Source organism: Enhydra lutris, unplaced genomic scaffold (genome assembly GCF_002288905.1).
Source record: "Enhydra lutris kenyoni isolate GAN:26980312 unplaced genomic scaffold, ASM228890v2 scaffoldscaffold1, whole genome shotgun sequence".
Lineage (NCBI taxonomy): Eukaryota > Metazoa > Chordata > Mammalia > Carnivora > Mustelidae > Enhydra > Enhydra lutris.
In genome coordinates, this window is record NW_019154085.1 from 17,178,822 (window position 1) to 17,467,179 (window position 288,358).

Here is a 288,358-nt window from a genome sequence, read left to right on the forward strand (position 1 = left end):
TTATATTTTTCTCAAGTAGTAAGTACTGGTGACTTAATGCCATCTGGCATTCTGTGACTAAGCATAGCTCTGACCTCGTAAAGTGTAAGCATGAAGATAATAAGAAACAGCGGAAATCATTTTGGTGACTGCGCTGTCCTTAAAAGACAGAATATTCTTGTTCTTCAGGAATATGTCCTGAAATATTTAGGGGTAAAAAGGCACACATCTCCAATTTACTCTTAAATGGTTCCAGAAATAATAGTGTGGATATATAATAATATGTATATGTGCCTGTTTATAAATATGGAGAGAAAGAGGGTGCGTGGAAGTGAAGGGAGCAGACCGGAAGAAAAGAGAATGAATGAAAAAGTAAATGGGGCACATGTGAAGATGTCATAAATCTGGAGAAAGGTTACAGGGCGTCTCTTTTACTGTTGTTGCAGCAGCAAGAACAACACCAAGGAACGGAGGAAGTTCCTATAATTTTCTAATGCCAACTCAAAAGTAACAAATGTCCTCATTCTAAAGTCTGAGGCTGGGTTTGCCCCAGAAGCAGACCCTGGGACAGATACTTGAGAGCAAGTGATTTTATTTGGGAAGCAATCCCAGGAAGTATTGGAAGGAAAGTGAGGAAGAACAGGGAAGAAAGCCAGTCTATACCACATTTGCGTGCAGGTTACCACCACAGGTAATGGGGATCAGTTCTGCTAGGGCCCTTTGGAAGTAGTAGGGAACACATTCACACCTTGTGCCACCCCAGAGCAAGGATGTTGCAGAATTTATCTTGCGAGTCCTATTTGTCCCTGGCTAAGGACTGCTCCTGAAGGAGCCAGCTCCCCAACACTTCTGCCTATCTAGAGCCCTGGTACCAGGAAGCCTCAAGCCAAGAGGCACAGACATGCGGAGTGAGTCCTGTAGTGGACCGGAAGTGGGGAGAGTGGGGTGGGACAGTGCGGTGCTGCTACGGCGAGGGAGCCAGAAGTCCCAGGGTCAAAGTGGATCAGTCCTGACGTCCTTACACAGGAGCAAAAGAGATGGTTATTAAGTAACTCCAGACAGTCTTGATGCATTCATTTTATTTTTGAAGGAGGTGTTGTACAAATTGGTCATGTCTTCTATGGAACACGATGAATAATGATAGCATTGACAGGGATGCCCCAGAGAGGAACCTCAGAAGAATGTATTTCCGGTTTCTCTGTTTCACTCAAACATACATTTTATCAAAATGATGGAAAGTCTTTGATGAGTTCATTTTCTGTTGAGTCAATGTTCAGAACCTCACTGAAATATGGCAGCACCTCTGAGAATGCCAGAACAGGAAAGCCTCAGGAAAACAGGAGGTGGGTACTTAGGAGCCTAACTCAAGGATGTCCATTAATGTACGATGCCAGTTTGAGGGTCTGCAGCGACTTGACTTCCCGTCATGGCTGGAAACACGTAGCTGGTCAGGTTTGCACGGATTTCAACAGGCCACCTTTGCTCCAGTTAAGAATAGCAAGAACTTGGCCAGATGAAAGGACTAGTCATAGAGCTCTAGTCACACCGCACCTGGGGTCCCACCTTAGCATGAGGCTTTCTGTGGATATCAGTGTTGTATCCAGGAGGCCCATACAACTGGACCGATCACATCCCGTCAATTAAGGTGCTTAAGTTCATCTTCCTGAGAACAAAATGTATAGGTTATAAATCAAGATATCCTATAAATAGGATAAATTCCTAACATGTAATTATTAGATCAAAGAGTGAATATTTTTAAAGTTCTTGGTATATATTGCCAGACTCACCTCCAAAAAGGTTATCCCAACTTACACCTCACCAGCACTGAATATAAAATACTTGAACTTGTGTCAGTGTGATCGATTAAGAACTACCAGTTGTGATCACAAACTGTTTTAATTTGTAAGTCCTTTACATGTGATGAAGTTGAGCGTTTCTCACATGTTTATTAGGAATTGGTACTTTTTTCAGTCTATGGGAGTTCATCTGTTTTCGTATCATTTCTGTCCAGGTGTTTAATGCTTCTTGATTTACTAGAGCTCTTCCTATATTAAGGATATTAACACTTTGTCATATGTTAATATTATTTTAATTTAACTTTAACTTGTGGTAAATAGGAGTTTACAATTTACATAAGCTAAGTCTTCAAACTTTGGCTTATTATTTACTCTTTGCTTTTACATATAAAAAGTTATCTCCCACAGGAGACCAGATAAATATTTGCCTATTTTTCTTCTATCTATGATTTAATTTATTTCTTAATTAATTAATTAATTAAAACAATTAATTATTTAATATAATATAATTTATATATTATTATATATAATTATAATTATATGTAATATAATGTAATTTAAATAATTAATTATTTAATTAATTAATGCAGGAATACTTTGAACCCTTAGCAGTGATGGGCTTTTAAAACATAGTTTCAAGCAGTATCAACTGTGATATGGTTGCAATCATTAAAAATGCATGGTGGTCAAATACGCACATTCACTGGCTTTGTACAGATAATGTGGAAGATATCTGTGCAGTTTATTGACACGCATCAACCAGCCATTTTTTTTCCTTGCTCTCCCTGCTGTTGAGTATCCTGTCGGAATATATCAGGTCTTCAGCATCCTGGAAGTAGTCAGGATCACCCAGATGGGCTTCTTTCTTAAGGTGGTACTTCCTTTTGCAAAATATGTGCTCTTTCCTTTGCTCCTCTGCCAGCCAAGGTGACCCTCTGTGGCATGAACATAGTGTGACTGACGGTTGGGCTGACACGCACACCCTGCATCCCTTAGAACACACATGCCTGTGTTCCTCAGATCTGCTTGATAAGAACTCCAGGTGTGCTCCCCAGAGACACTATTTATATCATTGGAAGTTGCTGTTTGAATTTCTGTGAGAATGATGCAGATCTACTGGCAAGAGACTTGGCTTGAGATAGCACGTGTATCACTTTGGCAAAACCCAAAGGAACCGTGAAAAGGGTCTTGATCTGGCGTATTTAAATTGTCCACTGGTTGGTTTCAAGGGACCCTCAAACTCCCTGAAATGATGTGCCAATTTTTTAGTGAATAATATTCGATGCATATTTCTGAGGGAAGGGGTGAGTGAGAAAAGTTTTACGACTCCATAAGTTTAAAACTTACGGAATGCAAGGGATTTGCTGTAAACTCTTCTTTAAAGGGTCATTCTTAAAAATCCTACCCCCATGGTTTCTATGTGGCCAACATTTTTCTTTCAATAAAATAATAATGTCTTCATAGGGAATATTTCATTTGTAAAATTCATGAGAAAAAGTACTCAAACCATAGCTTACTGCGATGAAGAGTGTCTTCAATATTGGAGTGAATGTAATAGTTCTAGCAAGAAAACTTATTTTGGTCTCCTTTTAGCCCCCCACAGCATAATGTACATATATATTTCTATTTTAAACCCTGCCTTTTGTGTGCTTTTAGAAAGAACAAAACCTTCCCAGCATATAAATCCCAGAAAACAGGATGGATGGCTTCAAACTCTTTACTGCGAGCCCCTATTTCCCTCTTTCCCATCACACCCACCCCATCACACCCACCAGCAACATGAAGCACAAGCCCAGCTTACATTTCAGAGGTTACATTTGTGTGTTCACCAGCACTACCTAAGAAAGGATTTACACATCCTATCTTCCCAGCATTTGAAAGGCAACATTCTGTTTCATCCCCTGAGAGTAGAGAGGAGAGGAAACACTATGAGAAGGAACAACAGCAACCTTCTTTGGAACACAAAGTACTACGTCGATCCCACTATAAAGGATAGCAGCATGAAACCACAGGAAACCCAAAAAAAGTAAAATAGTAACACGAAACCATAGCCACCCCACCATGTAAAATTTAGATAAAGTATCCGGTCAATGTATCTAGGATGTTGTAATATAGTTGTTCATGTGCCACTGGCAACAGTTTATACTGGAAAAGAATAGAGACATAGGTTGCTGGAGATGACAAATATCTTTATTCATTCTTATATTTAAAAGCCGAATGTCCTCAAATAAAATACTGATCAATGGCTAGAAATTTAAGGGTTGCTATATCTCTGTCTTGTAATATGGATTTGTGGCCTCATCTAGCCTTTTCTTGACCGTTTTTGCCTAATGGCGGGATATTAGTAAGAGAAAGATGGTTACATAAAACATCCTCTGCGTGTGAATGTTTTTTACATATGAGTAATTTCAGGCAGCTAAAGATGGAATGAGCTAACCTGAAAGTAACAAACCATTCACTGTCTCAGCCAAATTAAGCTTCACACTGAAAGGCATTCCTTAAGAAATCAGGAAGGCTGGGGGTCAAACCATCAGGCCAGGGAGTGTAGCTGTTGAATCACCTTTTGCAGTCTCCAAGGGAGTAACGGAAGAAAACCCAGCAAAGAAAATTTCTCAAAAAAAAAAAAAAAAAAAAAAATCAACAGAGAGAGTAAAGCAAAAATAACCAGATGTCCCAGAAGACTCTACTGGTATTATGAAGAAGGCTAGAGCGGGGCGAACGGGGTTTGGATTTTATCAACCTTACTAATAAAAGTCACTTGGCTCTCCATCGAGAAGAGCAGTTGGTACAATATGGAAAGGTTTTAAAGACCATTAATTTCTTGAAATGAAACAGCTGGCCTTATTGGCTATTAAATAATGAGCCAGATTCTCCCCAGTGCCTAAGTCACTTTCTAGTAGTAAATTAGTCATTTAGGGAGGCACATTAACTCTTTAAGAAGATTAGGGTTCGATTTAGTGCACTTCATGTGTAGGAGGAAAGTTGTAGGGAATCTGGCTGAAGTTGAGCAAAGAAAAAATGGAGACAAGATGGCATGTGATAGAAGGAAGCACACCTGTGACTTGCGTTTGAGTGACAGCTGAGATGAGCATGGGAAATTTGAGGAGTTGAGTTGCTGAGGAACATTTAATCTAGTGTTCTGAGGTTGGATGAGATAGTGACAGTAGAGGGATTTGACAGTCCAGTCATTCATGCGTTCATTCATTCACTCATTCAGTCAACTTCTAGTTGGGCGATACTGTGTAGCAGGCACGGAAGAGATATTCTTCAATGAAACACAGTCCTTGTCTCCAGGGCTTTACAGTCTAGTCTTTGGTGGCTTAGGTAGGGAGTGGAGGGCAAACAAAGGGATATTGCTGTAGAGTATATCAAATGCTAACATTGTACTTATGTACATTGAATTTGAGGGGAGGAAGTGGCAAGACACGTAGTTAGAAGTGCCTTGTACAACATGCCAAGATGGTTGACTCTACCCAGAAACCCTCTGGCCTTTGAAGGCTTTTACACGAGGGAATGGTTTGATTAGATTTACATTTTAGAAAAAGCTCTCTGATGATTTCATGGAAAATAAATTGGAAGGGCATAATGGGAATAAGGAAAGACAATGTGAAGCTGTTGCTATAACCCCTGTGAAGAATGCTGAGGGCCTGAAACCAGACTAAACAGTGGGGAATGCCAGCAAGAGAAGAAGGTGTATGCTTTTAAGGAAGTGACTTGACATGACTTGATGGCTGAGTAGATATGGTCATTGAGGAAAGGGCTGGTGGCAAAGGTGACTCTCGAGTCCAGGGCTTGGGCAGCTGGGTGGAGGGAGGTGCCGTTCTCCTCAGCAGTAAGGAAGGATGGGATGCAAGTTTGGGCGAAAATGCAGTGACGGTCCTGGCCCCTAGGAGAATGATGAGCTGGCAAAGAAGCAGAAGAAGTTATCCATGGGAGTAACCTAATGAGATTTGAAAAGTACGTGCTAAAAGGAAACTGTGATGTATAACTCTGCATAATTCCTCAAGTTTAAACTGAAGACCTGAGGGTATTTTGGTGGGTTTTTCTGCCACAGGAAGGGATTTCAAAGATATAGATGACTCCAAACTGTGGCTATATCATTGCTCACTGTTCAAAGTGTTCGAGTGCAACAGGAAATATTCATCTTTGGAAAAGCCACCTTTTTTTAAGCTTTGCACATCAATAGTTAATAAAACATCGATATGAATATCGGGAAATTTATACTCAATGTAGAAAGTAGAAAATTGCACAGGTTGCAGACTAGGCAAATTAACAGTTCTTTCTCTGTCAGCACTTAAAATCTGTTCCATGGTTTCTCTCTATGGTATGGGGTGAAAGGTGCCAACAAATTGGTTTAGATGATGTAAGTATCTGAAAATATGGAAGAAATTATATATTGGGGGAAAAGAGAGAAATTCTTACATGTTAAAAGGTGTTGACAACTTCACCACAGAAGAGCAAAAAAAAAAAAAAGTCCTTAAAGATAAAATATTGTTTCTGAATTTCAGAAACTACACTTACAATGTTATACTCTGTACAGCAAAAGTCATTCTTAGAAAGAAAGTTGACATCAAAGTTTACTAAACCAATAACCCTTGTGGCAACTTCACGATGAGAACCTCATTCTCTTGGAATGTGAGAAGCATAAAATGAAAAGGGTGCAGAGTTCATAGATCGCCTAACGAGAACTTAACAAAAGCAGATGACAAACAGGACTAAACATGGCACTCAATATTTTTTTGTAAATCAAGGTGTCACTCTGGTGCCAATTGTATCTCGGTTCCAGGAGGAGGAGCCCTGGTAGAGGGGCCCCAAACTACCCCATCAGCGTTCTGTGTGAGCATGGATTTTCATTGTTCTTCACACACTCCAGCTAGAGCAGACAATTGCCGCTCTAGAAGAATTCCCCCCATAAGATCAATGGTACTCCTTTGTGTCATCTGTTCTACTCAGAGACCCACTAGTCATTCCTGGTGGTAAAGCCACCCCCTCCGTGCTCTAGCATGTACTGAAATCCATAAAACCCACTGACCGAATGCTCTAATTTGGGGCAATGTCATGTCCTTTCAGCATGTGTCCTGAACTTTAACAGGAGACAAAGCCTTTCCCTTGACAGTTACATGAATGAGTTTAAAAATGGGGTTCTTGGGCTGAAATGTATAGAGTAATACCTTTTTTTTTCTGTGTTGATGAGGAAAGGGAGCTAGAAAGTAGAGAACCATCAACACCTAAAGGAGCTATAAGGGGACAGAAGCCGCTGAGGAGTAAGAGGGAGAGAGAGAGAGAGAGAGAGAGGCTGTACCAAAGGTAGTGTTTACAGACTTAAAAATAGAGTCTGTGGCTTCATCTATTTCACAAAGAAAGTTCATGCCCTCCATCAGTGGCCCATCTCAAAGCAACATTATGAGAAGGGGAAAATCTACCGGCCACTGCCTTAAATGTTGGTTGGCTCTAGCAAGAACAAAGCATGTTCCACATTAGGATACATTTTTTAGTATCTTGTTTGCTATTTCAAAACCAAATAAACAAACCAAAAAATGTCAGTTGGGTCCAAGAAAAGCAAATGTTTGAGAAAAATACTTTTCAGACTTGCAGGCTTGTGATGTGCCAGGGAAATGGGAAAAGATTGTAAATAGGTACTAGTCCAGAGGATTTGATACACAGCTGGTGATGGGTGAGTTTTTACAGGAGAAAACAAATGCATGTTGACTTTAATTTAATTTCCATCTAAGCCAAATTGCATGTGTATGTGTACACACACACACACACACACACACGAGGAATATATATATCTCTATATATGAAGGAAATATATATATTATATATGTGTATACATATATTTTGTAATATATATTATGACATATATAACATATGTATTATCTTTTATATATATATATATATATATATGAGGGAAATACATATGGGAGAACAAAAATAACAGTAAAGTAGATAACATATATTTAAATATTTCACAAGGATAGCTTGAAGATAAATAACATTTGCCAAGTTTTTTTCTTCCCCTTAGATCAGAAACACTATGGAAATAAATATATCTTTTTTGATGGGATCTTTAATATATCTTAAGTGTCTCCAAGAGTCTCAGTACCTGCCCCAATAGCCGTAGTTTCCTACAGACTCTCTTCTTCTCACTTTCCTCTTCTTACCTCGACAGGTGTTAGAGCAAATAAACTTCCGTGTGTTGATTGACTATAGGTAAATGCAAACAATAATGTTAGGTGAAGTTTCACCTATACATGTCATTAAAGCAAGAGTTTTAAATCCTTTGTCAACTTTATATCACCGTGTGCATTCAAAGAACAAAATCCCCCCAGAAAGGAAGACTGTCCCCTGGCACATGTCTGTGGCATGGATGTGGGACAGACACATCCATGACCCTTACAATCACTTTGGCACCTGTATAGAAAGCTGTAGTCCAAGTATCTGCAAAATAGCTAAAGCAGATGAAAATGTGCCTTTTATATGCCTTATAAAGCATATAGCCTTACAAGGGAGGATCAAATACTATAAACCAGGATCAAAAGAAAGGACGATAAGAGTAGAATAAGAAAAAACAGTATTGACATGGTGGTGTCAAATGGAGTGGCCCAAAGTCCACGTTTCAAGCTGATAATGTCAACCTCCAGATTTTACTGTTATATGACAATTGTGTGATTTAACTTTGTAGTAAGTTCAAATCTATGCCATTCTGACGGATTCTTGCATCGAAGTAGCCCATCAAATTATCTTTTTTTTTTTTTTAAGATTTTATTCACTTTGTCAGAGAGAGAGCGCACAAGCAGGGGGAGCAGCAGCAGAGGGAGAAGCAGGCTCCCCGCTGAGCAAGGAGCCTGATGAGAGACTCTTGATCCCAGGACCCTCGAATCCGGACTTGGGTGGAAGGCAGTCGTTTAACCAAATGAGCCACCCAGGTGTCCCAAATTATCTTTTTTTTTGGGGGGGGGATGCATTTTTAGCTCATCTCCCCAACTAGAAAGTACAAGCTTTTGGAAGGTAAGGACTGTGTCCTAAACTTTTTTTAATATCCTCTGCAGTATCTGCTAGATGGTAAATATGTGGCAAATATTTGTTTTTTACAACTGATTATAATGAGCTATGCTCTAATAAAGTTCATCTGCTGTAAGAGTACAAATAAACAACTAAATAAATCAGTAAAGTGTAAAGGTAAATATTTTCCCCCAAAATCAGATTTTTGAATCTGTGAAAAATATATATCTATTTCTCTTCTTAGCATTCCAGTTGTGTATTTTTGCGGGTCCTGAATTCTTTGTTCAAAACAGTGAGAGCTGTTATTCTTATACCCAGTTGTTCAGAGCCTACATTTTGGGGATGAAAATGCAGTTTAGGGGGAAAGGGGAGACTGAGAAAAATGTTAAAGTTGAGGAATTAGAAAAATCTGAGTGACGGCACATAAGGGAGAAAAAGGGCTCTGTGGCCTAGTCATTTTCTCCTGGCCTCCCTTGTCCTCCTCCCCAGAGATGAAGGCTCCCTGGAGACCCAGAGATACCTTTGTGTGGTTGGTTTGTGAATTCCAACAGACCAACTGAAGGGGCAGAGTCCCCAGAAGGCGTTTTTGTGCTAAAGGGAAGGGAGCTGTGGTTACGGAGCGGCCGCCCCAGAGGCCACCAAGCCTGGGGGACTTTCTGTGAGTGGATGACAGTTTTCATTTCACTCCCCAGCAGAGGTGGTATCCAGCCAGCGCTACTTCAAACCAATTTTGCAAATCACATTTTGTGGCTGACACTTCATCTCAGATGCCAGACTTCCCTGGTTGAGGGCGGGGCTTTTGCTGAGGTGGGACAGCTCCGGAATGATTCTTTGTCCTTTAATTGAAAGGACAGCAGATTTTTCCACAGATTAATTTTATTTATTTACTTGACAGATCACAAGTAGGGAGAGAGGCAGGCAGGGGGTGGGGAAGCAGACTCCCCACTGAGCAGAGAGCCTGATTTGGGGCTCAATCCCAGGACCCTGAGACACAGATTAATTTTAAATGACCCAAGTTTATATCCTTTAATCAAGATGGTAAAAACAGCACAAATAATTTTCCACACTATTTTTTTTCTTTTTTTGAGACTAATAATAGCTGCTTGGCTCTTGACATTTACTTCTTTGCACAGCAGAAGTTTTACTCCAGGCCCGTGAGCTGGAGCTGTTTACCGCCACAGTCTTGATTGTTCACTTTGCTTTTGTCTCCTATTAAAATAAATGAGGAGTAAAGCTTAAATCATGGATTCCACCAAGATCCCTTCTGTGAACGTAAAGGGGATGCTTTCATAAAGAGATTTGTCCCCTGGATTATATCTCACGCTGAAATAAGGGCCTTCTTCCTGGAAGAAATATTTCTTAAAAATGAGTACTTGCAAGAAGTGTTCGTCTGTGAACTTTTACCAATTAGAAATGGCTCCATACTTAAGACTCTTTAATAATGTCTGTTAAGCAGCATTTTAGCTCATTTTTATAACACATTCAGGTTTGGTGATTTATATTAAACATTAAACGTAATAAATTTAGATCTTTTTTCAAGTATGAGACGCAGCATCTCTGAATCACCCATTTTATCGGCATGCCCCTCGAAAGGTCCAATCTCTCGCTATCATTCATGGTCATAATAAAACAGGCTTCTCCTGTCTCTTTCTTGACATCTGTAATAATGGAGATGACATGTGTGTGGAGACCCTGTAACAGAAGGGTGTGTTGATACAGCTTCATGGCCGGGACTAAAGGTCTATGACCAGAGGGTGAGCTAAAAACATGCATCATAGACTTCCGTCACAGTTTGGTGCCAAAACCTAGGCGTATGCCTATGTTTTAATGATGCAAGGAATAAATTTCAGTACCTAAAAAAAAAAAAAAAAAAAAAAAAAAACAGGGGACGTTAAATGTTTCACTCTACACGACTAGAGTTTGTAAAAAGAATTCATCACAAAGAATGGAACTTGCCAGAGGAGAGATAGAAAACCTTCCTACTGTTTCATTCTTCACTTGTTGAATCATGGGAAGACATAAGATGGTAAAATCCCTTGGAAAAAGCTATTCTCTTGGATGCAACAATCAGTTTAGTTTCCTTCTTTAGAATTACCATGACATGCTTAAATTTTTCTACTTCATACTGGAAGTTGCTTATAATATAAGTTTTTATTGCAATTTGAGTCTAAAATACCTACATCTAAAATACCTACCTCCTTTTGGAAATATGTATCCAATTGAGAAAATGCTCACACTTCAAGCATTTGAATAGGATTGAGAATTGAATAATACTTTCAGTTAAAGACATTGAATGGTCTAAAAATTGGAATTTTATATTCCTAAGATGAAAAGGTGGTAGAAGAAGCCATAACCAGTTTTCAGGCATCACTCACCTGGAGGCAGCTTATATGGATTGGGTTCAGAGCTGGTCCTCGCAGCCTGGCTGGGTCCTGATCCCCAGAGGTGGATCCTGGGCCTGCCGTCTTCATTTCTGGTTGCCATTGGGAAATAACTAGATGAGAAGACAGGGGTGAGCTGGTACAACTCCATCCCTCATGCAGTCGGCCCTCGATCTGAAATGGACTGGGTTTCTACAGTCTGTGTTTATACCAACTGTCCTGGAGCTCGGAATGCATTTCTCCTAGAAAGGATGCTCTGTGCAGAAAGCAGACTGCCAAGCTAGCAGCCACACAAACCTGTTTAGCCCATTACATAATTGAAATGCTGTCCACATGAAAACCACTTTTAAATTATTGTTGCTGTGGGACATTGACACACCTTCCCCAGAGCTGGCATTCTCTACCGATAAGGGACTCAGGAGAACCCTCTTGGCTTCCAGAGCCACACACTAGAGTCTGAACACAAAAGCGAGATGTAATGAAAGGAAACAGGATGAAGAATCATGACTTTGAAGAACGCTATTACAATGCTGGTAACTAAAGCAGAAAAATATGAAATTGAATAAGAAGTCATGTTTCATCTATTTTAATAATTGTATTTGAGAAAAAGCAGGTTCCATCAGCAAAGGATGAGAAAGTAGCCGGAAGCTGTTGTTGAGGTTCTGAAGGGGGCATCTGGCCACTCTCCAGCTTGATGGCTTTGCTTCCTTGGGGATTTTTTTTTTCCTAAAACATTCTGTAGACCAGCCTAGATTATTTTCTTTCCCTCAAGTATTCTTGACAATGGAATGAAGAGCAAATGGCATCTTCTTGAAGTGTCTGGGAGGAGTGAGGAGGAGGAGGAGGAGGTAGGGATCTATCAAAGGAAGGGATGTTGCCTCCGATGGAATTAAATGGGGTGTTTATTCGTGGCACCCAGAGGAAAACTGGGCAGACTCAAGTCTCTTGCTGACCGATGCAGGGGCTTTAAAAAAGCAGGGTGAGGGGTTGATGAGGAAGAAATACTCAAACCAGCAGTTCCTATGACAAGTGGTATAGAAGGAGCAGAACTCAGGCAGCTGGGTTGGTAAGTGGCCATCCTCAGGTAATCAGGAACAGAAGAAAGAATGGGTCACGCAGGGCGGGGGTGGCAACATGGTGTGTAAATATATAACCTCATTGTAAAAATACACGTAATTGTTACACAAGTACATGAAATTTGTTGTTCTAGATTCAGGGAGTGTTTACACCCAAAAGAGAAGCCACTCCACATGCTCTCCATGGATTTGTCCCGTGAATTGAAACTTACAGCATTACGAGTGGCTCTGAGCCTCCATTTAACCAATTTTCAGGCAATGCCAGTGTTGTGAGCTTGACATCTACTAGGAATGAGGCGCTGGAGAATCAGATACTCCCATGTGATCCCCGCCTTCAGAGAACTTACCTGAGTGCATGGCAGTGATGACTGGAGGGTATAGGAGATTAGGAGACACTGGAAACAATATGCAAAGGAGAGGTTAGTCACCTCTTCCCCCCAACACGCTGTGTGTGGGGGGTGGGGTGGGTGTGTATTTGTGTGTGTGTGTGTGTACATGCCTACATACACTCCTGTGTGTGTGGTATCTACGCACACTGTTCTGGAAGGCTTGAGAATAAATATCATGATAAAAATCACGATGTTGGCGCTGGTGGGGAGGTTGATGACAGCAGCTCCTACTGACGGCTTCATACATGCTAGGCGCCCTTCTCAGTATTTTACCTGTATTGACTCATTTAATCCTCACAACTCTATCAAGTACATACTACAATTGCCCCATTTTATAGTTAAAGAAAGGTAATCTCTTGAGTTCTTGCCAAATTTTAATTCAGCGGGAATCCCAGATGCAACCAAGATGAATCAGACTTTCTGTTCCAATGCTCTTAAAGCCATGCTTCTCTCGATAAATGGAACAACCATTCCCATATATAACAAGGGATGATGCAGAGGTCTGCCACAATTTCAGGTCCTTTTGCATTTCCTATCCTAGGTGCCCTATTTCCACTTCCCTTCCAGTTCTGGCTACCCCTCTTCTAACTCTGTCTACACAGCTTATGCCTGTCACTTCTGAACCTAGCCCCACCGTGTTTTTCATAAATGGTAACACAAAGAAGTGAGGAGAGATTTTCAACATTCTTCTTTATTTTACTGGTAATTCTCATTATGAAGGGCCATGTTAACCAATGGCAACCCTCAGACACTAAATGGCATTTCTAGATGTTCTTTCTTTGAAGTCTGATTTTATAAATATTCAGGAAAGTGCTTAAAGGATAAAAATCCCAAAAACTTAAAAACAATTGAAAGCAATTCTGGGTAGACCTGTGCTTTCCAAAATCTAGCCACTACCAAGTGTGATTCTCAAGCACTTAAAATGTGACAAGCCTAAATCGTGATATGTTTTAAGTCGTAAAATCCCAACCAGGTTCCAAAGATTTAGGACAACCCCCATCCCAAAAGTGAAAAATATCTCATTAATTATTTTTATATTGATTACATGTTGAAATTATAATATTTTAGATACATTGGGTTAAATAAAGTGAATTATTAAAATTGGTTTCATCTCTCCCATTATACTTTTTAATGTGGCCACTAGAAAAAATTTATTTATATAGGTAACTTGCATTATCTTCTATTGGGCAGCACTGCTGTAGACCCTAAAACAAAGAAATGCCATGCACAGGGTGTGGTGGTGGCTTCTGCTGAACCACCCCAGGTTGAAGTCCGAAGGGCACACGTTCAACCTGAGCCTTCTTTTTTGGAAAACACTCTTTTTTTCTTTTTCCCCTTAAATTGTGCATAATACCAAGCATACCTGGATTTCTGGATAATTGCACCACAAGTGGCTACATGCAGACACAATTAGGTGCTTGCCACTTGTTTGAAGGCACAGGTGTCTAATTGCGCCCACAAATGGCCATTTGGCAGGCACCACTCATTGTGCACACAGCTGATTATAGACAGAAAATGGCAACAACCAAAAAAGAGGCCTGGATAACGGAGGCATGAAAATAGACCCCGCGTAACCCCACAGCCTTAGTGTGACCACGCCTTGCAGCCTTTTTTGTGCACTGCCTAGGTGTTTATGGCGAGGGGCATATTTGGAACACACAAGCTGGGAGACGAAAATGCGTCCGCCCCATCTCACAAAGTAAATGCTGTCTTGAGCTTTTAAGTAAATTGGGGCTAACAAAACCCACATTGTCAACCTGAGTAGCCTTAAAGTGGATTCTGCCCTGCTGGGACCGGCTGTTTATAATGGCTAAAAATGATGGAGTGTGTGAGAAGCCCCAGGGACCCTTTGGTAAATAGTAGTGTTTAAAGGGTTAATCCAACCTAATGAATCACTTAGTGAGGATGAGCAGGCCAGAGTGGTGGCCTCAGGAAGACTCAGGGCAGGCATTTATTGAAATGCGGAGCAGTCAGAGGAACCTGGAGCTGTTCTGCAGGTCAGCGTCTCAGGGCAGGGAGTAATGGATATCCCCAGCTCTCGGAACAGCTGAAACAACAAAGCTGGACATGGAAACGCGTTCACTTACACAGATTTCAATGTCCAGAGGAAACATGGGGAGGCACTTGGGCTCTGCCTCTTGGACTTTAAGGCAAATGCAGGGAGCAAGGAGTCCGCTGTCTTTCTCTGCTTGTATTTCACAAAGGGCTTTGTAGTAGATTGGAGTAGCTTTGTGGTCTCTTGCAGAAAGGCTAGCCTTCTCAGCACTGTTGATCGTAAGGATCACCCTTCAGGCCACAGCAGAGCCTGTGCTCAAGGAAATCCACACCTGTTCTTCATCAGAGTGGCCTGTGTGTGCCCTAACACAGAGGGACGGCCTCAGTTTCTAGGACGACCAAGGTTCCTTAAACAAGGGGCAGTTTGACTTAGTTTTTTGGGGGATAGAAGACAAGATTTTCCTCTAATGAGTGATGGCTTTAGTCCTGTGTATTTATTTGCAATATAAGTAAGTTTGTGATTTACCCACCTTGACAAATTCTCTGTCTTGGGTCTTCACATCCCTGTGTGTCTGCTCTTTATTTATGATGATGGCTGCCTATTCTTGAATGGCAATGCTATTGTAATAAATCGCCATAAAAAGCCAATTCTCAGTTCAAGTTACTGCAGGCTGAATAGGAGGAAGACAGTATCAAAACACACATTAGTTGTCGTCTTTCGGAACCTCTGTGACCGTCTTGGCTCAGAACTTCTTCCATTTTGATTGGATTGCAGCTCAACCTAATGTCAACTTACCATAATTCTTTTATGTGGAAGGCTATTATTCTATTATAGTATCCAAGGAGGTATGGTGAAAGATGACTGAAGAATTTTCTTCATTTCAGACACTTCATCCCATATGATTTGTCTTCCTTTCTTTGGTTTAAAGGCACAATGGAAATGTTCTCCTTCCTATCATTAACACTCCTTCTATGTAGACTTGAGATTTACACAAAAATATATAATTTCTTTAGGAGTTTTCTGTAAGGATAAAAATGGTTTCAATTTCACCATTTTATTTATTTTAAGTCAAAATTTTCCTCTACTTAACTCTTTCCACCTTATTTGCTGCCTAGTTATTGGAGACAACGTAGCACCAGAGGTGACTGGCATGGTATGATACACTTGCTGTTGTGCAAAAGGATTTGCAAGTTTCTAGTCAAATATCTCTATACTTTCTTATTTTTAAAAGGAGGGGGAGAGGGAGAGGAGGAGGAGGAGAAGGAAGAGAAGAGTCAGAAGAGGAGGAAAAGGAACAAGAAGTTTTCACAAGTTGCAAACTTTGATACCAAATACAAGGGGGAGACTTCTAGTTTCTGGTTCTGCATGTAAAGAGCTTGGAAGTCATAACTTCATCCTAACAAGTAAAAAGCTAAAAAGACTAAAAGATCAACAGTTCTGGGGCACCTGGGTGGCTCAGTGGGTTAAAACATCTGCCTTCGGCTCGGGTCATGATCTCAGGGTCCTGGGATTGAGCCCTGCATGGGGCTCTCTGCTCAGCGGGGAGCCTGCTTCCCCCTCTCTCTCTGCCTGCCTCTCTGCCTACTTGTGATCTCTGTCTGTCAAATAAATAAATAAAAATCTTTAAAAAAAAATCAACAGTTCTTCTTGGATCTGCAAGAGAGGTGAGGACACAGGGCAAACCACTGCCCCAAAGATTGGAGAGACAGACAGGCAAATACAAAAAGTCTTGGCTTATAGGAACAGAGACTCAAGAGAAACCACTGCAAGGCCCAGTGCTGGGGTAGGAAAAACCTGACCTGTAATTAATGAATTGCTGGAGGCTCAGTGGGGACAACTCTGAGAGTTATATACTCCAGGTGGACCCACTCATAGGAAGGCCCACAGCACTGTGAGATTTGCGTCCAGGAGCTCAACCAAGTCCCCACAGCAAATAAGGAAGGGGGATGCCCTTGTGTCTCCAGCAGTGAGAGAAGGAAAGGGCCCATCTTGAAATACACCGGAGTACTCTGTTCTTGTTAACAAACCATACCCTCAGAGGAAACTAGTTAACAAAGCCTACCCTGCTAAGGGTATTGTCAGAGCCTAACTGACCTGAGGAAAGGGAAACAGGAACCAAACAGGTTCTAGCTTTCCATATTGGAGAAGGGAAATACTCAACTTCAGGCCACTCTGGCCCTGTTTCACCTAAGTAGGGAGAAACGAACTGAGAAACACTTGGGAAGTTCACAAGCCAGAAGCATAGGCTCGCTAAAAAACTGAGACCTTATCACTGGACGATAGAATGCTCCCTCCCCCACACCTCACCACCACATTCCTTGTACTCCAGATATCATGTCTAGTTAGCAAGAAGAAACTACAAGGCATACTAAAAGGCAAAAACCAGAAAACAAAACAAAACAAAAATCATAATTTGGAGAGATAGAACAAGCAGAACCAGACCAGGCAGGGATGTTAGAATTATCCGACTGGGAATTTAAAACAATTAATGATTTATATGCTAAATGCTCTAGTGAATAAAGAAGATAGCATAGAAGAACAGATGGGAAATATAAGCAGAGAGAGGGAAATCCTAAGAACCAAATATATACTCACAGTTATAAGGATGTACCCTTCATCTATTTTAATTTCTGGTAACAGCCTGTATTATAAAGTTCTTGAACCTTTCTTCCATGAAGCCAACAGAAGTGAGCTTCCACATCAGCACACCCACTTTCATCCTTCGATCTCAGGAAGAAAATCTCACATTGGTGTCTCAGGAGCCACATTCTTTTTTTTTTTTTTTTAAGATTTTATTTATTTATTTGACAGAGATCACAAGCAGGCAGAGAGGCAGGCAGAGAGGGAGAGAGAAAGGAGGAAGCAGGCTCCCTGCTAAGCAGAGAGCCCGATGTGGAGCTCGATCCCAGGACACTGGGATCATGACCTGAGCTGAAGGCAGAGGCTTTAATCCACCCAGGTGCCCCAGGAGCCACATTTTTAACCGCAGTTACCCAGAAGACCTACATGACTATCAGGTGCCATGTGGAGTCCAGCCTAAGATGCTAATAGAGAAATCATGGGTCTAAAAGAGCCAGTGGTGATATCTGAATGAGTCATTGCATCTTGGAAAATCACAGATGTCACTGGTCAAGAAATAAATGTCTATTCTTACTAATTAATTTCTTTATAAACCATAATTATATTTGTGGTACAGATTTGTGTTTACGTCGTAGTGTTTTCATGAAGAAGCTACAAAAAGAAAAGGATTCACAATCAGCACAAGAATATAACCAGATTTAAATTTGGTGGCTGACTGTCATGCTATATATACTGAATAAACCACTGTTCCAGTGTTCTGAATAATAATACCACAGCCATCAGAAACAGTGTATTTTCTTCTCCAAATTTCTGACATGTAAAAAAGGCAGCAATCATTGGAAGCTTCTGGTACCTCACCGTATTGGCATTGACTTTAACTTCTCTCTGTGGCTTTCCCTTTTCCTAACATAGGTAGAGCTGCTGAGAGAGAGCTCTGTGTTTAAGGCAAAAGTTCAGGTACTGGGTTATCCTTGGGTTTTTTGCTTTTTGTTGACTTGGGTTTTTAGAATCTATTTGTGCTATGACCTGTAGTCATGACAAATGGTGGGAAAATAAATGCGGGAATGGTGGGCAAAAGAAATAGAATTCTTAGTCTTCATCACATGAAAAATAGTTAAGACACTTCTTTTCTTTTCCTTTTCTCTGCTCTTCTCTCTTTTCCCGGTTTCCCATTTCTAGCCATGCTTGGCAAAGAGCAACAGAGCCCCGCCCCCCAAGAAGTGAGATGAAAATGGGAGTGGATTTAAGATATAGAAAGCAAAGGCCACAGGCTTCTTATGGGCAGGGTCCTGCCTTGGCACCACTATCATCAACCCTGCATAGTACCTGGCACATAGTCATTCAGCTAAATTTAAAGGTGGAGCGGGGGAGGCAAAACATAAGAAAGAATTTACAACTTAGGGGGGAAAATTCCAGACATTTCACTGTGAAGATGTCAGAAAGGACAGTTCTCCTTTGTCAACCATACTGAAGTTAAGTGGAAATTTTCCCTTGGTATTAAATTTTGTAGGTTTTCTAATTGAGGCATGAGAATTCTTTCATTAAAAGCAAATTCTTTTTCAGTAATTTGTATTTTTGTCATTAAGAGAAAGTTTTCTACAGACAGTGGTACATAAAGCCGTAGAGTAATTGCGATTGAGACGCCATGGCCCGTTTTTCCATGTTTCAGGTCTGAATGGTTTATTTATCCCAGAGAATTCTTTTCAAAACTCAAATTTCTCATTTTCATTACCTGCCTGGACCTTGACTTTATTTTAATACATTCAGCAATTTTTATCAGACATGAGTTATTGGAGTTTTTCCAGACAAGCCATGAATTTTTCAAGTGTGGGGTTTTCTTTCTGTCTTCTGTGGAGTTGTGGAATGTTCAGTTTAAGAGTTGGTAAGGAAAAAGGAGCAGTTGAACATAGTAAAAGAGCCACCCATATCCTTGATTCTGAGGGTGGTTCATTGTGTCCATTTATAAAGCCTCGTGGAACTGAACACTTGAAATGGTCACATTTCTTGTATGTAAATTGTATCTCAGTAAATTTGAGGGGGAAAAGAAGTGAAAAGAGAGGCCCATTTTTTTCTGGGCTTTACTCCCAGGTCATGGCAGAGCTCAAGCTCTGGGGAGATCTTCCACTGCCGTGGCCCTTGCTGGTCCCTGGCAAACTCCCAACTCTCAGAGACACCTGGCATGCTTGACTTCACCGTACTTTCTAAGGCACAGGAGAGGATTCAAGCTAGTCTGGCTTGAGTTTCCACATTCCCAGGCAGTGCAGTAGTCTGTTTGCCACTTAAATGAACGCTATGAACCTTATTACCCTATTCATAAAATCAGTATGACATAGGATGAGATGAAAATCTCACCGGGCTCTCCAGACCTCTTTTCCCAAAGCAACTGAAGATCTAGCCCTCTCTCCCATGGTGTATGTGAGCAGAGAACATGGACAGAGATGAGGAACTAACAAAAGCTGCATATTTCTTTGGCTGGAAGGAAGGAGAGAAGCAGGGAGAAAGGGATCGAGACAATGGGGAAGTCATTTTGGTTTCTCCCTTTTTATTTACCCTGTGGGTCTGAGCAGGCAGGAACTTTCCTGGCATGTGTTAGATTTATACAACTAATTGCTAATTATTTGCACACTCATTGTTGTTGCCTACTGGATAATTGGTAGAGGACGAGAGTTTGGGATTATTCACTTTCTCAGAAATAGACTAACTTAATTGCATATGGAGTTATGACCGTTTATCATAGACACAGGCATCAAAGTCTACAGGAAATTTGCTCAGGACCAAAAATCCATCAGGCAACCTCCCATGCTGCATGGTTCTTCTCTTTACCCACCTAACACCTTCTTTATTGGAGTTTAAAGAGGGAATTATTCTAGACCTTTTGCTTTTCACCTTCTCCACCCCGAAGATGTTGGGAACTGTGCCAAGCTGAGGCAACATGAGCTACAAGGAAGCTTTTCCCTCCCCAGGTGGTTTCTAAAGTGAATGGCCATCTGCCCTTTCAAAGTATGTTATCCTGTAGAATGTGTGTTTATACCATCAGGTGCCCTCCTCCACACACAAATAGGTTAAGCATTATTGGCCATTGGTCTCCCTCTAGATTAAGTATTCAGATACTCCTCTCTGTACAAGATGGAAAAAAAATCTACTAGCAAATATAACCAAAAAGTCCAAGAGTAGACTTATCTTCAGCTACAGCTACCTGGAAACTCAGACTGCCATCAGGAGCTGGTATCCTTCTCCCCATCTCTTGACTCTGCTTTCTTCTGCATTAGCTCCATTCCCAGGCAAACTCACCCACCGTGGGGTCCAGACAGCTGCCCAAAGCACCAAGCTTATCTTCCTGTCTTCTCAGCCACTCCCTTAAGAAAGGGAATCTCATATTTCAACATATCCAAAGGAAGTCCTAGAATTGTCCCAGGTGGCTGAGATCAGATTATGTACTTAATGATAGGTGATCACTGCAGCCAGAGGGTGGAATGTTCTACTGGCCAGGCCTCAGTTACATACTACCTCTGGAGTCACTCCACCTGAACCACACGGACTGGGAGCAGGCATGGAATGATCCTCAAAAGAAGAGATTACTATCACCAGGATAAGATGGAATTGATTCAAAGTAGGAAAAACCAGCAACTTCCTTCTGTCCCAAATGTGATGACAAAGGAAGAAGGAAAGGTAGCATCAAGGATGAAAGAGAAAAGTAGAAGCTCTTGTTACACACTCGTAAAAGGAAGAATGAGTGCTAAACCCCTAAAAAATTATCCATCAGACCAATGCACCAAACCATTCTCTACTTCTGTATCTGCTTGTCATCTAACCCACAGGCTTCAGGAATGCTTCCTCAAGTAAATACAATCCAGTATTTCATCCATCTAAATAATCTGATATTAAAGAAAAGGACAGGAGAGATGGAGGATATTATGTCTCTTTCAAGACCATGCTTGATGGTCTTTTGGCTGCGGCCCAGCTTCCTTTGGCTTTGGGTGCATGTGTCTATAATTCACTTTGTGGCTTGCCTATGTGCTTATGTTGGTCCTTCTCAAAGACGTGAACAGCCCCCAATCCAAGTCCTCCAGTGACTTTCCAAAGGTGGCATTAATGTGGACACACTGAGGTAATGATTAGACATAGGGGTAAAACCAAGACTACACAGAAAAGAGCAACTGTTTAGAGAGTATATGTTTCTGTGTATTTTGTATCTTCTTTTAATGAACATAGTCCATAAGTTTTGGGAAAGTGGTGATAACTTGCCTCATTTCCATCTGGAGAAAGCAGATTTTTAGAGAGAAAAAGCTCTAGACATATTTGAGTATTTGGAAGACTGAGAAAAGCATGTAAGACGTGGAATCAGGAACAAGAGATAAAAACTTGGAGAAGAGAGAAGAATAACAGCGATAATAATAGCCAACTTTTACCAATCGCTTACCACGCCCAGGTACAGTGCCCAGTGCTTTCCAGTGCATTTTCTAACTTAGCTCCCTTGACTAGCCAGCGAGGCAGGTCACCCTTACTATTCCAACTTCATACATGAAGAAACTGGGACTATATTACAGAGGATAAGCAACCGTCCTAACATCGCATGTCCTCTACAGGAAAGGCCAGAGCTATAAGCACGTAAGTGCCCTGCTAATGCATCTCTGGATGCCCATAGCGGGATCTGTGTCGATGGTCAAGGCTCCCCAGCTCAAAGTTAGCTGAGACCTGAACACAGACATCCCTGGAGATAGAGGAGATCAGGAGAGACCCCAGCAGAAGAAGATAAAGCAGGAGGGCTGGTGATGGCAGCCAGAAGACACCTAGAAGTCTATCCAGTTTGGACAAAAATTCAAGATCCCAACAATCAAAAAGGAGCACACCTGAAAGATGGTAAAAGACCGAAGACAAAGGCTCTACTGGCATTAGGAAGGTGGCAGCAAATGAAGACACCCAGCCTGGACATTAAGATTCAGGGCTAGGACCTCATTCCCTGAAGGATTTTAATGGGCAGGGCACAACCTCAGGCCTGGAGTAGGTGAAGGCGGTAATAATAATACTTACAATATCTCACAAGGGAACAGGGCTTTTGTCCGTCACACCATGCTTTCCACACGCCTCTAATGATTGATCTTCCGAGAACCACCCTGAGGGCTTGGCATTATAATCCCCACTTTTGAGTGAAGAAAATAAATATTGACATTTCACACTCAAAGCCAGTGGTGGAACCAGAACTCGAACCCAGGAGTTTTGACTCCAAGAGCAGTGCTCTTGTAGACCATAAAGAGGCTGAGCCCACCAGCACAACGGAAACCCATTTGCGAAAGCTGGTGTCCAGACGAGTGTTTGGTCACTAGACAACCAGCAAGATGCCAGCTGCAGGGAAAGATACAAGGCTGAAATTCAAGGGGCATGATTTTTTTTTTCTCAGTTTAAAGAAAAGAGGACCCTTTTTCCACCCCAGGGATCATCAGAGAATCTCGTGTACTAAATATCACAGTGAGGGCTTATCATGTTCCAGGCACTGGGAAGTCAACAATGAACCCAATAATAGTACTTACCATCACGAAGCTCACAGTCTACTGGGGGACAAATAAGAAAACAGGTCATCAGTTATGTGGCTAGCAATTCATAGAGGCAGAACTTTCCCTAAGCAAGCATAAAGTCTGCACTATAGTCAAGATTTTCCGTGACCTTATGTAATCTTACCATATACATTTAAATCAACCATGACTTGATTTTCTAGCATTACTGACGCTGCTCAAGAAGTCTACAAGGGGGACATCTGATTCAGACATAAGGGGTCAGGAAGAAATGATGGCTGGAACAGGTCAGATTTGACTCTTAAAAACAAGAGCACTTTCTTGGCCTCTGAGTGTTTTCTGCCCAGCACCTGCAGTTTTCCAGCTACCTCCAATCATCAAAGAGGATCATCCTCTCTCCCCGTCCCCATCTCTCTGTCGCTCATGCCCAGCTCTTCTTCCAGACTCCTCTAATGCAATGGCTCATCAGAAGCCTGTGCTACAGCTGGCATCCCAAGGCACTTCCTCAGCATGGAGCATATGTACCCTGAGCTGTCTTTCATCTGTTTCTTTGTCCCCTCAGCTGGTTGGTTAAGATCCCAGACAAGAGACACTGGGACACCACAGTGTCTGGGACAGACACTGTGTGTGTGGGTGCTGGACGTTTCTGTGGGTGCTGGACGTTTGGGGGGTTCGAACATAGAGCACGGTCACCAATCAACTTGGAAGACGGCCCTCTGGGCTAGGTTAACCTTACGAGTTTTGTCTGTCCAGATTTAGAATTACAGAGGAACGATAAGAGGATTATATTTTAAGTAAGCATTTGGCTTCTAAAAGCAATTCTGAGTGCCTATCCCTGACAAATGAAATTTTCCCCTGAAGCTATTTCTTTCTATGAGAAATAGTACCCGGAGAGGAACAACTGGATTTAAATTTAGTTATTTTCCACCATCTTGGTTTTCCAGGGTTTTATTTTTTTAATGATGGTGATGAAGGTAATTAAGAATTTACTCTATTTGTTGTTGTTGTTGTGATGATGATGATACTTTACTTTAAACATCTACCGAGTGTGCTGCACACTTGCTTACAAATGACTACAAAATTGCTAAAATCCAGCAGGTATTTTTCTGTTCCTGGTTTTACCAAATTGTAGTTCACTAAACCTCACTTAACTGAATCAACTAAGTAGCAAGTCCCCCAGTGAGATGTGAGAACGGGCTAAGTAGGTTGTAAATAAAACAATTAAAGGGCTAGTTTACACCTCATCAACTCGCTTAACCACCTGATAACAGTTAACTACAGACTTTCCTCATAAAATGCACAGAGCAAGGATATAAGTTAGAGTCCAGGCTTTTTCAGGAGGGGGACACACCTCCCCTTTCTTTACCTGAGGTCTGGTATTCCTCTGCCAGGGGTTTGCCCAGTCTCGCCTTGCGGGCCAGGAGGATATCTGCATAAAGCCTCCTGTGGGGAGCGCAAATTCTGATCCAGAAATCCCATTAAAACAAGCTTCCCTTCATACCTGTAACCTTTGAGGCACCAGTGTCACCTAAGATCTTAGATTCTTTTCAGCCCAAGTTTTGTCCAGTTTGCTTTCACTCATATCATTGCACTCTCTCCTGTGAGAAGAAAAGCACATATTGCTTTACAGATGGAAAAACCAAGGCACAGATAAGTGAAGAGGTCCAGCCAGGGTCACAAGCGGAGGTCAGGCTGAAATGCAGCGCTGTGACCTCGGGTCAGTTTGGACTGGAGCCTGTGTGGTTTCCTGGAAGGGTCCTGAAATTGTAACCCGGGTGCGTCACCGGGAAGGCACCTATCCGTTTTACAGAGTTGAAGATAAGGTCTAAGAAAGTAAAATGACTTGTCTGAAGCCCCCTGGGATCTGACCCAGTCTTTGCAGGTCCCACCCCGGGCGGGTTTTCCACGCTGCGGCTCTCCCTTGCACAGAGCTCTTGATGGAGAACTTCCTTTTCACGATTTACAGGTGGGCCATGTATGGTAATAGACATGTCCGTGTACTTCCCACAACAGTTGTGTTCTTTAAAGTGGGGAATTTGGATAACATACACCTGTCCGGTGGAGGCTGTGACCCGGATGGGTGATGCAGAAAAGGGGGAGGGGGAGGGGCTGCAGCGGGAACAGCTAGAGGGGCAGGTGGGAGCCTTCAAGGAGAAAAAAGGCTGCAGGAGGAGAGCCTGAGGGGGCTAAGCCCGACCTCCGGGCTGGCTCCAGCTGAGTATCATCTTAAAGGAAGGCAAGGCCTGAGTTTAAAGAAAAACAGGGAAGCTGAATTTTTATGTGAAAGCCCTCAATGTTCCAATGTCAGCAGCTAGCTGAATTTTTTTAAAAATGTGAGCCCCCCTCCATATATATATGTACATATACATATATATATGCTGTATAAGAACATTGAACATACATAATGTATGAATATATGTGGTGTGTGTGTATATATTATTATTTATATGTTTATATATTTATATATTTATATGTTTATATATTCATATATATATTCATTATAATGACTTATAATTCACAATGTCTGTTGGAGTGTTTCCTACACCGATGCATATTAATGTGGAGTGGGACACAGAGGGTCCGTTTGCACTCTGTCATAAATTTTAGATTTGCTTACGAATTTATTTACTTGCTCATTCTAGGTCTTTAGACATTTACTTTAAGCTCCCTATAGAAGATGTAGTTTTCTTTCTTGTAAAAATGACTGAGTGTGACTTCAAGCTCAACAAGTATTGAGGATCTCAGTGTAATTGGTCTGTTTGTTCTTACTCAGTTTCTGCAAGGGGAGGAAAGGCAGCCCAGCTCTCCCCATTTTATGTCCGAGGTCACTGAGGTTCAGGAGAAGTCCAGGCACCTGGATCGTATTTCTGTGAGGGGCCTTTCCCAGTCCAAGCCCAATCCCTCTCTCGGAGTCCCCCGCTCTCCCCACCACCCTGAGGTGCATCCTGAGAGCACCTCCCACCCCCACAGCAAAAGAGATCTAGTTCCGAAAAGGCCGGCAAGCCTGAAGGCTTGAGGTCCATGACAGCAAAGGTAGATCCTGGAATCCTGTCTTTTCCGAAGCTTGGAAACAAGCTGGCTCAGGGCAAATGGTAAATACCATTTTATTTGGTAATGGCTCTTTAGTCTTAAATCACTTCGGAATTTACTTTTAATTAATTTCTTTAAATTAGACGATTCAAACATGTAAATATTTGCTTTTCTATGATAAGCTTTTATTTAAATTATTAAAGCTTCAGCTTCGTGACCGATTTTAAGCAACGAGGTTGCCGCCATGCTGGTAATAGGAGGCATGTGCCAAAACAGGGGGGAGTGACTTCATCTGGTACGTGCCCCGGCACCGAATACGGCCGAGATTGAGGCAGCCCTCAGAGAAATGGAAGCCGGGGTGAATTTACGGTTTTCTTCGGATTGCTCAAGGACTAAATCAATAAATCAGGGAGTTAGAGAACAAATGTAGGTTGAAATAACATCTGAAGGAGCTCACTCACAATAAAAGCTTGTCTTGCTCTGTCTTTTTTAAAAGCACTCATCAGTGGCTCTGGACCCACATATTAGTTCGCTAAAAGGAGTGGAGGCGGGGGCGTGGGGGCACTTGTGGAAGGGCTCAGGACAGTAACTGTACAAGAACACTGGAGACACAAAAAGAAGAAGAGGAGGAGGAGGAGGATGAAGACAGAGTCATGATGAGAGCTGAGTAATTTCATAGCCCCAATCAGTGTGAGCTGTGATGAGCCTTGATTTGCTAGCTGCCCAATTTTACCAGCATCAAAGGCAAGCGTGGAATCCGCCGAAGCTAGGCTGACAGTTGGGCTCTAGGACTGCAGAAAGAGAAATAACAGAGAATGCTCGGATTTCAATAAAAGGAGATTTGAAAGGAAAAGGCTTGTAATGACGTTAATAACCAGTCTTTCTCAGCCATGTTATGATCAGTCCGAGGATGGAGAGACCAAGGCCGGCCAGGCGAGCTCAGCTCTAGCCATCGACACCTGAGTCTCTTAATAACTTTCATTATTTGTTGCAAATCATTTCGACCATACAGTTCAGCGACCTTTGTGCTGTAAATGCATTTCATCTACAAAAATGAAAGCTGAATAGAAGGTGATATTCTAGAAAACCTGTCATGCTGGTGTCATCTCCAAAACTCTTGGCCACATAAGCTGGGCTTCAGACAGGTTGAATGAAGGGGGGCCCGGGGCCGAGCCGCCTGCTTACCCACCAGGCCCAGCCTGGGCTCTGGCACCTGCTTAGCACAGAGCAGGAGAGGGAGGCCCAGAATTACCCTCTGCGGTTTGGTGAAAATTGTCGTGAGGCTCTTCAGTACCCACATCACAATTGCTACTGAGAGGCCAAAAGCGCTTCCATTTATCACCCAGTGGAAATTGGAGAATGGGCCCATAGCCTTGGTGCTGGGTGTCAGGGAAATGGTGAGGCTATGAATTTCCAAAATATACCCAAGTATGATTGTGGCTCAATCCATCACCAAAATCCAGACTCTCCCGAGTGGAGCTCTGGATCCAGGCTATACCTGCTTCGGTGTGCCCTCTCCCATGGAGAGTGGGACCAAGAAGCTCGGGTTGCTGTTGAGAGCAGGATGAGGAAAGCCCTTTTCACAGGAAGCCTGTACAGAGAGGAAATCAAGACAGGGTGTAGAAGGCCTGAGCTCCCGTCCTTCCTGCCTAAAAGCAAACCCAGCTCTCCTCATCTTTATATTGGTGCCTGGTCCATCCATAAGTACTAATCCTAACATGCTCATTTCTTAGGGCAGAAAGTGAACCCAGAGTTCTATGAAATATGTTATATAAACCTCACTTAGTCTTATAAATCTGAGAGAAAAGGTGACTTGATATTAAGGGAGGGGGAAGCTTACAGCAGAACTTGTATTCAGGTATAAGCAAAAAAATTCTTCCCCACTGTCAGAATTCAAATCTGAGAGTGTACCATCCAAAAAATGTAAATGATCCCACAGTCCCCAAAACAAAACTGATCTCGCCTGTCTTTGCAAGCTGTGCCGTGTTTTCGTTTGAGAGTCAGTACGATGTGCTCAAAATTGCTTCATAGTTGATGGCAACCGGTTTGATGGTCACAAAATCCAACTGCCTGTTGGACTCACATGCACCTGGCTCAACGAAGGGGAATGGCTCTCTGGCGAAGCTGGCACGTCTCCGCCTGCCGATCTGCTCGTCCTAACGTACTATTACTCGTCCACCTGAGAGGGGATCGGAGCTTAGAGTAAGGCTGAGCAGTGAGAATGGACAGCCAAGAATACTTAGGAGAACATTCTCCAGAACCCAGTGTCTGGCTGGAGAGGGCAGGACAGGGAGGAGCCTCCATTTCTGGCATAGTTGACTGTGTAGATTGTCATTCTCCGAAGGGACCACTGGAGGGGCCGCAGATGTGGGGGAGGTCATTCTTTACTTTTGTACCTGTAAGGTTTGAGGTGTCTAGGAAGCCTCCAAGGGGAGTCATGCCACCCATCCCACGGGTAATTCACATCACTCCCCTGCTCCAAACCCTACCGAATGCAAATCACACTCCTCATGCCCCTCAGCACCACCTCTGGCATTATGGTCCTCCATGACCAGGCTCCAGACTCCTCTCCACACTCAACCACTTCTTACTCACCCACTGTTCTCCAGCCAGTGTCAGCAGAAGGTCTGTGATTACTCTCACCCGCCTCCCTTGGGCACACTCTGGGCAGCGAGACGCAAGAGAGGTGAGAGGCTGCGCAGACAAGCTTAGTGTTTAAGCATGCAGTCTCTGGACCAGTCTGCCTGGCCTTGAATCTGGGCCCTGCTACTTCCTGTGTGACCTTGGTCAGGTTGCTTCACCTCTCTGTTCTTTAGCTGCCTCACCTGCATGCCACGGATAATAATAGTACGCACCTTGTAGAGCTGTTGAAAGGAACAAACACGGAGAAAATGCTTGGGATGGAACCAGACCTGCTGGAGGCCTTCAGGAAAAGGCTCCAGTGGCTTCAGCTCTCTCTGATTCTAAATCAAGCTTCGGAAACTTATTCCTGAGCTCCTCAAGGACGGTAGGAGCACTGTCCTCAGCACTTCTGTTTCCGCTTCTGAATTGCAGGGGAAGAGAATCGCGGTGGCAGGGTTCCCTGGGGTCTCAATGAAATGATACAGAAAGAAGCCCTTACACACACACACACACACACACACGCAAACACACGCAAACACACACACAGAGAGAACATGGACTCTTCACTGTGGTCCTTGCCCTTAGTGAAGAGGGATTCTGATGACCTAAGACTGCTGGAGGTTTATACCCCAAATCTCCCTCTTGCCCAGGCTTTAGAAGTCAATGGCAGAGGAACCGGGGCAGGTGAAGGTGTGGCAGTGATACGAATATCTGATCAGCTGCGGATAAGATACATGAATATCTTATCCAAAAATCGCATGTACGACTCTGAAAATAGATACAATCTAAATTGATCGAGAAAAAGCCACCCTCGTGAACAGTGTGTTTTTTCCCACCAGAATGTCCTTTCTCCAGGCAGTGACTGTGGACAGGAAACTGGATATTGCTTCTCCTAAAAGGCGGGCGAAACTATCTTTAGAATTCCGGACACTACACTCTTGAACCTGTTGGCCCTCCAAGTCTGACCTTGAAATCGCACCGTTGTCTCTTGCATGACAATCAGATGAAATCCTCAGCGTTTGGATAATGAAACTCGGAGGCTACTGTTACAATAGAAAGAGAGAGATGATTTGAGTGGCCTAACAAGTGAGGACAATCTGTTCCTTTGGTTGCCATTCTCTTTAGATAAAACCTCTCCCGTGGCTAAAAAGACCATGGGGTGATTATATGCAGCCATTGCTCAGATGGATTTCATGACTTCTTTGTGGCCACTCACAACAGTCTGGCTTTCCACGGGCTTCCTTCTCCACCTCTGCTTTTGTGCAGCTCTTTCTGATGGTCCTAGGCACCCACTAGCAAGTCACACCCTCTCATAAAGGAAATTATTTGGGCAGGACCGTTTTTAGGGAATACCTCCCGTCATCTGATGGGGTAGGATGAAACACTCTTAGGGACCCTTTTCCAGATAACATCTGCCACAGGGTTGCATCAGATCCCATCTTCATGGGATGGGATGGCACAAACAGTTGGGATATAACTAAACTCTTGTGTTTATAGTCACTGTTGAAAAAGACACAAAAAAGGCATTAAATGTGGGTGATCGATGTTACTGTCTTAAGCCGTTTTAGACATGTCTTCTGAGCCCTGAGTCATTATCGTTCCACCTTCATTTTCTTCGCAAACATTTCCTTGGTGTTAACCAGGGCCAAAAGCCTCTCCCGATCCTTCTCTTCCCACTCCGATTCTCAACAAAGAGTAGGAGCCTGCTCTTCATAACGCAATGGGAAACGTGAGTGATGAAAAGGAGATTTTTTTTTTCTCCTTTCCAAAATCCTTTCTATAATGCCGGCCATCAAATGATCGTTATATTTTATATTTTATGATTCTATGAAATGTGCCGAAATCAGAGCTACGTAATACACATGGCAGAAGGCTCTGCTAATCCTGGGTGACCACCTTCATGCCAGAATGAAGGGTGAAGGCCTGGTAAGTAGAAACCTGACACGGAAGGAATTCCAAACACAGACTAAAAGCTTCTCTGGCTACATCACACGGGCAACTCCAGCGCCCACGATACTGTTCCTTTGTGCTGATCTCCTTTTAGCTTTGCCATATTTGCAGAAGAACTGTGCTGCAAAGCGTCAGCATCAGCTCAGCTGCTGAGTAACGCATGCGTGGCATGCCTGACAGGACGATGGCTTCGCCAGGTGTCGACTTTCTGCCAAGGGGTACGAGTCCCTCTCGGAGCGCCCTGAGTTTCCCATCATGTTACTTCCTCCCATCTGAACCCCAGATTTGGGCACCACCGGTTCTTACCAAAAAAGGAAATCCACAAAGGCTGCCTGGGAAAAGTTAAGAAATTGTCTTTGGGCTCGCGGCTAATAGCACGCAGGGTATTTTACAGAAATTAAGGGGAACAAGATTCTGCCTTTCAGAAGCTTCTCCCTGAGCGAGGAATCCCATGCTTGTGCCAAAGGTGGACATACTCGCCTCTTCTTGTAAATTCTTTATGACTTTCACACATTTTACTGCGTACCTTATTTTTATGCCTGCTAAATGTATCCCTTCTCGAAGCAGACTCTCTTCTAGTCCCTAAATGTGTCTCAAGCTCAATTGTTTCTCCCTGTTGTTCTTCAACCTCACCGGCCATTCCTTCCCCTAAAGGGAGCTCGTTGGATGAGAGACAGTGATGGTTCTTAAGCTCGGCGTGGAAACACGTAGGTGAATTATGATCAGCTCTGTATTGCAAGGATTTGTTACTGATACTTGAACTGAAGGTTGCAAATAATTTATTTTGATAAATTACAACAGACTTGAGTTTTCTGCCTCAATAATGTTGCTCCCACTCCCTTGAATCGCCTTGTTCTTTCTTGAGTGGGAGGGAAGGGCGTTGTATTCCCACAGGTGGTAGGGAAGTTTGCATAATCCTAGCTTCTGCCTCTCTGAGGCTCAAGCGGCTTATATGAGAGCCATCCATCATGTGTGTTCCGGTAAAGAAAAAGTTGGGAAGTGCTGTGACAGAAGGGAACCGGACATCACCTCTACCTCTTATTCATGGTCATCAATCCTCAAGTCCCGGTGCTTGAAACCGTGGTGATTGCCCCTGGCTGTCACCTTTGATATTCTCTCCCTAAGGCCTTCATTTGAGATCCTGTGAATTGTATTTTTAATTGGATACATTACGGTGTTCCTAGATCATTGTGTTTATGACAGAAAGAAAGAAAATTTCTTTGCCGGATGATAATAAACACAGTCCTTAACTGATTCTTGAATGAATATACTTAACCTGTACTACTTAGTCACATTGACCTCACTGGTAAGTCAAGGCAATTAAATGTGAGCCCAAGATTTACTAAGCACATACCGGTGTTTCAAGTACTATAGAAGACAACAGAGGATACTTCTGTTCTGAGCAAATGAGACAAATACAATAACCTATGCCCTGATAAGGTTTATAGTTGTTCCTTGTTAGACCCAATCCAACCCCTTTTTTCAGCCCACCATCTTGTTTTCCTTCCCCCTTTCCTTCTTTAAAAATTAGAGACCATGTAATATACACGTAATGTAGAACATGGTGACTGTAGCTAACACGGCCGTATGATATATAGGAAAGCTGTTAAGAGTGTAAATCTTAAGGGCTCTTATCACAAGGAGAATTTTTCCCCTTTATTCTTCTTTCTTTTCTTTTCATCATGTCTATATGAGAAGATGGATGTTAGCTAGAACTATTGTAATCATTTCATAATAGCTGTAAATCAAACCATCATGCTGTACAACTTAAACTTATAAAGTGATGTATGTCAATTATTTCTCAATTAAACAGGGAAGAAGAAATAGAGACCAGTCTTACCTTGACCTTTGCCAGTCTCTGGCTCTCAGTGAGAGTCTGCTACCTCCTTTTATTTTTTTAGCCACCGACCTATTTCCACTCCTTCCACACTTCTGACCATCTTTTATTGTGCATGTTTATGGGTTTTCTCTTCACTTTAAACCCTCATTAACAAATTCAACACACATTTATGGAGCACCTAGGGTGTGCAAAGCCATGTGCTGAGCTTTGAGGGCAATCACTGCAGATATAAGACTCAGTTCTTTCAAGATGTTTGTGCTCTAGCTAGTACATAACTGGTCTTTTGCCCACATGAAGTGAGAATGACCTACTGGGATGAATGCAGAAAAAACAGATTTTCTTTGTAATCCAGGAGGGAAGGAAGAGAGAGCAGGGGCCAATAGGAGTATTCAGGATTGTTCATGGCCCATCTTCTATTCCAGTAAGTATAACCACCTCATTCCCAGCTAAAAAGTTTTGCCAGTGACTCAGTCTTTCCAATACTGAGCCCTTTCCCCATACAGGATTGCCTTAGCAAATGTAGGCACGTGCCTTGCATCCTTCCATAGCGTGAAGACTTGGAACCTGGGGGCTGGCTCCTGACCCGCTTAGTGTCTGGTTTTCAGACCCTTTTCTGTTTAATGAAAACCAGTGACATACTAGGCTGGCAAAAAGAGAAAAATCTCATGTAAAGAAAGTGATTGTTATTGTTTCTTCACATATCAACACCATACAGCCTTGTCATGTTTCGGCTTAAAGGTTAGCATTCGTTATTGCCGGTGTCCTCATCTATGTGATTGGAAACTGCGTAACCGAGGTAGTTCCTATGAGTTTTCCAAGCAAAAGCTGAAGCCTTTGGCCTCCAAAAACGATCCTAATCAAGAATAAAATAGGAAGGGGTGCCTGGGTGGCTCAGTGGATTGGGTGAAAACTCTGCCTTCCACTCAGGTCATGATCCCAGGGTCCTGCGATCGAGTCCCACATTGGGCTCTCTGCTTGGCGGGGAGCCTGCTTCCCCTTCTCCCTCTGCCTGCCTCTCTGCCTACTTATGATCTCTCTCTCTCTCTCTCTCTCTCTGTCAAGTAAATAGATAAATAAAATCTTTAAAAAAAATAAAATAAAATAGGAAAAAAGTAAACAATGAAAAATGTGAAAAAAATAAGCAAAATTTTAGAAGTATAGATATTTTCATGATCGCTTCCTCAAAGAGGTATATTATAAAGAAAACAAAAACAGACTAGTTCCTTCTTCCTTAGGTAAATACGGTTCCTGAGTAAGATTTTTCAATGGAAAAGTGTTCTTTTTTTTAGGAAAATTAGTAACACATTCAAATAAAACTCATGAGGTCACCTGCAGAATGAGGGGTCTGGAAGTACTGATATATTTGCCGTTCGGGTCCTTGTTTTCATCATAGTCTCTGGAGGAAGCTGCCCCGGGATTTCTCAAAGTTGACCGGTAACCGGAAACATGCAACATCGGTCACTTCTATAAGCATTTCTTGGGCCCCAGAATGGACTGGTTTTTGTGCTTTCCTACAAACACTAAATTTCACCCAAATATACAAAAGGGAAACTCAAGATCCGCAAAGCTAAATATTCAGCTCCTTATTCTTCTTTCTTTTTCCTATCAAGTTAATGAGAAGGGCTTTTTTTTTTTTTCTCCTGTTTAAAAATCATTCTTGTGTGTGTGTGTGCCAGGGGTCTCTGTGTGTGCACATAACACGCACACAATATTCACCTGCCCTTAGAAGTCACTCTGGCAAAACCCAAAAATGCTGGGTTTTGAGGAGAAAGTTATTCTAAACAATAGCAGCGCCCCCCGCCATCAAAGAAGGAAAATTCTTCCATCACTCTTTGAACCTTAACAGTGTTTTCGTAGGCCAGCTCATTGTTTTTCTTCTCTATGAAAAATTAAAAACAATAACTGTTTTGATGAGTTCTCCGGGAAAAGACAGTTTCCATGATTTCATTTCTTGACAAAGAACAGCTACCTCACTTGGTTTCTGCCACATGTAAGCAAACTCCCAGCTGTAAAACCTCCCATCAGAGGAAAGGATATGGGTCCACAAAACCCTCAGAGTTCTTCCCAATCGCCCATGGGAAGAAGCCCGCCTGTCCCTTGCTGGGAGAGGTGAAGGAGTCGCAGGGGTGAGGTGTGGGAGAAGAGATAACTGGCTGCCCCACCCCACCCCACCCCACCCCTGTGTGGTCACAGCGACATTCAGGGTGGATTCTGCCCTGTCACCACTTGGTCTGGGTTGTCTCTTCAAAAAATAAAAAAATAAAAAATAAAAAAAAACACAAGGTGTGCCTGTCTTTTATAATGTTCTGTTTTAAAGGAGAGAAATCTCCGCGGAGAGCCCAAGACCCTAAAAGTCCAAGGCCTGGAATTCCTCCTTTTTCTCTTTCCATTTTAAACAGGAAACATTCCCGCTAAGAGGGTCCGGAGGGAGCGTTGGTTGTATGTTCATTTTAAGGCAGATAATGTTTGTGTGTTGCAAATGTCTGTGATTTATCCCAAGGGCTTAAAATTAGTGCAGAAAAACCACATGTTTCACTTCATGCAGAGAAATAGCTTCAGTGGGTTTCAAGAGAAAGCACAGGTTTAGAATATTTTTTTAAGTGTTTCGGAAATCTCTAACATGAACCGAAAGGAAATAGACATGGCGGGCGGGGAGGAGGGGGGCTTAAAATATTTTAGGACAAAAGAGATAATGAATGCTGGAAGTTTTCTAAATCAAAAATAAAATTCAAAAGGAAAGGGAAGATGTAACCCCAATCCTTTATTTCCCAGGGCTGGAGTGACAGATTTTGCGTGTGTGCTCCATTTGTCATGGACAGTTTAAAAGAGAGCAAAGCAAACTGCACTGAATAACAGCAGTTGATGTTATAATAACTTGTACACAAACAATTTAATTTTTTATCTGAAAACTCCAGCTAAATTATCCCAAGCTCGAGGATCTTTCATTATTATACATAGCCCAATTAAGACATCAAAAAGTAGAAAGAGAGCGCTATCGTTCAGCCTCCTGACCGTGCTCACATGCTACTTTCCACAGGCACCCGAGCTTGGAGCCTGTCAAACCTTCACTGATTTGTGGGAACTTACAGAGCCGTTTTAACATCAAACTGCAGATTACAGGGTGATTTTGACCCTCATTGACGGTGCTTGATTAACCACAGACACTGTGTTCTTAGAGGTCTGTCATTGCTTTCAAGTGCTCTCCCAATTTGGATTCTGACATTGAAGAGCTTTTCATTAATTATTATTGTTGCTTTTTTTTTTTCCTTTTAAAAAATTACAGAAGGGGGCACCTGGGTGGCTCAGTGGGTTGAGCCGCTGCCTTCGGCTCAGGTCATGATCTCAGGGTCCTGGGATCGAGTCCTGCATCATTAAGACTTCCTAATAAAATAGTCTAATTGGTAGAAACAGAAATGTGGGATTCCTTTACATTAATTTTTTTTTAAGTAAGTTAATAACAAAAATTTATTTTAACATTAACTTATTTGGAGTAAAGTGTAATAATCTTTGCACAAACATAACACCATGTCTCATTCTACAAGTTCCCAAAAAGCTGAAATCAATTGATATCATTTTAATGAAGAAAGAATAAATGAATCATTAGAACTTGTAGGGAATTGGGGCGCCTGGGTGGCTCAGCGGGTTGGGCCGCTGCCTTCAGCTCAGGTCATGATCTCAGGGTCCTGGGATCGAGTCCTGCATCGGGTTCTCTGCTCGGCAGAGATCCTGCTTCCCTCTCTCTCTCTCTGCCTGCCTCTCCATCTACTTGTGATCTCTCTCTGTCAAATAAATAAATAAAATCTTAAAAAAAAAATTACAGAAGGGAGACTAGTAGAAAGTGGGAAGGATTGGGCGATGATAGCAGCGAATATGAACACAGAAGGTTTATGGGATTTTAAGAGCTACAAACAGAACTCATCTGTTTAACCCCAGGCTAGACAAGATGCAGTCATCTGTACACGGTTTAGAGACGGACGGCTTCTGTTTCAGCAAATGGGTCAGAGGATGCTTGTTGTCTTCGTAGAGACATCCAGACAGGGTCGGTCGCTTGCTGTGAGCGTTTCTTCTGGCCCCAGACCGTACTGTGCGCCTGCTCGTTACCCAGTGCTGGCTCAGCTCTTCCTGCTCTGCCCCTGGCCTGCTGGTGCTTCTTGGCTTGGTGATAGAATTGCTTTACCTCGAGGTTCTAGGTGGCTAATTCCCAGCTCTGGGTTAGGACTTTCTCTAGAGACTGTAGAGAGGGGAGGGCACATGGGGAATGTGAGAGAAGCTAACCAGAGTTAGACCGAGACCATGGCTCATGTCAACAACGCCCCACAGACCAAGCAGGGAACGTTATAAGCCTGAATAACCCGTACACTTCTACCGCCATGTCTGTGACATGGTTCTGTCATGGGAGGGAAGTATCGAGGAGGGGGTCAAGCCATCCCGCTTTAGGAGAGCTGAAGTCAGCCTTGTTTATTTATAAAACCAGTATGGCCACTGCACAGAAGGCCAACACACAGTGCTCTAAGCCAGGTAGATGTAGATTTCTCTCTCGGGCACCAATCTGAGTATCAGTCGTCCTGGCTGACATGGGGTTCCATGGTGTCAAGGACATGGGCCCTTGCCCTCTTGTTGTTGGACCTTCCTCAGCACATGGCTTCCTCCGTGTAGTGTAAAATGGCGGCTCCCACGGCCAAAAGGAAGGAGAGAAGGAAGAAGACAATTCCACCTCTTCTTTTTAAGGGCGGACCTCACTTCGGTTCACACCCCATGGGCCAGGCCTAGTCTGTGACCACACCAAACTACGCGGGAGGCTGAGGAATGGGGTCTTCAGCTGGACTGGCTTAGTAGCTGCTGACGTGTGTCTGTTCTTCTCTTTCCAGGGGAGGACCAGCCGATCCCGTAGACTATCTGACGGCCACACCTCGAGCGCTCTACAAGGAAAGGGAGCTTCCATATTACCCGGGGGTTCATCCTGTGCGTCCTCCCAAAGGGAGCTACCCCCGCCCCCCAGATCTGAGGGTCGCAGACCTCCGGTATCCTCAGTATTACCCTCCTCCGCCAGCCCCCCAGCATAAAGGACCCTTCCGACAAGATGTTCCACCTTCCCCCCCTCAGCACCACAGAGTGCCAGCCAATCCAGAAATGGGTAGACCAGGCCCCCGAGGGGGCAGCCCAGACCAGTATCCCTACCGAGCCCAGGATCCCAGGCAGAAGAGCCCCATGACTGCAGCCGTGTAGCTGAACGCCGCCAAGCTCAGCCCGGCCCAGGGAGGGACACGTGGGACATCACCTTTGCCCTTCCTAGACTTTCAGGACTTCCTCCTGTTCAGACTTCTCCATGGGATGGATGGGTTTTTCTCACCGAGGTTGCAACACTTGACTGCTGGCCAGAGGCAAAGAGGAGGGGACAGGAGGGTGGGGGATCCCGAGGAAGAGGGAGGACGGGCTCTTACAGTTACTGCCTGAGAGTCGAAAGACGTTTAGGATTGTTCAGTTCAGTGAGAGCGGCAGTTAAACAGGCAAATAACAATGGAGACGCTGCACACAGGGCCTCTCTGGTGCACACGAGCCCCATGGAATTGGCCGCGCGGAGGCAGTCTCCGAGGCTCGGGCTCAGCCCTTTAGGAAAGCTGTTAAGTCTGAAGAGTGGCTGCAAATACGAGCATCTTAAATGAGTAGTTTTTTGTTTTTTTTTTTTCCATTGGGAAAACAAAACAACAGCAAACATGACTCGTGATTTCCTTGAAATGTTTATACCCAGAGGAAGGCTGCATTTCCCTATTTGCAGAATTTATCAGGCTCCCGGTACCACTCATTTGGCAGAATTACTTTATGTTTTCTTACTTTTTATATTAGAAGAAAATAAGATATGAATGCAGTAGTAATGTCCTGGGAGACCGTGCAAAGCCAGTCAGGGCTTCCAGAAGGAATATATTCTGTGGACCAGGTTAAAGAGGGCCCAAAATCCCGTGGTCCTCACCTTCCTTCCCCACAAGTCCCGGGCAAAACATCACTGAGAGATCAGGTTTCAGAATCATCCCCAAATCTCCTGCCTGTAATTTTCGTAACCCCGGGCCTCTACTTTCAGGATCCTACTTGAGGGCTAAAATGTAGTTGGGAAAAGGAGATCCTGCTGGTTAGGTTACACAGGAAGCAATGCTCCGGAGACGCCAATTCATTGCACAGTGTCCAGTAGTGCCATCTGCACCGGGGACAGGGAGGGGCTGACTGTGGCCTTTGGGGCTGATAACTAGGAGGTGGAAGGTGGCAGTGACTAACAGTGTGTGTGTGTTTGTGCGTGCACACGTGTGTGTATGTGTGTGTGTGAAGGCATGTGATTACCAGAATGGAGAACGTACGATAAAAATGCTTTCTGGAAAGTTTGATGGGGAAGGAAATAAAAGGGAAAAAAAAGTCAGAAGGGAAAGGAGAAGAGGCGTGAAACCAGATCATTATTTATCTGCTGTATTTCAGTCACAAACATCAGGGCAACACCAAGGCCAGCATCTCCAACTGGAAAGTTTCGCGGCTTTGAAAAGCCGACACCCCCTCCCTCCAAAACCCATCATGTTTCCTTTGAGCTTTGCAGTGATTTTCTACTTATTCCAGCAGGACTTCTAAAACTTCCAACCTGACCCAAATGAGCACACAACAAAAGACTGAGGACCAGCAAAACAGCAAGCTTGAATTGTTCGGGGACGCTTAGACTTTAAGCCTTTGCTGCTCCTTCTCCATTCCCTCCGAACAAAACAAAACAGTCTTGAGTTCAATGTAGACATATTGTGGCTGAGATTAGAATACCCCTGACTGACAGGGTTTAATAAATTATAGTATTATGGAATATACAGAGTATCCAACCCAGTTTAGCCTTTTTTTTTTTTTTTAATTTAAAATAGAGTTGCATTACCAGGAATGAAGCAACCGCTGGTTTTAGACCTAAATGGTTGTTATTTACTGGACTTTAAGAGGTATCATTTTCTAAACTGCAATTTAGTTATGGCCATCTTAAAAACAGACTGTCAAGCGGTGTTTGGCCATCTGCCGTCTCTCGTAAGCGAGCACCTTATACTGTTTGCAAATTGCGCAAGGAGGCCGAGGGCCTTGTGCCCTGCTCCCCCAGAGGTGGAACGCAGGGGAGCTATGGGGCTTCTCCACGTGCTAAATGACACTTTCCCCTCAAACTAAATAAACTTTCCAGAAGAAAATGATGAAGTGAGGGAAAGGTAACGTGTTGGGGAGCATTAAAAATCAGCTCTTCGATCTGTTGCATAGTTTAACCAAATTTCTCCAGGCTGTTGGATGTAGTCAAGCCAGAGTCTCCTTCTGGATTAAGTCCAAGTCCACACGAGGGGCAGCCAGAGGCAGTGAGAGAAAGGGACATTTCTGTCCATGTCAGAGTAGGGGCTGTTGTAGAAAGAATGCCCATGTTTTGACCATGTGGCCACCTTGGGAGCACAGTACCTCCAGCTTACAGGCTCTGGGCAAGCCGCTCGAAGCATGATTTTGTGTTTATACAAAGTCAATAGAACACTTGTCAATCCTAGGGGGCAGCCAGGGATGAGAAGGTACTGTTAAAGTGAATAAAAAGTAGATTATAACCATCTTCTTTTCTTGCTTGACGTATATAACGCATGCCCTATTTGACCCTGACCAAAAGAAGCTACCTTATGTGTGACAGAGGCTGTGTCAAGCCATGCCATAACTGAAAGCAGGTTGAAGGTAAGCTTTATAAATGCCTGTGTCCCAGCCTTCCTCTGTCACCACCCAGAAGTTGCAGAACTCTTGCCCAGTCTCTGGGAGAGCAGGTTGTTTAGAATATTTAGAAGACCAGGCTGGAATCAGTAGTAGGAAGTAGTTCTCCGTTAATTTATAGCCTTGGAAAGACTCAATCAGGTGTTTGCTTGTTGCTCAGAATATAATAACCCCAGGGGGCACCTGGGTGGCTCAGTGGGTTAAAGCCTCTGCCTTCGGCTCAGGTCATAGTCCCAGGGTCCTGGGATTGAGCCCCGCATCAGGCCCTCTGCTCAGCAGGGAGCCTGCTTCCTCCTCTCTCTCTGCCTGCTTCTCTGTGATCTCCGTCTGTCAAACAAATAAATAAACTTAGATTAAAAAAAAAAAGAATATAATAACCCCAGGAACAGAGTGACACAGTGAGCTGCAAGCCCAACAACACGCACCCACTGGCTCCTGATCTGACCGCAGGGTCATCGAGGCCTTGAAAGGATGTTTTGGCCTGGAGTCACTAGATATTTTAAGGAGCTCTGTTTTATACCTTTCTGCAGGGGGAGAGATAGGAAAGGGAGCAGACCATTGAAAACTTTGAGGTGCAGGAGAATTCAGTCCTCTGCCAGGGAGGAAAACTGCATCTTGTTAACCCCATGTGCCATTGGACTGTGGCAATATCGCTCTTGGTAGAAAATTGCTTCCCCACAATATTGCATCAGTGGATGAAAGCCAATCTCAAAGACAGGCGCATCTTCTTAAATCATAATTGAGTAACAAACAAAAATTGAAAAAAAAATTATCGCGAAGTTCATTATTCCTAGATTTGTAGGTCAACATGCATTGACCCCACAGGACAGCAGGGAGCAAAGATCTTATAATCATGAGCGTGGTGAGACCCACAGAGCCACTGTCACCCCACGGAGCAAGCTGTGCCTACTGCCCGATAAAGGATGTGTGTGACTTCCTTGTAGCTTTGCTTGTGTCACCAACTAAATAAAATCAAAACGTGGTTCATTATTTCCTTTAAAGACTCCTGAACTTGTTGAACTGTCTTCATAAGGAAATGCACCTGACAAGGTGCGTAGAGTCTATATGCATAAAGACCCAGCCTTTAAAGATTATTTGTTCCTGTAACCTAGAACCCCAGCATTTGCTTTCTTTGGAGAAACATTTCAGCCTTTCAGGGGGATAGAGAGATCTGCAGAGTTTGGATAAGAATGTATGTCTATAAAATTCCCATAGGCATGAAACTCTGAAATCCGCAATGAACCGCCTTCAAATTGGTGCTAAATTGGGTAGACACCCTACTGCTTTCTGAGTCCAGGAGCAACAAAAAGTCCAGATTTCATGCAATTAGGCGGGAGGGACTTGGATCCAGAAACAGCCACAGGAGTATTTCTCTGCACTCCCAGTTTGCACGGACTTAGTGGGAAATGATGCCACAATGAGACCAGAAAGGAGAGTCTCCCTACAAAGTCACCTCTCTGAAAAAAAGGAGAATAAAAGGTAGATATCTAAAATAAGCCTAGAATCTGATATGCAGCTACGACTTCTAAGGGAAACTCTCTTCACCCTCATGTCCTTAAATAGTAATAGAATCACACAGCGCCTGACTTTTAAAGATGGGCTTAACTCACCAGCCTGGAGTGCCGAGTGAACTAACCCCAAAGACTGTCTCCTGACTTGGCTCTGGGAGAGTGTTCTCTTTCCTCGATGTGGACTGCCGTGCTGTTTACTACTGGAACATAAAAACAAGCCCTACTGTTTATACAGTCACTTCTTCTAGTGTTTTCCTGTGCTTTTATGACACCAAGTCTGTTCATAAGTTCTGAAGATAAATTATGTGAAATCGTATTTTGGCATACGGGGGCGGAGAATGAATTTCTTACAGACTTTTTAGGATGATCCCATTTGTACCACAGAAAACATTTTGGATGTTGTTATATACGAATATATAAATTTTTCTCGTTTTATTTTGCATTAAAATAAAGCTTTATTCAGTCAGTAAGACACCAGAGTGTTGGTTTTCATTCCCCACCTGTTTGTTTTAGGATGGGATGAACGAATAGGTTGGTCTGGTTCTGATCACCCTTGAACAACAACGTCATGGGATAGAGGATATGAGGAGAAAGCCTCTATCCCATGCCAGTCTCCCAAAAAACACACTCAAGTTGGAGACGAGCACGCAGGCCCTATGTTTGAGAGGGCCCTTGGGCTCAGTACCCACAGAAGGCAGAGCAAGAAGGCAGGGCTGGTATTGGCTACCCTTGAGGAGAAGGTGGGACCCAGGACTGGGCAGTTCTCTTCCAGTAAGGCAATCCCCAAAGGGGGCTGACAGCTGGGGACAATCTTTGAGAAGTATTCGTAGAGGTTGGGAAAATTGTCCTTCTTATATTTCTTTCTTTCTTTCTTTTTCTTTTTTAAGATTTATTTATTATTTGAGGTAGCGGAGGAGTAGAGAATCCCAAGCAGACTCTCCACTAAGCATGGAGTCCAACCCAGGGCTCAATCCCACAACCCTGAGATCATGACCTGAGCTAAAATTAAGAGACGGATGCTTAATCGACTGAGCGCCCTGGGCCCCCCAAATTGTCCTTCATTCTTGAAGTGCAATGTGGGCATTTCCAACCAACATCCAACCCAGCTGACCCCTCCTTCTCATGCTGGCAACGTTCTCACCTTGCCTATGGAATCATGATTCTGAGTGGGTTCTCCTTGTGACCATCCCTGTGTCCCGAGCCTCTTTATTAGCTTGTCCTCAGACCTCCCCAGATTCTTGGGCAAGCTCGTTCACAGCCAAGATTTCAGCTACCATCTCCGGAGAGATTTGCTCATAATCTCCAGCTCAGAGCTATCTCCCAGGCATGTGCATTTCCACTTTCCCACCGATCGTCCCCGCTTGAACTTTCCACAGACCCTTTGGACTCAGTATGCTCCAACTGGAAGCAAAAGCTTTCTCCTAAGAAACCTGCTTCTCATGATTCTGTCCTGGCCAATGGCCCCACCATGTTCACAGCTACAAAATAGAAACCTGGAAATGATCCTTGCCTTTCCATTTACAACTCTGCCCCTTCCTCCCACCCATCACCATCTGATATGCTGGAAGGCTAGCCACTGAACCCAATCAGTCCCTGCTTCCTGACATCTAGCCTTGGCTCAGCCCCTTGCTTCTCATCCAGCCTGTTCACTAGCTTTCTCAATGGTCTACCTCCGACCGTGCCTCCTTCCAAACCGCCTCTATACTATAGAGACCCAGCACCTGCGCTGGTGAATAAAATTTGATTGGAACACATACATACCCATTTGCCTAGATATTGTCTAGAACTCTTTCCCATTACCGTACCAGCTACTGCTCTATCCTGCCGAAGGACTTGAGCTGGAGTGGAGATCAGACGATGTATGCTACTCTTCCAGATGCAGCATAGTCTTGTTGAAAGACACTAGTTCTGAAAACAGGCAGACCTGGATCTAAGACCAGGTTTAAGCGCTAATCGGTTGTGTAAATACTGATCTCTCTAGGCCTTGACTTCACCATTCGTGAAATGGAACCACTCCACATCTTAGGGACTTGTCTTGAGAATTAACTTCCATGACACATACAAGGGTTCCAGAGCCAGGTTAGGCCAGCTCCCGAGGGCCCACCATCTACACCTCTCCCCGACGCCATGTCGAGTGATACCACTTGGTAGTTTGACATAGGCCATGCGGGAGGCGTTTACAACACAGAAATCAGGATGGCCTACAGACAGAGACTTCTTCTTTCCCCTCTGAAGAGGCAGTGGTTCAACATTTACCAACACTCCACTGTAGAAAACATATCCGGCAGTCAAGGAAAGTTAATCCTTGCCCCTACGTTAGCACACATACTCATGCACACATGTATGCTCACACACACACACAGGTACACGCACACTCTTTAAAACCTTCTCGTGGCTCCCTCCTATTTAACAGCCTAAAGTCGAAAGCCCCGAGCCCCCCAGAACCACTCCCCTGTGCCCCTCCCTCTTCATGTCCTGCTGCTCCCAGCTTTCTATCCCGTGCTACTGTTATTTCCAAATTACTTTTACTTAATTGGGCAAGCTGTGCCTGTCCCAGCTCTGTCCCATGGTAACACACAATAAACAGAGCCGCTCGAAGCGCCCTTCGTCTGTGGCTCCTCATTCGTCCCTCCAGGCCCAGATCCAGCAGCTCTTTCTCTATGAAGACTTCAAGGCGGGAACTGGAGATTGGCTGCCTCACACTCATCCCACCCTCCTGCACAGGCCCTACTGCACGGCGGTGCTCATCCTGGAGACCACACTTCCCGCCGTTCCTCACAGCCGTGGTTCCACGGGAGGCCCAGCACCTACCGATCAGGCAGAACATGCCGCAGGGTGGAACCTAGGACCAGGCATGCTTCTGCCAGCAAACAAGGCAGCAGAGGCATTTGATTTCCTGCAAGAATGGCCCCTCGCTTCCTGGGTATCGAGAGGCTGTGTGAGGGTCATCCGTCCTGTGACCATGGATCCCAGCTGGGGCAACGTGATTCTGTGCCACTGGCCGGAGTGTCTTCCCATCGTTGAGTTCACAACTTCTTTGGGGAGCCAGTTCTGTAGCACTGTTCAGAGATGTCCTCCAAGGCCTGCCTAGAGCTGGCTTCTCTAGCCCTTCGAAGAATTCTGTAAGCCCCTAACTTTCCACATCAAATCCCTTTCGGTCTGCTGGAAGGGTTTCAGTTATCAGCAACCAACCTCACCAAGATGCCTGCCGCAGCCCTCCTCCCGAACCACGCGAGGTCGTTCCAACCTGAATGTTACCGAGATACTTTCTGCAGATCCTCAGTAAAACTTTTATTGCCTCTATTACGATGATTAGTTTTCATGTCTGTGTGGCCTTCTGAAGAGTATCGTATTTGTAACACATTGCCTGGCTCTGACTCGATGCTCAAGAAATATTTGCTGAATTCATTTGAATGAAGAAATGAGGTGTGAGGGTCCTTTTTCTGAATTGCCGTGCACTGCTGACATTCCACCTTGCAGCCCAAACCATAAATCTCCAAGTCCTGTTGTTAAAGATGGCCCAGTATTGTTCCTGAGGTAAAAGGTGTTAGCTCACGTAGGCAGGCCAGACTCTAATTTAAAACACGAAGCAGGCTAGGAAATTGTAAATGCAACGGGTAATGCATTATTTAGAGAGTAAAGAGAGACTTAAGTAAAGAGAAAATGTATTACTACAACCTACTAAGATGGAAAGACTTTTAGTGACAGATGATTACTATTATTATTGTATAATTTCCTGGATTTTAGAAAAGTGCTTTGCATTACTTGTTCCTTTCAGCAACTGTAGGTGGGGAACTGGAGGGCTCCCTGACTTCCTGTAAGGAAACTGAGTCCTATGAACAATGGTACTAAAATAAAAATTTAACAAATGCTCTTTAGGTGTATCCAAAGAAACCGGAGATTACTTCGTAAATGTCTTAACAATTGAGATTTCTTTGTCCACAGCCATGTTTGTTTCCACTAATCATTGTTTACCGTACATGCTGAATGTTTCGTGATCACAGTCATTTTCGCTTCTCGCGTAGTCAAAGAACATCGGTTCATACTGATTTTACACCCAGAGAAACTGAGGCATGAAGAAGCCAACCAGGTAACTGAAGGCCACCCAAAGGAGAAAGCTGACTTTCTCTTTATTCATGAAGTATTTTTTGAGAATTTTCTATGTTCCTGGCACTTGGTGGCTACCTTCTGAGTGGGCTCTCTGCTTCGCAGTGTGGGTGGGTGTCTCTCCAGCTTGCATGAAAAGCTCCTTCCTGGGCCTGTGGCCCAGTTTTGTACATCAGACCTGTGCCTCTCTAATCACCAGCCTCTCAGAGGTCATCAGGCATGGCCCCTGTCCTCTGGAAGAGGAGGAGAGATGCTTCTGCCTCAATGTTTAATGTTTAGTTATCATCCTTTCCACTGAAGCTTTATCTGGCTGTTTGTGACTGTCCCTCCCCAAAGCAGCCCACATACCTAAGTTTGCTGCATGTTAATCGGTGTGCAACACCATAGAAAAAGAGCTTTAACAGAAACCTAACATCCCTGGACGTCATCACTCTTCTGCCTCATCCATGAAATAAGAAGAACAAAAGTAAAGTACAATTCAACTGTAGCCCAACAGCTACTTCAGGTCAAACATTACAAAACACTGCAGGGAATCCCAGATGTGGACTAGGCTTGGACTCTGCCCTCGAGGTCCTGCACGTACACAAAACTCAGGGCTGACCGTGGTGCGTGCTCGCGGGAGGCATACAAGTCCAGGGAAATCTCGATTCTGACTTTAGTGTGGACAGGATCGTGTCAGTTTTATGGAAGACGTGACATCCTATGTGGCCTAAGAGGATGAGAAGACTGTCAACAGGCCTGGCAAGGAAGGCTATCAGCTTTCCAGCTACAGAACAGAACGTAAGCACCCACGACAGGAACCCTCTGGCTACGTGTGATTTGGGGGTGAGAAGGAATATAGGTTATGTAACGGGGCTGGGAGGTTAATGCTGATAATAGCTAATGTATTCAGTGCCTAGCAAGTGCCAGATCCTGGTCAAAAGGATTTTCATAATTTATCTCATTTAATCCTCAAACTCCATGAGAAAACAGAGCCTTAAGTGAATCAGTAAATTGCCTTTGGGATTTCAGACCCTACAAGAATAAATGACTTAAGGACTCCAGGGACGTGGGCGCTTGGTGAGGGGAGGGGGAATCACTCCATGAAAGAGTATTTACAGAAAACCAGCCCACAGGAAAGCACTATGCAGATTGAACTGGAAAAATTCATCAAATCAGCAGCTCTTACCAAAGAGGGGAGAGCTAATATTTACCAAGTGTTCAGGAGCTGTGATAGTGGCCTTCCCTACATTCATCTCATTTCTTCTTCACATCAGCAAAGTGAACACACTCACCCCATTTTACAGATGAGAAAATTGAGGCCCCAAGAGAGGAAGAACAGCTGTGGCTAGTAACGTGGCTAGTAAAAGCAGCTCTGGGCCCATGATTCTCCTTGCTACCCTCATGGAGATGAAAAGCAAATCTCAGCACAGTTTCTTTTAATTCTCCAAAACCTCCATGGTGATTACCATCAAAAGTGTGTGCAACATCGAAGAAAATTCAGAACTTATAAATGCAGATTCTGACATTTGAGACTCAAGAAACAGGCAGCCTTGTGCTCGTTCCACTCTATATTAAATGATAATCTATGTAGACCGCAGTCTTGAAAGGTATCCAGGCAAGTAAGTTGCACTTCCGGCTGAAGTCAGACAGGTAGATGAAACTTTGATGACTTAATTCCCCCAACTAGGAAAGGTATAAACAGACCAGGACTCTGCGTTGGAAGGAGGCTGCCAGGAAATTTATTAAGAGCAGTAAAGTGCAGGGCCATAATTTCAACAGGTTATCTGGCTAATTGTTTTCCAAGGCTTCCCAGCTCGGAACCGCTCGGCGTTCTCATCACCTGGGAAATGTGCGGGTTCCTTAGGGGATTTTCCTCCCAGGTAGCCACCTCCGTTCCGCAGTCACGGCTGTATTTTCGCTCAAAGAGCTGTCATTCCATTAAAGAGCCGCCCCAGCCCCACGCGCTGTCTTGCTGATCTTCAGAGAGATCTGGGGTGTCGCCCTTTGATTGATGGAGAGTGAAGCTCCGCCCCAGCCCTGTGCTTTATTAAAGCAGTTTCTGGCCATATTATACCTTTCCCCATTCCGCGCTCCCTATGGCTTTACCACCCCGGAGTCCAAATCCCTTTGATTGGAAAGTGGAGCCTTGGCTTTGTCTCCTCCCACCCTCCCGCCTCCCGACACCGCCCCACCCCCCGCTCTCCCCCCGCTCCCCCGCGCCCCCAGGTGCGCGATGCCAGAGTGGGGAGGGGTGACGGAGACCCAGACCCAGCCCTGCTCTCCAGGTGGCCTTTCAATATCCGTTTTTCTCCTGACCCTCTCTTGACCTTCACAGTGTGGCAGTGTTTGGCCTGGGGCTGTGCCTCTTCTTGGTGGTTTTGGGTTTTTTGTTTTGTTTTGTTTTGTTGTTGTTGTTTTTTTTTTTTTTTTTTTTTTCCATCCAGGCTTTAAAGGGGAAGCCTCAGAGAGCTGCGGCCACGCTGCAGTGGGACCCACTTTCAAAGTCTCCTGCTCTCTGGGCTGTGTTCTGCAAAATCACAGGATGCAGGCCCCCAGCAGAGACCCCAGGAGAGCAATGGGCATAGGACTATCTGCAGGTGTACCGACTGTGGTGCAGACGCTAGATGTGTGAACCCTCGTTTTGTCTGAGACACGGAATTTGTCCTCCATGGATAGATCGCCCCCCGCGCCCAACACACAAGCCAGGTCTGTGCCGCGAAAGGCTTGGGGGTGGGTGGAAATTTGCGTATTCGCGGCTGCCAGGTCCCACCATGCTGTGTTGAGAAGCAGTGAGGTCCTTCCCGAGCACCTGGCATTGGGACATCTCGGTCCCTCCTTAGCGGCACGTCCCCCAGCTCCCGGGGCTTTCGCTAAGACCTTACTGCTGTTTGTCACTCCGATCCCGCCCCATCACCCTGCCTCAGGGAACTCACTGGAGTGGGGTTGATGACAGAGTCACGTTGAGCCAATGTTGGGGTGTGCTAACTGGCAGGTGCGCACCCCCCACCCCAGTTTTCCGTGGGAGGATATACCCCTCCCAGGGCCCGCACTGCGGTAGGTGAGCTACAAGTGGCTCCTGGCATTGGCCAGCTGGGTGACCCACCTAGTTCCTGAGTCCTCAGCGGCTGCCTCAGAAGTATGATGATCACCCCGACTTCCCAGGTGGTGGGCAGATGACAGGAAATAATGCACATCAAGCACTTATGGTATCAGCAGAAGGAGGATCTATGTTATTTACCATTACTAGTCCTGATTTGCAAAGAATCTGTCTTTAAGTGGCAAATAGCACACAATCACCAAGAGAAAGCATTTCATTTCTAAATCTCTGCTTCCTACAAGGAGACCTGGTGAATTGCTGGTGGGTCTTCAGCACCCCTCTACAACTTGCTAATCTCTTTATCAACAGAGAGTGGACCTCGGACTTCTGCAGGCTCTAGCTTGAGTTTAATAACTCTGTTTTGCTTTCATTGAATTAATGAAATGGTATTAATTTTATAATTTTCGGGGCGCCTGGGTGGCTCAGTGGGTTAAAGCCTCTGCCTTCAGCTCAGGTCATGATCCCAGGGTCCTGGGATCAAGCCCCACATCGGGCTCTCTGCTCGGCGGGGAGCCTACTCCCTAGCCCCGCCTGCCTCTCTTCCTACTTGTGATCTCTGTCAAATACATAAAGAAAATCTTTTAAGAAATTTATAATTTTCTTCTATTTAGGACAAAATTATCCTGGCTTTTTTTTTTTTTTTCACATACTGTAGTGTTGTAAGTTTCATTAAAAATAAAATTATCTAAGGGGCGCCTGGGCAGCTCAGTCGGTGGGGCATCTGACTCTTGATTTTGACTCAGGTCATGATCTCGGGGTCATGAGATCAAGCACCACATGGGGCTCCTTCCCTCTCTCTCTGCCCCCCACCCCCACTCACATACTCTCCTTCTCTAAAAATAAATAAATCGTTTAAAAATAAAATAAAATTATTTAGGTAGATACTGAGTAAATAATGGTACAAATGGATATAGTAACAGCCATGGCATGGCCAAAACATGAAGTTCGGAAACACTGTGCTAAGCCAGCAGAGACGTATCCCACAGGTCTCTGAGGCTTCCACAAGGTAGAGTAACTTCTAGAGGATGTCAGCTATTTGTCTGAACCCTAGGATTCCAGGATAACCTGTAGATGCATGAAACAAGGCCGGAATGTTCTAAGAGTAGAGACTATGCTGACGAGGTAGGTTTCCCCCAAGGAGGATCTTGCCTGGCCTTTTGCCTTGCTTCTGGTTGGAGTTCTGCCATGGGTCCCTGGGTTCATTTTTTTTTTTTTTTTTTTTTTTTTTGCTCTCATCCCCTAGCAGTAGGTGACTGCAGGGACCTTTGGCTTGGTCTCCTGCCAAAGCCAGAGACAAGCCAGACTGTACCCAAGTATGACAGGCACCAAATGGAAGCTTTACTCTTTACTTTCCCCAAAGCCTTGGAATTGCATTCGCTTTAGTACAGGCCTCAATCTGCTTCTTTCGTCACATGGCATCTTACCTGTGGGCCTCTGTGTCCAAATTTCCCTCTTAGGAGGATGCCAAGCACTGGACTAGGATCCAACCTCATCCAGTATGACCTCATTTTCATTCGATTGTATCTGCCAAGAACCTATTTCCAAAGAAGTCGCCACTCACAGGTATTAGGGTTTAGGATTTGAACATATCTTCTGAGGGGGACACAGTGCATCTCATAATACTCTCCATTGTCCAGAGGCTCTGCCCCATCTCCATTCCTCTAGCCAGCCTCACATCAAAATCTCTGCCCTGTGTGCTGCCAAGATTCCTTCGCACTGACCAATGTGTACCCATGACCAACCCTAGAGTCCCCGCTAGTCCCTTCTAGCACTTCTTTTCCTTCTTTACTGAAAAGGTCACCCTTTTCTTGGGAGACTGGGAAACAGTGACCAAAGGATGGGGGTAATGAATGTCTGCCCAACCAGATGACTTATTATATGAAAAAAAGAAAGAAAGAAAGAAAAGAAAAGCTTTCTTTCTCAGATTTTCCTTTGATATAAGGAAGGTCATAGGGCTCACTTGCCTGGCCAATGAGTGGCCGGGGATTTCTGGGAAACTTTTGGCTTCCTGATACAAACAGCACATCACATCTCTCTCTCTCACTTGTTTCTTCCTTTTCCTTCCAGTCATAGCTGGAAGTACAACAATCATCTTGCTACCAGGAGGTGTTAAGCATAAAGATATGAAGCCAAAAGCCAACATGCTAAGTAACATTCAGCATGCAGAGATAATTTAAAATAGTCAGCACTTAGTGAGTATTTAATACGCTCCAGGCATGGTTCTGAGCACATTAAATGTATTAACTCCCTTACTCCACCAGCCACATTGTCCCAACCCATTCGTAGAGGAGGAAGCTTGCACGAAGCCATGCAGTGGGCTGCAAGGTCCATGCTAGAAACTTCTACAGTATTCTACCTCTCAACAAAGATAGAAAGAGTTTGGAGATCCTGAAGGCATCATTGAACTGCTGGCTCCTTTTCCTATTTTAAAACAATAAAGTAGAAGTGAGTGGGGCTTCCATTCCTTGCAGCTAATTGCAGTGTTACCTCTCAGGGTCACTGAAAGGATTAAATGAGGAGATCTATGTCTATGGATGGAGAAAAGCAATAACAGTTAATATTGTCTACAACACAGTAGGTTCTCAATAAATAATTGGTTTTATTGTTTAACCAGCTGGAAAGGCCAAATAATTAAATCAGTAGCATGGTAGGCAGAAGAATGGATTCCCAACAATAGCCATCCTCATCCCACCACACCATGAATACATTACATTCCTTGGCAAAAGGGAGTTTACAGGTGTGATTAAGGTTAAGGACCTGGAGATAGGGGGATTATGTTGCACTATCCAGGTGGGTCCAATCCAATCGCATGAGTCCTTAAGCAGAGGACTGGGATGAGAGAGCAAGTCAATGGCAGAAGGTCAGAGAGACAGTGGCATGAGAGGGGTTCGATACTCTGTTACTGCCCTGAGGTACAGAAATCTACGTGTTAGGATCAGAAAAGGCGTCTAGGAGCAGACAGAATGAGAAAGGGCTGGGGCGAAATCTCAGTCCTATAACAGCATGGAACTCAGTTCTGCCAACACCTGAATGAGCAAGAAAATGGATTCTCCCTTAGAGCCAATGTAAAGGAACACAGCCTGCCTACTCTTAGCCCGGTAAGTCCCATCCTGGATGTATGACCTACAGGACTAGAAGATAATACATTTACAATATGCTATCAAGTTTGTGATCAGTTGTTATTGCAGCAATAGAAAACTAATACAATTCATTATGGCATTTGGGGAAGCACCCAGAGGTGTAGCCTCAAGGTCTTTAGAGAAGAGTTAAGGACCTCCTTCAAAGGATGGTGAAAATCCCCCCATGGCATAGAACCATGAAGATTTCTGGAAAGTTATCTTTCCCGATGGTGAGACTGACTTTGTTTTAATGTGACAAGTAGCACTATTCTGATACACAACTCAGGCGGCATCAGCCCAGGAGTGCCGTTCCTACAGTAGGATGGGAACAGTGCCTCCTACAGCTGTGCAATGCAATAGCCCCGCTAGTTAGGGGGTTGTGTGGGATCTGTGAGGGTAGGGGCTAGAGCTTGGCATGGCAATGTCTGTACAAGGTATTCTACAGCTCGCCTCTCTCAAAAGCACCTGGCTGGAAGTCCCGGGATTTTTGATATTTGATGAGTGCAAAATGCTACTTCCTAATGTCAAAAATTCTACTTGAAAAGACAAAAAGGGAAGCTTTGGGGTTTCCTCCTCTCAGTAGAACCTCTACAGTCAGGTGAGCTGAGGTCAGTGTGAGCTGGTGTGGTCTGGCCACGCTCCATCATAGCTAACGGGGAACACAGCTTTATCAAGAAAATAGTCAGGTTTAAACCTGAACGCTAAGTCAAGGTCAAAGATGACCTTCAGATGACAAGGGTCTATATTTTGCGTCCAAATCTGGTGAAGGAAATAGTCAAGATCTTGAGAAAACCCTGTCCATTTTACCTTCTTACCTTTCTTACCTATCCTCCCAATTAGAGATTTAGAAACACTGTAGCCCACTGCTTGCAAGGACAGATTACAGGACTGGTTTGTCAAACACAGTCACATTTGCTGACAAAAAAGCCAGTTATGTAAAGAAGTGCAAAATGGAAATGCTGCACCATTTTCCAGAACAAAATCTGCCTCTAAAAAGGTGTAACTCCTTGCAAAATATGCTTCATCATTTGAATAACAAAATAAGATAGGCAAAAAAAAAATCAGACTTCTCAAAAGAGAGTCTGCATTCAGGTTGCAGGGAGTACAGGAATATGATGAATATTCTTGGTGTTATAAATGCTTTGTGAGAAAATAACGTGTTTTAGAAATGGAGCGGAGATAATACTGGAGACTTTGCTTTAGCGACTCTCAAATAAGTTTCAAGGCAGGTTTTCCTGTTTCTTACGGATTCCTGGAGTTCATGGTAAGAGCTGCCATTAAAATTCATTAGATGAAAAGTAAACTTATATTACAATTGATGACATTCTCTTCTAAATTGTTAGCCCTATTAGTGAGAAGCCTCGTCTGCCAAACTCTGTCTACGGTGTGCGCTCTTCTCTTGCATTTTAATCAAAGAAATGTGCCTTAAATGTTGATTTTTTTTTTTTATTCATGCACTACATATCACACAGGGCATTCCACAAACTATCCTGAGATACTTCTCGACTTTTAGAAACAGGAGGCTGAGGTTGCAAGGAAATTCTTCTAGTCCAGGCATCAAGGTTGGAAAAATTACTTAAGGATGACTGGAAAAGATTTTTTTTTAAATGTGCCCCACTACTAAGACCTGAAAGAGCACTTCATTCAGCTGGAAAAAATCCCTGCGAGCTTTTCTTAGAGTCCCCTGAAAAGCATCTGTGAGGCCTATCCTTGGGTTGAAAGCAATTCAAGAGCATCAAAAGTAGAGGGGAAGCTCTGTCTCTGTCTGCTTGATCTCAGACGCCATTCCTTTGCAGTCATCTCCCTCCCTGGCCTGCCTCCCACAGATTAGATCGGGCAAGCAGAAAATGGCCGACCTCCTCTCATTGATGGCAAGACTGCATCCCCGGTATAGACTGAATGTCTGTGTTCCCTCCTCCCTGGCGAAGCCCTCACACTCAATGGGATGGTGCTTGAAGGTGAGCCCTTTGGGAGCTAATTAGGTTTAGATGAGGTCATGAGTTAGGCCCCTCGGGTTGGGCTTAGTCCTTACTCACCCTTAAAACTGCTAGTGCTTCTGAGAAGACCAGAGCTTGCTCTCCTTCTCTCTGTCCTGTGGGGACACTATGAGGAGGCAGCCAGGAAGAAAGTTCTCACCAAGGAGCCAAATCTGCCAGCGCCTTGATCTCGGAAGCTTAGATTCCAGAACTGTGAGAAATAAATATTGGTTCTTTAAGCCACTCAGTCTGTAGTGCTTTTGTTACAGCAGCGGGAGCTAAGATATCCCTTCATCCACAAAATAAGGCATGACCATTTCTTCTTTATGAGATAGCGCCTCTATGGTCATTCCTCTTGAACGTTTGTGCTAAGGCAATCTGCAGGATGACTGGCACACCTGAGGAGTGCGGTTTGGCAGAAAAAAAATCTGCGGGTCAGGATTTTTATCTGAAACACAGAGCAGGCTCACAAAAAGGCATCGTTCATCTTGGCAAGCTCTACACTAACCGGCTTCCCTCATCGAAAAGCCAATTTCAAGCTCTCCTGAGAAAGGCAGGTGACACGAGCTCCTCTTCTACTCCCCAAACCTCGCTGTACCAAGTGCTGTAAGAACAGAAATGGAACAGAAAGACTCCCTGCGTCCTTTGCCACCTGCCTCTGGCTTCTCCCCTCACCACAGTAGCTGGAGGTGATCACTGTCACAGGTACCAGTAGACGGCAGAAACCTGGGCTTCCCAGTCTGACAGGTCTGGGTTGGAAGCTCTACTCCACCACCAATGAATTGTATGACCTTGAGTGGATCATTGAAACTCTTTGAGACACAGGGTCTTCATTTATGAGCAGTTAGCAATAATTCCTGCCTCACAGGATGTTTACGAAGATGGGTAAGATACCTACGTAAACATTTTTAGCACAGCACCCCACCAATGTTGTTCCCCTGCCCCTCCCTCCCAGTCTCAACAGTAGATTAGCAACTCTCAGAAGTAATGGGTCATCCCCACCCATATTACCAACCTCACTCTTCCAGGCTATATCTGACTAGGTCAGAGTTTGAGGCTGTGTTGCAGAAGTTCATGGTGGCAGAGCTAAAAAGCCTTGATAGCCAGCCTTCCCCGAGGAGGAACCTAATGTTCATGGTGGGACTGTCATGGGAGATCTACTAGTCTCCATTGTCCTTTGGGTTTAGCTCCAGAGAAAGCAGCATGAACCAATATTAATGAAACAACAGTTGGTCAAACCAAATGACAAGGAAAAAACCTCCTGGGGCACCTGGCTGGCTCAGTCAGTAGCACATGAAGCTCTTGATCTTGGGGTTGTAAGTTCAAGCCCCATGCTGGGTATAGAGCTTACTTAAAAATAAAATCTTTAAAAAAAAAAAAAAGAAAGAAAGAAAGAAAGAAAGAAAGAAAGAAAACCTCCTAAGCTCACTTTTTTTTTTTTCTATCTTCAAAAATCAAAGTTGAATATGGGTGAATCATGCCTGCAAATTAGAGCTTAAAGATAGTACTTTGCTTTCTTCCCACTGAGGCTGTTAGAAGTTTGGGCCCTTGGTAGCAGCTTCATCCTGGAAATGAACCTGACTCACAATCTATTCATAACCCAGCTCTGAATCTCTTCCCCTTAGAACTTTTGGCAATAAAAAAAATAATAACAATAAAACCAGGGAGGAAAGGATGAAGCAATTCAACTTATTTCATTATCTTGGATTTTACACTTCTTGTTTGCTAGCTTAATAAGGGATGTTATAATCTTTTACGGTATCAACATCCTTTTTTATTGCACTAGATGGTAGGGGAATTGCCCCCAAATTAATAAAGACCATATGTTGGATTTGATTAAAAATCACTTTGGAATAATGATTGATCTAGCTTGGGAATGAAACTAAGCTCCACCACACCCTTTTTTCTTTTTTTAATCATTGCCTTTCAGAATTCTTTGGGCTCCTTTCCTCCCCCACACTTGTCTTTATCTGCAAAACCAGGGTAATGAAAAGCTCTTATAAATCTCTGGTGTATATATATGTTACCAAGAATTGCAGTGTAATCTGAACTGTTGGTCCATCCAATGCCATCTTTATTGCAGTGGGGACAGTAATAACAGCATTTCATGGTTGTGTCTCGATGTGTCAGGCAACTGGTATGCGTGACAGGACTGGTCCTCTGACACACATGTGATGTGTGACTTTAGTAGGGTCCCATTTTTTTTTTAATTTTTTTATTTTTTATAAACATAATATATTTTTATCCCCAGGGGTACAGGTCTGTGAATCGCCAAGTTTACACACTTCACAGCACTCACCATAGCACATACCCTCCCCAATGTCTATAATCCCACCCCCCTCTTCTAACCCCCCTCCCCCCAGCAACCCTCAGTTTGTTTTGTGAGATTAAGAGTCACTTATGGTTTGTCTCCCTCCCAATCCCATCTTGTTTCATTTACTCTTCTCCTACCCCCTTAACCCCTCCATGTTGCATCTCCACGTCCTCATATCAGGGAGATCATATGATAGTTGTCTTTCTCCGATTGACTTATTTCACTAAGCATGATACCCTCTAGTTCCACCCACGTCGTCACAAATGGCAAGATTTCATTTCTTTTGATGGCTGCATAGTATTCCATTGTGTATATATATCACATCTTCTTTATCCATTCATCTGTTGATGGACATCTAGGTTCTTTCCATAGTTTGGCTATTGTAGACATTGCTGCTATAAACATTCGGGGGAACATGCCCCTTCGGATCACTACGTTTGTATCTTTAGGGTAAATACCCAGTAGTGCAATTGCTGGATCATAGGGTAGTTCTATTTTCAACATTTTGAGGAACCTCCATGTTGTTTTCCAGAGTGGTTGCACCAGCTTGCATTCCCACCAACAGTGTAGGAGGGTTCCCCTTTCTCCGCATCCTCGTCAGCATCTGTCATTTCCCGACTTGTTAATTTTAGCCATACTGACTGGTGTGAGGTGGTATTTCATTGTGGTTTTGATTTGTATTTCCCTGATGCCGAGTGATATGGAGCACTTTTTCGTGTGTCTATTGGCCATCTGGATGTCTTCTTTGCAGAAATGTCTGTTCATGTCTTCTGCCCATTTCTTGATTGGATTATTTGTTCTTTGGGTGTTGAGTTTGCTAAGTTCTTTATAGATTTTGGACACTAGCCCTTTATCTGATATGTCATTTGCAAATATCTTCTCCCATTCTGTCAGTTGTCTTTTGGTTTTGTTAACTGTTTCCTTTGCTGTGCAAAAGCTTTTGATCTTGATGAAATCCCAATAGTTCATTTTTGCCCTTGCTTCCCTTGCCTTTGGCGATGTTCCTAGGAAGAAGTTGCTGCGGCTGAGGTCAAAGAGGTTGCTGCCTGTGTTCTCCTCAAGAATTTTGGTGGATTCCTTTCTCACACTGAGGTCCTTCATCCATTTTGAGTCTATTTTCATGTGTGGTGTAAGGAAATGCTCCAATTTCATTTTTCTGCATGTGGCTGTCCAATTTTCCCAACACCATTTATTGAAGAGGCTGTCTTTTTTCCATTGGACATTCTTTCCTGCTTTGTCAAAGATTAGTTGACCATAGAGTTGAGGGTCTATTTCTGGGCTCTCTATTCTGTTCCATTGATCTATGTGTCTGTTTTTGTGCCAGTACCATGCTGTCTTGATCATGACAGCTTTGTAATAGAGCTTGAAGTCCGGAATTGTGATGCCACCAACTTTGGCTTTCTTTTTCAATATTCCTTTGGCTATCCGAGGCCTTTTCTGGTTCCATATAAATTTTAGGATTATTTGTTCCATTTCTTTGAAAAAAATGGATGGTATTTTGATAGGGATTGCATTAAATGGGTAGATTGCTTTAGGTAGCATAGACATTTTCACAATATTTATTCTTCCAATCCAGGAGCATGGAACATTTTTCCATTTCTTTGTGTCTTCCTCAATTTCTTTCATGAGTACTTTATAGTTTTCTGAGTATAGATTCTTAGCCTCTTTGGTTAGGTTTATTCCTAGGTATCTTATAGTTTTAGGTGCAATTGTAAATGGGATGGACTCCTTAATTTCTCTTTCTTCTGTCTTGTTGTTGATGTAGAGAAATGCAACGGATTTCTGTGCATTGATTTTATATCCTGACACTTTACTGAATTCCTGTACAAGTTCTAGCAGTGTTGGAGTGGAGTCTTTTGGGTTTTCCACATATAGTATCATATCATCTGCGAAGAGTGATAGTTTGACTTCTTCTTTGCCGATTTGGATGCCTTTAATTTCCTTTTGTTGTCTGATTGCTGAGGACTTCTAATACTATGTTGAATAGCAGTGGTGATAATGGACATCCCTGCCGTGTTTCTGACCTTAGCGGAAAAGATTTCAGTTTTTCTCCATTGAGAATGATATTTGCGGTGGGTTTTTCATAGATGGTTTTGATAATATTGAGGTATGTACCCTCTATCCCTACACTTTGAAGAGTTTTGATCAGGAAGGGATGCTGTACTTTGTCAAATGCTTTTTCAGCATTTATTGAGAGTATCATGTGGTTCTTGTTCTTTCTTTTATTAATGTGTTGTATCACACTGATTAAGTTGCGGATGTTGAACCAAACTTGCAGCCCTGGAATAAATCCCACTTGGTCGTGGTGAATAATCCTTTTAATGTACTGTTGAATCCTATTGGCTAGTATTTTGGTGAGAATTTTCGCATCTGTGTTCATCAAGGATATTGGTCTGTAGTTCTCTTTTTTGATGGGATCCTTGTCTGGTTTTGAGATCAAGGTGATGCTGGCCTCATAAAATGAGTTTGGAAGTTTTCCTTCCATTTCTATTTTTTGGAACAGTTTCAGGAGAATAGGAATTAATTCTTCTTTAAATATTTGGTAGAATTCCCCTGGGAAGCCATCTGGCCCTGGGCTTTTGTTTGTTTGGAGATTTTTGATGACTGTTTCAATCTCCTTACTGGTTATGGGTCTGTTCAGGTTTTCTATTTCTTCCTAGTTCAGTTGTGGTAGTTTATATGTCTCTAGGAATGCATCTATTTCTTCCAGATTGTCAAATTTGTTTGCGTAGAGTTGCTCATAGTATGTTCTTATAACTGTCTGTATTTCTTTGGTGTTAGTTGTGATCTCTCCTCTTTCATTCATGATTTTATTTATTTGGGTCCTTTCTCTTTTCTTTTTGATAAGTCTGGCCAGAGGTTTATCAATCTTATTAATTCTTTCAAAGAACCAGCTCCTAGTTTCATTGATTTGCTCTATTGTTTTTTTGGTTTCTATTTCATTGATTTCTGCTCTGATCTTTATGATTTCTCTTCTCCTGCTGGGTTTAGGGTTTCTTTCTTGTTCTTTCTCCAGCTCCTTTAGGTATAGGGTTAGGTTGTGTACTTGAGACCTTTCTTGTTTCTTGAGAAAGGCTTGTACCACTATATATTTTCCTCTCAGGACTTCCTTTGCTGTGTCCCACAGATTTTGAACCGTTGTGTTTTCATTATCATTTGTTTCCATGAATTTTTTCAATTCTTCTTTAATTTCCTGGTTGACCCATTCATTCTTTAAAAGGATGCTGGTTAGTCTCCATATATTTGGGTTCTTTCCAAATTTCCTCTTGGGATTGAGTTCTAGCTTCAGAGCATTGTGGCCTGAAAATATGCAGGGAATGATCCCAATCTTTTGATACCAGTTGAGACCTGATTTAGGACCCAGGATGTGATCTATTCTGGAGAATGTTCCATGTGCACTAGAGAAGAATGTGTATTCTGTTGCTTTGAGATGAAATGTTCTGAATATTTCTGTGATGTCCATCTGGTCCAGTGTGTCATTTAAGGCCTTTATTTCCTTGTTGGTCCTTTGCTTGGATGATCTGTCCATTTCAGTGAGGTGCGTGTTAAAGTCCCCTACTATTACTGTATTATCGTTGATGTGTTTCTTTGATTTTGTTATTAATTGGTTTATATAGTTGGCTGCTCCCACGTTAGGGGCATAGGTATTTAAAATTGTTAGATCTTCTTATTGGACAGATCCTTTGAATATGATATAGTGTCCTTCCTCATCTCTTATTATAGTCTTTGGCTTAAAAGCTAATTGATCTGATATAAGGATTGCCACCCCTGCTTTCTTCTGATGTCCATTAGCATGGTAAATTGTTTTCCACCCCCTCATTTTAAATCTGGAGGTGTCTTCGGGTCTGAAATGAGTTTCTTGTAGGCAACATATAGATGGGTTTTGGTTTTTTATCCATTCTGATACCCTGTGTCTTTTGACTGGGGCATTTAGCCCATTAACATTCAGGGTAACTATTGAGAGATATGAATTTAGTGCCATTGTATTGCCTGTAAGGTGACTGTTATTGTATATTGTTTCTGTTCCTTTCTGATCTACTACTTTTAGGCTCTCTCTTTGCTTAGAGGACCCCTTTCAATATTTCCTGTAGAACTGGTTTGGTGTTTGCAAATTCTTTCAGTTTTTGTTTGTCCTGGAAGCTTTTAATCTCTCCTTCTATTTTCAATGATAGCCTAGCTGGATATAGTATTCTTGGCTGCATGTTTTTCTCGTTTAGTGCTCTGAATATATCATGCCAGCTCTTTCTGGCCTGCCAGGTCTCTGTGGATAAGTCTGCTGCCAATCTAGTATTTTTACCATTGTATGTTACAGACTTCTTTCCCGGGCTGCTTTCAGGATTTTCTCTTTGTCACTAAGACTTGTAAATTTTACTATTAGGTGACAGGGTGTGGACCTATTCTTATTGATTTTGAGGGGGGTTCTCTGAACCTCCTGGATTTTGATGTTTGTTCCCTTTGCCATATTAGGGAAATTCTCTCCAATAATTCTCTCCAATATACCTTCTGCTCCCCTCTCTCTTTCTTCTTCTTCTGGAATCCCAATTATTCTAATATTGTTTCGTCTTATGATGTCACTTATCTCTCGAATTCTCCCCTCATGGTCCAGTAGCTGTTTGTCCCTTTTTTGCTCAGCTTCTTTATTCTTTATTCATTTGGTCTTCTATATCGCTAATTCTTTCTTCTGCCTCATTTATCCTAGCAATGATAGCCTCCATTTTTTATTGTAACTCATTAATAGCTTTTTTGATTTCAACTTGGTTAGAGTTTAGTTCTTTTATTTCTCCAGAAAGGGCTTTTATATCTCCCAAGAGGGTTTCTCTAATATCTTCCATGCCTTTTTCGAGCCTGGCTAGAACCTTGAGAATCATCATTCTGAACTCTAGATCTGACATATTACCAATGTCTGTATTGATTAGGTCCCTAGCCTTCAGTACTGCCTCTTGTTCTTTTTTTTTTTTTGTGGTGAATTTTTCCACCTTGTCATTTTGTCCAGATAAGAGTATATGAAGGAGCAAGTAAAATACTAAAACAGTGGCAAAGACCCCAGGAAAATATGCTTTAACCAAATCAGAAGAGATCCCAAATCGTGGGGGGGAGAAAGGGGATAAAAAGAGGTTCAGAAAAAAAAAAAAAAGAAAGAAACAATTAAAAAAAAAAACGAATATAGAAAAATATAAAAAAGAAAAAAATATATATATATATATTAGATTAGATAAACTAGTTTAAAAATGTTAAAAAAGAAAAGGGTAAAAGTTTTAAAAAATTTAGCAGAAGAAGAAAAAAAAATAGAAAAAAAATTAAATTAACTGCAGGACTAAAGAATCATGGGGAGAAAGCCATGAGTTCTGTGCTTTGCTTTCTCCTCCTCTGGAATTCCGCTGCTCTCCTTGGTATTGAACCTGCACTCCTTGGTAGGTGAACTTGGTCCTGGCTGGATTTCTTGTTGATCTTCTGGGGGAGGGGCCTATTGTAGTGATTCTCAAGTGTCTTTGCCCCAGGTGGAATTGCACTGCCCTTACCAGGGGCCGGGCTGAGTAATCCGCTCGGGTTTGCTTTCGGGAGCTTTTGTTCCCTGAGCGCTTTCCGTAGAGTTCCGGAGGGCGGGAATGAAGATGGCGGCCTCCTGGTCTCCAGGAGGAGCTGAGAGCTCAGGGCCCCCCTCCTCAGTGCGCCCTCAGAGAACAGCGCCCAATTACTCCCGTCACCCTGGCCTCCGGCCGCGCTCCGAGCTGACCGAGCCTGCGACCGGTTCAAGGTAACCCCGAGCTTAGAGCTCACTCCTCGGCTCTGTCTCTGTAGCCGGCTTCCCCGTTCTAATACCTGCAAGCTCTGCGACACTCAGACACCCCCGATCCTTCTGTGACCCTGAGGGACCTGAGGCCACGCTGACCCTGCGTGGGCTTCACCCCGGTTAAGCCTCTGGAGCAATGTCCCTCAGCGGAACAGACTTTTAAAAGTCCTGATTTTGTGCTTCATTGCTCCGCCGCTTGCCAGGAGCCGGTCCGTCCCCCCGCAGTCTATCTTCCCTTCGCTTTGGGTTCACTTCTCCACCAGTCCTACCTTTCAGAAAGTGGTTGATTTTCTGTTTCTAGAATTGCTGTTCTTCTTCTCTTTGATCTCCCGTTGGATTTGTAGGTGATTGCAATCTTTAGATAAGCTATTTAGCTGATCTCCCGCTACCTGAAGTAGTCTCAGCCTGCTACTTCTCCGCCATCTTGACTCCTCCCCAGTAGGGTCCCATTTTGCAAAACTCTATGGGAAGTGGGAAAATTCTGCATGAAGAGCAAACTTCCCTAGTTAGTATAACCTATTTTCCGAGCAATGGAAAGCCATCTAGAATGCTGTTCTCCACATTTGACAGTGCTTCTTCTCAAAAACATGAATAATTAAAACCTACCAACAGCCAAGATGATCCATCTTTAAAAATCCTTTCTTTTACTCCTGCTGCAGAACTGCTCCCAACATGGAATACATAAAAATACCTGGGAAGCTTGTTAAAATTAATGGATCCTATGCCTGTCTCTAGAGATGCAGTTTTACTAGGTGTGGGTTTGGGCCAGAAATCTGCATTTTTAACATGTACAGAAGTGCATTCTGATATAGATGGCCTACAGATCACCTTGAAGAAACATTACGGTTATAGGAACCTTCAAAATATCTTAGTTGTGTTTAAGAGCATTGTCTTTGGAAGAAAATTGCACTTGGTACAGATACCAGCTTTGCCTTTCCTACTAGCTCGGTGATCTTGGACAGTTTAGTCAACCACTCTAAGGTTCTGTTTCCCCACCCAGAGAATAGAGACAATAACACCTCTATCCTAGGGTTGTCGTGGAGATTAAACAAAATACTGTGTAAATGATGTTAGGCACTATCCCTGGTAACTGTAAGCTTTCCATATGGAGAACTATCCCTAAGGAAAAATACTTCAAGGAAAGACATCAACAGGTTGGTTGCTATCTTATTGTTAAGTTGGCTTTCTGTCACAGAACTAGTAGAAATGAACCAAGAGGAATATTGGCCTTGGAAAGATCAGTGATAGGGATTTAACGGAAGTGGAGATGAGCAAATTATGAAGGAATGATAGTAAGAGCATGTAAGAAGGTGGTAGAATGGAAAGCAGTAGAGACAGTGGGGGCAAATTTCACAATTGCTTTCAGTTGTGTGCTGGATAGTTGTACCATGTTGGATAGAAGTAGGAATCCTTTTATTTCAAGACTAAGTGGTATAATGAGATGTGTGTGGATGCCAGGTTGACAAGAAGTGTATTGTGATAGCTCTTTGATATGTCAACTTGACTAGATGACAGCCCCCCCAACTCATTCAATCAAACACTAATCTAGATGCTGCTGTGAAGGAATTTGGCAAATGTAATGACATTCTCTAGTCAGTTGACCTTAAATTAGAGAGACTGTCCTGGTGGTCCTTGATCAATCAGTTGAGGGCTTTAAAGGCAGACTGAGATTTTCTTCAGAGAAAGAAGACATTCCCACCTATGGACAACAGCTTCAGCCAATGTCTATGAAGTTCTAGCTTACCTGTGAGCTGCCCTTCCTGAAAGCCTACCCTAAAGACTTGTTTAGTCATCCCCCACTGCGTAAGCTCATACCTTGTATTGAATCTGTATCTATACATGCACATATGTGTATGTGTATTTATGTATAAACACATAAACATATTACATATACAGAAGCCTGCATAGATACAGAAGCCTACATAGATACAGTCCATGTATCTAAATAAATCCATATATATAAAATCTGTCTACCTACATACCGACCTACCTAGGTGCCATCCCCTGCTGCCTCTTCCTCTCTGGTTGTACCTTGGTGATACAGCTTTTTATCCTGCTCATGTTTTAGGAACTGGATTCAAAATAGAATTAAATGACATGGCTTATAAATAGACCCCCTCTGTCTCCTGCCCCTTTGCAGCTAGTGCCATGCCCATGTCCAAAAGGAGAGCTGAGAAATGTATCTTTTGCAAAAGTGAAGACCTTTAAGGTGGCTTTTTTTTTTTTTTTTGAAATGTTCTATAGGACATCAGCTGGTAATTCTGTGATAAGTACTCAAGAAATCACAATAGTGCTTTAGATTTTCTTATCGTCCTCTCTCTCAGTAATCCAAAGGGATTTACAGATTTTATCGTAATAAAACTCTGGAAATGTATCTGTGAGTGGGTTAAGGGCAAACATTATTAGTCTTATCTTAGAGATACAGAAACTAGAGCACAGAGAAGGGATGAGGCTTTCTTGAAGTGGCTCAGCAAGTCAGCATGTGAGACCCAAAAGAACCCAGGAAATTAATTTCAAAACTCTCAAACCTTGTTTGTCACCTGACCTGTAAGGTAGAGTTTAAGAAAAAAGATTTTTAAAAAGGTGGTAGGAAGGAGGGAGAGAAGAAGGAAGGAAAGAAAGATACTTCACTTTGCTTAAGGATACACTGTTTAAAAGAGATCATTTGTAAGGATGCCTGGCTGGCTTAATCGGTTAAGCATCTGCCTTTGGCTCATGTCATGATCTCAGGGTCCTGGGATTGAGTCCTGCATTGGGCTCCTTGCTCAGCAGGGAGTCTGCTTCTCCCTCTGGTGCAGTTCTCTCTGCTTGTGCTCTTTTGCTCTCTCTGACAAATAAATAAACAAGATCTTTAAAAAATAAATAAATAAAACTAAAAGAGGTCACTCATGGACAATGTTTTTTTAAAAAAATACTTTATTTATATGAGACAGAGAGAGAGCACAAGCCAGGGGAGCAGCAGGCAGAGGGAGAGGGAGAAGCAGACTCCCCACAGAGCAGGGAGCCCGACTTGGGACTCAATCCCAGGACCCCCTGGGATCATGACCTGAGCCGAGGGCAGACACCCAACCAAGTGAGCCACCCAGGTGCCCCTAGACAATGGATTTTAAAGAGATAGATCCAATAGGGTATCATTAAAATATAGGGAAGGGGCACCTGGGTGGCTCAGTTGGTTAAGCAACTGCCTTCGGCTCAGGTCATGATCCTGGAGTCCCAGGATCAAGTCCCACATCCGGCCCTCTGGTCAGCAGGGAGTCGGCTTCTCCCTCTGCCCCCGCCCCTCTTATGCTCTTTCTGTCAAATAAATAAAATCTTTAAAAATATATATATATATATGTATATATAGGGAAGAAATGCAGTGACTTGAAGAGTTTTCCATTGTATTGTGGAGTTTAAAAAAAAAAGTTAACATTTTATTACAATTATATTTCCATTTTTGTTTCTACAATGCATAGGGAAAGATGTTCAGAAGAGCATGTACCAAAATGTTAACTATAATGTAGATGAATTTCATCTTGTCTTTGCTTCTCTGTCTTCTCTCAATCTCTCTATTGAACATGTATGTGTTACTTGTATTTTTTAGTTTCTTAAATGTTCTATTTTTCTGTGATGCTTATTACTCTATTGAGATTAAAAGAACTATTGGACATGGGGACCTAATACTTCAACTGCTTCCGTGTGCCCAAGAATCAGCTGGCAAACTTGATAAATGTCCATTCCTGGGTCCCCCAACAGCCCAGCCTTCCAGAGCTTCTGACTGAAGAAGTCTGGGAAAAGCCACAGAAACTATAGTTTTAAGAAGCCCTTGAGGTTGGGGCGCCTGCGTGGCTCAGTGGGTTAAAGCCTCTGCCTTCGGCTCAGGTCATGATCCCAGGGTCCTGGGATCAGGCCCCACATCGGGCTCTCTGCTCGGCAGGAAGCCTGCTTCCTCCTCTCTCTCTGCCTGCCTCTCTGCGTACTTGTGATCTCTCTCTGTCAAATAAATAAATAAAATCTTAAAAAAAAAAAAAAAAGAAGCCCTTGAGGTGTGTCTATGACAGCCAATCCAGGGACAACACTTAGTGAAACACTGTGAGACGTATTACTCTTTATTGGGAAGAAATCTCTTCTAGGTTCTAAAACACCCAGTGTATTAAATACGAGTAAATATGGGAAAGCCAAGTTCCACCTTGGCCTGCCTTCAGATAACTAAAAACATTTCCAATACTTGTGAATATCCCTTGCCCTCCGTGCTGTGGCTTCGGCGCCAGCACCCCCTTGTGCACCTCCTACATCTGTGCCAAGGACGTTGGCTATCCAGAGTATGGCCTACAGTCAACGGCATCATCGTGACCCCCACAGCTTGTTAGAAAAGCAGCATCTCAGATCTCCCCAACCCAGACCCACCAATTCAGAACCTACATTTTAACAAGTCTCAAAAGCACTGGATTAGACACATACGACACCAGACCTGATGCCAACCCCCAGTTACACGTTCCCCTTCTCGAAATTCCCGTGGGCGGATTCTCAGTGCGCACATCTAATGCTCCTTGATCACCAAATGGCAAGTCTGCTGGAGCCCGTCCCTTGGTCTGGGATTCAGAGGCCAGGTCAAGGCCCTCCTTCCTCTGTGGGATGTGCTGTCATCTTTGTCTCCGGCCAGCCAACTTCCTCCAGCAATCTTCCTCACCCAACCCACCAAGCCCCAGAGCCTAAGGACACCCTTCAAAGCACAGTTCTGTGAGTAAGCAGGGGGTAGGCTCAGTCCATTCATTTCCCAAGCCCCCTCCCTCCCATCTTCTAGAAAAATTCAGACAGTTTAAGTCATCTTTATCACCCTGTTAATAAATGTGGCAGTGCGAGGGCAGAGAGACAGGAAAAGACCAAGACAAAAAACAAACAAACAAAAAACCACACACACATAAATACACACACACACACACACACACACACAGGATATTTCTTTTTCTTGCCTTGCAGGATATGGCATCGCCGGCATTTTTTTTTTTTTTTCTCCGACTTGTGCTCTTTTCTCTTTTCCTTTTTAAATAGACACATTTCAAATGTCAGTGGGTGATAGTGGGTCCAAGTCAGATAGGATTCGGGAGACCAAATAGCTAAAAGGTTTGATCTTTGCAGCTGCTTCTTCAAGGGCGGCTCCAGGAGCCAGACCAGTGGGGGAGAGCAGGCCCCGATAAGCTCAAGTGGGCATTTATTGTGCTCACCCCCGGCTCCCTCTCAGTTTAACCTTTATTTACAGACTTGAATCCAAATGGTTACGGCTTGAAAAGAAAGTACTCTTTCCCTTCTCCTCCCCCTCCCCTCCTCCTGTCCCCGGAGGGGATGGAAAAGAAACCAGACAGAGGTTAAGTGAGAGAGACAATGAAAAAGGAGAGAGTCCTTATCTCAGATCGCAGTGACTGACATTGAATGGGGCTCCGTGGCCAGTTTTCCTTTCCCTACACCTGCCTCCGAACATCCCAAGGGACTAGTCAAATTGGTCCCCACCTTGGCAAGCCAGCCAAATGGAAATGACACTCGAAAACATCTCCCTGCCCCCAGATGGGCCAAGGCTAATCAGGTGTCCTCTCCGTGGGGCTGAGTGTCCAGGGACAGCCCATATTTTAGCTGAGTAATTCAGACTTACTGGCCTAATGCTTTACTGAATCTTGTCGTCGTGGCAGCCAAGTAAAAATTATAACCGTACGCCGTGCGGAGCAGTAAATCCTGCGGCTGTATTCTCAGTCATTCCATATTTCAAGACAGGGAAGCTTATTTCTACAAGGCTGTTAATAACCAAAGTGACTGGACAAGTAAGGGGAAAGTTGGCGTCTGCTGTTGGCCCCCTCCCGTGTGTCTCCGGGAGACCAGAGAGTTTCTGCGGAGCTTGTAGCCGGTGCAGGGCTGCGCTCCCCATGAATGCCCAGGAAAACAGGTGTGCATGTCCCTTTCTGAGTGCAAAAGGAGACACCTCTTTGTTCTCTGGGAAAGGCTGCATGGTCCTGGAGTTGAAAAGTCACCCTAGGAATCAAGGCAAGCTGACTGCAAGGGGAGGGTCGGGTGGAGAGCTGGGCAGGAGCGTTCCCAAAGCCACAAGTAAGAGATGACTGTTGGGGGCCAAGGAAGGCAGGGATTTCTTGGGCCGAGCAGTGAGGAAGCCCAGGGGAGCTCGGACCCTGGATGGAAGGAAATGTCTGCTGTGTCCAGAGGAGGCTGGCCCTCCCTGCTGAGTCACACAGCCCCAGTGATCCAAGGGGCAGGGCGACTCTCCCAGCGACCTGATGCTAAAGAGAACAAGGAAGACTAGAAGAAAAAAAGGAGGGATGGAAGAGGGAGAGGGAAGGAGAGAGAAGCAGAGGAGGAAAATAAAGAGAAAAATCTGTTTAACCCTGCTTCCCCTGATATTTTCCATCTTTATTAGATCATGAGATCATTTTCCCCTTTCTGAGATCTGTCATTGTACTGAATTCTGTGGGGTTCCAAAGATCAGACTTTGGGAAATTCTGCATTGTATCAATGTCCTTTTCTTTTCTTTTTCTTTCTTCTTTTTTTTTTTTCCACATCTGTCCTGAAAAGCATAGTGGAGGGCACCTGGGTGGCTCAGTCAGTTAAGTGTCTGTCTTTGGCTCAGGTCATGATCTCAGGGTCCTGGGACTGAGCCCCACCTCAGGCTCCCTGCTCAGCAGGAGAATCTGTTTCTCTCTCTCCTTCTGCAGCTCTGCCTGCTTATTTTTACTCTCTCTCTCTCTCTCTATCAAATAAACAAATAAATAACATCTTTTTAAAAATAAAATAAGTGTGGTGGAGTATATCACATTTATCTGAAGGAGGTATGTATGCACACTTCCGTGTATACATTTCTTTTTTTTTTTTTAAGATTTTTATTTATTTATTTGACAGAGATCACAAGTAGGCAGAGAGAGAGGAGGAAGCAGGCTCCCCACTGAGCAGGGAGCCCGATGCAGGGCTGGATCCCAGGACCCTGGGATCATGACTTGAGCTGAAGGCAGAGGCTTTATTTAACCCACTGAGCCACCCAGGCACCACAGTGTATACATTTCTTTGGGTCACTTAGCTCCAATATCCTCAATAGCGTGTTAAACTTTCCCATAACAACTGCTCAGCTAAATATCACTACTGACCAGTTTACATTAAAGTGTGAAACCCATAATTCACATTAAGGTGCAAAACATATTAATTAATGTTTCTGCATGCCCCATTTATTCAGTGTGTAAGCTATTTTTGAGGTTAAATATTTAATTAAAGCCTTCTATATTGACTATAGGCATTCCTCCTGAAAACGTTTGCATAGCCTGGGATAGCAGACCTTGGCAGCTCAGGCCTAGCTTTTCCCACTTTCAAGCTGTGTGACCTTCGACAAATCCGTTAGCTTCTCTGGGCCTCTGTTCCTTCAGTGATGGGATGAGAGTGTTGAACCAGATAATCTCCGAGGCCACTTCAGCATCAACATTTATATTTCAAAACCCTTGCCATAGCAAACCTTGCTCCCCATTACTGCCTCTCTATGATCTAAATATTAGACTTGTAAAATGTGAGCAGATTTAATTTACTAAAAGCCTCTAATCAAGACCAAACCTTTTACTTAAACAATTAAAAAACAATTAGCTGGGGAAATAAAAACAATTTTAATTTGCTAAATGGGCTTCCTCCCTCCTAATAGATATGGACAAGACCCTAACTAATGCTTCTGACCACACAGAAACCACACAGGCTTCGCTGAGTCTCCGGGTAGAGGCATGGGGAGGCTCCATTTTCTAATAGGGAAGTGAAAGGCATTCGCATTAACCTCAGCCTTTTTGCAGTGACTCATGTTTAAACATATGTTTGCAATGCTCAGTGCCTCCCAATCAGCGATCTAGTCTCTTGCCTAAACACGGGTGGATCCTGCGAGAGCCCCAGACCCCGCGCTCCTTTGTCATCATCCTGTCGGACCAACGTGGACTTACGTGTGTCTCTCCTTGAGACTGAGCCCCTCAAACACAGTCCTGAGCACAAGTGAGACACCCAGAAAGAGCCTTTTCCATTAATGAAATGTGTGGGCATCTGGCCCCAAATTCCGGTAGATTCAGCTAGAAAATTGCTCAATTTTACATGACACTCAAAGAGATCAATAGGCAAACCTTCCAATCTCACCATTACTCAATTGTGGTATGGACAGCATATTTAATATACTGCTCATATTTCATACTAATTTTTCTTTCAATTTATAACGTGCAAATGGAGTAATCACCATTCTAGAAGCTCGTCCAGGCTGGTTCCTCACACTGTCTTGGTTCCTTTTCCCATCTACTCTTTGAAACGCACATAGTTTAACCATGAGCAAGCCATTTCTCCCTGTGGGCCTTGGTTTTCCATACATAAAGCCATACAAAGATTTGCACCATCTCCATTTTAGAAGTTCTTTTAGTTTGCCTTCCCTTATCCTCTCAGAATAGGGGTATTTTCATGTTGTGCACATTTCTCGCAGCTCTGGGTCTCCGCTTTCTCTCTCGTAAAGTGAAGATGGATTCTCTGAGGTCCTTCCATGCTCTTGACAACACAGTGTGATGGAGTGACTGCTCGTGTGAGTCTTGGGAACTGGAGAACCTGCTTATTCCCACCCCCCTTTTCATTTGTGCTTTCCTGCCCATCTCCAACTTTCTTTAAATCTTCTTCTCCTTGTTTTCCTCCTCTCTGGTGTACATCACAGATGTGGTCCAAGGAGAGCTGGGAGGGCTGGGAGGGGTGACTTTGAACCCCAATGGCCCATTTCTGAAGAGTGGCTCTGTATCTGACCAGGCTTGTGATGCGGGGCAAGTCTCTGAGCCCCATGGAGCTAGTTTCTGTGTCTATAAAATGTAGACAATCATAAGAGCGCCTACCTCATCCTCAACAGAGAGGATTCAGTGCTTATTTTCTGTAGCCTGGTTAGAATCAGGTCTGGCTCAGTCCATGTTGACTTGTCATTCTGTTTGTCTGGACAGGACTGTTGGATCAGCTCTTGAGATGTTGGCTTGCATGAGTAGAGGCTCATGAGAACTTTGGGTAGAGAGAGAGAGTGGAATGGGGAAGATAGCCAAGGTTCACGTCAGGAATGAGCTCCTTGGTGGGGCCCTGTAGAGACCAGTGGAGAGAGAGGAGGTAGCCAGCCATTGGAATGTGAGTAGACGTATAATTACTCTGGGGCTTGACAAAACAAAACCCAGAGGGAGAAAGAAAGAAGTCTTCCTGATGCTTCTGCCCAGAACACAAAATGGGTTTTGTATAGTGAGGCCTGAAGAGAACCCAGCAGAACTTAATCACCACAGGATGGGACCTTGAGGGACATCTGAGCAGAGGACCTTAAGGATCTGAGGTTTAAGGTTTTAAGCACAGACATCAGCTTTCCTGGAGAGGACACCAGCCACAGGTGCTGTTGAGAAACTACATAAGCAGCAGACATCGTCAGGTGGGCGGAAGCTCTGCATTCACAGGCCCTGAGTAAGAGCAAAAGAAATGCCCCCTAGGTCTACCCTGACTTTCAGGGAGGAAAGTTTTGCACAGGGCTGAAGTCCTTCCCATACAAGTAAGTGAGCACAAGCCAGCGAAACAGGATCATCGTATTCTGTGAGCTCATGGGTGTACACATGTCCACAAGGCCTGGGGGATTTCAGGTAACACTTTGGGGTAAGAAGTGTGCTGATCCCTAGCTAGATGCACATATTAGCACATATAAACTATATCCTTCACCTTCTGAACCAGATATCAACATCCCGGGTGGAAATGTCAGCTTGATCACTGGTGAAGTCAATAAAGCACCTGGCTTGAAACTACATCCAAGTCGGCTTGCTAACATTTCACCCCTAAATTAGGTCAACGTGACCTCTTGTGATGTCCAGTGATGGACAACCTCGGTTGTCTCCTGCAGAGAGAGCCCTTCTTCCAAACTTGCCAAGTGAGGGGAAGGAGAGAGGCCAGGAGTGATACTCAAATGAAACTTTCTCTGCATAGAATCATGAAAGGGGGGGGACACAGTGCTCCCCCTATCGGCCCCAGCTGGGGTCACCAACTCAAATGCTTAAGGGGGGATAATGCAGCCCTGTGAAGTATGCAGGAGTGTAAGAAGTCCAAGAGCAGGCGTGGGAAGATGTAGGATCTGGGAGAAGATGAGGAGGGACAGAAACCAAGGGACCAGGTTTGGCTTGAGAAACCAAGGGACCCAGGTCCCATCCAACGTGGCAGCCTCCACTCATCTCTGACCAAGCTTCAGAATTCGAATTCTCTTTGAAACATGAAATCTGATGTTTTTTTCCGTGATGACATGGAATTCGACCTCCCACAGCTCATCCAAGACTGGCAAGTTTGTGGCCTATTTCTTCAGCCACCAAGGAATGACCTGGGATGGGGTGTACTTTAGGGAAAATGGAAAGCCAAGTCGAAGGCCTTGGACTCTCTCAGGTAAGGGAAGAGGAAAGAGACACGGAGAGTTCCTCAAAAATAAGCAAGGAGGAGTTCAGGATGCTGGGGCAGGGAAAAGGGTCTTACAGGGACCCCAAAGCCAGGGGATCTGAGAGATTACTTCATAACCCCAAAATGGGAGATGACAGCCTTTGATCCATAAATACAGGAGGATGAAAGGGCTCCCCTCTGAGAAAGAGGGAGATCTTGCCAGAATCTGCCTTGTTCTCCAGCTCACACCCTCTACTGTCTCAGTCCATTCAAATGCCTAAGGAGAGGCAAACCCAGAAGCCAATGAGTCACCCAGTCTGGGAGGACTGTCCTTCCGTCCTCGCTTCCCTTCTGCTCCCCTCCTAATTGTTTCCAGGGCTAGAGCTGGGGGCAGATGCCATCCAAAGGCCCGCTCTGTTCCTCCCTTCTCCTCTTGAACAGGCCTCACAGGCTGCCCTGTGTCGCTAGTGCCCATTCAGCTGGAACTGGCTGTTCACAGCCGCAGCTAAAAAGGCCTTTCATCCGCTCATTATCCCTCCACCGAAACCTCAGACGGAAAGAGACTTCAAAGTGCCACAACCAAGTTTGATTTCCAGTCTTCAGCAGCTCTCCCACAAGCAGAGGCAGAAAGGAAATGTAGCCCCACTGTCCCCAGGTTCTGCCTCTGCCGGCAAAGGTGTCATCCACCCATAGTAATTCCCAGTCTGCTCTGTTCCTTCCCTTCCCAGAGCCTTCCATTACAGTGTCTATTAGAAAAAGAAAGGCTTCAAAGGAAGACCCTTCCACGTTCCGAATTGCCTCCTTATTCTAGTAAGAATCCCCCATTAGCAGCATAAGCCGAACCGCGCTATCTCGGAGCTCCCAGTGCTTTGGGTCTTGAAACCAAGAAGCCACTGGCACAGCTCCTGGATTTCTCCAGCTTGTTCTCCTCCTCTTATTCCTAATTAGAACCACATTTCTAAAAGTAAATCTAAAGTGAGGCTCTGAGCAGCAACCAGAGTGGCAAAGTGGCCATTTCCCCATCTTGATCTTAAGGGTCATGGTAATGCCGCCTGGTCCTTTGTGTTCATCTGGTTTCTAGGCTGAGGTTGGAATGAACTTCCACAGTTTATGGATCTTTGGAAATCTGTAGTGGGGTCCTCAAGTCCTATCAGAACCAAATATAAACCAGGGTTTCCTCTGCAGAGAGAGCCCTTCTTCCAAAATGAGATGGTGGTTTCCTCACCACCATCTCATTTTCTTGAGTGAGAGATGCCCAGGTTGGTTGGACAATATCCCCAAACAGAAATACATTCTTAGCCTATCATCTGCTTAGACCAAGTGGTTAGTGAAAAGTCTGGTGACGCTTTGCACACGTGCGTACAAGGGCACGACCTCAGGACTGCTAGAAGCCTACGCAATCAATTTCTGACCTTGTTTGGAACCATGCTTCCCAGCACAGGTAAAAGAAGACTTGAAGGTAGCTGGTTACTAAGAATTTACCATCAGCCTCAAAAGCCAACCAGAGCCTGGAAAACAGACTCTTGCCTTATTAAGTGTATTTGTTGCCATCCGCCATACCCCCAGCTCCCCACCTCCCCAAACCCTGCCCTCAATCTGCCCCTAACAATGTCTGCTTGGGAAAACCCACTAAACTTGAACCAAAGGATCTGGCTCTCTTTTGCCATACAACAGTTGCTATTTGCTCCTAAAAACCCCTCAAGTCCTAAGGGGATTCAGCACCATTGTTCTCAGCCCATGCCGTCAACCATTAGTGCTTCTCTATTAAAAGCAGTGGTTCTGTCCCCAAGAGCCCCACCAGGCCCAAGACGAAGGGAAGTTACCCATGTCCCCATCTACAAGCACTACTTCATCTGTCACACCAGCTTGGATGATCTGATATGCAGTGATTCTAGAAGTAAGAGGAAGAATTCAGCTCTTAACTCTAAGACTTAGATTGACAAGAGCATCTCATGCATTTCATGAGCTGGCAGTTGGTGTCTTTCTGCTTCCCAGTGGATTGTGTCCAAGCCCTGTCTAAACCATCATGTGATAAGATCGGAGCTTAGACCTATGAGTCAGTAGGACTAGAGTCTATGTTGTTTAAATAAGTGTGGAAATTATGTGTTCAGCTGTAAGGTGGGTCTGGGGGACACTCAGGATCATCAGCTATACGTTGCATAATATTCTGCTAATCTTATTCAAAGATTTATTTTTTGAAAAAGCAATTCATTAACAGAGACATTATAGGTTTAGAATGCAAAAACGGTTCATGAATTTTTAAGCTAGAATTTGAGACTTGAAAGCCATTTTCTTGCTTGAGGCAGGAAATCCAGGCAAAGCATTTGAACCCTCAGGCCAGCTCAGCTACTTTGCTTTGCCCCCAGGGTTTGAAGTTCAGGAAACCTTGATGAGCAGGTTGATCATCAAGGTCTGTTCCAGCTTGTTCGTGGATTCTAAAAGTACATCCTCCTCTATTTTCTGAGCCTCATTCTTTCCAGAGGTGAGACAGAGACATTCCACTAGATGAAAATTACTTCTGATTTTCATGTTGCACCATCTAAAGAAAAGGAGCCACTCTGATGGACACTGAAAATTTTGGATTCAAGGATACAAGAAGCCCCAAGTGGAGAGTGTCAAAGGGTTGCTGGAACCAAGAGTTTGGCTGTTTGAGATCATTGAACACCATCTCAAGAGGAGCTGCCATTTATAGCTGTATGACCTTGGGCATATCCCTTAACTTTGACTGTAGCTCAGTTTTCTCGTCTGTAAAATGGGGATAATAATCACTGAATGTGTTTCCTGGGCTTGTTAGAAGGATCGAATGACCATGAAGTGCTTTGAATAGGCATCGTGTACCTCAAGTGCTATAAAATAAGTTTTGGACCTATTCCTTTCCCAAGACATTTTAACATTCTTAGTTCCAGCAAGAGCCTGCCCTTTCTGCTCCCCCCACCAGAATTCCCATAGCCATTATTATATGGATAGGGTTCTCTTTTCCCCTCCCCATTGGCATTTTTCCCTTCCTTAGCCTCAGTGGAGTGGAGAATTTGCATAATAGCTTATGTTATTAGTCTAAGCAAGGCTGCCCATATTAGCAAGAGAAAGGTGTATTTGAATTGTAGATACTTATGATAGGCTGAATAATGAATGGCCTCCTAAAACTGTCCACATCCTAATCCCCAGAACCCATGAATACATTACCTCAGATGGCAAATGTGACTAAGTTAGAGAACTTGAGATCGGGAGATTATCCTGGTGGGTCCCATGTGATCACAAGGATCTTTATAAGAGGGAGGCAGGAGATCAGAGAGGTGAGAAGATGTCACACCTGCTGCGCTCAAGATAGAGAAAGAGACCACCAGCCAAGGAATATAGGCCTTCTTTGGGAGCTGGTAAAGGCAAGGAAACAGATCCTCCCTGAAACTTCCAGAAGGACACAACCCTGCCAACACCTTGACCCTAGACTTCTGACCACCCAAACTGTAAGGTAATCCGTTCGTGTTGTTTTAAGCCACTGACTTTGTGCCAACTGATCACAGCAGGAACAGCAAAGTAATACAATGCTCTCTACCAAAGTCTTTCTCCAGGGCACCTGGAAAGTTCAGAGTGCAGCAAGATGTCACAGCAAACCAAAGCCCAGCTAGAGAGAGAACACAACACTATATATATATTTTAAAGAAATACTTAGCATGGCAGAGGATGGCATCATCCTCTGGACTCTGCTTTATGATCAACTAAGAACAAGATCACTTGCCATCTGGCCATGAATTGTACCTGCGTGAGTTTCCAGACATAGCAGGAAAGGTGTTCCTTAGAACGTTTTGAAAGTTCTCGTTTTTGTTCTGGGCCATTTCTTCCATCGTTTTTCTTGACCGTTATGAAAACCTTTTATCTATATTTTCACGTGTTTAGATAATAGTACTGACAACGAACACTTGTCACAAGCCTTCTGTTTATTAGGCATTGTCTAAAGTATTTACGTGCACTCATTCATTTAATCTTCATGACAACCCTTTGAAGCATATACTGCCATTATGCCCATCTTAGAGATGGGGAAACTGAGGCACTGAGTGGCTAAGAAACACCCCCGATGTGTTGCAGTTCAGAAGAAGATGAGCTGGATGGTGTGACTCCAGGGTCCAGGAGCCTAACTCCTGTTACCTTGTTCTTCAGTCCCTCATGACCGTGAACCTCCTAAGGGCAAAAGAACCAGTGTTATTCTTGTTTTCAACTCCCTAACTGCCACCCTACCATGCCTCCCACATTTTTTTTATTAACATATAATGTATTACTTGTTTCAGGGGTACAGGTCTGTGAATCATCAGTTTTACACAATTCACAGCACTCACCATAGCACATACCCTCCCCAATGTCCATCGCCCAGCCCCCGCATCCCTCCCATCCCCCTCCTCTCCAGCAGCCCTCAGTTTGTTTCCTGAGATTAAGAGTCTCTTATGGTTTGTCTCCCTCCCTGGTCCCATCTTGTTTCATTTTTTTCCCTCCCTTCTCCCCACAACACCCCACTCTGCCTCTCAAATTCCTCTTATCAGAGAGATCATATGATAGCCTCCTACATTTCTTAGCCCTTGTTCCTGCTAGGGCAGAGGCAGACATTTCCACACGTAGTATTACTTTATGTAATCTCTGCTATGACCTCCAGTGTCTCATGCAAGGTCATATGAAGCTAGAAGAACCCCCACCCCAAGCTCTTTCCAGACCACCACACTGAATTATGGAAACGCCAGCATTGGAGTTGGAGCCAAAAGCCCTGACCGGAGCCTTCACTCCTCCACTTATTACCAGTGGTGTATCTCGTGCCAATCTCTTCATTTGGACCTATAACTTCACCTCTACAATGCCCTGTAGAGATTTCAGGCTCCTACTGGATGGAGCTGGGAGACAGAGCTGACTTCCCCCAAAGCAGCAGCAGGTGTCTGAGACTGGCTGTTGGAGCGGAGCTGTGGTGGGTTCTCAACCCTTCTCCCACGGAGGGCTCTCTGGTCTACCCTCCATGCCTTCTCCAAGAGGAGCCATCATCCGACTGGAGAGGCTGGAGATTATTTCCTCCCTCGACGCAGCACTGTATCACCTGCCCCAGCTCCTTCCTTTCCATAGGTGTCAACACTGTTCTTCCTTCTGTCCACCCCCAACTGGGGTCTCACGGCTACAGGCCTTCGCAGCAGCTTAGAAAAACCTGCTGTCACATGGGGATGGGGCAGGCGACTGAGGCCCTACCTGACCCCTTTCCTTCATCATGTTTCCAGACACCTATCCAGGCACTGAAGGAGATTTGAAGACTAAAGTGCTATGAGACCTTGTTGCTGGAGATGAGGGAGAGGGTCCCGGTCCCTGGGAAATAACCCTACCGCAGGGTTTGACAACTTCCCCAACCGGAGGATAGGGAGGAAGGAGGCAGCCCAGGGCACGCTCCAACCCCAGCTCCAGGAGCCAGGGAAGCTTCTCAGTTACGTACCAAGTTATCAAACACATAACTCAGGATTCTAAATTGTTTTGTTCTCTGGACACTAAAATATGAAAGTCTATGGCTTGCTCTTTGGACTTTTTTTTTTTAATATTTTTATTTTATTTATTTATTTGACAGACAGAGGTCACAAGTAGGCAGAGAGATGGGCAGAGAGATAGAGAGGAGAAAGCAGGCTCCCCAAGGAGTGGAGAGCCTGATGCGGGGCTCGATCCCAGGACCCTGAGATCATGACCTGAGCCGAAGGCAGAGGCTTTAACCCACTGAGCCACCCAGGCGCCCCTGGACTTTTTTTTACTTTCAAACACATTTGATAAGTGAATGAAAATAGAAGATTGCCTCTCCTACATCAGATAGGTGATTCAGAGCTCCTCACTGACTTCTCAAGGCCAACTGTGATCCCACAGGGACGAGCGCTGGGGCAGGAGCCATGGCATACGGCTCTGTGTTCCCCGGGATGGCTGCACGTTGGGCTCACTGGGGGAGACCAGGGAAATAGCAAAGGCCAGACCCCACCCAGAAGAGTCAGAATCCCAGATGGGGCGGGGAGACGGAGCTGGCTTCTCCCAAGGCCTGGCTATTTTTTAAAGCTCCTCCACGGGTATTAAAAGGCAGCTGGGATTGGGACCTCCTACAACAGTGGTTGAGAGTTTAGTGTTTGGAATCAGACAGACCCTGTGTATTACTCACTATATAGTGATGGGTAAGTCACTTGAGCATTCCTTGGCTCCGTTCCCTCATCCAGAAATGCCAGTAAGTAACACAGTGCTTTCATGTCGCAAAACCCAGAGAAGATTAAAAATATTTATAAAGTAATCCCAAAAGGGGGAAGGCAACCTTCTCAGGAGCTCAACCTTAAGGGCTGAGGGGATCAGTACCTGCCCATACCACCGGCCTTTGAAGGCATGCTGCTGGGGGGCTTTGTGGAGGCATGCGAGGCGGGGAGCATTTTACCAAGTCATCCCACCATAGACTATTAGGGCTAAAAGGGACCTCAAAAAATGGTCATCAGGATTCAGGGATTGCCTTGGTCAAAATCCAACACATGGCCAGAATGTGCTTACCCTCCCTTTGATCAGAGGGCAGCCCGGAAACAACAGTCCCATCCTTTGTTGGGGGGGGTCACCCCTACATCACGTGGGATGACAAGCAGTTTCATGGTCCCCCTGTTTTCCTTGCAGCCCGAGAGCGTGGCCAGAAAACAATTGCCTTAAAGTGGACTGCCTGTGCGGAATGACAGCCCGCAAGGTTCTTTGCTCTTTTTCTTCCCCTCTGCTATCTGAGAAGCTGCAGTCGATGACTGTGTGCAGAATTAAAGCCAGGAGTGTGGGAACACAGGCCCGCTCGGAGAGCCACTCAGGACCGACAAGTCGACCACTCCGCATGTTGAAGTCATTTGTCTAGCCAGAGGATTGTTTTTCCTCTGTGGGTTTATTTCGTTTGCGGGATGGTTGGGGTTTGGGAGAGCTGTTTGGGTCCTGACACTTGAGCTGCTTCTGCACCACTGATTTATAACAGATTCATGATTCTAGAAACGCTGGTTGCCCTGTTTGCATGCCGCGCAGAGCTCCCTCCCCCTCCCAGCTCCTCAATTCCACTTCCCCCTGCTGCATGGAGATGAAAAACCAGAACGTAAAATGTAAAATGTGCTGGTGACAAAGAAAGGCCAAAAAGCCACTGGTTACATGGGCTTGAGAGTGGAAGCCAGGTGCATTCTCTCCAGCGTGGCTGCAGATCGTCTTTGAAACAGATGTCACCCACTCCTCCGCCATTCTCTTTCCGTGAGGGAGGCGCAGAGCTCCAGAATGGGAGACAATAGGCATTAATATCCATTGGAATGACAGCTGTTTATGACTCGCTTTGCACGGGACACGTGTCCCCCAAGCAGAATGATTAGCGCTCCGGCAGAATACGGTATTTGTGGGTAATCAAAAGCGAATGGCAAACCGTTTGGACTAATGGGAAGCAGGGTCCACATCAGCCTTTCTGGAAGTTCCCACCAAGAATAAATAAGAACGTGTGCTCAGAGCAAGAGAGCAGTAGCCTCCCGCCTCCTCCTAACATGGTGGATTTGCTTAGCGTATCCTGGGAAAACTTACCTGTCTCGCCAGGGTGTTACGAGGATTAATTAATGTTTGTAAAGTGCTTGGAATTCCACTGAAGAAATGTACCTTGTCGATGCAAATTATCATTCTATAGTGCCTTTCATCCCAGAATCTCAAAGTGCTTTCCCAACAATTAATTAAGCCTCACTACACCCCTGTGAGAGAGGAAAGCATCATTCTGCCCGCCTTAATACAGTAGAGTTTTTGCACCTGAGTCACAGAGTCTAATGTTCAAGTCGCCCTCCAGGAGGGAGAGAGACCCCATTAACGAGCATCCCTAAGTGCTTCATAATACATGAGTCGCTAACAATGCAAGGCAAAGCACTATACCCGATACCTATGGCCATAGGACTTGTTTAATTTTGTTTGGTCCCTAATTGTCTGGGCTACTTGTTTTATTTTCCTCCCTCCCCTGTAAGGCAATAAGGTGCTTGTCAGATAAGAGCCCAATTAGCAGCTGTAACGAGTTACAGTGTTCTGACTGCACCCTCGAATCCTATCCCTTACCATCTGTAATGCCAGAAACAGGTTGCACCCCTCTCCCACCATGTGCATCCCCAAAGAAGTTAACTTAGCTTTCACAAAAATTTTAATGGCGTTATTAACAGGATGGGCAGCTCGATGCTGTGTTAGCAACTAGAAGCTGTGCACACATCTAACATGTGAGCATCTCAAGCACGTATTGTAATTCTTTTTTCATTCCAAGTGCAATAATTCATAAGCACAAATCTCTTGTATTGGCTCCTTTTAAAAGAAGCCTGGAAATCAAGCAAGCATGTGTAGCATTCCAGTGTGTGCTGGAGACAAATCAGCCTGCAGGGTTCTCACTACGTGTATTTGGAAATGGAACTTGTTGGCACCGTTTCTGGACAGGTTTAAGACAGGCTCGGGAGGCCAACATTCTAGTCATGAACACTTGGGAGGAAGATCACGATTTCCAAATCTAATCCTATCTTGGGGGTTGAGTCACTGCATGACCTCGGAAACACCCCCTCACCTAAAGCTTCTGATGGCTCTTGGGTTCATCTTGGAGGTGGAAGACCCCACTTTCCAATGGGATTGGCCACTTTCCAATGGGGCTGGCCACTTCCCTGGACAAGCCACCAGCCATGCTGAGGCCCCATTTCCTCATCTCTAACAATGGCTACCCTACATACTTTCCGTGTTGCCGTGTGGCTGGAGTGAGATCATTTGTAGTTGGGAGTGCTTTGTCAGCCATGACCACTAAAGTGTAAGTGACTGCTAAGAGCTAGATGAGTCATCATAAGAACCCTGCAACTGTAGGAAGATACGTTTGTTCGTAGTCATAAATCACACAGAGGTAGCCATCTCTAGGTGCGGCATACTTAGTCATGCTAAGTGGCACGGATAAGAGAAACCGAAGAGCTCTAAGATTTTGAAATTCTTAGGCAATCTCAGATGGGTTGTAGTAGTTCGAGTTCTGTGGGTCTAGCTTCTTTACCTCTCCCTCGCCCTAGTCTCCTATCCCCATCTCCTAGTCTCCTTGTTCTGGTGACGATTCCTCCCCCAACACCTTGTAGGCATGGTGGGGCTTTCATGTACAGAGTCTCATCTGCACCCAACTCTGAGAGTGGGCACGTGATCCAGGTCGGTCAATCAGAATACTCCACCCCCTGACCTAAGGAGTGGGCACCAACTGAAGCCTGCTCTGTTGGAGTCTTTTCAATGATGTTCAGATGTCGGGAGAGAGAAGTCCTATTTCCACTGAAGTGACTAAGCCAGAATAATGGACACAAGTTGTCTGCCCCTTGAACAAAGCCCGCCTGGGAATGTCAGAGACATTCTGAGGCAAGAGGGAAGTGAATATTTGGGGCACATGTGTTAATATGGGGCAATGACTTAATGTCACATGATTTGGGTTCTGAAATCTAGCTGTTCATAGACTTCTGATTTTCTAATTATATGAGCCAATAAATTCCCATTTTACCTGAGTTAATTTGGGTTGAATACCTGTTCCTTGTAATAGTAAAAGATTTGGTTAATTCAGGCATAAACTTACCAACGGAGAATAGACAAGATTTATCCTTTCATCCTGGGGGGAAGATGAGTCACAAAATTTCAAACCCCATGACTGGATGAAACATTATTTTGTGAATCTCTTCATAGTATCTATAACACAGAGAGAAAAGATGATGTGAAATACCTGTTTTTTAAAGAGAATATAGTCCACTTCCTTACAAGTCGGTTGGGTGTCATTGGATGTTTGGTGTCTATTTTCTCTACCTGCTCCTTGTAACACAAGGCACGTTGTCAACCAGTGACTGTTCTCCTGGTACGAAGTCCTGTGTTTGGGCTTCCCCCTCTCTTCCACACCTGCCCCATCAGAAGCCTTCGTTCTCATCTCCTCCTCTCCATTTGTATCGTATTAATCTCAGTAGGGTTAGTGCTGTCCTGTGGGGAGATTGAAAGCTCCTTGGGGACAAGTTTGGAACCTCTGAAAGTATAGCACACAGCTTGATACATAGTGAGATCTTTAATTTCCTCATTGAGATTGACTGTGACATACTGCTCATTAGCTTTGAGGGAAAGCCAAGGCACAGAAAGATGATATTTTTTTATTCTGAGGACAACCTGGTCAGGCACTCGAAACATTTAAGTGTAATTGGCGGGTGTGCAAGTATGTGTGTGTGTGTGTGTGTGTGTGTGTGTGTGTTTTAACTCACAGGATTTTTGTTGACTGGATTGGGGTATATGCATACTTGGGTGCATGATGACGAGCTCCAACTCTGGTTCCAGACGACCGGGGTTTGAATCCTGAAACACTGTGTGACTTTGGGCTAATTATGGTCTCTCTGTGTCTCATTCTCCTTATCTGTAAAATTGGGCAAAAAATAAGGTTACCTTGTTATTGTGAAGATTCAATTGATTTGTGCCAGGAGAGCAGATAGTATAGTGCCCAGATCATAGCAAATACTCAAAAAACATAAACTAGTATTCTTAAGGGTAAAATCTGCCTCAGAGTATGCATTCACCTCTGGGTGTGCAGACACAAAATCCATCCGTTCTACAAGGCACACTTCAGAGTTTTTCTGATCGTTCTGCCTGTGGAATCAGGTGTTGCTTCACCACGCTGAATCACGGTCCTGTGGGGCTGGGCAGCAGGTGTCACGCTTGTGAAAGCCCATGACGGTGTGTCGCCACCACGGTGAGTCCCAGATGGTGTTCCGAGACGCAGTTATGAAAACCAGCGAGAAGAGACCAGGGACACCCATCAAGCTTCAGTTAAGAATCACAGAGCTCTTCTCTTCGTTCTTGTCAATGTTTTTTCTGGCTTGTTACCTTCCCCAACGTTTATTTTTCTTTATCGCGTCCCAGCGGTAGGTTTGTTGCTGTCTCTGTTTGGACATAAACCTCCACGTTTTCGCCGACTTCCTTCCCCACCGGCCCTCATCTGATCTTTATTTGCATCCCTTTGCTTGCGTGAGCAACGTCGTCGTTCATGAGTGTCAAGTGGATGAAACAATTCTCACGGTAAGGCAAGTTTATCTGTCCTCCGGGGCTCCCAGAAGGTAACTTCTGACCTACATGCGCTGCCTTCATGGGGCTTTGAAATGCGTTCAACTTGCTAACGAGTCAGAGAGTATTTACAGAGGAGCGATGAGTCAAATGGGGAACAGGAACAGATGGAGAAAAGCCCGTTGTCATGCTTCAAGAGTCCATTTCCCACGCTGGAACGCATCAAAGCCTGGCGGTATATACTGTGTCGGGTCACCCACATAGTATACAACTGATTTAATTTACTACCAAATGCTTCGTTTTGCCATTACATGATCACAAATGGGCCCCCAAAGAGGCAGTATTGGAACGTAAGCCAGGGCAAGGAGCCAGCCAGACATGAGTTCTAGTCCTCATTAGAAAACTCCATCCATGTCCTTACAAATCCTCTGCGGCCGTTCTGATCTGTGACAGAGACATACCCTGATGCCACTCTGGTCTGCGGACTTGTCTTCCGTTGACCTCCCTGTGGTGTGCCACTTCCCGGGAAGATTCTAGAGCGTGCTGAGGCCATAAAGGAAATTGACCTCGTGCCTTTGGGTGTTGAAGTGATGCCCAGCTCCACTGCCCCATATCCTGCCTTCTCCATTGTGAAATCACTGCTCTGAAAACAGAACTCGGTGCAGCTACAGAAGGGCCTGGAGAGGATGGCTCTCAACACGTTTCCCCACAAGGCCTTGCTGTTAAATCTCCCGCAAGCTCTCGGAGCAAATTGTCAGCGATCCACTTAGCCAGCCCTGCACACCTCAGCTGCCTCTACTGGATGAGGGAAATTGCTTTCAGGGATAGATACATCTCAAGAAAGTTGGCTACAAAATGGATTTCTATAAAGAGAATTCCATCTTCCCCTGGCTTCCATTACAAAATTGGAAAATTTGTCACACTGGGCTGGGGGGGAGGGGGACGGAATCCTCTCAGGAGACTAAAATGAACATTTGGGATGAAAAAGAAATTAACGTAAAGCCACGGCGATGGCTCATCTCTTGTTGGAATGGACCAGTGCCTGCTGGGAACCACCTAATGGTTCACTTTTCTTTTGAACCATTTCCAGCATTTTGTAGAAGGGTTGGAACTCCTGAACCTTATACACACTGCCAGTCCTTTTCCCTCCTCACTCAAATCTATTAGAATTATCCCCATGATGGAAGGTTCCATTTCCATGGTCTTGAGCCACTCAAAACTTGCTAGTGCTCACTCCTACTGGTCGAATATGGCGTCAGGCAGCAACGTAACATTCATTCATTCATTCATTCACTTATTTATACCCTGCTTTACCCCTATAAAGAATTTGATGTGGCTTATAGGGATAAAGATGATAAAATGGTATGTTTGCATTTCAGATTCAGTTCTACTTGTTTGCCCTAATTAAGTCAATTTTTGACATTTTAATGTCATAACTTATAGCACTGAATAATAAATATTAATCTGTTTGAGTTGGAAGAGTTTGAGAGGTCATCTAGTCCTACCTCCCACCCAATAGAGCTTCTGTCATATCCTGTCCAGTGAAGTGGAGAGAGATTTCTACTTCAGCTCCATCACAAATTATTAAGAAACTGCACAAAAGTCTTTCACAAAATGGTACATGAGAACCTGTATTGCTGATGTGAAACTTGGCGCTTTCCACTGAGTGGAGAAAAGTTTGAGTCTCTGTGGGAAGACTCTGTCATAAGGAACCTGTTAAGTTCCCACTGCCACTATCAGACAACAGGGTTTTTTTCTCTTAATAGGAATGCCTGAGACATTTCTATCTTCTTTTTCAGTTTCTCTCCCTTTTAAAATTCCTGGAAAAGCAAGAGTTTTTGTTCTCTGAACCCGAGCCCCCTCTCCACCCATGCCCACCTCCGGATTGAAACTGCTCATCTCATGATCTACCCTCATGATCAGTGGAATTTCCTGTATCCTGTCCATGGAATCCCTCTGCCCCAAACTTCCCCTTTTCTGGGTCAGTTCCCCCAGTTATTTCCTCTTTAAAGACTGTGAATAGGGCACAGAGTCCTTTGGTTGGCCCCACAAGATGTGACTACAGCTCTCCTCGGGGAGAGGACCTATGGGCAGGAACATTGATCTGACAGCTTAACCGGTCAGGTGATTTTCAGAGACCTCCTCTGATCTCCCTACCCAAGGCCAAGGACACATCCTTCTGGCAAGGACACACCTCCCTCAGAGTGTCTAAGTCCCATTCCATCTATCACGTTGTCCCAGGATCACAGGGAGCACCTGCACAACCTAAAGAGAGTTTGAATAATCCACGTCCAAGAGATCATGCTGTCATAACCCCAGAGTCAGAGTGACTTATATGCGAAGATGTGTGTCTTGCTCTCGGCGCACATCGGCACGGCTTACCAGCAGCTCAGCTCTGCCCTTTGTTTCTCCTCATGCTGGGACCCAGCTTCATGGGGCAGCCCAGGGCTGACACCTGCCGTTCTCTTGCCAGAGGCAAAGGGCAACGGCTGAACATCACGATGGCTCTCCAAGAGTCGGCTTGCGGGTTACACTGTGTCACTTCTGCTCAGTTTCCAATGGCCAAAGCACGTTCATGGCCAAGTCTGATGTCAAAGGGGCGGAGATGTGCACTCTCCCTTAGAGAAGGCACTGCACCCCGTAGGGCAAAGGAAGGCCGTATCATCCTTCTGCAGTTAGTGAGCTGAATAATTGCACCAATAACATGACCTATCTCAGCGACGCTAAAGTTTGGGGAAAGTCCACAGAGGAGCTAACCTGCTTATTCCAACGACACATTGACATGGAGTTCCACTGTCCAGATTTTGGGGGCACCCCCTTGCTGCTATTTCTTCTGGTGGCACTGAGTGTCCTTCAGGGAATTTCTTATCCCTTCTTTATGCCACACGCTTCACTTCTTACTACCCTCCTCATCTCTCTCTCTCTCTCTCTTTCACACACACACACACACACACACACACACACACACACACACGGCAACGGGGTCTTCTTCGCTCTCTCAAATCCCCTATACCCCCTTCAGTCCCAGACTGTTGTCCTTCCCAAAGCCTCCTCTTGTATGCCTTGGAAATCGTTAGGGGCACGAGGGACAGATGTTCTTGCCTGTTCCCGATTCCTCTGTTGGGTAAGTCACAGGGAAGTTTCCAGTCCTTCTGAGAGAAGGAAAGAAAGACATAGCCTGGGCTTGACTCTAACCGACAGGTTGCTGTCGTTTGCTCCCTGGATTCCTTCACTTGCGGTCACATTCTGAGTAGATCAGGAATTGCACACTGCAGAGGGAATCTTCTGCCCACAGGTTTCCTTGAGTTTATAGATGAGTTTCATATTCTCCCTGCTCACGAGGCTTTTGTACCTTCTTCGGCTAAAAGGGTATCTGCCTCCTTCACAACCTTTGGTTACATACAAATTACTTTTCTGTTGAGTCATCCTTAAGAGATGTGCCCCAGGGTGGCACTTTGAGGATGTGTCAGTGTGTGTGTGCACATGCGTGTGTACTCTGGTTTTCGGCTTTTTCTTTACTTGTTTTCAGTGCTAAGTAGAGTCACTTCCGCCACCCGGTCACACAGAAGCCACAGGGCACGAGTCCCTTCCACTGAGTCATCGCACCCCACCCCATCACCACATTTTCCTCTCTCATCCCCCAGTCCCGTTGTTTCTTTATATTCCTCGGGACCGTCCCCCCGTCCAGAAGGAGCTCTGTCCAGAGGAGCACTTTCAAAATGCTCTGTCTGCCTGTGCTTCTCCCAGCGTCGCAGGATTTCACAGCCCGGTTTAAGGGAAATAGTCCAAGTTTGTTACCGCACACTGATACGTTCAGATGATCTCCAAAAACAACGCTGATGTGTGCCAGAACCTTCACTTTTCAGTTTGCTCAACTGCCTTTCTATAGTCCAAGAGCTCCAGCCCGAGCCCCGCGTCCACGCCCAGTCTCCCCTGAGGCTGAGCGCTGCCACCCGGGGTCAGTAACAGTGTCTCTGGGGGAAAAGCACCTTGTGACTGGCCCAAAGCCAGACTCTAATGCCACGCAGGTATGCAACTGTCTTGGTTTTCACCCCGAAAGGTCATGACCTTTGACCTTCACGATATTTGCATGGCTGCCCCTGTGCCTCACCCTGCTGCTTTGGGACAAAGGGCGCCAACCTATAAATGGCCAGGCTCTTTTCTCTAAAGTATGGGTGACCATTGGAAATCGTGTAACGCTAACCCCCGCTGAAAGGACACACATCGAGAGAGGGCTGTTGACACAAATGTCCAGTGAACAGACGTTTCATAGACCCATGGAGTAGAAGAAAGCTTCGTCTTCCAGGGAGACCTATCTATTCCAACCCCCTCATTTTCCAGAGGAAGACACAGAAACCCCGAGCGCGGAGCACGACTTGCTTGCAGAGCCGCTGAATGGCAGAACGTAGACTTCCTATCCCTTAAAAGAATGTTCTTTCTGCTTTACCATGTCCCCTTCGTGGGCTAAGCACAGTGATTTTTTTTCCAAGCATCAAAAAACCAACAAAAAGATATTTGAGCTATTCCTCTTTTTGAGAACGTTACGTGACCAGGAATGGCAACTTGTCCCCATTTAGATAGGAGTTGGTTTATTTAACTTAGTTCCCGTCAGAACTCCGTGGTTCTCCCTACCGAAGCACAGCCTATCTGCCTGGTCCTGGAGAGATCTTGCCACACCAACAATCAACAAGTTATCATTCAGGTGAGGATAACTTACTATCCAGGAACATCATACCTGGGTCTTTCCGCCTCTAGGACAGTCTGCCTATGTGACCTGCACTCCCAGAGAGGCTGAGGAGGAGTTTTCTCTCTGCACGGTCCCATCTACCCCCAAAAGCAATGAGGTGCTTAATAAATACTATTGTAAGGTGATACGTTTTTACTACAGCGGTGATAGCTGGGGTTGTTGTTCTGTTTTGTTTTTTAAAATATTTTATTTATTTATTTGACACAGAGAGAGATCACAAGTAGGCAGAGAGGCAGGCAGGGAAAGGGAGAAGCAGGCTTCCCGCTGAGCAGAGAGCCCGATGCGGGGCTCGATCCCAGGAATCTGAGATCATAACCTGAGCCAAAGGCAGAGCCTTAACCCACTGAGCCACCCAGGCACCCCTTGTTTTGTTTTTTTAATCAACATCCTCATGACAGACCCCAGTTGGACCAGCGGATGCTGATTTGTGGTCTCTTGTAAGATTTCTCTTTGGGATCTATTACCAAGTTCTTTTGTCGGTGCATGAGTAAACAGATCATGTGGAGAGGTGGGGAGAGCAGGAGTTTGAAGTCTGAACATTGCCCTGTGGTGAAAGGACAGTACTTGGTTTAGAGTTTAATTTCCTCTTCAGCCAACAACTCTTTGTGTGATAAATAAGTTAACATTCCTGTACGTATAGGCAGAAAGACAATCTACACAACTCTGGGACGGGGAAACCTGTTTATTTTGCAATTAGCAAACAGTGAAGGGTCTTGTTTGGACCATGTTGTGAGGGTCCCAGACTTTGACCCTCTCCACTGACAGTGGGCATCTCCCTCCTAGTTAAATGATCCTCCCGCTACCACATTTTAAGAGTCGGAGAATTTTTTTTTTTTTTATTAACTCTAATAAACAGCACGGCAGCATTTGTTCAAATCGACTTTTTCAAATTCTTTTCAATGGATGTGGGGTTGCTCCCACGTGTTACTCTTGAAAAGAAAGGATCAAAATACAAAAGCTATCATAACAGTATTTCTGCCGGAATTGCCCTGGTGAGCATTTTAAAAATAGCAGCAGAAGATGCTTTGATTTTTTTTCTCATCGTGATGTTGCAAAAGAACCTAAATACAGCTTTGCATTTGTTTAACTGAAAGCTGCCATTTCTCAGTGTCAGTTAGATGTCGAGTCCCAAAATGATGAGCACAGTTAACTTCAGCTACTAAAAAAAAAAATTATATGAGTCTTAGCATATTTTTACCAGAGTGTCTTTGTTAAAATGATTCTACAAGAGAGTCTGCAAGAAGAAAATCTACAAAAACTGGAATTAGGGAAATACATGGGATGGGTTTGGATTTGATATAATTTCTATTTAGCAATGCAAAATAAATAAATAAATGTCAATACATTGAATTTCTCTGGCCTGGACAAATTCATCATTAGTCACAGAAGCAATAAAAACAAAAATAGTAACACCAATAAAGACCATAAAATGGTGCAAAGGCCTTTCATGAGTTTTTATACATTTTATACATTTTGTTCTAAACAGTGGCTTCAGAACTGATCCCACACAAGTATGATTTAGTTAGTTCCAGATCAATCTACACCTACAGGACAGATCCTGGGATCCTTATTCCCCTCAAAATACATGCTTTCCTCAAGCAGTGCCTTCTTTTAGGTTATTTATAATATATTTCAGCTCACAAAAATGTGATTTTTTATGTCTTAGCTCAAGAGCACATTTTTGCCTGAACCACGGTGCCCTCAGTGGAGGCTCAGCCACGCCCACCACGTTGTCCTATGCTCTGCAAGCTGTTGCAATGTGACTGGGGTACCAGGATGCTGATATTTCTTCTGTGTCTGCTTTGCTTTAGGGAAGGCAGGAGGGAATGGATATAGAAGGTTGGGTGTAACAATCCTAAACTCTGAGTCAATTTGCCTGGCCGTGGATTTCAGGCAATTAAGGAAATGGACTTGAAAATTAACTCATGGGTATGTGTGCTGGGCCTTGAGCGGGGTCCATTGACTCTTGCCTTCCTTAAGGATGATGTATCATTGATTCCTCAATGGGATCGCCTCGGTCTGGATCCCCTATCCCGATGGACGTCAACAAGGGATCCAGGCAAGGAAGGATGGAAGACTTGGATCATCTATTTCTAATCAAATGTATAATTTTTAAAAATGATTCTGAGACTCAGAAACTTACTATTTAAGCCATAACGAAGGGGAAAATCTGTGTTACAGTAAGAACACTACAGCTTTGAAAAAGCTGTCTTAAGAAATGAAACCTCACAAGAGTCACAAGAGGTTTCATTTCATAATTTCATTCATAAAACTTCCTCCAGTTTTAGGAAGGCAGAATTATCTGGATCCCCCAAGAACAAGAAATAGAAAAATTTCCCCACTAATTCTTTTCTTTCTTTACACATTCTAAAACTTTATTGAATTACATTTATAAGTGAGAAGAAAGCAGTTTACCCTACTTGGGAGAAGAACATGTTAAGCTCTTTTTTTTAAATTTTTATTTTTTTGAAATCTTAACAGAGTTTCTGAGCATTCTAAGAAAAGACAGTTCTTAGCATCACAAGGGCAATAGAATTTTGAATTTGGTTTGTAAGGCTGGCATTTGGGAAAATATAATAAATAATTTTGATACTTTGGTAAGTTATTTGGTAATTCATATTGAGTTGCTATATTTAAGACCCAGTACATAAATCTCATGTTTTCATTTTCAAAAACATTTGTCACGTACCTGAAACTGGGCTAAACACTCTGATGAAAATAGACAATAAGTAGTAGTAATGCTACTGTTTACTCAATAATGAGTAAAATCAAGGAAGAACCATGCTCCACTGAGCCCCTGCTATAAAAATATAATGGGGACAACTGGTTGGCTCAGTGGGTTAAGCCTCTGCCTTTGGCTCAGGTCATGATCTCAGGGTCCTGGGATCAAGTCCCGAATCGGGCTCTCTGCTTGGTGGGGAGCCTGCTTTCTCCTCTCTCTCTCTCTCTGCCTGCCTCTCTGCCTACTTGTGATAATTCTCTGTCAAATAAATAAAATCTTTTAAAAAAATTTAATGAAATCATAGAACTTGAGAGCTTACAAATATTTTACAGATCACCTAATTTACTACAACCCCCAGAAAGAAATATATTTTCTTGTGACCCAGAACACTTGTGTCTATGTGTCTATGAAACATACAGAAAGGGAAACCAGTTTCATGAACAATGTGCACTCTGATCTTATTCTGATCTATTGCATTTTTTTTAAAATGCTGATCACAAACTTCTAAGTTGATTTTGTAACTCACTAAGGGAGCTCATCCTGAACTTTGAAAGACACCAGTATGGTACAATCTCCTATCTTAACGATGAGAGCCTGAGTTAGGTCACTTAAGGCAGAGGCTTGGTTCGTGGAAGGGCTAGCCCGGATTTCCTGTCTGTTGGCATACGGGTCTCTATCATGTTATCTTATTTTGTTTTCTTCTTAGAAACTCACTATCACCTTCTGAAATGATCACGCTCATTGCTGACTTGAGTGTTACCGGCCTCTCTCACTAACAGAACACCTGTCTTCATTGATGATTCACTATTATTCCCCCCATGCAAAGCTTGGCATACAGTATGTGCTCAATAAATATTTTTTCTTTGAATCAGTGAGAGCCCTAAACTGACCCTGCTTTCTCTCACATGCAGACTCAGCAGAATGGTGGGGTAGGGCCAAGGCTTTGAAATAACAACGTGCCCTGGATGAGTGAGGAAGTAGCCTCACAAAGAGAGAATGGCTCTCATGACACAAGGCATACTCAATGCCAGGGAAAAAGCTATCACCAGGAACTAGGTCTCTGACCCCCGTTCAGGGGCCCGAGTTAGTTTCCTCTGACATGTCTGTCTTACACTGTCAACCTAATTATTCATGTTATCAGGCTGACTTGCCCTAGAATACGCCTCACCCCCCGCCGTGCAACTTTCCCATTTTCTAAGAGCTGGGGGAGCTCAGGGCTTAGGAAGCCCCAGTCTTTGTGAGAATACTGTCAGTCGGGTATGGCTACAGGCACACTTCCAGAAGTGTTGAAAGGTCAGAAATTACATTTACTTCTTCTAAATTATGACCAAATCAAATGGGAAATCAAATGGGAAGTGTTTTCACATCCTAGCTTCTGGCCAAATTCTAATATAGAGACAAACTCGCTTTGTAATTTAACTTTGGGGGACTTGTTTAAAGGAAGCAAACTGCTTCTGGTCAGAGAGGTTTTTGTTTGGCCAGATATCCTGTTTTGATTTTTTAAACTTCTTAGAAACTAATCTCCAGGACTCCATGTCAAAGAAAGGAAGAACGAGAATGGGCTACAGAGAGCTTGTGACGGGAGGCTACAGAGGAAAGTTAAATTCCGCAAGAATGACCCGTGTTTGCAATAATGCCTGTCACAACTCAAGCACAGTTTGTCAAAACTCCAGGGCCTGCTCGAGAAAGCCCCAGCTTCATCGGGCACATGGTTTAGCGGGCCCTAATGACAAGTACACCTTGGGCTTTTCCTTTCATAGCTCAGCTGGCCCGAAATGTCCCCTCCCCATCCCGAGCCTTAGTAAATACAGGAATCTAATAACTGTGATGGAAGGTTGAGAGGAAGTGCCTTTGATTCTAAAACAAAAGTTTTCACTGGATTTTGCCTCAGTGACGTTGGGTATTGTGTTTGGCAGCATTCTGTCCTCTGAATCAGATTTAGCCAATAATAAATACAGGATGGCCAGGCATTCCGCGCCTTCCCTAGTGACCCTCAACCAGGGCTTCCTCACGTCTCTCCTGTCTCCTTTATAGGAAGTTTGGATTAGAAAGAGAAAAGGAGACTAAGCTAAAAGTGATCATATTTACTGTGCTCTAGAAACAATTTTCCATTCCGTATTATCCCAGCATAAATGTTGCCCCTGCATTCCATTCACAATGCAAAACATCAGGGTACAGAACTCCCATGAGGGCTTGTTTCTGCCTAATGTACCCAGGGGGAAAGCCTAGAAAACATTAAAGCAGTAGCTAGGAGCTTTAATGAAGTTAACCTGCTGAAACCAGGGGAGGTTTGCCTGAACTACACCTGAAAGCACTTTGATTATGGCATCAGCTTCAAAAGAAACCCATTCCCTCATTTCTGAGCTCTGCTGCATTGAGAAATAGAATTGCACCTTTATATTCAGGCTAATTTTGCTGCCTTGCTGAGGGCTGAAAGCATTCTGAAGCATTCTAAAGATGTAAGGGAGGCAGACTTCTCCTTCCTTTCCCCTTCCCCCCCCCCCCCCCAACACACACGCCCAAATGGACAGAGGGTGCTCTCAACTCTCCAGGTCCTAAGAATGTAAAGTCTAGTATGATAAATGCCTTCTGGTCAGAAAAAGATAACCTCTCACTTTCTGCTAACATTGAGCCAATACAGGCTCTACAGGTTTGCTAAAAACAAACAAACAAAACAAACAAACAAACAAACAAAACCACCTTTGTAAATTTCCCCTCCCTTTACACTTAACCTTCTTTTAGCTTTTTAATGTAACTTCCTTCTCCATTTCCTTTCACTTTGTAATGCTCTGCTGTTGTGTATTTCCGCTTTCCTTTTCCTTTTTTTTTTTTTTTTTTTACTTTTGCTGATGTCGCACCTTTTTAATTTCCTTGCGCATCTTTTCCTCTTGGATTTTAGTTCAGCCTGTGCTCCTGCGGTTTTCTTTTCTGGTCCCAGCTGCCCCCTAATGGTTTTCAAGATCATTACTGCTTAGGGGTAGGGAGGGAAGAAAAACATAAAATGTGTTTTTTCTCGTAACTTGGAACATAGTATCAATAACTCTGGAAGGATATTGACCGCCAAAGGGTATCAAAGGGGAGGTGAAATGGAGAGGTAAATTATAAAATTGGGGGATAGGGTGGGAGGGCAGCTTGGGCTTTCATTGAGTACTTTTTGTGCTGTTGAAAACTTTTTTTTAATGATCTACATGTATCACTTATTTTCTCTTTAATTTAGAAAACAAATAGAATCCCAGCCTGGAGATGCCTCTACAAATTATCTTTCCTTGCAGGAAGCAGGAATCATTCCAAGCCTCTTCCCCACCCCCACCCCACCCCCACAGGGATCCAATCCTGATACTAAAGCTGATTGGCAGCTCGGTAAACTGCGTAGGAGTAAATATGAAGGAGGAGAGTGGGAACTAATGACTAGGGTGGGTGTGAATTAACCCACCCTGGAGTATCCTCAATAGCAAAAGGTCAGCTCCCTGACTCTTGCCTTTCCATCACGACTTTCATGCTCAAATTAGCAGCTATCGCCATGATAATGTAACAATCACCTGACATGTAGATGTCTAATTAAGGCACCATAAGTCACAGGTTATAAATTCAAAAACAGCAATAACTAAAAAAAGAAGAAGAAGAAGAAGAAGAAGAAGAAGAAGAAGAAGAAGAAGAAGAAGAAGAAGAAGAAGAAGAAGAAAGAAAGAAAGAAAGAAAGAAAGAAAGAAAGAAAGAAAGAAAGAAAGAAAGAAAGAAAGAAAGAAAGAAAGAAAGAAAAAAAAGAAAGAAAGAGATCCCTTGTAAATCTACAGGGGTTTGATAGGGTAAGTCTGCACTGCACAGGAACGAAGGAAAAAGCATGTGCACACATGGATGAAAGATTCAAGGTTCTAAGAATGTTAGTCTATACACTTAGTGAGAGACTGTGAATTTTCAGTTCAGAGTAAGATTCACCTGAATAGTAGAAAATTTCAGGTCATAACCCTAAAATGTCGAATTACATCACCTATAAATGCCATGAAGTTATAAATAAGCTCTTGGCTTTTGTTTGTGATTGTCAAGTGGAATCTCTTTCTCGTTTTGTTTTGGGTTTTTTGTTTTATTTTGGTTTAGTTTTCTTGAGGATCTAGCAAAGGACTTTGTCCAAAAAAAAAATCTCTCTTTTGAAAGCCCCGTCAGGATACCTAACATACTATTACTCACTCTTTGAGAAAAGGTACTCATATAAATACTGTGATAACGGAATATACAATTAAGCCCCATCCATGCATTAATGTCTTCCTGGGGGATAAATGGCTGTTAATTTTAATTACTTAGGGTGGCTATGAAATTTGAACTAAAACAGTTTTAAATTTATGAATGAGGAGGGAGTCAGGAAATATTCCTAGCCAAAATCCAAAACTGTAAACGGATAGAAGTCATTCAAACTAACCCCTTCACTTCTACAGGTGAGGAAACTGGTCTGAAATGAGTTAACAGAATTTCAAGGACACTCAAGGGCAGCAGAGACCTAAGGTCCATCTGTCCTGACCTCAGGTTTCTGCTGCCCCAACCTGCTTCTCTATACCGAGGCCCAGAGCTGAGGCCAGGAGCCCGGGGAGCTCTGTGGAGTGTCTGGTTCCCAGTGAGTGCTCTGGAAAAGTCATCCAAGAGAACACAGACGGAGCACAGGATGATAGGTAATAATATGATCCAGCCCTTCTCTCCTTGCCAAACAGACACCAAACATTTTCAAATGATGCTTCTGTTCATACTGGGATTCCCTTTTTGGTGAACAAGCAAAGTAGCCTCAGCGATTTGCATAGACAGACTACATGCCTGTCTCTGGGCTTCTGTGGGAATCTCCAGCTCTGGTGTTCGAGTATCTAGAGCTGAGCTGTCTCCCATGGGAGCCGCTAGACACAAAGGGAATCTGTATTTTTTTGAGGGGATCCGAAACATGTTTAAGGAAGTTAAATACAATTTAAAATTCAGCTCCTCAGTCACATGAGGCACATTTCAAAGGCTCGTTCGCCATGGGAAAAGCACAGATATAGCTCCTTTGTTGCCTAAAGTTGTATTGGAGGATTCTGTTCTGAAGAGAAGGGTTGATGGCGATCCTGGTGCCTCAAATGTACAAAAATCAGTGTGGCCGAGGGAGATCTGCCTCATTAAGCCAAGCAGACTAGAAGGAGCGATGTGCCTCCTTTAGTTTTCTTTGTCAAGGATTCCGGGATATTTGAGTGAATTTTGCACATTTTGCTTACTGTTTTTTTTTTTTTTCCACTTGTAAGGTTCCGTCCTACCTGATCTAGTGTCCGTGTCCAAAAAAGAGATGAGAGATAGACACAATTTAGAGTAAAGGAGATTTTTATATTTTATGGAAGTCTGTAAAGATTCTGGGAACCCACCGAAGGTCAGATCAAGTAGAAACTACTAAGTAGTATTCAAATGTATTGAATCAAAGAAAAACGTTGTTTAAGGAGTGAGTGGAGCAAAAAAAAAACCCAAAACCTATTGACCAGAAACCTGGACTTCACTTCAAACAAAAGAGAGGATAAAAAATGAGGACTTATATTTAACTTAACTGAGGCTTTGCCTCTGAGACAGATGTAGCTAAATATTAACCAGGACAATGTAGTAAATTACAGATTAAGATGCAATTATGCCTGGTATCTCCCCCTTTCAGGGTGAGAGCTTATCGGCGGCGGCGGTGCTCAGATAAGGGGAAGCACCATGTGACAGGTGGCGTCTATTGTGGGTGGAAGCACGAAACTTCTGGAGCCTTTGGATTTCGTGTTCCCAGGAGGCAAGACCCAAATGTCTTATTTGCCTGCCCACCTCCTGCATAGTCATGCTTCCATGAGCATTTAATAAGTACAATGTGATGAACACAGATGGAAAACCATACCTGAAACAAACCTTTAGTAACAACCAATTGGTTGAGTGGGTTGGCGCTGAAAGGGCTGGATCCAGCTCCTTAAACCCCAGCAGCTAGCACTTTGAACATGTTCTTGCAAACCTCCTGCCCCCGAGATGTAGAGGCTCTTGGTGCTTTCAAAAAGCTCTTTGCTTTTGCTGCTAAATAAATGTCACAAGGTAAAGCTGGGAATACCACTGCTCTGGCATTTTAAGAGACATGTTCTTGGAGGTTTTTTTCCAATGTTTTCCTTGAAACATCTACCCCCTATCTGAAAAGTGCCTGGAGAAAAAAATGTGGAGAAACACTTATCCAGGTATCCTTTGATGGGAGTACATACATGGAAGGCTTGTGTAAGTATAACACCTCAGAACAGAGGTTTCCAATGGCTGGCCAGCTGCGCATTTGCATCAGAATCACCTAAAATGTGTCGAAAAATAGAGATTCCCAGACACCACCCTAGATCCAAGGAATCTGATTTGCAGGAAGATGGTGCCCAGAGATCTGAATTTTTAACAGTTGCCCTGGGTGATTCTGATGTGCCCTGGCCCTCAGGTGTGGGGTGTCTAGCTGGGAACACCCATCTTTCCACTGGGGTGTGGCCAGGTTACAGCTTTCTCTTAGCATCTTTTACAAATCTGTTTTATGTTCCCCACATCCCTTCCTGTCAAAGGAATGGAATGTAGGATGGGATTATCTATTATTATTTCACAATTAAGGATAATGATGTGAAACGTCCCAGGTGAGTCAGTGACGCTGCCAGGAATCTCAGACTCACTGGTTAGCTGATTTCTGGTTGGTTCAGTGTTTTCTCTCAACAAGCCCATCATTTCTATCCACACTACTCGTCCTTTAGTAGGCAGTGTTTGCGGACTCCCAAAATAATGAATAGTACAGACCCTAGCTCCTCACCGCTGAACCTCTGGTCGAAACTAAACCAACTACAGCCAAACCCCTGAGATTCCAAGTCTAGACAAAAATGGGCTGGCAGGTCTGAGCCAGTCCCAGGCTGGAGAGTTTCCCTGGAGATTTCTTTTTCATCAGGCCCACGTGAGATTTGTGTTTAGTCCATGGAAGTCCTGGATTAAAGAAATTCTAAGTCCTCCCTGGGCCCGTGGGCTCTTGTTCAGCGTGGTCTGGGGGGAGATCCGGTCTCTCTCTCTTTCCTGGTCTAATAAAGGGTTTTGAGCTCCGGGGAGTAAACGCACCATGGTCAGAAGCGCTATGGCAGGTAGAATTCGCATTATTTATTGAGTGCTGCCCCCTAGAGGATTACGAGCGGTCCGGCCGCCTGGAGTCCCCAGGGTTCTGAACCAGGCTCACCCTCTACCCAACTGCAGGAAATCAGGACTTCCCTCGGGTGGATTGATGAGAAGTCTTGCAGCAGTCGCGCTGAGGACTGCCAGGAAGTAAGTTAGCTCCCTCTTTAGGACACCTCTGAAAAATTAAAACCCATAATGCTGGGAATCAGGTCCAGGAACAGAACACCACAACTGACCCTTCTCCCTACCAGACCAAGGACCTTTGAAGCTCCTGAGCGGGACCCCCAAGAGCAGGAGCCCAGAGCTGCCATTCTTATGCTTTCCCAATGGGTTTCAGTGTACGTTTTCTCTCTCTCTCCTCCTCCTCCTCCTCCCTGTGCCATTCACCAAAACCCTGGCTGTAATGGTCTCAGAAACAGGATTCTTCCATGTGGGGCACTTGTTAGCACAAATGGCTTGGTACCCCTGGCGAGTCATGGGGGGAGGTGATACTAAGTGACTTTCTTTATACAGGCTGTGTCTCTAGAGATAGTAGTGTTTCTTGTCCTTAGGTTAGCATCTTGGCAAGGACAGAAGCTGGGATCTCTGCTGAAGGTTCAAAATCCAGACTGCCTCTTTCTCCTATTAAATACTGGGGAGGGGTGGTCTTTCTTGACAGTTGATGTTTAAACAGGGGGGAAAAAGTAAATCTGGAGTTTTTAATAACGTAGATGTGCTCTCAAGCCAAGGGAATAAGGAGGGCATGAAGGAAGAGAGAGGGTTGGGGGTGGGGGATGAAAGGAATGAAAGGTAGCCTTTGGGCCAGCCAGGGGTTATGTTCCCTGGAAGAACTCACTAGGCCTCTGTTAAATACCCTTTCAAACCAGGCATCTGAGATTAACAGTGTGATACGGGGTCCGTGGATTTACACAGCACTGTAAAATCCCTCCGTGGCTTGGCTCAGCTATTGCAAATCACTTCTGATTCAATTTTGTTTTGGTTATCTCAGTGTAAATAACAGTTAAGTGGGAGTTACAGATTTTTCAAACACTAAAGGTGATAAACAAAGCTAATGGCAAGTCCAGATAAGGAGGAAAACCACCCAGAAGAATCCACAAGTACAAGCAAAGAAATAAATGGGATCTTCAGATGTGTGTGTGCTTCTTGTCACCGAAACTTTATTTTTCTTCATCAGCCAAGTGGCAGAGAAGGTACACGCCAGTGTTATTTAGACTGTTCTTGTTGGAGTCTTTAGGATAATGTAGTAATAGGTGCTTAGTGAAGCAAGACAGTTTGGAATCCACAAAGCCATCCTCAGAAACAAAGATACAAGTGTTTCCCCAGCTGTTAGCTTACAACTCCCTCTAAACAGTTTTCACACCTCCATTTAAAAATAGGTGGCATAATGCTGTTTTCTTTCTCGGGCGCGCTGTGACCACATTTCCCTGGGGAAAAGGTGAATAGAAGTAGCTACAGTAGCATTCGGAGGAGAAGCCTTCACGTACCCGTACTTTGGGGGACGATTGGGGGGAATCCATTTTAATTACCTGAAAAATTCTTGGCATAAAGTCTCTCTTCTTCTGATAGTTACGAGTTAGGCGCGCAGGGAGAACTGAACCCTTACCCAGCGAGCAGAGGAGTCTGTTTGGGACACAACAAAGGACCCGAGTAGTAAACGCACGAGTGTTTGGGGTCGTATTCAGCCGGGGCCGGCCGTGTGTGTCGCCGCCACGCACTGCTGCCTGTGCGAACGCATGGCTGAGCCGCCGCCTGGTTCCCTACACTAAACACCGCACGCCACCCAACTCCTCTTGTAACGCCATTGCGCGTGGCATTGTGCTGCCTCCTACGTGTGTGGCCTCGGAGCTCGGGAATTTGGGTGGGGGGCAGGGATTGCCCGCAGTTCCTGCGGAGTCTCCCGCGGGCGGGGACGGCGCGGCCAAGGGCAGTGCGCCCCGGAGGTGCCCCGGGGTGCTCCCTCTCCGGGGCATTGCGCGCGGGCGGCCGGGCGCAGCCGGGCGCGGAGGTGCCGGGGGTAGGCGGGAGGTGCCCGGGGTGGGCGGGAGGTGCGGGTGGGAGAGGAGCGGCTGGATGGGAGCCGCCTCAACTTTGATCGGGCCGCCGCTGGGCGGGGGGGGGGGGGGGGAGCCGCCGCCGCCCCGCCCGAGCCGGGTGCCGCGGCGCTGACTTGTGCGCCGCGCGTCTCCGCGGCTGCCTCTTTAATCAGGAACACAGAAGGGGCGGGCCCTGAGCCGGCGCGTAATCGGATAGCTCTGCCGCGGCTCTGACATCCACATGCGGCTCGGCCTGAAAAGGCTGGGGGGAGCCGGAGGGGAAGCAGAGAAGGCGAGCGAGGCACCAGCCCGCAGCCCGCCCCCGGCACATCCTCAGACGCGCAGACCTCGGCGAGGCGCTGGGAGAGGTGGAGGTGAGGGCGGGCGCGAGCGAACTCGGAGAGGGGCTCGCTCACTCCCAGGCGATCCCAGCCGCCGCCGCCGCCGCCCCGCCAGCAGCAGCAGCCGCCGCCGCAGCCACAGCCGCCGCCGCCGCCGCAGCAGCTTCTTTCCTCTGACTCCCCTCGTCGGGCTGGCCGAGCGGGTGTAGTCGTTGGGGAGGCTCCCGCTAGGGGAACCCGGCGACGGCAGGAGCTGGGCGGCCGCCTCCCACTCCGGCCGTCCGGCGGTGGCTGCCTCCGCCCGCGTGTCGGTCCCGGGTGCCGGGGGATGTGTGTCAGTTTACGCCTCTGAGATCGCACAGCTGCCTGGGGACCGTGGGATGCCCAAGCCAAGTCTGGGCTTTTCTTTTTATCGTCATTATTATTATATATATATCTATTTTTACGCTTGGCTTTCGGGAAATCTTCGTGATGTTGTAGGATAAAGGAAATGATACTTTGAGGAACTGGAGAGGACATAGATGCGTTTTGTTTTTAAGAGAGGAAACCCGTCCCCTCTTGCTAGCTTGCTCCCGCTTTGCTGATTTCAAGAGCCACCCTCCTCTTAGTGAGGTGAGAATCCAGCAGGAATAAGGTGAAGACGGGCCGCCGCGACCCAGGAGGGAAACACTGACCATTAGAGACCTTTGCAGAAGACACTGTAAGGAAGAAAGCAAAAGAGAGGAAAACAAAAAGACTTAAAATTATACAAGAAATCTACAAATCCAGCTCTGGAGAAAGCCTCCTTCTCCAAAATGGATATGTTTCCTCTCACCTGGGTTTTCTTAGCTCTCTACTTTTCAGGACACGAAGTGAGAGGCCAACCAGGTAAGCCCCTGAAAGTTTTTCTGTTCATTTCAACATGCTTTTTCCCTTTAAAACCAACGGCTTATACGGGCCCCCACGGAATGGCATAGAAAGAGGCTTCCTCTATACTAAATAATTTAAAGAGAGATCCCAGCCGGCCCTCCCTACACCACCACCACCGCTCCTAAAACCCAACTTTTCTTCCCTACTAGGAGAGTGTGAGTGTGAGTGTGTGTGTGTGTGTGTGTGTGTGTTTTGAAACATAGACAGAATTTGGCGGTGTTCAGATGTCGCATATGGACTGAATCAAAGGTTTAAAAATACTACAAAGCCTTTGCATTACAGTTTTGGGGATTTTTTTTTCCCCCTGTCTTGAAGCAGAACACATCTCCCTTGAGTTTCTTCAACCTAGCCAGTGAAATATAAATCATTTGCATTCTCTCCACTTAGCTACATTGAGCAATGTTAACTGAAGGGCTTGGGAAACACAAGAGTCTAGTTTTGGTTTTCCAGTGCTGTGGATTCTTTGCAGAATGTGTGGATATGCCTGGAAATCACAGGGCACAGGCTGATGGAGCGAGTGGGCCTGCAGCTGAGCTAGGGGCCTGGGGCTGGGTGCTGCTGGCAATCAAGGCGGCTGGTCGTCCCCGCTCTCCTCGCTGCATCCATGTGTTTTCTGGGAAAGTAAATCATATTCTTTTCAAAATTATTATTAGATAAGACAGACTGCGTCGCCTTCGAAGGTCTCTTACTCTTGTGAAGTGGTTAGAAACTTTTGAGTGGAATTTGTTCTCAACCACTGCCAAAAAGGGTGTGTGGACAGACTGCAGAGATAAGGACTGCAAGGCCCAGAACAGTTTGGGGCCAGTATTTGGCAGCGGGGAGGAGGGCTGGCAAGGGGCACACGGCCTGAGAAGGGATCGCTGAGTGCAGGGAATCCAGTGGGGCTTGCCTTTCCTTCCCCACACCACTCTCCCGAGAGTGAGCCTCTCTCCCCTCTGAAAACAGTGTGGGGAATCTGACAAAACTCTTGGAAGCTGCTACAGGTGATTGAGATTGGGGAAACCATCTATGGAGGAAACTGGGAAAAGAGAACGAGGAGATAAAGCCTCCGTGAAGTGCCCTTAGTGGAAGGCACTTCCAAGGCTACGGCCGGAGGGCGGCCGGGGTAGGGCTAACCCCCTGCGGCTTCCTGGGCCCCTCCCCTCCATCACCGCGGCATAGGGGGTCCTGCGGGAGCCCAGAGGGGAAGCTGTTTGCCTGGTGCTCTGGCTCTCGCCGCCAACACACCCCATTTAAGCTCGAGTGTTTAGTTGAGGGGAAGGAAGACTGAGGATCGCCTTTGCTATCCAGATCACAGGTTTGCTGCTCCTTCTCTGCCATATAGCCGGTCTTCAGGGCAGCCGCAAATCGGATCAAAGAGATGGGCGCAGGTCTCACTTGTCTCCCCATCCCCTCTTGCTTAATTCTAAGTTCCCAGCTTGAAGCGAAATTAAATTACCTCCCACAGACCTAGATGCTGCATAAATTATGTATGTTTGTGTGATTCGCTGTGTGTGTGTGTGTGTGTGTGTGTGTGTGTGTGTGTGTGTGTTTGCGCGCGCGCACGCGGTGAAGATGCCCACGGTATATTATGTGTTGAGGCACGGACTCTAGTAGGCCCCGGCGAGCGCGCGCACACTGGGGCACACACCGCCGCGCGCGCGCTCTCACATACACACGCGCGCGCGCGCGGACACACACACCCAACTTCAGGTTCCGTGTGCTTTGCGGAGCGGGAGGGGTCGTAAAGACTCAGAGGCCATCTCCTACCGCAGATGTTCGCACATCTGTCCCCGAGCGCTGCGCGGAGTGTACGTGTGCGTGCGACACCCGCTCGAACCCACTCCCGCTCTGCCACCTGCCTTTCGCGCTCTCCGCAGAGCCCCCTCCCATCCTAGCCCCGGGCCGCGCTGCGTCACTTCTAGAGAAGCCCAGAGGCGCGGAGCGCGGAGCAGGTCACCCACTAAGACGCCGCAGGCAGCCGGGCACCCGGGGTGGGACCTCCTTGTGGAACACGGGGCTGGGATCCGCCCTGGGTGGATATTCTCCAGCCCCTCAAAAAGGCGATCGCAAGCCGCGGGGAGCTAGGGCTTCCCGTCGGAGGACCCGACTGGCACCCGAGGAGCTGGCAGCCGCTGGCAAAGGGCGAGGCCCTACTAAACCTCTGACTCACCCGGTGCGCGCCTGCCGGGAGGGGGCTGAGCCCAGCCGGCGGCAGCGGTGGCGGGAACCCGTTCGGAGAAGGAGTCAGGGGAAAGGGAGGGCGGAAGGTGCAGGAGGGGGAGCGACTGAGCAAATAACCCCGCGGCCGCGGCGGCAGCCTCTCGGACTGGCGGGCGGTGGGTCGGCAGGCCGCATGGGCTGCGCGCTCCAGGCCCCCCCGCTCCCTGACCCGCCGCCTGCCTGCCTGTCTGCCTCCTTCTGCCTGGGTTCGGGGGCTCGGGGGCTCGGGGCAGCCGGGTGGGCCCTGCCCTGAGCGCCCCCTCCTGTCTCCCGCGCCCTGCTCTGCGCTGAATTCCCCCGGCCGCCCCTGGAGGGCCGACTCCGAGGGGCTGAGGTCCGGGATCGGCGGAGCTGGGGATCCGAGCGCTGGCCGAACTGGGAGGCGGGAAGTCAGGGTGTGATTTCAGAACCGAGGGCGGAGAGGGGCGGAGGGGAGCCGGCTCTAGCCTTGCGGATGCGCGCAACTCGCACCGCTCCTAGCAGCGCCCAGCGCCCGCCCCGGCGCCTGAGCAGGTGAGGAGCACGCGGCGCGCGGGCATCCACGTGGCGGGGACGTGGTGGCCCTCCAGCCTGCCCCACCCCTCAGCGCCGTCTCTAACACTGCATCGATTTGTTTGGGCTACGCAGCAGAAACAGAGCCGAACGATCCATAAACATTCTATTAAGCAAAAATATTACAGCGAAAGCAAAACCGAGGCTCGAGACTGGGAGAAGTTGGCTGCCTCCAACAACTCCAGTCTTGTCCCCTCCTCCTTCCTGACTAAGGACACCCCCAGGGAGAGGCTTGCAGCATTTCCTCCACGCTGTCCACTGCCAGAAAGTTAAGTCGCCGCTGCGGTTCTCCGCTGGGGAGAAACCTCTGCAGTCGCCGGCGCGGTCAGCTTCCCCTCCCCCGCCTTCTCGCTCCTTGCTTTTCCACGTGAGAAAGAGAAATATTCACAGCCAACGCTTCATTTTCACTGATTGATTTCTTTTTAATATCCACAAGTTAATGGAGGCGAGGCGAGCTGTGATTAAATGGCTGCCCCCCACCCTTTGCCTCGGGCTGACTGCACCGCAGTTTTTCCAGCCGGGTCCCAGGAGCCCGGCGGCTGGGTGGGGGGCGCCCCGCAGAGCAGAGGCCAGGTCCAGGGGCTGGCGGCGGGGCGGGCGGGGGGGGGCGGTGGAATGAACCGGCCTCTCCTCTGGGAACCGTGGGGGTGGGGTGGGAATCAGCTTTCCTGGCAAGCTTAGGGGATCCGGCTCATCCGTGTCGCAGCTTCTGCAGCTCCGGTTGAATTTCTCTGAAAGGGGAGGGGATCCACGCTCTGGTGTACTGGCGTGTGCTCACGGCTCGCCGCCCTCCCTCCTCCTCCTTTCCTTTCGGCTTCAGACAGAGAGGAGAGCCCCCTGGCGCTAGCCACTCCTCGTCAGCGCCCGGCACTACTCACCCCTTTGCTCGAGTTAATCGTCGTGGGGTGGGGGGGTGACGAGGAGGAGGGGGGAGGCGGTCTGCGGTTTGCTCAGGAAATTGTTCAGGTCCTGACAATGGGTTTCTTCAGATGGTGGCAACTCCCAGCCCCAACGTCTCCACCCCCGGGACACGTCGCTTGTGGCCAAAAGAACCCAGACCCTATAACCAGCAATCTTCCCTCTCCCGCCCCCAGAGCTTTGATCTATGCCTGGGTTTAAACACCATTGCCATGGACACGGGCAGACGCGGTCAATCAACCTTGCGTCTGGAGTGGATGATCAGATAAGAGGTGTAAACTGTCTGTGGGAGACAGGTCTGGGTTCAGACAAATCCTAAAAGAGAAGCAATGAGGTTCTAGGCGCCTGATGAGGATTTCTCTTTTAGCCCCTCTCCCCAAAATGCCGGATGACTATGAGCAGGTGTAATGATTTGCAAGCAAAACTCTGAACTCCTAGATTGTACACAGACAGCCGGCTCTAGGCTCTGGGGACTGGTCTTGTGCCCACGTTCAGTGCGTGCCCAGTAAACTTTACCCCATAAGCAGCCACTGGAGGTAGTGAAGTTCTTTCCAGCTGCCAACAGAGCACACAGTGCAAAACAGTGGAAAGAAGAGAGCTCCCCATGAGTGCTCCAGGCAAGCACCTTCTTGTCCAGGATATGCCTGGTAGGGTTGCGAATGCCTAGGCAACGCGGCGGGTTTGGACTTTGGTGCCTGCCTTCAGATTAAGAAACAGAGCACCCAACTGGCAAAATGTAAGGCTGGAAGACTGCGGTGACTTGGAAACCCCGGGCTATGTAGACGGGACTCCTGCTGTCTACCAAATGGCTCTCATCCCCTGCTGTTGACTGTAAAATCCACATTTTGCCACAGAGAGGTCAGCTCCTACCTTCCTTAGTATAGAAAAAGAGGAGTCCGAATGCCAATTCATATGCAATGAGGCATGAATGTAAACAAGGGCTGGGAGGGGCCTGGGGGCATCTGTGGCGAGAAACGCCATTGGCTAGATGATTCTGAGGTCCCTGCCTGGTGCTGGTGCTGTTTGTTCATTTCATTCAGCTGCTTCTTAAAGTCATCAAGAGAATGAGCTGACCGGGTGGTCAGAGTGTGGGACAATTCTTGGTTAATGGAATTCAGAGCCAGGTTTATTGGTAAGCTGGGAAAGACTAGGAAATAGAGAGGAGATTTTTCTTTTTTAGAAGTTGGAGCAGAAGCATGATACCTTTTAATTTCTTGCACTGTTGAGAAAGGACTTGAAACGTGACATCTGGGCAGTAGTTCATGTTGTCATTAACGTATTTGCAGTATTTTATCATGTGACCATTATTTGCCACTCTGTGATCTTTGTGGCACTCTCCTTGAGGGGCAGACATGAGTTTGAGCCCCAGAAGTAAGTCTTTGTACCTTTCCTTCCAGGTAAAGAAGTCACTTTTTTTTTTTTTTTAATTAACCCATTCCTGGAAGATCCTGCCTAAGTTTGTCCTAGAGAGCCTACAGCATTTTTCAAAGCTTTATCTGTCTTGATGAGAAATGGCCAAGGGGCTTAATGGTTTCATTACCTAACAGGACTCGGTGAGGCTGGATTCCGAGACACAGTGGCCCTGTAGCATGGCTGGCCCTCCAAGAGAAAGGATCTTCTGAAGCTTTAGGAAGCTGTCAAGTTTAGATAAGGCTGAGCTCCGATCCTATGGGACCTTGGTTGTATTAATAAGAAGAAATTAATTTTTAACCACTGGGAACGTTGCCAAATTATGTGACCTTTGGCAGACCAGCTGTGCTATAAAAATAAATCCCCCATTTCTGAAAATGCTTCCCCTATCCAGTAGAACAATAACAACGTGGCATTTAGGATAGGGATGAGTGGGCTTGGGGCGACAGGAGAGAAATGAGAGTTGCCAGCAAAAAACCCTCAATGTTGTGACACATGGTTTCAGATTCGAACATCCTATCCACACCACCCTCCCACCCTGAAGACACACCTTGGTTTCCGGTACACAGGAAAGAGGGCTGGGATGACAAGGAGCTGGGTGCCAGTGTGTACAGGGAGGGAAGAAGAGGTTAAGGGCTCCCAGCCCTCCCCACACCCAGCCTTGAACGGAGAGATTACTGGTAGGCAGGAAGAGCCAAGGGAGTTTTCCGCCCAGGCAAAACATTTGTCTTTCCCTAAATGCCAATAAATAAGTTTGTCACATAAAAGTTTTGGGGAGCCCTGCCTTGGGCTTTCCAGCTTCCAAAGCACTGCAGCCGGACTGCCCAGGCTGAAACGCCAGCTCAGCCATTTGCCAGCTCTAGGGTCCAGAACACTCCTTCTCTCTGTACCTCAATTTCTTTTCTGTAAAGTGTGTTTGATAGTACTGCTTCCCCCATCGAGTGTTTTGTGTTGTGGCAGTTGCACAGGGCACTGCTTGGTCCAGTTCTGAAGGCCTTTATCCTCAGAAGAGCTTCAGGGAGGTTAACTGGAACTCATGATCGTAGAAAGTACATTATAACCATTGTGATAAGTTTATGTTATTTTTATGAGTTTTTGCAATAAAATAATTATCATTCTCAGCTCTTACCCACTGAACGCTGGTCTGTGTTTCATAAGCTTCAGATGATCTCTCAGCACACTGTTCTTCAGAGAGCAATATTCTTTGCTGGATTTTCATCTCAGATTTACATCTCCTTGTTGCATTTTCTCTCTCTCTCTCTCTCTCTCTCTCTCTCTCTCGCCCTCTCTCGCCTTGTTCTTCTGCTGGCGGTGTTCTCATCTCTACTTTTTTTTTTTTTTTTTTTTAAATCTCTCCCCCTTTCCTTTCCTTTTCTCCTCTTCCATCCTTCATTCCTGCAAGTGTGCTCAGCAGGGAGCATGTGTGGAGGGTGCTCGCCCCCCCCAACGTGCAATAACTTCTACTCTGGCATTAAGGCCCCTCAGCAGCTGAACTCAAGAAAGTCATCATAAAGACAAAATAGCTTTTACCCAGCAAGACTCTTAATAATCCCATTTCCCTCTGGGTCTTCATAAAAGAGTCATGATCTAATCCAGGAAAAAGGAAGGGGGCTGGGAATAACAAAAGGAAAGCTGTCCCCGGTAGCCCACAGTGGATGGGGCTGCTAGCCAGCTTAATGCACATATCCAGTGAGTCCCTGCTCTGGGCCTCAGAAGATCCTGATAACCAGTGATCTGGGCTCTGGCCAGTCTTTCAGCAAAGAAGATAAAGGGAATTGCAAACTGCGGGGCTGAGCGGTAGTAATAATAATTGTTTTGATGAAGGGGAAAAATAAAACAGATGTGCCCCAAGAGGCATCTTGGGGAGCCAAGGGCAGGGAGATAGGGGAGGGATGGGTAGACGGAAGAGATCATTGATTACCAGCAACCTGTTTAGTGATGAAGTAGAAGCGTGCCTCTTCCTGGTGCTATGGGTAACAACTATCTAGAACTCACCTTCGGGAGAATGAGAGAGACAGGGGGCGAGGAAGCGCTCAGATAAATTATTTCTACCATCACTAGGATTAAAATGTAAATATCCTTTGAACTGCAGCATTATTATCCGGGGTTTAGAGTGTCCTTTGGAGACCAGGTTCACATAACTCAGCCTGGACTTGTGACCAGGTATCATGACCCCAAACACGTGAACTGGAACTCTCAGTTCGCCACTAAAAACTCTTCGCGTTTAACAGCACGCGGTTGGGTTGGGAAGGAAGGGTAGGACTAGAGAAGCAAAACAGTTTGGATAAAGCTTCCTCAGAGTTTGTGCTGGTTAGCGATACTTTCATTGCTATGTTAGTCAACTAGCAGTTAGTGAATTAATCCCTCAGAGTCTGACTTTTGGGCAAGGCTCTGGGTTTGATCCTATAAAGTTCACTAAAGATGAATGAGGAAGGAGTCATGCTGTCAAGTTGCTGTTGTCCCGAGGAAGGGATAAGGGTGTCCCGAGCCCTTACACACCTTAGAAGATGTTAAAGAGCTTTGGTCTCAGAGGTTCTAGATATGGAGGCCAGAAGAGTACTCTTGGTGTGGGAGACCAGGGAGGGGGACGTGGTATGAGCACCTAGACTGAGAGGATGGATGGGCATTAGAGCTGGGAAGGGGTACCAGGGGAAGATGAGAACTGAGAAGTGGGGGGTGCCTGGGTGGCTCAGTGGGTTAAAGCCTCTGCCTTCAGCTCAGGTCATGATCCCAGGGTCCTGGGATCGGGTCCTGGGATCGAGCCCCATGTCGGGCTCTCTGCTCAGCGGGGAGCCTGCTTCTCTTCTTCTCTCTCTGCCTGCCTCTGTGCCTACTTGTGATCTCTGTCTGTCAAATAAATAAATAAAATCTTAAAAAAAAAAAAACTGAGAAATGGGCACTGGGTTTATTTGGGGAACACTCAGAAGCTGCACTTTGGAATGTGTGGAGGGAAATAATTGCAAATAAGGTCAGAAATGATTCATTAGGCTAAACGCAAGGCCCCATTGCTAGGCCAAGGGGTTTGGATTTCATTCACTAACCAATGGGAGCCCCTGATGTCTCACCATAAGCCTTTGGTTCGCTTAATCCAAATAAATGGAAAAAAATTATATTACCTTTTTTTGTCCTTTGGTTTTTGGAGAGACCTCAAAATTAGTCTTCCTCTATTTCCTTCCCCAAATGTCTATTGAAATGGGCAGGCATTGTAATCCCACATCTCTCATCAATGGCATCAAAATTGCATTTGCAATGAGGACTGGAAAAGAGTGGACATAAATAAAAACTAATGATATTATATTGGCTGCCCTATTGGAATTGCATTTGTTTATGATATAAGATGACAAATAACAAGGTTACCACAGGTGGCATGATTCGAGGTCAGAGGAGGTAATCACATCAAACTTACGTTTTTTTAACGATTACATGAAGGTTCATTTTTAGAATCCAGATTAAAGGGAAGTGATTTTTCCAAAGGTCCCCTTTCCAGACCCAATTCCCGGTTCTGTCCTCGGTGAATCCATTGGAGGTGTTTTCGAAGAGGGCGCTTGCCTGGTTCCTTACTCATTTCTTCTTGCCTACGTGCTGCCTTTCCCTCCCGCCCTCTCGTCCCCTCCTTCCTGCCCTCCCAGAGGTTCTTTTATTCAGATTTTGAACTTTATCACTGCAAAAGTTCACAGGGATTTCCATTTGCTGTGCCTTCAGGAGTGCATCACTCACTGCCACCCGGCCCCATAAATTGAATAGATTGCATCCCTTTCCAGTTGCCTTAGGAAGTGGTCAAACAACCGCATTCCTGGGCTGATGGATTGGCTCATTTCTTCCCAGCTTAAGCCAAGATACAGATTTTATGAGACTGTCTTGTGACAGACCGAAGTCGCTTTGAATAAAACAAAATCCAGCCTCGGCTCACAGAAATAACTCTTAAAAAGCAGCTTATCCAGGGTTAGTGAGCAAAATTTGGTTAAAACCCTGAGCAGGGAGATTAGATGATTCAGCCAAGGGATTTGAAGAAACTTTTTGGTCTTCCTTTTTATGTATCGGTGTTGCTCACATGCTGACACACAGAACTGCGTATCCACAATATTTATAAATTTGCAGCTACAGACTCGGTTAAGGAAAGAAACTCACGTCAGTAGGGCTAATGTGATTAAAAGACATTTGAACTCTCCATAATGCAAGACAGGCGTGCTCATCGGAAAAATCCTAGAGGTTGTTTCAAGGCTTACCAAACAGATGAAACAGGAGTGACACCTTGAGTAAAGGTCTTGTTCTTTAGGTGGGGAGACAGCCTTTTCAATTTTTGGTTCAATCTATGGGGTTATGGGATCTTTTCCCCACCTCATTATAGGGGCTTTGAATTTAAGAACTGAAACTGACCTTTAGAATCGCTCCTCTCATTTTATAGATGAGAAAACAAAGTCTCAGAGGTGTTTCCTGACTTACCCAAGGCCACACAGCTTGTCAGTGGTGAGACCATGTTGAAGACAAGACTTCTTGCTAATGAAGTGGCAAGGTGACAACCGTCTCTCTTTTTAAGGAGGAGAAAGGGCTGCTTCTTTGCTTGCTGCTAATAATGAAATGAAAGCAGTGCTTTGGAAGTACGAACAGGATGGGATTATGCTGTGGATAAAGGATAAATTATAGAGGAAATAAAGTCTGTTATTGTCAGGGAAAATGAAACCGACTGCTCCTCTCCATCTGACCCTCAGGGATATGTTGAAATGGATGTCTTCTAATCCTTCTATCCCTTCTCTTGTACAAGGTGTTTTAAAGTAACAAGGGAACTGGGGTCTAGTTCAGTGAGTTTCAAACTGTGCTCCCCAAAGCCCAGCAGAGGTGACAAGGGAACTGAGGGGACCGGATTCTACACCCCTTCTCGCCACCCTATCCTGCACCCAAGAGAGCCCCACTTCCTTCTACCTGCTTTGGACATTGGAGTTCTGGGTAGACTTTTGTTCAAAGAGAAAACAAACTCTTCAAAGAAGAACTTTGAGAACTACCCACTTGGTTTAATCCTCCCACTGAATTACAGTGTAGGAAGCTGAGAGGAATCCACTGGCCTCTTCTTGCTACCATGGGACCACCCCGCTTCCCTTTCCAGTAGCTCGGTCCCATCCTCTCGGACCCACCTCTGACCACAACCTGACTCCAGTCCCATGTTCAGCCAGTCCTAAATTTCCCTGTTTGGGCCAGGGACGTTTTCCTTCCATTCAGCTAAGCCCGGGATAGGACTGTTCTTTTGCTGGGGGACTGCCAGCAGGCTGTTGCCTGGTGTCTCCTGGTGCCTCCGCCCGGCCTGGGGTGAGCCATTGTAATTCTAATTATTTAAAAGTATTCGCAGCCGTCAGGGTTTCCTTAGTGAACCTTAGTGTCAAGCGCAGGCCCTACAGTGTTCCTTTAGAACAACTCCAGCTGAATTTCTTTAGAAGGCAGACCAGATTTTAAAAAATACTTTCTTTTCCTTCTCATTACTTCCTAAAAATCAGATATTACCAAGGAACTAGTGGTTTGGCTTAAATTTAGGTTCCTGAGAAGGGTGGGTTCCTTCGGAAGCCGGCAGAGTGAGTGGCTCAGAATTGCCCGCCGGCGGGTACAAAATCACTTTACCTGATGCAGAGCCCGGTTACCTCTAGGCGGCTTCAGATGGTGCCTCAGCCACCAGCAAGATGAGGGCACCTGAGGAGGAGAGGAAAACAAAACAAAACAAAAAAACAGAGAGACTGGAGGATATAAATGTCAGAAATCATCTGACATTTTACATGTCAAGTAAAAACACCTAAATGCTCATCATGGGGGAAAAAAAATCAGACCTTCTGGACTTTAGGACTTACTGTTCCCCTTCTTTCCAATTAGGTCTGGAGGTGTCACCTTAATCCTTTTATTCTGCCGCCCTCCCAGGTCTTTATCTGGCCTGAGCTGGCTCGTGCCTCGGGCTGCCCTCACAGATGGAAGGGAAAACCCTCTCTGAACCGCCCCAGCCAGGGTCTGCCTTCTTTTTGGGAAATGAATTTGCCCCAGGTGAAAGGTACTCACGAAATAGTTGAAGAAAGAAGTCCCTTGTCAACTCACCGAACAGGCCCAGTGGCTCCAACTTCCACAGGGTCAACTTCCCTTCTCTATGTGGAGATTGGCCTAAAGGGATTTGCCCTTGAGTTCAACTCTCTGGCTCTGCCCGGACTCCTCTGACACAGGACAGACAGCATTTATGCTGTTCCTTCTGGGACACAAGACAGACCCCCAGAGTAACGGGCGGTAGAGCTCTTCAGAACAAAGTAGAGTTCATTTCTACTGGGGGCATGTTTGTGTTCAAGAAATGAAGATCCCCAAACCTGGAAATGAGATATCAATGATCAAGAAGACGTGTGGAAGGATTCAGTGTGTTTTCTTTACAAGTTTTACTGATATCTTTCCAGGATTCAGTTCTCTCCAAGAAAAACAGAGGCAGAAATGATAGTATTTATCTTGGTGGCTATGTGTCTGTGCAAACGACGTGTGATATTTTACGAGCGGGTGTGAAAGTGTGTACGGGCCTAAAGTGTGACTTTCTAATAGGTGTGTGTCCCTGACTTCTGCTCGGTATCTATGTGTGTGTGTCTGCTTTTCAGTGTGAGTGCCATCCAAACAGGAATGAGAGTTTATACAGGCTTGGGTATTGAAAGGGTTAACTACACCAAAGCAAAGCAGATGTTTTAATGAGTGTTCAAAAATTTTAATAAAATGTCTTGATTTTCTTCAGATAAAGAAAGGACAGAAAAAAAAAAAGAAACGAGTTACTCATTTTTCTTTCCATTAAGTTTTTACTGCGGAAAATACAGACTATCCGCTATGGGTTGTACGTAATTTCAGTTTTTTCTGAGCGGGGAAGTGGTTACTCCTGGTGTGGATGAGAAATGAAACCTTCCTATGAGGAAGTTTCCTGCCTTGATCGCTGCTTATGTGTGCCTGGTCTGATTCCTAAAAAAGCTTGAACTTGGGGGGAAAGGGGAGATTGAGGGAGGAGTTCTCCTTTTGGGAGTGGCTGGAGAGGAGAGCAGGGGAGGGAGAGGGAGGGAGAGAGTGTGGGTGATGTAGAAACCATCACAGGAGCTCAACTCCCATTCCTTCTGGAGAGTTCCAAGGCCAATGGGGTGGTTTGGGGGTGAGTGTGCTAGTCAGGGCTACAGTCTTGAGCAAAACAGCTGGCAGAGAAGCTCTACCGGGGAGAAAACCCCTCCCCCTCCCAACCTGGTAAGAGCAGCTGGTGATCTGAAGTCCCCACACCTCTGCTTTCTCAGAGGTTCCTTCTCAGCCCCATCGCATGTGCACGAGCCAGCACCAACTGGCCCCAGTTTAACTTGCTGGAAGGTGCTGGGCGCCCAGCGTGGCCCGGGGTGTGGGCAAGCCTGCGGGGATTGGTTGCGGAGGAATGGGCGGTCCAGGCCCGGGGTGGGGGCTCCTCTCTGTCCGCGGGAGGGCTGAGCCTATTGTCCTGCAGGACTGGGGAGGGTGCAGGGTCATTAGTTAGAGGATGGTGTGGGCTCTGCTAGCCAGAGGAAATGGCCTGCTTTTGTTTTCCACCCAGTAGGAAATGGAACCCGAATCCATTAGATTCTGGGCAGTTCAACACGGCACAGTTTGAGCTCGCAGAGGCACGATGCCTAAAAGGCTACTTGTGCGGATCTGTGTGTCCCACCGCCATTGTGCGGCCTGCCCATCTTTTATGCATTTAAAGCCTGTCAAGCTGGTAATCTAAAGCAGAGGTCTGGAAGACAGTAATGCCAACAGACGTGGGGAATAGTAAAGTGCACCTGTAGAGTTAAAAAATGCATGACCCTTTCCCTCAAAGAGCGAACGCAGGAGAAAGAGCCCGTCCTGTAGGGTAGATGCTGAGCCGTGATACATAATTCACGGGCCCACGCTGCTCCATGCAGATGGCGATATTAAATCCTGATTGATGCTCAGAGAGGCACACATCGCAGGAAGGTCTCCGGGAGGCTTCTGAATATTTCCAGGTCTCTCGTGCCTTCCTGTCCTCGGTTCTAAGGTGGTATTAAGCAAAACCCCCCATTTCCCCGGAACCCCTCCTGGGGATTACACTCCCAAATAGATGAGATTCTTCAAATGTCATCACCCACCTTTTCTGCCTTTGAAGTCGCCCCCTTGCCTCCTGGCCCACAGGAAGCTGTTTACCTCCAGCCGGGCACTGCTGGGAAGAGGGGCAGCTACCCCCCTGCAGTGGCCTTTCAAGTGGCTGGTGACTGGTTGGCCTGGACAAGGCAGCAGCACACTCTGGTGGTGGTGACTAGGCAGGAGGGCTGGTGGGCAGAAAGCAAGGGAAAAACACAAAGCACTTTTGTGGGAGCTCTGAGGTCAGAGCCAGTGAATTCTCTAATGCAGATTTTTTCCACTCGGTGTATAATGAAATAATAAATCAAATTTGTGGTGTATGTGGAATTAAATGTTTGGGGTTTTTGCTTTTTTTTTCTTAAAAAAAAAAAAAAGAAGAAGAAGAAGAAGAAGAAACTAAAATCACCCTCCAGGGCCTATTCTGGCCCAAAGCTGAAAGTGTTTCCTCCATATCACATGTAATTGTTACCAGGCTTGCTTGTGGGTCGGCACCACAAAACCACTATTGTCACTTCCCGGAGCTGTTGCTTCTGGCTGCCTGGGCTGGGCTGGGAGACACTGACTGAAATGAAGGATTTATGAGATAAAGATGGAGAGGAGAGGTTTGAACAAGAAGGAGATGGGCCAAGGAGAGGAGACAAGGAAAGGCAGGGGGCAAGTTACATTTATAGCTCTCTTGTTTGTTTCACATCAGCGCATGTAATTGGGAATATTTACGATCATTTTCTGGAATATTTTCATTTGGGGAACGTGTGTGATTGTGCCCATCTGTGTGTGTGTGTGTGTGTGTGTGTGTGTGTGGTGAGTAGCAGGGAGGATGAGTTGAAGTAATCTCTTCCACTGAGTGAGTAAGTAGGTTAGTCTTCTGGACTGCCATAAAAGGTTTGTAAAACAGTTTTAATCAGCCAGTGGTAGGGAAGAGAAGGGGGGGGACAAAAAAGAGGCCGTAGCATATTTGAAGTTCTTTGGGTTCTTTGACTTTTCTTTCAGACTCACCCTGTGGAGGTCGTTTGAATTCCAAAGATGCTGGCTACATCACCTCCCCCGGTTACCCCCAGGATTACCCATCCCACCAGAACTGCGAGTGGATTGTTTACGCCCCTGAACCCAACCAGAAGATTGTCCTCAACTTCAACCCTCACTTCGAGATTGAGAAACACGACTGCAAGTAAGCACCTGATTGGAGATCCGTGAGACACCTACTCCCACCCTCCCCCTGTCCCAGGCTCCCGCCCCTTCTGCTGCCTAATGGCAGCCCCCCTAACCCACCTGCTGAACAGGGGCCCCAGAGGGAAACCTCGAGATGACATTGTCTTCCAGGAGAAATAAAGCCTTAGGGGATCCCATAGTATGGAGGAAAGAGCCTTCTTGAGTGAAGAGGGTAGAGAAGCACACCCTGTCTTCAAAGTGGGTTGTGGAGGAGAATCCCATCTAGGAGCCAGGGGTAGACTGCACTATACCAGCTCTTGACCTTGGGATTTACTTTCCCCTTGGAGCTCTCCCCATTTCCACCACTGCCACCACATGTAGAAACCCACCACCACATGTAGAAACCCCACAGAACTAGTACCAGGTCCCCGCAAGGAGACTTCCTCAGCTTCCAGCCCTGGAGGATGAGGCTGTTCTGTTGTGAAGTGGCCGCTGGTTTCCTTACAGAAAGAGAGTTAAAAGTCTGAGTCTACACTGGTAGGTTTAAGCTTCACACTGATTCTTATTACGTGTGCCGCACAGGTTGGAGTCTCAAAGCTGGCTGTACAGATTTATGTCACCGACACCGTTCTAATTGCTTTACAAGTATCCCTCCGTCCTGTCCTCATGGTGGCCCTGGGACATTGGTGTGGTCAGGGCTAACATTCTGCAGATGAGAAAACTGAAGCCCAGAGAGCTTGTCAGTCCCCCGAGGAGGCTTGGCTGGTCTCATAACACCGGTCCTGCTACCTTGGAAATGTGCAGCTTGGGAGATACCAAGTGGGCATTCAGACATCCATGAGTGCTTTAGAAATGTCTTCTCAACCCCACGGTCCCTTAAATTAAGGTGAAGGAGCAGGTAGCATTGCAATGTCAAGGATGTGCATGTACTTTGCACCTTCTAGTGGGCTCTATCCGAAAGTCTTTGCTCGTTGAAACAATAGTGTGAGTTTTCCGTGCAGAAAAGAACGTAGCGATGATCACATCCTGCTCCAAATGTGCCCCAACGATGTGCCACTGGGTGTTCAGTGTCCCGTTACGATTCCTAAACAGTCTGGACATTCCTTGTGACCGAGGTGTCGCAAGGATGGAAAAATTCATGAAGGGGCCAGCTGGCGAGAAAAGTACAAGGGAGCAGGCCTACCTCCAGGCTCACGCGTCCTCGTGGAGGAGACAAGGCCCACCCTTGAACCAGGGCTAGACTGAGAGGCAGTGAACTGATGTTGTTGTTATCCTCCTAGGACTACTTCACGCCTACATAATGGTTTTCTCCTAGCAAGAGGTAGTCTGCGCTGAAAACGGGAGGGTGTCTGGGATGGCTGCCTCATGTGACGAACAGTCATAAGACGGATTTTCTAATCCCAGATCTACTCTTGACTCAGTGGATGACATAGGGTAACTCATCAGTTCCTCTTTGTTTAAGTTAAAATGCACAGCCTGATACACTCCTACAGCATCTCAGTCCTGCTGAGTCCCGGCAGGGGACTTCAGCAAGGGTTTCTGGCAGAAGAGCTCCTGTATTGGGTGTTTTTGCTCCCAGTGTCTTTGGCTGGGCTGCAGGAGGCTGGCACAGACTGGAGCCTAATGCACAGGGAGCTTGGGTCTGAGCTCAGAGAAATTTGACTAAGCACCTCTGTCTACCGAGGGCCAAATTCTGTTATGCTTATGCCAGCAAATCTCCCAGGGAAATTGCTAAGCGGTCATCTTATGTATATTCATAGTGGCAGGACAGGAAGGCATGGCTTTTGGAAGGAAGAACTCAGGGAGCCTAGTGAGCATGGCTTAACACATGTTAGGGAACTAGGCAAGGCCAGGAAAACATGCTCTTGCCCTGTTTGGGGCCGCAGGGTCTGCCTTCCCCCACCCAGGACTCAGCCCCCTAGGTGGGGAGAACTCAGGTTGCTGGAGTCTCCAGCAGCAAAAGGGACAAGCTCTTGCTGGACTTGGAGTAGGGGAAGCGGAGAAGTTGCACGTTATCTTCTGGCTTATCATCCTTACTAAGCAGCTTCCTGTTTTTCCTCCCCACTCCCGCATGGATGCTTCTGGCTTGAACTGAAAAGGTCAGGAAGGTCAGAAAAAAAATCTTTCTGGGGTCTCTTTTCCCCAGTGCCATGTTATCAGAAAGGCTCTGCTGGGGTCAGGCCTCCACTACTTAATGTCGTCCTTAATTCTCTTTCCCTCCCCCCTTTCCCCTCTGTTCCCCATTTCTCTGTCATTCCTGTTGATTCTTGTATGTAGAAAGACACTTCCGGTTCTCTCAATCTCTCACTCTGCAAGGTATTTTTAACATTCTTCCCTGGCCATTTGCATTCAGAATAAATGAGCTTCTCCTCCCCCACGGCCTTGTACCACTAGCTGGTGAGAGGAACAATTAACCTTATTGAAGTGTTCGAAGTTCTGTCTGGTGCCTTCTCTCTCCCCCTTCTGTCCTTTTCAGTCCAAGGGAACTCCTGGGTTTAGAAAGCGCCTACCAAAGGAAATTAGACTCCTTTCTCTTTTCATTTCCGGTGCATGTTTTGAATTGGACTTGGCTCTCCAGGCCCCTAGCGTGGATGGATGCTTACCAAGGGAAAACCGCCTGCACTGTCCTCCTCCTGACAGGGCACAGCAGCAACACCCCTGCAGAAAGGAAAGTGAATAAGAGCACCAGGAAGCAGCCAGCCCCACACTGGAGGAAGGGCCGGCCGCAGACAGCACCATCCCCTCCTCACATCTGTGGGGGTAACGGGCAGAGGTTGCCCCGAGATCCAGGAGCAGGCCCGGCCCGGAGCTCCCTGGGCCCTTGGCTCTCTGTGTCTTGAAATCCTCAACCCAAAGGTGGAGCCCCTGAAAAGTAAACCCCAGACAGGCCTTTTCCCTTGAACAGCCGCTTGTCCGTTTTGTTCCACCGAAGCCTGCTGTCTGCTTGGAAACTTTCCCTCACAGCCCCAGCTCTGCCTGAGTCAGCGCGGTCCCAGGCCACCACCATCTGTGGGGAGCTCTCTGACTCCTCCCTCGGGCTGTGAGCAGGAATCCAAACCCCCAGCACCCACAGGCTGCTCTCTGTGGGCAGAAACCAGAGGCCCCCGTGGCCTGGCCACGTAGATGTGGCCAAGGGACCAAAGGGCAGGACTCAGGGTCCTCTGAGACAACAGGGAAGAACCACTCATTCCTTGTGGTGAGGAAGAAGGTACTACTGCTTTTCCCCTGAGTCAGCCAGCAGTAGGCGGGACACTAGAGGGCTTTGGGAACATATGTACACAGACTTGAATCTTTTTCCATTTCTGAAATCTAAGATACATGCGTTTTTTTTAAGAACACCCACCTGCGTATGATACACAACTTATTCATAAGGCCTCAGACCAGCATGGCCTCCCTCCCCAGCCCAGAGGCCCAAGGAAAACCCAAACCGAAAGTCTGGGCCCTGTTAAGAATTGGTCATTTCCAGATGGGTGTCTTGGAAAACATGCTTCACCAAGTGTGCAAACCACTAGGAAGACCTAAAAGAACATTTCTTGAAAGAACAAAAAGCCCACACGAAGTTTATGTGAGTGATTTTAGGCATGCGTTCGGCATCTCATTTTCCACGGGAGAGCCGCGCTCCGTCCAAGGGAAATGTTTAGATACTCGGACCTACTCATTTAGAGTTCCACTGTCCTCTTCTGAAAGGATTTCTGATAAAGAACATTCTGAATCCTGTGCCACACTTCCCTATCTTCTTAAACAAAACCAGCAGTAAGGGGAGTCAACTTCTGCTTCATGATTCAGGCCTCTAATTTCAAATTTCGCTTTTTGTGACCCAGGCCAGGTTTTGTCCAATTTGGATCCGAGAGGTTGAGAGTTGAGTTTTTGTTGACCTTCTAAACTTCCCAGGCCTCAGTTTCCTCACCTGCAAAGCTGATCATAAGTGCTTCGCAAGATTGCTGTGTCTTGTTTGTGTGGATACGCAATGAATTAGCAACCACGTTAACACCGTTGTCTTTTGTCAGGGGAAAGTCTGTGACTTTTTCCTGTCAGTACTCTTGCTGTCACTTCCTGTGAGGTGTATGCCTGCCTCCCGGAGCCGCCTTCTTCTGACTTGTGTTACTCTTTCATTGTGTTGTACGGATATTGCTTCCGGAGATCTTGCTGTCCATTGGGAAGTTCTGGGTCTGGGGTCTCGGCTCTGCCCGAAGCCAGTGTCATCCTGGGCCAGCATGTCTGCTCGGCTTCAGTCCACCAAGCTCACGGTGGAGCAGGCTCTGGGGCACACCCCCAGGGACAGAGTGTGAAAAGCATCAGTGCACGGAATCCTGGCACCAGCTGAGGTCCGCAAGGTCTTTCTTTCTATTTTTTTTTAAAGGTTTTATTTATTTATTTGACAGATAGAGATCACAAGTAGGCAGAGAGACAGGCAGAGAGAGAGGAGGAAGCAGGCTCCCCGCTGAGCAGGGAGCCCGATGTGTGGCTTGATCCCAGGACCCTGGGATCATGACCCGCACCGAAAGCAGAGGCCTTAAGCCACTGAGCCACCCAGATGCCCCCTCAAGGTCTTTTCTGAAATCATCCTCCTAAAGCCCACCCATGTTCTGGATACTGGAGGTTTAGGGATATTTGGCCTTTAGCTAAGTGTGCTGGATAAACAAGGAGCCCCTGTATTTTTGGCCAGAGGAGCTCTTTAAATCTTAGACTAGCCTATTTCTCCCAGAGTAAGGGATGATATCCTAGAGAGGCAGCAGCTTCCCAGGTTGATAAACTGATTATGGTCTACAGAGGGAATGGACCAGATCTCAATAATCTAGCCCCTCCCCACCCAGCCGACAGCGACTTCCTGTGCTCTGTGAGCATCCTCCATTCCAAGCAAACAGCCAAAGAGAACCTTATATCTGCACAAGACCCTGTGAGTGCCCAGTGCTTGGACCCTCCTCTCTCTCCCCTCCACAGGGACCAGCCGCACACTCCCTTCGTCTTCCCTTCTGTTTCCTTGATTCTCCCAGTTCTCTTTTATGGTTCCCAAGGCCGAACTCCCAGAGCATTGCGTATTGCCTTGATATGCTGGCTTGCCTTTAGTTCATGGGTGGTCCGTGTTGTGTTCTGAGCGTGTAAATTCTCTAAGGGCATGGACTACATATTTCATTTCTGTACCCTCAGGACACCTGGTCTTAGAGTAGTAAGCAGGTGCATGCACAGGATTGTTGCGTATTTTTACATTTGAGTTGCCAGGACGTAGGTCAATGTGGCAGGAGCCCATGCTGGAAGCAGACGGAACTGTCTGCCCTATGCATCCATCACGTGATGTGATATAATGAGAGCAGGAGGATGAGACACGGGCTTACGGAGGTCACTAAGCTCTCTGTGACTCAGCCTTTCACCAGTGAAATGGCAATAAACCATGCATTCATCCATAGTGACTAAACGCCTACCATGTGCCACACGTGATGATAGCATTGGGAATGCACTGATGAGTATATCATATTCTTTGTCTTCATGGAGCTAAGAGTTTGGGAGCAAGTCTGGGGTGTCTGGGTGACTCACCTGGTTAAGCGTCGGATTCTTGATTTTGGCTCAGATCATGCTGTCAGGGTCCTGAGTTCAAGTCCCATGTCAGGCTCTGTGCTGAATGTAGAACCTGCTTAAGATTCTTTTTCTCTCCCTCTGCCCCTCCCCGTCCCCCACATTCTCACACACTCTCTCTTGCTCTAAAAAATAAAATAAAATAATGTTAGGGGCGCCTGGGTGGCTCAGGGGGTTAAGCCTCTGCCTTCAGCTCAGGTCATGGTCTCAGGGTCCTGGGATCGAGCCCCGCATCGGGCTCTCTACTCAGCCTGCTTCCCCTTCTCTCTCTGCCTGCTGCTCTGCCTACTTGAGATCTCTCTCTGTCAAATAAATAAATAAAATCTTAAAAAAAAAAAAAAGAAAAAATAATGTTAAAAATATATGGTTATTGATGATAAAGCTACCACGTCTAGAGCTTCACCTCTGAGACCAGCACTTTGCTCAGTGCTCCATATACATCATCTCATTGATCACAAAAATGTGAAGTCCTTGTTACTCTTCCCATTTTACAGATGAAGAAACTTGGACTTAAAGATTAACTTCTGGCCCCAGGTCCCACTCACAGGAAGGGTGGGGAAGGGATTTGAAGCCAGAATGCCCTCCTTTGCGACCTGTGCTCTACTCTTAGGCTCCACTGTGTCCCCCAGCACTGTGCGCTCTGCCTGGGGATATGCAGTGGGCCTGATTATGTGAGCCGCCAGCACTGAGACCCAGCGTAGGCTGGGGAGATCAGGGAAGGCTCCCTGGAGGAAGTGATGCCTGCACCAATCCCAAAGAAGTTAGCCAGACAGAGCAGAGGTATATATCTCTGGTGGTCCAGGTAGAGAACATCACATCAAAGACAAGACAGGGAAACAATTTGATGCCTTAGGGAACCACAGTAATCAAAAGGCCATTCTTGTGACTTGATGATCAACAAAACTTGTTTTCTCTGAAGAGTGCCTGAGCAAAGCTATTGAATTTTTTTCCTGGCCAGGCGACTTCCACCATCTTAGAGAAAGGCTAGGGTCAGGAAGCGGGAAGACTAGGACCTTTAAGCACCCTCTGCTGTTCCCAACCTCCCTGACCAGGGTCTCTACAATTTCACACCTTATGTCCTGGGACACACCCCCTCCGACCCCCCAGTTTAATGCCCGAACCTGGAAAAATCCACCTCTCCATTTACTCCTACATAGGACTCTCTGAACACTGCCCAAGTGGAGGCGTGGCTTCAGCTGGAGTCCACCTGAGTCTCCAGAAATCGAAACAGTGTGAGGTCTCTGGTTCAAGAGAGTGCCTTGCACTCAGGAGAGACTTCACGTTGATTACTCATGACATTATTATAGATTTACTGCCTGCCCAACCACAGAAATATTCTGATTCCCCCAAGGAGCCAATGAGCAGCAATATTTTTCTGTGTTGCAACAACCCTACTAATGACAGAAACAGACCCCCCCCCAAGCAGGTACATGTGCACTAAAATGGGCAGCCCAGCTGACTCCGGCTCAGCCTGCGGCGGACCCCGGCGCACCAGCCTTGACCAAGGACTCCACCCAGCAACTCTGCTTGCTGAGAAGTGGGAAAAAAACATCACAGATTGTTCTCCTCCTCCCACCAAGGTTAAAGAGCAGTTGGGACCACGGTTATTTTTGGCAGTTTGTTTTTAAATACACGATGTTGCAATCGCCATGCTCCAAACGCAAGCTTTGCTATGGAAGTCCTTCTTAACAATGCATTTTATCTCCTGATTGAGAAAATCACTTGAGGTTTTCTAATCCACAATCCCACTTGTTCTGCCTCTCAGTCCTGGCACCTTCTCTGAACCCAGCTGTCCCAGAGGGCCAGCATCTTACCCTATGTAACTGCGTGTAATTCTCCCAGCTAATTACACTGGGTGAGAGTCTGTCTTCAGAAATTCAGTGGGAGCTCAGGGTGGGGAGGGGATAAAGAGGACGACGAAAGAGACCAAGTAAGAAAATTAGATTTTTCTTAAAAAGTGGTTTGTGTATTTTCCTATAGTCATGAGTCCTATAGCAAATATGATGTTCTCTTTGTTTTTTCCTTTTTAATGGCAGGGGGATTGAAACCTTTGGATTAAGAGAAACTCAATAGATAATTTAATTCCATTCTTCTACTTCGGCCTGGATAAATCATCCCAGAAAAAAATATATACCTGATAGCTGCCCTTGTCTTTCCTTCCAGAAAAGAGCTTTCATAATCGACCTTCATAAAACCTAGGGCCTCACAACTCATCTCAGTGATTGCAGAGTAGATGGTTGTATTTAATTTACATAATCAGAATTTTTTTTTTCCCCTAGAAGGAAAATCCCTGAAAAATGTTAGCTGGGTCAGAATAAAATTTTTAAAAAGAAGAAGAAAGAAAAACATGTGAACTGGGCTTAGGTTTGGGAAGCTATCAAAGGACTTCACATGATGAAAGAAATCCACATGATTTTTTTATGCTTTTTTTCCTACCTTTGTAATCAAGCATCTTGACACTCTCTCTCTCTCTCTCTCTGTGTATGTATGTATGTGTATATATATATGAATGAATGACTAGGTACTGCGTTATTCCCATTTAGCAGGTGGGTACACCGTGAGAGAGATCTCACAGACAGTAATGGCTGGAATTGGAGGCCCACCACCCAAAGCTGCCTTTATATGTCTGTGTCCTTGTACTGAGAGCTGTCACCCACTGTCCCCATACTTAGGTATTTGAGCCCTCTCTGATTTCCTTAGATATCTCTGACAAGTCTTTTCTTTTCCTCTTCCATCTCTTACTCTTTTCTTTGCCTCTTCCTGCCATGGGGTCACCTCCGGATGCCAGCAGGGCAGTCAAGGAGAGAGAGCTCTTTCTGGGATGCTCTGTCGACGGTCTCCGTCTGCCTCCCTGTCATCCACCTTCTACTCCACAGGTCCCCTCCAGCCCCCCTCACCATCCTCTTCAAATTCCCTGCCATCCCCCCACCGCCTCCCTGTGCCGCTGGAATCCGAAGATGTGAGGGCTAGTAATAGAGTGTCAGCGGAAGTAATTGATTCCTCACACACAGAGAATTCTCCTGCCTTCAGTGTCAATGGAGCTGAACCAGAGTCTTGGAGGTGAGCGAGACATGTAAACAGTCCATGGCTGAGCTGTCAGGGCGAAGCTAGACACACGGAGAGCGAGCGAGAGGAAGAACGGTGGAACAAATAATTGTTTTATTGGGAAGGAAAGGAGTAAATAATATTTCAGCCCAGGAATTGGCAGTTTGAAGGAGATGGTTGAGAGAGCCAGGAGCAGAAGGAATCGTGATGCAGGTTTTAATGGGAAGAGTTTTTCTTTGTCTCAAGGTAGGAGGTTTCGTCCTCACCCCGCCCCCCTCCCATTATCATCATTATTATCATTAAAATAATTACCGTAACAATTATGGTTGATGAGACCTCGAGTTTATAGAGCACCTTTCATCTAAAAGTTCAAAGTGATTTATCTATGTGTCATCCCTTTGAGAGTGGTAGGAGGGTAAGAAAGTTGTGGGGTTTTTTTGTTTTTTGTTTTTTTTTTTTTTTTTTTTTGGTCTTATCCGCTGGGAAACTGAGGTCCAAGCAGATAACAAGATTCGGTGTAGGCCTTGGGGCAGGCAGCTAGGTTAGGCGCTGAGGCTGCTCTGCTGGGGGTCTCTACTGCCCTCCTGCCCACCAGGGCCCTTATACTTCTGTGGCCCTCCCAGCTTATCCCTGGCACTAGTGCTCCCTCCCCGGGTGCAGGCCCCCCCCCCCAAGTCAGTAGCTTTGCAGCTATGCAGCCAACAGCTCCTTGCACAAAGCAAAGCAAACAGGCTGCGATGCTGTGGGATAAATAAAGGTCCTTCAAGGTCTGACTCACACTGCTCCCATCCTGCTCAGAGACTTGCTGCAATCTGGTTCCCTTTCCTGTAGAAGCTGCCGTCCTTTCTAGACATAGTTCTTCCTAGTCTTAGGGAGCCCCCTGCCAAGAGAACCCGATATTCCTGAATGTTTGCTCCTTCCACCAACCCTCCATCCCCCACCCCCCATAAGAGATGCTGGCTGGTTCTTGCCAGAATACAGGACCGTTTCTGTGATGGAGAGAGGAAAATGCTTTAAAATGCACCAGGCCGGACCGGGCGGCCTTTGCTCCCAGTGCCGCCCCGGCGCCTTCACGACCCACCTGTCGAGGAAAGCACTGGTCACCAGGTGCTGGCTGGAGAGGCGGAAGCTGTCCCAGCTGACTGGCCACTAAGAGCTGTATTCAGAATGTCCACCCTGGCGTGGCGGCAACCTTCCTGCTGGGTCATTAGCACAGGTCCATCATTTCCACAACTAACGTGTTTTTTGCACTGTCGTAACAAGTCTGCCCCTGGCACCAGGAGAAGCTCTGAGCCCTGTAACCTGAGGCTTGCAGTGAATGAAACCCAAGGAAAGGGCCCAGCACACCAGCCACATACTCCCAAATGGTCTCCGGCTTGGATTTCTGCAGGGTACATTTTTCAGGCAAGCTTTGTATTTTATAAATTTTGTTATGGGGGCTGGATGCCAGCAAAGAGGGACAGAAACATGACTGGGAGCCTAAATCCCTAGAAAAATGTTTTTCTGATGCAGTGATTGATTCCCTGGTGCCCAGTACGCCTCACTCCCAGCAGGCTCCCATTTTTCGGACAGATGGGAAGGTTATGATTTGCTCTCACAATTAGACCCTCTGGGAGCCAGGGTTAGCGAGCGCTTTTTCCAGAGGGAACCACTTGCCCGGCCGAGTGTCGGGCTGCTGCTGCCAGCATACCCTGGCCCTGGGATGCTGTACTCTGATTTCCCCTTAGTGGATCCCAGTTGATTTCTGCCCCTTCCAACCAGCCCCGGAAGGCACAGAGGCATGAGCCCTATTCCCATTTATGAGATGAGGCAAACTGAGGCACGCAAGCTCGACTGATCCAGGCCAGTATAGACCAGTCTGGCCTTGCTGGGCAGGGTTCACCTTCACCTCTGAGCGCCAGCCTGCTGGGGCACAGACATGAATTATGGGCTACTCTTACCTACTTCCTACTCTGGTGTCCTTACAAAATGCTAACAAGGAGCCCTTTGAGCTAAGCACAGAGAGTGAGGACTTTATAGGCGTGTACCGCAGGTGGGAAAAAGACCCAACCGTCGTGCTGAAAACAGCCTGCCTCAACAGCATTCGACTTCACATTGGCACTGGTCACCTAGAAAATCCTTCCTTACATAAGCAAACACGTTCCATCCAAGCCGGCCTCTCGAGCAGTCAGTGGTCCAGGAGTGGAACAGATCTGTGGCCTCAGGAATGCGCCTTGCTGGGGAGCCAGGTCAGTGGGGGAAGCGGTGTTCAGCGAGGGGCCAGGGGAGAGGAGCCCGAGGCTTTGTTGTGTGCCGTTCGCTCTCTGAAAGTTCACCCACAGCAAGACTCATCAGACACCCTGTCTGCAGCGGCCTCCTTGCTCACGTCGCGCGGCGATCTTGGCAGCCTGCTCCGGCAGGAACAATGAGATCGGCAGGGCCCTCTCCATCATCCCGGGGCTTCTGCGGAAAACAACCAGCAATTATAAATAGACGTTATTTGTATTTCCATTTTCTTGCCTTCAAGGTTTTCTGGAATAATTCCTTTGGTTTGTTTTGGGTTATTTTCTTCGCATACTTCCTTTGCTGGGGGGGTCAGATTTCCTCCTTTCTGAGGCGCCGTGAAGACCCTGGCTGTGCGGGGATTGTGGGTAAGCCCCGAGCATCAGAGACGGGTGGTGGGAAGAAATGAGGGGAGAAAAGGCAACTGCCAGCAGTCGCCATTAAAGAGGCAGCGGCGCCAACCCTGAGAGGCAAACCAATGCCAAGTCTTGGCCCATTGGGGTCCTTGCAGTGATCGAGCGAAAAGTAACAATAACGACAACAGTAATAGTACTAGTAATGACTGACGTTTATTTATTGAGGACTTACTATGTGCCAGGCGCTGTACTGAACTGTTGACATGCATTAACTCACCACAGTGAAGGAGGTCGACCCCTAGTTAGTTGTTCAAGACCCGCCAAGTCATGGGGGGGTGGGCTGGCGAGGGGGTTGGGGTGCAGAAGGCACGGGCTGTTCTGAATCCAGCATGGCAGGCTGGCTCTGGAGGCGGGACTCAGAAACACCAGAGTGAAAGGCAACCTCAAAAACTCAAGCGACTAAAACACTATTGATGGATTTGTACAAGAGGAGGATTTTTTTTAGAAACCGCCACCCCTAGCATTGAGGTTGGCGGGCATTGGGACTGTCTCTAACTTTGTGACTTTTCATTCCCTCCTCCGTTTGATTCATGTGTATGTAACCCTTCTCTCCCCCACGTCTGCCACCCTGCTTTGTAAAAGCACAAGTGACGGTAAAAATAACCAGTGTCTTCCAGGGATGTTCGCAGGTATCTAGCACCCTTCTGGGCTCGTGTGGACTTTTACAGTCCTTCCAACAGTCCCACAAGGTGGGGATCATGGTTATTTCCATTTTATAGATGAAGAAACTGAGACTTAGAGAGGTTCAGTGCCTTGCCTGTGTTCGTACCACTAACGAGTGCTGGAAACAGCTGGGTCTGCCTACAAAGCCCGTGCCCCACACTTCTCAGAGAACACACCCGCTTATTGACAGATATGTTTCTGTATCACAGTCATTTAAGATTTTTTTTTTTGGTCACAGACCTAGGAAAATGTGCGTACACACAAACGCACAAAATTTCTGCCTTTGACTCTAGGGCTTCTCTCACCTACTGAAACTCATCTGTGGGTCCTACTAGAAATCCACGGGTTGAAGAATATGTGCTCTAGATGATACTTTAAGAGCTTATAAATACACAGGATACTGTTTTCTCACTCGATGGACCATATGTTCACATATGGGTATATATGTGCTTTTAAAAATACTTCACTTGCAAAAATTAATATGTTATCCCATCTGAACACTTAAAAGCCAGATTTCAACTGGGTGAGTCTTGAAACCATAGATTCCAAATCCGCTCACTGCTTCTATGGGTGATTTGTCTATTAATTTTGGCAAGTCCTCTAGGCTTTGTTTAAACAAAACAGCTAAATAAAAAGAGCAAGATTCTGCTAAGTCTCCAACAGGAACCAAGCAGTTTCTTTATGCCCCGTACCTTCTGATGCTATTGTACGGGCACGATCTGATACTTTCACGGGATGGAGGTGAGGCCTGTAGGCCCAGGAGTGAGACCACCTGGGTCTCGAGCCCGCCTCCGACCTGTCCTTCTCATGGGACTCTGGGTAGGTCAGTTAGACTCTCTGAACCCCAGATTCTGCATCTGTAAATGGGTGGGAACCGTAACAGCATGGGGTATATTCAATGAGGATTAAATGAAGTAATATCTAAACGAGGGTCTAGCCCATAATAAATGCTCAGTAAATGGTTGGTATTTCTTTCCACTGATGTTCCCAGTGTTGTTCCAGCTTCTTCTTAAATGGGTGGCCCTGTTGAAAGGGAGAAATTCAAGGAAATGAAATTTGCTTCTTTAAAAAAAATCTGACCTGACCTTGACCTGATTTCTCCATAAAGGCTGGATTTCACTATTGAGCCAGAGACCAGGTGACCCGGCTGTGGGTCTGACTGGACCAGAGACTTGGGTGGGCCTCATGCAGACCTGCCCACAGCCTCTTTGTGTCTCAGGCAGCTTCTTCCCTGCGAACTTGTACGTGACAGTGTTGTGTTTTCCTCCTCTTTTCCCTGCATGTTTTAATGTAAGGATTAATAAGACAGTGTTTGTAGGTGTCTTTGAGCTTCCCAGAAGAAAGGCACTCCAGGAGGTGGTAGATTCTCTGGCCTCCATAATCTACTCATGAAATATGGAACTTTGAAAGTGTGAGAAAAATCTCAAATCACTTTGACAGCATTTTAATTATAGTTGATTTGTTTGCCGCTAATAGTGAAAATGCTGTCAGCATGATTTGAGATGTTTCTTCCACTCAAAATGTTATATTTCATGTTTTCGAGTCATGAGGCAACATTTCAGTTTCCAGATAAAACCAGAATAGCTCAGTGAATGTGTTGGAGCACAAAGGCAAAGAGTAGAAAATGGACCAAATGTATCCATCCCCTTGGGAAACGTCATCACAGAGTGAATTCTTCCCGAACTTACCAACTGTAGGCCCCTCGTTCATTTGCTCACACCACAAAAAATAACAAGCCCAGCTCTGTGCCAGCCACCATGGAAAGAGTAGAAATTCCGCAGGAAAAAGGCAAGGTCCTCGCCCTCGTGGTGCTTACTATGTAGTGAGGACACAGATTCGAAACAAATAAACAAGTATGTTAACAAGACCTTTGCGAATGATAATAGCTATAAAGGCAGTATGAGGATGGCGAGGCAGAGAAGAAGGGTCTAAAATAGGGTGGTCAGGACAGGCTTCTCTGAGGAGGTGACTTTTGCACTGAGAAGAAGGAGACAGCACCAACCACAGAAGAAAGTATCACAGACAGAGGGAAGAGACTGTACAGATTCCCAGGGGCTAGAAAGAGCTTGCCATGTGCAAAGTGTGAGGTCTTAAAAATACAAATAGCATAAAAGGAGACATTGACTGGTTGGCTTCCAGACATGGCGGCGGGGGGGCATGAGTGCTGTGATGTGTAGACCCAAGTATCATAGAATGGGCACAGCACTCTTCCCCAGAGCACCAAGCACTCCACCTGTGACAGAGAAATCTCCTCACAAGCAGCTCTAAGTGGCAGTCCTTCGGGGGCACTCTTGCAGGGTGGACATCATCTGGCCATTTGAGAAGGGCCTGGATGTCATGAAGAATCTTCTAGCTCAGGCTCAGTTGGCTAACCCAGCTTTCGGAGGCCTGCTGGGAAATGTCAAGCGTGGATAGAGTTATGGAAACTAGAAAGCCTCTTTTCATGTTTGCCTAGTGATGAGAGGAAGCAAGGAGTCTGTTGCTTTTTCATACCTCTCCCGTGGACTCTGAAAATTAATTCCACCGTCAAGATTCCCACGCCCCAAATGTGGGTTTGGGGAGAGAAATTAAGACTTTGAAGTCGAGGAAGAACGTACAGAAAACGTTCTCTAGACAAATGCTTGACATGCCGATGTCAGAATCTGTGAGGAGAAAAGTAAAAAGGCACCCGGGAGCCATTTTGGAGAGAAAGGAAAAAGGTAGGAGTGAAAATGGCTACTTCAGCTTAGGAAAGTAAATAGACGGCTAAAATAATAAAAGGTAGTGTTAAAGCTTTGGAAGGAATTTTTTCATTTGAGGGAGATTATGAATAATGAAATGCAAACACAGTAGTTAATATGTCCGTTAGCTGGTTTATGTTTTCTTCTGGAAGACGAATAATGTGTTCTAAGAGGAATGGCCTTTCAGGTTATCCTCCTTGGCTGTCGTTGGGGGTGAGCCCAGAGTTTGGACCCCAGATTCCTTTACCAAACAAATGCTGGCTATCAGCTGCTCGATGAGGAGCCGTATTTATTCCAAGGCCACAAACTTCCTAATCCCCCACAAGCTCTTCCAAATGAACCTGACAACACTGAAATTTCTAAGGAGATTTACTCCAGCTGTAGCAAATCCCTAATAATAAAAAATTTCCCCAAATGAGTCAGTCACACAGGACATAAATGAGACGTTCTGTGTGAAGTCAGCATGTCATTCAGTGTGTGCCCTTTATACAAAAATCCCAGCCAGAAGACTGTGTTGTTCACAGGGCAGAGCCTGGGCACTGGGGGTTGGGGAGAGGGTGTCAGCCACCAAGTTGTCACTCGGGGTCCCTTGCCCCTCAAGCAAACCTGATAGGAAAATCCAGTTTTTCTAAGAAGTTTAAGTAAGCCTGATTATTTGCCTCACAAAAGGATTTACCAGAGGGGTCCTTTAAATAACAAGCCTGGAAAGAAAATTTATAATTCGATTGATATGTATAAACCTTTTTCAAAAATGCATCCCTTCACTGTGTGTACGTAAATACGTAAGGATGTATTTGTAGCTGCCGGCATTACAAAAAAAGGATTTGGGTGGTACATGCACAGAGTAAATTGAGGCAAGCTTACAGCCATGGCATTTGCTAGGGAGCCCAGCTTGGTCGCTGATTGTGTTAATCCCCTAAATTACTCCACGCGTGATTAGGCAACCGGATAGAACCCTCCCCTCCTGATGACCCAGCCAGTAGGATGTCTGGACCTTTCGTTGTCCTTTCTGGAGAAACAGGCAACACAAAGCCTGGAGATATCTGGTTATCATTTAAAAAAAATACCTTCAAGTATTTTCTGGGTGTGGGCCACGTCCCTGGCCCTGTTCTAGGTGACCCAGCGCTGTGACTGACTTACTCCTCGCTACACGTCTGTGAGACACGGATGGTGATGCTAATGATGATGATGATGGGATTTACATTTTCATTTGCCACATCATGAGAGCTGGCTTCTTTTTCTCTGCTGTCCTACTCTGAACAAAAAATCTTTCTTATCTTATTTTTTCTTTTATTCTATCATGTACTACTTTATGGGTTATTGAAATATGGTTAAATACACCGTTACATTAATTTCAAGTATAGGATATAGTGATTTGACAACTGGATGCATTCCCCAGTGCTCACCACGATGGTGCAGTTACCATCTGTCACCATGAAAAAAAAAATTCTTAATGGAAGCAGCTTTATTTTATATATTTGTGGCTTATTAAGAAATGCAAGCTCATTGTAGGCAATTCAGATAATAGAAAAGAACAAAGAAAGAAGTAGCAATTACTGATTTTACCTTCTGTATATCTCACTACTGTTAATATTTTAGTTTATGTAGTCTTTCAGACTTTTTTCTGTTTGTGTATGCAAGATTGTGTGTATATATATGTACACACATATATACATAGGTATTTTAACACATTGCTTTTTAAAAATCCATTTTTTAAACTAACAATATAGCATGGCCATTTTCCTATAAAAACAAAATATCTAGACCTAAAACACTATCAATTCACTATAGCAGTAGAGCATTCCATTTTATAACTATACCAAAATTGATTTACCCGCCTTCCTTTGTTGGACATTTTGATATGGTGCTGTTTATAAACAAAGTATCTTTTCACTTTTCTTATGCTTTTTTTTATTATTATTATATCTACACCCACAAAGATGCATATACATCTTTTCACAATTGTCTGATGATTTTCTTAGGAAAAATTCCTAGCAGTGCAATTGCTGGATTAAAGGGTTTGTCACATTTCTGCCAAAATGCACTCCAAAATGTTTTAACAGATGTTCATTCCACTTACACTGCACTTTTACTCACTCGCTCTATTCACCTCAGAAATGGGTGTGAGGATACAACAAATCACGGCTGACTAACGACCAGGCTGAGTACTGACTCTCTATATAGATTATGTTGGTCACTTAAATCTCACAACAGCCCTAGGAAAAAGGTTCTAATATCCCTTTTGACTGTCATTTTCCCCATTGCTGAGGATCAGAAAGGTTAAGTAACTTGCCTGAGGTCACCCAGCTAATAAAGGCCACATTGGGATCCAAACCTAGTTCTGTCTGCTTCTGGGATCAGCCAGGGCCTGGCAAGGGGCAGAGGTTGGGGGGTGGGGGTGAGTGGGACGCTTCCATCCAGGTTCCTACATCCACTACTCACGTGAACTGGGTAATATCTGCTTCCTGAACACGGCTGGCTTCTCAACAGTGGCACGCCCTGATGGGACATCACCGTTACTCAACTGAGATTGACTGACTGATTAACAGTGCTTACCTCAGAGTGGAAATACCAAGGAGGGATTTTCCAGAAGGTTTGGGGAATTTCCTTTGAGAACAAACTATCTTTCCCCTTTTGTTTTGGAAGTGAGGAAGCACATTTTCAAACTGAGAGTCCTCTCCCAAATTGAAATCACAGATTCCCCCACCTCCACTCCCTTTCTCAGTCTGTGGCTCTCTCTCCAGAGCTGCTGGGGGGAGACCCGCCATCTTGTCTACACTAGATGCAGCAGTTTCTGTGATTCTTTCGACTGTAGGATTCCAGCCCTCTGGGGTCTAAGACTGAACTACTCCCGGTCCCTTCCTTACACTTCCTTCACTGCCCTGTTTGTTCCTAAGTGGCTGTGCAGTCTGAAATTTGGCTCCTGGGGGCTGCAGTGAGGCCTTGGGCCACTGAGGCTCAAATAAGCGGCTTGTGCAGGCAGCCAGCTCCCACAGATCCTGTGTGTATGGCAGGAGCCTGCAGGCACATCCCAGGGAGGGTCGCTTCTCCCTCTCTTTACCCAAAAGAGAGAAATTTCTTACATGTTGTTTTAACAGTGTGCTGCAAAATAAACAAACAGGGAGGGAGAAGGAAAGGGATGGTTATCAGTAAATAGTGGGTACAGTGACCAGAAGTTTGCAGGGAGCTGGTGGGGAAGGACTCTCCCACCTCAGCTGCAGAGACAGTGGTAGTCACTGGGAGCCCAGGGAGGAGCACGGAGTCGGCACCATGAAGATGGCCAGAACACACAGCAAGGCCCAGAATGTGTGCCTGTGCAGTTAAAATGGCGTCCTGCGGTGTGGGCGCCATCCTGCGAACCTAGCCAAGGATGTCTGTCTTTGACGAGTCTTCCCCAACCTGGGACAGGGTTGATTGTGTTTGAAATGAGCTCAGGCCTCCGTGCAGGGATGGCAGCCTGCTCTGCCTCTTGCCGAGGCTAATAGTTATGTGCTCCTAGACACTGGGTCCCCAGGGATTCACCCCCTGCTTTTGGAGAAAGGTTTTTATGGCCTTCTCTAATACAATGCTGATTCCTTTTTAAAACATGTTGTTGACTAGATGCTGCAGAGGTGAAATTGGTAGAGTCATCTCAAGGAGGGAGGAGGCCCACACACGGGAGTCTTTATCACTAACAATTAAAGATAAGGGAAGAGGGGGTAACCCAGGAGGAAACTGAAACATGGGGGAGAGGGTAGGAAAGTAAGCAGATCTCTCAGGAACATCCCCAGTGTGCCTGGCTCAGTGCCTAGCACCTTCCTCATATCCTTTATTTCATCTCCAACCCAGCCCTCTGAACTGGATATTTTTATCCCCATCTTGTACAGATGAAGAAATTGATCTCAGAGGGGTTAAGTAACTTGCAGTAATGCGGAGCTAAGAAGAAAAGACTAAGATTCAGAGAGATCATGATGGAAATAAAAATGGTGCTATGGAAGGAAGGAAAAGTGCTTGTTTGGAGATAATTTGATATAAGGATGCTGTGTTCTTATGTGGGCAAGAGATAAGGCCCTAAATCTAGCCATCCACCGAGGCGCCCATTCTCTCTATGGCTTCCTATATCCAGGCAGTAAGGCAATGCAGCTTCCTATATCCAGGTCGATCAGTCTATAGAAAGAAGCAAAGCTAAGTGGACTTTGTTTATCAATCTGAAATAACCCGGTGTCTAGGAAGGGCGAGCATAGGATCTGCGGTGAGACAGTGGTCCCTTTCCTCTCCTGAGAGTCATCTTTGCTCATACGTGCCCCTTTGTACCAACCTCACGTAGGTATGACTTCATTGAGATTCGGGATGGAGACAGTGAATCTGCAGACCTCCTGGGAAAGCACTGTGGGAACATCGCCCCACCCACCATCATCTCCTCGGGCTCCGTGCTGTACATCAAGTTCACCTCCGACTACGCCCGGCAGGGGGCAGGCTTCTCCCTGCGCTACGAGATCTTCAAGACAGGTCAGTGCGGTCACGGGTGGAGAGCGGGGTTCTGGGCGCGCTCCAGAAGACACGGGGCTGCCATCGGTGTCTAGTTCTGGAGCACCGTCTAAGGGAACTGTGTGATGGTTCCATGTGCGTAGTGGAAAGTTACATAAGTTGTTGGAGTTGGAAGAGGGGCTCAGGGGGACCATGGACACAGCCCCAGATGAAAAAGCCGGTTTAACTTATCCAACTTGAGAGCGAGCCTTGCATGGTTAGCGCTGGGTGTGCCCACCAGGCAGACAAGCATTGTCTGTGGCCCCGAGAGAGGAGGGAGCACCAATAAAATACACAATCGCTTTCAAAAAGAATTCGATTTTTGTGTGTGTTTAAAAATCACAGTAATCTTCATGGGAAAAAAGCGAAACTTGGTCGAACTTCCTCCTAATTACTTCATGGTTTAATGTTGCCTTTATCCAGAATTTCATGGGCAGAAGGACATAATCTTTTCAGTGTTTAGAGTCTCTAAAAGATCTTACCAGTGGGGTCATACAGTAGGTTTTACATTCGCATGTGGTTCGTCCGAATTCCCCTTGCTCACCCATTTTACCTCTTGTGCCTGTTGGACCCCGACTTCCTAAATGCCAGGGTAAATACCTCCTGAAAAGCCATCAAGAAGGTAGTAGAAAAAGAGACAGAACACTGCACTTTCTTTAAGGTGACTGCCTGCTTTCTATTAGACCCCCCTTCGACTACTTTAGGCTCTGAGAACATGGGTCCATCCTTACTTCCATAACCGGACTGACCCAACTCTTACTCCCAAGTCTCTGGTTCGGTATCTACACTGACGCGCTCTGAGCAGCGTGCCCGGCCCTTCCGTGTGCGAGCTCATTATCTCGAAACTGAGCAAAGTGCACCCCCCAGCCACCCTCTCACCCCCGGCCTGTTCCCCACCTCTCAGGCTCTCACCCTCTACCAGTGTGGCCCCTCTGAGCCTCTGTTTTACAACTCGTGGATGGAGTCCTGTACAAGGGGAGGCCGTCCACTTTGTCATCAAGAGACCCAAGTCTGGCGCCTGTTGGGTTCAGTGTAAGGGGAACCAATTCATATATATTTTCTTTTCAATAAACAGTTCTTGAAAGGAAGTGGTAGCTACTGAAAGCACTTTTTATATCCACTCTGTCTAAATATTTGTCAGATTTGTCTGCCTGAGAGCAAGAGCGTAGAATCCAATGAAGGGGCAGGCCCAAGGGAACTGCGTCCAGCCATCTTCGAGCCAGAGTGGGAGCACAGACTGTCCCGGGCACAAGTCCCAAGAAGGCCCGTCTGTCACGGGTCATCACACTCCCAACCACATGAGGTCATAGGGACCGGCAGTCTGTGTCCAGTGTCCCAGGAGGCTGGTGAGAGGCTCCTGAATGCCTCAATCCATATTCCCTAGAGTCCTGTATAAGATTCCAATGGGTCATCCACCAGCTCAGCTGGAACCTTCATCGTCCCCTCTTCTGCAGTGGGGAGAGAGAAGATAGAAAGGAATAAAAATGGGATGTTTGCCCTCTTCTCATGGGCAAACAGGTGTGCAAACCCTCCCATGTAACAGATGCACAGTGGATGTTGTTGGATGAACGTAGGTAAATAGTTATGTAAACCGAGAAGAAAACTATAATATGAGGCAATAGGAATCAGCACCGAGTAGTAGAATTAACATGATTGGGTTATCAGAACGAGGGCTCCATTGAGTGGCTTAGCAAGCGGGGGACCTGGGAAGTCAACTCGATAGCCAGGTCCCCAGGGCTAACGCCGCCACTCGGCTCCCCTGGGCGGACAGGGATCGGAAAGCAGCTACAAGCAAGGTCTTCTGGGGAGCTGGCCCAGGGACATCACAGGAAGGGTGAGCAGGACCCTTGAGCTCATCTCTGTTTCATGCTTCCTGACTTAGTATTTCCCAAAGGATGGTGCCATATTCTCCAGAAAGTCACAGAAGTGAATGCTAACCCTCTCCACGATGCACATTTGCAGGGCTGAGGGTAAAAGTTAAAACGCACGAGAGGGTAGCGTAACAGAGCGCTGCTATGTTGAGGACCACTAGTCTGTGGATGCCTAGACGCAGGAACTCCAGCCATGGCAGGCGGCTTGGCGTGGAGCAGTGGGGCAGCCTGCTTCGAGGACTAGGACGGCCTAAAGAAGGAGGAGAGAGATTCCTGCAGTGGGACACAGCCCCACTGACAGCAGCCACATTTCTGGGGGAACCTAAGAGAGAAAACGAGAACCCAGGGCTGTTCTTGAGGTCCACTGTCTCCTGCCCCATGCCTGCCTGTGAGAGCAGCTCTCGGCATGAAAATCAACCCTGAACAGCTACACAGTTCAAAGCTGAGACGTCTAGAAGGATGAGCATTCCTCCAGGTGCCATGCCCTCCGTGCCCCGACATTTCCACTGTCAGAGTCCTGGAAGAAAATACACAAAGTTGACGTCACCCACGGAACATGAAAGAAATGTGTGAACATGCTGAGGAAATCCAAACAAACACAGCTATGTTTGCTAGTCAGATTCATAGAGAAAGAAGGGGGACTGTAAACACAGATACACAAGATAACCCTCTTGAGGACCGGGGAAGCCTGACGGCGCATCGCCCTGGCCAGCGTCAGCTGCAGAATTCTCCTGACAGACACAAACCCCCAGCTTGGGTCTAGACGGGGGGCATGTGGCTGGAGTGGGATGTTCCTGTCTACCCTGAATGAAGTGGTTTATGAAAGAGTCAAAATAATACCAGACTGTCCACGTGTAAAAGAGCAAATCGAAACGGCTTGCAAACTTAAAGGATCTCAGATTGCCCAATCCTAAGCAGAACAGAGAAAGGAATTTTAAAATGACTTTAAAAGTAACACTGGACGCTGAATCACTGGAAGACATGGGTTTTTTGGTTTGTTCGTTTTCTGATACTCTTTTGACCAAAGTTCAAGATCAAGTTTTCTTTCCTGGTGTCCAGTGACATTTCAGAAACTGAAAGCCCTGGGGTCGTTCCCAGACAGAGAAACGTTAGCAAGTGCCCTCTAGTCCTACTTCTTGAACCAAATTCACCTTTCAAGGTCAGGCAGCGTTCCAATGGAATAAATCCACCACGTTTTAAATAGCTTTATGCATGCAGATTCGCCTTTCGCTTGCAGAGTTATTGTAACATTGACGGTGGGAAGACACGGAGGGGGCATTTTCCACACCAGAGTCCTTTGGTATGAAATCATCCGCCGCAGCCGAAATCCCCCAGCTTGCGTGGGCAGCCTTAGCCTTGAGTGAACAGGAGTGTTTGTTGACTGAGCTATTTTTTTTAACCTTTAATTCTTGTACTTCATGGCAGAAAAGGATCTTGGATGAGCTAGATACCTACAAGATTCCACTTTTGTCCCAGATGGTCCCGAGACCTCCTCTCCGGTCACTCTTCAGCCTCCTGCTTTCTAACACTTTACCCACAGTCCAGACTCTGAGCGGCACAGTTAGAGAAGCAGGTACCCCTGCAATGGACAAGTGTGATTGTTCTGCATAGAAAGGATAAAACTGTTTTTTTTCCTCATTTAAAATAAGCCAGAGGATACACCTATGTATAGCCATGTGTCAGGGAGAGATACACACTCTTTTTGGTGGTTTTTGTTTGTTCGTTCGCCTTAAAGATATCATATGGAAAAATTCTGACCACCCAAGTGCAGGACTGTAACCCTGAACCCTGGAAACAGGCTCCGGGGTCTCTCTCGGGCTCACTAGGTGTCCAGTGTGGAAGACTTTGTCCCCTAGGGATGGGAGGAACCAAAGAAAGATTCCACCAAAAATTCCCCACTCCCAGGGAGATGGGGATTCCCCTGGCCTTGAAAGGGAATGACAAGAGAGCAAACCCAAAGAGGGAATGTCAGGATGCCTTTTCTAGCTCCGAAAGCAAGTCGTGGAGAGAGAGTTAATTTCCTCTGGCTGGGTGACCCACATGGAGAAGGCCACACAATAGCAATGAACACTAACCTTTTCAAGATTCCTCGCAGCCCTTCCAAAGGCTTGCCAGCTGGCTTGGCTTGGCCAAAGCGCCTCATCCCGGACCACTGAGGAGGCCCTCCAGAGTGTGAGGCTTGACAGTAAACAAAGCTGGGGGCTCCGCGGTAAACACACTGGGGAAAGACCGTCCCCGCTCAGCCCTGCGGACCTGGTTGCCCACGGGGCCGCCCTGCCCTTGACAGAGCACAGAGCCTCCGAGGGGCAGATGTGGCACTTAGGGAGCGTTTAGAGCCCTGAAAAGGTTAGCTCTTGCCCCAGCAGGCACGGGGTACCCCCCTGCCAGGGCAGAGCGCTGGTCGGAAGGGCAGAGGGCATGGATGGGCGGGTCGGGATGTCGGGATTTCCATCTGATGCGAAAGGAAGTTGCGGCCCCCCTTTGCCCACTTCTTTGCATGGCCCCTTTGCCGAATCCGACCCTCACGCCTCCCAGAGAGCTCTTGTCGATACGGAGCCCTGCAGAGGGGCCTGCTGCGGGAGCCGAGGATGAAGACATCGCTGCGGGCGAAGATCTGTGTATTGACATCACACAGTTCTGTTGCAGTGGGATCCCCAGAGGACACTTCTGCCAGTAAACACCTGGTTTATCGAGTATTTCTGTATTTTTCCTTCATACTTCGAGTGCCTGTTATCCTCCTCATAAACCCTGCTACCTTTTTTTTAAATTTTAAAATCAGAATGCAGTGAAATCGATTGTGACAGTCCAGCCTTCCAGTGGTACCACGGATCGGTATTGCTTCTGGCCCCGGCTGCTCCGTGGGCCGGTGGCCTGGGCTGCAGTGTCCTGGGACCCGCCAGAGGCCCGTCCTGGCTGAAAACCCATGAGGCGCCTTTTAACGGGACTCTACCTAGAGGCATTCCCAGATCTGGTGGCTCTAATCCTCTCAGAGCTCCCACTGCCATCCAAGCCTGCACCGGGCCGCGAATATGTGCCGCATTTAATAAGAAGGCCTCCCGGAGTCCCAAGGAAACAGCCCCAAGAGCTTCGGAGACAAACAAGGCCCTCCCCACCACAAAGAGACCAGAAGCATTCCAAATGTCAATACACTGAAGCATTTTTCCAAACTTGCTGCTAGAGCGGCCTTTAACATCCCCAACGCCCTGCTGTGATCCACCAGCTACAAAAGTCGATTGTTAATTGTCTGGCCACTACAGAGCAGCTCGTTTTAATATAGTCATGACATGAATGAGACCCGAGCTCCCCTTTGCCCCTCCCCTGAGGCACCTTGGATCTTGGAGGGAGAAGGGGGCACTTCGTTGGCTCTGGTACAATAGGGGCTAGTGTTGAGGTCAGCAATAAATAAGGGGTGACATTGTTTTCCTTGCTGGCAATCAGCAGGCCTTCCTTAAGGATTGAAATAACTTACATTTCTGGAGCAAGCAGCTGAGTAATTGAGAAAGAAGACTCTGTTCCTCTTTCCAAGAGACTCTCTCTCTCTCTCTTTCTCTCTCTCTCTGTATCTCACACACACACTTCTTTCTGACCCCCCCCGCACTCCCCAACGCCTCAACTGGTGCTCTCGCTCTGCTACGTAGAGCACGCCAGCTCTCCTCCCCTAATTTCTCTCCTCGAGAGAGTCTGGCTTAAAGGCTTGAGACGTGGATGTGAAGAGTATGTTTCTTCAAGGGCCACTCCAGTAGAAACAAAAGCCATATGAGGAGGGGGATCAGGGCTCAAACATTGAACTAACCCATGTGACCGAGGCAGCGAAGGAGGGCCTCTTCTTCTCTTCCCTTAATGCTCCAGTTCTCTTTTACATACAGGCTCCGAAGACTGTTCCAAAAACTTCACAAGCCCCAACGGGACCATCGAATCCCCCGGGTTTCCCGAGAAGTACCCGCACAACCTGGACTGTACCTTTACCATTCTGGCCAAACCCAAGATGGAGATCATCCTGCAGTTCCTGACCTTTGACCTGGAGCACGACCCGCTGCAGGTGGGAGAAGGAGACTGCAAATACGACTGGCTGGACATCTGGGACGGCATTCCACATGGTGAGTGATGCTGCTGTCGCGAGACGTTTCTCTGTAGCTTCGCCTTTGCCTGTGAATGGCTTTGGTGACAATAAAAAGAGAGAACAAAGGCTTCAAAGCTCCTTAGGGTTTGTGTATGACCCATGATGACTTTCTTTCTTGTTTTTCACCAAGGATGATTTCAGAGAAATTGCAGTAAGGCAGTTTCCTTTCTTGGAAATATTTCTTTGGAGAAGGATAGGCAGAGACTGAGTGGACGCCTGGATGAGGATGAGAAAGCCTATCTGTAATGTCCTCTTCTGGACATTAGTAGAAATTGACTAGAAATTGACGTAGAAAGTGACTCCATGACCACCCTTTCTGCCCAAGTAGGATGCTAGACCCACACGGACTAGATCTGGATCCTAGCTCCGCTCTAAGGCAGCTCTGTAAGCCTGGGCAGCTCACTTAAACCCTGCATCCTACCTGTATAAATAAGCTGCCTTCATCATCATCATTATTATTACTATGAGTTTACTGCTATTAATTAAAACAGTCACAGATGTCAAAAAGCCTGAGGAACCGGTACTTCTCAGCTGGCGTCCAACGTAGGTCTCCATAGTTCGTCTCGGTGAGAAAGCCACCCGTTCGCTTCTGTAGTGAGCCTCAGTGTTTTGCACTGAGAGGGAGGCTTGGCGACTGAGCAGTTTCATTTCCTGAGAAGAGCATAAGACTGAGTCAGAAAACTTGGGTTCTGAGTCTCAGCTCTTCTTTCCAAAGTCACGTGACCTCCCAAACCTCAGTTTGTTCTTCTGTAAGTTGGGTGTTATAATGATAGCTTTCCGGCCTGTCCCCAGAACAGAGCGAGGGAAGAGAATGAGGCCAAGTCAGGGAAAACACAGGTGCCCCTTGAACAGAGAAAAAAAGTACAATTGCCCCTTGAGCAACTCAGGGATTCAAAGGGCCGGTCGACCATATAGCCGAAAATCCACACATGCCTTCTGCCTCCCCAAAACTTAACTGCTAATAACTTACTATTGACTGAAGGCCTGACCAGTAACATAAATAGTCCATTAACACATATTCCGTATGTTATATGTATTATATATTGTATTCTTACAATAAAATAACCTAAAGAGAAGAAAATGGTATTAAGAAAGTCATAAGGAAGAGAAAATACATTTACAGTACTGTATTTGTCAAAAAAGAAAAATCCATGTTTAAGTAGGTCCATGCGCTTCAAACCCATGTTGTTTAAAGGTCAAGTGTATTTTTTAACGTACAGGAAAAATATGAGACAATGTCCTTAGAACTTATCTTTGGTCATTCTTCTATGCCCAAAGAGTGCTCTGTGGAGTGACTTCGATTGTGGCAAGGGTGAATGCATTGAAAATGGAGTTTGACATTTCCATTTCTACTGACCTGTTTTTGTCCTGCCTATCTAGTTGGCCCTCTGATTGGCAAGTACTGTGGGACCAAAACACCCTCGGAACTCCGCTCGTCAACAGGGATCCTCTCCCTGACTTTTCACACAGACATGGCGGTGGCCAAGGATGGCTTCTCTGCACGCTATTACCTGATCCACCAAGACCCACCAGAGAGTGAGTTGGCCGGTTGAGAACTTCTGTCCTCTCCTTCCATCAGGGCTGTGGGATGTACGGTGAAGAGAGGGAAATTCTCCAGAATTTGTAGCAGCGTCTGAATTCAGGGAATGGGGGCTATATCCTCTTGCTAGATGGAGATTTGTAAGAGTCGAACAAATGTCGGCCGGGTACTCATTTCTTTAGAAAGTAGGTATATGTACCAAGAATGAGTTATTCCCAGGGTAAGTCACAGGACCATCTCCCACTTTAGTTTTCTCATCTGTGAATGCAAGGGAGGTGAGTTAGGATATCTACATAGGGTCCCCTCCCTGGGCTAACATTTTTTGAGTCTTTTCTCCCTCTCTCAGCCTCAGTGGCCATGGTCAGAAAACTGAGCAATTTGTAAACCTTCTTCATCTATGTATTTTACATTGAACATCGCTGGCCCTGGGTAGAGTTTATCTCACTAGACTGATACATGCTTGGACTTTGGCTTCATGCTTCAGTGTACACACTTTCTAAGCTTCTACCTTGTGCCAGGTATCTTGCAAAGCCTCGAGTGTAGCTCCGACCCCAGCTGTCCTGGAAATGCCCATCTAGACCTTGAGTCTCCTGCCTCCATCCACATCTACTCTGAACTCCATCTTCAGATCAGCTCCTCTAGGACACGTGCTTCAGATGTGCTGCCTTTATCCCCCTAGAAACCCAAGTGATAACTCTGAGTCCTAAAGACATACTTTAAGGATTGGAGCTGGGCAAATCCTGTCCCGGTTGTAGACAGCTTACTATGTGCATACCCACAGACATGGCAGCCCAGCCAACTGGAAAGGCGATGGGTTTTGTTCTGGGTTTTGCTTTCGTTCTTCCAAGAGCTCATGAAGATTGGAGGGATAGGAAAACAGTATGGCACCAAGAGCTGCCCATGGCCAGCACCGTCACAGAATGACTCGGGAATGGGTTTGATATCTGAAAAAATTGCTGGGCTTTATCGGACACCTGCACACTCTGATACTGACCAGCGTCTACGGTGTCCGTGGGAAGGACAGCAATTACACTAATGGCGCAGAGCCAGAGTCTGTGACTTCTGGATCCATTTGCCCGGGTAGGGGGCACAGGGGAAGAGAGTGGTGTGGCTGTGCTCCTGGAGAAATGTCCCAAAGTTGGGTATTCACTGCTTTGCAATGCCGGTCTTCTGTGCCAGAATGCAAGACATTTGAGTGAAAGAGAGAAGCAGAAGGGCCTCCTGGGTGTTTGTGAAGAAAGCAGGCTTCCCACGATGTATCAGCCCACCCAGATTGCCACGAGTCTATCACACGTTTACCTGTATTTCAGTTACGGTGCATCTGGCGTCTGCGAGTGTCTGTAGCCTGAAGCACCAACAGTTCTTATACTTGAGACTGTATTTTTAATTTGTATGATGATTTTTATTTACCCATAGCCTGACTTCTTTTAGGCCCAATTTAGTTTCTTTTCAGGCCCAGAGGGGTTGTCAAGCTCCATGACTTGGCAGAGCTGTTTTCAAAATGCGGGTGTGTAATTAGGTCTTTAAGATGAAGGAGTTCCTGCAAGGACTTGTCCCTAGAAGGGAGCAAGATTTGGGGGATCCCAGGAGTTTGAGGTTGAGACACGTAATCCTGCCCTTGACCCTGTCCCTTCCCCAGACTTCCAGTGCAACGTCCCTCTGGGAATGGAATCTGGCCGGATTGCTAATGAGCAGATCAGTGCCTCCTCTACCTACTCTGACGAAAGGTGGACGCCTCAGCAAAGCCGGCTCCATGGTGATGACAATGGCTGGACCCCCAACTTGGATTCCAGCAAGGAGTACCTCCAGGTACGTACTCAGATACCGCACGGTGTGCCGAGTGTGGGTGGACTGGTGGGCGCGGGAGGTGGCTCGGCTGGAGTGGACGGAGGACACAAGGAAAACACACACAGCCCATACTCGAGAGCTCCCTTCATTCATCCATCCAGACACACGCATGTTCCAGGCACAGAGAGACTCAGCCAGGTGCTGTGCTAACTGCTGGGATCAAAGGATGATAAGGCAGACACTGCCACCACCCTTGTGAAGATTACCAGGCTTTGGGGAAGTTGTTTGGCCTGGGCGCTGTTTGCCTCTTCGTATAGCTATCCAAGGAACATTCTATAAACAGTTCCAGATCTTCCTCATTCTTGGCACAGGGAGGCATCAGAGACTTGGTCGGGGGAGGGCTTTTCCTGAGGGCAGACTTGTTGAGTCGCTGGCTGAGCATGGCAGCTTCTCATGATCTTTGCTGTTCGGAGGGAGCCCTGCCAGGAAGGTTTTGCACATAGCGATCAGAAGAACACACGGGAAAATGTCACCACCGGGAATGCAGCTCTGGTTGCCCAGATGCTTTGCACCGTCTTCTCAAACTATTGTTCGCTTTCCTTCTGAGTGAGCCTTGCAGTGTATGCTGAATCCTCCCCCATGAAACTGTAGACCAGTCTTGTTCACATCCCCCAGGAACAGTGAGCTGCTAGGTCCATGCTAGAGCAATGACTGCTTTTATGACACACACCAGATAGCCTTGTGACCCACTGACAAGTGGTCCTAGCTCTGATGTGACCCGGTGGGCTCCGCTCTGAGAAGGACGTGGCAGAGCAGACAACAGGACAGGGAGAAGTACCCCTTAGAAACTTCCAGGCAGTCCGCAGAGGTTCGAACAGGGCAACCCTAAGGCCATTTGTCACGATCTCTTCTCTGCCTCTCCAAAAAACCTTCTCATCCTGCAGAGCTTCCAGAACGTTCTCCTACATAATCAATGTTCCATTGATTTCACTCCTTATTTTTGGTCCTCAATCATAAGCTTTCTCTTGTTGCCCTCCAGCTGTTTATAGTACACATAGACAGCACGGCCTACCTCTTTTGAATTCACTATTATGCTGAGCACATAGTAAGTACCAATAAATGCTTCCTGAATCAAATTTTACCAGGGAGTGCTGGCTCAATTTGGATCACGGGGGCTGTCATTAAGAAACACTGCGGCTGGCAAAGGAATGACATCCAGCAATTTCCAAATGGGTTTAGTGTTGTGGGAAGAGAGGTGCCTCAAAATGTGGGCCATCTTCCTCACTGAGCAAAAGGTCAGGACTTGGTGCATAAACCTAATTGCTTGGGCAGACTCTGAATGCCCTTTGACCCTTTGGTGACTGAGTGACTAACTACACAATGGAATGAGGGACCGAGGGAAGGCAGGGGAGGTGAGGCAACCCCGAGCTGAGACATGGCAACCAGAGTATCATAAGTGGATTGGATTGGACCGGACTGCAGTGGGGTGGAGTGGACCGGATTTAACCATTGTTCCTTTAAATAGCATCTGATTTTACGATGCAGGGAAGGCTGTAGTTCAGTAAGAAGAGGTCACAGTTCTAGATGTTCGAGGATCCCTTTAAGGTAAACTGAATATGGTCGGTTCAGATTTGCAAAAAAAAAAAAGGGAAAAAAGAAAAACCATCCAGTTACCATTTCAAAGGGATCCAATGTAGGGCTAGAGAAGTGGAGTCTGACCCTCCAGGCTGGAATTGTGGACTGATACCAATCCCTCTGATTCTGATAGATCACACAGGCACAAGTAGCAAGCTAAGTATGACAGTTTTGTCCTTTAAAGGAATAGCAAGAGGTTGCCCTCCTGTCGGGAACCATGGGTCCCTTATCCCTCCTCCCCGCTTCCTCAGGTGGACCTGCGCTTTCTGACCATGCTCACAGCCATTGCAACGCAGGGCGCCATTTCCAGGGAGACGCAGAATGGCTACTATGTCAAATCCTACAAGCTGGAAGTCAGCACGAACGGGGAGGACTGGATGGTCTACAGGCATGGCAAAAACCACAAGGTAACCCCATTTCCTCTCCCCCCTCCCGAAGACATGCTGGGGTGTGCAGGAGCCTGGGGATGAGAGGAGCTGCCAGGTAACCCCACAGAGGGGAGGAGGCCTTGCTTGGTGAGACTCAAGTAATTGATGGAGGCATGGGAGGCGGTGGCCCTGAAAATATTCTTTCTTATCCTAAACTGATTGGAAAACACTGTTTCTCTGACAGCCTGGCTGCTGTGGTGTGTCGCACCGCAGAGAGAGAGAGAGAGAGTGTGTGTGCATGAGCTCGCACAGTGCTCTCTGACTGCAAATGAAGGAGAAAATGTGTCCCCAGTCCGCGCCTTCCCATACTACAGGATTCATTGAGCATTTATGGCCTGAGTCCCTTCCCCATGCTGGGTTAACAATCACAAAACCACATGAAACTGTGGTTCAGGAGTTACCGAGGTCTAGAAATGAAAGGGCACAAATCCTGAGAGGGAATCACAATGTCCCAAAGAAGAAAGAGGACAATAAACGATGAGGAGAAATTCAGTTTGTCGGGGATGGGATCTGAACCGGCCGTCATGCTTGGCAGCAAGGCACTGAATTCTCCCAGCTGGTGCCTTCAGTGTCTGTGGCTCCCGGAGGTATGTCCGCGCGGGTGATGTGGGGCTTTTGTTGTGCACACGGATGGATGTGGGGCGCTCGGCTTTCCGAAGACACGCGGCTTCCTGGCGGTGAGCAGGCCTGCAGCCGGCACCGCCAACCCTGGCTATCAGGGGTGCTCGGCACATGGGGGGCTCATCGGGAATGGCTGGTGGTCTAGCCTGGGCCAGGGGCAAACTCTGTCACACGCTGGCTCCTAGCTCTGGGAGGACAGTGTCCATCCTTCCCCAGATGGAAGCAGGGACAGGCAAAGGGACCCTCCTCTTTCGTGCTCCCGTTCCGCGGGGCCCCTGGCCTGTTGTATCGGGAGTGAGCAAGGTGGGACGCATGTGACCAAACCAAGAGAGGCCAGAGATCCTTTCCAAACACAGCCTCCTCGGCTCCTGCCACGGTCCCAAGGTGGCTTGCCCTCGCTGGTGCGACTGGAAACGTTGGACGGAGAAAAAGCAGAACTGTGGTGTCGACACTGATTCACTCAGGAAGTGTGAGTTTTTAAAGCAGTGGGTTTTTTTTATTATTATTATTAAAATCGCCATAGTAACATGGCACCATTCATCTGAAAATCACGGCTTCTAGATAGTACCAGGTATCTCTCTCTCTCACCCACATGCACATACACACAATTTCTTCATTTCACAGATGAAAAGGGAGGTTTTTCGCAATTGAAAGACCTCCACACCTTGACATGGTCAGCCAGGTCCGGCTTCTCGTTGACTTCTTGTGTTTCGGTTACAAATACCACTTGGCAAGGGCAAGGTTGAGTTGGCACTGGCTGTTAGGGGCAAGGGACCGGGTGCTCGTCCCCCTGGCGCTTTCCCCTGCCTTCTCTCCCCACCCACCCTTTTCTGTAAGAAACCGGTAGAAGCTGGAAAGAACCTCTGCCAGGCAGGCGAGGGCCAGTGCTGAGGAGGGGTGGGCCCTGGGGAAGAAGGAGGCGGCTCACCTGACTGCCTCCCTGCCCAGGCTCAATGACTAAGCAGTGCTGGCCAGAGGGATACTGTAGCACAAGCTGATTTTAAAAGCACGCAGATGGACTGAGATGCTATTTAAAACACTATTTGTAGGAAATCTGCTTTTGGAAATACCTTAGCACTGCACATTTTGACAGAATGCTGTCCTCCCTGGCTTTATCCCTCGTGTTCGTTCTGCGGAGAAGATGTTCCTGAGAATTGAATTTAGCTTGCTGGTCTCCTTTGGAATCATTCTCAACTTTTTCATATTAGATAGATCATTCTTTCTCTCTCTCACCTCCCCTTCGCACCCTCGGCTAGATTTCTCTCCCCAGGTGCCAAGGGGTAATTTCATTTTTGTTTTGTGGTTGTTTGGCTTTTTAGTGATCAGTACTACCCACGTGAAAAATACACTGGGGCAGAGGAAAAACCGTTTTCTATCCCCCATGAGATATTCATTCTCTGGCTACCTAGAAGGAGGCAGGAGAATGGAAAGCCTGCCAGTTAGGTGTTGCCCCCTCCCCTCGCTCCCCTGCCCCACTGCAGGTGCGTGGGCCATGAGGGAGACCCGCCCCTCCGCCGCTGCGGCGGTGATCTCTGCGGCTCCTTCATTAGTAGATTGCTCTCCCAGATGTCTGTATCTGATGTGCGGATCCCGCACCACACCGTTCGTGGAGCGTCAGCGCAGCTCTCTGGTCTGTTCGGGTTGAAATAGTTGAGTGAACCGTGCCAAATAGATTTGTCAAGTCTGCTGCAGTTTGATTTGATGCCATGAAGGGGAGGCGGCTGAGGAGGGGAGCTGGGGGCCGGGGAGGGGAGTGGCTTCATCTGCACCGTCTACGCTGACCACTACCACTGAGCTTCTCTTTGTAGCCACTGGCTGGTGGGCGGTGTGCCAAGCTAACTGGTGCTAGGTGGTGGGCTTGAAAGCACAATTCCGACAGCAGGACCTGTGAGCAAAGCAGAGTGGAGGTAGAGGTGGCAGCGGGCTCCGTTCTGCCACGCAGGGGGAGGGTTTGCAGGCGCAGGGTGTGAGGAGGGGATGGTGATGTTTGGGGCAGAGATGTGGGAACTTGATTTCAATTCCCTGGTTACTGTCAACACCAGTGCTATGTACCAAAGACCAGGGAATTGGGGAAATCGGAGAAAAACAAGATTAATGAGTGCTGATGGTGGTGGGGAATGGCTATGCTATTTCCTTGCAATACACGATTTACAGTGTGGACCCAGGCTGGGCTGTGGCAAAGCCTGGGCCGAGGTGTGGGGGGGGGGGGGGACAGCTTCCTTCTTGTGACTAGAAAGTGAAGAAGACTAAGGAGCTCTTTTCCAGCTTCCCACCAGCCTGTGTGCACCCTTGTCTGTCTCTCTCTACCCAGCAGGTCACTGTGAGGTTACCTCTGAAGAAGGCATTTGAGTATCATGGGTGGGGGGGGGGCGGATTGCAAGCATCCTCCTGGCAAAACACGGCCCATTTACGCAGACCACATGTACAGCACATCCCCAAACCCTTATCCAATTACACACGCCATAAATATGGAACCTATGATTTTCCTATAGGGTGGGCCCTCCTTATGCATATTTATGTCGTAACCACAAGGCAGAGAGCTTGTCTGCCTGATGGAGCCCATATCCAGCCCATGTGCTCCCCTAGATTGTACAAATGGCTTCACATATATTTCTTTAGAAACCACAAGCAGAAGACTACTGCTTTTGATTTCACCAGCTACATTAACAACACCCTAAACATAGACATAGTGTTGTAAATACAGTATTAGAAGGTTCACGTATGTGTCTGTAATTATGGGCACAGTTATGTACACACAAGGCATGGGAAGGGCAGAGAGAAAAACGGGAGTAGCGGGAGGCTGGAGGCCTTGGCCAGGACCCTGCTCACCTCTGAATGGCTGGTTCTCTGTGTGTGCGCTGGGCGGAACGAGGCCAAGAACAAGGTCAGGACCGGGGACAGAGGCCATTGCCCTTCTGTGTCGAGGCAAGAGGCCTTGTCTTCATTTCTCCCTTATTTGGTGAAAGTGGGCATCTCATTGTTGACATAGTGCTGGTTACCTTGCTGTTGTTAGTCACAGTGCTGCTGGCTGTTCTGATGTGTTTGGAAGAAATTTGGGCTCAAAGAGAGAGCCTGCGGGGGTGCTAAATATATCTTGATGGCCAGATTGAGGATGGGAGGGTGAGCACAGGGATGAGGTCCAAGAGTTTTCAGAATTACCCTGTAATGAGTGGCAGAAATGTGCTAAGTGAGCACATCCCGTTCATGCACTGATGGCTTCCAAGGGATCAGAGAACCTCCAGGTACCACCTCACTGCTTCAGAATGGAACAGAGTTTCAAAGACTGGGGTTGTGGGGCACCTGGGTGGCTCAGTGGGTTAAAGCCTCTGCCTTTGGCTCAGGTCATGATCCCAGGATCCTGGGATCAAGCCCCACAACAGGCTCTCTGCTCAGCAGGGAGCCTGCTTCCTCCTCTCTCTCTCTCTGCCTGCCTCTCTGCCTACTTGTGATCTCTGACTGTCAAATAAATAAATAAAATCTTTAAAAAAAAAAAAAGACTGGAGTTGAAGCTCTTAGAGACAGAGTAATTTGCCCCAGGGACATGGGGAACTGTGGAGTCCCAATGAAAGGCTCCCGGTCACAGGGCTTTGATCTCCAGGAAGATGCTCCCGAATCTGACCCAGGCCTTGTTGTCATCTTGACCCAGAGGGAAACCGGCTTCCTAAATGTTCCGTGTAGGGGTCTACAGGTGTACATTCCCCTGGAGAGCCTCCATCGTTGTGGAGATCCGAAAGCAAGCAGCGCTCGGGCAGTGTGGCATAGCGTGCTCGGCTGATCAGTCTGGAGTCTGGGTGACATCCTAAATCCTGAGGACGCAGAGCTGAGAGAAGTTGCTTTGTGTTTGATTTGGCCACATCACTTCAAAACACATCCACACCCAACTTCAAAATATTCTCTGTACTATATTTATTTTCTAAATTAAAACAAGTCACTTTGAAAACCATCAGAGATTCTAAGACCCTCTGCGAAATTATCAGAGACTTAGGAGGAGAGAGAGTGGTGTCAGAAAACCAAACCCCCAAGTCAGTCGGCTAACAGAACCATGTGGCATCTATTTTCAGATCTTAGATGATGCATCGTGTGACCCTGGAAATTTCTCCTAATAGCCCCATGCCTCAGTGTTTCTGCCCGCCCGAACGGAATGGTGCCGTATCTTGGGTTGGCAGGGTACCTTGGGATCTGTAGATGGAAGGCTCTCTGCAGATATAATTAATGTATTAGACCCACAAAGCTCTTCTCGAGCAGAGCAAGTTATCAATTTAAAAAGTAACAAGGCCCCATGGGATATTTATCTGCCTCTTTTAAAATCGTAGGTCTGGAAGGGACCTGATAAGTCCTCCAGACCTCTCCCTGCATCTGATGGGCCCTGCACTTGAGCTGCCTCAGATGAACGTTATCCTTCTGGTTTCATTCTTCTGTTAGGGATGCAATTATTCCTCCAATTAATAACTTGGAATTTTCTAAAATATATTTATATTTATATTTATTTTTTACCTCCTGCTGGATGACTCATTTCCCCTTATACTTTTCATTGCAGTTTTGTTACATGTATGTAAGATTTTGACAGGGACTCAAGCTGTCAGCTGGGAATGGGCATCAGACTTCAGAAGTCATGCATCTGATCGCATCATCAAAGCAGGGTTCTGTGTATTCCAAAAAGGGCCGATGCCCTTTTGAAATTCATATCCCCCCATTTTTCTGCCCCCTCAGTTATAACAGAAGAATCCAGGGCCCTAGGTAATTAAGTTTGTCCCTTATCCATTTGCCATGGGATGAGCTCAGACCTTTAGCCTCTCCACTTAGGAGGCCCAGGGGAAAATGTCATTATACATAAACTTGGAACCTTTTCTCTATCAGGCTCCCGTGGCTGGCTTCACCCAACTCCCATGGGTGCTGAATTGTCTCTGGGAGCTGAGGCCAGCATCCATGGCGCTTATGGCCTTGATGCCAAATTCCCAGGGCTTTCCATCTCACAGCTGTGCGCTGCGGCCAGTAGGGCAGAGCAAGTGAGCAGGGGTGTCGAAGGGCACAGTGAACCTGCTTGGGCTGGAAACACCCTCTTTGCCTCACTCCAGCGTCCCTCGAGGAGCAGTGGTGTGAACGCCTCACCTGGTGGAAATATCGCCGTTTCCCTGCTCTGTGATTGGCTGAAATTGCGTCAGAAGAGGCATGCAGATGGCAGATGGGCTCAGGCACTTTACTCCCTGTCCCCTTCCACGCACCCTTCTGCCCACTTCCAAGTTAAAAGTGCCTTCTCAAAAAAATGTGACGATGTCACAAGAGGTTTTCAGTATGGAGAACCCTGCCGACCCGGAGAGAACATCTCCCCCCCCCCCCCCCCCCCCACTCCCCCACTTAGAGAAGGACACTGGCCATTCCATTCCATGACTCTGACGACCCATCTCTCCTCCAGCCCCGAATCCCTGCACTTCCCTCTCCTCCCCGCCTCTGCTCTCCTCCCTGGTGCTTTCCTGTCTCCAGTCCCGAAACCCTAATCCTGTTAGTATGCTGTGTTCCAGGGCTTTACGTCTCGATGGGGGAACATAATCCTGCAGTAAATCTAACGGGACCCACAAGGCACACACAGATGGGATGCGCACATCCCACCCATCTCCCCCCCCCCCCCCCAGGAAGAAACCGGCCCCCCACCACCACCCATGACACTCTCCTACTCCTCAGTCTCCTCCTCCCTCATCAGCAGAACCGGTTGATGACAAAAACAGCCCTCAGTAAAGGAACAGGAGACAGGAGGGCATCGTGGTCATAAATGAGCATTTGGTGGTTAGGGAACTTTCCCTGCCCTCCCCCTACCCTCACCCTCCCTTAAATTCTCCCCCGCTCCTGCCTCTCATACATGTATATGTACACATATATATGAGACACATCCCTTCTGACTCTGTTTCTGGCTAAGTTCCCACATCCACTAGTATGAAAGCAGCTTTAAAAAAATTTTTTTTATAGTCTTTAAGGAGGAGTTTTAAGGGAGAAATGTCAGGACCATGATTTACAAAAAAGAAACCAAAAATATCCATTACCTTCACATCGTTTTCCCCGTGTGCAACAGCACCCCTACCCTGCCCCCCACCCCTTGCCTGTTTGGTGCAACAGATTAATTAAACAGGATGGCAACCATTGATTATTTTTATGTGTGGACCCAGTGGCTGGTTTCAGAGAACATGCAAGGGAAGGGGGTGGGGGAGAGAGGACAGGCATTTGGTTCTGCAGTTAGGATGAGTCAGTTCAATTGTTTGTGAGAGACATTTTTAAAACATGCCACTGGTTTCCCCAGTTTCTGCCCTCCATTCCTGCCACCTCTCTTTTCCGCCTGCTTTATTCTCCTCCTCCTTGAGCGTCTGTGCCAAGTAGATTGAAAAGGAGAACTTTGGATGCGATGAAACATTTATTAGCGGAGAGAAATATTTATTTAAAAAAAAAAAAGGGAAAAAGACCGTCTCCTGCACAATTTCTACCTCAGGGCTCCAGCGCTATATCATCTTTGAAAAATTTCCTTCTTTCTTTGCAGTCCCTGGAGCTGACCACGTTCAGATATTTACAGCAAAATAGGAATAAACCGTAGGTCACACCATAGGTAATGGAGAGACTGGCGTGTGCGGACTGCATACTGAAGCCCTCCTCAGACGGGAGGTGGTGCATGTAATGAGCGCCTGCATCTGTCGGTTGAAGGGCCTGCCTGGTGACGGAAGGTTCCAGCAGCTCCCACCATGAGCCCACCCTGTAGCTCCGCGTCCAGGAGCTCAAAGACTGTGATGGCCGTGGAGCGTCCACACTATCTTGGGCACCTGGACGCTGACGACGGAGACTGCTGGGGTACAGGAGAGGGACTTGGGCCTGGCAGTGAGCCCCCTTGTCCAGAGGCCTCTGAGAAAGGCAGGCCAACCCTCAGTGCTAGAGTCACTGCATATTCTTATAAGAAGAGTTAAAGGCAGGGCGGCAGGAACTGGTAGGTTGATGTGACAAGAAATAGGTGGGAAAATAGAGAAAAGATGAGCTCAGAACCATCAGGGATGTTTCTGGCTAGATGTTTCCTATTAGATCACATGTATTACCTCCTTTGATTCTACATAGTATTATAGCCCGTTGCTGAGAAGTTCGTAGGCGTGGTCAAAGCATGTTGATTTTTTTTTTTTTTTCCTTTTCCTGGGTGGGGTGTGTAGATAGTCACCACACTGGGATGTTGGATAGCCGCCAAGTTAATTGGCAGATGTCCCCTCCCCTCCAGAGGTGCAAATCAGAAAATCCTTGAAGTGCTGCTGGTTTCAGATTCTGTCTTTCTGAAAATAAACCAAAGGTCTCAAGAATCAATTGGGAGGTGTTGGATTATGTTCAGAATTCAGCAAGGCACCAAATGGATTGTCCAAAGCACTTTGTGCCCTGAACTGCTTCTTAAACTTGGTTTGCAGAGATGCATTTGAAGAAATCTATGTGTTCAACATAAACACACACACACACACACACACACACACACACACACACACACAAAATCTAATAATTACATCCACCAATGCTTTCCTTACCTCTTAAGAAGGCTAGAGACACCTTAAACACACTTTCTGGTTTTCTTTTGGGTGATAAAGCAACCATATTAGCATTTTGCTTTTAAAAATTAGCAAACATGCCTACCATCTGTGACATCTAGCTTTTAAAGCAGATGATATGATGTGATCATCACGTTTGGTATATGCTTATCAGGGTGTCCCATGTGCTGACAACCCCCTGAATTTTCTTAGCATCACGGACACCTTCCCGTCAAGTCATGGCCTGAAAATTTGGGGCCCCGAGGTGGGACTTGGGAGTCAGTGGCTTTCAGACCTTGAACCCTCCCCATCGAACAGAGAGACCCATGTGTTAGGTATGACGTAGCTTCAACTCTAACATCAGTCCTGGGGGCTGTGCAGGCATTGAAGCAAGGAGGGAGGGCTGGTAGACCTTAGTGTCTATCAGCTAACCTCCTATCAACTTCATTTTCCTGAAGGAGAAACCAAGGTATCTAAGGATTATTGATTGGCCTATAGTGATTCAGGGAGTCGGCAGGGAATAGGGAATAAAACCAATTTCCTGGCATCATTTCCCATGCACACAACCCCTTACCTTGCAATGCCTAGACCAGAAGCCAAGAATCCATCTCCAAGAATTTGATCAGAAAACATATGAAGGGTGATTCTGAAACCACAGAAGCATTGAGAAAGTCATAAAGATGTATAATATATGATAGCATTTCCCAGCTATAAAAAGGAAGATGCAGGGAGAAAAATAGAGACCTTGTAAATCCATTGGGTCAGGAGAAATAGAAACTGCTTAATATTTCATTAAAAATGGATTTTCATAAATTGCACTTTGGTATCTTTGGGTGAAAGTCAGTTTGTAAGGACTAAGGTGTTGTTATTCATTACTTTTCATTATTAATAATTGGTGCTGTTATTGAGCAAAAACATCAACAAGGTGTACTCTCCTTCTGAGTGGTGCACTCACCGTGTGTCCCGGGCACTCTTTGAAGTGTATTAACACCCACAGCCCTTGTCCACCAAAGCACTTAGGTGTTAAGAGACACTGAACAACTAAAATACCCTTCACAAAATGGGCACTGCTGGGACAGTTCTACTTGGAAACTCTTATGCAGAAAGCCTTAGAATCTGGGGGCCAGAAAGGAGCTGGCAAATCCATTCATTTCATAGAGGAGGAGACTGGGGCCTGGGGGAGGTAGAGACATTTGCCCACACTCATGAGCTCAGCAGCAACAGCCTGTCTTCCTGGCATGATGTTGGTGGTGTTTGGGGGGTTTTCCCCCCACTCTGCCACACTCAGAGAAGTGTATAAAGCTGATTATAAAGTGTATAAAGCTGATTAAATAAGCTGATATTCCTTCCGCAAAGGGTCCGGAGAGCAGGGGCAGATCTGAGTGCAAAGTCAAGGGCACACAAGAAACCAAGAAGGAAGCAGGCTCAGAAATCCAGAGGGCAATTTGAGGCCACATTGAACAAGCATTCGTGTGGTTTTGGGCGGGAGTAGGAGCAGAGTGAGCGAAACAGGAGGCAGAATGACACGCCGTGGGAGCAGCCGGGTAGGTGGTCTAAGCAGAAGGGCCGTGTGCCCGCCTCCCTTTCTGACGGGTGTCACTATACACAGAGGTCCAGGGGGCTCACCAGCCTGTGACGACGTGCGTGCCTCTGCAGAAGACCAGCCCCCGTGCCGGGCAGGTACACATGCACGTGGGTGCACGCCCCTGCCCCGGTGCAGCCGCACTCCCAGCCGTGCCAGCCTCCCAAAGGCCGTGCAAAGACATAGTCGTTTCCTTACTGGAGTGGGGGAGGGGGGACAGGGGAAGGAAAGATTTCTTAGCATTGTCTGCCAAGCCTGAGAAATGAAAGGGTCAGATAAGATAAAATCAGATATTAAAAACACATAAGACGTACTGTGTCTCTAACGGTGCCAGCGTGGTGTGTACGCTGTGGGTTAGCAGCTGTGTTAAAGTTCAAATCCACTCAACACTCCAGCTATGTATCCACATGCCAAATCCAGCTCCCCTCCCCAGATGAACTCCTTAGCATCTCCTGATGGAGGCCACACACAGTCACCCTCACCGTCCTCAGGGAGCAGGCCTGCATGGCCCCCCCACAGCTCACAGCACCCTCCCAAAATAACCAAAGTGCTGCATTTGCTTCTTGCTTGCCAAAACAAAACAAAAAACAAAAGCCTCTGCCTTGTGCTGAATTCTCGGAGAACTGATTAATTTCTTTCCCTTGGATTCGGTGCCTTCATTCCTTTCCTCAGAGCTGCGGAGCTCTTTATAAGCTCTTGGGAAGCCATGGAGTGGGCACGGCCAGACCGGGGTCTCCCTGGGCCCTGTCTCCTCCCTTGGCCCGTCCTTCTCCAAGATTAAGATCACAGAGTCTTGGGTCCCTCTCTCCCCCTCTCTCCATCAGCCTTCCCCCAGGTGTCTGACTCTAACCCTCTTTCCTCCAGTTTGCCTGGTCTTTCTTCCCTTGTTTTGTCTTCTGGCCCCTCTTTGTCCTCAGTCACTCTAGAGGAAGGCGCCAAATCAGACCTGGGAGCGATGGGTGGTCAGGCAGTTCTGGGCCTTGTTCCCTGCAGTTAGCAAGGCAGCAAAGGAAGAAACTCGGCCTTCGGGTGGGATGGGAGGCTCCGCAGTGAGGACAGGGACAGCAAGCGGGGCAGGCTCCAGGAACGAGGGGTTTAACCTGAATATGGTGGGTCGGAGAAAACCTGCTTCCTCCTCGCCTTCGCTCCATCTGTCTGAAGCAAGGCACTTCCCCTGATCTGGTTGCAAAAGGTGTGATGTCTCTTACCCTTCACCCCCACCATCAGTCGTGTGCTATTTAAGGGCTCTAACTTTTGACCTCAGCAAGTGGGAAATATGGAAGGTTCAAGGTTGCCAAATGGCAGAGTTCCTGGTTACAGTTCATGGGAAAGAAAGGCCCACGTCGTTAATTAGCTCTAAGCTTCCGTGCCGCTCATTGCTGTAATTCAGGGCTTTCAAAGTCAGGATTATAAACACACATCCCTGAAGAGTAACCCCACCTCCATTCAACCCAGGCTCAGAGACTTTAAGGACTCCAAGACTCCTAGCCACCAGTATAAATGCTGCAAATTTGTTCCAGGAGTTGAGAGCCAACATAGGAAACCATAATCCTACAGCCTAAAAACATGACAGGGGCTTCGGATCCAAACAGAAATCTCTGAACCTCCGTTTTCTCATCAGCCAAATTTTTCTCATCTCATCAAATAATAATACTTCCCAAGGCATTTTGGTTGTAATTGTGTTTATATGGTGTCTATCTCAGGGGTACTGGAACAGACCAGTTTCCCCGTCCTCTGGTCCCAGCCCTGTCCGTGTCCACACACCACACCTGTTCCAGGTATCATAGTGTCTAGTCCGAGTCGACTTGCAGTCTCTTGGTTGTTAGAGCTATGACAGGTATGATTTAGAAGTGCTGCTTGGTTAGTGGGTCTTTCCCTCTGCCCTTAGCCAAGAAAACCAACAGAAACTCACATATACTTGCTCTGGCTACTTTTTTTTTTTTTTTTTTTTTTTTTTAATGGAGAGCACAGGAAAGCATACGGCCCATATGGCAGTTATTGATTTGGGCCATCTGGTCAACTAGGACTTGCTCCTACCATGGTGGCTTGGAAGCTACTCCGAAAAGCCTTTTCTCCCCTAAGAGACGCACTGGTCAGATGGGGACAGGGATGGATTTCATTACGGGGTGGGACCACAATAAGAGGAAGCCAGGGCAGGATTCTGAGAGACTGCCTGCAACCCTGACCCTCCAACAAAGACCAGAGGGAACCAAGAAAGTGTTGATTGACATAGAGCCCCAAGGAGTAGATGGTGCCCTCTGCCGTGCTCTCCCCTGTTTGTGGAGCAGGGAGGCCTCCAAGTAACTAAGAAAACAACCGTGAAGCACTTTAAAAACACCCTGCAAATATGCCTATATGCCTACACCGTGAGGGAGGGGCAGCATCAAGTTCAAGTTAGTGAGGTTCACTCGCCCTAAAAGATGACCATTCTGGGGGCGCCTGGGTGGCTCAGTGGGTTAAGCCTCCGCGTTCGGCTCGGGTCGTGGTCTCGGGGTCCTGGGATCGAGCCCCGCATCGGGCTCTCTGCTCGGCAGGGAGCCTGCTTCCTCCTCTCTCTGCCTGCCTCCCTGCCTACTTGCGATCTTTCTCTGTCAAGTGAATAAATAAAATCTTAAAAAAAAAAAAAAAAGATGACCGTTCTGCTCCATCTTTTAAGGTGCCTTCTTCTGCTTGCTCTCAGCCCAGAGGCAAAGTTTTTCTCTCCTCTAAAAGTTTTTATGAAGACCAGTTACTGTTTTCAAGTAGAACAATGTGAGAAATTACGTTTTTGTTTGTTTTTTTTTTCCGCATGGTGCTCCTAATAAAACCCCAAACAACAAACACACTGATTAATATAAGCTTGAGGGAAATAAGGCTCAACAGAACTTTTGCAGCCTCTTCAAAGGCCGGGTGAGCGGCCACACTACAGATGGATTTTGACAGCGGTTTCCCATCTGACCCTATAGGTATTCCAAGCCAACAACGACGCATCGGAGGTGGTTCTTAACAAGCTGCACACGCCCCTCCTGACCAGGTTCGTCAGGATCCGGCCCCAGACCTGGCACTCAGGCATCGCCCTGCGGCTAGAGCTCTTTGGCTGCCGGGTCACAGGTGAGGGGGCCCCCCGTAAGGCTGCGGAGCTGGTTGTGTCCTGGGCTCGGCTCCCTCTTTCAGCCCAGTAGCGTGATTGCACCCCGTGAGCTTTCCAGAAGGCTCGTTTTCACCTGAGGCTCTGTTCAGCAGCATCTAACATACCCTGACTCCAGACCTTGTCCTGCCGGATACCATGTATCTGTGCATCTGCCACTCACTCATTGGCTGCACGAGTGTTCTCCGAGGCCTGCTGTGCAACAGGCCCCACCCTGAGAATGGAAGTGGACAGGGGAAGTGAACGAGCAGGGTGGGGTCTCTAGCCACATGAAACTTTGGCTGGTGGGCAGTGTGGATCATAACCAGATTGTGTACTGGATAGTTATTAACTAAGACGTGTGTATGAAGGAGAAAGACCAGGTGCTCGGAGAAATGATGGCAGAGGGGACTCCACTAACCATTGATTGGAAGTTTGGGGACGGCCTTTCTGAGGGTGTGATACTTAGGTAAAGCTTAGCCTGATGAAGACAGAGGGGAAAAGCATTTGGAGCAGCAGGAACAGCATATGCGAAGGACTCAAGGTAGTAAAAAGCTATGAAAACACACGTGGAAGCAAAGACCTGATCCCAGAAAAGTGTCCATCCAGTTAGGAAAATAATCATCTGGGAAACAACTCAGGGCTCAGCTGAGCTCCCCTGTGCTTACCGCCCTGGGAGGCTCAGGGGGGCCTGGTGTCACCGCAAGGATATGCATGTCCTTGGCTCACAGTGAGATGCTTAGACACGCCAGGCACTCTGCTGTGACCATTTATGTGGTGACTGGGGGAACCCTTGCGACAGCCCCTACGAGGTAAGTTCTGGTGCTAGCCCTCCCTCACACCTGGATACACCGAGGTATGGAGCAGCTGAATCACTTGCCTGATGTCAGACCGGTAGTGAGGGACACAGCAGACATGGACCCAGCTAGCCTGGCCCCCAGGCTGGGCTCGTAACCGCAGTGCTCGAAATGCGAAGACGTCAGTTCTGACTTGCACGTGTGGTCGCCGGGTTCTTTCCCAGCTCCCGGCTAAGGGGAGATGGTGGCCGTCAAGCAGGGCGCCAGCCACGAGCCCTTGCGTCTCCCTCCCCTCCACAGATGCACCCTGCTCCAACATGCTGGGGATGCTGTCGGGCCTCATCCCCGACTCCCAGATCTCGGCCTCCTCCACCCGCGAGTACCTGTGGAGCCCCAGCGCCGCCCGCCTGGTCAGCAGCCGCTCGGGTTGGTTCCCCCGGATCCCTCAGGCCCAGCCAGGCGAGGAGTGGCTCCAGGTGGACCTGGGAGTGCCCAAGACGGTGAAGGGCGTCATCATCCAGGGGGCCCGCGGGGGAGACAGCATCACTGCCGTGGAAGCCAGGGCGTTTGTGCGCAAGTTCAAAGTCTCCTACAGCTTGAACGGCAGAGACTGGGAATACATCCAGGACCCCAGGACCCAGCAGCCGAAGGTAGGCCATTCCCTGGAGACTCCCTAACCCTATCCCAAACAGGGCAGCTTAGTTTTGGGATGCTCACTTCCTAACTAGATAGTCGTCACCAGACTCCCTGTGTTCTAATAAGCAAACGTTAACTGAGAGATTACTTTGTTCCACTCTGCTAAACGCCATATTTTAATCCTTCCAACATCTCTGGAAGAAGGCTCCTCTGTCGCTCGCATGTTAGAGATGACAAAACTGAGGCTCGGTGTCACCCCTGGGGTCACAGTGTGTGACTGTGGAGAGCCACGATTCAGTCTGACTCCAGAGCCCAGATACCGACCCACCACCCTGCACTGCCTTTCTGTCAGGTTTGACACCCTTTGCACGCTCTTTCAGATGACGTTTCCTTGGAATTGGCCAGACGTCCAAAAGGGGATGTCGTTTTTGGAGGCTTCAGTATAGAACCTAGGGGATTATTTCCAAAAACGACTGTTTTTTTGAACGTCACAGTGCTCCTTTGTATTTTCCTAGTCTGGTCTCTGCTTAGACCTTTCCCACCTCTCATACGGAGGCTGGGAGAGGCAGGAGAAACTTTCCATATCAGCAGAGCCTACACCTCCCACCATCAGGGAGTACGGGTCAGCCCTCGACCCTGGGTATGGAGGAGCCCCCCGCAAGGGGAAAAGATATCATGCCTCTCCAGGTCAATCTCGGCGGGGGAGCCAGGCATTCTGATCCTAACTGCTGAGTTACCCTCATTTTCCTCAGAAGAGCAGGCCTCTTTTTCCAAGGAAGGGGGAATTTCATGTCTCTGTTTGGTCCCCTTTGCTCAGCAAATGTTTCCGTTCTTAATGCAGAGGCACGGGCAGGGTTGGAGGCTTTGCAATGCTGATGTAAACACCCAGCTCGCACTTTAGGGGCCTGGAAAGACTCAGGACTTGGTAAATGGAAACCACAGGGGACAGAGCACAAACTGGACCATGGGTTTTCCTGGCAAGAACAAACCCTGGCTCTTCTCGATCATTCTGGATGCCTGGGAAAGGAGATGATCTTAGCCAGTATCTGGGCCTTCCCTCCCCCATAATAGTGCCCCCTTTTGGAATTGTGGGGATCCTGCAAAGTAGGTAGCATCCCTAGGTGCCGCTCAGCCAATCCCTGGCATGTCTCCACACCAACATCGCCCTAAGTCAGTGGCTCCCACATGTGCTCTGGGTTGGGTCCCCCACCTGGCTTGGACCAGGACAGCTGCACTGTCCTCAGTTCATGTCCTGGGGCTCGACGTGAGCTTTGTTTTGACCTGGGAGCTGTCAGTCAGCTGGGACTTTCTACATCTAGACTTTCAATCATTATAAGAATTTTTTTTTTCTTTCAAGATTTTATTTATTTGAGAGAGAGAGCATGAGTGGGGTGAGGGGCAGAGGGAAAGGGACGAGCAGACTCCCCGCTGAGCAAAGAGCCTGACGTGGAGCTCCGTCTCATGACCCTGGGATCATGACCTGAGCTGAAGGCAGACCCTTAACCACCTGAGCCACCCAGGCACACCTACAACAAGAACTTCTAAGACAATAGGCAAAGCAGCCTGAAATTCACTTCTCTTCTTTCCAGCCAAGTCCATTCAGAGACTAAGTCTTTCCCCCAAGTCCACAATCTCCAGTCCCAGGGTAGAAGACAGAACGTAGCAATTGCCTCTTTTATCTGCTCCCTCTTCTCTGTGTTCCTGGAACCCTAACTATCTTCCAAATGAATCAAAACTTTGGTCTGAGGATGGGGCTCCTATGGGTTGTAATGTCCAGTGAGTCAACTATGAGGCTGCCTTCTGGATGGGTGTGAGGGGCAGGGAGGAGATGGTGAAGGAACGGGAAGAAGGGGAGGAGGGGGGAGGGGGTCCCACAGAAGAGGTTGCTGAGTGGCCCATCTCCCTTGCAGCTGTTTGAAGGCAACATGCACTATGACACCCCTGACATCCGAAGATTCGACCCCGTTCCTGCGCAGTACGTGCGGGTGTACCCCGAGAGGTGGTCTCCGGCAGGGATTGGAATGCGGCTGGAGGTGCTGGGCTGTGACTGGACAGGTAAGGCCTGCTTTCCCACTCCGGGTCCTGCTCACACGGTCGTGTGACCCTGGCTTCCCGGGATGCCCTGGGAGGAGGTCAGACCATGAGGTTGTGGATGGGCAGAGGGGACAGCCCTCCCCGGTGAGGCTCTGTCAGCTCAAAACCCCACCCAGCCCAGGCCCTGCCATGTTCTCCTGCCTCCAACCATGGGCACTACAGCCTCTGAAGAGGGGACAGTTTCTCAAAGGGATGTGCTTTGTCTTTTTTAAAGGATCATTTCAGTTGCCCAACCCCAGTCTCTCAAAAACAAGTCATAACCACACACCACCCACCCCAATTCAATTAGACCCTGACTCTTCAGGCCAGGAGGCTGTGGCTGTTGATTTAGGGAAGAAAAAAAAAAAACCTCATGATAATAAAGTAATCGGTTTATGTCTGAATCTGGCCTCCAGATGTCAGTGGCTAAGAGACTTCATTTTCATTTCGAAGCCACATCTGTAAAAGGCATTTATTTTCTCAGGAGGGACCCTGTTGTAGGGAAGCTGACTGGAGTAGGACTTCTTCCCTCTGCGCAGCGGGAGTCTTGCTCATTCCTTCCCGCCCCCTCCCCGCCAACCTCACCCCTGCCACCCTCGGTGGCCCAGACCCGGGAAGACCTCGAACTCTCCCCTTAAGGCAGCTCAGGCCCCCTGCGCAAGCCCACCCTCCCCGTGTCCGGGAAGCTCCCTTTGCTTTGGAGTCGGACCCCACCCTTCCTCCTGACATCTCCTTGGGCAGAGCTGGTACGAGATGTTACCTCGTGCTGGCTCCCTGCTCTCCAGAAGGAGCTCAGAGGAGCCCCCTGAACCCAGGGCCAACAGGAGCGGCGGACAATCCAAGCTGCCCTGCCTCTCAGTCCACCAGGTAGCTCCGTTTTCCCCCCTGTGCCGCACCCATCTCCGGCTCCCCGGACAGGGTATCCAGCAGGATAATAAGGGCACGTCGGAGAAGCGCCCCTTGGCGCCCGGGGAGGAGCCTGCTGCCTGTGTGCTGTCTCCAGTGGCTCAGAGGAGGAGCCCTGTTGAGGCACGCGGGCTGGAAATCGGGCCCAAATTAGCCTCTCTCACCTTTGGATTGAAGGCAGGCCCAGCGGACATATTTTAGTAGGAAGATTCTTTACTCACCATCACGTGGGGGAAAGGCCAAGTTTCCCTATAGCCTGCTGAATGTGAGTCACCTGTTTGCTTGCAGGTGCGAAAACTGTCCCTCCAACAGTGATACAAGCTGGCTTCGTTTGTGGCCTCTCTGAAACCAAAGGGTTGGAGCCGCAGGGGACCCAGGAGCTTCTGGGCCGGGAGCTTTCAAACATTTTTGACCGTGATCCACAATTTAAAAGAAATTTTTATCACAATCCACTTGGCTTGCAAGCACGTGATGCGTGCATATAAGTTAGGCCGTGTTGTTAAGTGCTGGACCCTGGGGACAGACTGCCAAGTACGAGACCTTCCTCTGCTGCTCTCTGGCCGCATGGCCTCAGACAAGTTCCTTAGCCTCTCAGCATCTTGGTTATCTCAGCTGCAAAATCGGGACGATAATAGTGTATCTGCACCCCCTAGGATTGTTAGGATTCAGTGAAATAATGGATATAAAGTACTTAGACTGCAGCTTGGCATCTAATAAGCCTGCGATAATAAGTAAACGCAGCTGGAACAAAAGGTCTCCAGATCAGTGTTCATTTTCCCCATGTGAGCACACTCTGACATGTCACAGTCCAATTCAAAAATGCTGGTCATGACCCATCACAATGGTCCCACATCCTACTAACCAGTGTGGCATACACTTTGGGGAAAAAAAAAAAAAATCACAGATCTAGGCCAACGTCTCTATCACAGATGGGGAAACTGAGTCCCAGAGAGAGGAAGCTACTTGTCAGAGGTGTGCCCTTCTGTGCCATGTCTCTCCCAGCCTGGCCCCGCTTTACGGCCGGCCGGACAGTTGTTAATGTCCTTTCCCCCTTACTGCTCCCCCTTCCCAAGCTGGCCCAAATTACCCTGGCGATGGTCAGCAACAGGTTTCTCATTTCAAATTCCTGCCTGGCCATTCCTTGGAAGATCAGAGTTGGGGCTTCTTAGCCTCCGCCCAGCCTCCTTCCCTTTGAAGTCGCTGACATCTGGTTTCAATTGCGAGGGGAGCGTTGTAGTTTGACGGGCAGTTACCCCTGAGCTCCCAGTAAAGTGCAGCGGACACGGCCTGCCTTCTCACTATCCTTTATACGCCTCCTTGCCTCGTCAGCCCCCTGCGCCCCTGGATTTAACGTGATCTTTACCAACTTGCTACCTGACCCCCCCCAGAAACTGCTTCCACGGGCCACATGGCTTTTTTGCTTTTAAAATTCCCATTCCTCTCTGCGACGCATTCCCCCCCACACCCCAACCTTCACTTTTTTCCTACCCCAAAAGGAGAGCAGGAAAAGTAATGGGGCTGGCCTGAGTCACTGCACTAAATAATCTGAAAGGGCTGCTTCACCTGTTGGTTTGTTTGTGTTCCAAATGATTACTTCTTGCTTTGCTGCCCGCAGTTTGCTTTACAATTGAGTTTAAGATTCTATGACACAGTGACAAATTTGAACTTACAAATTAGGACGCTTCGAGGTTATTTGCTATTTACCGTGAGCAAGAGGCAGACACGACGAAGGGAAGTATGAAAGGTTATGTGCGTCATATTTAATAGCAGGAAGATGGGAAGTCGACCGTGAAAAAGCTTTTCAACGTATTTAGCCGTTTCCTTCAGCTCCTGGCTTTATTAAACGGCATCCCAAAGTGTGCCTGACAAAGGCGCCTCTCCACGCACAATAGTGCAAAGGAACATGTATAGAAATGGGCGGAACAATGCACGAGCTTCTCCGGGGAGTCTCCCGTTGGAGGGCAGCCCTGGGATGAAGACCCCACCCCCAGGCGTGGACTTGACCGCCAGGTACTAGAATCCCTCCTCGCCCCACCTAGGGGCGAGGCCCCACTGTTGCATTCATTTCATTAATAGTTGGCGGATGAATGACTGGCAGGAGCAAGTCGACAAATGAATGGACGGGCGAGGGCATCACCTGAGCCCAGGTCAGAACTGCCTGCCTGCGGCCACGTGTGGCCCAGCCACATTCTGCGGCGAGCTCCTGGTGACAGTACTCTGAATAAGCTGCCAACATGGGCGAGTCTAGAGCTCTTCCATGGGAATGGAATTGGCTTCGTGTTGGGAAAAAAAAAATTTTTTTTTTTTTTGCAAGAACCGGCCACCTTGGGCCCCCTCCCCTCAGGCCTTTAGTGTGCTGGGGCCAGTCTTGGTGGCCTCCCTTGAATCAGAGCGTGCAAGCTATCCTTTGCCACCTTCAATCCCGCCCTGGACTCTCCCCAGCCCGGGCAGCCGCTGGCTTACAGTAGCTGCTTGCATGCGGAAAGCATTTGAATTTGCCACACCCTGACCTAAAGGCACAGCCGCAATTACTTCCACCAACTGGAGTCTGAGTCCCTTTGAGTCCGTATTCCTTTCTGTGCAGTTTTGTGCAAACACGAACCACAATGGCTGGGGTCACACCTCCCCAGCTGGGTCTGGCTTCACTCATGGCTTTGGCTGCTGTGCTTCTGATGATCTCGTTAGAGGTGGGCCCCCTAGGTCAGTTAGCTTTGGTTCAAAAAAGTGCTGTCTGAGTCAGAGAAGGCTGAAAAGAGAACGTCTCTTCCACGTAAGAGCAGGGTGAACTGGCCGGCAAGGCACGTCAGCAGCCCCCCAAGGGGCAGTGCACGGGAAGCTCAGTTCATTAAGCAGTGGGAGTTTTTCACTGTGTTGGAGGGTCACCACTCACTGTGTGTGGGGGAGAGGGGTGGAGCGGAGGGGGGTGTGTGGTGTACGCACATGTGCATCGCACACGCTTCTGTCTTAAACAGAACACCCAGAGCACGGGTTAGTCTGCCTTGGGGTCAGCTTCACCCGCATCCATTGCGGTCCCGCCTGGCCTTTTGTGCTGGCCCCAGGGCCTTTGCTGTGGAGTTTGCTGCAGGGACATGGGTTTGTGTCCCTGCCTCTGTGGAGGCTGTTCTGTAGCTTGGGACTATTTTCCTTCAACTCGGGCAATGCTTTTGACTTCACTGACAGCACACAGAGGTGACTCCAGGGATGTATGTGAGTGTGTGTGTGTGTGTGTGTGTGTGTGTGCGCGCGCGCGTGTGAGGGTCTGTGCATGTCCATCTTCCTCCTTTAAAAACCTACACTTAGAAAGGAAACTGCATTTGGGGCATCTTCCTTCTGCTGGGTTTCAGTGCAGGCTGCCGCGTGCAGCACTCACTTCCCCTTTCTTTGCCTTTCCGTAGACTCGAAGCCCACAGTAGAGACCCTGGGACCCACTGTGAAGAGCGAGGAGACCACCACCCCATACCCCATCGAGGAGGAGGCCACAGAGTGTGGGGAGAACTGCAGCTTTGAGGATGGTGAGTCACCGTCCGTCTGGGATAGTGCAGCGCTGACCATCAGAGGAGGCTGGCCTTTGGCTGGGGCAGGGACCTGGATGTCCCCTGATCAGAGGTCAGGGAGGTGCGGGTAGTCAGGGGCTTGAGGCAGTGGCTGTTTACAACCAATCTAGAAGCATTCACAACCAACCAGGACGGCCTACAGGCTTGAACCTGCTGGTCATCAGCTGAGATGAGTGCCCATCCGGAGAGGACCCCTCGTTTGAGAAGTCTCCTTTCCAGCCTTCACTTTGAATCATTAAAATCCTCAGCCTTTTTGGGTTGAGCTGTGTCTCCACTGTACAGTCCGGTGAAGGTCTGGTAGTCATCGAGATGACTAGACCCATGGAGCGTGGCAATCCAGGTTAACTCAGCAGGTAACCATTCTGTGACCACATTTCTCGGGGTCTTTGCCCACTGCTGGTTGAGAACATGTAACAGTCATGGCTCCAGAAAATGGCACATCCCCTCCTTCATGGGAGGTGAGCGCAGGTCAGTGACAAAGGCAGGGAGGTGCAAAAGCACCTCAACCCTTCTTTGAGATCTCTGGGTCCCCTCGTTCTGAATCAGCCTCTTCACAGGGGAGCTCTGTGTCACCTTCCTTTCATCTTCTGAACGCATCCGAGTAAGATTAAAACAATCGGCAGAGCCCGAAAGTACATCACCTCACCAAGTATGAGGACATTCCTAGCAAACCGCAGATTTTGGAACACCTGGCATTTTTGGCTAGAATTTAAGGCTTGACAGCCTCCACTTACAGTAAATTACTAATCCTTATTAAACGTTCATTAGTCAAAACAAGGGAAGATTGGTGGAGAGACTTGGGGAGACTTGGAGAGACTTGGAGGAGACGCAGCTTAGCGTTGACTCAGTGGGTAGATGGCACAGTCTTGTGAGAACCTGCAGCTCACTGACACCACCCACTCTGCTGGCGGAGTGGCCAGCTCCAGAAAATGGCGACAGAGGAGAATGGGAGGGAAGCCGAAAACAAACGCTAAAGTTGTGTGACTGAAAAATGATAATTTAATGCATATGCTTTTAGGAATGTTCTTTTGTATATTGTGTGGGTGAGGGGGACACCATTGGTCAGGGTTAGTTGAATACAGGATTCTGACATTTTAATGAACTTGGTTTTGTTTATGAAGAAGAGAAGGAGACTTGGAGAATCTTCCAAGACGTGTTTAAGATAGTTCGCGAGCTCACGGTGGAATGCACATGGAGTTAATATATGGTATGGGATTAGCAGAGTTAGCCCAGTGGTGGGCGGGAGGAGGGAGTTCTATCTAAATGGCAATCCAGAGGAAAATTTAAAGAGTTCTGCTGTAAGCTTTCAGAAGTTTAATGTAATTTTCCCATTTATAGTGGTTTGTTTCATTTGAGGTTTCTTGGGTGGTTCCTCCCAATTTTTTTTTTTTTTTCAAAAGGTTTCTTTGTGGAATTTGGTTTCTGAGATAGAGTCTGAGTGTAAACATGAGAGAGGAATTATGGTATATTGAATTACTCCATATTTTTTAACGGAAAAATAGAAATTCAGAAATTGGCGGGAGAAGGGGGGTGAGGGCTAAGGGCCGACTTTTCCAAGCCACAGGTTGATGCTTCTGTAATAGATTCCATGTGTTTCTTCTGGACTTGAGCTGACATTGGCCAAGGGCGGGCAAACGTGAAATGCTCTCTCTTGGGAAGGGGAGGCACAGCCAGGGCTTGGTGGCAGTCTGCCTCCGTGGCCGGCGCTGCCCTTCCCCTCGCCCCCATGGTGTGAGCTATTTGTTTCCACCAGTCTGTTGTTCCCTTTAGATTTCCTAACCTGCATTCTAGACCTTCCCCACGGAAATTCCTCTCTGGGAACCCTGAGAAGGGAAGTGAGAAGGCCAAAGACCCCACTTCCTCCCTGCTACTAGCACTGGCCAGCACTTTTCCGCTGTCTCTGGGGCCGCTGCTGGCAGGCTTCCAAATTTGGATTCCCGTTTCCTCTTTCCCCCACCTCCACACCCGCCCGCACTTCATCACATCTTTGGCACCAGCTCCTACTGGGTTTTTAGAGCTCAGTGGAGCCTCCAAAGAAAGTCTCTGGGTTCAGTCCTCCAGCTTAGACAGGTGAACAACCAAGTGGAAGGCGCGAGCCATTGTGCGGGCCCTTCTGCCATTTCCACCAGGAAGGCGTTCCCTGCTGCCCCCAGGATCTTGGCCCGCGGGCACTCGGTGCCGTGCAGAATTATTCTTTTCTCCTGGTCGGTGCTGAGCCCGGCGGCCGGCTGCTCTGGCCCTTCACGTTGCCCTGCCGTGCCAAATCACCCACCTGGCAGTGCTGTCCCACAGGGATGCCGAGCTGACCTCGTGTCTCAGAACAAAAGACCTATCCTAGGAGGTGAAGGGGGACAAACAAGCCTTCCTTGTTTCGGAGCTCACTCTCTCCTCCCTGGCTCAGCACCTGCCCGGCACATCAGCCTCTCTGGATGCTAATGGGCCTCCCCATCCCTTGTGAGAGCCCGGTTGGCAGGAGCCGGCCTTCCACTGAGGCACTGGGGAGACATTCTTCTGTGGCACTTAGGGAACAGCCATTTTCCCATTTGTCTGCTCTCTGAGGTGGACAGAAGAGCCTGGAGAGAGCCTGAAGCCATTTGGTGGCCTCGTTTATAATTGCTTACTATGGGAACCACTGGCAGACTTGGCTTTCGTGCCTGGGAAGGATGAGACCAAAGGCTGACCCGAAAGCCAACGATCGCCAAGATGAGTTAAATGAATAAGCAAAGGGAGCCACTTCGCTTAGGCTTTGCCAGCGTTTTCAATAGCACCACTGTGGCTGTTGTCCGAACCCATTTCATTTGCCTTCTTTGGGTTATTTTCCCCCCCTTTCAGACAAAGATCTGCAGCTCCCTTCGGGATTCAACTGCAACTTTGATTTCCCCGAGGAGCCCTGTGGTTGGATGTACGACCATGCCAAGTGGCTCAGAAGCACCTGGCCCGGCAGCTCCAGCCCAAATGACCGGACGTTTCCAGGTAAGCCCACGGCAGGTCCAGAGAGGAAAGGGTTAAGGCCAGCCCGCTTCAGGGCTCCCGGCCCCAGGTTCCCTGACAAGCATCATAACTTCCCACCACAGGGCAGTCCTCTGCTCTGCGCCCACAAACCACCAGTCTTTGCTCACAGTGTCACCCTACGAAACAGCGCGGTCGTGGTTCCTAGCCCTGTCTTGGGATTAACGGTGCAGCCCGGAAGCCGGGAGGGAGCACGAGAGGCCAAGAGGAAAGAAAGGACAGGCAGAAAGGAAGCAGTTGGGAGGCTTCAGGAGACGGGATGAGTCAGCGTCCCCTTGTCACCAGAGCTAAGCACTCCCGGCCGAGCCACAGAGGCTGTTGTCGACTCCAGGCTGTCCACTCTTCCTAAAATACCTCCTTAGGAGACCGCTGGCCTGCAGCCCGACGGGTACTTCTCGGGGAGGGTCATCCCGTCGGTAGCGAGCCAAGCTGAGGGTCCAAAATGCTGCTGTGCCCGTGGGGTCTAGCAGAGCCACCTGGCATGCAGCTTCTGGAAGAGAGTTGCTAGAAGACAGCCCTTGGCGTATTGCTCAGCTGCCCCTTCTGAGTGCCAGGTCTGGGCAGCCTCTGCGGACCCTGCTGATGGAGAGGGGCTTGCCTCAGCCTGCGGAAGCAAGAGGCCGGTCCTCTCTCCACCGCAGCGTGTGTTTATCGCAGGTTCTGGTCCGCGCCGAACCCCCAGCTCTCCGGGGATGGGAGAGAAAGAGACACCCAGCCTGTCATGTCTGCCACTTTCAGGGGCATCACCGTCCCCTGTGATTAAGCTACCGCCGGGACATGAGCAGAGGCAGAGGTGGGTGTATGAAGACCATTAGATGGTTTTCGGCCGCCAGACAGCTCCGAGAGCTGGGAGTGACCTCAGGAGCGTAGAGACTGGCAAGATGGATCCAAATCCTGAGCAAGTGCTGAGTTTTGAGGATTTATGAACTTTCATTTTTAATGTAACTTATTTAACAGTAACTTTGTGTCATTTAATGTTTAATAATGACTGTGCTTCACAACTGCCTCACAAAATTCCAGAAAATTTAGCAGCCGGCTCTCGCAAGCCAGCGCATGTTGGCTCTAGCACCGTGCATTAGGTTTTCGTTTTTCTGCACCCCTGGCCTGGACCTTGGAACCCCATAAGCATTGGAGAGGAAAGGGGTCCATTCTGGGAATTAGTCAATCAGATGTTGCCTCACTAGAGAATAAAAGGGGGATGATCCCCCCCTTCTGCAGGGTTCCCCAGAGCTGCTCTGCTGCCCCTCAACCCCAGGGACTGGGGGTGTCCCCTGCCCCCAGGGGACGGCAGTGGGACAGATGCCAAGAGAGCTTTGCGGGCCGGCCTCCTGACATAGCCTGCACTTGCTTTCCTGGAGGGTCACAGCGTCTGCTCTGGAGAAAAACATTTTCATATTTCAAGTGTTTATCTCTTCAGCATTTGAGTGCTCAGAGAGATTAATATCTGAAGATCACCATGGCCTCGGGCAACAGGAGAGAACACTTACCCTCATCCCAGCCTTAATCACCCTCCCCCCTCTCGTTCACTGCAATAATGTTTAATTAATATAATGAGCCTCCTGCACGTTGGAAAAAAAATACTTATTTTTATAACCCAGCCTGGATTTTTCATTTCATTTCCTCTCCTTTGAGACCTGGCCCAATTAATTGGTTGTTTTTCCCAACCTCCACTTTGTATCCGAACCTAAAGAAGGTGTGCGGGGTATGCGTCCGCGTACATAGGCCTAGTGTGTGGGGTTACGGGTGTATGTGTGTATACATTAGCATATGTGTTTCTTTCTCAAGGTGTTTGTGGGTTCTGTGTGTGTGTGTGTGTGTGTGTGCACATGTGTCAGTGAATATGTGTGCGCTTGTGTTTGTGTACATGTTTTCCATGGGAACCTCTGAGTGTGTGTGTGTGGTTGAGTGTGACTGAGGTGTGTACCGGGAGTGTCACGCACGCGCCTACGCACTGCGTGAGGGGGGGTCTGGGGGCAGCTCGGTGGAGGTACTTGGAATGAAGGGATCGAGACGACAGCATGGGGAGGTTTACTGGGTCTTACTCAGGTTCTCCCTAAAAATTTGGCCTCCTGAGCAGATGTTCTCTCGGAGGCCAGCCCTGTCCGGGCTGCAAGGCCACCAGTTAGCAGCTGACTCTCCCCAGAGAGCTCCCATCACTGTCCATCTGAGCCTGGCCTTCACCTCGGCCCCGCTGCCCGTTCGCCCCCTCCGGCCCCTGGCCTAGGCCTCGCCCTCACCTGAGTGGCTCTTCTGCCGCCCTGGCTACCGGCTGGAAATTCTAGCTCTTGTCCTCATTCCAGTTGATTCATTACACCCTGCGGTTTGGGAGGGCTTTCCAGAGCAAGCTCGCAGAGCGGGCAGAATTCCAGCCGTGGGCTGGCTGGATGGGGACAGAAAGAAAATGAGGGCCATAAGGAACTGCTCCATCTAATGTTGTTTCTCCCTGAAGATGCTGAGGAGGAAAATAATTATTTTCCTCTTCCAGAGGAATCCCTGAAATTTGAAAAAGTGGCCCTTGTCACCTGTTTCCAGAAAACGCAATTCGTACTGTTGGTTTCGGAACCCTTCCTTCTATCCTCGGATGATTTTAAAAAGCCACTTGCTGTATTTGCCGCTTTCCTTCTCCTTGCAAAGCTCAATATGGGGCTTTTAGCAGGGGAGGATAGAAAGCCCTTTCTGTTCAGGGTGGTCCTTTCTTTACAAGAAAGGGGGGGGTGCCTGAGGGGAACAGTCAGGAGAGAGGAAACAGCTGTGCCTGATCAGGGGCAGGCAGATGCTGGACCTTCCCAGTCAAAGCCAAAAGCCCCGTGTCCCCCACACTTCGACACTCCACAAAGAGGAAACACTCTTTCAGAGAAGTGTGCCATATGTTTCACCCCCTTAAGGGATAGCCACGCAGAAGTCATTGCCTGTAGGAAAGGCGGTGTCTCCATGGAGCGTGGAGGGCATCGGGAGAGCCAAGGGGGGAGGAAAAGGACGACAGAAGAGCCATGTTGAAATATCCTACACAGCCTATTTGCTTAGAAGTGTCTGTGGAAACAACTTACATGCCTCAGATATTTTCTGATTTAGTTCTTTTCTCATGTTTTGTTTTGTCTTTTTTTTTTTTTCCTTTCAAGTCAGCAGTTAGTTCTGTTCTTTTGGCCAATGGTAAGAGTTGCTTAAGGCCGACAGGACACCCACTGGTTTCTTGCCACTGTTTTTGTTTTTCAAGATAGTCTTTCAAGCCACTCAGAATCCCTTCTTTTAGCTCTTTGCTTGTGGCTTAGAAGCCAGGACTGTGCTCACACCCGCCCCTGGGAACCCTGTCCCGAATTCAGTAACCCCTGGTGACTGCAGAAGAGCTCAGCCCCATGTCCTCTGAGAAGCCGCTGTGCCTTTTCTGTGCAGCTACAGCCTCACAGAAAATGTCTTCCCTTGTGGGAACTGTAGTATTTTCCAGAGACAGTCTCAAGTGTGATGGTCGTAAACCCAGTTTTGAGGATGATCAGATTCACATATTTCAGGGACAAGGTAAAAACTCGGAGATGCTGTGGTGAGTCTGTGTGTCTAGAGCGTGTTTAATGTGGTAGCTGCTAGCTCTTTTAATTTTACTTAATTACAATCGAATACAGCTATAATTTTAGTTCCTCATTTCAGGGGCTTGGTGGCCATGATGTGTCAGACGGCGTGGTTGTAGACCATGGCCATCAGCACAGGATTGTCTTGGTCAGACTGCGTAGACGTCTTAGCATTGAGGTGTGCGTGATCTCTGGGGTCCTTGCTGATGCTGCTTCCCCACAGAGGGGCCGATGGTAGTGTAAACCAAGAAGCAAGTGATTAGGTGGGTGTACCTTCTCTGTGGTCCCTTGGTGGGAGTGTCCGGTGCCAGCTACTTTTGTCATCGGGTCATTCAGCCTCAGTGAGCCGCCATAGTAAGGGAAGCAAGTAGCATAGCGTTAGACGGGGTAGGAGCTATTTCATCTGACCAAAAGAAAGTAAAGACTAAGTAATATCAATAATAGTAATAATAGTAGCAGTAGTAATAGTAATAGTTACGGTTACTATTATCATCATTATTATCAGGATCGAGACAAGAAGACTAGACAAAGAGCGCACCATGGCAGGTCCGCTTCAGAATCCTCCAGTGTGTGGGCTCCCTACGTGTGTGCTCTCTTACACGTTTGTTGACCTCGTGAAGTACGGTGACAGGATTCCTTCACTTCAATCACTCCAAATCGTGGACGTGAAATACAGGAAATGGGCAGGGTGCCGGCTGGCTCCGCCTACAGCTAAGGCAACACTTGGTCTCAGAGTTATGGGTTCATGCCCCACATTGGGCTTGGAACCTCCTTAAAATTAAATAAATAAATAAATAATTAAAAATTAAAAAATAAAGCGGGCAGTGCCTGTTTGGAACAGTCCACCATTACCAAAAAACAGAGCTTTGGCAGCTCAGCCCTTCCGTGTTTATTGGCTTGAGAAAGCAAAACCTTCACTCTGGATTCAGAAACAAGCTCAAGACACACTAAGAATACAATGTTCCGAAATACTGGAATTTTGCTAAGGGTCGCTATTCCCCCCAGATGTCAGTGGGAGAGTTATTAATGTTATCGCGGGGCTGTTTTGATGCACATCGGGCCATTTATAAACTCCATGGGAGTAGAGGACCAGGACTGTGATTCACGGGGGCACAGGTGCCTGAGACTCTATGTGTGTGTGTGTGTGTGTGTGTGTGTGTGTGTGTGTGTGTGTGGTGGGGGTCCTGGGAGGTAGATGGTTGCAGAGAAATGACAGAAGAGAACTGAGGAGTGAACTTGCTCACGATAGACTTGTTATTTGGCAGGGAGCTAGTTATGACTCTGAATGAAAAAGCAAATTCTCTGAACTCAAAAGACCTCCCCCGTAGGCAGCAAAGGATCTGGACTCTGCGTTGGCATTAGCTTGGGTTGCTGTTGGAAAGAGGATGAGGTGGCTTAGAGGGGCAGAGCCACTGCTCATACACAGACGAGACCTTCTGGGGCTCAGACTGTGGGAGGCAATTAAAGACCAGGAGCAGCTTGGCTACAGGAAAGCCGACATTCAAAGAACACCTTCAGCTGGAAGAGAGAAGCACAGAGGCCCTTTTTTAAGGAAAATAGGAAGGCAAATATCTCTGACTTTATAGAAAGACAGCAGTGAAGAGAAGCTATTATTCCTTTTTTGAAATTTTTTAATTTAAATTCAATTTAATTAACACACAGTGTATTATTCGTTTCTGAGGTAGAAGTAGGTGATTCATCAGTTGCATGGGACACCCCATTTCGAGTGCCCTCCTTAATGCCTGTCACCCAGCCGCCCCATCCCCCCACCTCCCTTCCGGCAACCATCAGTTTGTTCCCGGTAGTTCAGAGTCTCTTACAGTTTGCCTCCCTCCCTATTTGCCTATTATTTTATTTTTCCTTCCTCTATGTTCGTCTGCTTTGTTTCCTTTTCTTCTGAAAGTCCTGATTGGCTGAGTTCCCCAGCAGCGTGCAGATTGATAACGAAAGGGCAGATGATGACAAGGCTGCTACCGCTGCAAAACCTTCATGAAAGCGGACACACAAAAAAATAAAAAATAAGTTAAAAAAAAAAAAAAAAAGCCAGCTCTGGGAAGACTCCTGCAAAGACCAGACCTGACACCTCCAACGTCCACAAAACGGTCAATTGTAAACCTTGAGAACATCCTGCTGAGTTCATCCAAAGTCAATGTTTCCCTTAACAGGTTGTTAATTTGAGGACCTTAGCAGAGATAGACTGACCTTGGGAGGCCAGCCGAGGGGCTGACTCATGTTTTAAGCATGACCTATACAAAGAGATTACATCTCCTGCAGCACTAAATATTCTCTCAGATGGTTGTTCTAGTAGGAGGGCAAGATGCTAGCCAGGAGATGTGTGTGTTGGACAGATGGTGCGTTTGGCTTTGTGATAGCCAGGACGATCGGGCTGGTGATTTACTTCAGGGTTTGGTAAGGTGTGGACACGACCGAGTCCATGCTGTTGGGCCGAACAGTCACGTGCTCACACAGCACTGCTGCAGCTGAAGCCAGATGTGGCCATAAATCGCCAGGTAAGACATCAGGAGATCCTTTCTAGAGACAGCGGCAGGTTAAAATGGCTAAACGGCCCTGTCCTCTGCACGTCCCCGCTGCCCTTTTGAACTCCTATTGTTAGTTCCCATATGATTATTTTTCCTGTGTCATGGGCAACGACAGATGTTTTGAGTCAAGAACCTAGCAAAATGCCTCCCAAATACGTCAGGTCCAGGAGGAGAGGGATTGTATCTCTGGGACATTAGTTCTTCATTCTCTTTCAGCAACTAAACATATTTCCTTCCTATTGTCTTTTTGTTGGAAGCTCTCCATGGCCGGCATCACTGCCATCAGCTACGAGTACAAGATGGTCTCCAGCAGGCGAGCTTGTTCTTAGCTGGTCGATTGTCATGTTTGGGGATCTCTTAACAACCCAAAGGGCTTTTCCTTGAAGTCCAAGTCAATGGCTAAAGGGGCCCACCTGTGCCATCCCAGCCCGTTAGTTGATCATCAGCAGCCATTGCGTGCTTACAACTTCCTCTGTGTGCGGCAGGGGTAGGCCATAAACTAGAATGTTCTACGGGAACTCACAGCACATATATGGGTGCCATGACTTCAAAGAACGGAAGCACTTTGCTTAGAAGAGCATTAGTATAGACCTACCCCCATAACTAAAGCCCCCCCAGTGTGGGCATTTAAAGAGGCAAGCGTTGAGTTTCCTGAGAAAATGAAGACCCGGGGTCTGAATTCTTCACTAGTGAAAAATGTTTCCAAGTCAGAGGACAGAAATTGGCTGTGCTCTATCAGGGATAGAAGGATGACGTGAGTCTCAATGACAGCAGGAAAACTTAAAACTGAATTTAAGAAGTTCCTGACAGTTAGGGTTGTGATCCAGAAAACACATTGCCGATGTGACCTATGGAAACTTCTTCTCTGGAGGATTGAAAGCAGAGGGTGGACAGCTGTTCTGGGGACATTTTCAGCGTGGTTCCTCTGGGCAGCCAGGCTGACCTGATCTAAACTGTCTCTTGAGATCCCACTCTCATTCCAAAATCATGTTGTATTTTATTTCATCTACTATATAGTGGCAAGAAATACATGTGGTCAACAGCACATTATGCACAAGTCGGGGCTGGCTGGTTGCAGGGGTTGGAGCGTCTTCACTGACCTCCAGCCAAACCATACTTCCTCGTTAGTCTAGGACTTGTCTTCCCAGGTGACTGGTGCTTTTTTGACCCTTTTTCTTTTCTTTAAAAACAAAACAAAACAAACAAACAAACAAACAAAAAAACAAAGGCAAGCATAGGAGTCAGTGTGTGTAGCGATAGTAGTAGTAGTAATAAAGACCAGGGGTTTTAATGAGCACTTACTATGTCCCAGTTACTGTGCCAAGCATTTTGCATGGCCTGTTCCATCTCCTTCTCCTCACAGCCCTCTCCAGCAATGTTCTTATTATACCCATTTTACAGACGGGGAAACTGAGGCTTTAAATGATGGGTGAGCATCAGACAAGGGGTCCAGCCCAGATGAGCGGCCACGCTCTTGGCGATCCTGCTCACTTGGGTGCCGCTTCGCTCCCTAGCCGCCGTCTCAGACACATGGCTTCAACACTCCACACCTCCACCTCCGTTTCCTCTCCGGTAAAATCAGAGAAAGCGGTGCTTGCTTCCCCAACCTAGATTTCCCAGGGACGATCACGGAAGAGAAAGCAGGCGGCATTTTTGGCGCCAACGCTGGCCCACAGGAGGCGCTCAGCCAGCACCAGTTCTCTTGCCCCCGCATTTCCCGTCCCTTCCCTGGGCCCTGCCTGGATGGAGCCATTCCTCCCTGACGTCCTGCCTCCAATCAGGCCCCTCTCAGTGACAGGCAGGGAGGTTTTGCGGCTCAGTGTCCCTCTGACTGATGTCTACTGCTAATTCCTTAAATTTACATATCATCTTTCTTCCCTCAAGCTCCTAGCACTTAGCAGACAAGTGGGGCACAAATGATTTAACTGAGTGAAATTCAGAGGCCCGCTTGTCTTGATTCTGCAAACTAGTGGATTAGCTTAGATGTCAGCACTGAATTATGATCCTTCAGCTGCTCGTGCTTAGCACGCCACCAGCATTAACTCCCCGGTCTTCCCGTGGTCCTTTAAATCATGCGGAGCGATTATGGTCTTATTGTGAGAGCGAGAGCAGGGGTGGGGCGAGGAGGGGGCCGGCTGGTATCCGGGTGTGGCAGCCTGGGAGACCTTTGGCCTGGTGGGGCCCGAAGTTTTAGCCACAGGATGGTTAAACGGAACAGACCCGGATAAGATCCAGCCAGTGCGGCTCTCTCCACCTCCACACACATTTTACTTACTAAATTCTAACCATTATGCTATGAATCCCCTGCCGCTTAAGAATGTAAATTCACACAAGTGACAGTATTTCTGCCAAGCAATTTTCAAGCAGCAAATGGGTCTTATTTGTGAAACTGTGAAGGAAGAAGGCTGAATAATAAGTCTCTGAAATCTGGTTTCCTTTCTATCTGAGGTGGAAGCAGTCAGGGCTTGGAAATTACTGGAGCACGGGAGCGTCTGGGGGGTATGGGGGTTCTCACTGGTGGCCCCACGTGCGTCCCCAGGTCACCCTGTTATTATCAGCTCACCTCACCTTTGAAAGGGCTGTTGGTTCAGGGCAGTGGGAGGGAATTGTGAAGAGATGATCTGAATCTGGGATTACCAAAGGCTAGCTGACTCTCCCTCTGTTCTTGGGTCTTGAGAGAATATCGAACCTCATATCGTTCCTTCATCCATGGGTTTGCCAGTCATTCATCTGTGGGATCAAAATTTTCTTGAGTTGTGACATATACAGGGAGAAGCAGCAGAGTATTAACCCTTACATGTGTAAGCCTGGGATTCTCTCATCTAACTGGAGCCATGGGAAAGACACCCACGAAATGGTTAAATTACAGCACAAGGCCATGGGTGGTTACCTGCTGAAACGCATGAGAAATGGCCTCAATCTTTTTAAAAATAAGGTAAGATCAGTGGTGCAGTCGGTAAATGCTTGAGTTGTGGAGAGAAAAGAGGCGGTAGCTGGAATGTGCCAGAATGGGTAGGAGAAGAATTGGCAAAAGAGGTGGGAGAGGTAGAGTTGGTAAGGGGTGGGGGGGTGGCAGGAAGGAGACGTGGAAGCAGGGGCAGGTGTCGGGGGTGGAACCCAGTTTGCCTTGAATAGACAGTGACCGATTGCCCACACGCTGGGTGGGCACCTGGGCATAGCTGAAGTGAAGACCCCACTTCTGGGAGGCGGAAAACCCGACGTCAGGTCCAGCTGTGCACCTCACCACCCTCTCCACGTTGGACGAGCCCCTTGAACTTTACTGACCTCCGTCTCTCCGTCTTGTACAAATAACATTCAGAAGATAGGGCTCTCAAAGGCATTTAGGAAGGATTAGATGAAACAATGCTCGTGAACGTGCTTTGGAAACCTGCAAAGCATTCTGCAAATGTGACTTAATTATTATCATTAATAATGGTAGTAATAGGATCTGATAGGAGAAGGCGTAAGTTTGGAAGATCTTGGAGCTGTCTGGTTGCGGCCCCTGTGTCTCCTCCCTTGGCAGATCACCGCCTTCGAAATTTTTGCTGTGGACCGCTGCCTAGTTATCTGCGCTAACTCTGGCCTTGAAGGGCTCTCCTGAGCTGGGGTATTAGACATGTGGTTCTGGATGGTTAAGGAGACAAACCGGAATCCCAACTATGCATCCTGAACTGGTCTGATTTGACTGCAAGGGAGGGTAGCTTTTGGTGCAGTAATCCTAGAGAATCTAACTGGAGAGACTTGGGGGGCAGGAAGGAGGGAGAGAGATGGCTGTGGGAAGGAAGGAAGGAGAGGTTTGGGGGCCAGTGATGGGAGGACTGCGACATGTTCCTTCTTGCTCGAACAATGATGTCAGCCGGAGTGGCAACAGCGAACCACTGGTCTAGAGAATAACCCTGTTGATTCGGGGCTCTGGAGTCCTTGCCTGTTCTCCCCTAACAAGCCCAGGATGTTCACAGTCCCTGGTGAATGAGAAAGCTGGGTGCGCACATCTCAGATTAACGGGATTCTAAAGTGTTTGAGGGGCTGGCTGTGTGGTATGAACATGCCCCCGCCACCTTGCGGAAGAGTTCAGCCTAGGAGGTTTCGGGGCCAAAGGAGGCAGTGAGCTCGTCAAACGCCACCCTGTGTTCTGCACAAGAGGCCGGAATGCTCCTGTGCCTGTTGGGTTTGCAGGGACAGGCCCCCATACCCCGGTCTGCAGGACGCGGTCTGCAAATGGCAGCAAGACCTCCGTCGTCTGCACTGTGTCTGATGTATTTACAAAGTAATCAGCCAAAAGGCCCATCTTCCAAAGCATTGGGGGTGTGAAACCTTGATTTCCCACCCAGTGTATATTGTCTATTAAACGCATAGCCCTCGTTAGTGACGATGACTGCGCCCGTTCTCGGCGGAGCTCTGTTTGCCTGGCTTTCTGAAAAGGGCCAGTTCTGGCCTCCTTGGCCCAGACAGGGAAGGAAGTAGTACGTCCAGCCGCCCTGGCTTGAACCCCACCCCACCACAGCCAGCATCCCTTCTTCCGCTTCAGGTGGATGCTGGCTTCTGACAGTCACTAGAGCCCAGGTATCTCCTAGTGGCACGGGTAGAGACAGACGGTTTTAAATGTCTTCCGTTTGGACAGTGCCCAGCCGAGACGACAAAGGCTTGAAGCACAAGTCGCCTGGCCGGGATCTTCCGCAGGTCTCGCCGCCGCCTCGCCCCCTTATAATCTAGTCCATTAGGCAGCATCGGTCCTTTGGGTGAGCCTATGGCGAATAAGATGCGGGTCTGGCATCTTCGAATCTGGGGGGGAAGACAGACACAGACACTGCCAGCCAAGACGGAAGGCCAACCGCACCAGGTGCCATCCGCAGACAAGACAGAGAGAGTGACATGGAGAAACGGGCAGGAAAGACCAACCCGACATACAGGCTCCCGAAGAGGCTTCAAAAGGAAGCCGCTTTTGAGCCAAGCTCGGAAAGAGCCTTGAGAAGGAAGCACGGGGCCTGGAGAACAAGGACATGAATAAACAAGACTTCAACCCCCAAACTCTGGTTCTGGCTTTCCCGGGGCGGGAGGGCACAGCCTCAAACTGGTCTCTCTCCCCAGTGTTCACCGGGACCCTCTGGGTTTCTTTCCTACAGATGACAGGAATTTCTTGCGGCTGCAGAGCGACGGCCGGAGAGAGGGCCAGTACGCACGGCTCATCAGCCCTCCCGTGCACCTGCCCCGAAGCCCCGTGTGCATGGAGTTCCAGTACCAAGCCACCGGCGGCCACGGGGTGGCGCTGCAGGTGGTGCGCGAGGCCAGCCAGGAGAGCAAGCTCCTCTGGGTCATCCGCGAGGACCAGGGTGACGAGTGGAAACACGGGCGGATCATCTTGCCCAGCTATGACATGGAGTATCAGGTAGGGTGGTGATGGGCGGCGGGGGCAGGTACAGAGATCCAGGGGAATCTTTGTGATCCAGATTTCAAGATTTCCCAGGGCTGTGCCCATTCATCATTAGGGAACGTGGTTAAGCGCCGCTGTTTTCATTGTGTTTCTCACATTGCCATGGCAACTAAATGACACTCTTATTTGTTATTCAAAATGTGCCTATCTCTACACCCAGACTTGGTTCTTTGTTCCTCCTATTGCCTTTTATATTGCTGAAATCTTCCCAACAAATGTTTCTTCTCTCCAGTTTAGTTTAGATTGCTATCAGGTAGCCTGACAAAGGGACCCAGAAGCCGGGGAAATAAACACACACCAGACTCCACATACAAGGCAGGAAGCCTGCCGAGCCCCCTCGAGCTCCAAGGAGAGGACAAAATCCTGCCAGACCCGCCCTGGGGCAGGTGGGCGCATAGAAGGGACCGCCGCTGTTTGCACTCAGTGGCCCGCAGACCCGAAAGGCTCCTCAACGAGGGGTTCCTCTCCCCACAGCTGCAGGAGCTGGGCTCTATTATCTCTGCGCCACAGAGCGAAAGACTGAGGCACAGATGGGTTTGCGCAGCTGTGGCTGAGGCTTGGGTAGGAGTAGGCGCACTGTGGAAGAGGTGACTGAGAACCAGCCAAGGCATTAACCTGCTCCTCCCCAGACAAGAAGCAGCAACAGATGGCTGGTGAGGCAGCCAACTGCTCGCTCAGCTTGCCAGAGGACATGTGCTCGTCTGCGGAGAGAACCGGGGAGGGTGAGTGTGAGGAATGATTGAAGACCACGGAGCCAAGGGCCTTCAGCCTGCAGCCTGCACTCGCGCTGGAGGTTATAAGGGGTCCTGGGCTCCGCCCCACCCTGCCTGCATTCCCATTTGTAAACCTCAATGCGCTGTATTGCAAGGACCTGTTTGCATTTTTGTCTCACCCGCCAGATGGGGTGGTTCCCTGGGCAGAGGGTCCGTATGCTCAATTTTGCAACCACCCTTGCACCTGGCACATAGTAGGTGTTCAGGCAAGTATTGGTGGAGGAGAAAATCCTTTCCCTCCTCGTTGTAATAATGGAGATATAAGACAATGTTATGCCAAAGGCAGTCCAAACCCAGCACACTGTGTATCTCACCTTACTCCCATCTGTTACGTCCTCTGTGTTTCCAAATACCTGGATTGGGCATTTTGAAAGATTTATGGGAAAGAAAACTCAGACATGGCTAGGGACATTTCAACCCTCCTTTAAACATGTCTTGATTCTGGTCCTTTTAATCAGTACCTTCCAGTTACTGGACAACAATATCCACACCTTGTTATATATATTTTTAATCCCTTTAGATATGCATTTGATTCTTTTTAAATTAAGATTTCAAGTACTGTAGCCATGTGGTCAACAGATGTGTACCAGGTACAGTAATACACACACACACACACACACACACACACACACTTTAAGCTGTGGCTAACAGAAAATTGGAAATCTTTGCATGGTTTGAACCAGGGAGCTAAGTTAACCATGGCTCTTGTTCTCCTGGCTTCTAGATTGTGTTTGAGGGAGTCATAGGAAAAGGACGTTCAGGAGAAATTGCCATTGACGACATTCGGATAAGCACTGATGTCCCACTGGAGAACTGTATGGGTACGTGAATATCTGTCTCTTTGTGGTTCTTCCAAATAAGACACCAGGGGCGGGGATATACAAGAGGAGGCAGCACGCCATTTTCAAACCCAGTTGAACCCAGTGGGAGAACAGCTACAGTCCATGCAGGAGGTGGGCTATGAATATCGTTGTATCTTAGGCTGCATTCGGGATGGGAGGGGTGTGAAACGAGGGGAAGTCTTCTATCTCCTGTTCCCATTCAGAAATAGACAAGCATTAAGTATACAGAGACTCAGGGTGCCAACACCCCATCATCAGACTCCAGCTTTTAGCAAAGAAAATGCTAGAGAATGAGAGCAGCTGCCAGTCAGAATTCCATGCTGCAAGGGTTTGATGTTTTTAATGGAAGCCTTCACTGGTGAGCTAAAATAGTACATGTGTTATATCAAACTGATAACACGATTACCCACGTTGCTCCTGTACATGAATGAATTGCAGGGCAAATGATGGCAGGTGAGGTAAAATTTTAGTTTCCTTTGAAGCTAGTAGCTTCAATGCCCAGGATCCCAGAGGTGTAAGATTAAATACCGCAGGCCAAGTGACCAGCACAGGAAGGACACCGTGATTGTCCCTTTGGATAGAAGTGCTGAGTAGACAGCCCACAGAAGATGCACACATCCACCCATCCAGACCATCTCCCAGAGCGCCATGGGCATTTCCAAAAGCAAGAGGGAATTCTGAGAAGGAACAGGACCTGCGTTACTCGGCATAGTGACTGTGATCACTTTCTGAGTGCTCTTCTTGGCACACGGGTCCTGGATGTGTGTGTGCCCCATGATGTCAGAAGCAGCTGGGACCACCCCAGCCCCTTCAGGCCCCGGGCATCTACGTGTAATCCAGGCTCCGAGAAAGTAATCAGTGGTAAATGACTGATTACAATGCTTCAGAGACCCATTGCTCTATAAAGTCCTTTTTGTTCCAAAGCAACTTTAGGGTTCTCCCCCCGCCGCTGCCAACCCCGGTGATGCCAATGTGTTAGACACAGTCTCGAGCATGAGGAGACATGGGGACACTTTCCATGGGGTATTACAAAAAATCATCTTCATTATACCTTAAACCTGCCCCATTACTTCTACCCCTTATCTAACTCAATGTTTTTTTCTTTTTTTTCCCTCCAGAACCCATCTCAGCTTTTGCAGGTGAGAATTTTAAAGGTAAAAAAAATATTTTTTTTTTTGTATGTCTTTTTGTTCCACCCATGTGATGTGAATTTGGTGTAGGGGAGGCACCTCCAAACTTGACAGATCTCTCAAGAGAAAACAGACGCCACACCTTCCCGCCACTAGATGGCACCAACAACACCTGTAGATTCCAGGAAAGAGGATTGAGATCTTTACCGTCTCTTGTTTAATTAAAGTTTAGAAACCTATAATAGAGACAAATAGGTTACAGATAAACCTTTCAGCCTTGCATTGTCCAATGGGGAGCAATGAGGCTGAAAATGCTTGAGCGGTGAGAAAGGAGAGGCTGTGGGAGAGACTGAACAACAACAAAAATCAGTAGTAAATTAAAAGTGAAATGAGGTGGCAATGATTTATTTTCGCCCGAAGATGGTTTCTTCCCAGCCGCAGGGCACCAAGGCAGCAGTCTCAATGAATCCGCAGTGAGGGACAGTGCGGGCAGTTTGGCGAGGGTAGAAAGTTAGGGAAAAGACACGAGGAGCTATGATCCTGCGGAGAAAAAGTTGCCGAGTTCTGGAGCCGGTGTCCGGTGAAGGGAACAAGGAGGCACATTTGCCGGCTGGAGTTAGAGCATTTAAATACAGGACTGAAAACCAGAACAGGACATTTTCTCCCTAGTAAAGAGCAGAGCAGAGAGAGAAGAATTGGGGACCTCATGGTCCGGCCATGGGTGGTGGTTCCCCTCCTGCCCTCCTTGCTCTCCAGTGACTTGGCACCCATGCAGTTCCCACCCAGCAGGCCAGTGCCGAGTGTCTAGAAGCCTGTCCGAGGGCTTCAGTTCTGTTGGCCGGGGTGGCAGACCACACGCCCACACTGCCCCTCACCTGACGCCTGGGGTTTTTCATACAAACAGTTGCGAGACCTGCTGTGCCCTCTTCACCCCTGCTGGCCTTTACCCCAGAGGTGACAGCATTCCAGAGATAAGGGAAGTCATTTTTATATCTCAAGTCTAGACTCGTTATCTTCACTCTCATTAATCTGTCCAGCTCCTGGCTAGAAAGAGATGAATTCCTGGTTTGCCACCTAGATGCGCTTTTGACTCCAAATCATCGGGCCTAATTTTCCACTCATCACCCTCTAAGACAATAGCTGCGGGGGGGAGGGGAGAGAGAGTGGCTGGAAAGAGAGGGACAGACCGACACAGAATACGATTTCTTGCTTTCTCCCCCGTCCTTGGCTCCCCAGCGCCGCCCCCGCTCCCCCCGGCACCCTGGAAAGTAAGGAGTGTGTTCCTGGGCGTGGGCTGATGCTCTCGGTGCGTGAAATTTCTGTTCGTGCGGGTCTGAGTGTGGGCAGGGCAGCTGAGTCGGAAGTGACTCACTTGGATCACAGTTGCTTTCAAGTTCTTGGAATTCCGGGACCCAAGGTAACGTCTCTGTGGGGCCAGTCAAGGCTGCTCACTAAGACTCCAAGCGCCCGGGAAGGCTGGCCAAAGACATCCAGGAGTGGCACAGACACTGTCGCATGCGAGCCGGCGTGTCTCGGTCCATGACTGACAAGTATAGGGGCTAAGTGCTTTGCTTCTTAAGAGAATCAACAAAGCAGGGCACATGTGCTCTCCTTGAGGCTGTGTTTACCGTGAGGCTTCACAGTCCAGTATGTTCTCGTGCACAAAATATATAAATAAAATATCATCAGAGCCGCAGCGCTCACTTAGCCAAAATAAACTCGGGGCTTAGTGACTGGAAGGTAAGCATCTCCGGCGGGCTCCCGGTGGGCTGACTCCGGGGTTAAGCAAAAGCAGCTCCCGGTGGCACGGTCTGGCCCCTGGCTGTTGCCTCTGGAGAGAGCGAGCATTCTGGAAGCAAGAAACCAAGTCCTGAGGGGCAGAGACTTGACCGAGGAACATAAAGTCAAGGGCAGGATTGGAATTGAAAATAGGCAATTTCTATCACATTGGCAAGTTGTACTTGGAACTCGGAGGCGGTAGCCAGGTGAACTCAGGGCCGGCCTTCTGTGGGGCCGAGGCCGCTTTGACCTCAGCATGCAGCTCTGTGTTTTGAATTCAAGCAAAGCCTTCTACCCGGGGTAACCATTTGCTCTGTCTAACCTTGTCATTGACTGGCACAGCGTTCCTGTCCTGGTCAGCGGCAGCCCTGGTGGGGGTGGGGGTGTCCTGGGATGAAGTCAGCCTTTTCACTCAAAAAGGGAAACAAAGAGAAACCAGGTTTGGGCAGGCAGGATGTGGAAAGTTGATGGTGTAACACTAGTAACAATAGGCGGTTACATTGTTAGCACGGCTTTTCTTGAATCCAGGTTGTTTTTCTTTTCCATTATAAATTAAGCATGAGACAGAAGCAATCTCATTCTTTAGGAGAGACCGATGTGTACTAGGTAAATCTTTAAGGAAACGCAATAAAAGTGGCCTCTGGGCTGGCTCTTATGAGGAATATCTTGATCTTTTCTATTTGAAAGTGTCTTTCATTCTCTGCCTCTTACTCATTTCTTGCCATGAAACATTTTCTTTTATTCCAATCACCTTGTGTTTTCTGCTTAGTGTGTATACTTTGATTGTAAACCAGGGTGTGAGTCCCTAACGATGAGAAACGAGCCTTAGAGAAAAAGAGAATGTGTAGGGAAGGAACAAGGAGGATGGGAGAATGAATAAGCTTCGTTGTCATGTGATTTGTAAGAAGACTTTTATTGTTGTTATGAGTCACATTTTAAACAATGTAGCCTGGGTGTGCATTTTTTTTTCTTCCTTAAGCAGCGGCTATAAACATAGTGTCGTCATGTATCTTTTTCTAAAATTTGAGCTTTAACAAATGAAAAAGAAAAGAAAAAAAACAAAAAATGGTATAATTAAGATGATGGATTATTTCCTCTTAACCAGTACTTTCTTTTTTCAATGAGAGAAAAAAGAAGAATAAAGAAGCCAGTAAAAATATGGCAAGCCCGTGGTCAGAGCTCTGTGGTTGTTGACCAGGTGGCTATTCTTAGCCGCTCACAGTAGAAGCCAGAGGTTTTGTTCACATTAGAGGCTGGGGACGTTGAACAACACAGGAGCAGAGAGACCGGGTTTGGTACCCTCCCCGTTAGAGACCCGTGGAAATCCTAGGCACGGGTGTACTCAGGACGGGCGGTTGTTATCGTGAAGGATTCAGAACCCGTGTGTCTACCACTGATGGATGCTAAAAGGGACATCAGTATCTCTGATTAATGACTGTGAGTCTGGGTTTTATGTCTCAGACCAGTTCTGAGAGCCATAGGGCCCATCTCTGGGTTCATTCTCCACAGTCCTGCTCCATTTTCCTCCAGCTGAAACCAGGAGAAAGTGAACATCTCAGTCTGTCTCCTGGGCAAAGAAGGGAGCCGTCTTACGAGAGACCCGTTCTGGGGTAGCGACAGAGCTGGCTGGGGTTTGCCTCGGGTTTTAGGTTCTGTTTCTTTGGTGCCAACTGGTCCATCTCTGCCAATTTCCATCACCATCTCTCCTCTTTTACCCCCATCCTCACTCCCCACAGACCACCCCCCAGAGGCATCGCCAGCTGACGTAGTGTCCCCCATCCTAGGGCACAGGACCTGGGATTGGCCTCAAATTCCCGCTCTCCTTGGCTTCCCCGCTCTTCTCTCCTAGAAGCACTTCCAAGACGGGGTGCGGGATGAAAGGCAGAGAAGTATTCCTAGAGGCTGCCAGGGCTCCGGATAGGCAGCTGTGGTGTGTGATTCCTTCTCGTCGCCTCCCCCCCTGACATCTGCAGCTGCCAGATTAAGGCTAGGTGTTGCTGAGCAAGGAAGCATGGAGATCAGATGTGTGTAAACCGCCTCGCTGCTTGGCTGCCATTGCTTGCCTGAGGGGACACTGAGGCATTCTCTGTGAGGTTCGCTCGTGCAAGCTGCCTCTTCTGTCACAGAGGGGCCTGACGGGCCCCTCCCCGCGAGCTTGCCGTGCATGAAACGGCTGCCAACATCAGTGTCTCTAAGGGGAGAAGAACAATTGTTTTTCACCGACTTTTCCTCTCTCCAAGAAGAGAGTGCCACCAAAGAGAAGTGTCTGCCACCCCAGGCAGCCACAGATCTGAATTCAGAGGCAATTTGGAGAGACGTGGGAGCTCAGTGCAGTGTCTGCTAGCCGCGGAGGCCTCCCGAGGACCCCCTGCACCGCTCCGAAGGCAAACCGAGGAGTCCTTTCTCAGGGAAATTTTGTACTTTAGCATTCTTCTTCCAAACAGATCCCCTAGGCATGACCACACTCTTCTACTGCCTTCTGTAAACCCTTCTAGAGCAGGCAACCCTTTTCTGTTGGTTTGTTTAATCTCACAAATTAAACAAGCCTTTTATCTGAAATACTCCTTCCCCAGCACCTCATTTTCAGCCTGGACAGAAAGGGCTCCGCAGAGAGGCCAGGCCTGAGTGGTTCTTAATCACTCTGAGCCTTTTTGTCCTCCTTCTGAGAGGGATGCCTCACCGTCCATGTCCTTTGGAACGTTTCTTTGGGAGACCTGGGTGACTCCTCCAGGTCCAGAGGACATTTTGTAAACGTAGCTTGGAGAGATGCTTTCTCTTTACCATGATTCAGTGGGAACTTGACCGAGACCGTCCTCAGGCAGGTTCAGGTGGAAGTCGGGGACAGAGAGTGAGGGGACTACTTCTGTCCCTGCCCCGGAGCTTAGGACAGGGGTCTGTGTAATTCTTCGGTAGAAGGAGAGACGCTCAGTGTGTTGGGCTCTGGGACACTCTATCAGAGTAGCCACAAACACTATGTAGTAAGGGTGGCTTTGGCCACAAAATTAAGCGATGGGCCAGAGAGGTTATCGGACCCCTGGGTTCCCGTACAGGCTGGGGCTCCGCTGCGCGTGCTTCTGCTCCTAACCCTGCTACATGTCAGTGCTGTGAACTTCCCCCAAGGACCCCGCACCCTCTCCATGTGCTCTTCTGTCCTCCCCCTCAATTTCCCTGCAGATGAAATCTGGGGAAAATCACTTTCCCTCTCTGATCCTCAGGTGTCCCATGTGGGGTCAGGAGGAATAAGCAAGGTGATTCGTGGGAGGCCCACAGCCCCACACCCAGCCCCCAGGAAACGACCGCTCACTCTGGCTCCTCTTCCGGCACATTTCCCCGTGGTTCCTAATTCCGTAACCCTGTCTGCACAGTAAGAATGGAAGGAGCACTACCTACTGTGTCCTTTATCCACCTTAGTCTCCCCCTATGCGTGGCTTCCTAGAATGTACTCTTTGTCACAATTCAAATTCTTTGCCTTTGCGTTGCCCCCTCCTCTCCAGGGGGCTTAGGACTTCCGCAGATGGAAGCTTCCCCAACCTTGCAAGTACACTCTGCATTACTGTTTATGTATCTGCTTCTCATTATCTCACACAATGAGAAAGCTTTGTGGAGAATTAGAGGATGGTAATTCATAGAAAACAGTTCGCAGTTGAAAGCGTGTTCCAATGGGGGCGTGTTATGGATAAGTGGGAAGGGTTAGTACAATCAAAAGGAACATTCAGGTCACGTGGCCAGCTCTGGACAAGGCTAAAGTCTTAGCTGCACTCTTTCTCCCATGTTGGGGGACCAGTCCAGGCTCCTTTGTTGCAAAGCAATGGCCCAGTCACCCCATGTGACTGAGGGGACAAGGGCGGCCGAAATAGAGCCACTCGCCAACCTGGGGACCTGGTACGGGTGACATATGTCTGAACGGGGCACCTTTTTTGCAACTTCACTAGAGGTGCAGTATGAGCCAGACAAATCTCTAGCACTTTCCAGGGATAACTGTTATGTGAAATACCCGTGAGTCATTAATGTTTTCTGGGGAATCTAGATGTTGTTTCAGATACACTCCCCCACCCATCTGTTCATCCATCCATGCATCCATCCATCCGTCCATCTGTCCGACATTCGTTGGAATGCTGCTTTGTCAGGATGTTTAACCCCTACTGAGCTATCACCTTTCTTTCTTCTATTTGGCAAAGCAGAGCCTTAGTATACAGCCCTCGGAGGCTGCCGCAAAGCCAGATTCCAAACCCACGATCCACCTGCCTGTGCGAGCTGAGACCCTTTAGCTGGAGAATGTTCTGAGAAACTCTGGCTCCAACTGCGGGTCACCCAGAATCGCCTGGGGAGGGATGAGGGAGAATTGTGAAAGGGACCCTTTCTGTTTTCTAACTTCCTTAACACTAAAAACACGTGAGTTTGTCACATAGCGTGTTCTCTCATTTCTCCAAACAAATGTCCAAGGAAAACATCCATCGCTGTCCATAAAATGGCTTTTGTCATGAATATTGTCTTCACGTTGATAATCTGGGGTGAGGGGAGCATTGGTAGGAAAGGGGAAGCGGGTCTCCTACCAATAGTGGAGTGTGTCTTCCAGAGCAGAGCAGAACCCAGGCCAGAGGTCCAGCTCCGACCAACTGTGTAATCCCCATACTGGAAGGGATTTCCCATTCCTCCAGTGGGCCCCCAGCTCCTCCACACTGTGCCCCAACATTGTCTCTATCACAAGAACCACTTTAGGAAGAGCATTAAAGCCTAGCCCTGGCACTCTGAGTCTTGGGGGGAGGGGTTGTATTTAATGTCAAAAACCAGCATTTTGGCTGAAGGAAAGCAAGCCTTCGAACCCGAGACGATGTGATTTGGAGGGAAGGTGGACAATTGCGACTGTTTTCGGCTTGACAAAAATGTGCGCTCCCACCTTTGTGGTCTGGTCAGGTGCTTCAGGCAGGGAGTTGATCCCTGTGAGCAAATCACCTTCCTTTCCTCTCATTAGAGGAGGGCTCTCTCTTTGGCACAAAATCGAAATCAGACACAAACCCAGGATGCCCTTTGGGGAGAGGGGGTTGGCACTGGGGAACTTTGGCCTGTCCCCACGTACTTTGTTGTTTCTCGTGCATTCTTCTGAGCCCACATGAAAATCCAACGGCAGGATGGTTGCCAGGCAGCAGATACTCTTGGTGACCTGAATAATGAGTTGACACCAGTTCACTGTGGCTCACAAGCTGGCCATTTCAAGGAGCTGTTTTCAGCGCCTTGTTTTCTCTTTCTGTTTCTACGCATAATTTTCAATATGGTCACAAAGATTGACAGAAGGGAGGGGAGGAGGGGAAGGGAGGGAGTTAAGGAGCTTTCTCAGCTGCAGTCGTGAAATTATTAGAAATAATTTGGGAATAAGGAAAAAGAGCAGGTGGTCATGAAGAAGACAAGGTAGAAAGAGGAGAGTGGGGCTGTCGATGCGGCCACCGATGTGTCTATAGTGTGACACATCCCCGTCAAAGCTCTTCCAGTACAGGGGCACTCCTGAGGTCCCACCAACAGACCCCACACCTTAGCACAAGGGGAACCCTCCCACTGGGGGAGCCAGGGATTAAAGGCTGGGAGGGTGGGCAGGCTCCAAAAGATATTCTAAGCAAAAGGTTCTCATTTCTGTCCCACTTCTGAGAAAACATCAGAAGGTCTGACCCACCCCTCAGCCATTCCCCAAATCAAAGAGAGGCGTTCTGGGGTTCAGGCTGAGGACCTGGCGACACTGACCCCCACATAGGAGTCTTCACCTCAGAAAGTCTTTTAGTCGCAAGCATTTGTAGAGTGCCTTCTTTGTGCGCACCTTGAGGTGATATTCAACAGGAGAGCGAGTTCTGCTTGAGGGGCTCCAGGTCTGGCGGGGGAGGTATGGAAATATAAATCCACCCTGGCTACATCTTGAGCAGAGAGATCACCCCGCAGCATAGGACCAAGGATGGATGAAGAAGGCAGCAGCCCCTCCCAGCCGTGGCTCTCCCTGGGCGGGGGAATCCCAAGGATAGAGAGGATGCTTCTTTGTGGCCCCCACCAGTTGATGTAAGCAACAAGGGATGCAAGCTTTCACAGGTTAAGCATGCATCATTTTTCAGAAGTAAAGATCATGTCTGGTTTTGGCAAGCTCCAAAGCTCCTAGTCCCGTTCTGGGCCAGATTCTCATCTGATGTAAATCTTTGGGAGAATCAAGTTGTAGGACTGTTTTGCATCAAGTGGGACCCTAGCCAGTCTTTCTCCAGAGTTACCCTGGGCTTAAATCTGCTACATCATCTCCATGGCAACCAGAGGCCGGCCAGCAAATGTGGTTGCCTTCGAAATCCTCTTCTAGCTTCTCGTCCCTCCTGTCTTTTCCATGATTAAGAATGATCTCCCTCCCTTGGCTCTCACTCTCTCTCTCTCTCTCGTTTTCTCTCTCTCATACCACTATCATTTGTGCCCACATTTTTTGTTGTTGTTGTTGTTGCAATGTCTTTCTAAGCAGGGTTCTAAGATCCTCTATCCAATTAAAAAAAAAAAAATGAAGATGCGTTAGCCATGGCCTGACAGTGATAACTGACCTGTTTAGACAAGACCAGGCTGATTTCGATGGGCATGGAAGCTTTGGCAAGCCAAAGTGGAATTCACCTTTAAGTCTAGCCAGCCTAATTAGGACGTTGTCTAAGAATGCTGGCCAACCGGACCAGATATTCCCACTCGTTCAGAGAATCAGCCTTACGGAATCCCGGTACTCGTTTCAGCATCATTTACTTGCGTGCGTTCACGTGTGGATGTATGTGTGTGAATTAGAACGCTTCTGGCCATGGGAGAGTAACTGTGGCTTAACAGAAAGAAGTAAAGAACCTTGTACTCACGCAGCTCTTGGTTGACTCCCATACTTACCTACTTACTTGCTGTATGACCACTGTTTATTTAACCTCTCCGAGCCTCTGTTTAGACTTCATCTGCGAAATGGGTCTGACAGTACCTATCTCATACAGTTGTGAGAAGGAAATAATGTCAATCATTGGAAAGTGCTTGGCACGAGTGAAATGCTCAGTACCATCTTATTCCCTTGTCCCCTTCCCTATCCACTCCAAAGCATGTATGTGTTTCTTTTTTTTTTTTTTTTAATTTTTGATCAGTCTGCATGCTCTCAGCCTAGCAACACTCTTCTGTGTCTCTCCACCAGGGGGCACCCTCCTACCAGGGACCGAGCCCACAGTGGACACGGTGCCCGTGCAGCCCATCCCAGCCTACTGGTATTACGTAATGGCCACCGGGGGCGCCGTGCTTGTGCTGGTCTCCGTCGCCCTGGCCCTGGTGCTCCACTACCACCGGTTCCGCTATGCGGCCAAGAAGACCGATCACTCCATCACCTACAAAACCTCCCACTACACCAACGGGGCCCCTCTGGCGGTGGAGCCCACCTTAACCATTAAAGTAGAGCAAGACCGCGGCTCGCACTGCTGAGGCCGAAGCAAAGGACAGCACCCAAAACAAACGAGAAAGACTGCAAACACGTTGCCTCGATTTTGCACTTTTTTCTCCTCGCCTAGTCTCTGTGTGAACTCTCAGACATCTCTCTCTCTCTCTCTCTCTCTTTCTCTCTCTCTCGGGGCCCAAGCCCTGTGAGCTTTTATTCATCCTGACCATTGTCCTCGGGTTCTTTTTTTTTTTTTTTTCTTTTCACTGATTCCAAACCAACCACCCCCAACTCTAATGCTGCATCTTGGACTATGAGAAGAGACACACCCCTCCACCCTTCACAACTGAAGGCTCAGCTGGTTTTCTTCCCGAGACTGGTTCCCCGTTTCTTCCCCTTGCCTTATCCCCTACCTCCTCTCGGTGGGCAGTCTGCCAGGAGACTCGAGAGGAAACCTGGCTGTGTGTGTTTGTACATAGTATACATTTGCGTGTGAATAGCTGTGTGTGTGGCGGGGGGGGGGGGGGGGGGGGGGTGTGAGAGAGAGACTGGTTCATTGTGGGGGGTATTGTGTGGGTGTGTTCAGAGAGGACCCCCTTTAATTCTTGTGTTATTTCTCCGGGGGGGTACATGTTACAAGAAAATAATATACTGAACTCGTTTTGTTTACTTGGAGAAGGGATTGAAGCTTTTTGTTGCCTTATCTAGCTCTGGCTGGGTTTCTGTTGGCTACCATTGTCATCTCCGGGTACCTAAAAAGCTAGAGGCCACATGAGATGAAATGTGGCCCCTCCCATCCCTGTCCCTTTCCCAACCCATCTGACCCAAGAGGAAAGATCCCCCAACGCTCTTAGACATGACCCCTCGTCATGTCTCCTGGAGTCTTTGAAGTAGCAAGAGAGCAGCCGTTGGGGGTGTGCGGAACCATCTCTGCTTCCAGCCCTGAAGCAAATCTGTCTCATGTTGCCTTATGAAAGAGAAGCTCATAATGAATGTTTAGCTTTTATCAGTTAAGTCCAATCTTGGAATAAGTCATAAAGAATAACAAATCAGAGACTGGCGTAGGAAAAGCAGTAGTCTGTTTGATGTTGGGAGCAGGAGGTGGCGGAGAGAAGGGAGGAGAAGGACAGAAGTGTGGTCCCTTAAAAGTGTCCTCACTCCGGGAATAGGGGAGGGGGTTATCGTGCCCGAGACTCGGGATGGAATTGAGGAAGAAGGTGAAAAACCATATTCTTTGGTGTTCTATTGGTCCTTGTAACAGCCTTTGTAAAATATGGGGGAAAAGGGATCCTTTGATTTCCTTTCGTGGTGTTAACGTGTGCCTGAATCTAGAGCCACTAAAACGTAAGACTGTCCACCTGACGTATTTAAATATTTTGAGAATATAAAAAAGTAATCTTTTTTTTTTCATGTGTCAATATGCTACCCCTTAAAGCGTTCGTAGCATCTGGCAAATACACCCTCGTAGGCTGGCCTGGCATTTCCAGATGTTGCTGCATCGGGAGAGGATATAATGAAAATAAATCTGTTGCTGCCCATGTGTCTTCTCTAAGCCACGCAGGGGGAGGGATGTTGGAGATAAATTGCCTAATGATACTGTGCAAGGATAGACTCGATCATGAAATCCGTTTCATTGATAGAAAATGCATATTGTAACGAGACGCTCAGCCCTGGGGGTGTTGATTTCTCCCCTTCCTGCTAGGAATCCACCAGGGAAGGATAAGATTCTCTCCAAAGATGGTTGCCTGGGCTGGAAGCCTCCAGGTACCTTCTGAGAACAAAATATTAATTTTTTTTGGCTGCTTGGGAGAGAGAGAGACTTTTAGCATTCTTTCCGAATATACTGGCAGACCCCTCCAGCACACACTCACTTTCGCATCTGGTTTGTTTCATCCTCCCGAAAGAAAGGTGCTCTCCCACTCTTATTCTATTTCAAAGAGCTACTCTGTCTCAACCACAGCAGCCCTGCCAAGAAAAGAAAAGATGAAAGGCTAGAGCCTGAGCTACCTTGAGATTTCAAGTGTCCTACCCCAGCCGAAGATGGAAAAAGAAGCCAGGAGAAAGGGGAGGGGCAAGGGCCCCGCATACTGGGTGATGGATTCCATGCCAGTCACTAAGGGCTTTTTATCTCAGGTGTCCATATCCAGTTGTGTGTTTGGGGCCAGGCATTCCCTTGAAATGATTGACATCCCTACAGGCACCCCATGGAGGCATGGTGTCAGGAAATTACACCTGGAAAATCCAGCCAGTGTAGCAACTGTCTGAGTTACTATATACCCTTGAGGATTTCCCTTCTTTAAAAGAAGATGACAACAGCTTTGTGCATTTGCTGTGTGTTTATCTGATGCCCCGTGTGGCATCATCTTTATGTACACGCCATAGCTGAAAACATGAGACTGCTCAAGTTTGTGAATCCCATGATGCAGTTCAGCTGGGGATGTCACCTCTCTCTATCTCTCTCTCTCCTTCTCTCTCTCTCTGGCCCAGCAACTTCCATAGTATTATCCAGGTACTATGCTCCAAGGGCAGCTCTTCTATAAAATCACGCTTCGCAGCTTTAGAAAGCAAAATTCTGTATTTCATAGAGGGGGAAAGGATCACTCTCTTCTAAGAAAAATTGGCTGGACAGGTGAATGCATGCTTGCATGTGATTAGAGTTGCTTCTCAGAAGACAAAGAGGTGATAGCAACTATTAAAATATGAATGAATGAATGAATGAATGAATGAATTGAAGGTCTAGCTTGGGCTGGTAATGTTTTTGCCTTAGTAGAGGTTCCCTATCAACAGCTCCAGGAGGGAAACCCTTATCTCTGGGGTAAAAAAAATAAAATTTAAAAAAAAAAAAGCCTTCCTTGGTATGCTAATAATTGCTATCCCCCTAATACCTGGTGAAGGCATCAAAAAGAAAAGAAAATCATAGCATTGGCATTGGCAAAACAGGACACTGAAAATAAAGTGAAATTGTCTTTTCCCTTATCCCACATTTTTGGGATTAAAGCCAGAATAAGATAGGAAATCCAATAGTATTTCCAACATTGATACCCCATCTTTAAAAGACCCTGTCTTGAAAAATGAAACTAGCAGGCAAGCAAACACCTGAATAATTGAAAATTACCAAAGAACAATGACAAAACAAGAAAACTTAAGGATTTTTACTTCCTATTCTTATTCCCTCTTCCTAGAACTGTGACATCTCCCGCATTGCTCAGTTGCCTGTGTGTCAAAATAACTTGTGGACATTGGAAACTATTTGAAAATGTATTGTGTGGAATGTAATAAAATGATGATATTTTTATACAAACATCTGGGCTTTTTTTTCCCTTTTGCCTCGGAGAACAAAGTTGAAATGTAGGCTTTGAACAAACTGATGTTTCCCAAGTTTGCATATCACCTCCTGAGCTACAGGGCATTGCTGTGGGAGGTAGGTGGGTTTTCTCCTTGAGGCTGAATGCCAGCTTTTTCTTCTTTCATTTTTATTACTGCTTGTTAGGAGTTTTATCCAATTTGTGCAGCTGAGCCAACTTTTATGATTGGTGTGGGATTTTGCAAAAGTTGCTAAGTGCTAAATTGCCCGGTGTGATTCCACAGAATTTCTCTTGATGGCAAATCCCTGGGGATTGGACTCTCCTTTCAAGGGACCCCAGGGGGAATGGGACCAGGGGAGCTGAATCATGTACTTGGCCCTACGGAGACAGATAGCTTCCTTTGGAGAAGAAGCGGCAACATCATACCCCTCGCCTACCAAATTATTTCTTCCGTGGGGATGTGGATCTCCAGTTTATGAGCACTTTCCCAGACAAAATGGGAACTTGTGGCATGTTCAAGGCTCCAAAATCTTCCAGACTTACTTTTGGAGCAAGTAATAAAGATGATTACATGATGACTATGAACCTGGAACCATGAAGCTGGGACAGTTTGTAAGAGGAACTTTCTATAAAAACTTTGTGAGGGGCTTGGGGAAACTTACTCGAAAAGCCAGATTGTGTTGACATGTATTTTTCTTTAGTTCTCCTTTCTGGGAAGTTAGTGATTAGTTATATAAAATATTTCTATCAGTGGGGGTTGAGGGCGGGAAATTTAGGAAATACCACCTCCCAGCTCTTTAATGCTTCTAAATGGTGATCCAGAAGAAGTCGTAGAAGGCTTTTCCACCAGCCCTGATTCGTGGGGTGTATTAAGAGCATTCTATCAACCCAGGAGCCTTGCTCGGGGGTCCAAGAATGATCCTCAAATGTCCTAAGGAACGAGACATGTCCAGAAGACCCTATTTCCAGCAGAGTCCTGTTTTTCTGCCTCAAAACCTAGATCCAGGAAGGAGTATTTTTGTTTGTTTGTTTGTTTGTTTGTTTACATCTGTAAGCCTGTCCAAGTGGTACAGAAAGGAAGCAGGCTTTGGGTTTTCAAATCTTACAGGAAGCTCTGTTCGCACAGATGGCTCAGTATAAATGTTACTATCTGTCCTCTGCAGGAGGAAAGAGTAGAATGCCCAAGCATTGTTTGTTACTCTAATGACAAAGCATAATTACCTTTTTGTCTAAATAACCCTTGGCTTTCCTTAAAGCCATTTGTTCCCATTAGTAAAAGATCGACAGAAAACATCTCAAAAATGTTTATTTCAGGCAAAGACCCAGGCTCAGTCAACATTTTCTGGAGCTCCGGGACCAAATTTGCCAGCCTAAATTAAACTAACCATCACTTACACTTCATTAGCGTTACCTATTTTGGAACCACCTTTGAGCATTTCATCGTTGCTCTTCCTGTTTTGGTTCTAGTCCCAAGGCTTATTCTAGAAGTATTCTCTCTTCCCCAAAAGGGCAAAAGACCGTTTGGACTCTAATCTCAGGCGTCAAACACAGCGCTGTTATCACTGTGGTATTTCAGACCGAGCCCAAGCATAAACGTTACAGAAATTGTGTTTCCATGGATCATAAATACCAGATGTCAAGGCCCAGTATGTCTCTTCTGGCTCCTACCTGGCCCGTTATGATGGTTTAAATGTGTGGTCTCGCTGTTGAAGCAAGACATCAGCCTCCCGGCCCAGATCACCCAAGCCTGGCCGATCTGTTCCTCTCCCTCACTCCTGCTCACTGCCTTTGCAGCTGCTTTACACAAACACTGTGGCCTTTCTATAGTCTTTGATGAGAAGAGTTTCATTTTTCAGTTTGATTTGTCTACGTGGCGGGCTACCCGTCTGAGCCGGACTGCAGGTCCGTAGGTGCGGCTTACTTTCTCTCTGTAATTGTGCACGTTGCTGGGGCTCTCACGGCGTAATTTGCCTTTCATCCACTTCAGTGATGGCCCAAAGAAAACACAGAACAAATCCAGCCAGAGCAAAAGGAGGGGAGAGGGGGATGCCAGCTGATGGTCTTACAATCGGCAGGAAAAAGAATCGCCTTACATAAATAAATTAAAAGCTAGAATAGTGTAGGATTTAATTAAGCCTGACAGAGATCAGGCGCACTGCGGTATGTCTGGAGGTGAGATCGAATCAGAAACCTGCGCCCTTAAAAGGTGTCAGGCCACAGGCCGCAGCCAGAGCACGTTTGCACTAACTGTCGGGGGTGGGGGTCCGTTTGGCCCCAGACCCAAGCCCTGGAGAGACATGAAATCTGGAGAATCGCCAAAAAACAAAACCCCTTTGAGCAGAGTACAACCCCACAGAGAAGCTAGGTGCTTCCGGGCCCTAGCCCAGTGGGCAGAAGACCCAGAATCATCCTACTGTCTTCCGGGTAAAGTGATGGTTCTTGGGCTTTGCTATCACTGACCTCCAGGAGCCCCCAAAAAACTAAAGGCCGACAGGTGTTGGACCAAGAAATAGGGAAGACTGAAAAGTCAGCAGCGGACATTCTAGAAGCAGACTGGGTGTTGAGTAGGAAAACATCTTGTCTTGGAGGCTTATGACCAGAGTGGTTATTGATCCTGAAAGAAGTTGCTGGGGAGATTTTAGCATAATAACTGGCTGGGTTTCTCTCTCTCTCTGTCTTTTTTTAACTTACAAGTTATATACAGCTACATCCTGGAAACATGCTAATAACACAGAAGCAGAAGTCCATTTCTCTGCTAACCAGTCTCTCTCTCTTCTCCAAAGAGAGTAATCGCAACAAACAGTTTGAGGTGTCTCTTCCCAGGCCTTGTTTTGTACCATCACAGACGTGTATGTTTGTGTCCAGCTATGGGGGGTTTGGTTGGATTGGGGTCTGGTTTTGTCTTGCATAAATGGTACCACAGCATTTCCTCCTTTGTCTGACAGCCTTCTTCCTTTCCTTTAACAAAATCTTGACAATACTTCAGTCTACACCGCCACACTTACCCCATCCTTCTTAGCTCTTACGTAACATCCCATATTGTGTCAATGTACCATAGTTTATTAACTGCTCCCCTACTGGTGGGCTGTGTCTAGTTCACTTTTTTCCTATTATAAACAACACCGCGATGAACATCTTTGAGGTTGCCTCTTTGTGCACGCTTCTCTCCGACAGAATTTCTGGGTCAAATGGAGTGCCTAGGTTCGTTTTAAGGGATGCTGCAAATGGTCAAGGCTTACCTTTTATGGCGCACCTGTCCCCTGCCACATCTGCACAGACTGTGTAATCTCTGTGACTATCTCTCTCCCCAGAAGTGGGTGGAGGGTTTGCAAAGGAAGACTTGACATAGTTTTAACTGCAGGGAATTTTAATTGCGGGGTTTTTGTTTTCGTTTTTCTCGAAACCTGTCCATCTGCAGAGAACGTGGGCCTGGCTGCACATGGCAGCTCACTGGAGCTGTGGCCACCAGGGCACAGGCGTTCATCCCTTCCCTGGCTCCCGTAGCCAGAGCCCTGTTCTCCATGATTAATGAGTTCCACTTGGTTTCTTCAAAGAGGGACTGTGCTGTGCCTTGCTCTTATTTATTTATGTTTTCTACTAAAAAATTCATGTAAAAAACATCCTTTAAGGTCAGTGCACCGTATTGTGCTGCAGACTAAAACATTCCAGCCACCACAAGCAGGCCCATGTGCCGACAGAGAGCCTCCAGGCCTTGAGGCGGTAGGACCAAAGCCCCCACCCTGGCCCTGAGCGGAGCAGGCATTCCAGGCCGAAAGGTGGTGTCCACCTTTCTTCCAAGGAGGTTCGGGGCTGATGTGACCCAAGGAAAGTCACCGGGAGGGGAAGTGGTTCTCCAGTAGGAGGTTTATATAGGCAGGCTAGCTGCTGGCCCCAAATGGCTCCAGCAAGGAGGGACAAGTGGAAGAGAAGCCAAGGGGCCTGTTTGTTCAAAACACCATTTCTTCCAAGAGTGCCACCCTTTTTCTACTATGCACTAAGACAAAGGGTTTTAATAATAGGGCTTTGCCTCTGAGCATATCGGACACTGTCTACTGCCATATATGGTTTTATGGGCTTTTTTCTCTGACCTGCCAAAAAATCCAGGACTTTTGCCTCTTGGGCATGGGGTTCACGTGGGTAACTCAGGGTGGCTCAGGAGAGAGGGCAGCGTGAGCAGGAGGTATGGATGAGCTAGAGATACGTCACTGCAAACACATGTACACACGCGTGCACACACACCTTGTTTTGTCTTCTGATTGTGCAGAATTAAACTCTTTAAAGATCATGAACTAACATACCCCTAAGCAAGGGCTCCGATCCAGAACAGGGATGATAGGATACCATGTCTCGGCTTTCAGCAAGCACACTTTGTCAGGCAGCGGGACTCATTACCACGACACCTGGACCGGAGTTCTCCGACTTGCTGGAGAGCGGCCGGCTGCAGTAATGATGAGTGGAGAGAAAGCTTTGAGCCAGAGGTGGCCTTGACCAAAGTCCTATCCTCAGCCAGCCTGCTGGTTACTGAGGCTGCATTTCAGCAGACAGTTAAAGAACCATTTTGTCCCTTTGTGTTTCCTCACTGCCACCAAGGGGCTGGGAGAAGGGGTATGAGGACCTCAGGGGCCCGTGTGGACGTCCCCATGGCTCATTGCTCCTCACGGGCTGTTCTGGCAGCTGGCCCTGAGGTGGGGGCAGGGGGAGCATTAGGACCTAGACAGGGGCTGATGTGGGTTTAAAAGCATCTCCCCCCTCTGCCCCCTGCCCCAGGGAACCTCATCAGCCTTGGCCAACTGTAGACCACGAGGGTAAGCTCACTAATAGTGTTCATGGGAAGTCCAGGCCCACAGCACTGTCATCGCTGTCCGGCTTGGCAACTCCCGACAGGGCCGCCATCCCCTCCCTCCTCTTGCCCTGACCAGGACCTGTCTCCCCCCTCCCCCTGCCTTTGTGCCAGATATTGGTCGTCTTCCACCTCCAGCCGCCCCTCTTTGCATCGTCCCCTCTCCTGGGGGCCCCTTCTCCTCTCCTCTGTCAGTCTCATACCATGACCAAGCCCTTTCCCAGAAAAGCATGGGGCAGATTCCCTCAAACAAAAGCTCGAGGGGCTGCTTTCCTCCAAGGAGTTGCGTTCTTACTGGAGACCAAATTATTCTCTTACGTGATAATTACGGTCCCTGGTCACCCGCAGGCTGCTGGGGGCGATCACCCTCTGAATGGGTAGAGAGAGGTGATTTTATGGAACCGCTAACATCTGCTCACAGAGTTGTTCATTCTTATGTTCTGAGGAAGAGCCCAGCTTTTAAGTATAGCAAAATACCCTGGTGGGATACATAAGGTATCTTACTTACAAAATTATCACTTACAAAATACGAAGGGAAGCTTTAAGAAGACATCTTCTGTCACATGGGGAGTGAATGCAGCTTTGTTTCTTCAATTCCATCCTTTCACTCACCCAGGTCATAGGGACCTACGCCACCTGAGGGCTGTTCCCAGGATGCACCTCTCCTGAGGGTCAGGACAGGAGGACGGGAGAAATGTCAAAGCCCACTGGGGGAGCTCTTTGAAAGGTGAAAATGTAAGACTATTATCTCAGGGGGAAAAAAAAAGACTGGGGAGGAACGTCTCTACCCTGAAGTTTTATGGTTTCCTCACATTCCCACTCTAAGAAGGTAACCAACAAAAGAAGACCCTCTTTCTTGTTGATATATCTGCTTAGAGTCATGAAGAATATCTCTGATTTTTCCAAGACCTAGGGTGAGAAGTTTCCAGAATTTTCCTCTGTCACCATAGCCAGGTTTTTCCAGCCTACACAATTGTGAATCCCGTCTTCATTGCTAAATATTTCTCTGGCTGCATTTTTCTTATTTTCACACCATTGTTGGGGCTCAGTGGAGCCACTCTGGCCTCAGCTGCTCATCCGCCTCCACACTTGAAAATATTATTAGGTCATTTCACAGCCTTCTCATGTGCAGTTGGTATTTCAGTCCTTTTTAGTGTTTTCTCCTAGTTATTCAACTAAAAATAATAAAAAAAAAATAATGGCTAAAGTCAAATTCAGACTCCAGATATCTCAAACCGAGGTCCCCGGGTTTTCCAGCTTGAAACCATTTGAAAACTCCAAAAGATATTTTTTTCCATGACTTTGCATAGAGTTGGCTATCAGCCCAAGAGATAAAAACCCATGATAAAGGATCTTCTGGTGATGTTTCTAAACTGAAGCCAAACCCAGCAAGGGATAAACGGCTCTCGAGTACCCTGACTCCCTAATAGAGGAGCTTTGGCAAAGTTTTCATCAACATCTGAACCCTTGGCTCCTTGGAGCAACTGGGGATAAACACACTGAATTAGGGAAATTAAGTGTGGTGGGGTGAGGGGAGCAGCAGCCAATACCAAATGTTAAACTGAATTAAACACTTCGAAAGGCCAAGAAATATCTCCTAGTCCTTCATGGCTTCTCATTTATTTCAGTCTCCGTGTTATATCTCCTGCTGGGATCAAAACAAAATGGCTGAGAGAATTTTCCAAGGACGACTCCCATCGGAACAGCCCAGTGATTTAGCTGGCTCGGGGGTTTCAAGAACTTGGAATCAAATTCAGCAAGGGTTCTAAGTAGCCAAGAGCTTATCCCCCATAAATCACAGCCCCAAACAAGGTGTCGAAAGTGTGGCTTACTCACTTCACTGCTGATTTGTTCAGTGACTTACTGCATTTTTCGACCCTCCTTCCTCAATTTCTTCCTCTTTAAAGTAGGGGCGATGACACCTGTACCTGTGAAAATGAATGATTTCGATGATCTCTTGTGTGTAAGAGATTCTTCGATCCTTGCTTTAAAGGCCGGGTGCAGATTGGTGGGTTAAGTGGCCCTGGGAAGGCTGGTTTTATCAGTCTGGTGTCAGTTGAGGTGGAGGCTTAATGCTTGGGGCACAGTTTACCCTCTTACTTCCTTAATTGCCTGTTAGCAGGGCTGGTTTCTAAGGCAAATGAGCAAGTATCGAAAACGGGACCTTATGGCTTCCCCTTTACCTGTCCTTTTCGTGGTCTTCTCTTTCCACACACATCTTAAGATGGCTGCCTTCAGGAAGCAAGGACCCAGGAGAGGGCAGACCTGGGGGGAAGACTGGAGCAGTGAGTAGCGTGGGACCCTTTCCTGTGGAGTCACCTGGTCTGCTTCAACCAGCAGCCTCTTGAGAGAGCCCTCATATGAAAGTCCCTTCGACCTTTCTCATTTTCTTCTCATAAGTCATAGAATTCTAGAACAGGGGAGAATGCCAATGGTTACTTGACAGAAGAACAAACTGAGACTCAGAGGGTCTCACCCAGGCTCTCACACCTGGGGCGGGTCACCGAACTCAGACAAGAAGTAGGCAGCCTGTTCCCAGTGCAGTCAGTGCTCCTCCATAGCCCATGGTGCTTCCCCTCAGATACAGAGCAGAGCTGACACCCTGCTGGGCAGACCTGTCATAGGCTTCAACCAGGCCTCTTGATCCATTGCTTGGAGTTGGCGTGGAAGGGACTCTTCATAGAAAACCAGCGTGTTGGTATCCTGAAATAATCTACATTCAAGCGACCCAGGAATGGGCTGTCATAGATCATTTATCTGAAAAGAAACAGTGGTTTGGGGTCGACTTATCCCTCCCTTAGCGATCCTGTGAAGCTCCTTTTACGATGCAGAAAGTAAACAGAACAACGTCAATGCCAATACCCTGGCAGGAGACCACAGCTTAGCAGAAGTGGTGAAAGTGAAGGTGGAAAGTTTTCTATGAGTAACTGCAGAAAAGCAGTCTCTGACCCCAAAGAACCTTCATTTACGAGGGAAAAAAATGGAAGAAAGTGAGGGAAAGAGGAAGATAAAGCGTGTGTGCGTGTGCGTATGTGCACACAAGGCGGGGAAGGAGAGAATGGGAAGGGAAGACGGAGAGAGACCGTGCTTGGTGGGGAATTCCCCGACAGCAGGCTGGCGTGTTGGTGTTTCCCCTGCATAGCGTGTGTGGTCTGACCAGGCAGCATTCCAGACCCCGCAGGGAACAACACATCTCCTTAGAGTGGGTTCGGTTTGTGACCAGGTATGGCCGTTCAACCTTTTGTGCCATAATGTTGCAATTTATTGACAAGGAGACTTGAAAATCTGTGACTCTTCTAGGGTGGAGAGAGTTTCTGGAACAGTGAGTGGATGTTCTCATAACAAGCCCCTGCAGACCTCTTGCCCTGAAAAATCAGGACCAGAGGAGATGGGGGAGACCTTGAATCACTCTTCACTGTATGCCTAACCCACTTCTTGATGGTGCTAAGGAAAGGGGCTCCTGGGGAAATGGGACTCTGCAGCCAAGGTTTCCATCACAATATGAAAACGACCAGATTTTGTTGCATTGCATTGTTTTTTAAGCGGAGGCTACTCTGATCACTTGGTTACTTAAACTCTTAATGGAACTCCTTTCCAGCCCTGCATGAGTTCACTTCTTCCTTTCACTGTGCTGGTTCACAGCAGCTGGTGGAGGGGAGGAACAGAGACCTGACTCTCGAGAAGGGAAATCCAGGTGGAAGATTTGCAACCAGACGTGGCAACCTCTTTGAATTCCTTAATGGATCAGAAAAAAGTGAATTCAAGCCCAAACCGGGGGATCCGCAGAGGAGTGAAAAGGCTCAGGCGACATGTTTGAAACCATCCCTATCTATCCGATAAAGGAGCTAGAACTCCCCAGACCCTACCTCGCAGCAGCCTCAGTTCCAAAGCATCCTCTTCTCCGCTCACATGTTTTCCTTCCAGGCAGTGGTCCAGCCTCATGTGTCTGATCCCCACCCTTGACGCCAGCAGCACTTGGAGTCCCCTCTACAATGCCCCGATTTCTTTTCTGCTGTTCTGGCATGGACAGGACTTTGCTTCCCAACCATGCTGAAGGGCCTTGATTGTAGACACGTCCCATACTTCATTTTTCAAAGTCCTCGGTGCAGTTCCTAGGCACCGTGTAAGTCCTTTTTATAAGTGATGATTGGTTGATTGGTTGGTTAATGAAGACTGCCCTTGGAAGAACGAGGTAAATCAGCCTTCCCCCTCTGAGTAATGCCTATCGGGGAAGACATGAGCCTCAAATTTCAAATCATATTTTCACATTCAGGAGAAGTCCTCCTGGGTTCCCATAAGGTAGTGAGCCGATGATGCAGGCCAACAGTCAGAGAGTGTAGCCAGTCAACTAGGGTCCGTTACTACCCTGTTGGAATAGGGTAGTGATGATATGGCGGTAATCGCAGTGTCCTGCCTACCCCCAAAGAACTCGTGGGCAGACCTGGGGTGGGGGTGGGAGGCCTCCACTGTCCCTAACACAGTACTGAGAGTCAGAATTCAGGCTTTGGAGTCAAACTGGCCTGAGAATGAGTCCACAAGGGGTCCCAGAGGAAATAAGGTTATGGGAGAACAAAGGTTGAAAGTTGAAGTCGTGTGGGTGGTAAGATTTGTTCTTGATCTGTGTTATCCTATAGGCGTGGCCCATTCCACTCTCCCTCATCCATCTCCCACTCACAGACACACCCACCCATTGAACCAGAGTCCTGGAAGGTCCTCTCCAAGTTTGTCCTTTACAAAAAAGAAAAATACAATTCAATTCCAAGTCCTGGTCCCTACATGCTTTGGCTGTCTTTTGCTATCAGGACAGGGCTGCCTCCCCTCTGTGCCTTGAGCTCACCATTTCTCCCTCTTCTCTACCCCTGCCTTTTCTAGCTAGAACTACAGGGACCTGGTGGGATGGGCACACTTCTTCCTGCCAACATCCTGAGGAATCAGGCTCAGTTTTACCTACTGGGCTTAACAGAAAAAGTGGCCTGTGAAGGGCAAAGGGGCTTTTAAGAAAGAAAGCCCTTAATCAAACACAGATATCAAGAATAATAGCAAGGGGACTAGAGAAAATTGCTATCAAAGTAAATTGCTTTTTGTACAAATGTTCCCTTTATTTGGATTTTCCCCAGTGTGCCATTCTTTCTTGAAGGCTTGGTGAACAGATGCGCTTTTGAAAATGTTGATTAACTTATCCTTTTGTCGACCCCTTCCCACTCACCTAAACTCCTGGGAACAGTGATTATACAAAAAGCCAAGTCAAGCCTCTATAGTGTTCTTCTTCACCTTGAGTAGCCTTTGATTCTCCAGATGCAGAAATCTCAGCCACATCTGGGCAATCAATTTCAGAGAACCTTAGAAATGGACCAGTTCTTGCAAGGTCATCTCATCCAGTCCTCTTGTCTCCAGAGACAAGAGGCTGTGATCTCCTAGGGTGAAATGTTCTCATACTCATTACCATCCTTTTACCCTTTTTCCTTCAAGATCAATGCCACATACACCCCTTTCCAGCCATGATCAATAGTGTCCTAAGAGTTCTTCCCTGAGGGTGTGTGATGGAGGAAAATGGCATTCTAGCCTCCAAGAATCTGTCACTTCTTTGGCAGAGACCAAATCCCTAAAAGCAAGAACAGGCTTTGGCCCAAAAGTCACTGGCAAGAGCCCCACAGTTTTTGTGCTAGGCTGATTCCCATATTCTTATCCAGTGTTCTGCATCTTTTAACCGTGAAGGTGTTGAGACATGAGCATCCCGTCAAAACAATTAATTGTTGGAAATGTGATGGGTTTTGTCCATGTTTGTTTGTTTGTTTCATAAGGTTAAAAAAAACCTCTAGGTTGACTTTCACAAGCTCTGGTTTGGTCCGTATGACAGACACCACCTGCCTGTTTTTGATTCATACTCACATCTTCATTCCAAGGAAACAGCCTATGTCATAGAGGTCTGGAGAATAATGCAGGGGATGGGCATTGAGGTGGGGAAGATGGCGTGACCTGCAGGTGCCAGTTGCTGTGTATAAACATGCCAGAAATCGGCTGGATTTACGGCGAATCAGTGCCACATGGCGTTGATCCTTTCATGTGGGGTCTTGGCAAGTTGTTTTGTTGTGTCCCTTGCTGGCAACCAGGGGGATCAAAATGTGCTCTAGCACTTTGGCCAGGAATGAGGAAGACTTCTATCTAAAAACACATTAGAAACACAGCCTCAGGGAAAAGACTGAATTTTGAGAGTGGCATTGATAGATCAATCCTCATTTCAGGTCAATGTCAAGTAGATCTTCTCTGAGAAGTGCTGACGAGGGAAAAGTTTAGGCAGGTCTGAAGTTCTTCTCCCCTCCCCCTCTTGTTTGATAGTTTTAGCTGTCTGGGATTTGGTTTGGCTTAAGCCTAGATTTCGGGATATCAATTTATAGTGCTGACCTCAAGGTTGTTCACCTGACTTGGGGTTCAGTCAGACTCCTAAATGCCCTGCACACTTGCTGGCGCCATTTTGAGCTGACAGCCAGGGCAGGCATAATTAACTAGTGAGAAAGAAATGAAAAATCAGCACATATCCAATTCTCTTTTTTTGATGTTTTACCATTTTAGACAGGTAATTTTCATTGGCTCTGATTTCTATAAGATGGACAGCATAGTGAACAGAGGGACTGTCTTTCTCACCTTCCCCCCCAAAAAAAATTATCATAAAAAAAGAAAAGATAGACAGCGATAATACTGGAGAAAATTCACAGTAAATTAACTTAGCTCTATTCAAGCCCAGGCTAGTCAGATTGGATGGCCATGTTTGTCCTATTCTAAGCCATAAAGAAAGCCAGTGGGAAAAGTAGACGGAGGAGGAAAGACGAGAGAGATTAGCGTAGATACGTGGAGGTGGTTAGGCATTGTGACATTCTTTTCAGTTCTACTTCTGCATTAAAACATAAGATGATGAAATGTGACTTTGTTAAATTACCATACGTTTATTTGACATCCAAAAGAGAAAGCCCCTCATAGTATATGTCTACTTAATGCATGCATATGAGGAGGGTCAGTTACTAAATAAACATCACAGTAATGGCCAGGGATGATGGGCATGCCATCCATTTATCCATTTGGATAAATGCAGACCTATATTGGCAATGAACTACAGTCATTACAATGACATAAGTAAGGATTTTCATGGCGCTAAAGACCTTTTTGGTTTCTGTTCTTCTGGTTGCTGTTGGAAATAAAGACAAATCTTTTGAAGGGGAAAGAATCCCAGTAATATACATACTCAATGGTCTAGAAGCAGATGTGACTGTTTAGCTGCCTACTGTACAGACAGTCATTCTGAAAAAGGTTGCTTCTCTGTCTGTTGGCCATGGTGATAGAACTCATTATAACTTGATTTGTTTGTTTTCTTTTTCATTATAGTGGACATTCCAGAAATACACGGGAGAGAAGGCTATGAAGATGAAATTGATGGTGAGTATTGCTATGATTTAGCAGATAATCATGAAATTCAAGTTTGGTTATAAAGACATCAACAAAAGTAATGCCCGGGGTATTGGAAGGCCAGAATTTAGAACTACCAGTCAGAAATGTAAGTGAAAAGAATCCAGAGAGGAATGAAGAAACCATCAATTGCTTTGTCAAGGTCAAATTTAGAAATTTAGAAAGTTTATTGAGTTCCCTCTGCCTAATCTGAAACAGGTCCCCTACTTAAGGCAACTTTCGACACTGATGGACTTCAAATCTGGATAAACCCTGTAGAAGTAAAAGCCAGGTTTCCCTATATGTGTTGCTGCTTGAACCCGTTGACCTCTTCCCGAAAAAGGACTTGAGTAAATGAGTATACGTGTGAATATTCTCCTAGGCTTTCTGTGGTTTCCTGTTCCCTGGCTTGAGGGGAGCCTTTCTCACACTATCCAAGACTCCAAGTAGGGCCCACTGCAAGATTTAGGTTTCCTTTCTGCAATGCCCATCCTGTGTTTTCATACTTATTAGGAGCTCTACTCTCCCACTTCAAATGCACATACTTCGGGGAGCTGGAGCAAGGGCCCCAACTGGACGGCCGCCGAGCAAACATGTAGATATCATCTCTCCCCTCGACTCAGAGCAGCACGGGTCTCTCTGGGCTCCTCTGAGTGCCAGAGCTGATCTCCAAGAGAGATCACCACGGTTTCCCTCAAAGAACAGCTTTAGACCAAGATTGATGCTTTTAAGAAGAGCAGTTTATAGAACAGCTGCTTTTAACCCAACCTTAATCAAACACTTCAAGTGTAGTTATAGAAACGGCGTGACTAACCCAAATAGCACCTTGTTAACTCAATGCAGACTCTCCCTGCAAAACCCCATCAAGCACTCCTTTTATGGGCAAAGCTGGGGAACTGGCCTGGAAGGAGAGGCTGCAGCCGGTCAAACAACCAAGGCTCTATGATGGGTACAGAGAGCAGGGCCCAAGGATGCAGAAAGCCCGAGTCCTATTCCTAGTTTCACTGCCTTCTATCTCTGGGACCTTGAGGGAGTTACCTGGCCACCTAATTCCTTTAAAAACAAAACAAAACAAAACAAAAAAAAACCACACAAAAAAAACCCCTGAGTTTCTTCATCTACTTAAAAAAAAAAAATTATAATAGCACCCTGCCTTCTTCATGGGATTATTAGGAAATCCCACAAAATGAGCTGTGGATGTGGTCATGCATTGGCCACGTGATGGAAACCTAAGTATATTCGTCTGCTAGGGCTGCCATGTAAAGTGCCGTAAACTGGGTGTCATAAACAACAGAAACATATTTTCTCACCATTCTGGAGGCTAGAAGTCCCAGATCAAGGTGTCAGCGGGGTGGCTTCCTTCTGAGGACCGTGAGGCTTGTAGATGGTTATCTCCGTGTTTTCAAGGTAATCTCCCATCTGTGTCTGTCTCCAGATTTCCCGTTTTAATACAGACACATCCGTATGGGGTTAGGGTCCACCCGAATGAGCTCACTCTAAGTTGATTATTTCTATAAAGACCCTATCTCCAAATCAGGTCACATTCTGAGGTCCTAGGGGCTAGAACTGCAACCTAGGAACCTCGGGGTTCATAATTCAACCCACAACAGTTAGGTAAGGTGTATGCCAAGTGAGGTGTGGTGGTTGGAAAAATTTTGCAGCTCGGACGGCCGGGAAGGGCTACCTTGGAAAACTCACATGTAAAAATAGTCTCAGCCTGTCCTTCGGTTTCACTTGATGCCAGTGGAAGTGGGAGGTGAGGGAGCAAAGAAAGAAGCGTACCCAAAACACAGGACCACCCCAGAGCTCCAAAGGCCCCTCCAAAGTTTCTGTCAAAATCCCGAACTTACCTAGTAGGAGTCAAATTATTTAAATATCAAATACTTAGGTCATACTAGGTATGTGCTGGACACCAAGGACTTTACAGATATTAATTCATTTAATTCTCTTAGCAACCCAGTGAGGCAGACTTAACAGTACCCCCGGTTTATAGAGGAGAGGACGGAGGCAAAGAGGGGTTAAATAACGTGCCCAAAGCTACACAGGCAGGATGTGATGACCCTGGGCTCTGACACCAGCCAGCGTAGTTTTTGGAGTCCCCTTGCTCGTCCCCGTGCTCCGAAGACCCTGTGAACGGGTCTGGGGAGGCTCCGTTACTGAAGGGGCAGCTCCCACAATGTCCCGTGTGCTTTATGTCACAGATGAGTACGAGGTGGACTGGAGCAACTCTTCTTCCCCGACCTCAGGGTCCGGCGCCTCTTCGGCCGACAAAGAAAAGAGCTGGCTTTACACGCTGGATCCCATCCTCATCACCATTATCGCCATGAGCTCCCTGGGCGTCCTCCTGGGGGCCACGTGTGCGGGGCTTCTGCTCTACTGCACCTGCTCCTACTCCGGGCTCAGCTCCCGCAGCTGCACCACCCTGGAGAACTACAACTTCGAGCTCTACGACGGCCTCAAGCACAAGGTCAAGATGAACCACCAGAAGTGCTGCTCCGAAGCGTGACGGATTGCACCCAAATCACATCTGACGTTTCATTCCAGCAAGAGGGGCTAGCGGAGATTACATTTTTTTTGTCCTTTGGAAACTGAATGCCATAATCTCGATCAAACCGATCCAGAATACCGAAGGTGTGGACAGAATGGACAGACGAGTCGACGGGGGCGGGGAGATTACGGCCGCGCCGGGGGGCCAGGACCCACCTGAGAGCGCCCTGGCTGGGTCGTTGCTGGGATTAAGATGGGAGCTCATCTCTTTGGGGTCACAGTTGTATTTCGTTTGTGAGTTTGTTATGATTATTATATTTTATTTCTTTGGTCTGTGAGCAACTCCAAGAGGCAGAAGAGGAGAAGGACTTTTCTAGGATGGAAGCAGAGCAGTGCTCAGTGGTACTCTGCTCTCTCGTTCTAATCAGCACTTGAAAAGCAAAAGGTCTTTTCAGACTTTTCATCTTTAGGGGCAAAAAAAAAAAAAAAGCCGTCCAACTTATCCTGTCCTCTGATCGTCTTATGACTTCCGGGATTTGCTGTGGTGTAGGTCCTGCCAGCCAACCCTACAAGCTGCCATTTCCAGTCCTAGCATTTAAGTAGGATGTTGTTGCCTTTAACTTTTTTTATCCAGGGGAAAATTGCCATTTTAGGGTCAGCGTGAATAGCTCTTTCTTATATGGGATTTAAAACAAACCGGAAAGGAAACTTCACACGTCAAAATCCACAGAAGCATCTCCATGTTAGAAGCGGACAAGCCTTAACGTGCTTCGTGACTAGGAGCCATTCATTAAATCTAGACCCAGAATTTGTGGCTGTGAGGCTACTTCGAGGGGCCTCTGGTGGTGGTTTTGCGTTTTTCTTTTGCCTCCTCCTTGTTCTTCGAAAACATACACGTATACACACACATACACGCGCACACGCACACATTCGTCAGGTGTCTACTCCCCAAGGCGTAGCATTGGTCTCTGTCCTCAGAGATGGAGGGGAGGGTGAGGGCAAACACGGGCTGTTAGTATGTTTTCTCCACTGGTGAGATGTCACTGGTGAGCACTAGACGGAAAGGAGAACAGTGGAGAGGGAAAAAGGAGTCCAGCCTCTGTGATGGTGTCATGGCAAAGCCTAAATAGACTCTATGGAGGCATTTGGATGAATTCGTCTCTTTGATAGGCTAGTAAACACTGAGTTCTCCTCAGGGTTACAGCCCCACGTCAGTGTTTCAGGAGAGTCAGGTAGGATGTATGCGAGCTGATCTGAACCAGAAATGCGCAAGTACTATGGACCAAAACACTAACAATACGGCTTCTACCCCAGAGAGACCTGTATTCTTACACACACACACACGTACATACACACACACACACAATTTATGTGTTTTTTATTAAGTGCCTTGAAACAATGAAAAAAAACCTGTATTTTCCCTCTATGTAGAAATCAGTGAATATCATAAAAGTAAGGCATTCCTTCTTCCTGAACCCCCGTGACTCCACTGCCAGTTCCCCCGGCTCACTGCTGATCCTACGAATGGATTGAGCCCTGCTGCCTGAGAGGTAGTCATGGCCCTCGATGACTCTCATCTACTCTAGGAGGGGAGGCATCAAACTGTGAAGGATAAGATTGTCCGCGCCAAGATCCAAATCTCGATTTTGTAGTCATGCCTAAAGATCGCCTGTGTGCTGGAAATACATTTGAAACCCAGCCAGTATGCCCAGCCCATTGCTTATCAGTGGTAAACGGTCAGACCATTTTTGCTGCTATGGTCACCCACGATTTCATTTGTCTCATACCCAGGTGAAAGGAAAAGGGTGAATGGGACTGGCGGGTTCCTTCAATGTTAACGTATGGAAATGCTAGTTCAAATGGTATCGTCACAGTGTTTTGTTTGCGGAGAGGGAGAGTCCGAACCAACAGCTATTTATTCATATGTCTGTGTGTCTTTGCAAGCCTTTGAGTTCTCTGTATCTACTGTGTATGTGAATGGTCACGTAGGACTCCGTGATGTTGTTGTGACTTTGACCTAGGGCCCGAGTGTAACTGCTGATCTTGGCACTCGTTGGCACAGTGGTAGTTAGAGTGAAAAGTAAAGCTGTCAAGCCCACAGGCTTAGCTCTAGGACCCCCCCAAGCTGGGCATGCAGCAGAAACCAGTTCTTAACGCTTTGTCGAAAGCAAGTTTTTTATTAGCCCACCTTCCTCTTCGCCTTCCCACGTAGCTCAGTGTTCAGGAAGCTAGCAAGTCCTAGGGATTTCCAGAAGTTGCCTGCAGAAGAAGAGAAGTTCAAAAGCCTACCTTGGGGATCCTGGCCCTCTCATGCTCTGTGGGTCCTTATACAGTGCCCCCAAAGACCAGCCCTGTCTTCAGCCTGCAGTTGGCCTCTAAGTTACGCACAAGCCAACCTACATCCCCCTGACGGTCCTCCATCCATTCTCACCATTGGCTTGTTTGGGGCCCTGGGTAGGCCCTGCTACACAAAAGCAAGCCACCCAGGGCTACATGTAGTTACCTCACCAACACTGGAGGCTGGTCCGTTGTAAGACAGAACGACAGTGGGGTCTGGTCCTAACTCAGCCAGGGGGTGCCCTGGTGCATTTGCTGTCTCTCTCTGCAGGTAGGCTAGCTGACCCGTCCCCTTGAGTCATTCCCTTTGGAAAACCCAACTCACAGTATTGATCTCCTTTTTTGCCTTGTACCGAATGACACATTACCTCCACGCTCTCCCAGACTAGGCAGTCCACAAGGCCACGGGGTTGCTTTCTCTCTTCGGTGGGGATGGGTCGTTGACAGGGATGAGGGTCCGAGGAGTGAGCATGAATGCAAGAAAGCAAGGGGGAAAGTTAAACGGTCACACGGAAGATTAACTTTTCCAGGGTTTGCAGTTAAAGGTATTCGACCATTCGCTGGCTGAGCCAGATCGCGGGAACTTGAGAGCTTTTACTGTGATTCTTCAATGTAAAAAATAAACAACAAGGTCAAACTGTGTTTATATGATTTGTATAAAGTCTTTTTAAGATTGCTATTTAAATAAACATTATACCAGAGATATGTATCTGCATGTTTTTTGTTGGAGGCAGAGAGTCTTGGGTTTAGGGTGACCATCCCAGTTTGCCCCCAGACTTTCTTGGGTGTTCGCTCTGAAAATCCCTGGAAACCCCTCCAGCCCGGCCAAACCAGGATGGTTGGTCATTCTCCTGGGACAATGTTTCTTAACCTTTCTTACGGAGTTAGTAGGTTGATTGGTTGGCTGGCTTCTTATAAAATGAAAATAGGGTGGGGGTGGGGGTTGGGCTACCTGACCAAGGGGGCTACTTTAACTCAAAGACTTGCCGACAGATTTCTGAGACCGTCATCCTTGTAAACCCTCTTCCTCCCAAGACGCCGCCAATATCCTGCAACTTCTGGCTCTTCGCTGCTTCCTTCCTGTGCAAACATGTGCCTGTCAATATCTATGGTGATTCTAAGGTCTGTGGCGGTGCTTCTCGAAGTGTGCTCCCGGGACCAGTGGTTTAGCATCACTTGGGAACTTGTCTGAGGTGTACATTCTTGGGCTCTGCTCCATATCTACTGAATCAAAAACTCTGGGAGGAGGGCCTAGTGATCTGTGTTTTAACCAGGCTTCCCGGGGCTTCTGGTATTCTTTCAAGTTTAAGAACCTGTGGTCCGGGAGAAAGGAAAAGTTGCCAGGCCTCATGGGTTTTTGGATTTGAAACAAACTAGACCTTTTTTTTTTTTAAAGATTTTATTTATTCATTTGACAGAGATCACAAGTAGGCAGAGAGACAGGCAGAGATAGAGGGGGAAGCAGGCTCCCTGCTGAGCAGAGAGCCCAATGCAGGACTCGAACCCAGGACCCTGAGATCATGACCCAAGTCAAAGGCAGAGGCTTAACCCACTGAGCCACCCAGGCGCCCAAAACAAACTAGACTTTGGCCAGGGAAAGCTAAAGGAGGTTGAGTTCCATTCTAGGGAGTACAAGTTCCCAAGGGAGGAGGCGGGGAGAAGCTTTCTTATGAACTCCCCCCCCCCCCCGACAACACACATGAATGGGAGTCTCAACAAAGCAAATTTGTCCTAGGGCTCTGTTCCCCCCCCCACCAAAGGAAACTGGGTTCACCCATTTACTCAGGAAATGTTTTTGAGCACTTCCTGATTCCGTAAACTCTTGGATCTTACACTCCAATGAAGGGGACCACCAGCAAATAGCCACACACATCAAATAAAGACTGGTTACATAAATGTGGTGAAGGCGGCAAACAGGTAGCTCTGATGGAAAATTATTAGACAGTAAAGGTGTAATATTTGTGTTACTTGAGTTCGTATTTGCAAAACACAGCTCTTTATTACTGATGTTATGGGATTTGCAGTAATTAAATACAATGCTCTTAGAGTCAACAACACTCACCATAATGAAAGCTAACGAATCTGAAATCCAATACAATATGGCTCTTTAAAACTCCTTTTCAAACGAATGACTTGGGTCACTCCCACTAAATGGTTGGCCAGAGAAGGCCTCTCTGAGGAGGTAATATTTAAGCTAAAACCTGAAGAGATAAGGAGGAGTCAGCTCAGCCAAGTGCCTGGGAAAACTTTCCATACCGAAGGAACAGCATTGAGAGATCCCTGCTGTGGGAAGAGTTTGCTGTGCCCCTAGGAACTCCAAGCAGTGGGAAAAGTATGGAGAAGAAGCTGGAGAGCAGGGTAAGACCCTTTCAGGCACAGTCAGGGGTGGGGGTGGAGGGGCACTGTCTGATCCATATCACTCTTGGGCCTTCCTTAGTTTATAGAAAAGAGAGCTCCCCACCCCACCCCCTCAGAGCCCTCCCCCCCACCCCCACTGCCTTCCCACTCCTCACTTACTGGCCAGTAAGGTCACCACAGTCAGATTTTTGCAATTTCCCTCTCTGCCCCTCTGTGATCTTTATGGTATCATGTGTCTCCTGAGATGCCTGCTTCTCTCATATTACTGACCCTAGCAGCAATAACAAAGGTTAAAATGAAAGCAAATTTTTACTTTCCTTTAGTTGAGCTTTTGGGGATTTTTAAAGCCCTCATAAACTAATAATATCTCCTGGTTCCTAGCCATCTAGTATTTACATAAGGTCTTTTTTTCGCCCCCCATATCTGCATCCTTCTGGAAATGTTTATACAATCCTCAGGGGAGGGAGTGAAATGAAGTTGGAACAGGCCCATCCTTGAGGGAAACAGGACCCATCTGGAGGCTGAGGTGCCCTTGTCTTTGCAACGTTGGTGGTAGTGATGGGGGAGGGAGGGGAGCCTGAAGAAGAAGTGGAAAGATGAGTCTGTTCCAGATCTCACAGGCTTCCGTCTCTAATCCCAGGCTGAGCTAAACAAATTCCTGGGGAAACGCTCTCCCCTCCCCACTACCCACCACCCACCAGGAGACTGGGTGTGAGGTGAGGAGGTGATGGTCAGACTAGGAAACGCTACCTGCGTGGGTCCCCAGAAACTCCTCCCGTCCGCCCATGGGCTTCCCAGGAACTCTACCTCTCTGCTCCCATCCACAAAATGGGAAGCGTCCTGAGAAGCCCGGGGACTGAGAGGCAGAGGCCTGTCTTGCTTCTGAATTTCCACCTCTCAGAATATCCCAGGCCTCGAAGCCTGCAAGGCTGGGCCTCCCCATTCCTTGACCCCAGAAGAGCTCCTGGAGGAAGGGCATGCTTTCTGGGTTCCCCCAGAAGACCGAGGTGAGAGACCTGGGAGGGAGGCTCTGCAGTTGTTTCTGCCGCTTATCCAGAGAATGACACCTGTTTCCTCTCTCTTCCCTGCCAGAAACCCCATCCCACACCTGTGTGCAGGAGCACAGTTCCGGCGCCGCTGGCTTTCGAGGGCTGGGAGAAGAGACCCCTCCAGTGAAGCCTCAGGCCCCATCTGGCCGCGAGGGTCTGAGCTTTCCCTCACGCCTCCTCCCCTCCTGGGGCACCAGGTAGCAGGGCCTCCCCCCACCACCTTCTCCACGGAGGATCTGGCCCAAGCAGGTCCCACACAGGGTGCAAAGGACCTGAAGTCCTGAGGGCAAGAGGCACACAGAGGGGCCCAAAAAGCCCTCCACCAGCAGGGAGGTAAAGCCCCGGGCCACGGACCTGGGACATGAGGATTTGGGGCGCTCTCCTCTGGGCCCCTCCCCAAACCAGCAGGTCAGGGCAGCTGTGGTCAGGCGCCCCCCCTCCTCCACCCCCCCACACCCGCGTTCAAACCAAGTCCCCAGCCCCATGCAGTACCGCTTGCAAACTGCAGGCGGCAGCTCCACGGCCCCCCAGGCCGCTCTGCACGGTCTGCGTGGCGGTCTGCGTGGCCAGGCTGCGGTGCTTTGGAGCACAGCTCTGCTAATAAATCTCCTTCCTGAAGCCCTTGACTGGCTCCGCTGGGAATCAAAGCGCAGCCTTTCCAAGCGCCCGCTGGCCGCCCCACCGCCTGCCAAGCTTCTCGCATAACCGCACAACCGTCCTGGCGGGGCCTTGACTCTGGGCCCTCGCAGGCAGCCTTTCTGGATTTGCCCTTCTTCTCGACCTTTGCCCGTCCTGCCCTCACCTCACACCTCCTGAGCCCGCCCATTTCTATTCCCAGCCAATCAGGTTGCAGTCCTGCGTGAGTGCAAAGAAACCTTCCGAGGGTTTTGAACTGGGCAGTGCTCTTCTCCCCGCGCAGGCCGACTCGCGGAGGAGGTGGGAGAGCTCTGGTCCCCGCGCTGGGCAGATCAGGGTTCTCAGTCCCACCTCGAGCTCTGTGACCCTGGGGAGATCAGACGCATTTCGGCTTTCCCATCTGGGAAGAGGGCATTGAGCTAAACACACTCTGAGCCCTGCTCTGACTCCCTCGCTAGCAGAAGGTTCCGTCCGTCTGTCTGAATGTGTGTCGTACAGCTCAGCGAGGCCAAAGTGCACCCGAGCCTCCCTTCCCCCACCTTCTCGCTGGCTCCCGTCTGCGGAGGCGCCGGTTCCCTTTTCCTCCGCTTGATTCCCCGGGAGCTGGCCCCAATCCAAGCCCATCTCAGCAGAAGTGCTCTCCCTTTGCCAAAGCCCCTCACTCACAGCAATTTACCTAGACGTGACTGTGCTTACTTGTCTCCAGTTAGCTCTTGGGAAAAAGAATTTCTGCACGACTCCATTTATATGGCCAACACATTTTATAGTAAACGCCTTTAGGCGCCTTGCTAGATGGTAGGGGATGGTGATAAGCATAACAGACATGGTCCCAGCCTTCCAGGAGCTTACAATCTAGAGAGGCACAAGCGAATCAGATAACCACACAAGTCCAGCAGAACAGCCGTGGCAGGAGCTATGAAGTGACGTGTGGAGAGCTGTGAGTGTGTGATGGGTCAGAGAAGCCTGAGCTCCATGGCCAAGGTGGGGGGGCTGAAATCCCAAGGTGATTCAGATGAATGGGAAAGGCAGGGAGATTGCATGTCAGACAGAAGGCCAGGATGTACAGAGATTCAGAGCCCAAGGGAAACCTGGATGAAGCAAAAGTGTAGGGTAAGGAGACGCATCTCGTTCTCCTTTGTGAATCAGGACCTCCAACTCATACTTGGCACTGACCATCCACACACAAGAAATGTTTGTTGAACAAATGAATGACTTGTAGAAATTCTCCTGACAGGCATCAAGCCCCCCACTTTGCACAGACTAGAGAAGCTAAGTGTTTCATTCCCCCTCGTTGCTACCTGGCCTTCAACATAGAGGAAACCGTGGAAGTAGGTTTCCTAGAGTCTGCCCTGAGAGGTTATGCCCACAAGTTCCAACATGGAGATGGGCACTCTCTGTTTAAATATGATGATTTAGGTGAAATATATTCAGATTAAAACACTGTTGAAAAAGTTGGAGGCTTGCCAGAGTTTGCAAATTAAAATATTCCAAGCAGCCACTGTGGGAAACGGTATGGTGTTTCCTCAAAATGTCACACACCAGTTACCGTTGATCCAGCAACCCCACTTCTAGGTACATATACCCAAAAGAACTGAAAGCAGGGCATCAAACAGATATTTGAGACATTTGTGTACCAACATTCACAGCAGTGTTATTCACTCTAGTCAAAGGGTGGAAACAATCCCGATATCTATCAAGGCAAGAAAATAAACAAATTTGGTAAGACCACACAGTGGAATATTATTCAGCCTTAAGAAGGAATGACATTCTGACACATGTTACAACATGGGTGCGATTTGAAAATATTATGCTAAATCAGACACGGAAAGGCACTTCATATGATTCCACTAGTAGGAGATACCTAGAACCGGCAAATTCAAAGAGACAGAAAGTAGATCAGAAGTTACCAAGGGCTAGAGGGAGGAAGAATAGGGAATTACTGTTTAATGGGTACAGAATTGGGGATGATGAAAAAGCTCTGGAGATGGGTAGCGGAGACGGTCGTATGATGATGTGAATGGACTTAATGCCAGTGAATCATGCACCTAAAGATGGTTAAAACCACAAATTTTATGTTCTGTATATTTTACCACAATTTAAAGAAGCAACTTGTCTTTTTTAAAAGTCCCATTTTTTTTTAATGTCTAATACTTGGGACATACTTAAACTGAAAAGTTACTGGTCGTTTATCTGAAATTCCACTGTAACTGGGTATCCTGTGTTCTAGCTGGCAACCCTAATTGAGGACTTTCTCTTCACCATTAGCTTCCTAGAACCTTCCCAGGATTCAGAGACCATCGTTTCAAAACCAAACTCAGTGCTTGTGGGCTGTTAAGAATGAGCGTACGAGATAGGCACAGGAAATCAGGAGGGGGCCTGCCCTAATTACAGACTCAGCCCTAGACAGAGGCCACGAAGTGACTCCCTCAGCCCTCACTGGCTCCATCAGTGAAGAGGTAGAGATTAAAAATCTTGGTTGGGTTTCCCATCTGTTGTTTAATCATCATGATCCACAAATGCAGTAAAAGCTGGTTGTAAACCCCTTCTTATGATTGACCACGTGGCTAGAATTACAGTTGCAGATGGCGACGCTCATGCGGATGACTCAGACGATGGCCTTGTCCCCCGCCATCAATGCGTCTTCACACCAGAGTTGGTAAGAACCCATGGGGTGCCCAGATGCCTAATTGTACCACCACTTGCACCCATGTCTTCTCGATGAAAGAAATTGCCTGCACAGCTCATCATGCAGCAAGAAACAACAGGTGCAAAAGGCAAAGGCCACTTTGGAACCATTTGGACCAAAGAACATGGCTCAGTATAACAAGAGCGCCCACAGACTTGGCATGCCTTTCTTCAACTGCCTGTGAGCCGGGCCTGGAACCAGACCACAGCCCTGGAGTCCACGGCTGCCGTTCCAGGTGGTCCCACCTACTCCTTCTCTCAACCGAGGCGAACGGCAGCTGGGGAGGGCATTTCACAGAGATGGGTCGTGTCCAATTCATTTTTACTAGGTGCTGACAAGTCCCTGCGAAAGCCTGGAAATGTGTAGCACAGCAAAAACACACGGGTCACAATGCACTGGTGAATGATTACCAGAGGAGAAATTCATTACAGGCTGCTCTCAGATCGCATCACATAAGGAAGCGTTACATTAACAAGATGGAAGGTCCCTGGGCTTCCCCTCCCAACCGCAGCCCCCACCGCCACTGCCTGCCACCCCACTATTTCAATTTGTGTCGCATGGTGGGAGAAGAGCCCAAAGGCGGGGAAGTTAATTCAGCTATACTAATCAAAAAGGGGGCCACGGTGGCAGCCAAAGCCAATGGAAGCAGACTCGACCTGCACGCTACACGAAATTCTTTATGCCCAGCCCACACCAGCTTTGACCGCTGTAGTCTGGCACTTATCTATGGCATTAAAACAGGGTCAGGATTTGGGGGGGGTGTTGGTTATATAGTTTACTCTTCATCCTGGGTGCACCTGTGTCCCTGTTGTTGGGCCTGGCCATTGTCCCTGTTGGCCCCCAGGTCCCCTTTGCATTTCTAACCTTTCCTGACATAGCCACAGACAGATGGAGGACCTAGCAGGTGTCAGCACAGGGCCTGTGCTGGAAACAGCTGAGTGACCAAGACGAATAAGACACACTCGGTGTGGCACCATCTGGACCAAGTTCTGGGGCAACGGAGCAGGAAGTCTCCATTTTGTGGTGGCCAGGAGGACGTGACAGATCAAGTGGCCTTCAAGTCCTTGCTGTCCAGTGTCACAGGCAGTCACCGTCTAATTCCTCTTTCTCATCTCTCTTCTCCAATTAGCACCCCACCCCATGAAAGAATCACAGGCCCCAAATGGAAGGTTAGTGGAGAGTCAACAGCTCGCAGACGGATGGGTCAACAGTTCTTCCTTAATGGGATTTCTGCTCCTTCAAGATGCCTCTCACATGCCGAGGGGCCAGCCGGCTGAATCTGCTTTTTTTTTTTTTTTTTTTTATTTGACAGAGAGAGATCACAAGTAGGCAGAGAGGCAGGCAGAGAGAGAGGAAGGGAAGCAGGCTTCCCACTGAGCAGCGAGCCCGACGCGGGACTCGATCCCAGGACCCTGGGATCATGACCTGAGCCGAAGGCAGCGGCTTAACCCACTGAGCCACCCAGGCGCCCCCTGAATCTGCTTTTAAAGTCAAACGCGCAGCCGGACCCAGGACAGACGGGCTCTGCCTGGGGTGGGGGGGGGGGGCTCTCCGCAGGTGCCTTCTGCAGAAGACCAGAAACTCAGCCCTCTGGCCTCATCCCTGCGCCAAGCTCCTCACCACCGGTGGAGCTCCTGTTGCCAATGTCGCCCTAAAGTGGCTGAGCGAACCCCAGCGCTCGCCAGCCGATCCGTGGCCGCACATTCCCCCTCCCGTGCCGCTGGCCTGGGCTGAAAACTGCCATTTCATGATGCGGCATTCCCTGGGCTGAAGTAAAGGGAGCGTCCCTGTCCCAGGAGCGCACCGTGGAGACGTGCCCTCAGCTCTCCCTGCACCAGGGAAACCTTCAAAACTGTTCCATTTGTCTAAGCCCCATCCATCCTTAATGTCAGAGTCTGCGTTTTCTCCTCACCTCCTTTTTCAAAGCAGCCAAGAAAGAAAATGTCACCGCATTTGGGGCTGATTCAAAAGCCTGGCTTAGACGGGTGTTCTGTTTCATCCTCCTGGCCCCATGTTTTTGTCTCCCGTGGAGTCCTCAGGGGCCGCATCTCCCCCCACCCCACTCCTGGGTTCATTGGCATCGTTTGGCCTCCCCTCTGGGGCTCGCGCCTCACTTGTGTTCTTCTAGAGCATTGGCCTTAGAACCCACAGAGCTGTTGTGGGCTGCAGCCACTGCTAAGGGGACATGATGCTGATTTTTAGGAGGAGGAAAGGGCTTGCCAGGTGAAGATGTCGCCACCCCCATCAACACCCTGGCAGGGATTCAGAGGGTGAATGGCTGATGTGAGTAGATGTCCCCTGTACTGCCTTATAGAAACCATATTCCCCACGTTTGTCCGAAACACACGGACTCGTCCCCAGCCGTGGCAGGTTGTTTGGGGAGAGTGTACGTACCTGCTCTCCCCTGTATGCCTCAAACAGACTTTAAGCCGTGAAGGGCAGGTGGCAGTTCGGACGAAGATGACAGTTAGGAATGCATCCTTGACAGCCCTGGCTCACCCAGAAAGAGGGAGCTGATGCCCTGATTGATACCCGAGGGGGAGGCTGTCAGCAGGGAGGACAGGAGGGAGATAAGAGACTCAATCAGTGTCAGAGCCATCCTGACACACGGCTGTAAATCACCTTGGGTAAGGAGTCCCGGCTTCTAGAGTGGAGAAGGGCGAGCAGGTAATAGAAAAACAAGGGAACAGGCACCTGTGTGGGCCCTAGGCTCTGGGATAAAGACGCTTGACTTGGTCCTAGATAGAGATGCACACACCTCAGAACTCCGTCCGTCCCTCCTCAGCCCCAGCAGAGGTACAGCACCTTCCTGAGTCAATGCCAGAGGGTTCAATACAACCGAGGGTGAACTTTAGAGCATGTAAATTAGGTCTCCAGCGCGCTGTTACAAACACATATATTCCAGCCAGCTGCCCAGGACGACTGATGTGGAAAGCCTCCTCCTCCTTCTACCTGCGAAGAGACCCTTGCTGACGTTCAAGCCTGTCCTTGCCCACTGGTATCTGGGGTGAGAAGCGGCACATGGTCAGGAACAGAGGCCTCAAAGGCTCCGTGTTTGGACGAGAAAAGATTTCTCCGATTCCAGAAAACCCTGAGACTGCAGTTCAACAACCTTGAACCCTACTGCAGATGGGATCAGCGTTGGCCAAACCCATTTCAGAGATTGTCTTTCAACATGTTTTAATTAGACATTTAAAAAATAATAAGCTTTTTTTTTTTTTTTTTTTTCCAGGGGACCGAGATTTCCGAGTTGGAAATAATGGAAGGATTAGCGATTAATTAATTGCTGGCAGGTGTGGAGAGAAGCCATCTATGGCTTCTTAGCGTATTTTCCCCTTTCTCTCTTAAGATCATTTTTTCTTATTCTAATTAATTTTTTGCCACCCCAGCACTCCTCTTATCAAATACTCAAATAAACTAAGCAAATAGAGTGTGCCGAGACCTCAGCACTCGATATGGTGTTTAATTGGAATTGTAGCCTTGTTTTCTCCCAGTGGAGTCTCGGGGTACCTGGAAGCTTTCCCTGGCAGGAGAGTTGGGCTCCAAAAGTGCATTTTTAGCAACTAGTTAATCTTCCTTTCAGGTGCCGAGGGGAGGGTATGGCTTGACGGAAACAAGGAGCAGTAAGCCACCGAGTGGTTTTGTGGTTTCAAGGAACAGAGGCAGTGACATGATGAGGCTACGGGCTTTATCCCTCTCGCCTGTTCCATGCTCACTTCTGTGTGTCTGCACGGCCCAAATGCATGCCAGCTGTTGTGCTAGCCAAGGCCTCGTGGTCACTGCGTGCCTTGGGGGGCCCACACCCTGTGCATCTCTGCGGGAGGGTGGCCATCACCGTTGTACACCTGAACAGCTCAGTCTGGCACAACGATCCAAATCCACGTCCTCAAACCCAAAATGTGGCCAGAGGAGGAGTGACAGGCAAGGCATGTGCTCAGGCACAAAGCCCAGGCACTGGCCTCCCAGGGGATGGGCACTTGACGTAGAGCTCTGTTCTCTCCGGAGGGACGGCCGCTCCGAAGGGCTGGGGCGCAGTACACTTCCTACTACTACTGGTTTCCTGAATGAGCGCACGGTCCTATCTAACTCCGAGAGAGGGCTTCAAGGACGTAGAGCTATTGGCTGTTTCAAAATGAATTATGGGCTTCAGGGCATTATTCTGGTGCCTTGCAACAGTTGGGGGACTCCTTAGGAGGGAAGGCTTAGGCTGTCTTCTGAAAAGCAGCCATGGTGTTGGGCCATGACCATAGATTTCTCCAGAAATAATGATTACGAAGAATAAAGAAGGAACGGAAGGCAAGCTTTAAAAGTGTGTCTCTGGTGACCACTATGTCCTTCAGCCCAGAATATTCGTCTCCAGATCGAGGCAGAGACAGAAGCAGTTTGCTGTGACGGATGGAGCCCAGATGATTCCTTGTCAAGCATTTCAGAAACCGTGAATTGAAAGGTAAAGTGGGGTGGGGGGTGACAGAGAAGGAGCCCCAGGGAGTGGGGGGACTGCTGCTCAGGAAGCTAGGAAGGAAATGAGAGTTGCTTCTGAGGGCTTCTAAGATCATGCGGGCGGAACGAGGGATCCAGCCAGAGGGAAGATTTTCTGGTTCTCTTCTCAATCAATCTTCTGCTCGCTCCCAAGTTTGGAAGTACTGAGGGACTGGAGTGCAAGGATTCTAAAGCAGCCCTGTATATAGTTTTTTGTTTTTTTTTTTTTTTTAATCCTCAGGGATAGACTTTTGGGCAGGTGTTAAAAAAAAAAAATCATAAGAGCAAGACAGTTCTTTATGTATAAATATGAAAAGATCTTGAAGACCTATAGTTAAGCCAAAAAAGCAAACCAAGGTACCACGTCAAGCGTACAGCACAGACTGAATAAATTGCAGGGCCCTGCAGAAAATGAAATGTAGGGGCGGGGGGGTCAACGATGATTACGAACTGCGAGCCAGCAATAGCAACCGTGCAATCAGAGGCAGGGCCCTCCTGAACGCAGGGCCCTGGGTGACTGCACATGGGCTCTCCACAGCCACAGAGCCAGTCTGGCTGGTAGGCTCCCGGGCAGGGAACCTGAAATACTAAATAAGAAATAAGTAATAAGGTGTACTTACGGAGGGCTGGGTGAGAACTAGGAGAAAGGAGAAGAAGGTCCGCGATATGCCTATTTCGCCTTTTTAATGTTTGAGCTATGTGGATGAGTTACCTGGTCAAAAGTTAAAATAGGGGGCGCCTGGGTGGCTCAGTGGGTTAAAGCCTCTGCCTTCGGCTCGGGTCATGATCCCAGCGTCCTGGGATCGAGCCCCGCATCGGGCTCTCTGCTCAGCAGGGAGCCTGCTTCCCTTCCTGCCTCTCTGCCTACTTGTGATCTCTGTCTGCCAAATAAATAAATAAAATCTTTTAAAAAAAAAAAGTTAAAATAGTTAAGAAAAGGTTTTCAGGGCTCTAGAAAAAGTCCATGGAGACTATAAACAATACGTAGGTTTCCACTCATGTTTCTCAGTGATTCCATGTTGCTCTGTGGACGTCCTAGGAGTGGGAAGAAGCTCAGAGACAGCCGCACCTGACTGAAATGACTGAAGCTACCATCGTCCTCTCTCACCACTCACTCACTTGCCACTGGACTCGGACTTCCGGAAGCGAAATAAAATAAAAATGTCTCTCTCTCTCTCTCTCTTTCTTTCTCTGTGATCTCTGTGAAGATCTCTTTGGCCTCCGAACTTGGGCACAGGGGCCAATGTCTACTTTTGAGGCCATCCTCCAGGCTAATCAGCATTCCCCCTGTGATCAGAGGGACTCGAAATCTCATTAAATGCATGGGTTGGATGAATGGATCAGTAATAACAGTAATAATCCCCAATAACAAGATGTTTCAAATTTAACTAAAATGACACATCCATGTGTCTCCAGAAGGGTGCAACCCAAAGAAATGGAAGCAGACCCTGCAATGCTCCTGAGCTACAAACACTCACCATAGTTTACACATATCGAGGACCGACCACGCGTTAAATGAATGATTCCTTCCATCCTCACGATTCCCTCACAAGGCACATTCCACTGCTTTTCTCATTTGGTGGATAAGGAAACGGAAGTCCAAAGAGGAAAAGTAATTTGCCTGATATTACCCTGGGAGTGAAGGATAGAGCCAGGTTGGAACAAAGACCTGGCTCCAAAGCCCACACTCTTGACCATGAACCACATGTTAACGTAAATGACCTATATGAGGTCGAACTAAAATGCAATAATACTTCTCAGCTATTCCAATTAACAGACTCTTCCATCCAGACACAATAGGGCTAATTTGGAAGCAAGGGCTGCCAACTTCCATTTGGGTACGTCTAACTATGAATTCTTTGGTGCCATCAAGTCAAATGAACACTTGGCTCACCATTCATTGTTTGAGGCCCACGTTGACATTTAGTATGGCCCTGAAAGACCCCCCCCACCCTTTTTGGGGGGTTGTGGGGGGAAACAGTTCTTAGATTTTGACAACCTGGCACCTCTTGGAAGCAACTCTCTCAAGACTTACCCATAAGCTCTCCAAGTGACGTAAGCGGTAAGGCAGTTAAAAAGAGTGAGGAGGAATTACTTCCAAGAGTACAGATAAATCAGTAAAATAATCAAAAGTTATAGAGGGTGAAGATCAGAGGCAGATGTTCGCATCCCTTAGCTGAGGAAAAGAAGACTCTAGGACTCAATTCAAACTGGCTGTAAAAATATTCTACAGCTTGGACCAAACTACAACATTCTCTTGAGAATGTTTCCCCTTCTGAACTGCCTGCAACACCAGGAGCAAGTGTGTATGTGAGAAAACCGTGCATATACCTACCTGTACCGTCTATACTGTCTCGCATTTCTCCTCCAATAAGTTGTCATGACCACTCTAATGGAAAAGCCAATTTCAGAGAGCGTTTTAGCACCAGAACACTACAAGACACAAGATAGGTTCTTGATATGTTTGTGGAAATGGTAATGAATGAATGACTCATCACTCAAGTGAAACACTCACACCCTAAAATGGGTTAGACAAGAAATATCTCATGATAATAATCCAACCCCTCTCTGCAGCCAGCCAATGAAATATTCAAATGATTTTTATTCCATTTCCATCGACACTTTGCGATAATTGCTAGAAATTCTATTCCCAGTAGGCAGAAGCTGGAGATGAAACAGAACCGTTGTCAAATTTCTTTGTCAAGAACTGGAAAGTGAAAACAAAATGTCTTGAATGTAGTAAGAGAGGAACATTTTGCAGATCAGCTTAATATATTGCCCTGGAGTGCCTAAATGTATTTGTGTGATATTGTCAAGTAACGACTCGATCAATGCTTTAAAGCTTGTCTGGCTTGTTCAAATGTAAAATACTAAGACAGAAAAGAGGTTTGGCTGAGTTTTACAAATTCAATACCCAAGGTAGTGTGGAAGGAAATAAAAAACAGCTGGAATTTGCGTAGTTGCTAATTTAGTTGAAGAATAATCACCCATCTAAGAAAAAAAATCCCTGTACCATATCTGGAGGGACCAGTTATGGATGGGAAGGGGTAGCTCGTTTGCCAAAAGGTCATTTTCCTTATTTAAAAAAAAAAAAAAAAAACAACTTAATTTTATGCAAATTGCTCTGTAGTCTTTTTTTCCCACCCCCCCAGATCCAGAACAGTGAAACACAGGAAGCAGGCAGGTGGTTTGGGGACATTTATAAGACTAACAAAACCAGGGGTTCTTGGGAAAGATGCTAGTTGAACTTCTTAGCCAGGTGATGAGGCCAAAGTGCTAAAGGTATCCAGGAACAGCTGTGGGAGGAGGAAGACCGCCAGCAGCTTGTGAGGACAGATCAAGGAACTGGTCCAATGCCCTAAGAATAATTGAAAATAGGGAAGTTTTACTTAGAGGGAAGAAGGGAAAAGTAGAGTCACAAATAAGCCCTGTTTGATCATCAAAGTCTAGGGAGACAAAGAATATAAGCGGCATGTAGGTTTTTGTACACTAGTTCTTGGTATTTATTTTGAGTATCAATTTCTATTTAAGAAATTATAATGATATTATCTTATTTTTCTCAAAATGAGTGATTCTCAAAACTTATCTGCATCCGAGTCACCAAGGAAGATTTCGAAAAATGATGATTCCTGAACTCAAGGCCCCAGAAAGTCTAATTAAGTACATGAGGGGTTGGGGCTCAGGAATCTGTTTTAACAAGGGACAGGAAATAAGTCCTAGGTAATTTGATGCAAGGGATTTACATCCCACTATTGAGAAGCTACTCTTATGATTTATGTACCAGGTAATGTTCTGGATCTATGCAGCTGGAGCAGAGAATCACCACCAGATGGAAATTTATCACAATTACAGGCATAATGGAAAGGAGAGCTCTGAGAGGTCAGAAGGTGGTGATTTTGTCATCTGAATGCGTTGTAGTCAAATAACGACTCAATAAATGTTACAAAGCTTACTTGGTTTGTTCAAATTTAAAATATTAAGAGAATGGTAAGAAGTTCGGATGATATTTAAAAGTTCAATACCAAAAGTAATGTGCAAAAAAAGCCAGTACTGGCTTTGTAAATGGCTGATAGGTAGAGTTTCAGAGTCCAGGACACAGGGACACAGGAGTCGGGAGAGAGGTTGGAGAGCCACAGACAAAAGTTCTATCTACTCTTCAGTTCCACCTGCCTCGCTCTGAAGTAATGACCTGATAATAAACTTCAAGCTAAGCTGTTAACGTCTGCATTACAAAGTCACCATTTGGCGGCCAATCTCTGCTTTGACCTACTCACCTACCTCTCCAGGTGAGGCATGTCTGAAACCGCCTTCCCAGTACAAAGCATGTTCTTCTGATTTAATTGCAACCTTTCCTTCAACTGAGAGGACATGGGGGTAAAACTGAACTGAGTGGTGAAGACCCCTGCCCAGAACAGCATTTTGCTCCCTCCCGAGTATGCACATACCTCCTTCTCTCTCTCTCTCTCCTTCCATCACTATGAGAGTTCCATGGAACAGCGTGGCCCTAATACCAGGAACCTTTGTAACTTCCCTTTGTGGGAAGCCTGTGGCCACCATAAGTCAATAGAAAAGTAGGAAGAATGGCTTCTTACCTGGATTCTGCCAAGGGAGATCTGTTTTTCATTGACCCATCATGGCCCTCATTCACCCAGAGAAGAAATATGAGCTGAGACATACTAAGACACATTTTCTCTTAGAGCAATTCAGCCCATACTGGCTCAGGAGAGCCGAAGATTTGTCAGAAAACATATTTCCTAAAGCTTTCCTCATTTCAGAGGCTCTTCTGGCCCTTCCCTCAAGGTCCCTACCTCAGTTACCCGGTTATTAGCACCATGACAACCATCAAGGACTACAAGCTTTGGGCAATGCGACCTCCTCCAATGGGGATGCATTTGACTCACAAAGTCACAGTCTTCCATACCAATTCTCTTCTTCCCTTTCATCAGTAACGACAGCTTGCACGAGACATCAGGTCTACGCAGGAAGTCACTGGCCTGCAGTGGGGTAGGAAACAGCACTGAGTATTTGGCATCAGGTAGTAATTTGCATGACCAATGGCAAATTACTTGGCCTCTCCAGGCATCCTTTTCCTCCTCCATCAAAGGGCTATTCCTACCTTCTGGGTTTGTGAGAATTCGAGCTAATGTATTCAAAATGCCTGGGACATAATAGGTGTTCAATAAATGGTAGTTATTGTTTTATGCATGAGCCTCAGGCTAATGTATGTGCAAACATTTAGTTATTAATTAGAAGGTAAATGAAAGCTGGCTGGAGGGAATTGCATTTGACCTTTAGCAAATTATTTCATTTAGATGCGCTGATGCAAAGCTATCACATCCTATGAAGAAAGACGAAAATAAATCAGGCCAACAAAAGATATTTTAATAAATAATCTTTCTCCAACATCCTCTCCATCTATGACCACCCCACTATAATTTGTATGCCATTTGGGAAAGCTTTGTGCCTTTTCCTCTCTTGTCATAGTCAATCACTAAGCAATCAGAGACCAGATTCAACTCAGAAAAACCCTTCTTGAGCCCTTGTATCTAGTGATTGCTCCAAAAGAGAAGAATTCTTAATGCTGTTCTCCCTCCAAAGAAGCCTGCTACCAGTAAGGGTGAGTGTACCGGGGTCGGTACAGTCTCTCTAAATTATTCCTTGGCTGAGATCAAATCATCTGGTAACTGGGATGCAGTGAGCTAAAGCATCCGTCCTCCTATGCGCCCCACGTTACTGACGGGCAAACAGAACCTGCTGCACAAAGCACCTCGTAACACGGAGGACATGGTCATTACAGGAAGAACAGGGTAGGTGTTCCAGCTGATGAGAGAAAGGGGAAAGGGGTAAAGACCAGGGCTCACCGCAGACCAGGCAGAGAAGAGACTCATAGACGCACCATGACCTTATCTTGGAGATCCGTGAAGACTCCACCAATGAATAGGAAAAGAAGGAAAGAGTGTTAAGGGGGAAGGGTGAGCATCCGTAAAGGCATTTCTGGGGTGGAGAGCAATGCACCAAAGAAGGTAGGCGGCAAGAGGTTAAGAAGGATGAAGAAGCTAGAGTAGCTATTTTTTGCAGAAGAGTCAGTGACAAAGAATGGGCTGGCTCCGGGAAGAAGGGAACTAAGACTACCAGGCTTTAAAAAATAGAAGAACTAGAAAAGAAAAGGGAAGAGAGCCCTAAGAGGAAATCAGTTGCTGATGCTATCCTGTTGGAAGAGATTTCGGATTCCACGACTGAAAGAGAAGAGATGCGTGTTTATCCTGTGCGATTCTGTCCTGTTGCCTCACTCGCAAGTCAATGGTGATCTCAGGGGCCTCCTCTGGAGTTTCTCGGCCGCTCAGCCTACCTGGGATAAGGATGTGTTAGAGAGTACAACACAGTGAACTTTGCAAAAAAGCTGTGATTAGTTTCGGAAGACTCCAACTGTGCAAGCAGCCAATATAATAAGCTCGCCTGTTGTGACTGATTACGCCCATTATCATTCCTGCATATTCCTGCCATGGAAGAGCGGGAAGGAGAGTTAGGCAAACATCTCCGGGGCTGGTTTTATTAAGGAAATGTGCCGGGCATTGCCCTTTTTGCATCCTGAGAAACTATCAAGCCCTTTGAACCTACCATTTTCATCAGGAATCATCTATTCTAAATAACGATATGGCGAATCTTTGGAGTGCTTTTTATCCAAGGACCTCAAATGCATTACTATTACTGCTGATTCTCAGCATTTGGTAGCTAGTGTTATCTTAGTTTTCTAGATGGTTAAGCTAAAACATTTAATGGCCAAAGGCAAAATCAGCTGCAAACGTAGGAAAAGAATTTAGAGGACACTGGGTCAAGCTGTGACAGCTTATCTACCTAACTATGCTTATTGGTAAATGCCAACATCCAGATGCACAATTACGAGCTAGGAGCAGGTGAAGACTTTTTATTTTATGACTGTCCATTTGTAGAGGACATTGGTCATGTTGATGACTGCCTGACGTCTTTTACATATACTTCTTCTTTTTTTTTTAAATTTTATTTATTTGACAGAGAGAGAGAGATCACAAGTAGGCAGAGAGGCAGGCAGAGAGAGGAGGAAGCAGGCTCACTGCTGAGCAGAGAGCCCGATGCGGGGATCGATCCCAGGACCCTGAGATCATGACCTGAGCCAAAGGCAGAGGCTCAATCCACTGAGCCACCCAGGTGCCCCAACATATACTTCTTCTTTTAAAGATTTTATTTATTATAAGACGGATGACATTGGGTGGAGGAGAGGAGAAGTGAGTTGGGGGAAATTGGAGGGGGTGATGAACCTTGAGAGACTGTGGACTCTGAGAAACAAACTGAGGGGGTTGGAGGGGAGGGAGGTAGGGGGTTGGTGGGAGTTAGGGAGTTAGGTGGGTAGCAAGGAGGGCCCGTACAGCATGGAGCACTGGGTGTGGTGCATAAACAATGAATCTTGGAACACTGAAAAAATAAAATTTTTAAAAAAGATTTTATTTATTTGAGAGAGAGAGAGAGAGAGACAGCACGTGCACTAGTGCATGAGTTGGGGGAGGGGCAGAGAGAGGGAATAGGAGAAGCAGGCTCCCCACTGAGCAGGGAGCCCCACATGGGGCTGGATCCCAGGACCCTGAGATCATGACCTGAGCCGAAGGTAGATACTTAACCCACTGAGCCACCCAGGTGCCCCACATATGCTTCTTATGTTTGGGGAAGATCTCACTTCCCTATCTCCCTTGTAGCCTCAGTGCAGACATGTGCAGACATGTGGCCCAGGGTTCCGCCACTCCGACGCAATGGTGGGAGCAGCAAGGCTAGTTCCTGGTGCAGAGTTTGCAACAGAGCAATTTATAGTGTTAAGTGTGTGGCGGTGGCAATGGTGGCTTCCCCATCAGACCGGTTTGACAGCATAGTTGTCGGCATCTTTCTAGAGGTTTAGCCTTTAGCCTGGTTCTTCAGCTCTCTCGGTGACCTTAATGAACTCCTCTGTCCCCTTTGAACAAATCCTTCTCTACCCAATCAGGCAGACGCAGCTTCGGTCACTTGCAGCTAAAATCCATGACAAGTTATTCCTTTACATCCCATGGAAAATAGAGCTTCACAGACCCCCGTTTATAATCTTAGATAGGTTGATAACTGCTTCTCAATCCATTTTGGAAACTAAAAGTCAATTTGCTCAATTGATATCTGGTATTTATAAATATCTAGTATTTACCAAGCATTGACTAAGTACAAAACTCTGGGCTAAGTATTATGGAAAATATGTCTGGGTTCCTGCTATGTGCTATGTATCACACTGAGGGCTGGGGTATCTGAAAAGTAAGGAAAAACCGACCGGCCACCACCCTTCAAGAGCTGACAGTCCACCGGGAAAGGCAGGCAGTAATTGAGGAACCACACTCGGAACTGTAAAATTGCCACTGTGATAAGTGATGTGAAGGGCAGAGAAAGCATCCCTGAGGGAAAAATATGTTAGCATGAGATATGCCTTTGAAAAGAGCACACGAGAGTCAGTTGGAAAATTAACTGGAGGGAAATCAAAATAGATGGTGACAGACCAGTGAGGAGGCAATTTGAGTTATTCAGGAGGGAGTTGATGGTAGCTTAGACTAGGATGGGAGGGACAGGTAGAGAGAAAAGGACAGACTTGGAGGATATTTAGGAGATAAAATCAAGAGGACTTCGCAATGAATTAGATGTAGGGAAATGAGGTAAGGTCATAGATGACTCCCAGGTTTCTGACTTAAGTCACCGGGTAGACGGTGATGCCTGTCTCTGAGAGAACATCGGGAGAAAATCACATTTTGTAGGGACATGGCGAGCTCAGTCTCACATGTGCCAAAGGAGTTGCCCTTGAAGTAACCAGGAGGACTGGAGCTCAAACAGAAGATTATAGCAGAGACACAAAATAGTCCTTGTACAGTTGAAGCCATCCTATGAATGGGATCTCTTTGGGACAAGTAGCCTCAGAAGAAGAGAAGGCTTTGGGTCTATTCTTAAGGCATGTAAAGTATAGGTCTAAAACTTCAGGGACCCACCTACCAATAGCTGTCAAAAGGTAATGCTAGTCTGCCTATAAAACATCAACAAAGCAAAATGCTTTAACCCAAGAAACAGATCTCGATAATGTTGCTACAAACTCCTCTACAATCAAGATCACACACTCAGGGGTCTAGCCAGCCTATACTCAGTTAATGGGCCAAGCAGGGACTATGGTATGCTGCAGAGTACATGTCCTACCTAAAGGCTATAGTTGGGGGCTCCTGGATGGCTTAGTCAGTTGAGCGTCTGACTCTTGATTTCAACTCAGGCCTTGAGCGCAGGGTCATGAGTTCAAGCCCCACATTGGGCTCCATGTTGGGCATGAAAACTATTTTTGGAAAAATAAATAAATAAAAATTTTAAAATAAAGGGTATCGTTGGTTCCAAGCTCAGTCAAGTTATTCCCAGATATGGTACTTGGATCCTTGTCTCTCTATTAAGACTCCCAATGTTTGAAATAACTATTGTCATTTACATTAACTTGAATGGGCCTTGACTGCAATGGTGTTCAACCCAGATTTCTAGAGTCAGAACCCAATCCTCTCCTTCTGGCTTGGAAATGATCTTCAACTACTGAAAATTATTTTCTTACTAAATCCCCTGTTTTTCTATTTCCCAATAGCAGTGATACTTCCAAAAGACTGCTATTCTATCCCAAACACTTTCCCTAGCTATAAATACCATCTCTGAGGTGCCTAGGTGGCTCAGTTGGTTGAGCATCTCCATTCGGCTTGGGTCATGATCTCCAGATCCTAGAATGGAGAAGTCCCACCTCGGGCTTCCCGTGTGGTGGGGAGTCTGCTTTGCCCCTCTCTCCCTTTGCCCCTCCCCACCACTTGTCCCCTCTCTCTCTCTTTCAAATAAATAAATAAATAAAATCTTAAAAATATAATAATATATAAATACATACATGCTGTCCCTAAAACTATTTTCCAATGTCTAACACTCTAACCATAGTTGGCCCACCCTAAAACCCCTCTATTATTCAAGTCCTCCCTGAAGACAAGGGAAACACTGGCATTAGAGGCCCATAGCAAACAGAGGCTAAATCATCTCCTGGCACTATAAAATAGTTTGGGTTGGGAACCAGGAAGGTAGACCAGCTGAGGTGAAAGGACAATCTCTGGGTGCCAGTGGCAGGAGTGAAGACAACAGGGTTCTGGAGTAGTCTTTAAGATGACCTAGGGCAGAGAAGAGAAAGTGAGAAAAACTAGAATATAAAGAGAGGCTCCAGCACTCAATGTTCATCAAATCTGGCCTCCAGGGACACCTGGGTGGCTCAGTTGGTTAAGCAGCTGCCTTTGGCTCAGGTCATGATCCCAGCGTCCTGAGATCGAGTCCCGCGTCGGGCTCCTTGCTCAGCGGGAGCCTGTTTCTCCTTCTGCCTCTGCCTGCCACTCTGTCTGCCTGTGCTCACTCTCTCTGACAAATAAATAAAATCTTAAAAAAAAAAAAAAAATCTGGCCTCCAATTCTTTTTCCTTTGCCACTCAATACCAGTATATTTGCCTGTAGGTCTGGAAGATATTTTCCATTTATATGCATTCAGATTTTTTTTTTTTTGCCTTCTCCATATTCCTCTGAAGCAATACACTGCATGTACTAATCATAACTGCCAGCTATTGACTAACTGATATGTGGTTGAACTGGATTTATTTCTTAGTTTAATATTACAACACATACACATACTCACTTACTCACTCACACAAAATCAAATTCTTTCTCCCCCTTCCTATTCATCCAACCCCAAACCATAATTATTAAACAGAGGCATGAAACAAAGCAGACCATCTGTGCACGTCGTCGTAAAGCAGCTATTGGAATTTGCTCTGCCTCAGCTTACACCAGGTGAGTCAACCACACAGCTCACCTGTATTGCAGCTTCCAAGGGAAACATCCTTTGGGAGACAATACACAGCACCCAAAACGAGATTGCCGTTAGTAGTTTCCACACAATCTTGGTTAGTGTTGGTAAGAGCTTGGCCCAAAATTCCCTTTCTGTTGACATTTGGCAGGAATTCTGTCAACAAACATGACATCAACCAACACCTAGCAGTACGTCTCACACATGGTAAATACTCAATACTTGTTTAAAAAAAAAAATCAGAAGAAAATCAAATGAAAATGAACCATCCTAATCTAATGAGTGAACATAGTAAAGTCCTTAATATCATAGCAAGCATCATATAAATATGAACAATTAGTGTTGTTATTATCTGGAGTCCCAGTTGCTCTTTGCTCGCATTCTGGGAACCCAGAAGAACTTCTCCCACTTCCTTCTCTCATTCCACCCCTCTTACTTAAATACTTTCACAACTTTCAAAGAAATTTAAACCATACCTCTCCCCACCACACACACACACACACATACACACACACACATGCGCACACACACACACACAGTATGGTCTCTCAAGCATCACTGATGGGAATGTAAGCAAAACAGCTCCTACAGAAGACAATTTAAACACATCTATCAAAATTACAAATACTTTCCAACCCATCCGATCACACTGGAGAATTTATCCTACAGAACTCATGACCATGTGGCATACAATAGGTACAAGTTTGTTCATTGCAGATTTTTTTGAAATGGCAAAATGGAAACAAGCTAAGCATCCATCAATGGGAAACTCATTAAATAAACCTTGGTAGAAACATAACATTTGAATACTATACAGTAATGAAGACATTTCCAATGAGGACATTTTCTGCATACTTTTATATCAAGATCTCCAAGATGTCTTGCCAAGGGTTGGTTTTGGGTTTTTTAAGGCACAGAATAACAGTGTATAAAACATTCCAAATTTTGTATAAAAGTGGTGATGGGGAGGGGATAAGAAGAGATTATTGTATTTGTTCTACATTAAGAAACTCTGGAAGGAAATGAAGGAAACTAAGAACAATTGCCATGGCCGGGAATGGGGAATTTGGGGGTAGGGAGAGGGTAAAGATCGAAGGGAAAAATTTTTACTGTGAAATGTTAAATTATCCATTCAAGAAAGATCAATAAACCCACCTTGCTTTTAAGTAAAAAAAAAACCTAGTCTTATAACAATCTAAGGAGCATGTTCATCTGCCAGCACTCTATAGTTGAAGGTGATGCCCTGGAAGGCCAACGTTTTGCGCAGTCTATTCCCTATCCTCCAGGCTCTTCCCTCACCCACTGGGAGATGATGCAGCCTTTGAGATGAGCCACTGTGCCTGGAAAGCTGGACACCTGTGTCGGCTAGCTTAACATGGTCTCCTGGGCTATGGTCCTATTCTTACATCTATGTATTCCTTCTGGGACACAAGAGTATAAACTAAGAAAAATCTCTTGGGTCATGGACTCAATATTATAACTCTTTATTTCTTTGCTTTCATCAGGTTAAATCCAGACTTTTAATGTGATTTGCAAATAGCTTTGTGTGATATGATATTAGAGGTCAGAGGACTTCTTTAATCCATCTAAAAATATATAAACACACTGCAACAAAAATCCATTAAAAGTAGAAATAGCTAATCCTTTACATGAGGAGAATAAATAATTCACCTCCGGGTTTTCCCACCATAAATCAGTTCTGCCGTAATCAGATGCCAGCCCTGGAATAGGAAAGCAAAGCAACTGTATTAAACTTTGACAATTAAAAAGAAAAAAAAAAAGGAATGGAAAAAGTGGGGATGAACCATTTATTTTCTTTCCATGTAGTTCTCTAAACAGACTGCATAATGAATGAGCTGGGGAGAAACCAGTGTCTTAATTCTATTTCTAAAGTAAACCTTTCCTTTGTTTTTCCCCTCAGGTAAAGATATATCTGACTCATTTTATGGGTTCCAACAATGCCACATGACAACCCTCTGATGTGATTTAGGCACCTGCGTGGGCTCATCCCAACTCCAGTGAAAGAAGAACCTGCCATCTTGGGTCCAAGCTCAGTTGGAGGAGAAAGGGAAGGCTCAGAGACAGAATAATACAGGACTCATTCCACAAAAGGCCATAAAGAAAAGAACTTCCCCAATGCCTCCTGGAGTCAGGAAGAACCAGGAAGGCTATGGAAGAAGTTTAAGAAGAAGAAGTCCCAGTCAGGAAATGAAGCTCAAGCCAAACTAGCCACTTCAATGCAGATGACTCCTTATCGCAGACTTTTTAAAACTTAGCTAACAAACATTTGCACGGGTGTTTCTCTATGCTAGGCGCCAGCTAAGTGCTTCAAATAGCAACTCCTTAAATCCTCACAATGCCCTCTTGAGGTAGTTTCTTTTGTGCTCTCCATTCTATAGGTGAAGAGTTAAACTGCAGAATCATTAAGAAATTTGTTTGATTTTATGCCCAAAGGATGCCCCAAGATGCTTCAGTTACTCACCAGTGCTACCAAGGGCTGGCACCAGCACCTTCAACTCTGTTCTGGGTTCTGGGCTACATATGGGGAAGGTATGGGATACAAGTGGCCAGAGATACATTGCAAACTGACCTGAAGGTTAGCAAAGTTGTTTTTGCATCCTAATAATTATCATCATATAAGGAATTGTTGAAGTTTTTAATAGGCTTACTTATAGCATTCTCAAACCTCATCCATATCCAATTGAGAATCACAGTGAGAAAGTTACGGGTCAGCTCTTCTCCAATATCATTAACAACATATATGTGGAGGGATGTGGGGGAATTCTCAAGATAACTACACCTCACTTCCTCATCTGAAAGTAGCCCCCAAAATATGGACTCCGCATAGTACCTCAGAATGTGGTGTATGTTGGCAGTAAGAATGTACTTAATGTGCAGTAGAAAAGATAAACTTTGTATCAGCTAGCTATTGCTATGACAAAGCTGTGTGATAAATAACCCCAAGACCTAATGGCTTTTTCTAAGACAACTGGGTATCAGCATGGGAAAAAAAATTATTTGGACCTTTACCTCATATCATATATAAAAATTAATCAAAATGGATCAAAGACGTACCTATAAGAACAAAAGCTATGAAACTTTTAGAGAAAACAGGATGGAATTTTCATCACCTTGGATTTGGCAATGGTTCTCAGGTATGACACCCAAAAGGACAAGTGACAAGAAAAAATCAATAAATTGGATTTTATCAAAACTAAAAACTTTTGTGCAACAAAGGACACTATCAAGAAAGCGAAAAAACAGCCCACAAAATGAGAGAAAATACTTGCTAATCACATATCTAATAGAGGTCTAGTGTCCAGAACATATAAAGAACTCTTAAAATTCAACAACACACAAAAACAACAAACTTAACTTAAAAATAGGCATAGGACTTAAACAGACATTTCTCAAAAGATATACAAATGACCAACAAGCACATGAAAAGATGTTCAACATCATTGCCATTAGGGAAATGCAAATCAAAACCACAATGAGATGCCACTTTATACCCACCAGGAGGGCTATTTATAAAAACAAATTTTTTTAAAGAAAAAGAGGGAGAGGAAGAAAGAAAGGAAAAAAACAAAAAAAAAAAAAAGAAGAAGAAGATAAGTGTTTGTGAGGATGTAAAGAAATTAGAACCCTTCTGGGGCACCTGCCTAGCTCAGTGAGTAGACTGTGCAACTCTTGATCTTGGGATTGTAAGTTTGAGCCTCATGTTGGATGTAGAGACTACTTAAAAAATAAAATAAAATAAAATCTTTGTTTAACAAATCATTTATACTCAGTCATTCGTCTGTAGGTCATCTGTGGGTAAGATGATCTAGTGTGAGCTAGGCTCAGCTTTGTTCTGGGTTACAGGATGGAGCCAAGTCCGCCTCCCGTGTCTCTCATTGCCCTCACATTGGTAAACTAGGCAGAGCATCTTCTCATAGTGACAACAGAAGCACAAGAGCACAATCTCAAATGTATCGAAAGCCTTGGTCTGCATAATGCCTATTAACATCTCATTGACCAAAGCATGTCACACAGCTAAGTCAAGGACAAAGGCCAGGGAAGCCTGGCCAGTACCGGTGAAAGGTGATGCAAAGTTTAGTGATGACATGGATGAACCTGGAGGACATTATGCCAAATTTAAAAGCCAAACACAAAAAGACAAATACTGTATGATCTTACTTAGATGTGGAGTCCAATTCATAGAACCAAAGACTAGAACGGTGGTTACCAGGGGCTAGGAAGGGGGAAATGTGGAGATGGTGATCAAATGGACAAGCCTTCAGTGATCCAATGAATGAGTTCTGGGGATCTAATGTGCAGCCCAGTGACTATAGTTAATAATACCGTATTGTATATTTGAAATTTCCAAGAGAGTAGATCTTAACTGTTTTTAACACACACACACAAACGTGAATATATCAGGTGACAAATGTGTTAATTAACTTGATTGTGGTAATCATTTCATAATGTATACATGCATTAAATCATCACATTGTACACCTTTTAGAAATCATATTGTATAACTCAAATATATACGATTTGATTTGTTAATCATACCTTGATAAAAAATGGAAACACATAAATGCATAAGAATAATTTTAAAAGTTGAATAATGAAACACAATGACAAAGAAAGGAGGAAAGAATTGGGAACTACAATCCAATCTATCAAAGCCCTTTCTCCACACAGACCTTTCCCTTCTTTTCTCCTAAATGGCAAGAATTACTCCATATCTTTTCCACCAGCTTTTATAACTCTTTAAAGCAAAGGACCTCCTTCCAAGGAATGTGACCCAATTTACTCAAGGTAACTCTTATTAAATTGTAGAAAACACAAATCAAAGTGAATGTTTATAAACTTAGCTGGGCTTTGGTAATGGGTAGCAGGTGGCATCGATGCATTCTGAGGCAATTACAAAGTCCTTGCTATCAGATTACACAGTTTCAGGTGTGTAGGTCTTCCACCAACCTCAGTGGCAGGTTTTTGTTTTTGTTTTAAGATTTTTTATTTGTTCATTTGACAGACAGAAATCACAAGTAGGCAGAGAGGTAGGCAGAGAGAGAGAGAGGGGGAAGCAAGTTCCCTGGCGAGCAGAGAGCCCGACGTGGGGCTCGATCCCAGGACCCTGGGATCATGACCTGAGCCGAAGGCAGAGGCTTTAACCCACTGAGCCACCCAGGTGTCCCAGTGGCAGGTTTTAAATCTGACCATCATTCACGGAAAGAGAGAGGACCTGGAGGACCCGGTAGGAAATTCATGGGCCAGTCCTGGAAGTAGCAAGCACCACTTCTACCTTCTGTTGGCCAGAACAGAGTCATGTGGTTGCAAATTTCACAGCTGCAAAGGAGACTGGGAAATGCAATGGAGCTGTGTGCGCAAGAGGAAAAGCGTACCAAGAACTGAATGGTTAGCTAGTCTCTACCACAGTCTATATCAAGCTGCCTTTACTTGAATGTTAAGCCATCTAAAGCTGGCTTTAAGAAGTGCGAATCTTTTGTTGGTGGGAGTTTAGGGGACCACTTCTTCCTGGCTGGAAGAGTAGAATTCTGGCACTAGATTTGAGGACATTGCACAGCTGGAAAAGTAGCAACAACAACAACAAAAAAAAAAGGAAAGAAAGAAAGAAGAAAGGACACAAATCAGCTCGAAAGAATGGAAAACAACAACAAAACTTAAAGAAAAAGCATGCGAGTGACCCACAGGATTCCAATGCCTGGAATCCAAACAAGAAAAGGTAGTGAGTTCTTAGACACCATCAAATGACAAAAGCCTTGACTCCACTGAAGTCTGGTCTGGGGAAGCAGGACTTCCATGTAAGTTACATGATTCACCGTTCCATTAATGGTTCGCTCCCTAGACTTTTACTGTCACCTTGAATAAATTTAAGATTGAACAAGCAATGCAATCAAAGTGATTTGGACACAAAAGTCTTACTCTCCCACTCTTTCTCCAACCTTCTCCCTCATTACAGCCGCCCTGAATGGGAGTAAAGGAAAAGTGAGGCCCGCAAGGCTGTTAACACCTCCAAGACCAAGAAAAAGACAAAATGAATTCGAACATCCTACTTCCAAAGTACTCATTGTGTTTCGTGGAGCTGGCAAGCTCTTTCTTCTCTGCAGTGACCTAGTCTTCTCCCCTGAAATTTCAAGCCAGTTGCCATTTCCACCTCTCTCAACTGGAGACTTTATTATCTTAAGGTGAGAAAAGTTTCTTCAGCAGAAGTCTCCCTGGGAGAGAAATCAGAGTGATTTAAGCAGTGCCCATGCGTGTTGGAGATGGAAGAGAATCTCCAGCTGACACATCAGAGAGGAAAAATGTAAGCTCAGATGCATTTATTAAAGGAGGTTGGATATCTGTTCAGCCAACCCTCCTTTTTTTTTTTTTAAATCTCAGATACTATTTTAATGAAACGCCACCACAAGTCCTCAGCAAATCACAGCTTTGAAGGAAAATGTCAATCCCTATCAAACCCCGAAGAATTGTAGGAGCTGATGGAAATCTAAATTCATGGGCTCTGTTTCCCCATTTCCCCCTCCATGGGTTCCAGCGGGCCCCCTCCTCCTCCAGCTCTCCCGGGGAGTGGAGAAATGGGGCTGCAAATCAGCGCCCCGGGGACATCCCATCAGACAATGGGAAGGTCTAAAGAAAGGTTAAAGCAGAAAGGAAACGAAATTTATAGACTTAGCATTAAAATCTTAAAGGACCTTAGGAACAGCAATGAATCTGATGTTAGGAAAGGCAGGCGCTGTCAGAGGCCACGGCAGGAAGGCCTGACAAGGGCCATAAATCTAAACTGGGAGCAGAAAAAATAGGCGTCTTTTCAGGCTGAGGCAGCGTGATGAAAAGAGTCCAACCTGCACTTAAAAGAGAGAAGAGAGGCAAGGCCGGCCACAGAGGCATGGTGGGGAAGGAACGCAGTGGGGACTGCAAATAAGGGAGGCAGCCCGCGGGCAGATTGTGGGGGCGGGAGAGGGGGCAACTCGCTGGCAGAGGCAGCCAACAAAGGCACCAGCGACACGCCTTTGGCTGTGGGGCGACCTTTGAAACTGATGCCCAAAGAAAGGAAACAGAAAAGAGGTGGATGCTCCCGGCTGCGTAGAGGAGATGGGAGGGGAGGGGCCAAAGAAGTTCCTGGAGCGGGAGCTGGGGAGGGGCGGACGTTTCCACCGGTCACAACCCAGGCTGGGAAGCCAAGAACTCCCAGGATTGTCTTTAATTTTCACTCACTCATTCTGTCATATTTTGGGGTTTGGGGCTTTGTGTGTTTGGATTATTCCTTCTGGGGCCCAAGTAGAGTATGTGAAGACACTAATTAAAATACATGAAACCACTGCAACTGAAAATAACATACCATGAATTATCATTAAAATGCCAAGCTCAGTGGTCTTTCCCTGGGGGTAGGCCTGACTGGAAAAGCAAGACCAGCACCCTGCCGGGTGGGGTTAGGGTGGGGTGGCCAAGGGCTTGTGCCAGCTTCACCCGTGTCCCAGAATGAAGCACTGTTGTTTCTCCCTTGCCCCCCCTACCCCCTTCAAAATCACAGGAGAGGATTAACGGTATCAATAGCTCCACAGTCTATTTCAAACCTTTGAGATTATGTTTAATTGGGCTGTGTATGTATACATACACAGGTGTTTATGAAATGCAACTTTTTCACTTTTTTAAAAATACAAAAATCAATACACCTTCTCCATGCTAAACATTCTTCTCTATCCCATTCATTTTCTACATTCTGCGTTTCTTTGGCTGCTTTTGCCTTCTTATCAAATTTCTGTCCAATTTTCTCTCCTGGTTTCCATCTTTTCTCTTGTCCGCCATTTTGACTCTCTTCAGTTTCTCACGCCTCCCATTTGTCTCAGAAACTAGAGTGCATCTCAAATACAATGTCATTTCATAGGTGAATACATATGGTCATTAATATTCATCAGTTCTCTTAATCTCTAGTAAAGATAGAAAAAAAAATGTTACCTTTCCATGTGTCAGACTGTTGATTAGCATGGAGAACCTGAAGGCCTGAAAGCTCAGAGGTAGAGGGGAGGTGGGGGTTGAGACTTTCCTTGGACCAACCAAGGAAAGGGGAGATCAGCAAAGTTAAGAAATAATCTTGGGGGAGAAATTTAAGCTTCAAAATGATAAGCAACATAAACTTTAGGAGTGAATTCACGTAAATGGATCCTGAACTCACCAGCAGATTAAAGGGATTTCCACAAAAAGTTAAGACTCTTACACTCTAGAACTTAATTAAGGCCGTAAGGTGTTATGAACTCAACACGGATCACCAAAAAACTAGTTGCTGTGACTCAGACCTAGCACGTACTACCTTAAAACACAGAAAGAAGCCAAAAATGTCTGTGTGGAAGGTAAAGGGTGTGTAAAAAGTTAAAAATAAATAAATAAATAATGGAAAAGTAAACACTACCTCATATGTAAGGAAATTTTGATAGTAGGACCTCCCATAAGAAATAACTTTTTTTTTTTTTTTTTGCTTAAGTCAATGGATCCATAAATAAATGAACTTAATCTGACTTCTGACTAACTCATTTGGTGAAAAGCTGGTAGACTAGAAGTTTATTTGCAGAACTGGGGTCTTTCAGCAGCTCAATAACAGGCTTCCTGTTTGACTTTGGGCAAGTTATTTAACTACTTAATATCTAAAGTTACTCATCTGTAACATGAGTAAAACAATATGATAGTCATGTTATTTTTGGCTCTTGGGCTGCTCCCAACTTTGAATGTGTAACTGAATCTCACAGAGGAATTTCACAGAATTAATGAAGATCTGAAAATCCTAAAGGGACTCAGGTTGAATGTTGACTTCATGGTATTATCATTATAGAGTAACTGTTAATAGCCCCTGTACTATCACCCCCTCTCCGAAGTCATTGCTCTCTTGTGTCTGGTGTGACCCTTCTGTGCTTAAGAACACAACTAATCATCTGCTCCTAGAAGGCCATCTTGTCATTCCATCATCCATTAGAGTCCCTACCACATTATTCCTCCAGAATGCATAGAAAGTCTTGTTGACTTTAATTTGTCTCTTCTTCCTCCCTCCTTAACCCCTTATAATCTGGTTCCTGTCCATCACCACATCTAACTCTTTGTGTCACACTCAGTAGTTTCTCTATATACAAGTCTTCTTAGAAATTGTGTTCTTCCTACCACTTTTTCTAGGACTGTGATAGTTTATGTTTAAACTTCAGAGATGCATCCCTGTAGCAGATCACTTCCAACATTTCTGATAACTCCTTGGCAGATTCTTATTTCTCCTCCTGCCCAATGACCATCCCTTCCAGCTCTTCTCCATGTAGCATTTCCATCAAGTGTTTCATCTAATTGTGTAAATTTCCTATCAACTACATGCATGATCTCCAGCTGTGATTCCTTATCTTTTAGCTCTGCAATATAAATTCTGTCCAAGATACAGGTGTCTCTTATCCATTATCACAGTAATAGTGCATAACAAACTACTTTAAAATTTAGTGGTTTAAAACAGTAACCAATTTTTGTTGCTCATGAGTATAGGAGTGCTCTGGATAGTTTTGTGAGGTGGGTCTGACTTGTTTGATCTCAGCTGGGTGTGTTCATATATCTGCCATTTTCCCAATCAGTTTATTATACCATAATTGTCCTGCCATCATATAAGGCTAAGCAAAGGAAAAGCTAACTTTTGTGCCTGGCTTTGTTGACAATAGTAACAGCATCCCTAAGTTCCCTAAGCTTAGACATTTAAACCATCATTCAGCTTACTTCAAAATTCCAGCATTTTCTGCCTCTTTTTTCCTACATATCACATCCCACCCAGGCTCTTGAAGTCATTTCCTCACAAACTTGCACATTTCTAGGGTTCCATCACTCCCTACAAGTCATCGTAAATGACTACATTCCCCTTCTATGAACGTCACTTTGACCCTCTCAGCCTCTGATAAAAGTCTCTACTCCTGGTCAAGTTCCTCCACAAACATTTGCGTATCTATGCACAGGTTGGTGCACCACATCTTAAAAATTAAAAAAGAAAAGAATCAGTAGCAGAATGATTTTTTTTAATAGAAAAACGAAGAAACGAAACAACTAAATTAAATGGCACAAAAGTTGAAATCAGTTTATCTATTTCTTCTAATTGAGCCAAATCCTGGAAAACTCTGAAAATGACATATCAACATCCCCAGTCCAGTCACTCATGCTGTATATCCATCTCTGACTACTTAAAACAAACAGATGTGATTGTTGGAAAACTCATTAGTTCAGATCTTACTGATATAGCTACTGTCAAAATTAATCATCTCTTCCTAAGCAAGATGGTTTCCCCTTTGTTAAACTCATTGGCACCCATGAGGAAAATAAAATGTGCCTGGATTTTCAAAAGTATGTTTGAAAAGATCCAAAACACAGTGAATAATTTCTAGAACTAAAAGCTGTAGTTGGAGTATAATGTCCTATTTGGGCTAAAAAATGGAAACGTCTTTCATTTGTTTGCTCATTTTTATTCGCAATCCTTGACTGTTATTCTTCCAAAAAGGCCCATGTCTTTAGCTTCTCTTATTAAATCTATTTCTAGATGCAAAGGTCTTGGTCTCCACCACTGTTCTGTTCTCCAAGCTTCCCAACATTGCTTGGCATATAGCTGGAACTTAATAAGTACTTATTTATCCTTTATGGTGGTAGTATGGGACCCATTTCAATTGGACCACCTCTTTGTCAGTGGACTTCACAAAGACAAACTCTAATGAAAATGTGCAGTCTTTTGAACATCCGGAATACATGCCAAGACTGGTCTGAACACTCTTCCCTGGAGATTTCAGATTTGTCTTTCTTTTGAGTTTTAGAGTTTTGGTTAGAGCTATTGTTCTCGAAAAACCAATGTCTGGTGCTTTTTCTTTGGATTAGTTTAGATTCTTAGCTTTAAACTAACTTTAATCCATTAACAGTTACTCTCTATTATTTTTTTTAATTTGGTTCTCTTTATACTCTCCTCACCCTGTGTCTTTTATTTTTTTTTAAGATTTTATTTATTCATTTGACAGAGAGAGAGATCACAAGTAGGCAGAGAAGCAGGCAGAGAGAGAGGAGGAAGCAGGCTCCCTACTGAGCAGATAGCCGGCTCGGGCCCAATCCCAGAACCCGGGATCATGACCTGAGCCGAAGGCAGAGGCTTTAACCCACTGAGCCACCCAGGTGCTCCACCCTGTGTCTTTTAGAGCCTCAACTTCTAGGTCTCAGGACCAACAATGAAGACCCTTGGAAGGAAGACTAATCCTTCTGATTTTGTTTAGCACAAGTCTAGGTTTTTGCCCTCATGGTTTTCCATGGCTCAGCAATTATTAACAACCATATATAATCTCAAACACTGTTTCCATCAATCTATGTTCAGGCATCATCCTATGCTCAGTTGTGGGAAACCACAAGGTCCTTTTTGGTTTTCTTCAGTTACTGAATTTGAATTTCTAATTTTCCCTCCTATCTTCAGTATACAATCAATCAGACCAGGGACTCACAGTAACCAAACTAGAAGGTAGGACCAGGGTTAGATAGCACTAAAGTTCCCAGTTGTTTTTCTTTATACCTTCCCATTTTTGAAGGACTTTTTCCCTGTAAGTTGACTTCAAGCTTCATATTTTATGAAGCTCCCTCTCACAGAGTTCACCTCAGCTCTTTCCTCTTCTCTCTCCCACAAACTCTTGATGCCCTAGAAAGTCTTCGTTCAATCCACATAGACAAGCAGTTCCACTTATTAGTTTGATTCAATGCCAAGTTACTTTTCTGAAACACTTTCAGTCTGCATTATAAGCCAACACTCCCAGGAGAGCTGGCTTGCTTCCTTCCCACACTGATGGTGTGAGAGGGGAAAACAACACTCCACACATCAAAGAGCAATCCTACTCAGGTCTGTGATTGGTTGAGAGACAATGCAGGGCGTGGTTCTGGGTCAACTGTTCAGCTCTTCTACTCATCCTCTTTAACTTACAAAATGGAATAAATGATGAATGGGAAAATTAAGCAAATCAAACAAGATTAATTAAGTGAGCTTCTCTTTCCACATGCTAATCTGCATAGTGATGGGAAGCAATTTCAAATCAAGATGTGAGCAGTAGCCAAAACTATTAGTAGGTTGGGAAATGGAGTGCATCAAGGGTCAGATTTATAAAACAGTGCTCTTTCGCCAAACCTCTGAAATTCTAAACAAAAACAACACTCGGATACATTGAAAAGACCAACCCGAAGCATCTGGTTTCCTTAGCTGGTGCACATAGCAGGAGAAATGTTGGCAGAACATTTGATTACCATAAAAGAGAGAGCTATGCAGAAACCACATTAGAGTAAACTCAACCAAAACAAAGTGAAATGTTTGAACTGTTTTGAATAGATTATGGTGGAGACTTGAAAAGGGTCTAGCCTGGATTAATGAGAAATGCAAATGAACTGGCTCAGAAGCAAACCGGCTTCCCCTGTGTTGTGACCCTTTGCCCCACAGATTTGGGGGTGAAGTAAATACCTGTCATCTACAGAAATGCTCAGAGGCCCATAACAGCCACATGACGGGTGGTTTGAGCCAGGCATGTTAACCGTTTCCAGAGAGGTGGTAAGTCAGCCTGATGCTGAAGTGTGCCTGCGGATCCCCTGAACGGCCAGGTCCACCCCTCTATTCCCTGCAATGAAGAACTACATGGAGCAGCTGGTTTTGATCAACTCAGCCATGGCAAAGACTGTGAGAAACGCATTTATTGTGGTAATACACAGCAACATATATACACTTACAAATACATATTTGCACATGCTTTTTCTCTGGGATATATATACTATTGTCTACGGTTGGCAATAACCTTCAATCAGTCTTTCAAAATGTCCTCTTATGAGCTGTCAACAAAACCTTCCCTAATTTGGGTTCTTGGCAGCTGTATCCAACCACCATTGGAAACCAAACTGCTGGGCTTTGGAAAGCCCAGCCCATCCATCTGGGCAGCCCATTTTCTAAGGGACTCTGACCTCCCCTGGAGACCCTTTCCTCTAAGCCCATTTTAGCATTATTACACTAAAAGGGACTATTAAGAAACGAATACTATTTTGAGACTATGTGAATGGTTCTCATCACACTCTCCAGATCCTGTCTAGAGTGGGAACAAATACTCAATGATTTGTGGACTTGGAGATTCAATGAATTAGGAAAATTTTCCCTAAACTAATGTTAACAAAATGAGTAGAGGGGAAGTATACAATTAGGTTGACAAAATGACTGGAGTATTGGTTATGGTTCTGCTTTGCTGTCAGGGGAAAGAGCTTGAGTAATAACCTTGCTGATAGTGATTATTTTCATGAGGGCACTTTAAGTGAGCTGCTCCCTCTCCCTAGATAACCAGACTGGCTCATGCCAGGGAGCCAACATCACTCCTGCTACTTTGGCTGCCCAGTGCCTGGAGTTGAAAAAATGTGAGGCAGCTGTGGAGATGAGAGCCAGGCATCTTTCTATTTATTTAACTACTCCTCTGGCCTGAGTACAAGCATGTGGTTTTCCATTTACACAATCTGCTAATTGGATATCCATACCTGCCCAGCCTTGATCCATGGTTAGGGGTCCTAGATGCTAACCCTGGCTATTTCATTCCAAATATGCCCTGGATGCCAAGAGTGGCCAGGAAAAAGTCTTGAGAAAAACATGTTGAGAAAGTGTTCTCAATCTTTATCACGCATGAGAACCAACTGGTAAATTCTAAAGTATACGTTGTCAGGCCCACCTGAAAAGACTCTGACTCAGCAAATCTAGGATAAGGTCTGAGAATCTATATTTCGAAAAAGAAGTTGCATATCTAACAAGGTAATGCTGTTGTCAGTCTGTAGATTACACTTTGAGTAAGACACTGCCTTTAAGAAAACTGCTGTCAGGAGAGGTCAAGTCATTACTCTCTCTTCAATCAAGTCAACCATAGATGTTAACTGAAAACCAAGTTTTCCCAGGTGAGAAGAAAGGGATCCGTGGTCCTTCATATACAGCTATTTATTTCTTCCTCTCACTGCTGAGCCAATCCTACTCATCCTCCAAGGCCTGGCTTGAATCCCTCTGAAGCCTCTACCAGATTCTCCAACCTACACTAACACCTCCTTTATCTGACCTTCTACTGCACTTTGACATAGGATTGCCCACTTTTGTTCTTGATAGCTCACTAGCAATTCCTTGCATGTGAATTTTGTAATAGATCTAAACACTAATGCAACTGGACAAGACCCTCTCAACACTCATAGAGTGAGGAGTAGACACAGAATGCTCTTTAAAATGATTTTCAAAGATCAAAGCAGAAAAAAATTTGGGTGAGTCTAAATGTAAAAACAGGTAACATTGGAGAACTGTGATCATAAAGGAATCATCAGATTAATCCATCACCATGGCATTTTGGCTGTGGCTTTAAATTTTTTTGTTTGAAGTGGCTGGCACAAGATAAAGAGAGACTCTACTCTGTGGAACAGTAAATGACTTAACCTTTTCTGGTATTTTTTCTAGACAGGAATTAGTTCAAATTGTGCCCAAGATGTTTTCAGATTGGATGCTGCTGCATGAAACAGATTTAAAAGTAGTATGGTGGGGACTGATTGTGCAAAGGCTATGTTAAGGAGTGCTGAAGAACCTCTCCCCAGATAAATACCATTTAAGTACTAAAAATTATAAAAGAAAAACCATTTAAAGTCTCTGAAAATTTTCCTAAGAGATACATCAATGGAGAAGGATTCATTTAAGAAAATCTACTACATCTTAATATATGATAATATGTATACTGAAAGCCCTAGGACTACCACTAAGAAAAATTTAAAAATTAGTTTAAAAATATAAAATATAAAAATATAGTTTAAAAACATTAAAAGAATTAAAATATTACACTAGAAAATATTCCACTAATGTAAAATAAGGCAGCAAAAGAGGAACAGAATCAAAAAGATATGAGACATGTAGAAAAAAAGACAAAATGTTAGACATAAATCTAACCACATCAATAGAAACACTAAATATCAATGGAATATACAATCCAATCAAAAGGCAGAGATTGTCAGACTGGGTAAAAAACAAGACTCAGCTATATGGTGTATACAGGAAACACATTAGATTCAAAGATACACATAGGTTGAAAGTAAAACGGTGGAAATAGATACATTATGCAACCAGAAACCAAAAAAGACCAGCAGTGCCTATACTAATATCAGACAAAATAGACATTAAAACAAATAATGTCACTAGATTATAAAACAAAAAATACATTTAAAAAAATTTTATTTATCTATTTGACAGAGAGAGATCACAAGTTGGCAGAGAGGCAGGCAGAGAGAGAGGGGAACAGGCCCCTGCTGAGCAGTGAGCCTGATGTGGGGCTCGATCCCAGGACCCTGAGACCATGACCAGAGCCGAAGGCAGAGGCCCAACCCACTGAGCCACCCAGGTGTCCCTAAAAAATAAGTTTTATATCTATGATTTATAAAATAAATTAGATATTTTATAATGATAAAATTATCAATTCATCAGGAAGATATGGCCATTATAAACTCATATGCACCTAACAACAGAGCCTCAAAATACAGGAAGCAAAAGTTAGCAGAACTGAAGGGAAAAAGATCAGTCAACAATAATAGTTGGAACTTCAATACCCCAGGTTTTTTGAGGGGGTATTTTGTAGACTTTATTGTGATCCTACATTAAGATACTGTTTTTAAAAACTTTGCATATGGAGATGCCTGGGTGACTCAGTCAGTTAAGTGTCTGCCTTCGGCTCACGTCATGATCCCAGAGTCCTGGGATTGAGTCTTCCATAGGGCTCCTTGCTCAGGAGGAAGCCTACTTCTCCCTCTGCCTGCCACTCTCACTGCTTGTGTTCTCTCTCTCTCTGACAAATAAATAAATATTATCTTTAAAAAAATATTTTTGTGTGTATGTATACTCCAAATTTAGGCTATGAGTAAACTCTTACAAAATTACTGGGTTTTTTTAGTTATACTTTTTATTTTATTTTTTAGAAGATTTTTTTATTTAAATTCATTTAATTAACATATGATGTAATATTGGTTTCAGAGGAAGAGGACAGTGATTCCTCAGTCTTATACAATACCCAGTGCTCATTACATCATGTGCTCTCCTTAATATCCATCACCAGGTTACCCATGCCCATACGCCATTTCCCTCCCCTCCAACAACCTTTAGTTTGTTTCCTATGATTAAGAGTCTCTTAGGGTTTGTCTCCCTCTCTGATTTCATCTTGCTTTTTTTTTTCCTCTCCACCCCTATGATCCTCTGTTTTGTTTCTTAAAGCCCACATATGAGTGAGATCATATGATGACTGTCTTTCTCTGATTGACTTATTTCACTTAGCATAATACCCTCTAGTTCTATCTACATCATTGCAAATGCAAGATTTCTTTTTTTTATAATATCCCAATTTTGATAATGGATATAACAGCTAGAAAGAAGACTGACAAGGATATATAAGACTTGAACAACAGCATAAACCAGCTAAATGTAACAGACATATAAAGAACACTTCCCCCCAAAACAGAATATTTATTCATTACTGAATCAATCACAGTGGACAGGAGAACAGACTCATTGATTGATCTGACCTGGGTGCCACACTCATCTCTAGGTGGTTGATGGGGAGAGTCACCTGAAACATGGACTATCATGTGCTGTGGTCCCCCTAAGTAATTTTGAAATGCTGATAACAGAAGTAGGTATGGGTGTTGGGATTCATCACAGTGGTAAAAAATATAATTAGAAGTAGGTTATTGTTAAAACTTCCATGCTTAGGAAAGGAAAGCTCTATTATGATCACTGGAAATTATTTTAAACCAATCTGAAATATGGGTGTACCCAAGGTTGAATAATGACCTTTAATGAGATATCCAAACACCCAGATGGTACCTTTTGAAAAGTTTCTCAAATGATAGCAAACAGCTGAAGCTCTTTATGGTTTTGATGACTCTAGTCCTTATGATTACATAGCTGGATTTGGCACAGTTTTGACATATAGTTCCTATCGCAAGCTTTGCGTTTCATCATAGTATACACATACACCTGACTTCTAATGGTAGGACCAGTGAGGTAGAGCAGTCCAGTCTCTGCCCTAAATGGAATGCAAGGAAGGCCAACTGCAGATACAAATGTTTTAAAGGATATTGTGTTACGGTGTTTCCTGCCATGTGGCCCTTAGAGCGAAGCAGGCTCATGTCTTTATCTGCATCACACTGAAAAATTTGCAGCTCAGAACCAGTCCAGAGCCATTTTCAGGGTGGTTGAATTTCAGTCTGGCTTCTGTGATCTTAGCCTCTGTGATCTTTGTCATCTTAGTATAAGATTAACAGGAAAGTTGTTTAAATTAATATTTTATTAAAAACATACACATAGGCCCTTAAATAGCCTACTACTGGTTGACTGGGGCTTTCCCCTAGCTTCGCATTTTTTTTTTTTAAAGATTTTATTTGTTTATTTGACAGAGAGAAATCACAAGTAAGCAGAGAGGCAGGCAGAGAGAGAGGAGGAAGCAGGCTCCCTGCCGAGCAGAAAGCCCGATGTGGGGCTTGAACCCAGGACCTGGGATCATGACCTGAGCCGAAGGCAGCAGCCTAACCCACTGAGCCACTCAGGCGCCCCCTAGCTTCGCATTTTACATGTATTAATCTTTCTTTGCAAATGGAGGCCAAATGCTGTCCTGCAGCTTTTGTGGCTTTAATAGCAACTCTGCTGAGTAGATATAAGAGAATATTTTAAAAATAATACCAGTTTGATTACTGAGAATGTGATCTTGCTTGGGGATGTAATTACTAAGAAGAATAGCACTTATTGTATTAAATATAATAGCATTTATTAGACACTCACATGTACTAATTTAATTTTCACAAGACTTTAAGGAGATCCTATTATTTAAATAATAAGGATGCTCAGAGAGGTACAGTAACTTACCCAACACCACACAGCTAGTAAGGAATGGAGCCAGAACTTAAACTCATATTCTAGTCAATGCTTTTAACCACCCTGCTGACATTTTGAAGGTGGCCTCTAAATTATTACACCCATCAAAAACCCTGGTGACTCTATCATGAGGCCTACATACTACAATGACCAGAAAGACACACACATGAGACAACATAGACAAACCATACACACACACATACACACGCATGCACATGTACCTAACATGTGTACCCACAACCCACACACACACACACACACACACACACAGACTGCTTCTTTCCTGCCAATCTTACCTCCCTCTCTCACCTCCTTACTTCCTCAGAGAGGTAGCCAGCAGTATCGGATGTGAAGCCAGAAACTCCAAGCCATTTTCTTATTGGGCGACCATTGGTAGAACACATCAGCACTCTGACCTTCAGTACTTGTGAAATATCCTGTCTCTCTCAGAGTATCCTGTGAGGATCAAATAAGCTTTGGGGCAGGTGCTTTTGACACACAGCAGTAGAATTTGTGTTGAAGGAAGATGTGACATGTATTGCCTTTCTCGGGGTAACTAAAGACTAGTCCCCAGGAGCTCACTCATTACCCTCAGGAGCCGTGGATGTCCAGAGGGTTAGCCACACCATTCATCCATTCTCCCTCTCTCTGAGGGGGAAAAATGTAAAGAGGTAAAAAAAAAAAAAAAAATGTCCAGAGCTGTGTTCCCTTCATCCCGTCTATGCCAGCCTGGAGGGGCATATCCCAGGTTCTTTCTACTCCTTCATGGGTATTCTGGATCTAAAAATTAAACTGATCACCAAGATTCCATGGCAGCCAGCTTTCCGAAAAGAATATAGTCACCTACAGCAAGCTGGTGTGAGACACTGACTGGGGTCTTCTCTTAACTGGAAATGACCCCAGACATAGAGAAATCCCTCTGAGAGAAAAAGTTCCACATTTTCCAGAGTCTCTGGTGCTCAGGAGCAAAACCATACATCTGGATTTTCATCCAGTTTTCATCATAAAGAGATGGAAGAGAAGGCACGAGAACTCAAGAGGCTGTTAGAAGAGAGAGGGTTCCCTCTCAGGGCCAGGGAAGTGGGTACCTTCAGAGAGTCACTCATCACATTTAGGGGTACATGTAAGAAAAGGAGGCTGGCATTTTGATTGGTTGACTTCTTAGCCCACAAACCCCCTGACTAGTCCTGGTAGCAGGAACTGAGAACAGATGGCCAGACTCAAAGTGCCAGTTTCCAAAAAAACTGAAGGTGGATTTACTCTGTCCACAGGCCCCGCAATGAAGCCATGGAGTGTAGACGCTGGGCTGCAGGCTTACCTGACACCACTAAGGCATGGGCCAGATTAGGACCATGTCAGTGGAATGTGGCTCCAGGGTACTACCTGGGGGATGTCTGAAAGACAGAGTCCAGGATTTTAAAGTTCAGGAGCTGCTGAGCTCCATCAATAGGTCCTTGAGGTGGGGCACCTGGGTGGCTCAGTGGGTTAAAGCCTCTGCCTTCAGCTCAGGTCATGGTCTCAGGGTCCTGGGATCGAGCCCCACGTTGGGACTCAGGTCTACTTCCTCCCCTCTCTCTCTGCCTGCCTCTCTGCCTACTTGTGATCTCTCTTTGTCAAATAAATAAATGAAAATCATTAAAAAAGAAAAAACCAGGTTCTTGAGGGCTTGTTGGGGTTTCCACTTCTCCATTCCAAACCCAAGATCAACAAGCCGCACCAGTGTAATGATCTCCTAAAAGGGGAAAAACAAGCTCCCGTGGGACATCAGGTAGAAAGAGCCGGCTCTCCACCCTCCCACCCTCACCTCTCACCACAGAGGGAAGAGCATGGGGTAGGGGTGTATACAAGACAGCCAATCACACCTTTACCTTCTCTCTGAGCCGCTGGGGCCATGAGCACAACCAGCACTGGGAGGAAGGCAGAAAGCTATGAATAGAATCTGAGGTTGAAGTTGAAACTGCAAAATGAATGAGGGCAAATTCTAACAACCAGAAGGAGACCATTCTAATAAGCAGAAGTGAGTGAAAAATTATGGAATCCAATTGAGAAGTTGCTAAGGGAACCTGCTGCTCCAGCAGGTAGGGAGGGACTCATGGTCGACAGAGCACAGCTGGCAGGAGTTATTGGAAGAAAAAAGCTGTTTTCGGGTGTATTTGCCAATAAAGTGAGACCTCTCAATCTGAGCTCTGATACATCAACGGTGAGTTTAAAGCACATCCATCTTCATCCATATGGGCCGAGAGTCAAGGCAGCCAGGGTAGAGATTAGTTGTAGATCCTCTGGAGTCAGCAAGAACCAGGTGTGAGACCTGGCTCCACTGCTTACTAGCTGTGGGGCCTTGGGAAAGTTCAGCTCCTCTATACCTCAGTTTCCTCCTTTACAAAAAAAAGACACCATAGAGTTCTTGATTCACCAAGAGAAGTTTAGCCCAGTGTCTAGCAGACTATGAATCTTTAAATGTCATTGTAAGGGCCTGGTTGGCCAGAGGGAGCCATTTCCTTGAGGGCTTGGGTTGACCCTGCCCTTCCCAGAGAAACTTGCTTGCAGGCCCCAGATATGGGGGTGGGTGAGGCCGGATGGAGACATCCAATCAGAGGGGTGCACATTTATTTGCTGTGGTGAATTGGAATTCAATTGGCCACCTGTATTGCTGACCGAGCATGACTGTGCAGTTTTCCCTGTGTGTTGCAATCTCATTGGCCACCTGTGTATGGGCCGGGCTCAACCACCTCTATAAAAGTTAGTCTGTGAGGCAAGGGAGGAGTAATGATAGTGTGGGGGTCGTAGGGAGTGTTGGGGTCGTTGGGAGCATCATGAGCATCATGAGCGTCATGAGCATCATGAGCATCGCCCGGGAGCGGCCTCGCTGCGAAGGGGAGTCTTTGGGGTTGGTGTCCTGGTTGTCGTCGCCTCTTTGTAAGAGAGGGCCCCAACTGGTCGGTTTGATTTTCGATGCTTGGCGTGAAATAAAGCTTTGCTTGACTTTTGCTTTGTGTTGGTCTCGTTCCTTTGATCACAGACCCTAACAGTTATTATTTTAAGTTACTTTAAATAATTACTTTAATAAATAAATAAATTACTTTAAATTACTTTAAATGTCATTATTGTCCTTACTATTATTCTCTGCTCAAAAGCCCATAGTAAGTTCCAGATGCTGCCATCTTCCTCTTCATCAAGGATTCCTGCTCTCTTTTCTCTTGACTTTCTTCCCACCATCCTCACTGTCTCCCTTCTGAATCTCCTTGTTAGCATCTCCTCATCCACTAAACTCTCTGGGCTCGGTCCTGGCCCTCTCCTCTCTCACCTGCACTGTCTCCCTGGGTGACTGCATTTACCTCAAACCCAGGTCCCTTTCCTGAGCCCCCTGACAGGCGCACAGACTCACAGCTGACTGGACGTCTCTCTTAGATGTCTCATAGGAACCTCAAACTTAACTTATCCAAATACGGGCTCTGGATCTGCCCTCTCCCTCCACTCCATACGCTGTCCTTCCCACCCAACCCAGATCCAGACCAGCTAGTTGTGTTCAAACCAGAAACTTGGAGGTGGTCTTTTAAACCTCTCTCTCCATCGCTCTACACTACCAGTCCATGACCAAGCCTTCTTAGTTCGCTCTCCAAAATAGTAATCCATTCTCTCTCATGTCTATTCCCACCACCACAGTCCAAGCCACCCTTGCTTTCACAAAGACAAGGGCGATGGATTCCTGGGTTCCTTGTTTTCATTCTTTTTTTAACCTTTATTTCATGATAAAAGTCGCCATTTTAACCATTGTAAAATGCCCAACTGAGTGGTATTAAGTACATTCAAAATGTTGTGCAACCCTCACCACTCTAACTACAGAACATTTTCATGACCCCAGGAGGAAAGCTCACCTCCATTCAGCAGTTACCTCCCCTCAGCCCAGGCCACCACTCATCTGCTTTCGGTCTCCATAGATGTATCTATCTGGACACTTCATATAAATGCAATCATATAATATGTGACCTTTTGTGTCCGGCTGCTTCATTTAGCAGAATGTTTTGAAGGTTCATCTGTGTTGCAGCAGGGATCAGCGTTCCACTCCTTTCACTCCTTGCTTCCACTCTTGCCCCCTATTTATTTTCACAAAGATGCAAAAATAATCTTTTAAAAGTGTATCATCCCCTTGCCTAAAACTTTTCATCAGCTGTCCGTTGTGCTTAGGATAAAGTACAAAATCCGTAACATGACCTTCAAGGACCTGCATCACCTGGCCTTTGCCTATTGCCTCACCCTTATCTTGCTCATCCTTGCCTCCTACCTCACTTTTTCCAGCTGCCATGCTCTTTCCTGGCTCCTCTGAGGCTGTACCATGCACGTGTTTCTTCTGCCCAAGATGCTCTCTCCTACCCCTCTTTGCCTTCTCAGAGAAGCCTTTCCTGACCTGAAGCACATTGCCCCACGTTTCTCAGGGTCCCGTGTTATTTTGCTTTATACCACCCATTTCAAATTGTAAGCAAGCAGTTGAGTCTTTTTCTGGCTGACATTCACCTTCCCTGTTAGACTGTAAGTTCCATGAAGTCAGGAGCCAAGTCTGGTTTTTTTCGTTTTGTTTTTTACCAGGGTTCTCTCAGAGTCGAGCTCTGGACTTCCTACATAATAGTTTCTCAAAAAAATGTCGATGACTAAGTGAATGAATGAGTGGGTCTTCCAGAGCAGAAGGGGTGGAAGACAGTAACTGGACCCTTCTGCTATCAGATAGCCTCGTCTGAAATTGCACAAATGAGCAGAAGCACTCATTTACCCTTATCATCCCCACTATCATCAGCGGCAGCTTCCTGCTGACCTAATGGTGGCTGCACCGTGGCAGTCTCAGGAAAAAACATGCTTTCTGGGTAATTCTAGTTCTCCTCCTCCAATTTTCACTCCAGGCAGCTCGAAGCTAGAGGCTAGCAGCCAGCCCCATGAAGAATGACTGCAGGGCAACAGAGAGAGACCTGGGATGATTTCCTGGCTTTTAGCCCTTTGCTGGCCAAACCACCACTCAGAACCATGCTTCTCAGATTTACCTGCTCATAGCGAGACAAAGATGCCACCCTCGAAGTTCCTACTCACCATCCAAAGAGAAGTAGGGAATTCAAGAGGAGAATGGCGGTGCTTTAACTGAAACACCAAAGGAGGACCATCATAAATACTTACTAATTTATACCAGCAACAAAACCGAACAATAACATTCACCCCACAGGAGACCAGCCTTGTGGACCACCAGGGAACCTGGACCACACTTCGAGAACTTCTCTCTAAGAGGATTTGAGAATTTCCTGCTAACTTCCCTGACTCTATTATTGTGGTCCCAGATGAAACCCAGTCCAGTTAAGTTAGCATCACTTTTAACCAACAGCAGAGCCAGCCTTGTATGGGTAACTCACCACTCCCTATACTCAGTCACTCCACCATCCCTCCCATTGGTGCCTCTGCCATCTTCCTCTTCTTTTGATGTGGTTCTCCCTTTGCACATGTGTTGGTCTGAGCACATCTGGAGCTAACCAACTAGGTCCATTAGTTCTAATGCTTTGGGGCTTTAAAACAGCCAAAGGCCACAGTGGCCTTTAAAAACAATGAGACCACAAATAGAGCTTTTAACATTCTTCCCTCTGGCCCAGCCCTGCAAAGGAGCCCCAAGTCCCAAAAGAAAATTGGGTAATACATCCAACCAGTCCATCAACAAATATTTGCAGAGCATTTCCAAGTGCCAAGTTCTGGGTTCCGGACCAAAGTTAAAATGGTGAACAAGACTGATATAGTCTTTGTCCTAATAGAGTTTACAGACCAGTTGGGAATAAATAACCAGTATCCCAGTTTAGTAATTCTTACCATGAGGGAGACAAGGGTTGCTTAGGAGCCCATAGGAGGGACCACTCCCTCTTATGAGGGTTAGTCAGAGAAGGCTGCCTGGTAGAAGTGACATCTAAGCAGAAATGGGAAGGATTAATAGAAATTAACAGATGAAGCGGACCGGCAGTAAAAAAATGTGAGGAACCAAACTAAAGTTTAAGCCAGGTTGTGGGGAAAAGAGTGTCAGGGAGATGATGCTGGAAAGATGAGTGGCAAAAAAACCTCATAGGGCCGTGTAAGCTACTTCACAGAGTTTGATGTTTATTCTAAGGGCATTGAGAAGCCAGAATAAGATTTGAAACAGGAGAAAGGGAAATTTGCATTTTCCAAAGATCTCTTTGACTGCAGTGTGAGCGGTGTGCTACAGAAGAGAAATAGCAGAGTTAGAAACCAGCTAGAGGCTATTTCAAAAAACCAGATGGGTGATCACCGATCATTGCCTCAACTGGGATAATGAATGGCAGTGGGTATGGGGAAAGAGGACAGAGTTCTTTCGGAGAAAAATGACTTGATTGTAGGATGAATGGAACCTAGGGGAGAGAGGTATCAATAACACTCTGGTTCAAGCAAGCAAGTAAATGATCATGTAATCCATGCACACAAAGAAGCCCAGAAAAGGAGCAGACTTGGAAGGAAGACAAGTTCAGTTTTGCACAGGTTGGTTTATAGGTGTCAGAAGGACATTCCCATATTTATAGGTAGTTGAACATGTAGGTCCAAAGCTCAGGAAGGAAATCTGGGCTCTAGAACCACATTTGGGAGTCAAGAACATATATGTGCTTTTTGAAGCCACGGTATCTAATAAATTCTCTTAGAGAAACCACTTCCTGCTGGAAGTTAGAAGTAAGCAGAAGCTCAAGAATGGAGAGAATTGCCAAGTGAAGTAGAAGCATGGAGAAGAGAAGCACTCAAGACAAAAGGAGCTACATCTAAAGGACCAGAACCGAGAGAATTGGAGGATCTAACATATGTCTAGGGCAGTGAGATGATTAGAGGGCCCCTAGGACAGACTTCACAGGAACACCAATGTTTTAAGTGTGGACAGAAGAAAGTCTGAAAAAAACAAAGACTAAAGGCTAACTAAAAACTAAGAGAAAAACTGTGCATTGTAACTCAACCACATGGTCCTCTCTCCGGTCCCGTTCCAAAATCTGAGTCAATCACCCACACTAGTCCGTCCGTCTAAAGATAATTCTTCCTTCTACCCAATCCCAGTCACCAGATCAGCCAATTCTACTCATCACTCAAGGCTCAGCTTAAATGGCATGTCCTCCAAGAAGGCTTCCTGATGTCCCCCACCTTTTCCTCTAATCCCGCATGAGGTTATGTTTCATTATTATACTCTCATTGCCCACTACACTTGTCCTCCGTATCACTTAACACAAGTGCAATGAATTACTTGTGTGGCTATGTAAGGTTGATCTCCCCAGCTAGACTATAAACTCCCCAACTAAGCTAAAAGCACCCTGAGAGCAAGGACTGAGCCCCTGAGCCTGAAAGAATGACTGACACATAATAGGCACTCAACAAATACTGAATGAAGAAATAAATAAATGGGAAAGTAAAGGAGGACAATAGTAGCTTGAAGTAGCTGAGACATCAAGGAAGGGCTTTTTTAAAAAAAAATGGGAGAGGCAAAGTTTTGTTGAAATGGTCATATGAAGGGGTCAGAGGAGAGGAGATCAAAAAAAAAAAAAAAAAAAGAAAGTGGAATAAATACCTGAGGAGTTTAAGAGGGTGATAGCAGAAGAAGAAATGGGAGGAGAACCAACCTCTTCACTGAAGTAGGGAAGGACGGAGGATGGAGGTAGGAAATTGACAGGGTGCCTGTCTATGGGCTTGTTCTCCTTCTGAAATCTAATCGGATTTTTATTTATTTATTTGAGAGAGAGAGAGAGAGCACAAGCAGGAGGGCGGGGGAGGGGCAGAGGCAGAGGGAGACGCTGACTCCTCGCTGAGCAGGGAGCCCAATGTGGGACTCAATGTGGGTCAATCCCAGGACTCTGGGATCATGACCTGAGCTGAAGGCAGACACTTAATCAACTGAGCCACCCAGGGACACCTGAAATCGAATTTGAAACTTTGGTTTCTCTTGACTTTAAATAGTCATGTACTTATTTGTATAGTCCCTTCAACTTTCCTTTGAAATACACAAAAGTTAAAAGAGCCACATAAACAAAAGAGATGGAAGAAGAGGATGGATTTGAAGTACATTCTGGAGATATCTGGTGACTGATTGGATATGAGGATGATAGAGAAGAAAGTGTTCCACTCCTTTTTTTAATTATTTTAAAAGATTTTATTTATTTATTTGACAGAGAGAGAGAGACAGTGAGAGAGGGAACACTAGCAGGGGAAGTGGGAGAGGGAGAAGCAGGCTTCCCACTGAACAGGGAGCCCAATGCAGGGCATGATCCCAAGACACTGGGATTATGACCTGAGCCAAAGGCATATGCTTAATGACTGAGCCACCCAGCTGCCCCAAAAGTGTTCCATTTCTTTTTAATTAGTTTTTGTCACGGTTACACAGGCATAAAATTTAAAGAGTCAAATTGTTTTGCAACACTTTCTGTTGTCACAAATACCTGTCACTGCCCCCTTTATCCCTTCCCTAGAAGCAACTAATTTCAATTCTTTCCATGAGTTTTCTGGGCATTTCTGTCCATATCAGCAAACAACATGTTTGTATTTCTAATTCTTGATTGTTCTTTTGGAGGCATTATGCACAGACTTCCCACTGTGGAACCCTGAGGATCTAGTTCTTTTTTGTCACATGTCTTCATCCCTCCCACACACATGTACTATTCCTTCCCCAACCCTCAATTCTCTAAGACATTACATCACATTTTTAGATACGTGAATATTCTGTGTTTATATCTTTAAGTAAATTCTCTTTACAGATGAGCCATAAACTACCCTATGATTACTTTTTCTTGCCTGTGCACATTTTTTTCTTTTGTCTGATGTTAATATTTTGCTTTCTTATTATTAGCATTGTTACCTCTAATTCAACTCCAGTCTCCTCTTTTCCATGTGTTGGAATGCAACAGAGAGACTTTTCATTTCATCTTAATGAATAAAGCCCTGTTGGGTCCTCCTGACCTATTCAAGTTTGCCCTCAGCACCTCCATTCTGGTGCGTGGTTGTCACCAGGCTACTCCTCTCTCCTTCATTTAGTCTTCTGTTTCCCGTCTCCCATCTTCCTCTCTCTTGGTTTACACCCTCAGTTTGTTGGAGCATATCCTCTATCAGCTTCCTGAGAAAGGGCTGATGGCAAGTAAAGTGATTGAGACCCTGAATGACTTGAACTGTCATTCACACAATACCAGAGCAAAAGGCAATACACACACCCGATCTTTTCAGATGCAAACAAAGCATTTATAAAATTCAACATAAATTCGTGATTTAAAAAGAAACTCTTATTAAATGATTATTTACAATAGCCAAAAAGTAGAAAGAATCCAAGTGTCCATCAACAGATGAATGGATTAACAAAATACAGTTTAGACACAGAGTGGAATATTATTCATCCACAAAAAGGACTGAAATTCTGATACATGCTATGTATCAGATGTGGGACTTGATTCTACAACCCTGAGATCATGATCTGAGCCTAAATCAAAAGTGGATGCTTAACCAACTGAGCCACCCAGGGGGCCCTCATTATTTTTGGTAGCTTTAATTACATATATTAATTAGAATTCTTAACCCTTAGAAACTTTACTTTCTGGTGAAAACTAAGGAGCAAGTGATCATGAACTCTTTGTTATGCTAGTGTACTTTATTTTTTTTAAAGATTTTACTTATTTATTTGACAGACAGAGATCACAAGTAGGCAGAGAGGCAGGCAGAGAGAGAGGAAGGGAAGCAGGCTCCCCACTGAGCAGAGAGCCCGATGTGGGGCTCCATCCCAGGACCCTGGGATCATGACCCGAGTCGAAGGGAGAGGCTTTAATCCACTGAGCCACCCAGGCACCCCAATGCTAGTGTACTTTAAATTAGCAAATTTATGAATACATTTTAAAAATTTTGGGAAATACTTTACGCCTTTTTAATTTTCCAGTAGAGCATTAATATATCCACCTATCTTTAGTTTTTCTGTAATAAGAAGCCAAAAGTAGATAAACCTATGTTTAGTAATTAATGATTTAATATTTTGTCTCAGTTGGAAATGATTTAGATATTTAATGAATTTAACTCATCATTTAACTTAACAAAACTTTAAGGTTTTAAGCTATCAAAAAGACCTAAGAAAGCTATTTTAAAATTTTACCCAAAACTTTTTATTTAATCTATTTGTTTTTAACACTTAGGTTCTCACTACCTATAAAAGCTTTATTATACATTAGACAAAGTCAGTCATTATCCTAATACATTATTTTTTTGTTGACAGAGCTTGTGAGAACGTGAATTTAATTGGCTAGTAAACTTAGATAGAATAAAAGTTTTATATTTAGTGTTGTTAACTCTAAAGACATGTCTGTTTTAGTTAAACCATTAACCTTAAACTAGCTTTCATAATGTTGCAGGATCTTTTTCTCCATCAGTGCCCACAGTTCTTGGTCACACCACTTCAAAGAATGAAGAGGTAGACCAGACAGAGTGATGGTCAGCAAAGCAAGGTTTATTGAGTGATAGCAAAGTGAGATACAAAGATACAAAGAGATACAAAGCTCTCAAGGAGGGAGGGGATCGGAAGGGGTTACCTAGGCATCTGAGTCTTGATCTTAGCTCAGGTCTTGATCTCAAGGTCATGAGTTCAAGCCTTGCCTGAAGCACACACACACATACACACACACACTCACACAAAGACAAAACATGGTAATAGCCAAAAGGATCCAGACACAAAAGAACAAATATTGTATCATTTCACTTAAATGAAATATCTAGAAAAAGCACATTTATAGAGACAGAAAGTAGACGAGACGTTATCAAGGCCTGGGGAAGAGGAGCAGAAGGAGTGTTATTGCTCTGTGGTTACGGTTACAGTTTCTTTCTGGAGTGGTGAAAAGGTTTTGGGAAAACTCTGTGGTGATGGTTGTGTAACGAGGTGAAGGTAATGTCACCGAATTGTACATTTAAAAGGGTTAAAATGGCAAATTTTATGTTACATATATTTTACCATAATAAAAAATTTTCAAAACAAAACCTCAGCAAATGAAGACTAGAGGAAACTTCCTTAGCCTTCTAAGGAGTATGTACAAAATAACTTTATAACATCATCCTGAATGGGAAAATATTAGAATAACTCTTTCTAAAGTCAGAAATGAGTCAATACAATCTGGTCTTATCATTTCTGTTCTGCATGATATTTAAGGCCTCAACCACCAAAAAAAATATAAAAGAGAGAAAGAGAGAGAGAAGAAAAAGAAAGAAGGAATAAATGGGGGCATTTGGGTGGCTCAGGGGGTTAAGCCTCTGCCTTTGGCTCAGGGGCTCAGGTCATGATCTCAGGGTCCTGGGATTGAGCAGTGCATCAGGCTCTCTGCTCACCGGGGAGCCTGCTCTCCTCTCCGCCACATCTGCCTCTCTGTCTTCTTGTGATCTCTCTCTCCCTATCAAATAAATAAATAAAATCTTAAAAAAAAAACAGAAAGAATGGAAAGGAAGAAATAGAACTGCCATTGTTTTCAGGTGACATAATTATCTGCCCGGAAAAGCAAAAAAGATCTATGAGCAAATTATTAGAAGTAGTAACCAAGTTTAGTGAAAATCAATTGCATTTCTGTACCCTTGAAATAAACGACCAGAAAACGTAATTAAAGAGAAGACAAAATTTACAATAGTTTCAAAGTTATACCAAGAACCTAGAAATAAATCTAAATATAAATGTAAAACCTCTACAGGGAGAATTATAAAACTTTATTAGTAGCCAAAAAGATGATCCAAACAAATTAAAGGATACGTCACATTATGAATAAGAAGACAATAGCACAGTGTTCATCTCTCTAATTCAGGAAAGTTCCAATCAAAATGCTAACATCCACTTCGTAGAACTTGATAAGCTGATTTTAAAATTTGAATGGAGGAGTAAAAGGGAAAAAAAAAAAAATACCCTGGGCTTTTATGAAGAAGAGAGCATGCAAGGAAGAATTGCCCCACCAGATGTCATGCTTTTTTGTGAAACTACGATAATTAAGACAGGATGATACTGGTACTGGGTCAGACAAACAGAGCATGGAGTAGAATCTGGAGCTCACAAAATGTTCATCAACAGATGAATGGATAAGGAAGATGTGGTATATATATATACAATGGAATATTACTCAGCCATCAGAAAGAATGAATACTTACCATCTATATCGACATGGATAGAACTGGAGGGTATTATGCTGAACAAAATAAGTCAATCAGGGAAAGACAATTATCATATGGTTTCCCTCATATGTGAGACATAAGAAACAGGGCAGGGACCATATGGGAAGGGAGGGAAAACAGAATGGGAAGTCATCAGAGAGGGAGAAAAATCATGAGAGACTCTTAACTATATTAAACAAACTGAGCGTTGCTGGAGGGGAGGTGGGTGGATGGATAGATAATTAGGTGATGGGCATTAAGGAGGGCCTGTGATGCAATGAGCACTGGGTGTTATGTGCAACTGATAAATTACTGAACACTACATCTGAAACTAATGAGGTACTATAAGTTCACTAATTGAATTTAAATTTTAAAAATACAGAGAGAGCTCAAATATAGAGCCACACATGTATGAAACTGGTATCTGACAGAGGTGGTCTGCCAGGTCAGTGGGGAAATAAATATAGCAAGATAAAAAAGGTTATGCATACATAAAAATATGAAATTAGATCCCTCTATCACACCATATACCAAAATTAATTCCAGATGGATTAAGGGCTAACCTTGTAAAACTCTTCACAACAATCACAGGTAAATATCTTTTTGACTTTGAGATAGAGAAGAATTTCTTAAACAATACTCCAAAAAATGCTAACTCTAAAAAAATTATAAATTTGGCCATACTAAAATTTAAAATTTCTATTTGTCAAAAGAAAGTGAGAACAAGCTGTAAACAGGGAAAAGAAAAGTGCAATATATAATAATTATTCTTGGACTATTAATAAGCATAACTGGTACTGCCCCAGGAAAACCAGGATGCAAGGTCACTCCCAACCCCTGTCAGGGTGGTGTGAGGTTGTAAGAGACTTCTACCCATGAACACCTGGAGAGATACAAGGATGTTCAGAGGAAGGTGGTTTGCAATAGCAAAACCTGGTGTTACAGACTGAATGTCTGTGTCTGTCCAAAACTCATATGTTGAAGCTGTAACCCCCAATGCAATAGCGGGCAGTAAGGTCTTTGGGAGGTTTTTAGGTTAGATCATGAGGTCATAAGGGTGGGACCTTCATGATGGGGTTAATATCACAAGAAAAAGAGAAATCAGAGCTCTCTCTTTCTCTACCATGTGAGAATAAGCAAGAAGGTGGCCTCCGCAACTACCAAGAGGAACCTCACTGAGAACTGCAACGGCCAGCACCTTGATCTTGGACTTCCCAGCTTCTGGAACTGGGAGAAACAGGTGTCTGTTGTTGAAGCCACCCAGGCCATGATACTCTGTTATAGCAGCCCAAGCTAACTAAAACACCTGGAAACAATCCAAATGCCCATTAACAAGAGAGTAGATGAACAAACTATGATATATTCCCACCACAGAATATAACAGAGCAGGGGTACCTGGGTGGCTCGGTCAGTTAAGCATCTAACTCTTGATTTCGCCTCAGGTTATGATCCCATGGTAGGGAGATCGAGCCCTGGGGTGGGCTTCACGCTGGGTGTGGAGCCTGCTTAAGATTCCCTCTCTCCCTCTCCATCTCCCTATGCCCCTCTCCCTCAAAAAGAAAAAAAGAAAGAAAGAAAGAAAGAAAGAATATAACAGAGAAGTCAACAAGATTAAGCTAAAGCTATATACAGCAATATGAATAAATCCTAAAAATACAATGTTGCATTTTAGAAAAAACAAGTTCTAAATGAATATATACAGCATAATATGCTTTTATCAAATTAAAAGCAATTTTTTAAAAAACATACTTTGTACATATGATTGAATGACTGTGGATAAATTTATGCTATGTCAACTTAGCTAAGCTGGAACTGCATTTCCCAGAATTACCTTTCCTGCATAGTTCTGAGCTAGCAAGTTCCTCAAAAGATATTGTGAACAATATTTAGAACAATAATCTGAATTATATTGGACTTACTTGGGGTGCCTGGGTGGCTCCGTTGGTTAAGCATCTAATTCCTGGTTTTGGTTCAGGTCATGATTTCATGGGTTGTGAGATCGAGCCCCAAGTGGGACTCTGAGCTCAGTGAGGAGTCTACTTAAAGATTCTCTTCCTCTGTCCCTCTCCCTACTCACATCCACATCTCTCTTTCTTTCTCTCAAATAAATAAATCTGAAGAAGAAGAAAAAAAAGAAGGAGGAGGAGGAGGCCCTTCCTTACATTCAGAAGGTTGGTATAAGGTACCAGGCACTGCTGCAACTCACACACATTGTCACGGACCTGCTGGCTCATCACATTGGCATGGGGCAGCCGGTGGGTCCATAGCAACTCCACCTTCTCCTCCAGCCTCTGTGAATCCTGGCCCAGTGAGTGTAGCTCCTAGGGTAGCAGTTGAAGCCATGACTCCTGAACTCCTGCTGGGTCTTCTCCTTTAGCTTCTCCAACTCCTCATCTAGACCCAGTAGCAGATACAGAACCATAACAATACAGCAATAATTTAACTAGATCTGGCACGACATAGAGTTGAATCTCTTTAATAAATTCCATATTCAGTATCATTCCTATGTTTCTGTTTCTATGATCAAACCCTTATATACAATGAGATAATACAATCTAAGCAAGTAAAGGAATGGTGAATACAGGATTCAGAATGCTGGTTACTTGGGTTAAGAGAAGACAAGAGGTTAGACTGGAGAAGAACCATAAATGTAACTTATTTTCATAATTCTAGTTTTTGTGCTGAGTCGTATGTTCATAGGGGTCTATCACATAAAAAATAAATACAGTTGGATGTATGAATGGATGGAAGGGCATGGATGGACCAGTGAAGGATCATGAATACTGTAATTATGTTAACCTAAGATAGAAGAAAGAGAGAGAGAGAGGACAAGCCATTTCTTTTGAAAGAAGATGCTCTGGATACTGTATCATCTCTTTAACTTACCTCTTGTTCATTTAAACTTGGTCCCCTGGGCACATCTAATTGCAAAGCAGGATGGGAAATATCTTCAGTTAGGCAGGCCATGTTATCTGGATGAGTTTCAAGGTGGTCTATGTCTACAGGGAAGAAGAAGACAAGGGCTCCTGGGAGATAATGAACAGGCTCTGCTCCAGGGGAAGGCTATAGAGACAATGAAGGCTATAGAGACAAGGTATTTTGGAGAAAGAATGGGTAAAGTCTATAATGAACATAGATGTCCAAAAGCATTCCATGAACCAATGTATGAAACCAAGAGGTTGGTGAGCGAATGTTGAGGATATTGGTTTTGAAATCCTCCCAAAGGACTTTCCTAAAGGCACTAAAATTTTCCTTAGGAGACTCATTTCCTCTTCATTGGATATGCTCTCTAGGACTCCTATCAGGCACCATGTTTTCCTCTAGCCAAGGTGCTAAGAAGAGACCTGTCTTAATTTAGCTCATGCAAAAGTAAACTGAAAAGTCAGTAGACTTACATGAGACTGAAAAAATTGAGGCCTCTTTCTGCCCTGACCAGATTGCTCCTCACAGCAAATGCTCCTTAGGTGTTTGCCTTCCTCACCTTCTAGAGATGGCTTGTTTTGAATCCATTCCCAAATCTGGTTCTCTAGGTTCCTTGCTGTCTTTGGAAGCTTCCAGTATCCTTCCAAATAAACTTTCAATACACTTCCAGTAAATTTCCAGAGTTGGTTTCCATTGTTTGCAGCCAGAAAGTATAATTGGTACACCTGGAGACTTCATACACCTGGATACCTGATACACCTGGACATCGCTGCCCCCAATCTGGGTCTTTATAAATTTAAGTCCTCTCTCTGCCCTTCGGGGTTCTCATCCATAACATGAAAGGGTAGAAGCAGATTTGTTTCCAAGTTTCCACTCAGTGGAAAGATTCTATGACTTGATGTAAGCTAACTGATGATCAAACGGGGAAACTATAAACTCTTTCCTATAATCTGACTTCCAGACTCCACTCTGTACAAGTGTTGCAGCCTCCTATAAATAGTAATATGCTCCCAGATCATTGTGGGTTTAGTCTTACAAAAGATAGAAAGACCTCAACAAAGGCCAGCTCCCAGATTTTACTCTTACCCTACAAAGAAAGTGACCAAAAAGAATGATTTATTAAAAAAGTGTTTTGGTTTTACCCAAAGGAATTCCGGGCAAATAAAGCCAGGCCGCCCACGGAATTCCTATTATATCAAATTCCTAGTGCAGTGTAATTTAATTTCTCTTTCTCACTGCCATCACCACTACCTCTGGAAGAAAGCATGTTGAGGCATGGAAAGAGGGCCGTATGTAGTCCATTGTTCCACATGGATTCCATAAACAAATGCCCAAGTTGGAAAAATGATGACGCTGCAGTAGGCTATCATCTTCCAGCTAATAATACAGTTGAGCAAATGTAACGATATTGCAAAAAACAAACAGATTCAGAACTCTACCTATGAAGTCATGATGATTTCCCAAGATGTCCAGGGAAGAGAAGGGATGCAGCTGGCAAAATGCATGGCATGGATTGAACAGCATGAAGAAAGCAACTGACTACAGCTGTCTGTGCAATTTGGCAACCTGCAACTATTCAGACAAATCTAAGCAAATTACTACCCCTGACTTCCTGATGCCTCCAGGAAAGTCCTGTAATGACTGCTCTGTGCTGGCCTCCTAGGTAGGGGTGAGGGAAATATGCAGATTCCACAACTTTAGGGCTTTCCTAAGACTTTAGCTCAATAGAGCAGCTGCTACCCTTCCACAGATTTGGCTGTTTTCTGCAAAATCCAAGTTTTCATTAACTAGTCATATGTTTGCAGCCCTTCCCACTGTGGTGTGGTGTCCTTAGCTAGCAGGCTAGGCACCGAAGCTCCATTCCCCCCCATAGCCCAGCTATATGGAATCCCAACACCCATCACATAGCCCCAGCTGGGGAAAGCTGAGGTTTGCCCTCTGCCCACCTGGCCATACCTTTCTAAATCTATTTCTAAGGTTTAAGTAGGAGCAGTCGTAACTGGGTCCATGCACATGGCTGTCACCTAGAGGCACATGTCCAGCCTGAGTCCTGGCAGCTGCCTCCCCACCCCCAGTCTTTCCTGCAGCTGCCAGGATGGCTGCTGCTCTGCTTGGCAGCCATGGGCATCTAGTTAAACACATTTCACTGGTGGGAAAGTGATTTATCAGCTCTGACCAGTCTAGAACATGATGTAGAATGGGTAAGTGGGAAAAAGTCCTACCACTGAAGTCTCTTCCCCTCAAAAGAAAAAAGAGAGACAGAGAGAATTTTTTAAACTTGCTCTTTTTGCCCCAGTAGCACTTTAGTGAAGCTGCCTGAAAGGAGGTTGTGACCAAAAAAAGTCTTGTGAGCCACAGACAGAGACTGCTGGGTCCCTGCAGGGAGACTTATAGCTCCTTCAGAAATCCATGGCTTAGCAATATTGAGGACGGGGAGGGTAGGGAAAACCTGTCTTGACAGTCAACACAGTGAGGAAGAAGTGCTCCCTTCATTCAGCATGCTTGGGGAAGGGCAGTAAGAAGGGTCTGAGCACAGTCAAAACAGCCTAGGTGGTGTAGACAGCAGAACAAGAAGGTTCCTCCAGAAAGTCAGCTCCCCAGAGGAAGAGAGACACAGAGAGAACACAGTTACTCTACATGATGATTATAAATCAACATAATCACAGAAGAAACATCTGAGCATCTAGTTTGTTGCCATGTACACGTAAGGTGCTTAATAAAAACTTGCTGGTGATGGAGTTAAGTGTGACTTGCTAGACCAAGCCTGTTTTAATGTCAATGAAATAAATACAGTACCTACTGAAGTGAAGTGACGTGACGTGACATGACGTGATGTGACGTGATGTGACGTGAAGGGTGGTAGGTTTGTGCTATAATTTGAGGAGCAATGGAAAAATGGTCCCTGTCCCAAATATCTCTTCTACTGGAGCTTCCAGTGTGCTAGAAATTTTCAGATTCCTCTACCAGATTAACGGAGTCAAGAGAAGTATTGGAAGGCAAATGTTGTCCCTGCAGTTCCTGCGATCTACCATTCATCCAGGAGGGCAAGTTGAACCCAACTCAAGACTCAGCACTGAGAGATTCACAGGTGCTGCCTGGACTCTGGCCTGAGAGGGCTCTGAGGCCCCACCTGGTCAGCAGAAAGGAGTATGGGCCCAAATCACTGATATCCACAGGAACATGGAAAGGGGCTTTGTATGGAAAATGCCAATATTTGCCATACCTGTCACCTGGCCTGAATTCTATGGACATATTAGCCTCGCCTTACAGGTTCCTAAGGGAATATAAACTGGAATGAACATTCACAAGTTAGGAAGGGTCCAAAACATGAAGATATTGTCTAAATAGCAGGCCAGGGTATAAACCACTGATAAGCTATATGAGCCAAGTGAGATTGGGGGTAAAAGACTAGAGAAATCTACCTTCACCTACTTCAGTCTTGCCTTGAGTCAGTGTGTACTAGAGACTCTACAGTCTGGAGAACAACCACAGCTTTTACTCCCCCATTACATGAATTTGTCTGGCCCTTGTCAAACTTTCCCACCAAGTTCATCCAACAGCAGAAGAAAGTGAATGTGTCACTCTGTAGGCACCAAGAGCCAACAGCCTGCCATGAGCAAAATAGGTCTTTAAAGCCTTAGTTTTAACTTAAGAATTCGTGTAAAGTTTATATTCTATTATATGACTCTTTGCTTTCATGTAGAAATATTTAAATCACTGATCAGTTCTGTGAAAGCAATGCTGTCTGCTGTGACAAATAGAGAGCTCACTCAGTGGTTTAATGCTCTAGACCTGTATTACCTCGCGTGAAGTATGTGGCTGGCGAGTGGACAGCCTGCCCCTTGGTCTTGTGACCCTATCCTCCCTCAGGGTCTCTGCAATCTCTCCATTCAACTGTGAGGTGGGGAAAGGAGTGCTTTTTTAATTGCTTGAGCCCAGAATTCATAGCCATTTTCCCCACATCCCTTGAGCAAGAAGTCATCACATGGCCCCATTCAAATGCAATAGAAGCTGGGAAATATAATCCCTGATCACCAGCACCAACTCCGGATAACTATACCTCATTTGTTAATGTCTTAAATTCTCTATCTCCCTAAATCAGGGAGAAAAGTTAATCTTCCAGAAAGTTCTGCTGAGTTTCATCCCCTACCTTTACTGCTGCATATTCTCAGAAAGGTATCTATCCCCATTTAAGAAACACATAAGTAATCTATTTTCAATAAGATTCCATTTTCATCTGTAGCCTCGATGGAAACCAGTTCGAATGAACTACTCCACCTCCTCTTCTCTCTCTCTGTTCCCTTCTGATCCTCTCAATCCAGTTAGGTACCATCAGGATTTTTGAAAGTGGGCCCAAAGCCATGTTGAATATTACCAGGAAATGGCTGGCTGGCTGGCTGTCTACCAAGAGGCCTTCCGAAGTGGCATTATCTTAATGAATTTTTCACAGTCCAAGGTCTGGCCAGAAGACTTACAGGTCCAAAAATTCAATCTTGTTAGTGTTCCAAGATGTGCCTGACTTGGGAGGGCTGACTTATGTGAACGATACTCAAAAAACACCAAAACTTCTCACCAAAATGTCAATGCTTCTATTGACAAGGGAATGTGCAGCTGTCAGGAAGATCAAATACTCACACTCCTCTCCCCAGTACTTTCTCTCCTTGAAGAAAATCTACACAGGAAGTCAATTATAATCAGAAAGCTCCTTAGTAGTCTGGAATCAGAGCAAGGGCAGTTTAGTTAGATGACTTGAAAGCTTAATGGCATCACACGGCTGGGACCTGATGAAGCCATCACCCCTGGAACATTCATACCAGCTTTTCAGGGCTCCTCTGGTCTGTCCTCTGAGTTCTATGCCCACCAACTCCCTTTCTGATTGACACGCTCTCTCTTCAGACACAGCCAGACCATCAGTGGGGTTATTGTCACATCCATCCTCTGTCTTCTTCTGACATGGCCAACTTTTCATCTCTAAGGTGTGTTTGTGTATGTCTGGTCACATTCATCGTGTTCATTTTATAACCTAGCTCTCAGATCTCAGAAGAGGAGAAAAGGGGAAAGTGCAGGTAGTTCATGCTCCTCTCTGCCTACAACAGCTGATATTTTCCTAAAATGGAATGTAGGAACTTACTTGGAACATAGAGAGATTGCGTATTTGTAGATCTTTGACTGAAAAAAAAAAAAAAAAAAAAAGATGCTTCTCTCCTCTTCTGCAGAGACTGCAGCAGACCCAGCTACAGAAGACTTGGAGGCTTTCGTATCAAGGTCGTAACCCAGAGCTACTTGCGGCAAATACACACCAAAACATGAGTCCTAATCAAAGCCAAGAAAGTTCGCCAAGTTCAGCGCCAAGGAAGGGGATTGAATTTCAGTTGCACTGGGTGAAAAACAGACTGTGGATAGAGCAGGGTCAGATAAAGATCGCTAGCCATGGTGCAAGAAACACGCCCGGAAACAGATAACAAAGGGTGCCAGTGAAAGAGAACAAGATGGGAGCTTGAAAACATGACACCGAGAGGCTCCTTCTTGTTGGATATTGGCCAGTTTAAAGCCCAAGACTAAGCCAGGCACTAGGCAATCTGGGAAAGTAATCTTCAACTTAGTTTGTGACATCAACATACAGTGGTAAGGAAAGGGACTCAAGCATGGAGAACCATGAAAGACAGTCCACAGCCATTCTGCACTCACATCTAACCAGCACATACAAGAGAGCTGCTTTGCAATTTCTGCTCTGGCAGTAATTGGAAGCTTGATTTCTGTAACTCCCTTTACCTCTCTGAGCCTTTCTGCAACTCCGCAACTCTGCAACTTTCTGCAACTGTTAAATGAGGCATTTGAAATCAGTGCTCTCCTTTCCTGATGTACGGTGACACTGCGTCTATAAAGATATCACACCCCTCTGAGCACACATCTATTAATATCATGTGCAGAAAAGATCACCTGCTAGAAAAAAGGGGGCTTTTAAAAAACTTTTTAATTTATAACATACATACATACATACATAAAAGTGTGTAAAACGGTCCTGTAACCAGCTCCCAAATGAAGAAACAGGACATTTACCAGCTCCTCGAAAGCTTCCCTTCCCTGTCACTACCTAATCCCAAAAGCAACCACCATCCTAAGTTTCAAATGGGATGATAGATTAGTTTTGCCTGTTTTAGAACTTTATGTACATTGAATCATACAGCAGTACTCTTTTCTGTCTGGCTTTTACCACTCAATTATTTGTGAGTCTCACCCATGCTGCTGCAGATAGCTGGAGCTGGTTATTTTTGCATTGCTTATAGTTCCACTATATAAATATACTGTAATTTATTTATCCACCTTATCATCCACACACTTTTGAGTTGTTTCTTATTTTGGTATTATGAAGAATGCTGCTATGAAAATTTTTATACATCTCCTTGGGTGCACATTTGTAAACATTTCTGAATTTGTTATCTATTGCTGTGTAACCAATTACCACACAATTCAAGCAACACACATTATCTTACAGCTTCTGTGGGTCAGGAGTCTAAACACGGCTTAGCTAGATCCTCTGCTTCAGGGTCCCTCACAAGGCAGAATCAAGGTGTCAGCCAGGGCTGGGATTTCATCTGACATCCCAACTGGGGAGGGATTTACTTCCAAGTCCCAATGTGGTTGGCATAATTCAATTTCTGGAAGGCTGTTGGACTGAGGGCTTCAGGTCTTAGCTGGCTGTTGGCCAAAGTCCACATTTAGTTCCTCCCCATGAAAGCCTCACCAACATCAAAGCATAGAAGCCAAGAAGGCAGTAGAGAGTCTGCTAGCAAGATGGAAGTTACAATTTTAGGAAATGTAATCATAGAGGTCATATCCCATCATAATTGTTGTATTTTTTTAGTCAGAAGAAGGTCATAGGTCCCATTCACCCTCAAGTGGGGGAAGATCTCACCAAGAGCATAAATCTCAGGAGGAGGAGTTCATTGGAAGCTGTCTTAGTATCTGCCTACCGCAATTTCTGCTGGGATTGGAGTTGTCTACTCACAAGTCTGGCTTCAGTTATGGAAATCCACTGGTTTTCTGGTGTAATTTTACCAACTGACACCTTCACCAACATGTGCTCTACATCTGGGATTGGTTTTTACTTAGGTTTCTTTCTGGTGTGAGTTATCAAATTGGTTTGGGTAAAATTTAAAAAATGGTTTTCTGCACTATAAGGTGTGATATATTTAGGAAGGTACCTTACTCTGCGACTGAATTGAGAGGCAGAATTCTAAAGTCCTTGCCTCAGACCTACTCACCCCTTTTCTCCACTGACTACAAAGGCAATGAATCTCTGTTAAATGCAAAGTCAGAGAAGGGCCAACTGGTAGTGTTGGTGGCACCATACTGTAGAGTGAGGGGTCTGGACAGTCTGCCACCAACTCATCTACCAGAGTCCCCTGGTAATTAGTCAGCTTCCACAGAGCCTGGGGTGAGCCACAGGAGTGACTCTGATTGGGTCCTAAGCTCTTAACCAATCCTGCATTGATTCCCTGCACAGGAAAGTTGTCCCTGTCATTTCTCTCTTCCTAACAGTGCACACTGTGGACATTCCATAACTGATTAGAACACAATAGAAATAATAACACTACTAGGCATTGACTCCCAAGAAGTGCTTTCTAGATTTCTCTGTTTCAAACAGGGCATGGACCTCGAATGTAAACAAATGTGAAGGGGGGAAGCAATGAATGGGGGGAAAGCAATGAATGGGCCGAACATAAATTAGAATTTATGTAAGTGTGATTAATATTTCTGCCCATGCGTGTCTAGCAGGGTCAAATCCTCAAAGCCATTAAATAGTGATAGTAACAGTAATATGAGCAAGCTGCCTGAATTTGAAAAACTTCAAAATGTCTTCAAAGAAGTTCTTAAGAGACAATTGACTTGAGTATGTTCTGCATAAAATACCCTCCTGTGGACACCTGTGAAATGTTGAGGCTAATTGGGGCTTCTGATGCTGATTGTGAAGGAGTCTGGGGGTTGCTGTTTTTCCTCCACCGAATTCCATCTCTTTTTCTTCTACTCCCTTTCATTGGGACTGTTAGTGTATCAGATGTAAAGAGTATCAAATGGAAGTGTGCTTTTGTGTGGAAGTCATTACAGTGAACACCTGTTCACTGTTGAGTTTAATTGGACTACAGCTGGTGCTGATTGTGTGTGAAGGGGGGCTGCTCCTCTCGCCCGCCGAGGATTTCACCGTCGGTGGTAACAGTGGGGAAGTCAATGCTAGGAAGTTGAACATGCACATGCCACAGTCAAGTACTTTATGTCCTGTATGGCTAGTTGCCTCTGGGGTATCCTATGGCAAACTTAGCCAGACAAGAAGTAAAAAAGGTACCTGTATCTCTCGTCTACTTCCTTATATCAGCTCAGCTCCATACGTGAAAATTCAGGGATCTGTAGGGGAGATAATTGATATAAATTTAGCATAATTATTTCTAAAAGAAACAAAGAAACTCTGGCAAGTTTGTTCAGAGTGATATTCTCAGCAATATTAGCTGCTCACTTATGTCCAGAGATGACAGGCATTGAACACACATACAAATAGGAAGCCAATAACAGATCATAGGTAGGCAAATAGTGGCAAATTCAGATTACATTCCTGACTGAAGCACAGAAAAACACCATGTCTGTGGCCTTTAATAGTCATTTTAAGCTCAAGTTGTTGACTTAAAAAAAAAAAAAAAGATGCTGACTTGCAGATTTTGGTGGTTTAGATGTAATTCACATTACTTATTCATTTAATATCAAAATGCATTGAAACAACAAAATATTGAGTCTACTTTATAAAGGCCCTTCCTTCATATTCATATTTATATTCATATTATTAACTTCCATGTTTCTGAGGATGACCTCTGTGCCCCAGGGACAGCAATTATCTCCTAGAAACTGTGAAATGTCCATGCTGAATCTATACAATCAGAACAACCCCTACCTAAATACCAGCAACATTTTTCACAGAAATAGAATAAATAATTCTAAAATTTGTATGGAACCACAAAAGACCCTGAATAGCCAAAGCAATCTTGAAAAAATGAAAGTGAAGTTAGAGGCATCACAATTCTGGACTTCAAGTTATATTACAAAGCTGAAGTAATCAAAACAGTATGGTACTGGCACAAAAACAAACACATAGATCAATAGAACCGAATACAAAACCCAGAAATAAACCCACCATTATATGGTCAATTAATCTCCAACAAAACAGATTTCCCAGATCCAATGAGAAAAAGACAATCTCTTTAGCAAATGGTGTTGGGAAAACTGGACAGCAACATGCAGAAGAATGAAACTGGACCACTTTCTTAGACCAGACACAAAAATAAACTCAAATAAACTCAAAATGGATTAAAGACCTAAGTGTGAGACTTGAAACCATAAAAGTCCCAGAAGAGAGCCCAAGCAATAACTTGTCTGACATTGGCTGTAGCAAATTTTTTCTAGATAGGTCCCCTATCTAGCAAAAATAAACTATTGGGACCACATCAAAATAAGTATTTTCTGCACAGTGAAGGAAACAATCAGCCAAACTAAAAGGCAACCTTCAGAATGGAAGAAGATATTTGCAAATGACATATCTGATAAAAGGTTAGTATCCAAAATATATAAAGAACTTATAAAACTCAATACCCCCAAAAAATCCAATTAAAAAATGGACAGATGATGTGACTAGATATTTTTCCACAGAAGACATCCAGGTGGCCAACAGACACATGAAAAAAATGCAAACATCACTGATCATCAGTGAAACATAAATCAAAAATACAATGAGATACGACATCACACCTGTCAGAATGGCTAAAATCAATGACATAAGAAACAACAGTGTTGACAAGAATGTGGAGAAAGGGGAGTCTTCCTTCTGTTGGTGGGAACGCAAATTGATGCAGCCACTCTGGAAAACAGTATGGAGTTTCCTCAAAAAGTTAAAAATAGAGTTGCCCAGTGTACCTGGGTGGCTCAGTGGGTTAAGCCACTGTCTTCGGCTTGGGTCATGATCTCGGGGTCCTGGGATCAAGCCTTGAATCAGGCTCTTTGCTCAGCGGGCAGCCTTCTTCTTTCTCTCTCTCTGCCTGCCTCTTTGCCTACTTGTGATCCTTCTCTGTCAAATAAATAAATAAAATCTTAAAAAAAAATAGAGCTGCCCTATAGTCCAGCAATCTCACTACTAGGTATTTAACCAAAGGATACAAAAACATTAATTCAAAGGGATACACGCACCCCTATGTTTATAGAAGCACTATTTAAATCAGCCAAATTAGGAAAACAGCTCGTTTCCATTGACTATTGAATGGATAGAGAAGATGTGGTGTATATCTACAATGGAATACTATGCAACCATTAAAAAGAGTGAAATCTTGCCATTTGCAATGACATGGATGGAGCTAGAGAGTATGATGCTAAGCGAAATAAGTCAGTCAGAGAAAGAAATACCATATGGTTTACTTATATGTAGAATTTAAGAAATGAAACAAATGAACAAAGGAAAAAAAGAGAGAGAGACAAACCAAGAAACAAACTCTTAACTATTGAGAGCAAACTAATGGTTAACAGAGGGAAGGTGGGTGGGGGAGAGGATGAATGAAATAAGTGAGGAGGGTTAAGGATTGTACTTATCATGATGAGCACCACATGATGTATGGAATTGTTGAATCACTCTACCTGGAACTAATATTTATGCTAACTAATTGGAATTAAAATAAAAACGTTTCAAAAATGAAACATCCATGCTAAAGCAAATCTGCTGAGAGTTGGTTTGTGCTGGTCGGTGGGGCTCATCCCTCTCTGTGTGAGCTAACAGGTATGGGGGAGGCATAACCCACCTTTGGGGAGGGGAAGCAGAATTGCTCCTGAAAGCAATGAGTTAGATGAGTGGTTGTATCTAAAAATAATTACGGGAATCCATTATTTTTCTTGTTTTGGTATTTACACAATCCCTTTCCCTGTAGGATAAGAAAACCCACTTGAACCTTTCTGCTTGCTAAGATGGATCCATGCCGCCACCCTCAGCCTGGGAGGGAAAATGAGGCTGAGAGTCTCCCCAGACCCCAAATCAGGGCAAGATGTAGAACACGTAAAATATAAACATCTCTTACATCAAGTTCAACAGCCCCTCCACAATCGCAGCTGCCTTGGTCTTCGAGATCCAGCTTCCCCGTGAACTTAATGAGCCTCATTGGAGTCAGAACCCAGCCCCACTGTGCCATTCTCTATCTGTGCGGTCTTGGATTAGTCACTCCACCCCTGTGGGTAGGATCAAATGGAAAAAAAACTTTGCAAAAATGCTTTGTCAACTGTGAAGAGCCTTACAAATATAGAGACGTTTATGACTCACGGGGCAGTTTTTCAGTCCAACTGAAAACAGATTTTTCTGCGTGAGAAACTGTTCCTGTGAAAGGCAACAGTGAGAGATTTAAGGGCGGGAAGTGTTTGCTCTCTCTTCTGTTCTCTTTTTGATGACTTATGATGAATGATTCTTCTCAAGCCGACACCAAATACAGCATTGCGGCTGATCAATAGATGGTCTTCCCCAACTGTTTGCTTTTGTACTCTACTCTTCAACCAAATACTACAGCTGTGCTCTCTACAAAACATCCACGCACACGTGCACGCACACGCATGCGCATACGTCCGATTTCCCAGCACAGATGGTAAGCAGTTTGAGCTCGTATAAATGAGGTCACAGAGTCTTCCTTGCATTTCGGTGTGGTCTTTCTATAGCTACGCTAATCCCCATCAACATCCTGAGTCGCTGGAAAACACGAGATGTTCTCCATCCAGTGATGAGATATCTTCCATCCAGGGTTCGGTAGAAAGGTCTTGAGGGCTTATTCACTGAACATCTTCAACCCTGGGCTGACTCACTCAGAAGCCACTTTGGCATCCAAAGACTAGCCTGTGCTGGCTCAACTCTTTTTGCCTTTATGGGATCAGGCCAGAAAAAAAAATGATCAAGGGACATTTTCTTGAATTAAGAAATAGAGTCACACTTGGAGCATTCCCAAATAGGGACTCGAACTACGACGCGTGCAGTGACTCAGGCCTTAATGAAAATGCACATTCAACTGACCACTGCTCGGAGCAAGGGCAGGAACCCGGCTGTGGTTTGTGCATAGAGAGCACATCGGCATAGGCCAACAGCAACACAGTAAGGCCCCAGCCTACTTTTGATTTGGGGGAACATACCTGCACCACCTTCAGGAGACTGTCCCAAATAGGGAACCAAATGAGAGCTGAGACCCCCAGGGAGCCCAGGGCCACCCCACAGTGGCTGCACCCAAGAAAATGCTTGAGGAATGTTGGACATTTAGACCCAGGCTGTGTGCCATGGAAGACACCAAGTCTCTAGGCTGGTATATTACGTCGGAGGTCGACCCTATCTCCAGAAAGCTAAGGACACCTTGCTTCGGGCCACTGGACATCACAAGCCTGGGGGAGTTCTTGGGGCCACACACTTGACACTTGCACGTTTCTATCTCCTCTGTCCCAGAACCACCCCCTGCTGTCAGACCTCCTGTCCTGCTCTGTGTCCTGCACAGCTGGTCCCAGCCCTCTGCCCCCACCTCCCCACAACCACACCCTTCCCTAACTTGGCAGAGCAGCCCGATGTCCCTCAGCCGGCGCTGCCTGTCTCTCTCTGTCCCCACCAGCGCAGCGATCTTTCTGGACAAGCCAGCTTGTCTGCTCTGCACGCCTGGGAGGATTGCTCACGGGTAAGGGGCGAGCATGCATGCCTCCCATGGCTCCTTCCCCAAGCAGAACCACATGCTCCCTCCCCAGCTGCTTGGCTTCGCTCAACGAATTTGCAACAGTGATCTCGACACCAGAAAATGCTCTAATTCTGCTCCATGGCCCAGGCTGCTCCACCCGTGGGAGGGAACTGCTCAGCTGAGGCAAAAAATTATCTACTTGATTTGCTCATTAGTCACAGCCTGTCCTGGGTTCGGTGGCTTGGTCTGTATCCCGAGGGAGGTGACATTTTGGGAAGAAGACCTGCACCCTTCTGTCATCTCCCTGCCCCGGCTGGCCCATCATGCCAGTCTCCCACACTCCATCCCGGGTTCTTCATGTTTCCTTCTAAGCAAAAATGAACTTACACTCCTTCTCCAAGATCGGTGGGGCTCACACGTGATGTGCATTGGGAGATTTCATTGGAAATGCAGGTACTGGGGGGCCTGGATCTAAAGATTCTTATTCAGTAGTTGGGAGCGAGTCCCAGGGGTCTGCATTTTTAATAAGCACCTGCCCCAGGTGATTCCAGGACCTGTGTGTGGTCCATTCCAAGGTGATGATCCAAGACCACATCTTGAGAAGCCACAGAAACTGGGAGCGCCGTGAGGCCAGGGACCAGGGACCAGGGCCTACGACTTGTTTACCACCACTTCTCCAGCGCCTGGCACGGTGGTGTGCCCAGCAGGTGCGCAGCAAACACCCACGCCGGATGAATGATGCAGTGATGGCCACAAGAGAAATATCCTGCTTCCCTGAGAGCAGTGAGTATTGGGTCTATCATCCTGAAATAATCTAGGAGCATGTAAACAGAGCCACAGAGTTCATAACCTTGAACTTGGTGATTCCTTTTGGGAGGAATATCCGTTAAAAGTATGATAGAGAAGGTTAAAAAGTCGTTATTTACGTGAAAGGAAATTTGGTATCTCTAGGCAGCATGCAATACATGAACGGCCGGGTTGTGATGTTTTCTCATGGAAGAGCCCTACCTGGGAGCCAAGATGCAAGTGTGCGAGCCAGGTGTACATGAAATGATGCAAAATGAATGAAGCAGAACCCCACACAGTCTGTTCCCACAGCGTGAGCGTGTGCACAGACGAAGCTCGAATGTGCACATGGAGGGTTATGAGTGGTTAGCAGTTAATGTTCCTTTGGTTCTTTTTATGTGCAAAACAGCTCAAATTCATATGAACTAAATAAAAGCAAATGAGGCTGCTGCCACGTGGCTGGCCTAGAGCTCCTGGTAAACATCTGAAGAGACTGATGGCAAGAGGCAGAAGGCTGCGCTCGGAGTAAAAACATCTGAGACATGCATTGGTTCTGACAGACGGAGGAAATCATTCCCAGATGCCTCGAAGTGGTCCTCCCCAGGTTCCTCCATCATGCTGCACCAGCAGGATCTGGGCTGGGCTGGGGTCCTCCATCCCTACTGTCCCCTCCCGACTGCATCCTCTCCACAACCCAGGGTCCCCTTGATCTGGTCCCAAGGAAACAACACAAGGCCTCTGTCCCCCAGAGATGCTCCTGTGCCCAGCCCTTCCCAGCCTGGCCCTTCCCAGGGCCCCTGGGACAAACAGCTAGACAAAGGAACTGGGGGAGAGTGCTCTTAAGGGTGTAACCTAACCTGACCACTTAGACCCTCCATGTTCCCGGCTGTTCTCTGCCCCACCACCTCCATTTCAGTCATTCTTCCCCAAATGTCTGTGGCTAAATAAGGTGACATTACCAGAGCCGAATTGTCAGTAGGCTGCCTCGCCGTTGACCCCAGAGAAAGGCTAGCCAAAAGGTACACGCAGGGGAGTAAAGCAGGAAAAGCAAAGAGCAAGTGGTTTCTAGAAGACCAGGCAGCCAGGTCAAGCCAAACAGCATTAGCACCAGGGTCTCTCCCCAGAGCCAAAGAGAAACGGAGCCAAAGAAACTGGATTCAAGCACCATGGCTTTGGCACTAGGGCTTTAGAAAATAAAATCAAAATGTAACAACATCGCAAAGCCAAAGGTCTGCTCACAGCACTAGGATTGTCAGCACAGGAATAAAGTACAAGGCTTCCTCTTTTAGAATGAGGAGAGGATATAATGTTTCTAACATTGTCCCCCCGGTCTCACGGTGGTTCCTTTTAAGCATTCCTGGAACAGGACAGTGAGGCGGCACGTAAGCATTGGACACAGAGACCTGGCAGGTGTGTCCCAGACTGCGGAAGGACAAAGACAGAGGACGCTCTCACTCACCGCTCGGCCTCGGGCCTCAGCTTTCCCTCCCCCTGGGTGGTGCATGCCAGAAATGTGTGAGGTTGCTTTGGGGATGTGGACTCTAGATATTCTGCCGTGGAAGGGGTTATCCTGCGCAACAATATCCTATCCAGCTTTTGAATATCTCTCCACATAATCGTGTAGGAGAAAAACCTATTTATAATGTAGCTGAGCCTGGACCCTAACTTGGATTTACATATAGACCTCAAGCATTTTTTGCATGGTTTTAATATTCACTGAATTCTGAAAATGCACTTAGTGTGTAAACCTAGGGGAGATTGTACTATTTTATTTGTTGTTTATTGACCGGAAATTCATATAACATAAATCAGCCGTCTTCCAGTGTACAAATCAGCACCCTAATGGTATAAATGTGGGTTTACATTGTTGTCCTATAGACTTGTGCGATACTGGGATTTGTAATGAGAAATATGTATGTGTTTTTGGTCTTCCTGCCCACAGAGCTCCCAAAACTACTGGAATTTCCTAAGCGATTGACAGCAACAGTGGTGTTATGTTAATGAGGCGACTTTGGGGCTGCACCTAGGTTAAGGGCAGGTCACCAGGAGAACCAGCCACGTGATTAGAGAGTTGGAACTTTCAGTCCCACCCCCGACCTCCAGGGAGGGGAAAGAGGTTTCAGGTTAAAACAGTTGCCAATGGCCAAAAATTCAATCAAGGCGCGCTTCTGAAATGAAGCCTCGGTAAGAACCCAAAAGGATGGGGTTCAGAGATCTTCTTGGCTGGTAAGTACATGGAGATTCGGGGAGAATGGCGCACTTTTTCAGAGGACAGGAAACTCCACACCCTGTGCCTTTGCTTGCCCTTTATATCTCTTCCAGCTGGCTATTTCTGAGTTACATCCTTTTTTAAGAGTCCAGTCATATCGTAAGTACGTTTCTCCGAATTCTGTGAGCTGCTCCAGCAAATTAATTGAACCCAAGGAGGGGGTCAAGGAAGCTGCAGATTCATAGCCAGTCTGTCAGATGTACAGATAGCAACCTGGATTGGAACGAGCATCTGACGTACAAGGAGGGAGTCATTGGAACCTCCAGTCTCTAGCCAGTTGGCTTGAAACACAAGTGATAACCTGGACCTGTGCCAAGGTTCAGAAGGTGGGAGGCAGGGGGAAGGTGCTGGGTGGATAATCTTGTAGGACTGAGCCCTTAATCTGTGGTATCTGAGACTGTCTCAGGTAGATAGGCATCAGAGCAGAGTTGACTTTCAGACGCTAGTAGGTGTTGGAGAATTCTTTATTGGTGTGGGGAAGCCCACAGGCCCACACACACACACACAGACACACACACACACACACACAGTCTCACACACACTGAATTGGGTCCAGGAACCCAAAAAGAAGTTCTTAAAGATTTTGGTCACTTCAAAAGAGAACCCCGTATGCGTTAAGCAGTCAGTTTCTAAATAGGCCAAAGACAGAGAACCTGAAGAGACATCTTCCCAAAGAAGTCATATTGATGGCCAACAAACACATGAAGTAGACACTCATCAAGAGGAAAATGCTAATTGAAACCACAACGAAATATCATTTCAGACCGGGCAGAATATCTATTATCAAAAGACCAGACATAACAAGCATGAGAGATAAGGGAACCCTCATGCAGTGTTGGTGAGAATGTAAATTGGTACAGCTACTGTGGAAATCATTTTGGAGGTTCCTCAAAAAGTTAAAAGGAGAAATATCATATGATCCTGTAATTCTACCTTCTGGGTACTCACCTGAAGAAAATGAAAACATTAATTGGAAGAGATATATGCTTCCCCATGTTTATTGCAGCATTGTTTACAAGAGCCAAGATATGCAACAACCCCATGTCCATCAATAGGTGAATGGGTGAAGAAGATGGGTATGTACACATACACAATGGAATATTACTCAGCCATTAAAAAGAATGAACTCTTGCCATTTGTGACAACATGAATGGACCTACAGGGTATCATGCTAAGTGATTAATCAGACAGAGAAAGACAAACACTATAGGATTTCACGTGTATGTGGAAATCTAAAAAAAAAGATAGAAAAAGAAACAAACTCATAAATAGAAAGAACAAACTACTGATTGCCAGAGGGAAATTACTGGGGGGAGGATGGGTGAAATTGGTGAATGGATTACGAGATACAAACTTCCAGTTATAAAATACGTAAGTCACAGAAAGGAAAAGTACAGCATCAAAAATAGTCAATAATATTATAATAACTTTGCATGGTGACGGATGGTAACCATACTCAATGTGATAAGCATTCGGTATCATTGAGTCACATCAGTGAAAGGCCATCACTCAGCAACTGTGGAAACAGGATGACATTTGATACAAGAAGTACTGGTCAGGTCCGAGTTGTTTATACCTGTTGTCCGATAGGGCTCTATGGTTTCCATACCTGTAGCTTTACACTTACACGTTTAGTGGCCATGAAATAATTGAGTACGAAATCCCGGCTGATAACATCCACGGTGAGGGTACTGGCCCACACAGAATGGGACATAACATTATTTTTGCTCAGTCTGGGGGATACGTTCAGGGAGCCTCCTCCTAGAATTAGTTCTCATCCACCAAAGCCTAGGGGAGAACCCTCTCACTGGCACACTCTCTGGAGAGAAGCTAGTCACAAATGATAAAGCAACAGAGAATTTTGAATTAAATTTCAGCTACATATCTGCAGAGCAGTAAATTAGAAACAGGGAACGATGGATGGAACTGTACAACAGTTGATGAAAACACTTCTCAAAATACCATCCCACTCACTAAATTCATAATAATAGTTATTATAATGGGAGGCAGGGGAGGAAAATTTGACCAAAAGACACTTCAACTTTCTCTCTAATTGCTTTTTCCTTTATTTCAAACAAAAATCACAGAAAATTGATTCGCATGTTGATATTTGTAAATTCTAGGAAGTGAGAATAGGGATGTTAGTTATATATTCTCTGTAAATTTCTGTATTCTTTTTCCTCAAAAAAAAAAAAAATACACCCATTCTAGGCAAAAACTGAGAATTCTCAGAAGTTTATATAAAACCCTTAAATGTGACCAAACTAGCCCAAACTAACAAAGATTAGCGAAAGAGACAGATGAGAGCAGCATGTTAGGAGAGTAGAGAAGGCCCAACATACGGGATGATGGGCGTTAACACCAGAGGAACATGCAATAGCAGTTTGGTCTGCTGTGTTTATAACATTTAAACTACTGTTTTTCATTCCGTGTCTAGATGGGTTGGTCATCTCCTTTTCTTATGTTCTCTAATTGGCATCCTAAACTAAAAGAACTTTTCCAGACATTGCTTAAGATAAATCTGAGCCCAGGTGGAACCCAACTGACATTTCAGCTGTCTGATGCCCGAGAGAGCCAACCAGTATGACACCTGTGGTAAATTAAAGATAACCACAAGTCCTCTGCTTCTGCTCCCATCAAGAATGGGGAGGGTAGCTCCTGTCCCCTGGAACCTGAGCTGGCCATCACTTGCTTGGCCAATAGAATTCAGAGGCAGTGACACTCTAGAACTTCCAACACTAGGTCATATAGCCGCCTCGAAGCCTCCACCATGACTCTTAGAACACTGGATCCAAGAGAAGTCAGCCACCATGACAGTCTGCCTCCTCTGGGACGGCCATCCTGGGAGGTCGCGCAGCTAGATGAACAAAGATGGCACCACAACTGGCCAGCCCAGCATGTTCCAGTCATTCCAGCTCGGGCACTAGACAGATGTGGAAGGGAAGAAGCCATCTTGGACATTTCATCCCCAGTAGATGTGACATGGAGAAAAACTGAGAAGCCAGCTGACAGTGGAACTAACAGCCCTGTCAGATACATGAACCCAGCTGAATGGGTCAAACAGTCCCCAGCGATGTGAGCCATCCCAGTCATCATGGCACAGAGACGTGCTGTTCTCACTGAGCCCTATCTTAGTCCCCGACTGCCCCCAAATCCTAAGCATTATAACGTCGTTTACTGCCACTTTGTTCCAGGGTTATTTGTTCCTCAGAAACGGATAACCAGAGCACTGCCTCTAGCTGAACAGTCAAGGTGCTTGTTGGGCAGAAAATTATGGGGACCTTAAATACCCAACCCAAATCCAGTGTGAAAATAGATGTTTTCTTGACTTGCAGATGGTTGCGGACTTCTGCTATTTATTTGTATCTTTTCTTATTGCTTTTATTTTATTTATGTATCTGAGGACAGCGGCCAAAATTTGTTCCAAGGACAGATGTTCTTTGAGGGTGAAGGAGAGCAGGAAAACTCCATGATTTAAGAAAGAGAGAGAGAAAGAGGAAGGAAGAAAGGGGAGGGGAGGAAGGATTGGAGGGAGGAAGAGAGGGAGGGAGAGAAGAAAAGGGAAAAGGGAGGAAGGAGAAAGAAAGGAAGAAAGAGAGAAAGGAAGAGAGAGAGAGAGAGAAAGAAAGAGAAGGGGGGAGAGATGGAGGGAGGGAAGGATAGAGGAAGGGAGAAAGAAAGAAAGAGTGGGAAATGCTGGTAAATCAAAGTTGAAGAGGTTTTATTCTTGTGAGACTTCTCAAATCTATTAGCCCATAA

At 46.1% G+C, this 288,358-nt stretch overlaps 2 protein-coding genes across 10 annotated transcripts in view; both read left to right on the forward strand.

The window, feature by feature from the left end:
* The window catches only part of LOC111141102 (par-3 family cell polarity regulator beta), a 1,027,371-nt gene extending 989,822 nt beyond the window's left edge, over positions 1–37,549 (forward strand). For 3 of the 4 annotated variants that reach the window (XM_022493462.1, XM_022493453.1, XM_022493446.1), the window contains exon 22: positions 37,023–37,380. In XM_022493462.1, the coding sequence (XP_022349170.1) occupies positions 37,023–37,380 (358 nt within the window). Of the gene's footprint in view, positions 1–37,022 lie in introns of all 4 variants that reach the window. The other variant, XM_022493436.1, reaches the window with a different exon arrangement.
* Positions 37,550–100,447: 62,898 nt separating this feature from the next.
* LOC111158395 (neuropilin 2) lies at positions 100,448–211,544 on the forward strand. 6 transcript variants are annotated; one of them, XM_022520510.1, is made up of 17 exons: positions 100,448–101,097; positions 115,318–115,495; positions 134,460–134,641; positions 140,397–140,627; positions 142,031–142,186; positions 143,830–143,999; positions 145,865–146,020; positions 158,725–158,869; positions 159,983–160,332; positions 162,229–162,373; positions 166,693–166,809; positions 169,684–169,824; positions 181,084–181,346; positions 182,889–182,985; positions 184,125–184,160; positions 208,837–208,887; positions 211,098–211,544. In XM_022520510.1, exons 1-17 carry the CDS (start codon positions 101,025–101,027, stop codon positions 211,400–211,402), a joined length of 2,796 nt encoding a protein of 931 aa, XP_022376218.1. In that variant the 5' UTR covers positions 100,448–101,024; the 3' UTR covers positions 211,403–211,544. The 6 variants fall into 6 exon arrangements, with proteins under 6 accessions (XP_022376218.1, XP_022376134.1, XP_022376301.1 ...); XM_022520426.1 differs by having other exon boundaries at positions 184,125–184,145; XM_022520593.1 differs by lacking the exon at positions 208,837–208,887 and having other exon boundaries at positions 211,098–211,402.
* The last annotated feature ends 76,814 nt before the right edge of the window (positions 211,545–288,358 follow it).

Excerpts from the sequence above, each read along its gene's own strand:
- LOC111158395 (XM_022520510.1), top strand. The coding sequence starts at position 101,025 with ATGGATATGTTTCCTCTCACCTGGGTTTTCTTAGCTCTCTACTTTTCA. Across the intron at positions 142,187-143,829 it reads CCACCAAGACCCACCAGAGA|ACTTCCAGTGCAACGTCCCT; the intron begins GTGAGTTGGCCG and ends TCCCTTCCCCAG. Across the intron at positions 182,986-184,124 it reads CCCACTGGAGAACTGTATGG|AACCCATCTCAGCTTTTGCA; the intron begins GTACGTGAATAT and ends TTTTCCCTCCAG.